The following is a 288,358-nucleotide window of genomic DNA, read 5'->3' on the forward strand; positions in this document are numbered from 1 at the left end:
GGAGACCGTGATAATCCAGTAATGGGACCAGTGCTGCAGCCTCAATGGGCCTGAGAGAGAATACATGGGGGGGGGAGAGTGCACTCCGATCGGAGACTGCTGTCACATGGGTTGTGGAAGTGGAGTGGTGTTGTTTTGACCCATATTTTCTCCTTTGTGAGGGCAACCTGAGATTATTTGTTTTCAAAATGGGCTTTACATTTATCCTAATCTGGTCACCACTAAATGCATTACAACACAACTTTAACAATTGGACCATAACTTACGGCAACTTGCTATCTTGTTGTCAATGTGACATTAACAAATATTTAAGAACATAACCCCTCCTAGAACCACAACAAGACATTTTGCTAGGCTAAACTAATTATCTGCTAGCAATTCTTTCACACACACATACGGGTATTGGGCCGAGTGCGACACCGTACTTCCGGTATCCACCATTTCATGCGAGGTGCAAGCAGAATATCATAGTCTATTGCCTTAATCAATATCTAGTCAACTCTAAAATACCACATAAATGCAATGGCATGATAATATTATGGTGACAAGTGGGGTATTCACCTGGTGTTTCCAGAAATTAGACGTAGATGCAGCCAAAATCGACGAAGGCCACTTTCAAGGTTAGTTTTTCCATACATCTGCAGGCAGTCTGTAAGGGCAATCCGACAACCCACACAGCTCTAGTTTACGCTGGTAACGAGTCGACCTAGAGCGCACCCCTCCAGTCCAGAGATGTAATCCGAAGACATGCAGCGATTTCTTCGGTCGTTAATTCAGAAAAAAAAACTAGTGCGCTCTGCCTGGCTACTTTAGCTAGCTGTTTACATTAGCACCTCCAGGAAAATGGCGTATTTATATATGGCGCGCGTTGCATTGTGGGTAGCTCGTGACGTCACTGTGTGTGAAAGAATATAGCTTTACTGAACAAACAGGCCCTTTCTCATTTCATCAAATCCCCCTCCTCGACTCCTCGATCCTCCGGTAGTGACCCGGACATGAATTTAACGCGCCATGTTGAAGGACATCTCATTTCTCTAAATGCACTTCGAGGATCGAGCGTCGAGGAGGCTCTCTGGAGGAGCTATAACCGAGGATACACTGATGGGTCCTCCACGGTCCTCCACGGCTCCTTCGTGGATGCATTTCCGGGAACAGAGATGTTTCAAAAGAGGCTTCTCAATACTCAAATTTCCACTCCTCGACTCCTCGGTCCTCCGGTAGTGACCCGGAAATGAATTTCAGCGCGCCATTTTGAAGGACGTCTCATTTCTCTAAATGCACTTCGAGGATCGAGCGTCGAGGAGGCTCTCTGGAGGAGCTATAACCGAGGATACACTGATGGTTCCTCCACGGCTCCTCCGCGGATGCATTTCCGGGAACGGTGGAGGCGTGACGCACGGCCGGACTTATCTCAGCCAATGACAGCTCTGCATGCATCCCCTGGGTATTATTTTATTAACTGCTCTCACGATGTTTACAGAGAGAACAGCTGTGAGGTCCGTGCAGAAAGCAGAGCAGTGTGTAAAATATATATCACTCAGTATAACAGACCTACTCTCTTTATTTGCTGTAGTTTAGATATCTACAAACAAAGAGTCGATATTTTTCTAAGACCATTTAGTGCTTCACATAATAAAATACACAACGGCTGTAGCCTGATTATATGCTTTAGGAGCTGTAAGTGCGTGTGCGTGTGCGTGTGTGTGTGTGTGTGTGTGTGTGTGTGTGTGTGTGTGTGTGTGTGTGTGTGGTACAGCGTGTAGGTGTGTGTGTGTGTGTGTGTGTGTGGTATAGCGTGTAGGTGTGTGCAGTGGTGTAGTGGAGATTTTTTTACTGGGGGGACGCTATTTTAAATTAGGTCATGCCAAACAAGTGCGCACGCGCGCAGTGCACTCACAAAACGGGCAGACAGGTCCACAGAAACTACCGGTATGCTTAGTCCTACTTTACTTACTGTACTGCAAAGAGCAGACGGCGCTGTGCTCAACACACACACAGACTCAAAACCATGGACACACTGGCACATACGTTACATAAACAATGTATAGGCCTAAATTGCATAAACTACAGTATTGCAACTAAGCAGACAGCGCTGCTTTTCTCTCTCTCTATCTCCACTTTCAAAATCTATTTAAAACTCATAACAAACAAAATTCCCAAAGTTGTCCTGAAATTAACTTATTAAATAAACAAAAGGAAAAATATATATAGCCTACTAATGCAAACATTGAATCTGGACTGGAAATTATTCTGATTAGGCCTAGCCTACATTGCAAATAAGCAGACAGCCTGCTTTTTTCACACACACACACACACACACACACACACACACACACACACACACACACACACACACACACACACACACACACACACACACACACACACACACACACACACACACACCTTGCGTTTTGAAGACTGATACATCAGATATGGATGAACAAACTTTGCAGCCCAGTTTCCCAGCTTTGCAGTCTCTCCACGGGTATGTCTCTTGTTTCCTCCGCCACATCTCCTCCGTCCATACCTCTGGGAAAGGTGAGCTTGAGCTAGCCAGGGGAACGTTGCTAGCGCAACTAACGTGCACGTTAGCTAGCATTATCCACGTCTTTAGGCGGCTCTTCTGATGATGTACTGTTGTACTAGTAGCAGCTTCACTTGTAGCTTCGGTGCTGCTAGACTCTTTCTTCTTGTGAATTATATTCTTTTTAGAAAAGAAGTCAAGTAAAAAATGTTTGCCTGCCATTATAGAGCTTTTTCGTTAGCGTTCTTGAGGGAAAGAGCTGCCGCAAAATCGGCGGGCGGTAAACTGGCCGTGGGTGTGTCACTGACACACCCCCAGCTCGCCGCGGGTTCACGAGCCTGATGACTAATCATAATTCTTTAAGGAAATCGTTTTTATTTTTTATTATAATTACTGTGAAATGTATTATGTTTTTGTCATTATTACAACAAATACACACTTGCAACTGATAAGACTGGCAGGATCATCCATGACTCCGGATCCCGGCGTATATAGACACCAAAAAGAAAGACATTTGGGGAAGCTGGGTTAATCGGAACATGAGAGTACACAGGTACAGACAGAGAGAAGGAAGAAGTAAGATGTCCCCCGACAAACTAAGCCTATATCAGCAAAACTAGGGGCTGAATCAAAGCAGCCCTAACTATAAGCTTTATCAAAAAGGAAGGTCTTAAGCGCATTCTTAAAAACGGATAGGGTGTCTACCGCCCGAACACAAACTGGAAGCTGATTCCACAAATGTGGAGCTTGATAAGAAAAGGCTCTGGCTCCCATTGTACTTTTAGAGATTCTAGGAACAACCAACAACCCTGCATTCTTGGAACGCAATGCCCTAGTAGGACAGTAGGGTATAATGAGTTCTTTAAGGTAAGATGGCGCCTGCCCATTAAGAGCTTTGTAGGCGAGAAGAAGAATTTTAAATTCTATCCTGTGTTCTATAGGGAGCCAGTGTAAGGCAGCCAGAACAGGAGTAATGTGGTCCCTTTTCCTAACTCTGGTTAGTACACGAGCTGCAGCATTTTGAATCAGCTGAAGCGACTTGACTGACTTCTTGGTACTCCCTGATAATAAAGAGTTACAATAATCCAGCCTAGAAGTAACAAATGTATGGACTAGTTTCTCTGCATCGTTTTGAGGCAAGATATGCCTGATTTTTGCAATGTTACGTAGATGGAAGTAGGCGGCAGAGATGGGGACTCGAGTCTGCGACTCGGACTCGAGTCACACTTAAGTCGCACACACAGAGACTTCAGACTTGACTTGGACTCGTGACCAAAAGACTTCAGACTCGACTTGGACTCGTGTGTTGGGACTCGTGAACAATCATTGTGTTTTCTATTTTTGGCGTATTAAAGGTGGGGTAGGTACATTTGAGAGAAACCGGCTCGAGATCGCTAGAATTTGAAAATACACATCCGGAGATAATCTGCTAGAGGCTGCTACTTCCTTATAGAGCCCGCCTCCTCCAACACACACGAGCGTGCACATGACCAATGAGGGCACGAGATAAGTTTGTGCCCAGATGGAAGGCTGACAGGCAGGTAGGCCATCCAGTTACTTTAGCCGGGCTCATTACGCAACGTGCGCGCCTCTGTTACTACCTCGTAGTAACACCATGGCCACCGGCGGCACACCTGCGGCTGTACCGCTTGTAATTAGGTTCAACTACAAACACTTCGAACAAAACGCTGGCAGCACCAACAAAAGGAGCGCACACTGCAAAGTCTGCAATATCAAAATCAAGGATGCTGGCGCAACAACGTCGAATTTCATCAGGCACTTGGAAACTCACCCGGAGAGGTCAGTCACATTAACGCATGGACGGTTAGCAAACATGTTTAGCTCAGCATCAGCTGTGTCATGTTAACTTAGCTTGCTACTAGCTTTGTAACTGAACATTTGAAAAGATGAGTGAATGTTTGCTTGTCACACATGTTTGAGTTGAGTGGCGTTGACATCCAACTCTTGACATGACATAAAAAAGGTCGGTAACGTTAATCATTACCCGCTTTTAAGTACTTTTAACACAGTTTCCCTGCGGGGGATTAATAAAGTATTTGTGATACTGATTTCTGATTCTGAAGTGTTTTGCTTATAAGTTGTTTGCATTTAGCTAAAGTGTGATGTTTTTCCTTATATTGCAATAGCCTGTTTAAAGTGATCATATAACAAACAACTAATCAGTGCTGATACTGTATGCTAATAGATATAGGAGTGATAATAACACAGTAAATGCTTTGAATTTCTTAGATATAGCTGAGCAGTATTCTTAACAGACTGGATAGCAGCAGACAATAGAAGGCTTATTACAACCAGAAGAGACATGAGACTTTTATTTTTTAGAGACTTGAGACTTGACTTGGACTCGTGACCAAAGACTTGAGACTTGATCAAGTCTCACCCCACAAAGACTTGAGACTTGACTTGGACTCGTGACCAAAGACTTGAGACTTGACTTGGACTTGCAAAAAATGACTTGTGAACATCTCTGGTAGGCGGTCCTTGAAATTGATTTTATGTGGGCGTTAAAGGATAAATCCTGATCAAATATAACACGAAGATTCCTTACAGTCTCACTGGAGGCCAAATTAATGCCATCCATAGTTAGTATATCTTTAGATAATTTGTTTCGTAGATTCTTCGGGCCAAGTACAATAACTTCAGTTTTGGTCGTGTTTAACATCAAAAAGTTTAAGGTCATCCACGTTTTTAAGTCCTTAAGGCAGTCTTGAATTTTATTTAGATGATTAATTTCATCAGGCTTGATTGATAAATATAGTTGAGTATCATCCGCATAACAATGAAAGTTTACAGAATGATTCCTTATAATATTGCCTAACGGAAGCATATATAATGTGAACAAAATAGGTCCGAGCACTGAGCCCTGTGGCACTCCATGGCTAACTTTGGTTTGCGTGGAAGATTCATGGTTAACACGTACAAACTGAGAGCGTTCAGATAGATAGGACCTAAAGCAGTTCTCTGTATGCCAACTAAGTGCTCTAGTCTTTGCAATAGGATATCATGGTCGATAGTATCAAATGCAGCACTGAGATCGAGCAAAACAAGAATAGAGACAAGTCCCTTGTCTGAGGCTATTAGAATATCATTTGTGACTTTAACCAGAGCTGTCTCTGTGCTATGATGTGTTCTAAAGCCAGACTGAACATTTTCAAATAAATCATTGTTTTTTAAGTAATCACACAACTGTTTTGCGACCGCTTTCTCAAGAATTTTTGAGAGGAACGGAAGATTAGAAATAGGTCTATAGTTGGCTAAAACCTCTGGATCGAGGTTGTGCTTTTTAAGAAGCGGTTTTATCACTGCTACTTTGAATGATTGTGGAACATAGCCTGATAATAAAGACATATTCATAATATTTAATAAAGAAGTGCTAATTCATGGAAAAACTTCCTTCAACAGCTTAGTTGGAATTGGGTCTAACATGCACGTTGATGGTTTAGAAGAGAGAATCATTGAATGTAATTGTTCAAGGTTTATGGCTGAAAAGCATTCTAGTTTACTATCTAGTGTAATATTAGAACTTACGTTTCCGGGAGCTGTTGATAACACTATACTGGTCAAAGGCAAGAGGTCATTAATTTTGTTTCTAAGAGTAACAATTTTATCGTTAAAAAAGCACATAAAATCATTACTACTGAGTGCTATGGGAATAGAAGGCTCAATGGAGCTGTGGCTGTGAGCCTGGCTACAGTGCTGAAAAGAAATCTTGCATTATTCTTATTCTCATCTATTAATGAAGAGTAAGGCTGCTCTCGCTTTACGCAGTGCTTTCTTATTCATTGAGAGTAATATGCCAAATTAAACGAGATTCTTCAAGTTTAGTGGAACGCCATATCCTTTCAAGTTGTCTAGACTTTTGCTTTATTTTTGCGGGTTTCGGCATTATGCCATGGAGCTAATCTATGTTGTTTTATTTTCTTCTTTTTCATGAAGAAAGCCATTGATCCTTTCCACTTAAGGCCCTGTTTATTTTGCGTTTTGGGTACTACTACGAGTACAACAAAAACAACCTCTCTGCAAATGCGTGACTCATGTCATTTTTCAGATGTCCCTGTAATCCCTATAGCAACTGGACAGGACACGGTTTGGACAGCAGCGGTGGCTCAGAAGCACAATGGGCCCTTCTCACTTCGGTTAAATGGATTCCTTGCGTCCCTCAGTTGCGTCGTTTCCCTGCGACTAGTCCCTCCCACCAGGGAAGCATGGAGAGATGCAAGGAAACCACGAGAAGCAGGGAAATTAGTTTTAAGAGCAATGGCCGGGACGTCCTTTCCTCCGGAGCGTCACGTGAAGCGACGTCCGTTTGTGATGATGCTGCACAGCTGATCGTCTGACAGCAGCCAGCTCTGTCCCCGTTATTCCACACACACCCCTGCCACACATTTACTGACACAAACATGTGTATCATCTGTTATAGACCCAAATACGTTAAAAAAAAAGAACTTATTCTCAAAAAAGATAAACGCCATTCTTAAATAACGAAAAAAGCGATCATGAAAATGTTTCCAATAAATGAAGAAAATGATTTTTGACCACTTTGTTGTTCAGATATATCACATATTTGTAACTAAATGATACATTAATTGAAACAAAACACAGTATAAACTGAGGAGTGACGTTCATGTATTTTCTTCACTCTGCTGGGAAACTGCTCTCATGTCAAGAAGCATCAGATCAGTGCATGCACTGCCTCGTCCAATCAGTGAGCGATACACAGTAAGGGGGCGGGGCGAGTGTCTGAGGATTCATCGAAGGATGGTCTGGTGGTTCCTCCGTTAAAGCTCCTCCATTATCGCTCCTCGTTCCTCGGTCCTCTGGCAAAAATAAGGCCATTGGGTCGCTATATGGCGCAGACAAATCGACTTCCGGTGAGACCGAGACCGAGGAGCGAGGAAATGAAAAATAAGAGAAGTGAGAAGGGCCCAAAGACTCAAATCCCGACTGTTGAAGAGCTGCAAATGGCTGGCTCCTTTCTAGTATGGTCACCTAGCAACCACCAGCTAATCACATGAGGTGAACTTCCCCTTGAACCTGCTCCACACCCCCCCCCCCAACAAAAAAAACAAATATCTCAAGGGCACCTTACAACGCAGGGGTTTTGAATTATTTATTGTCAAGAGAACGTGTCCTGCATCTAATGAAATACCTGTCTTAGCAACACTATCGTCCTCATTATCTCAAATGGTATTGGAGGTACACCTTGGCTTCACATTGGAAACGCAACAAACACAAGGCGCCAACTTCCAGGAAAATGAAACCAATGCGAAAGGGCCTTAAACCTGCAAAATATCCAACAGGGAGCAACTCCACAATTTATAAAAAAAAAAAAAGGAAATCTGTTTGTATAGAAGTGTGTGAGAAAAGGACCATACTTCTCACTTGATTTACTGACCCGTTAACCCTTTATTTGTTGCTGTTGATGGTCTCAATCGCTCTTCTCGTAGCATAGCGTGGTGTTTATTGTGCAAATGATGTTCCCATTTACATTAACTTGGCAAAGCATGCTTTAGGTCAGTGGTATGTTGTGACTGATAGAACGGTGTTGTCTGGTTCGGGTGTTGTCCTTGTTTTCTTCTTAGAAAAAATATGGTGACAGCCATATTGCTATTTTCACATGGTGACTCCACACTTTGAAACATGCAAAATAAATGAAACCCGTAGAAATATTGCAACATCATGTATCAAAACCAGAGAAGCAACATATCATCAGTGTTGGGTGTAACGCGTTACAAAAGTAACGTAGTTACAGTAATATATTACTTTTTGCTGTAACGAAGTAATGTAACGCATTACTAATCTAATGAAATGTGGGTAATATATTACCCGTTACAATGCTCAGTAACGCAGTTACAACACATTTTAACCCGAAATTAAATGGTGTTTTGTTTTTTAACAATGTACTAACATAGCGAGACATTCCGACACCAGACATACGTGCGAGTAGATTAGTAAACCAGGTGTTTACCCTTCAGGCCTCGCGCCGGGATCTATTCAAAAAAGAGAACGGAGCGAAAAATACTAACAACAAATTGTGTCAGGTGCGCGTGACCTGCTCCGCTGCGCGTGCATCATTTCCAAAGTGCTTCCACAGCAGTGACACACATCTGTGGATAATCATTTATACGAAAATTGTTAAAGCAACCATCACTAAACGCCAGCAACACTGCATCTACTGCAGACCGTAGCAACAGGTCAGATGGGGACATCACGTTACCCTCCGTTGTGGACACTAGCTTACTCCCGCCTGACTCGCCGCCCTCAACCCCGGAGCAGCAGTCTTCATCGCCCGAAACTACGCCGCCCCTCTGCGGCCCGCAGGTGCGAGCCAGGATACCACGGCGAAACAGAGCCTGCCCAGGTATATCTAAACAAGTACCCGCCTGTACAGTGGGGTTAGGTGGTCATTTTGCAGCTCGTGGTATACAAATAGACAAGGGCTAGAATATGTGAAAATAGTGCCATGCCTGTAGAAATGTTGGGTCAAAAATAATGCATACAATAGCACAGATGCCTTCACCACGAATGGCTACACAAAGATCTCATATCCCAAGCTTATCAACGAGCTAATGTTGCAGCTGAAATGATCTCCAGGTCACAAAGTCAACCTCACATGATGATGTGATACCAGTTTTCAAGCACAGTAAATATTCTCTTCCCAGAGTATATGATGGGAACAAGGTGATGTTTAGTAGGCTACATGGTTTTAATAATACTTTTGCTTTTCAATGTTTGCCATTTCAAACCATGAGCTGGTTCAAATAATATTTGCCTTGATTTACAATATGTTCTCATTTGTTTTATCAGTACAGCTTTGAAGCTTTTGTGCTTTTCTTTGCCATAGTCCACTTTGGACTGTATGAGATATTTCAGGATTGCACTTTTAACTCACTTGAAATGTTCTCACTTGGTTTCAAAACATAACAAATGCCATAATCTGTTCATTGGGACCATCAATGCTATTTTTCATTGCTGTTGCCGGCCACTATTGCTCATGTAAACCTGCTACTGCTGCGCCCCCTGTAACCTCAGATGCACCCGGAGTCATGTTGTTCTGGAGCCGGGCCTGCACACGGCCATATACTGAACACACTACAGAGCCCATTCCGTGTCCTGTTAGTGTTTACTTCCTGTCTGCCTTCTTCTGGTGATTTATCTGACGTCCAGTGCTCCATCTTTTAACCTCTTTTCCTTTCTCTTTCTTGATCCTCCTTAGCAACCTTCGTTATAGTCCTTGAGAGTGGTCTGTACTACTCTATTAACAACGTGTCACATGTTAAGAAGTTACAATCAGAATGGAGTATTCAACTAAGCCGTGTAATACAAGTTGTTAGTAGCCTTAAGGGCCTACACAGTTGTTATGCTATACCACATTGCCCTTCACTGGATGTATAATGAGCTGCACTAAACATTTTTAGCATTTAAAATACCGAGCCATTCTTTTGCGGTTATTTTGGTGAAAGTAACTAGAAAAGTAACTAAAGTAGTGAAACTCATTACATTTCAGAGAGAGTAATTTTGTAATGTAACTTATTACTTTCAAAAGAGAGTAATAAGTAATATGTAATATATTACATTTTGGAAGTAACTTGCCCAACACTGCATATCATACGTTTATGATCTCATCCTTCTTAAAATAGAGCGTTCATTTTAAGTAAATTCAAAGAAAAGGTGCGACCCAAATATACATTTCCTTTTTATGTCACTTCTAGTAGGTGCAAACTTCACTTTAAGAAACATATTCATCTTCCTAAATGTTGAACTAGAGTTATTGCCATGTGACTGAAATGAGTTTATCAGTTCATAGACTTTATGACCTTTAGTTCTACTGTCAACCCGCATTTTAGTTTATCACAGATAAACATTGCAATGGCTTTATTACAAACAAGGGGAACCAACAAAGAGGCAGGTGTATGTCTGCAGGTGCCACTCTGAAATACACCTATTCCATCTAATGTAAAGCCACAGCAGGCATTGGTTAAGCTTATCTTAGCATTAAAAAAGAGCCATACAGATTTTAACCAAAGGTCAAATAATATGCATATTAACTTCTTTAAAGATCACAAATTGACTTCTTAAATATAGTGTGTTTAATCCTTACAAAAAACAGTCATGCAGCTACACTTTAATTTAGGTGAATAAGACTCCCACCTAAATGTCTAAATGCCAAGTGAAGCTGGAAGGACACAAGATACAAAGGGCCAGGCATCACATTGATAAAGAAGCGAGACACTTTATTTTTCAGGATGAGTGACTAGTGGAGAAATTACAACTGGCAGTCCATTTATTCCGAAATAGAGCGCCTCTCTGATGAGGGGAGCAGATGTCCTTGCCTTGAATCCTGCAGCTAAGTGAAGGATAATTAAAAACAGCTGGCAAAGGCATTTCAAAGACCAATTTGAATTTCTTTTTTACACTTGACTTTGTTGTAAACATATGAAATCAGTTTTTCCTGTGAAGCCCAAACACACATGTGCATTGACTAAGAGATTACACAGCATGTATTGAATCTTCCCTTGAGGTCATGAGGTTAGCCACAAAACATTGTTTCTTCATAATAGTAAAATCACTAAAAACAAGTGCTCAATTTTGTTCTGCAGAATATAATTGGAAAGCTTTTTTTTAAACATATGTGACTCTTGAACACACTAAATACCTTATATAACCTGTCTCTTTTTTTTACAGTGTGTATAATCGAGTAGGTTATGTTTTACAGCTTCACTTCATCAATAGAGGAGGGGAATTGAATGGGTTTCTTTCAAACTGGTTCCTCCCATAGCAGATGTTAAGAGATATTTGGCCCAGGACACCTGCAGCAGGCTCAGCAGGAAGCCGCCTCCGCAGCTGCTCTCACCGATGATCAGACCTATACACATGCACATCTTAACACCGACACTTATTTTACAGTGAACAGAATGAACAAACCTCTTCAGTGTGCTTATAGGTGATTAAGTGGAATTAAGAGGATGTACATAAAATGGCAAGAGATGTAATAATGAACATATTGTTTTATAGCCCATTGCAGTCTTTACTTTACCTCATATAAGTCTAAATACTTAATGGAACATGTTACTGTGTTGACAATGATGTTTGAAAGTTGTTGAAGGCAATTGCTGTTCGTGTAAAACCGTTTTTAAATGTTGTCCTGCTTATTTTCAGGATCGTACTTAGTACCTGTCTGTTTAGATATACCTGTGCCTGTCCCTTTAAGAACTTCCCACAATGCCCACTCAGCTCTTTTTGGCTTATTGGAAATATGGTGCACCTTTACAAAGGTAGTCGTAGGTGGAGATACTCAGATAGAGAGTGGTATGGTAAGGCAGGGGTGTCAAACTCAAGGCCCGGGTCCAAATCCGGCCCGCGACTTCATTTTCTGTGGCCCCACAAGAGCTTGCATATAATGTAATATGTTTGTTATACGGTTACATGCCGATTTACAGAAGCACGTTGCCCATAAACTACATGTCCCACAATGCATCTCACATTTGACTTTTTTCTTCTAAATATGCCTTTTTTTTTTTTTCAAAATGTCACTTTTTTTTAAATGTTGCTTTTCTTTTAAAATCATTTTGTGACATGCGCACTGAAGAGACTTGCAATTATTTGCCCTGGACTTCTGCTTTCAGACCTAGTTCATTATGAAGTTATACCCTATCCGATAATAATCCAATGCAGAGGCAATGATGTAATATAATACATTATTTTAAATATATTAAATATTTATATATGTATTTTAATATAGTCTTAAAGTTATAACCGGCCCTTTGAGTGCAACCATAATGCGAATGTGGCCCGTGATGAAATTGAGTTTGACTCCCCTGCTCTAAGGAGTCTGTATGTGACATTATAAGGGGAGCCAAATGAGAGCGTTGAATCTCATGTCTTCTTATCAAAGATACACACAAAAGACAGTTTTGTGTGTACACTATACAGGTTGGTAGGCACTCCAGATTTGTTTGATGAAATATCCTCCTTCAAGTCATGTGCAACACCTCGCTGCTGACAGACAGACCATCCCGAGTGTTTCTGTGCAAACTAAGCTGTGACAATCCCATTACCAGTCCAGCCACAGCTTTGAAGCATCCAGCACAAACATTGTGTTAATTCTGGAAACAAGCATTACTTCAATGTTACATCTTCCTTAAATAGTTCATGCTAATTGAAGTAGCGACAGTTGATTATGCCTGGGCGCCGGCTAGACTGGCTTCCTCCGCTCTGACCTCTCAACTGCATGTGCATGTGTACACATAACTGTGTGTGTATTTGATGTGCATGATGTAAAAAGTGTGTACTGTGTATACAGTACTGTATATACCTGTATAAAAACACGTGTGTGTGTACGACAGAGTGGGAACTGAATTCCCCACTCGGGGGATTAATAAAGGTCCATCTTCTTCTTCTTCTTCTTCTTCTTCTTCTTCTTCTTCTTCTTCTTCTTCTTCTTCTTCTTCTTCTTCTTCTTCTTCTTCTTCTTCTTCTTCTTCTTCTTCTTCTTCTTCTTCTCTTATGTGATATTCTTTTAACAATTAAAAGTGCAAAAAGTCAGAATAATTCTCGTTAATTTATTGATTTCTTCATATTTGCCATGAACTTTAAAAAACCATTGTACACAGACTGGTTTAGATAACTAGTGAAAGTTAGGCCAGAAGTCGTCTAACCCTGAACCGATGGATTACCCGCAGATAAAGCAGCTTACAAAACATGTCCTGTAGGTCAAAAAGGTGACTTCACACCACCACCTCCGTGGATATCGCTCTTCAGTGGGATTAGCTCCAGCAGCAACGTGTTTAAGAAAGAACTCCTCTTGCTTTTATCTCCACAAATCAAAACAACTGGCAGATAATTTCCCCAGCCATTTGTGTACGCTCTGGCATATTGATTATGCCGTAACCAAGGGGATGTGCTGAAGTGATCCTCATCTCCGTGCACAGTGTTTATATGGGGACCAGCTGAATGTGGCTGGATATTCAATCACTTTTGTTTTAATACACAGCTTGATGAGGAGCATGAGAGAAAATGAATAACTGAAAACCATGCGGGAACGTTATCATTAATGTTATCACCATCATTCGCAATCAAGGTCCAATTAATGCAGAACTTATTATTTGTCCTTCATAGGGTAACACGTTGTACCACAAAATGACAAGGCCTAATTAGAATATCTCTGCAGCTGTTCTAATCAGACTATTTCCACTGGGAATATGCAGGCCATTAAACCAGCATAATTGTCTTTTATTTTTAGTGAAGTAGATCTCTACCTCATATTAGGGTGCTGTACCAATACCTGTTGTCTTGCAGCAAAAAGTCAGGAGGTGGGACCTCTCTTTTATAAAGTAGTAACAACATACATGTCAATAGTGTTGGAAAGAAATTACAAATTAGAGACAGAGAAGTAGAAATGCTGGTGTTTAAAGCAAATAATAAAACACCTTAAAGGTGGGGTAGGTAAGTTTGAGAAACCGGCACGAGATCGCTAGAATTTGAAAATACACAACCGGAGAAAATCTGCCACTTCCTCACAGAGCCCCTCCTCCAACACACACGAACGCGCACATGACCAATGAGGGCACGAGATAAGTTTGTGCCCCGATGGAAGGCTGACAGGCAGGTAGGCCTTTTTACAGTATTACGGCTTCTACAGAAGACATTTTTTTATGGATTTGTTGTCAAAGCACTTCAGATATTCATTGCTATCAGGATGTTAAGAGCATTCCATGGAATATAACACAAAGTGTATCTCGAGCCGGAACCTGAAATGAGACGTGACAAATGAGTGACAAAACAAAACAGGAAGTGAAAGGCGACACAAGAAACATGAAACATGACTGACTTAGCACTTTTGACGGTGCACAACAATGTATCAGTCATAATCAGGAATTATTTATTATATATTTTCCATAATTTATTGAGGGACACAGGAAACATGTTTCATACTTCCTGTAAATATAATCCAATTAATCGTATTTCTTTATATTTATTTTGAATACATCCTTTTGGATATCTTATTTTAAAAAAGGACCCCAAATCTCATAAACGTGTACCCCTAACTAAGCCCAGAGAATATTCCTCTATTTTTTTATTGAGAATTTATGATTTATTTCTCATTAAATCACCACTTAAATCTTGATGAATAAGTTCTTCCTGATTAATGTATACAACACATTTTATTAAGGGTATAACCCCCCTCCACCAGCTTAATCATGTATTTATTTTGTTCCTACAACAGCCCTGATCATTTCCTAAATATCAACTCACAGGCTGCATCGTCAATTAAGTTTCAAAATAAAGCAGGGCAACAAGTTATCAATATATTCCTTATATTCGAGCTGACGGTTCAGCAGTGTGCTCTCCTCTCCCATGTCTGCAGACGTATGGCCGACAGAGAGAGGATAATAGGAAGTTGTTCGAATGACCGTCTTTCCACAGCACGCTGGAAGGTCCTGTGCTCGTTGTGCTATGTCAAAGTGTGTTTTTATGTCACACTAGATCCCACCACCCTCCATTAGTCATTGACTCATCGTTGTCAGAGCTCCAATAGTTTAAACTGTTACCAAATCTGTAGAGAACATATGTGGATGTCAGATGAGAGTGAAAAGCACTTCTATCAGTATTCTGCATTTAGCGGCATCACGCCTTCAGTGGTTAACTTCCCCAGATCCAGAACAGCAGTAGAAGCCGATATAATGTTCACAGACTCATAGACCTGGCTCTCTGACATGAAAGCAAGATTGAATATTCCTCCTGAGAGGAATAATGAGACTCTTTGTTCCTAATATATTTATCTCCACTCTGACATGTCTGATGGATGCCAGGATTAGTTTACAGGCAAGGCCCACAAACACAGAGACTATTGGGAGCCTCAGACGAGAAAACTGCCGACCATTGTGCCCACACATCGCCGCCCAGGGAAGGCCTGAATCTGCACACGGGAATACTCACGAACACTTGTACGACTATGAATCTCACAATCTGTGCACCCACACAGATGGTGGCTGCATGTTGTCATCGCTCTGCATCTGATGCATTCCTTACATGCAGACGCGATATGACTGTACGGGTTAGCCGTGTGTTAATTGTGTTAGAAAACGGAGCCCATGTCTCAAAGTCAGTTACAGGTCAGATTACCAATTGGGATGAATCATCGCTCCCTCCTGCCCAACCTTTCCCTTTCGTACTGTATGTTGAACAACAGATCAGATTCAGTCATGAACCCCTCTGGTAGCACAGGTACTATATGACTCAAATACCAAGAGAATACTGACGGATTGCGCTTGTCAAGCCACACATGCAACCACGTCTGGCGTCAACATTGATCATCACAGCTACAGTTAGTTTCAGTTTTTTTAAATATACAAACCATGTGTTTGATGTGTTTGTCTGTACACTGTGTCCATGACAACTGACTACTCAGTGATGTGTTTTCATTTTCACTTTATGTCAAATTTAACCAAAGCCGGGAAATGCTTTCAGTGGAATAAAGATTAGCGTCTTACTAATGTCATGTCATGACTCTGACATGATTGCTTTCAGACACTCGTGTCAGAGACAAAGCACTTCTGCTCCATCCTTCCTTTTGCATTCATTAAGACTTATCAAAGGGAGTGGCACAGTCGGTTTTTACATGAGTGCTTTTGATATAATTTGTCATATAATTGTATGATTTATTGCAGCAAGGGGGGAGAGTGGATAAAAGACTTTGTGTATACGCCACATTATTCTAATAAACTACAGACGAACACACAGACAAACAAACCATAACTTATATGAAAGTGGTCATATATTTTGTCTGTAGTTAACAATGCTATTTACACCCGGGTGTCCACTCCGTAACAATGCTATTTACACCCGGGTGTCCACTCCGTAACAATGCTATTTACACCCGGGTGTCCACTCCGTAACAATGCTATTCACACCAGGGCTACACATACTATTGATGTATAGGTATTTATGAAAATGTTTCTTTGATAACTTCATTCCCTTGTGCTGCTGCGTCAACTTGTAATTCACGTATGGTGGATGTATTGAATTGAATTGAATTATTTAAAACAAGGGACAGTGTACATTAATCAACATATTAAAAAGATGTACTCGAATTAGCCAAAAGGCTAGTTTTCATCGATAGTCCCTTTGCCAGATGGTGATAGACATCTTAAAAGCAATAATAAAAATACCACAACATTGTTATACCATTGTACACATTTACAATAGATGACATCACTGAATACAGATAAGAGCAAGTCATGATAATAAATAAATAAATAAAACATTTACTATACACACTCATACACACACCTACACCCACACATCAGTGCTGACACTGTTGGTTTTCAATGAGCCACTTTTAACACTGTGCTTGAATGTGTAGTAGGATGAGGACTCTCTTATTGGTTGTGGTATTGAATTCCATTGATGGGATGCGTGGAATGAGAAGACAGCCTGGCTGAATGCGCTCTTCCTAAATGGGATGGTGCCGTCTCCCCTAGCCTCCTAGTCTCCGCACCTCTAGTAGCCCTGTTTGAGCTGGACTTTAGGCTGATGCAGCCAGAAGAGGAGGAGGAGCCAACCCACGAGTGATCTTATAAACTAAGCAGATGTTTTTGTAAACTATGAGATTTTCCCAGCTGAACAGATTATACTTTTTAATAATGTGACAATGATGATACTGGAATGGCTTTTTAAAGGTATGAAGGCACATCTTATCTTAAAGGTGGGGTAGGTAAGTTTGAGAAACCGGCTCGGATCGCTAGAATTTGAAAATACACAACCGGAGAAAATCTGCCACTTCCTCACAGAGCCCCTCCTCCAACACACACGAACGCGCACATGACCAATGAGGGCACGAGATAAGTTTGTTCCCCGATGGAAGGCTGACAGGCAGGTAGGCCGTTGTACTTTTTACAGTATTACGGCTTCTACAGATGAACATTTTCTATGGATTTTTTGTCAAAGCACTTCAGATATTCATTGCTATCGGGATGTTAAGAGCATTCCATGGAATATAACAAAAAGTGTATCTCGAGCCGGTTTCTGAAATGTACCTACCCCACCTTTAAGCACTGTAGCTATTTACACCCGGGTGTTGTGGATGCATCTCTTCTTGCTCTTTCTACAATGGCTTGGTAAGGTTACCTGAACATCAGGGACAAAAACACCTGTGCTATGTGAACATGGCTGTTAGGTAATAAATGTCCCACAGACCCCCCTGATGAAAGGGGATTAATTAATCTGCCACAACAGTCGGAAAGAAGTTATGAGACATGATGCATTTTAGTATGTTTATGTATAAAATACCACAGCAGTAAACAATGACTAAAAAATCAATTATGTAATTCCGCCCCAATCAGTCTATTTAATATAAACCCTGAGGCTCTTGTCCTGCTGGACGCGTGGCAGGGCTTCAGCATTCTGAAAGACACCATTACACATTTATTTACAATATACAGTAGAAATTCATTTTACAAATGATTTCATGCCCACCCCTGTGTGGCTTGTTGGAGCAAACACAATAGTGGTGGCTTAAAGACCAGCTCTGCTCCGCGCCGTCCGTTAGATGAGCCGGGTCAGATTAATAAGAGAAGGAGTTCAAAACACCGGCATAAAAGTTATAACAACAATCTGATTTTAATGGTAGAAAACACCAATACAAGTTTACAGAGTACTCTGGACTCCTAGTTCTACTGCTGTGCGATACAGGTATCGGGACCAGCCAGTCAGAAACAGGGGGCATTTGGCATCGATAAACAACAGTATATATGGACATATTTGGGGCGGAGAGTCACTGCTTATCTTCCACCGGACTACACTCCTTTAATTTCCCAAGGAAGGTTTCACACAAACTGTTCTTTCCCAAACAATCAAACATTGTACACAGATATATTGGTATCAAACATTGTACCCAGATATATTGGTATCAAACATTGTACCCAGATATATTGGTATCAAACATTGTACACAGATATATTGGTATCAAACATTGTACCCAGATATATTGGTATCAAACATTGTACCCAGATATATTGGTATCAAACATTGTACACAGATATATTGGTATCAAACATTGTACCCAGATATATTGGTATCAAACATTGTACACAGATATATTGGTATCAAACATTGTACACAGATATATTGGTATCAAACATTGTACACAGATATATTGATATCAAACATTGTACACAGATATATTGATATCAAACATTGTACACAGATATATTGGTATCAAACATTGTACCCAGATATATTGGTATCAAACATTGTACCCAGATATATTGGTATCAAACATTGTACACAGATATATTGGTATCAAACATTGTACCCAGATATATTGGTATCAAACATTGTACACAGATATATTGGTATCAAACATTGTACACAGATATATTGGTATCAAACATTGTACACAGATATATTGATATCAAACATTGTACACAGATATATTGGTATCAAACATTGTACACAGATATATTGGTATCAAACATTGTACACAGATGTATTGGTATCAAACATTGTACACAGATATATTGATATCAAACATTGTACACAGATATATTGGTATCAAACATTGGACACAGATATATTGGTATCAAACATTGTACACTGATATATTGGTGTCAAACATTGTACACAGATATATTGATATCAAACATTGTACACAGATATATTGGTATCAAACATTGTACACAGATATATTGGTATCAAACATTGGACACAGATATATTGGTATCAAACATTGTACACTGATATATTGGTGCTTGAGATTATATTGACCCCAGAAAGAACCTTGAAAAGAACCTGTGTGTGTGTTGGTGAGAGTATGTGTGTGTGTGTGTGTGTGTGTGTGTGTGTGTGTGTGTGTGTGTGTGTGTGTGTGGTGTGTGTGTGTGTGTGTGGTGTGTGTGTGTGTGTGTGTGTGTGTGTGTGTGTGTGTTGATATCTGGGTCAGGGAGTGTATTGGGTGTGTGTGTCAGGGTGAGAGGAAGTGTGTGTGTGTGTGTGTGTGTGTGTGTGTGTGTGTGTGTGTGTGTGTGTGTGTGTGTGTGTGTGTGTGTGTGTGTGTGTGTGTGTGTGTGTGTGTGTGTGTGTGTGTGTGTGTGTGTGTGTGTGTGTGTGTGTGTGTGTGTGTTGATATCTGGGTCAGGGAGTGTATTGGGTGTGTGTGTCAGGGTGAGAGGAAGTGTGTGTGTGTGTGTGTGTGTGTGTGTGTGTGTGTGTGTGTGTGTGTGTGTGTGTGTGTGTGTGTGTGTGTGTGTGTGTGTGTGTGTGTGTGTGTGTGTGTGTGTGTGTGTGTGTGTGTGTGTGTGTGTGTGTGTGTTGATATCTGGGTCAGGGAGTGTATTGGGTGTGTGTGTCAGGGTGAGAGGAAGTGTGTGTGTGTGTGTGTGTGTGTGTGTGTGTGTGTGTGTGTGTGTGTGTGTGTGTGTGTGTGTGTGTGTGTGTGTGTGTGTGTGTGTGTGTGTGTGTGTGTGTGTGTGTGTGTGTGTGTGTGTGTGTGTGTGTGTGTGTGTGTGTGTGTGTGTGTGTGTGTGTTGATATCTGGGTCAGGGAGTGTATGTGTGTGTGTCAGGGTGTCTGGGTCATGGAGTGTAAGTAAGAAGGTTTATGTATATAGGATTACTTTAAAACAGTCCCAAATAATACATGTTCACTTCAATACAGTTCAAGATAATAGCTGTTTACTTTAATACAGTTTAGAACAATATCTGTTTGCTTTAGGCTTTACCCACAAACAAACAAATAGACTCAATAAAAAGGCACTTTTAAAAACAGTACTTTCCATCAGCACAAAAAGTTTGCCAACTGGGACTTTTTGTAGGGTCCGTCCATCCAGACACTCCCTGTTGAAGCGCCTCTCTCCTTCTTGACGTTTCTAATTAATAACTAAAATAATATTCATTCATTAATCAAAAGACTATGAAAACATGTCGTTGGCTTTACTGATTATACACTATCAATAGGAGTAAATATACCTCTCAGTGCAAGAAGAACTGCCGCTCGTTTGCAGGACTTGGCGGGAGTCCATGATGTCGACCTGTCACGATTCCACTTTCGCAGCAACAAGGAACCAGTGGCCATATCTGCACACTGGAAGGAAACGCATATTCACTCAAACAAAATGTGGCCAACTCTTAACACACACTTTCACTGAGTTCAATGGAAATATCAGACTTGTGGATCAGTATTGTTTTCTTTACTCCTGCTGATAAACAGATAAACAAATAAACAAACAACTGAAAAAAGTATCGATGTGGATGTTAGGACTGTCACTATATCAGATTTTCACAAAAAAGTAATGGCGGCGAAAATAATTCCAGATAACAATACTATCTCGATATCGATAGAAAATAAAAACAAATAAAAATGATTATCACTCAAAATTATCTTTAACTTTAAACAACATTTTGGTTTTTCTCAGTGTTTTAACAAATGAGTTATACTCAAAATGTGTATAGGGAATCTCTTACTTTAACTGTACAAAAGCTGAAATAGCAGAGGCATATTATCATACATGTGTCATTAAGACATTATCTATATTTAATTTATTCAAATAAAACAATTATAGTAAAAAACTCTAACAATGGTAATACGTGTTTTTCCCCCACAGCATCTACAACCTCTGGGCCTTACATCATTGCCAGGAATGCACTACATTAATACACGATTCACATTGTGGAAGACTTGTTTTGCTTCTTTGTAAAACATAGCAATTTGCGGACATTAACATCTCAAAGCCCTCCCTGCGCCGGGTGAAAGCCGATATGGAATGTATCAAAAGAGGAAAGCACTTTTATGGTAATAGCCTTTTGTGTGGCTCCACTTAGTCCACTCTTATCGTCCCTCCAGAATCTGCAAGAAACCAGATTAACAGCTCACCGATGGGTTTGGTTTTATCCACTCGGCCCACTTAAGAGATGAAAGGGCTCTATCTCTTCCTGAGGCTGATTTATGGTGCAATCAGTGGAACAAGGTATGCTTTTGCACATGTTCAAATGCAACAATTTTGTGGAGAAATTGGAGGCAAGCCCCTTTGTTTTGGAAGAATAACACTGTGAGGACAGTGTGCCTAGAATTTATTTTGTTCATATTGCAAGTTAGCTGAGAGTTTAGTTTTGTACAAAGCTTCTGAATGTTCCAGTTCACGAGTCTGTTCCAATTCCAGTCGCTGAAAATGTCACACTGTGATTTTATTGGGTCAAGAGCAAACAAATTAGATCACTCAAAGTAGTGAGCTTTACCAAAGCCTACATTCCAGACTTAACCATGACATGTATGATCTGTATGTGTAATGTGTATTTGTAAAGCGCTTTGAGAGTCTTTGATAAAGCGCTATAATAAATATAAGGATTATTATTAAAAACCCGTGAGAAAAAACAGATAGATACTGTTTGCATAGAAACAAAAAAAAGGAACTAGGAAACAATAAACACACAATCCTGGAAGTCTGACTGCCAGTGGCTGAATCAGTGTTTCTGACAGGAGCCTGCACACACAACGGAAGTCTTTATCTCGTGTCCTTTCACACTTCGACATGCACAGCATGACCCCCTCTTTGTGATTGAGCTTCTGTTGTTGACACCATGGACATGAAATAATGTAGACATAAAAACCCCTAGTCACACAGGATAGGTCATTCAGAGACATTTTCTCCATGGCCCACAGCATGTGATTAGCACTTAGTAGTGGACATGCTGCTCATGGTCTAACAGAGGCGTCTATTATTTTCTATCGCAATTATTTGATATCATGTAGTCACTTCACTATCTTAGTGTTAACATGCAAACATTTGATAATTATCAATAGACACAAAATAGGCTACAGCTTAAGCTAATGATTGGTCATATAGGAAAAGTAATAGTTTAAACACGGGATGATGGCTCGCTCCAATTTCTAAATATATATGTCTATATGTACATCCTACATGGTCAATAAAAACACATTTTATAAATCAAATTGCCTAGCAACTTGCAAATACCCCATATTTGCAATTAGGAGGATAACCTTTGTTGTTTTGTCTCATCCTATGAATTAATAAAGTAGCCTTATTGAAATAAACTAAATTAAATAAAGCCCCAACTTTATCCTTATCCAACGTAAAACAGATGTTGTTTTCTATCAGCAATGTCTTTTTATTAATTAGGTATTCATTATCAGGACTGCATAATGACAGAAGTTTAAATGCCTAAATACCTACATTACCCAGAGAGCTGTGCGGCAGTATAAACTAAATAAATAAATAACCTCAGTAACTTGCAAATGACCCATGCATTTTATTTGCATCAATTTGTCCTTTATGTGTTTAGTGAGTGTGTATGCTAATAAATAATTTCATAAAATAAATCAGATTTAAAAAAAAAAGATTGTTTCCATCAGCAATGCTTTTTTATGTTGCATTATTAGTTACAGTACTGTGTGTTACACATAGACTGTATATATAAAGGTGTTACAGCAGTTTACATGTCCTAAAGAACTACATTACCCAGAGAGCTGGGCGGCAGTATAAATAGTAACGAAAGGGGCGTTTCCTGGGTGACATGTGGAGGAGGTAAGAAGCAGATTGTTGCCGAGGACGCATTCAGCAGAGATAACGCCGCTCAGCCTGCTCTCACCTGGACTTTCACAACCATGGACTTAACCGAGGATAGCGCGGTGGAAATTATCCTGTGCTGACCCACTTCTTCTCACGGTTCTCTCTCCGTCCATCTTTGACGTCTTCATTTCTGCCAGGTACAGTCATTATGTAGTTTTCCAGCTCGGGCATTGTTCATTTTGTCACTGAGCTGAGAGCATCCCTGTCAAGGAAGTGAGCCCACGCGCTCATGTGTTGCTGTTTTTATGTTGCAGGTCGAGCTATGAGAAATGAGGCGTTTTGACATTTAGTTTTAGCTAGCAGAAACATGTTTGTGTCTCATTTGGCATCTCAGGAAACACTGTCTCAAAACGTTTAAATGTCATTACATTGTGTGGCAAGGGGCTCTACTACAAACTTTATGTAGTGCAGTTGTTCGTGTGGAACATCTGAATCTGGGGAAATATGACCTTCAGCTTCTTATGGACAAAAAGTATCAGGCATTTAGGAAAACATTGCATACTTTAGGCTTTCTTCCTTTTTAATTACCCTTTTTTCTGATATAACGGGGCTGCAAACTAATTGTATGCCAAATTGCAGGCTTAAACTATGCTCAAATTGGGTTGTTTATTTTTAATTGAGAACACATTATTATTTACCTCTTGATGTTGGGGTCTTGGTTGTATGTCAACCTGGACACAAACTAAAGGATGGTGACCTACATTTAAGATGTAGAGTACATGTAGGGCTATTGGTTCGACACCGCTAATAATAAATACCCCGGTGTACAGAGAAACCCAAATGTAGTTTTCTTGGCAGCACGGTGTTTTGCAGTGTTGCATTTCAAATAATTATGTGCATGTGTTTCATACTAAAATGTCCAACTTGAATAAGCTGAAAGTTAAGCAGTTTACATTTACTCATATATGGTATTTATGTCTTTGAGTATACACTTTAATTTGAAAGAGTAACCAGTGTAAAGATATATTAGATTCACAGCTAAGTTGTTAATGTCTTGTGTAAATTGTTGTGAGTTAAAGTTGATGTTCTTCTTGCTATTGTGACTCGTAGTCTTACAGTGTGGTGCTCTGAGGATGGGCTTAGCAATACTCAGATGGTCTGGACAGAAAATACCATCAGAAGCAAAGTCAGTGTCCTCGAAGCGATGAAGGATTCCCCGCTGTAAAGATAACTTTGAATCAGCTAATTATCTTCTTACAAAGTGAATCCTCAGGCGTCATCCTGTAACATATCAATGATTAGTATCTACATAAATGAAAGATGGACAATTCATTCCGATTGAGTGGTTCATTTTCTGTTGTTGACCTGATTGACTAGCTGAGAGACATATTGAATAATGATGTTTGATAGAGCACCGCTTTCTGTACTGACTGCTTTAAAGACCTTTGGTGCACATCTTTTGCAGGTGCAGTCACACCTGAGGAAACATGTCGGACAAGATGTCCAGTTTCCTCCATATTGGGGACGTTTGTTCCCTTTATGCCGAGGGCTCCACCAGTGGATTTATCAGCACTTTAGGGTAAGTGTGCTTGTTTGTTTATGGGGTGACAAACCCCCTTACACTACAGCCACAGGATTCCAGATGAGCTTGAATGAGGGAGTCTCAGGAAAGGTCCCACTGTGCAGAATACACAACGAGAAAACTGAAACAAAATAATATATTATGGGTAGTATTATGGATGTAAATAAACACAACCCTTTTGTTCCTCCACATCTTGTGGAAAAAAAATAATGTTTTCATCAATAATGATTTCAGCAAAACAAAGGAAAACAGTTTAACATTTTGTTCACAATTCAGTAGATCCACATGAGTTAAAGGGCCCATGTCATGCTTTTCCGGTTATCACCCGTCCCCTTGTGTTATGAAGGTTTCTGCATGTGAACGGTCTGCAGAGTCACAAACCCTCAACGTGCACCCTGTAGCGAGTACAACTCTAACACAGAGAAGACCTGTCTGTGCTGCCCCAGAACGCCTCGTTGGACATTTCTCTTTTACCATTGTCTTCTTCCTGGGTTCAGTGACATGCTCAAATGGACACGGCGAGGCTGTGAGTTGGCGTGTGAGCACACACACACACACTCCCAGCCAGGCTGCGGGTGTGTGTGTTCGGGCTGTGTCTCGCTGCCTCGCAGACGGCCACTACATACTACACAGAGATGCTGTATGGGAAACCAATGTGATTTTGGAAAATTGCACAGTATAAATGTATTCTAGTAAACCTCAACAATGGAATTATGATCAGTGGAAATGGCCATGACGTGAGACCTTTAATAGTTAAAGAGAGAAATGTATGATTGCAGAATGCCTCACTATCTTTTAAAGAGCATCTATTATGACATATCGCTCTTTCACTGTTCTTGCACATACATTTGGGTAAGTGGAGTAACAGCCGACCCACAAACCGTGAAATAGGACAACCCTGTCAGTTTTCTGTGGACTGCCACGGTCAGAAAGCATAACATTAAACATTCATTTTTGAATCTGCTCTTTAGGAAAAACCACTCGCTGCATTTGAGTATCACAGGGCCATTAATTATTCATATAAAATAGATAAGAACACTAAAATCCAATACAAAGGGGTGTATGCATTTTCTTCGGGGGGCTCTTAAAGAGACGGGCGCCAAAACAAAGTGTTTTAGAAAGAGCATAGATACAGGTACATACAGTGATAGTTCGAGAAAAATAATGTGAAGCCTGTAAACATGTTCTAAAAGGAAACGGGTAATGTGTATGAATGTGGAAAAGAGCAGAAACACAGCCCTAATAACCGTCTTTGTTACTGGACTGAATTGAGCTCTTCAGAATCAAGCTCAAGTATTTATTTCCCCACAGTAATAGGCCAAGACTACTTGCTCTGCTCTAAGATTATTGCAGCTTTTTTTAGCCCAGTTTCTTATAAATTATAATCATATTTGGCAGCTCCACATGTTTTGTAAAAATAGCGACGCCTGGTAGTCCCACGTTGGAAGGGCTGGGTGTTTTGTATCTGAAAATGCTATAGAAAAAGAAACGTTTAAAGCAGAAACAGATGAGGCTTGTCTCTTCAACCTTAAAGTCAGTGACTACCCCATACATGTACAATTGTGTCGTTGTGATCAGCTAATCAACGCGTAGCTTGACTGTATTCAAATGTCGCTTAAACTGTGTCATATTTTTGAATATTGAGCCGAATACAGAGTGATGGCATCGAGAAATGTAAATATGTTAAGTATAAGGTTACTTGAGAGGTGATGGATCCCGCTGTTCACCCCGCACTGCTTTTATTTCCCTGACATTCTGTGCTCAGCTTCTGGTCTCGAATTAACCAGTCTCCTTCTGCTTCATGCTGGGCCCCATTTACTATACTTGACGTCTTCCTTCAAGCCCCATTATGTGCAAATTGGGCTTATCTTGGCATACAATTAGAAAGTCACTCCAGAAATCAAATTAAAGATAAATCCGACATGTCAGCCTCCATTTTTCAGATTTCATTTTGTTGCATCAAGCTTTCTCTTTGCTATTTGTTTGGTTTCCTTCCTACAAGGTGAAGAAGGGCGCAGCCTTCATGTTATCCTATCCGCCCCCCAAGTGCTGAAATCTTCCTCCTCCTGCCATGTCACTTTTCTATTTGCCACCCTTCACACCGTGCAGCCCTCCTCTTCCTCTTCCTCTCTCATGATCCATCCAGCTTACTGATTGCGTCACCCACCATGGCAACGACAGCTTTGACGACTGCCACCATGACAGAGCTCATTTGTCAGATTTCCGATCTAGTGTTGTTTTGTCTCGTAATCAATCCCCCCCCACCCACCTCAGCTGTGAGCACTCACTGTGAACGAGAGAAGCGTAGAGGACGGATCTATAAATAGCCCCGTTGTGTATACTGTAGGTGTTTCATTAGCTGTCGGCACACTGGATGTGTCCCCTGGGAGACGGCTGCTGCCACCTGCACCGCCGCTGGTTAGCTGAGGATAGCACCATGTGTGTTGATGATAGGATCAATCAATCAAACTGTATTAATCCTGCAAGGGGCACTTGGTTATGAGCGGCTTATGTCGCGTACACAGGCAGGAACATACAGGAAGGAAGCACACAGAAACACCCGGGAGCCTGGATGTGGATCGTTCCAATTTACACGATAAATAGTTTATAGCATCACAGTAAATAAATAAAGTTTGAGTGCAGAGGAGATGAATGATTTTGAAAAGCGATATGTCTTAAGATACAGATTTTCAGCATCGATTTAATTTTTAGATCAATTGGTTAATAAGTGTAGGGGATAGTAAAAAAATGTCCAGCTCGGTTCCAGAAAGTCCAATGGGGATGTCTTTTTTAACCCTCTCTTAAATTCACCTTAATATAATTATATTACGAGAAAATAAGAATCTCCATATTTGAGAGGCAGAAGAAAACATTATGTTGTGGCAATTCAACATTTTTTGTTGTTGTAACTAATCGGGCAACTATTGCGCAGGGCCATAGATAGGCGTCTACCAATCAGCAGATCGACCCCTCCCCCTTCTGACAACACGTCGAGGTGTCCTTGGAAAAAATACATAACCCCAATTTGCTCCCGGAGACATGTCTACCATATTGAAGTCTACATTAGTCACTCTGGATAAAAGCGGCACCTAAATAGATTCAGATACAGAATTATTTATTGTCCATTAAATTGACACATAAAAGTGTAAATAAAATAACACTCACCATTAGTGCTGCACGGTATTTCGTGTCGTGACGATAATCGCGTTATGCGCATGCAGGACTTAATTTTTTAGGACGTGTGATATTAAGCAAATGAACTCAAACACGTCATGTTACAATTATTTTGCTGCTTGCTACAAAAGGAAAACTCGCGCTCTCATGTCAGGGGTTCTTGAGTGAGTGACATGCAGGCCACCGATCACAACTATTCTTGATCAGATCACAGCAGGATAACCGAGCGAGCTCAGCTTGTTGCTCTGATAACTTAAGATCCAGAAGTCCGTGACTAAAATCCTTCATCCGGTTAAATATCGTTAAAAAAATACCAATTGTATAGCATCAAAGTTCAAGAAAGGATGGTTTGCGGACAAAAAAAAACTGTATTTTCTTCAATTCCTGTATTTTTTCATATCGCGGGGGAAGAGAATATCGCAATGTCAGTTTTTTCCAATATCGTGCAGCCCTACTCGCCATACACAGTACAACATGGGAAAGTGCATTTTAATTGACAAAGTGCAGTCTTAATAAAAGTGCAGAGGGGTTTGTTCTTCCACTGGCTTGAGTCCATACAAATATCAGTTGTATTAAAAAATAAATAATTGAATACACATTCAAATGAGGTGTTGGTGGCAGAATGACCGAAGAAGGATCATTGAGGCTGGGAAAGGGGCCATGTCGGAATACAAATGATAATCGATAATTCCATATATTTAAAGAGATACTTCTGTGTATTACCTCGTGGACTAATCCACTCTATATACGGCCATGTTGTTGTATCCCAGAATGCAAGAGGAGCTTTCTCCTTGACTTTGGACACAGATGTCCACTGAGGCTCCTCTCCCTTTTGGCCCTTGGCCCATCAGTGCCTCGATGCGATCAAGGCTACGACTCTTCCTCCCTTTCAGAGGAGTTCTCTCACCGATGTGTTTTCGTCCTTCAGCATCAGAGCTTCTGCAGTGCAGAGTTTACTGCATGAGCTATAAAAAGACGTTACTGACTGGCCAACGCATCCTACTGATATGTGTTTTCTTTGCTGCTCTACTATCTGATATTACTCTGATCGGTTTTCCCCTCAAATGCCTCGTGTGATTGAGATATTCCAAAAAGACATGTCTTTTACCTACATATTATTATATTTGTAGATACAAGGTGAGGCAGTCGATGGGGAAGGTACTCATAAAAAACAATGATTTTCCAATCTGCTTGTGACCAAGTTCAGAATCTTTATTTTGCACCCCTCACTCCTTGTTTGGGAGTTTTCTCCCATGACGTAAATCCTTTCATAATACACACTATATTAGGTTTATAAGCAGAACTTACAAGAAACCTGTTCACGTGTGTCATGAAATTCAGAAATCCTCCTTCCATGAGGTGTTGGCACTATTCAGTGATGTTGCAGATATTTACAAGGTTACATTTATCACACTGAACTCCTGTCTTGGAGAGTTGCTGCCAAGTCTTAAATATTAGATGAGACTTGGCCTGTGTCTCCAACGTGATAAAATAAGTGTGAATCGTGCTATGACTGGACATAGCCGTAAAAAACAGGTGTTAGTAATACTGTTAAGAACGCTTCGATCCATTAGTCCCAGAAAGCTGGAACAACATTAAGACGCTGGACCTGTCCCGTGTTAAAATGCTGTACACATACTTAGTAATTGTGCTGTTTTCCATCTGTTTATCTTTCTGTCATTGGATATGTTTGCAGTGGTCAAAATTGCTTGAGTATATCAGATTAGAAACTTTATACTTCCTTTTCAATTTCTTAGAAGAAAAATAGACGGCATTAGATTGTAAGGGTACTTCTAAGTTATTAACCTCATAGCATAATTAGCACAAGGATTATAATGGTTTTATCTTGCTTTTAGCGGGTGTATTGTTACATTTGTAATAGCATTTGTTTTGAGTGCTTGACTCATCCTAATGATGGCTGTGTCCCCAGGCTTGTGGATGACCGCTGTGTGGTGCAACCCGACACTGGAGACCTCAACAACCCACCCAAGAAATTCAGAGGTAAGGCCTCAAATCAACTCGGTTATTGATCTTGATATCTAAAGTAAATGTCAGGATTTTCAGAAAGTTGAGGGTTTCTCAACTGGATCTGTGCTTATTCTTCTTTTTTCAGAAGATTAGGTCAAAGTTAATGTTGCGATTGGACTCGTTTGTTTACTTCTGTAACATAGTGACATCAACATGCAGCTCTAACCCTTCTATTGGTGGCGGTTAGCAAATCACAATAGAGCTGGCCAGCTAACCAATCGGAGCATACTGGGCTCTGGTTTCAGACAGAGGGTGAAAAGAGGAAACAATAATGACCTTTTTTAAACATTAAAGTATGTAAACATGTCACAGTAGAGGCACAACATACATGAACTAAAATGGAGCATAATGTCTCCTTTAACCTCCATATGTATGTGTTACCAGACAGGTCAGGTGAAGTTTAGGAGTTATAAAAGCAGCTCTGGAGTATCTGATTCCAAAACAATGATAGTGCCGATGCTGTTATGATCTGTCAAAGGTCAGTATCTCCAAGCTAACATCGGAGCATACTAGCTGGCCTGACGGCTGCTCCTACATTGGTTGTGCACGCCTCCAAGAACTCCTTTAACAACAGACCTCACATTTCTCGTTGTTGTTAATCTGGGTTTGAACTGCCGCTCAACCGATTCCCGGAAAAGATCTATCAACACTTGTACTTGTTCGAAACCTCTCCGCATACCTTTGTTTATTGTTGTCGCATTCAAAACAACAAGCTGCCGGTTTGGTTTCTTGTTTTCTTCATTCTCCATACACCTGAATTCTTCTACAAACATATCAACTCATTAAGTGCCAGCTAAGCAATCTGAGCAGACTGGGCTCTGGTTTTAGACAGAGGGTGAAAAGAGGTGCCCTTGAATACAGGAAGTATGAGGAGAATAAATACCTTTTTTTTTAAACATGTCACAGTAGAGGCACAACATACATTTGTGAACCTGCACGAGTATTCAAGGCCCTTTAAGGCAAGAACAGTCCATAGTAACGGCTGTGTCCATTTCAGTTGGGCGTCTTTTTGATTTGTTGTTCCTCATGTTGTTGATGATTGCATTTCGTAAGGGTTGTTTGGTTCAGATTGATTTATTTTGCTGTTGTATTTTTGGCTCTGCTGGGTAAGGGCCCATTTATTTTTCAGATCTGCTTGAATTATTAAAGGCGGTTTTTGTTCACCAGATAAAAAAAAAATGCTCTTAGACGATTATCAACCACACATTCATTTTACTCTCGCATTCCACTGAAAGGTGCATCGCTGTATATTGTTTCCTGAAACCGTTTTGAGATGCTTAGTTATATTTGCATATTATCTAGTTTGAGGCCTGCATTTGAAATAGAGCTTGACTGCAGACATGATCATTTGTTCGCTTAAATGCCAATGACCTCTGTTGCTTTCAGATATCTGTCTTAACAGAACATTTGGCACGCAGTCACACGACCAACAGCTGTCTGACATAAGACAGGAAGGATACATTGTGCAGTTTTATGGAAAAGTCTGACCCTGTCGTAAAATAAGTATATGATTATCCGGCCTGCTGACAACAGGTGCAGCTAATATAGTAGCCACTAATAGCCTGACATCATTGGCTGCCACAACACATTTCCATATATGTGTTGGCAGGTTTCCAAAATAAGTTTTAAGTGAATTAGTCAGGAGTGAAATAACACAACTGCCAATTTCCATTTACTTGGAACAGTGCACTTTCCAAATTGGTGAAATATTAAATTGACCTTTAATTTTCTGTCGGAAACAATGAAGGACCTTATTTTTCATGTCCCTGTCATTGTCATAATTGGTACTCTAGATTGATGGCCACAAGGAACAGGAGCATGCACACACAGACTCACTGACTGTGAAACTAACTTGGTTGTATATCATTTTGCTTTTTCAGATTATTTGGACCTGTCTAGCTTTGAATAATAGTACATGAAAAAACTGAGATAAATGTAAAGGTGGGGTATGTCATTCACTTCAGAAACACTTGTTGTTATATTCCATGGAATGCTCTTAACATCCCGATAGCAATGAATACATGAAATGCTTTGACAATAAATACATTAATAAATGTCATCAGTGGAAGCCGTAGTGCTGTAAAAAGCACGACCAATCACCTGAGCCGGCCCGGCTAAAGTAACTGGATGGCCTACCTGCCTGTCAGCCTTCCATCTGTGCACAAACTTATCTCGTGCCCTCATTGGTCATTTCCAGCTCAGCTTCAAAAGTTGAACATTGCTCAACTTTTAAATCCTGGAAATCTTCGCTTCGCTCCCCCACAATGCAGTTCGGCGAAAAGCGAGGCAAAGTGACGTCATCCCCATTCAAAGTCAATGGGCAGAGAAGTGGTGGAAGATTCGTCTAAAGCTGCGGTGTGGACGTACCGTATAAGGAAGTCTGAAGGAAGTGGCAGATTTTTTTCGGTTGTGTACTTTCAAATTCTAGCGCACTCGAGCTGGTTCTCCACAATTACATAACCCACCTTTAAGTATCAGTATATATTTTTCTCATTTTGAAGAAACGTATTCGTTAAAAAAATGCAGAAACTACTAAAAGCTAGTGGTTATTTAGCTTGAAAAAAGGGCAAATAGAGACATCTTTCACAGACAGAATGCTCCCTGACATAGTATTTGTTGGATTTAGCCTATATAAAATCTCTCCTTTCCTATATCAAAACCTCACGGAGACTAAAATGGATATATTCTATTTCAAATGGTTGAATAAGTTTGTAAAAACAAAGCGACAGTACTGCATCAGAAACAGAAACGGGTTTATTACCAGGTCGGTTAACACGTACGAGGAATTTGACTTGGTGTTGTGGTGCATACATAAAAGTAAAAACTACCGGGAATCCCTCCTAAATGGTCACCTCTATCCTGTCATGTGGTGCAATTGCCCAAACATTCATTATAAATTTACTGGGCACTTCTAGCTTTTCGATAAAGATAGACATTTTCATTGTATGACTTGGGTTGAAGAATTTCCCAACCAGAGGGCACACGTTTTTTACATTTAATTTGCCTCATTGATCAAGACTCTGTTTTGTTGTCAGGCACGATGCTTGCACCACATGGAGTGTTTCTGATGGTAGTCCCAGTCAGAGTTTAAGTATCAGGTCCGTGACAGCAGCCTGTCATTACATCTTAACGTCTAACGACCGGCTCTGACCTGACAGCGTGATCGGCACAGATTAGCTCGCAGCTCTGTACCCACAAACAAACAAATAGACTCAATAAAAAGGCACTTTTAAAACAGTACTTTCCATCAGCACAAAAAGTTTGCCAACTGGACTTTTTGTAGGGTCCGTCCATCCAGACACTCCTGTTGAAGCGCGCTCTCTCCTTCTTGACGTTTCTAATTAATAACTAAAATAATATTCATTCATTAATCAAAAGACTATGAAACATGTCGTTGGCTTTACTGATTATACACTATCAATAGGAGTAAAATATACCTCTCAGTGCAAGAAGAACTGCCGCTCGTTTGCAGGACTTGGCGGGAGTCCATGATGTCGACCTGTCACGATTCCACTTTCGCAGCAACAAGGAACCAGTGGCCATATCTGCACACTGGAAGGAAACGCATATTCACTCAAACAAAATGTGGCCAACTCTTAACACACACTTTCACTGAGTTCAATGGAAATATCAGACTTGTGGATCAGTATTGTTTTCTTTACTCCTGCTGATAAACAGATAAACAAATAAACAAACAACTGAAAAAAGTATCGATGTGGATGTTAGGACTGTCACTATATCAGATTTTCACAAAAAAGTAATGGCGGCGAAAATAATTCCAGATAACAATACTATCTCGATATCGATAGAAAATAAAAACAAATAAAATGATTATCACTCAAAATTATCTTTAACTTTAAACAACATTTGGTTTTTCTCAGTGTTTTAACAAATGAGTTATACTCAAAATGTGTATAGGGAATCTCTTACTTTAACTGTACAAAAGCTGAAATAGCAGAGGCATATATCATACATGTGTCATTAATACATTATCTATATTTAATTTATTCAAATAAAACAATTATAGTAAAAAACTCTAACAATGGTAATACGTGTTTTTCCCCCACAGCATCTACAACCTCTGGGCCTTACATCATTGCCAGGAATGCACTACATTAATACACGATTCACATTGTGGAAGACTTGTTTGCTTCTTTGTAAAACATAGCAATTTGCGGACATTAACATCTCAAAGCCCTCCCTGCGCCGGGTGAAAGCCGATATGGAATGTATCAAAAGAGGAAAGCACTTTTATGGTAATAGCCTTTGTGTGGCTCCACTTAGTCCACTCTTATCGTCCCTCCAGAATCTGCAAGAAACCAGATTAACAGCTCACCGATGGGTTTGGTTTTATCCACTCGGCCCACTTAAGAGATGAAAGGGCTCTATCTCTTCCTGAGGCTGATTTATGGTGCAATCAGTGGAACAAGGTATGCTTTTGCACATGTTCAAATGCAACAATTTTGTGGAGAAATTGGAGGCAAGCCCCTTTGTTTTGGAAGAATAACACTGTGAGGACAGTGTGCCTAGAATTTATTTTGTTCATATTGCAAGTTAGCTGAGAGTTTAGTTTTGTACAAAGCTTCTGAATGTTCCAGTTCACGAGTCTGTTCCAATTCCAGTCGCTGAAAATGTCACACTGTGATTTTATTGGGTCAAGAGCAAACAAATTAGATCACTCAAAGTAGTGAGCTTTACCAAAGCCTACATTCCAGACTTAACCATGACATGTATGATCTGTATGTGTAATGTGTATTTGTAAAGCGCTTTGAGAGTCTTTGATAAAGCGCTATAATAAATATAAGGATTATTATTAAAAACCCGTGAGAAAAAACAGATAGATACTGTTTGCATAGAAACAAAAAAAAGGAACTAGGAAACAATAAACACACAATCCTGGAAGTCTGACTGCCAGTGGCTGAATCAGTGTTTCTGACAGGAGCCTGCACACACAACGGAAGTCTTTATCTCGTGTCCTTTCACACTTCGACATGCACAGCATGACCCCCTCTTTGTGAGGCAGTGTGATTGAGCTTCTGTTGTTGACACCATGGACATGAAATAATGTAGACATAAAAACCCCTAGTCACACAGGATAGGTCATTCAGAGACATTTTCTCCATGGCCCACAGCATGTGATTAGCACTTAGTAGTGGACATGCTGCTCATGGTCTAACAGAGGCGTCTATTATTTTCTATCGCAATTATTTGATATCATGTAGTCACTTCACTATCTTAGTGTTAACATGCAAACATTTGATAATTATCAATAGACACAAAATAGGCTACAGCTTAAGCTAATGATTGGTCATATAGGAAAAGTAATAGTTTAAACACGGGATGATGGCTCGCTCCAATTTCTAAATATATATGTCTATATGTACATCCTACATGGTCAATAAAAACACATTTTATAAATCAAATTGCCTAGCAACTTGCAAATACCCCATATTTGCAATTAGGAGGATAACCTTTGTTGTTTTGTCTCATCCTATGAATTAATAAAGTAGCCTTATTGAAATAAACTAAATTAAATAAAGCCCCAACTTTATCCTTATCCAACGTAAAACAGATGTTGTTTTCTATCAGCAATGTCTTTTTATTAATTAGGTATTCATTATCAGGACTGCATAATGACAGAAGTTTAAATGCCTAAATACCTACATTACCCAGAGAGCTGTGCGGCAGTATAAACTAAATAAATAAATAACCTCAGTAACTTGCAAATGACCCATGCATTTTATTTGCATCAATTTGTCCTTTATGTGTTTAGTGAGTGTGTATGCTAATAAATAATTTCATAAAATAAATCAGATTTAAAAAAAAAAGATTGTTTCCATCAGCAATGCTTTTTTATGTTGCATTATTAGTTACAGTACTGTGTGTTACACATAGACTGTATATATAAAGGTGTTACAGCAGTTTACATGTCCTAAAGAACTACATTACCCAGAGAGCTGGGCGGCAGTATAAATAGTAACGAAAGGGGCGTTTCCTGGGTGACATGTGGAGGAGGTAAGAAGCAGATTGTTGCCGAGGACGCATTCAGCAGAGATAACGCCGCTCAGCCTGCTCTCACCTGGACTTTCACAACCATGGACTTAACCGAGGATAGCGCGGTGGAAATTATCCTGTGCTGACCCACTTCTTCTCACGGTTCTCTCTCCGTCCATCTTTGACGTCTTCATTTCTGCCAGGTACAGTCATTATGTAGTTTTCCAGCTCGGGCATTGTTCATTTTGTCACTGAGCTGAGAGCATCCCTGTCAAGGAAGTGAGCCCACGCGCTCATGTGTTGCTGTTTTTATGTTGCAGGTCGAGCTATGAGAAATGAGGCGTTTTGACATTTAGTTTTAGCTAGCAGAAACATGTTTGTGTCTCATTTGGCATCTCAGGAAACACTGTCTCAAAACGTTTAAATGTCATTACATTGTGTGGCAAGGGGCTCTACTACAAACTTTATGTAGTGCAGTTGTTCGTGTGGAACATCTGAATCTGGGGAAATATGACCTTCAGCTTCTTATGGACAAAAAGTATCAGGCATTTAGGAAAACATTGCATACTTTAGGCTTTCTTCCTTTTTAATTACCCTTTTTTCTGATATAACGGGGCTGCAAACTAATTGTATGCCAAATTGCAGGCTTAAACTATGCTCAAATTGGTTGTTTATTTTTAATTGAGAACACATTATTATTTACCTCTTGATGTTGGGGTCTTGGTTGTATGTCAACCTGGACACAAACTAAAGGATGGTGACCTACATTTAAGATGTAGAGTACATGTAGGGCTATTGGTTCGACACCGCTAATAATAAATACCCCGGTGTACAGAGAAACCCAAATGTAGTTTTCTTGGCAGCACGGTGTTTTGCAGTGTTGCATTTCAAATAATTATGTGCATGTGTTTCATACTAAAATGTCCAACTTGAATAAGCTGAAAGTTAAGCAGTTTACATTTACTCATATATGGTATTTATGTCTTTGAGTATACACTTTAATTTGAAAGAGTAACCAGCGTAAAGATATATTAGATTCACAGCTAAGTTGTTAATGTCTTGTGTAAATTGTTGTGAGTTAAAGTTGATGTTCTTCTTGCTATTGTGACTCGTAGTCTTACAGTGTGGTGCTCTGAGGATGGGCTTAGCAATACTCAGATGGTCCTGGGACAGAAAATACCATCAGAAGCAAAGTCAGTGTCCTCGAAGCGATGAAGGATTCCCCGCTGTAAAGATAACTTTGAATCAGCTAATTATCTTCTTACAAAGTGAATCCTCAGGCGTACATCCTGTAACATATCAATGATTAGTATCTACCATAAATGAAAGATGACAATTCATTCCGATTGAGTGGTTCATTTTCTGTTGTTGACCTGATTGACTACTTGAGGGACATATTGACTAATGATGTTTGATAGAGCACCGCTTTCTGTACTGACTGCTTTAAAGACCTTTGGTGCACAATCTTTGCAGGATGCAGTCACACCTGAGGAAACATGTCGGACAAGAATTGTCAGTTTCCTCCATATTGGGACGTTTGTTCCCTTTATGCCGGAGGGCTCCACCAGTGGATTTATCAGCACTTTAGGGTAAGTGGTGCTTGTTTGTTTATGGGGTGACAAACCCCCTTACACTACAGCCACAGGATTCCAGATGAGCTTGAATGAGGGAGTCTCAGGAAAGGTCCCACTGTGCAGAATACACAACGAGAAAACGTGAAACAAAATAATAATATATGGGTAGTATTATGGATGTAATAAACACAACCCTTTTGTTCCTCCCACATCTTGTGGAAAAAAAATAATGTTTTTCATCAATAATGATTTCAGCAAAACAAAGGAAAACAGTTTAACATTTTGTTCACAATTCAGTAGATCCACATGAGTTAAAGGGCCCATGTCATGCTTTTCCGGTTATCACCCGTCCCCTTGTGTTATGAAAGGTTTCTGCATGTGAACGGTCTGCAGAGTCACAAACCCTCAACGTGCACCCTGTAGCGAGTACAACTCTAACACAGAGAAGACCTGTCTGTGCTGCCCCAGAACGCCTCGTTGGACATTTCTCTTTTACCATTGTCTTCTTCTGGGTTCAGTGGACATGCTCAAATGGACACGGCGAGGCTGTGAGTTGGCGTGTGAGCACACACACACACACTCCCAGCCAGGCTGCGGGTGTGTGTGTTCGGGCTGTGTCTCGCTGCCTCGCAGACGGCCACTACATACTACACAGAGATGCTGTATGGGAAACCAATGTGATTTTGGAAAATTGCACAGTATAAATGTATTCTAGTAAACCTCAACAATGGAATTATGATCAGTGGAAATGGCCATGACGTGAGACCTTTAATAGTTAAAGAGAGAAATGTATGATTGCAGAATGCCTCACTATCTTTTAAAGAGCATCTATTATGACATATCGCTCTTTCACTGTTCTTGCACATACATTTGGGTAAGTGGAGTAACAGCCGACCCACAAACCGTGAAATAGGACAACCCTGTCAGTTTTCTGTGGACGCCACGGTCAGAAAGCATAACATTAAACATTCATTTTTGAATCTGCTCTTTAGGAAAAACCACTCGCTGCATTTGAGTATCACAGGGCCCATTAATTATTCATATAAAATAGATAAGAACACTAAAATCCAATACAAGGGGTGTATGCATTTTCTTCGGGGGGCTCTTAAAGAGACGGGCGCCAAACAAAGTGTTTTAGAAAGAGCATAGATACAGGTACATACAGTGATAGTTCGAGAAAAATAATGTGAAGCCTGTAAACATGTTCTAAAAGGAAACGGGTAATGTGTATGAATGTGGAAAAGAGCAGAAACACAGCCCTAATAACCGTCTTTGTTACTGGACTGAATTGAGCTCTTCAGAATCAAGCTCAAGTATTTATTTCCCCACAGTAATAGGCCAAGACTACTTGCTCTGCTCTAAGATTATTGCAGCTTTTTTTAGCCCAGTTTCTTATAAATTATAATCATATTTGGCAGCTCCACATGTTTTGTAAAAATAGCGACGCCTGGTAGTCCCACGTTGGAAGGGCTGGGTGTTTTGTATCTGAAAATGCTATAGAAAAAGAAACGTTTAAAGCAGAAACAGATGAGGCTTGTCTCTTCAACCTTAAAGTCAGTGACTACCCCATACATGTACAATTGTGTCGTTGTGATCAGCTAATCAACGCGTAGCTTGACTGTATTCAAATGTCGCTTAAACTGTGTCATATTTTTGAATATTGAGCCGAATACAGAGTGATGGCATCGAGAAATGTAAATATGTTAAGTATAAGGTTACTTGAGAGGTGATGGATCCCGCTGTTCACCCCGCACTGCTTTTATTTCCCTGACATTCTGTGCTCAGCTTCTGGTCTCGAATTAACCAGTCTCCTTCTGCTTCATGCTGGGCCCCATTTACTATACTTGACGTCTTCCTTCAAGCCCCATTATGTGCAAATTGGGCTTATCTTGGCATACAATTAGAAAGTCACTCCAGAAATCAAATTAAAGATAAATCCGACATGTCAGCCTCCATTTTTCAGATTTCATTTTGTTGCATCAAGCTTTCTCTTTGCTATTTGTTTGGTTTCCTTCCTACAAGGTGAAGAAGGGCGCAGCCTTCATGTTATCCTATCCGCCCCCCAAGTGCTGAAATCTTCCTCCTCCTGCCATGTCACTTTTCTATTTGCCACCCTTCACACCGTGCAGCCCTCCTCTTCCTCTCTCATGATCCATCCAGCTTACTGATTGCGTCACCCACCATGGCAACGACAGCTTTGACGACTGCCACCATGACAGAGCTCATTTGTCAGATTTCCGATCTAGTGTTGTTTTGTCTCGTAATCAATCCCCCCCCCACCCACCTCAGCTGTGAGCACTCACTGTGAACGAGAGAAGCGTAGAGGACGGATCTATAAATAGCCCCGTTGTGTATACTGTAGGTGTTTCATTAGCTGTCGGCACACTGGATGTGTCCCCTGGGAGACGGCTGCTGCCACCTGCACCGCCGCTGGTTAGCTGAGGATAGCACCATGTGTGTTGATGATAGGATCAATCAATCAAACTGTATTAATCCTGCAAGGGGCACTTGGTTATGAGCGGCTTATGTCGCGTACACAGGCAGGAACATACAGGAAGGAAGCACACAGAAACACCCGGGAGCCTGGATGTGGATCGTTCCAATTTACACGATAAATAGTTTATAGCATCACAGTAAATAAATAAAGTTTGAGTGCAGAGGAGATGAATGATTTTGAAAAGCGATATGTCTTAAGATACAGATTTTCAGCATCGATTTAATTTTTAGATCAATTGGTTAATAAGTGTAGGGGATAGTAAAAAAATGTCCAGCTCGGTTCCAGAAAGTCCAATGGGGATGTCTTTTTTAACCCTCTCTTAAATTCACCTTAATATAATTATATTACGAGAAAATAAGAATCTCCATATTTGAGAGGCAGAAGAAAACATTATGTTGTGGCAATTCAACATTTTTTGTTGTTGTAACTAATCGGGCAACTATTGCGCAGGGCCATAGATAGGCGTCTACCAATCAGCAGATCGACCCCTCCCCCTTCTGACAACACGTCGAGGTGTCCTTGGAAAAAATACATAACCCCAATTTGCCTCCCGGAGACATGTCTACCATATTGAAGTCTACATTAGTCACTCTGGATAAAGCGGCACCTAAATAGATTCAGATACAGAATTATTTATTGTCCATTAAATTGACACATAAAAGTGTAAATAAAATAACACTCACCATTAGTGCTGCACGGTATTTCGTGTCGTGACGATAATCGCGTTATGCGCATGCAGGACTTAATTTTTTAGGACGTGTGATATTAAGCAAATGAACTCAAACACGTCATGTTACAATTATTTTGCTGCTTGCTACAAAAGGAAAACTCGCGCTCTCATGTCAGGGGTTCTTGAGTGAGTGACATGCAGGCCACCGATCACAACCATTCTTGATCAGATCACAGCAGGATAACCGAGCGAGCTCAGCTTGTTGCTCTGATAACTTAAGATCCAGAAGTCCGTGACTAAAATCCTTCATCCGGTTAAATATCGTTAAAAAAAATACCAATTGTATAGCATCAAAGTTCAAGAAAGGATGGTTTGCGGACAAAAAAAACTGTATTTTCTTCAATTCCTGTATTTTTTCATATCGCGGGGGAAGAGAATATCGCAATGTCAGTTTTTTCCAATATCGTGCAGCCCTACTCGCCATACACAGTACAACATGGGAAAGTGCATTTTAATTGACAAAGTGCAGTCTTAATAAAAGTGCAGAGGGGTTTGTTCTTCCACTGGCTTGAGTCCATACAAATATCAGTTGTATTAAAAAATAAATAATTGAATACACATTCAAATGAGGTGTTGGTGGCAGAATGACCGAAGAAGGATCATTGAGGCTGGGAAAGGGGCCATGTCGGAATACAAATGATAATCGATAATTCCATATATTTAAAGAGATACTTCTGTGTATTACCTCGTGGACTAATCCACTCTATATACGGCCATGTTGTTGTATCCCAGAATGCAAGAGGAGCTTTCTCCTTGACTTTGGACACAGATGTCCACTGAGGCTCCTCTCCCTTTTGGCCCTTGGCCCATCAGTGCCTCGATGCGATCAAGGCTACGACTCTTCCTCCCTTTCAGAGGAGTTCTCTCACCGATGTGTTTTCGTCCTTCAGCATCAGAGCTTCTGCAGTGCAGAGTTTACTGCATGAGCTATAAAAAGACGTTACTGACTGGCCAACGCATCCTACTGATATGTGTTTTCTTTGCTGCTCTACTATCTGATATTACTCTGATCGGTTTCCCCTCAAATGCCTCGTGTGATTGAGATATTCCAAAAAGACATGTCTTTTACCTACATATTATTATATTTGTAGATACAAGGTGAGGCAGTCGATGGGGAAGGTACTCGTAAAAAACAATGATTTTCCAATCTGCTTGTGACCAAGTTCAGAAATCTTTATTTTGCACCCCTCACTCCTTGTTTGGGAGTTTCTCCCATGACGTAAATCCTTTCATAATACACACTATATTAGGTTTATAAGCAGAACTTACAAGAAACCTGTTCACGTGTGTCATGAAATTCAGAAATCCTCCTTCCATGAGGTGTTGGCACTATTTCAGTGATGTTGCAGATATTTACAAGGTTACATTTATCACACTGAACTCCTGTCTTGGAGAGTTGCTGCCAAGTCTTAAATATTAGATGAGACTTGGCCTGTGTCTCCAACGTGATAAAATAAGTGTGAATCGTGCTATGACTGGACATAGCCGTAAAAAACAGGTGTTAGTAATACTGTTAAGAACGCTTCGATCCATTAGTCCCAGAAAGCTGGAACAACATTAAGACGCTGGACCTGTCCCGTGTTAAAATGCTGTACACATACTTAGTAATTGTGCTGTTTTCCATCTGTTTATCTTTCTGTCATTGGATATGTTGCAGTGGTCAAAATTGCTTGAGTATATCAGATTAGAAACTTTATACTTCCTTTTCAATTTCTTAGAAGAAAAATAGACGGCATTAGATTGTAAGGGTACTTCTAAGTTATTAACCTCATAGCATAATTAGCACAAGGATTATAATGGTTTTATCTTGCTTTTAGCGGGTGTATTGTTACATTTGTAATAGCATTTGTTTTGAGTGCTTGACTCATCCTAATGATGGCTGTGTCCCCAGGCTTGTGGATGACCGCTGTGTGGTGCAACCCGACACTGGAGACCTCAACAACCCACCCAAGAAATTCAGAGGTAAGGCCTCAAAATCAACTCGGTTATTGATCTTGATATCTAAAGTAAATGTCAGGATTTTCAGAAAGTTGAGGGTTTCTCAACTGGATCTGTGCTTATTCTTCTTTTTTCAGAAGATTAGGTCAAAGTTAATGTTGCGATTGGACTCGTTTGTTTACTTCTGTAACATAGTGACATCAACATGCAGCTCTAACCCTTCTATTGGTGGCGGTTAGCAAATCACAATAGAGCTGGCCAGCTAACCAATCGGAGCATACTGGGCTCTGGTTTCAGACAGAGGGTGAAAAGAGGAAACAATAATGACCTTTTTTAAACATTAAAGTATGTAAACATGTCACAGTAGAGGCACAACATACATGAACTAAAATGGAGCATAATGTCTCCTTTAACCTCCATATGTATGTGTTACCAGACAGGTCAGGTGAAGTTTAGGAGTTATAAAAGCAGCTCTGGAGTATCTGATTCCAAAACAATGATAGTGCCGATGCTGTTATGATCTGTCAAAGGTCAGTATCTCCAAGCTAACATCGGAGCATACTAGCTGGCCTGACGGCTGCTCCTACATTGGTTGTGCACGCCTCCAAGAACTCCTTTAACAACAGACCTCACATTTCTCGTTGTTGTTAATCTGGGTTTGAACTGCCGCTCAACCGATTCCCGGAAAAGATCTATCAACACTTGTACTTGTTCGAAACCTCTCCGCATACCTTTGTTTATTGTTGTCGCATTCAAAACAACAAGCTGCCGGTTTGGTTTCTTGTTTTCTTCATTCTCAATACACCTGAATTCTTCTACAAACATATCAACTCATTAAGTGCCAGCTAAGCAATCTGAGCAGACTGGGCTCTGGTTTTAGACAGAGGGTGAAAAGAGGTGCCCTTGAATACAGGAAGTATGAGGAGAATAAATACCTTTTTTTTTAAACATGTCACAGTAGAGGCACAACATACATTTGTGAACCTGCACGAGTATTCAAGGCCCTTTAAGGCAAGAACAGTCCATAGTAACGGCTTGTGTCATTTCAGTTGGGCGTCTTTTTGATTTGTTGTTCCTCATGTTGTTGATGATTGCATTTCGTAAGGGTTGTTTGGTTCAGATTGATTTATTTTGCTGTTGTATTTTTGGCTCTGCTGGGTAAGGGCCCATTTATTTTTCAGATCTGCTTGAATTATTAAAGGCGGTTTTTGTTCACCAGATAAAAAAAAAATGCTCTTAGACGATTATCAACCACACATTCATTTTACTCTCGCATTCCACTGAAAGGTGCATCGCTGTATATTGTTTCCTGAAACCGTTTTGAGATGCTTAGTTATATTTGCATATTATCTAGTTTGAGGCCTGCATTTGAAATAGAGCTTGACTGCAGACATGATCATTTGTTCGCTTAAATGCCAATGACCTCTGTTGCTTTCAGATATCTGTCTTAACAGAACATTTGGCACGCAGTCACACGACCAACAGCTGTCTGACATAAGACAGGAAGGATACATTGTGCAGTTTTATGGAAAAGTCTGACCCTGTCGTAAAATAAGTATATGATTATCCGGCCTGCTGACAACAGGTGCAGCTAATATAGTAGCCACTAATAGCCTGACATCATTGGCTGCCACAACACATTTCCATATATGTGTTGGCAGGTTTCCAAAATAAGTTTTAAGTGAATTAGTCAGGAGTGAAATAACACAACTGCCAATTTCCATTTACTTGGAACAGTGCACTTTCCAAATTGGTGAAATATTAAATTGACCTTTAATTTTCTGTCGGAAACAATGAAGGACCTTATTTTTCATGTCCCTGTCATTGTCATAATTGGTACTCTAGATTGATGGCCACAAGGAACAGGAGCATGCACACACAGACTCACTGACTGTGAAACTAACTTGGTTGTATATCATTTTGCTTTTTCAGATTATTTGGACCTGTCTAGCTTTGAATAATAGTACATGAAAAAACTGAGATAAATGTAAAGGTGGGGTATGTCATTCACTTCAGAAACACTTGTTGTTATATTCCATGGAATGCTCTTAACATCCCGATAGCAATGAATACATGAAATGCTTTGACAATAAATACATTAATAAATGTCATCAGTGGAAGCCGTAGTGCTGTAAAAAGCACGACCAATCACCTGAGCCGGCCCGGCTAAAGTAACTGGATGGCCTACCTGCCTGTCAGCCTTCCATCTGTGCACAAACTTATCTCGTGCCCTCATTGGTCATTTCCAGCTCAGCTTCAAAAGTTGAACATTGCTCAACTTTTAAATCCTGGAAATCTTCGCTTCGCTCCCCCACAATGCAGTTCGGCGAAAAGCGAGGCAAAGTGACGTCATCCCCATTCAAAGTCAATGGGCAGAGAAGTGGTGGAAGATTCGTCTAAAGCTGCGGTGTGGACGTACCGTATAAGGAAGTCTGAAGGAAGTGGCAGATTTTTTTCGGTTGTGTACTTTCAAATTCTAGCGCACTCGAGCTGGTTTCTCCACAATTACATAACCCACCTTTAAGTATCAGTATATATTTTTCTCATTTTGAAGAAACGTATTCGTTAAAAAAATGCAGAAACTACTAAAAGCTAGTGGTTATTTAGCTTGAAAAAAGGGCAAATAGAGACATCTTTCACAGACAGAATGCTCCCTGACATAGTATTTGTTGGATTTAGCCTATATAAAATCTCTCCTTTCCTATATCAAAACCTCACGGAGACTAAAATGGATATATTCTATTTCAAATGGTTGAATAAGTTTGTAAAAACAAAGCGACAGTACTGCATCAGAAACAGAAACGGGTTTATTACCAGGTCGGTTAACACGTACGAGGAATTTGACTTGGTGTTGTGGTGCATACATAAAAGTAAAAGAACTACCGGGAATCCCTCCTAAATGGTCACCTCTATCCTGTCATGTGGTGCAATTGCCCAAACATTCATTATAAATTTACTGGGCACTTCTAGCTTTTCGATAAAGATAGACATTTTCATTGTATGACTTGGGTTGAAGAATTTCCCAACCAGAGGGCACACGTTTTTTACATTTAATTTGCCTCATTGATCAAGACTCTGTTTTGTTGTCAGGGCACGATGCTTGCACCACATGGAGTGTTTCTGATGGTAGTCCCAGTCAGAGTTAAGTATCAGGTCCGTGACAGCAGCCTGTCATTACATCTTAACGTCTAACGACCGGCTCTGACCTGACAGCGTGATCGGCACAGATTAGCTCGCAGCTCTGTGGCTAAAAATACAATATCTTTTGTTTTTGTGGCGACCCGGAGCACTTCTATTGTTGCTTTGCCTCAGCTTTCCTGACTTTTTGATTTGCATGTATTCAGGGGTGTCGGTGTGTATGAGGGAGGGGGAGGGGGAGCAGACGTAACACCATTGTAAGGGTCTTTAATTGAGAAGAGCCCTAAAGAAATACTGAACACTAAACAAGAAAAGTCAATAGAAAATTGGCATTCAAACGATAAAAACTTTAACTGAAGGTTAATCCAATGTGTCTGTGTCACTTTGAAATTATTACTGATAATAATCCATCTTCATATTTATGTCAATAACGGAGATTTCATATTAGCTGCTTCGAGAGTGTATGACAGCTTCCTGTTTTGGGCATTCTGGCTGTGCATCACTCATTCACCTATGGGTAATGTTTAGATGGATTTTAGGAACTTCCCCTCGATTCTATTGGCTCTAACGGTTAAAAAGAGATGTCAATCATCAAAATCGACGAGGGGGGCCAGAGATATGGAAAATGCACCCAAATGACCCCAGAAGTGTTTTATTTTGTCTAAACCTCTTTAAAAAGGTCAAATGTCACTTGTTTTGCATCAATCTTGATACAGGGTACTTATTATATGTTATAGTTTGGATTCCTAAAGCTTTTAGTCTACCATCCCATCATTCAAGGGTGGTTTTCACCATAAGTAATGGTTTATTTTTGGACGGACACTATAATTTACATTTTTTTTTACTATGTTCAATCTTCTACATCCAACTCACAGGTGTAACCTTGCTTTGAGAAAAAAGATTATTAATTTACTTTACTGTTAACTTAAGCCTTTTTAGAAGTGAAGTTATAGTCATTTGTTCTGGGCATGTCATTTTCGAGCCTGAGGCCTGAAAAACAGGCTCAGGGCTCAACTGGTTAATAGAGTATTTTATTTTCGTCGTACTAATACATTGTTTTCCTTGTATTCTATTGTTTTCAACTAAAAAGAAACATCCATCGGTATTTACCAACACCTTTGTTTACGTGAAATATGTCTCAGCTTCCAAAGGTCAAATCCAGTGTCCACATAAGAAAGCAGCATTAGAGTTATGGCACCCAATATATCTGGGATATCTTAATTAAAGATGTTTATGTACAGCCAAGTTATATTGATTTACAGTTATTCATTTCTGTTTTAGAAGAGCCTTTGGTACATTTCTCATATATCAGTCCTGCATCTGTGTCGTGGATACAGTTTGCATTAGTCATTACTGAAGTTACCAGACTCTCCATCTGTTCTATTATTTCCCTTTACAACTTAGACTTTACATTCCCATTATGGTCAAACTTAAAGTACTTTATGAAAGCAACAATGGTCAACAGACAATATATTTGTATCACAGTATCCATGTCCATGTATATGACCAACAATCTCGCATCGGGAAACTTACAGAATAACAGTGACATAGCAGAGGAAAGGCAAACGATAAAAGAGTAAGCTTACTTGTTGAATAAAGAGACAGCATACAAATAATACATATCCATGGTCAAAAGTACGTTTTTAGAAGTGAATATATTGAATATAAATATCCTGATATCTGATTTTATCCACCTCACACAGCCCTTATGATGAATTCCAAATGTCCCAGTAGACGCTGCCTTAGCGTAGCTGAAGGAGAGGATAGCATTGGTGATGAAATGAAATAGTTTGAGAACATTTTTGTGGAGCAGAAAAGTGCTGAACTGAATGGTAATTGTGACGTTGGATTGCAGCACATTCATGTTATGGATTTTCAATAGTTTGTGGTCCAGTAGAACACCACCTGAGAGTCAAGCCTGTACACATGCATACCACAGAAAGGACGAGTGAAATCTCTGCTGGACACACCTGGACTTATTGATGTGTTGATTGGTTCAGTATCTCAGCCTGAGCCCTGGTCATGTGACTTTTCAGCTCCAGTTTGTTTGTAGCCTTTATTTAACCAGGTGAAGCCCCTTGAGATCAAAAGATCTCTTTTTCAAGGGTGACCTGCAGGACGTTACACATGTAACATAAAAACAACAGAACAACAATAAGGATGACATACAACATAATGTACAGGGTACAGTTTACAAACTCTATTTACAGTGGCAGGTACCATGAGTATCAAACAGCATGTCACCCAGCCGAGTTTCAAAGTGATGCAGGGGAACCAAAGTGCTCAGTTTTCAACAGGTTTGCAGACTGTTCCAGTTTAGTGGAGCTGCACTAAAAGCTTTCTTCCCTAGGACAGTCCTCGCACTTGGCACATTTAATAAAACAACATGATGAGATCTCAGGCAATACGTACTTTCAATTCGTCGAGAGATCAGAGAGCAGATATAAGATGGTAGTTTACCCAACATGGCTTTATAGATGAACGTGTACCAGTGACTGAGCCTCCGTACAGTTAGTGAAGGCAGACCTGCCTCGGCATACAGGGTACAGTGATGAGTAAGTGCTTTACAGTTAGTAACAAATCTCAGAGCGCTGTGATACGCAGCATCTAACTTTTCCAGGCAATGGGCAGGTGCATTCATATAGACCAGATCCCCATAGTCCAGCACAGGTCAAAGGTCACAGTGACTAGCCTTTTCCTGGCCTCAAGCGAGAAACAGGACTTGTTCCTGTAAAAGAAACCTAGCCTCACCCTCAGCTTTTTAAGCAGGTTATTGACCTGAAGTTTAAAAGTAAGACAATCATCAAGCCAGATACCAAGGTATTTGTAACAGGCAACAACTTCAAGTTTTGTTCCTTGCGTAGTTACAATATCTAAAACAGGCTCTGGTGTCTTTTTTGCTTTTGAAAAGAGCATTACCTTGGTTTTATCCACATTTAAAAGAAGCTTTAGTTCAGAGAGCTGAGTCTGAATAGTGTTAAAAACAGCCTGTAATTTAACAACAGCCTCCTTAATGGAGGGACCTGCACAATAGATCACAGTATCATCCGCATACAAATGTAAAGTAGCTTCATCCACATTTTCACCTACGCTGTTAATATATATGGAGAATAAAAGTGGTCCTAAAACAGAACCTTGCGGTACACCATTAGAATTGTTTAACCACTCAGAAGACAGTCCATCAAAGTGAACACATTGGGACCTTTCAGAGAGGTAGTTCACAAACCACCCACTGCAAGGCTGGATAGGCCAATACTGAGTAGCCTCTGCTTTAAGATGCGATGATCAACGGTGTCAAACGCTTTGGAAAGGTCAATAAACAGAGCTGCACAACTCTGCTTATTATCTAAAATACTAGTAATGTCATTTACCACTTTCATTGTCGCAGTGATGGTGCCGTGTGAGTCCACTCTGCTCGTTGGTTAATAACGGGCGCAGAGTCTGGCTTTTCATCGGAAACAGGATTATTGCCCATGGATTTTTCCTAGAACTGAGACAACACTAACATCGCTGTCAAAACAAAAGGCCTCCCTTGATGTTTGAACATGGCTGTGAGCCCTGCTGGAGCTTGATCAATGCATGGCCAGTGGAGGTGTCAACATGATTATTTTTTAATAATGTTAGAGTGAATTTCAAGTATTAATTCACCTACATAGAATTTGCTTTCTGCGATACATATTAACCACAAAGCAGCCTTTTTTCATCTAGGCCAAACCATGAGCTAAATGGTTACAAACTGGAGCACAGCGCGGGGTAGATGAAGTAAACGACAACAACATCTCTATTTACTTTTTTTTTTATAGTAAATGAGTGACTACTGTACGCTCTGCTGCAAAGATGGATTATATATGGTTAATACAAGAGTGTCCATTTGTTATCCACGAGGAAATGCATGTGCCGGTAATATGATAGCTTAGGTTTTAATGGAGTACAATTCACGTGCTCAATATAAGGATGTCATGGAAATTCTGAAAACTGTAAAATCGTAGGTAACGCCAGGACTTTGGACTACCAAGGTTGTCCCTCGGACGACGGACAGTAGTTTGGAGTGCATTAAAACGACTATTGACTCGAATGTCCTAATATGATGAAGTGTAAACACAAAGAATCTGTGTTGAAAATCAGCAGGAAGATGGATAATCGTTGTTGATAAACTTTTTTGTTTGTCTTTCCATTGGTTGTCATCATTTTCAATCGATGCAACAAAGACACAGATGCAGGCAGGACACAATTCCTTTTACAATTATTGTTAAGATTGGCTCAGGCAGTAGGGGCTTGGACTGTGAGCCGTAGGGTTGCCGGTTCAAGTCCCCGAACAGACCTAAATATATGGAGTGTGGACTGCTACTTGGAGAGGTCCCAGTTCACCTCCTGGGCCCTGCCGTGGTGCCCTTGAGCAAGGCACCGGACATCCCCCTCCCCCCCCCCCCCCCCACTCCCATTGCTCCCCGGCGCTGCGCAATAGCTGCCCACTGCTCCTGGTACTAGGATGGGTTACATGCAGAGGCCAAATGTCACTGTGTGTGCTGTGTCCGCTGCACGTGTGACCATTAAAGAGGGTTTCATCCCTCCCAATTCTATTGATCTACTTCTTAAAATAGCATAGGACACAACCATGAGTTTAGGGATTGCTTCTGTTATAGGATTTCCTATCTTAGAAACTTGGATCGGTCAAGCGGTTAGGATATCTTTCTGTAATGATTTATTTAATGCCAAATATGGCCATACCAACTATTCTATCCTACAGCTCGTGCTCTAAAGGTATGCTAGCTGCTACTCTGCTATCTGCTGCTGGCTGCCTTGCCCTCTGCATTCAGATGCATACATGCTAGTTTTCTGAACCACCATGACTTCTATAGACTGGATGATAAAACTCTTGTATAGATCCTTACATGGCCTTGTCAGTTGTGGATGAAACGAAACACACGTTGGTTTCCAACTGAGCTATTCAAATCATATTCAAAGCTGTGGTTTCACACCAGACAGTAGCAGTAACCGTAACCCGGAATAAACGTGCTATTGGCCCTTTAAGTCCTCGCATGAGCGTGACAAAGCAAAAGCAGAACCTAAAGTAGAACTTGTTTTGATATACAACACTGAATAATGAACAATGCTTGGTCCCACATGTTTCACTGTTCCCACATTTATTATTAAAGAGTACATGGTATGCTAATTTCCTGTTTCTTAATTGTGTTCTGTGTCTCTACTGTGACATGTCTCCAGGGTTGGGAGGGTTACCCTTCCTATTCTAAATATATATAAATGACATGGAGAAATCAGTGGGCAACTCCTCTGTCCACCCATATGCTGATGACACGATTCTGTACACTGCTGGCCCTTCCCCAGATACTGTCCTGAAAACTCTTCAGGATAGTTTTCAGAGAATCCGGTCACATCTCTCTGCCCTTGGCCTGGTCCTCACCACTAAAACCAAGATCATGTGGGCTTAGCCGCGGTGGTGCCTCCCAAACTGGCACCATTGGCCGGGACCTCGAAATAGTTCAATCTTATAAATACCTTGGATTTTAGTTTGACATCTCTCCAAAATTCAGACCAAGGTTAAAGCTAGACTCAGCTTTCTATATAGGAATCGCTCCTCATCCACTTCATCTGCTAAACTCTCTCTGGTCCAGATGACTGTCCTTCCTCTGCTCGACTACGGTGATGCCATCTACCGTTCGGCGTGTAAAGGAGCTCTCGATTAGTTAGACGTTCTGTATCACTCCGCCATCCGCTTCACCACCTACAGGACACGTCACTGTGACCTGTACTCTCTGGCTAACTGGCCCTCTCTTGAGACCAGGCACAACATCCACTGGCTGATGTTTGTTTACAAAACACTCCTCAGCCTCACCCCCTTCTACCTCACACAATTACTGCAACTCCGCACACCCCCAACGCACAACACCCGGTCAGCTACAAGCATTCTGCTAAAGATCCCCAAAGCCCATACATCCTTTGGCCGCTCCGCCTTGCAGTGTGCAGCAGCAGCAGGTAGCTGGAGTGTCTTTCAAAAAATGTTGAAAATGAAAACCTTTGTCTCCCCCCGCACCTTCAATGTCACTATTGTTGACGCCCTGGTGCACATGCAGCTGCTTTGCCTGATGCTGCTTTTAATGACTGATTGAACCACAGCAATATTGTTTTAGAGTTTTTATATGTTCAACTGCTCTGCCTCATCTTTGCTCTATGTGTTTGTGTTGTCTCCTGGGTTCTGTAGTGCCCGGAGTGTGTCTTTTTATTTCCTCCCAAACCCCATCCCCTCAGGAAGCCTTTGCCTCCTGTCAGGTCATCATTGTAAATAAGAATTTGTTCTTAATTGATTTTCCTGGATAAATAAAGGTTCTACTACTACTACTACTACTACTACTACTACTACTACTACTACTACTACTACTACTACTACTTACTTTGTAAATGTAATCAGTTACTGATTACTGAATACATGGCTCTGAAAGTAATCCGAATACAGTTACAGTTACGTCTCTTAAAAAACCTAATCAGATTACTTTTGGATTACTTTCTTTTTCCATCACAGATAGTATGTTTTGGTGAACAGGAGACACAAAAAGCAAAAGGAAACTGAACGTGTTTTTACTGTTTTAATGGCTTATCAAGAGCACACCTGAAACATAACATCTGAAACGATGCAACAACATAATACACTTTTTGGGGATGCAGCTTGGGATGTGAGGAGTGAGGGACACGGCATGTCCTGCCAGTGTTGGCAGGACATGAATTAAAATGTCGAACTCGGACTTAATTTTAAGGATTGGCAAAACAGGAGAGTGTGACCAGTCTGCCTTGATCTATGTATTCATGTCCGTGACGCTCACAGTATTTGCTGCCCACAGCTTTTTTTATAGAAGGAAAACCTCCTTCACTTCATGAAATCTCTGCAGCACCAGGAGGCAGCGGGAGGGTTAACTCAGCCTCTGAGAAGAGGAGTGCGCAGTGCCTTTCACGCACCGCCTTCACGCACCGCCTTCACTGGGTTTACCTTCAGAATCATTAGAAAGGCTAAAGAGCGACCGCAGGCTGATGTGTTTTAACCACACACACACACACACACACACACACACACACGCACACACACACAACTTAAACACAGACTTTTGTTCCTCCATGTTTCGTTGTTATTGTTTCACTGAGCGGACCCGCCCCTTTTTTTTTTTTTCAAACGCTCCCTTTTTTGGTCCATCTGCGGTGGTAAAAGTTTTTGTTCGCTGTGATGATTCGGCTGTACCTTTTAGTAATGAATATTAAATGTTGTGAGGAAATCTTTCCACCAATAATTCCAAAATGTCATCCAAATGTTCACCCTCTATCTCAGTGGTTCCCAACCTGGGGAACTTTTTTTTTTTTTTTTACATATAATTGTAAGGCAATACACGATTGTCACTAAAAGCCTTGTCTCTACATTACAATAAAAAATAATTCACTAATTAATTTTTCATAAAAATTCAAGTTAGTATTAAAGGCATAAAAAGACAGAAATGTATAATTCTTTCTTTAATATAAATGTTTCTTCTGCCCATAAAGTGTCCAAACCAGGCTTGTCTGGATAAACGCATTTTTAAAACAGTCATTGTCCAAGCCGGTTTCAGTTGGATTATTTGTCAGTTGCTCCGATCAGATCGGTCTCCTTCATTTTGTAGATTATTTACGACTTTTGAATCCACATAAACACATCGGCAAAATCCGGCTTACTTTGAGCATGTGTTTTAAACGGTTCAATCCCTTTGTGAATTGTTTCCACTCGCGCCGTCCTTTAATTTCTTCATACAGCGGGAATCCAAATGAATTAATCCTGAGTCCAATAACCATCAAAGTCGCTCCAATAGTGCTCCTTAATTACGCCTTCATCCTCCTTTAACAAAATACTTCACATTCATCCAGTTTGTGTAGTACAGAAACTCCCTCGAGCATGATCTTTGGGAGTATTAGCCTTTGCAGACAATTGACAAGCTCAAAAACCGATGTAACACACTACAGGTAACGGACAACCCACAAAAGCACACTCGGCCCTCTTAAAGGCACATTTAGAAATGACAGAACAACTATGAGTTCTTTTTTTTTTTGATTTTGATATACTTTATTATTTCAATCTGTATTCAAAGGACTCCTAGGTAGTGTGAGGACTTGACTCATCCCACCTCTCTTATTAAGGCCTAATGAGTGAGCCAGAACATCCTTGTTGAGTATTAATAGCAGCTCAGGGACAGCAAAGGGTGGAAGTGCTGCTGCTCACCTCACACTGGACTATTGGCTAAAGGTTCATAAACTATGAAACAACAGCCGGACCAGCTTTGAGCCAAAGGCTTGTTCCCGAAGACCCAACATGACTTGTCACTGTCGAGCCACAGGCGTTATTCAGACCTGTTGGAAAGAGAATTATAATAAGAAACTGGAAGAACCCAGGTGAGCCCTGTTTTTAGGAAAACAGAGTATACAAAAGTATCTATGAATTATTAAATTTCTTTCAGCTCGAAGGACAGGACTGAGAAATATGTTGTAGTGTAGGGAAAATACAGCAGCCACCATGGACACAATGCTTGGAACTACAGCTAACGTACACCAAGCATACATGTGTTGCTTGGAAATTAAAGTAGATGTTGGTGCATATTAATGTTTAATTTATTTGGTGCTTTTTCTATACTTCTTCTTTATTGGGTACTCTGCTTAAAATACCAACATAAAACCAAAACAAAGATTTGATTTGTTCACCAAGACGTGACAATTTTATATACAAATGAAATGCAATTCTTTCTTAACTATCACTAATAGAAATCCAGCTATACAATTCTCGTGCTACAATCAAGGATCTCTGAGATCGAGGAGAGGTTTATTCAGTATTTCTGTGACGACCTCTGTTCTGAAATATTAATATCTTTCTTAAACCAAATCCGCATTCTCATAGCAGACGAATAGAGTTGTCAAGGACAGATGTGACGTATCCAAATTCTTTCACATCCATTAAATGTGACAAACACGGGATTGTAGGCAAAAAGTATCTTTACTGTACCATGCCATGGACGCTTCTCTTTTCATTGAATCACGGGAAACGATAATAAATAGAACATTCTCAATGGATATTCCTGCAAGGGATCTGGGTGTGACCCTAGATAACAACCTGTCCTTCACTGCAAACATCGCTGCTACAACCCGCTGCTGCAGATACACACTTCACGACATCAGGAGGATGCGTCCCCAGCTGACCCAGAAAGCCACGCAGCTTCTGGTCCAGGCTCTCGTCATCTCACGCCTAGACTACTGCAACTCCCTCCTGGCTGGTCGACCTGCATGTGCCATCCGACCTGCAGCTCATCCAGAATGCAGCGGCTCGTCTGGTCTTCAACCTTCCTAAATTCTCCCACACCACGCCGCTCCTCCGCTCCCTCCACTGGCTTCCGGTAACTGCTAGAATCCACTTCAAGACAATGGTACTTGCGTACCATGCTGCGAATGGATCTGGCCCCTCCTACATCCAGGACATGTTTAAACCGTACACCCCAGCGCGTGCTCTATGCTCTGCATCAACCAAACAGCTCGCTGCACCCTCGCTGCGAGGGGGACCCAAGTTCCCATCAGCAAAAACACGTGGGTTTGCTATCCTGGCTCCTAAATGGTGGAATGAGCTCCCATTGACATCAGGACAGCAGAAAGCTTACACACCTTCCGGCGCAGACTGACAACTCATCTCTTCCGACTCCACCTCGAGCGATAGAACTATTAACAAAGCACTTATATACTAATAAAGGGCTGGCTTATGGAAAGCCAGTTGAGTAGCACTTGAAATGTTTTGCTCTATGAAACCTGATGTACTTATATGATTCTGTTTTCTTCAAGGTTGTATCTTCTTGGTCGAATGCACTGTAAGTCGCTTTGGATAAAAGCGTCTGCTAAATGCAATGCAATGTAATGTAATGTAATGTAATGTAATGTAATATTTTGACTGGCCAAAGCAGGAAAAGCACAGGTGGATTTTTAAAAACAATAACGGCTGCATTCCATTTAGCTGAGCCGGTTCCAGGGCATAATGGCTCACTCTGTCACTTAATGGAAAGGAGCCATCCTTAATGTGATTATTTACAACCGGGCTTTTCCGGCTTTGACGGGCCACATTTCAACACTAACAAAGAGTGTATAAAATGGAGGATATAAATATAGCATACTATATTAAATGGGGAGTGCTCAGTTGAATGGGGCGGTGGTGGTCCATAGGGACTTGGCTTGGCAACTGGAAGGTCACCAGTTCAAGTCCCGGCAAGACCAAGTGCTACCGAGGTGTCCCTGAGCAAGGCACCATTCCCCACACCGCTCCCCGGGCGCCGTTCATGATGGCAGCCCATTGCTCTTAACACTAGGATGGGTCAAATGCAGAGAAACCGTTTTGTTACATAGTACCTGTACTGTGTAATGACAATAAAAGGTGTGTCCTAATGGCTGTGGTCCTGGATCATCGGTCCTGGATGGGTATCCTCGTGGATTCATCTTCCTATTATACACACATGCATTTCCAAACATTTGGACTACCTATGTTGCAAATGTATTATCTTTTCAATTTACACACGGCATCTATTGCACGTCTGTCCGTCCTGGGAGAGGGATCCCTCCTCTGTTGCTCTCCCTGAGGTTTCTCCCATGTTCCCTTTAAACTGTGGGTTTTCTCCGGAAGGTTTTCCTTGTACGATGTGAGGGTCTAAGGACAGAGGGTCTAAGGACAGAGGGTCTAAGGACAGAGGGTCTAAGGACAGAGGGTCTAAGGACAGAGGGTGTCGTATTGTCATACTGATATACTGCACACACTGTGAAGTCCACTGAGACAAATGTAACATTTGTGATATTGGGCTATAAATAAAGATTGATTGATGGATAAAGTGATTATGTGACAATGGGATTGTTCTCTCTTGTAAAGCTTGTTCAGCCGTTTAAACTAGGGTTGGGTGATATCAACAAATTGTCATATGACTATATCCACAGCGAATTTTCACAATTGATGATTCTTTTCTAAAGGTGTTTTCATTTTTAACTAGTGAGGATTAACATAAAAATAATGCATTCTACAAGTGACATATTCTGCTAATTTTGTAGATTCATATTTGTATTGTGTGCCTCGACTGTGACTTGTTTACAATCTAATCGATAGATTTATGATTTAGAAAATCTGTCTCTTCAATGTGGGTCAACCACAGACCTTATTTCGAGCTATTTTCCAAAATCCTATGGAGAAATTGCATTGCGTTTTGTCGAAGGAACCGGAAGTGGTAAAATGCTAACTTACTTCCGGGTTTTAGGACGCGTCACTGTGGCACTCTATGGAGGAGGCAGGGGGAGGGTGTGGGAGAGGAACTCCCTGTGGAGGGAACAATAACCTATATAACACGCAGGAAAGGGAAAACCCCAAAAAGCACAATAGGGCCTCTGGAAAGCAGAACACGGCGCTGCTTGTCATTGTTGATGATCGTACTGAAACAACTAGATCAATTGACTTCCATTTTACCATCTTTCTGCGATCAACCAACTCTCTGCCTCTGAAATACACAGACGTCCCAGTTTATTCCTCTCCCTTTTCAATAACCTCATTTGTTCATCAGAAGTGTTTTCTCCCAATGCCCTACTTCCTTCATTAGTCCTTGGCCTCCTCTCTGCCGGTCCTGCACCTCCCGGCCCATGATGGGTAACCCCGGGAGACTCTTGTGTTGACCGCATTTCACAGTGAGAGCGCGTCAGAGGCTACATTTAGCCTGTTTCAGCTCATCGGGTCCCCTGTACCAGTTAGCATATAGCTTCACCTTATGGGGAGACCCTGACTAAATGATGAGACATGTTTATATGCCGTGTAGTGATTTATAGTAGATCCTTTCCCTAAGGTCTTTCCTTTAAGATTGTATAGAGAATGCAGAGCTAAACCTCAAGGACAAATACGCATATTTTTGTCTTTTTGGCCCATGCTGGTTGTTTAAATCTATTTTTAAACGTTGTCTTTTATCCATCCATCTTCTCCCGCTTATCCGTGGTCGGGTCGCGGGGGTAGCAGTTCCAGCAGAGAGCCCCAAACTTTCTTTTCCCTGGCGACATCAACCAGCTCTGACTGGGGGATCCCAAGGCGCTCCCAGGCCAGCGAAGAGATATAATCCCTCCACCTGGTCCTAGGTCTACCCCTTGGTCTCTTCCCAGCTGGACGTGCCTGGAACACCTCCCTAGGGAGGCGCCCAGGTGGCATCCTAACTAGGTGCCCGAACCACCTCAACTGGCTCCTTTCGACGCGAAGGAGGAGCGGCTCCACTCCGAGTCCCTCCCTGATGACTGAACTTCTCACCTTATCTCTAAGGGAGACGCCAGCCACCCTGCGGAGAAAACCCATCTCGGCCGCTTGTATCCGCGATCTCGTTCTTTCGGTCATGACCCATCCTTCATGACCATAGGTGAGGGTAGGAAGGGACATGGCCCGGGAGACAGAGAGCTTTGCCTTCTGGCTCAGCTCCCTTTTCGTCACGACGGTGCGGTAAAGCGACTGCAGTACCGCTCCCGCCGCTCCGATTCTCCGGCCCATCTTTTATCGATTATGTAATTTGTTATTAAACCTTTTATATTTTCTGTACTTATTAACTTGTTCCGTCATGTTGCACGAATATGCTGAGCACTTGTTATCACTCTGAGCACAATGATACAGATCAATCTATTATTGCTAGGCATGTGAGCAAGTAAACCTCGAAGACTAAATGTATTGAGTCTATTCTTATAATGAGCATTTATGAGTTAAGCTGCAACGTTTTGGCCGGAAATGTGGACCGGCTTGAGGTTCCTGAAAGCATCAACAAATAAAAACGAGTCGACCCAGTAGCTATCTTATCGCTGCATTATATTTCCAGTTGAGGCAGTTCAGGCATGGGGAAGTATGTGAGAGATTTGAGTCGTTGCAGTCCATTAACATGCACACAAACTATTAAAAAATGATGTTTATTTGACATGCTTGACTCTTTCTCGATCTCTTGTCTTCTATCCGCAGACTGCCTTTTCAAACTGTGTCCTATGAACAGATACTCGGCACAGAAACAGTTCTGGAAAGCGGCGAAACCCGGAGGAAACAGCACCACCGACACACTCCTCCTCACCAAACTCCACGTAAGGGTCCTCTTCACCTTTACTTTGTCTGCCTTTCGGGTTTTATTATGTTGCACATAATGGAGTATGGAGTAGGGACACGAAGCCTGTAGCCTTGTTTATGTGAAGTGTCCTTCTTCCGAGAACACGTATCGAATGCCCTCAGTTTCCTTGATCATCTGTGTTTCCTGCTCTGTGTTGTAGCATGCTGCTGACCTGGAGAAGAAGCAGAATGAGTCTGAAAACCGCAAGCTGCTGGGAACAGTCATCCAGTATGGAAATGTCATTCAGGTGCGTTCAGGAACCAATGAGATGAGGTGCTTCGGGAGCAACCTTTTTAGAACTTTAAACGACACCCTGTGCTTGATGACACGGAATATAATTCAGTTGTAATCGTGTTGAAATAACTGCTACAGCACAAAGGCTTGCTTCAAAGTCGTCCGTTGTAATTCCTTATCTCACTGCCCGGCTTTGCACACAGGTGTGAGATCATCTGAAACTGGGAACAGCCGTGCATTCCTGCTCAGTGATGCACACGTTGGCGACAATACAAACCGTTCAGGAAGTCACAGTTGCAATGAACTGTCATTCTGTTAATACAAAGCACCTTTTGTTTCCTGGTTTGCCAAAGGGAAAGACTTTAATCAACAACTCATACACACAGGTGCACTTAGGTGGTCGATGGAACTCGCTTGTTGTCCTAATCATAACAGTTCAGTTCGAGTTTTTTTTTTATTACAAGTCTGTGGTTCAAATTCAATGAGTATCTCTCGGTCTGTTAATTGTTCTGAGAAAAGGAACCAAATGTTATTTATTTTACATTTGAAGCTTCTATCAAAGGCTCTCTTCAGTGCAAACCCCCCCCGTCTCTAACGCTATACAACGCTTCGAAGGATTACATTTTGCATTTAGTTAAACAGACCCGGGCCTCAAATATGCAGAGTTTATATGATTCCAGTCTGGTTGGTGGTGCTAGATTATTTTTTGACAGTGTGGGAACTGTTTTAAAGGGGGAGAACCCACAGAGTTCATGAGAAGCATTCAAGGACAAGACATTTGAAGGACTTGCATACTTTTGAAAATAAATAAAGATACCAGCGAGATGCGGAGACGCATGTTTTCAGTCAAGTGTCCCCTTGGGTGTAGTTGTGCCAGTATTTCCATCTGGTTCCGGCCTCTGATTGTTCCAATGTCTGTATTATGTCATAGTTATCTGTCTTGAAAGTATTTTATGCCCCTTTTTTGTTTTGCCAACAGTTGCTGCACTTGAAAAGCAACAAATACCTGACGGTGAACAAGCGCCTACCTGCACTGCTGGAGAAGAATGCCATGAGGGTGACTCTGGACTCGGCGGGCAATGAGGGATCCTGGTTCTACATCCAGCCTTTCTACAAGCTGCGGTCCCTGGGAGACAGTGTGGGTAGAGCGGGGCTTCAGCCTAATTACCATCAGTGGGAGAAATTAAGGATCTATTTTTAGACTTTTCACAGGGTTACAAAACAGAAGTCCCATGGACTCGCATGCTGCTTGCAGACAGAATCATTAAGAAGACACTTAGCCCGATCAGAGTTCCAGGTCCGGTGCCTTTTCTGTTGTTTACGTGGAATAAAATCAATGAAGGTTCTGCTGCATTGAAACAACACATTGTGCCTACAGTGTGTATCTCTTGCGAGTGCAACAATGCGTTACTAGTCCAGTGCTGCGGTAAGATGGCTAATTTGCTAATTAAGTCGAGCTTTATTAATCCACTTTTGGAAATGCGTCATCTGCTTTCAAACTATCCTAATTATTTAATAAGTAGGGCACGCAACTCCAGTTTAAACCAAGTCCAGTTTTAAGGTCCCTCCGTCAAAGTAAATAGAGAGAGACAGTGGCCCTAGTATGCTTTTTAGAGTTTTCCCTTTCCTTTAGTGTATTATATAAGTGTCAGTGCATGTAAGTGGTCTGCAAAGGCTAAAATCACAACGTTCCATCTGGAGGGAGTTTCTCTCCCCTACTCCCCACCCTCCCTGCCTGAAACGCCTTCATTGGATGCCTTTGTTTCCTTCATAACATAATGACATCACTGTTATGCTCCTGCTTTAATTGGCTAGCGCTCAAACACATTGTACATGATAGGCTAAAGGGCGGGACCTCTCTGAGCGGTTGACCAACCTAGCGTGAAAAGGACAATAATACGGCCCCTTTAAGTTCCAGGCTCTTATAGAGTTCACTTGAAAGCGCGGGAACTCAGTGGTGTGAGCAAACTATATATAAAACTAAATAAGTTTATACTAAATATAATTATCAAAACGTTCTATTTTATTGATTCTTGCTGCGGACATTCCTTTGCGGTTAGTGAGTGATGCTCAGGGTCAGGACTTCAGATCCTGTCCTCTCTCACCCACAGTACGGAGAACGGCTCCCCCTAGTGTTGAACTTGAGGCTTGCATGATCCAACGTAACCTGGTCTCCCCAAGCTGAGTGTGGAGTTCACCTTGTGCAGAAAGGGACTTCAAGAATGATGGCTGGTGTCTGGGGATGTGACATACTTTTCTTTTAGAATTTAAGTGAAGTGCTCAATCCCCACAGAGGACCTATTTCGGCTGCAGTATTTTATCTTCAAATGTTCGATTGCCTTTCACCGAATGACTCTTTATTTCTAGATTTTAAACTGTTTCTTTTCGATTTGTATTTAATGCATTTAAACTAAAAACTGTTCTGTTTTTAGGTGGTGATTGGAGATAAAGTAGTCCTTAACCCTGTGAATGCGGGTCAGCCTCTTCATGCCAGCAGCCACCAGCTAGTGGACAACACAGGATGCAATGAGGTACATAAGGCCCATACAATACATACTTGTTTTTATTTATAACACAACATTACCTGTGGTTTGTTCACACACTTCTCTCTTTTGCCCGGCAGGTCAATTCTGTCAATTGCAACACGAGTTGGAAAGTTACTCTGTTCATGAAATGGAGTGACAACAAGGAGACGATACTGAAAGGGGTCCGTTTGTACAACAGCGTGCAGTATATTGGATCTATTAAAGAAACACACTCATCCAAAAAGTCATCAACATGATCGCAAGAGGATAAAAATGACAATCAAATATTGACATGTGGTTATCTGCTTCACGCTGTGCTCGTGTGTGTCACAGGGCGATGTCGTGCGGTTGTTCCACGCAGAGCAGGAGAAGTTCCTCACTTGTGACGACCACAGGAAGAGCCAGCATGTTTTCCTCAGAACAACCGGCCGTCAGTCTGCCACCTCTGCCACCAGCAGCAAAGCATTGTGGGAAGTGGAGGTAAGCACAACATGTTGTCTGGGGCCCTTTCTCATTTCTCTAACTCCCCTCCTCGACTCCCCTCCTCGACTCCTATCCTCGATACTTAGTCCCGCCCACAGGAGATGCGAGCGGAGGAGCCGAGGAGGGGAACCGAGGAGAGAGGAGGGGAAGCAGCAGGCGGTTAGAGAAATGAGAACTCCTCTCCTCTGAGCGGTCATATTAAAGAGACGTCCATTAATGATGACAGGAGGCACAGCAGCCCTCTGTCTGATGGACAGATGTGTTCATGATGACTTATATATTTACTTTGATTCATTCACAGTGCGGTGTAATGAGACAATAATGGCTACAGATGCGGACACGCACACACACATATATATTTATATAAATATATACAATTTCAGAATCAAGCAGAGCACTCTCATAATAACGTAACACTATCAGAGACTGGATATATTCCCCCCCCCCCCCTCTGGTCGCTACAATGTGGAAAATAAATTACGGGCCAAAAATTTATTTACAAGTATTAAAAGTAAGCAGAGGACACCAAACCAACTGACACCTGTCTGTCCGCTGCATCTACGCACACACTGTACCACACACACCTACACCACACACACGCACATACAGCTCCTAAAACAGGCTACAGCCGTGGTGTATTTAATTGTGAAGCACTACATGGTTTTAGAAAAATCTTTGTTTGTAGATATCTACTAAACTAAAGCAAAAAGAGTAGGCCTGTTCTACTGAGTGATATATATTTTACACACTGCTCTGCTTTCTGCACGGACCTCACAGCTGTTCTCTCTGTAAACATCGCGTCGCGATGAAAGCAGTTAATAAAATAATATCCAGGGGATGCATGCAGAGCTGTCATTGGCTGAGATAAGTCCGGCCGTGCGTCACGACTCTTTTAAACATCTCTGTTGCCGGAAATGCATCCACGAAGGAGCCGTGGAGGACCCATCAGTGTATCCTCGGTTATAGCTCCTCCAGAGAGCCTCCTCGATGCTCGGTCCTCGAAGTGCATTTAGAGAAATTAGATGTCCTTCAACATGACGCGCTGAAATTCATTTCCGGGTCACTACCGGAGGAGTCGAGGAGGGGGATTTGATTAAATGAGAAAGGGCCTGGGTAATATTCACTCGTCTGTTATTGACCTTTTTATAAACTAGTTTGGTCACACAGGAAAATCTTTTGGAAAACTAATTTTCGATCATTGAGTCCATATTATTAATACACAACAACACGGCACAGAACAAAAGATGAACTTCATGTAATCCATACCGTGAATGCAATAACTACAGCAGGCCGTCTCCCAGGACGCACAGACGTGCAATAGATGTCGTGTGTAAATTGAAAGACAATACATTTACAACATAGATAGTCCAAATGCTTGAATGCATTCGTCTATAAGTTGGAAGATGAACCCAGGTGGCTGTGAATCTGGTACGGGGGGGAAACAACACGACGGGGCAATACAATGCAAATGATCATTCTAAGATTTCACAAATAAAGCAGCATCAGTTTTATTTTGCCTTTTTTCAATGTCTTTTTCCAGGTGGTCCACCATGACCCCTGCAGGGGGGGCGCCGGCTACTGGAACAGCCTGTTCAGGTTCAAGCACCTGGCCACAGGGTGCTATATGGCGGCGGAGATGGGAGAGGTGTGTGTCCTTTACCTTTTTACCTTCATGTCTCTTCTCCATCAACATGTGTCCCCTCTTCTTCATGTCTCTTCTACATCAACATGTGTCCCCTCTTCTTCATGTGTCTTCTACATCAACATGTGTCCCCTCTTCTTCATGTCTCTTCTACATCAACATGTGTCCCCTCTTCTTCATGTCTCTTCTACATCAACATGTGTCCCCTCTTCTTCATGTGTCTTCTACATCAACATGTGTCCCCTCTTCTTCATGTCTCTTCTACATCAACATGTGTCCCCTCTTCTTCATGTCTCTTCTACATCAACATGTGTCCCCTCTTCTTCATGTCTCTTCTACATCAACATGTGTCCCCTCTTCTTCATGTCTCTTCTACATCAACATGTGTCCCCTCTTCTTCATGTCTCTTCTACATCAACATGTGTCCCCTCTTCTTCATGTCTCTTCTACATCAACATGTGTCCCCTCTTCTTCATGTCTCTTCTACATCAACATGTGTCCCCTCTTCTTCATGTCTCTTCTACATCAACATGTGTCCCCTCTTCTCCATGTCTCTTCTACATCAACACGTGTCCCCTCTTCTTCATGTCTCTTCTACATAAACACGTGTCCCCTCTTCTTCACGTCTCTTCTACATCAACACGTGTCCCCTCTTCTCCATGTCTCTTCTACATCAACATGTGTTCCCTCTTCTTCATGTCTCTTCTACATCAACATGTGTCCCCTCTTCTTCATGTCTCTTCTACATCAACATGTGTCCCCTCTTCTTCATGTCTCTTCTACATCAACATGTGTCCCCTCTTCTTCATGTCTCTTCTACATCAACATGTGTCCCCTCTTCTCCATGTCTCTTCTACATCAACATGTGTCCCCTCTTCTTCATGTCTCTTCTACATAAACACGTGTCCCCTCTTCTTCACGTCTCTTCTACATCAACATGTGTCCCCTCTTCTCCATGTCTCTTCTACATCAACATGTGTTCCCTCTTCTTCATGTCTCTTCTACATCAACATGTGTCCCCTCTGTGGAAAGAGACTCTGAAAGTTTCAGGAACAAAGATTCTCTCTCTTTTTGTCCTGATCCATTTCTATAAAAACCTGTCTGAAAACGAGCTGATCAGATTTTGGCCACTTTGTGATGTCATAACGATGATTTGTCTTGTGTAACCATTAGCCAATCAGCAACCAAGGTAACCCCCCCCCCCCCCCTTATCACCTGAATCTCCCCTAGAGCACCATTGAGGTCTTTGTAACCAAATGTCTCTCAGAGGGGCGTGGGTAGGGGCTCCTTATCTTCATCTAAAGTAACAGACAGAGAATCAGCACTTTGGAAACAGGGCTGAAACAGAGGGGATTATGGGTAATGCTGCAATGATCTGTTTGGTGTTTGGAGCCAAACACTTCAGAGACATGTTCTGTATATATCTGAGACCTTTAATATATTGATGAAAAACAGTAAAATAAAGGACCTTTTTAAAGTTTGAATCCGCAAAGAACTATGCCATGGTTGCACCTAGAGCTTTGTGATGTAGACGTTCAGGTGCATTGGATGCCTCGTCCGGTGACCACATTTTAACACATGTGTGGGCGGGTGTTTTCCAGGTGAATCAGGACTTTGAGGAGGAGAGTGCTGAGCAGCGTTCCTCAGTAAGACTTCCTCTCTTCTCCTCTGATCACTTTGTCCCGCTGGTGTCCCCGCTTCTATCTAATCTGTTCTCGTCTGTGCTGCCTCTCTGCTCTAGGTGGTGGACTTTTCACCCTTTAATTTCCAGGTACTGTCATACCACCGGCACACACATCATATACTGCACATGGCATGTCTTTGCTGCTTTGTTTTCCAATTTCTCTCTTTCGCACCCTCAATCAGCACGCACTCTTTCATGTGGGCTGTTTTTCATTTATCGTAGTAGCAGTAGTTCCCCACAGGGTGTCATCAAAGCACCATATCAGCTGCTTCAATACAAATCACCACTAGGGGGCGGTGTGATACAAACCACTGAAAATAACAAGCATGGATCTGTAGTTTTGTGCCAATAAGGCCCAAAAGTCAGGAGTAATAATATTTTATGGTCTTTTTTTTTCAGTAATAAAGTAAAGAGTGAGAGCTAATGCGTGAATGGAGCTGGATAGTACGTTAGAGTGAAAACATGCATTATCTTTGCGCTTATCAAAGTTGTGGATTGATATGATTGATATATTTTGTGTTTGACTGCTCTCTCTCTCTCTCTCTCTCTCTCTCTCTCTCTCTCTCTCTCTCTCTCTCTCTCTCTCTCTCTCTCTCTCTCTCTCTCTCTCTCTCTCTCTCTCTCTCTCTCTCTCTCTCTCTCTCTCTCTCTCTCTCTCTCTCTCTCTCTCTCTCTCTGTGTAGCTGGATGCGGATAATGAAGCTTTACGGGGTCGCCTGCGAGCTCCACAGGAGAAGATCATGTACACTTTGGTTCCAGTTCCCGACGGCATGGACATCTCCTCCATCTTTGAGCTGGACCCCACCACTCTGAGAGGAGGGGACTCCATGGTGCCCAGGTACCGTGGAGTTAATCACCAACCATTCAGTACACGCCTCTGGAGGGCCTAGGGTCTTTGTACATTTCATTCAGACCTCATGGAGGGAGAACATGAACACTTTAAGGGATAGTTTGACTGTTTGAAAGCGATGGTGTACTTCGAGTCGTACGGTGATTGCACCCCCAGTTAAGAAAAGCTTTCAGGAGTGACTTTGAGTGACTTTATGTGTTTGTAAAGGGTTAGTTGATTTCATTTAATTTCAAACCTTTATTTATCCAGGTGTATCCCATTGCGGTCATTGATCTCTTTTTCAAGGGAGGCCTGCTCAAGTAGTTCCACATGAAACATGATTTTCACCAAAGTCAATCAGTAACACCTACACATTAACCAGTCAAGGCAGCATAGTGTAAAGCAGTACACATATTTAAATATAGCATTAATGTACACTTACTTACACTACAGCTATTTTTTGTTGTTCTATTGTTGGATCTGCCCTTTCGAAGGAGGCTAAAATACATTTGCTGCCAAATCCAGAGCAAAGAATTGCAGTGTTAATCCAGAGTAAGGGAGTTTCAACCTCCTTGAGTAGGAATAAGTAGGAAACACAAAGTATACTACTCCTTCCTCCACTTACAGTACATCTACATCATTAAAAAAGTGTTGGTTTGTTAATGTAAAATGTATCAGGGCTGTTGAATACCAGAACCAGTGTTCCCACCTTCCGGAGACTGCTAAGAATGGATGGTAAATATGACATCGTGTCGACAAGAGAACCATTCTGCTTTTTAATTGTGTTTTTTTTGGAAGATATAGAAGGAAATGACACATTGTGTTAACAATAAGACCACAGTGATGTCAAGACTACAACAAATGAAAGTGGTGTAGAAAATATCTGACTCAAAGGGGAATTCGGAAGATTACTAAGAAGGCAGTCTGAGGCGTTTGTTTGGTTTTGTCTCTATGGACACTTTTTGTATCGTATGTTATTTCTGCGTCTCCAGTTATTTCTTCCGGTCACTTATTGTGGGTTTGGTTGGATCACAGAAAACATGACGCTGAGAGTGTGGTCATGGTTATTGGGTTTATTATTTATGTAGGGATTCAACGTGTATTACTTTTGTGGCTTTACCTTGGGCAGATGTTTGGCTTCGATGCAGACTTTGCCCATTAAATCGTCAATACAGTGTCTTTTATTTCCCCAAAAATTAAAAGGTATAACAAAACAAGTTATAGAAACGTAAAACCAAAGCACTTCTCATCCTCTAATTTCACCGCCTAATACCTCCACCTATTACATTCCCACTTGTACTTAAGATATCAAAGTATATATTGTCTGTTTTCACTTATTTCGTAAAATACGGCTGTGTCTTTTTGCGTGTTGTGCGTCTTTGTGAACATCCAAGCACCGGTCACCTCTGGATGTTTTGATAGTAGCCAAGCAGAGTAAGGAAAGTCCCCAGCGTGCAACAGGAAGTCATTGAAATCAATCTGAAAGTAGGCATGGCAAGTGGGCACAAGAGGGAAATCACAACATTTCAAAATGCCATGATTGTTGCACATCTGTGCTTAAACTACAAACAAGTGTCTGTAAACATACGTATGTGTGAACCCACAACAACATCATCTTGCAGTTAAATGTTTGATGAAATATCTGCCTTCTTCTCCCAGCTTACTTTTGAATTAGTCATACTGAATTATATATTTGACAGAGCAACATTTAACATACTAAAACCTCAGTTTCACTAAGTATGAAAATGATCTGATATTTGATTTCCTGTTAAAAGATGGCTACTATGGATGATTGGTTTGTCCACTGTCTTTACAAATATGTTTAAGTTTGTTATAAAGTTTAGGCTGAAGACTATTTTGTAAAATGGTTAATAAATACTTGAAAAGCACCTATAAACAATATTTTGATAGGTAATTAGACTCATTAGCGTAATTCTGTTCTATTTATCTATGTAATGTTCATAGACGTTGTACAGGGGATTTCCAAAACATTACAATTCTATTTTTTTTAAATTATGAACAAACACTTAAAATAGTTTGTAAATGTAATTTTAAAAGGTGCAATAAACTGTTAAATAGTTAACTAATGTAATCATAATGTTATCAGCTGTGATGCAATATATAATTTTTACATTCTCTTTTTTATATACACACACAAATTAATTATGGCATTATCTTTTGATGATTTTAGTGCTTAACTCTTAATGAACAATTTACACATTATGGCTATAAAAAGTGCTTTGTCATGATGTGTTTTGTGTGATACTTTACACTTGTAAAAAAGTTCCTGTTTCTCTTGTTGACAGAACAAGTGTGTGTGCTTCTAAAACAACAATGGTGCACTTGTCCCTGTCAGTGCGCATCAGATAAAAACAGATGCTCTCTCCCGGCCTCTCGTCAAAGCCTCCTTTGTGTGATGCAGTCAGGTGCGTGCCTGAAACGCCGCGGGCTAACACTGCTGGCTCCTCCCACTTCCACCTGAAATAACCCTGCGCTTCAAAGTTTAGCCAGGCGACTAATGAAACGCTCTGAGAACCTGGTACACAAAGGTAAGCCTGTTGGTTTCAGTGGGCGTTTACCTAACACCTGCCAAGACCACGTCTACGGTCTGTCCTGAAGGCTCAACACACACACACGCACACACACTCTCACAGCAATGTGAAAGACGTAGTTGGCTCAGACTGTATTATGTGTAAAGGTTTAGTGCCCAAAGTAGCAGAGATGATGCTGTATGGGGACAGGGTCACGACTGGCTAATCTGTAATGCCATACTCTTGGCTGGAGAAGCTGTGTCTGACTTGAAGGTGTGTGGACAAGGACAAGTCCAGCTCATGTGTTACTTCTGAGGATAGAAAGTGATATATCGGTACACACTGTACCACCCTAGTGTTTATAAGATGCACCCGTGTGATGCAATCTGTGATACATCCTGTTCCAATCTTTTGTTTTCATTGGCACCCCGTCAGAGAGGTGTTGATTTACAGTCATACTAAACGTCATGAAAGGGTGGGAAAGGATTGAACTGTTTCTAACGAGATGGTTTGGATGTTTGGTTGTGGGGTTGTGTGACGTACGTATCCAGTGAGTGTAGGTCATTTCACACTGTGAAGAAAACATGTTCAAACCACCTCAAATAAAAGCCCACCTTAAGTGTACACTATATTTAGATTATGTTCACCGCTTACCGCCAGACGGCCCTTTCTGACGGGAAGCTGCTATCTCTGCTCTATTTAAAGCTACCAGACCTCAATGATAAAAGATAACTATAATTTACTTTGCAGAACACAGAAGATGCTGGTCTGCCACGATCGGATAATGTGTTTGTGTTATTGTGCAGCTTGGGTTAGATTGAATGCATTTGAACCATGACATGTAACCAGAAGATGAAGACGTAATACGCATTGTCATGTATCTTCCAACTTACTGTATGTCTTTGAGGAACTCTATACATACAATTAATCTTGGCATGACTTGCTGCTGACCTTTGAGTCAAACACACATACACACTCAATCGGTTGGGTACTTTTTGTTGTAAGGTTGCATTGTCATGTGATTGCGCTGTCGTGCCCACATTTGTATGTTGCCTGTATAGAGCGGTACAGTAATGAGTCTTTAAACCAGGAAATTAGTCAGCTTTTCACCCCTTCCAGTTCCCTCGTCTAGAAGTAAACATTTTGAACATATTTCTCGTTAGAAGCCTGGTATAAGGTCTGTTGTTAATACAAGCGGAAGAGATTTCCACATTTTGTTCTTTGACATAAAATATGTCGGTAAAAACTCAAATCGTAAATGCCCAACGCTTTTTTTAATTAAAAACGGTCGTTGCTAATAATTGACTAAATCAGCAAGAGTGTACATGTAACCAACAACATCCTGTACGAGGGAATACCAAGGGTGAGCGAGAAAGTTACAGATGGGAAAATGAGACTAGCAGGACATTGCCAAAGACATCAAGAGCTGCCAGCCGGCAAATTGGTGCTGTGGGAACCAACACACGGGCATCGGTCACGAGGACGTCCCGCACAGACATACGTGGACGTACTCGAGAACGACGCAGGAGCACTACGTACCAATGAACTGGCCAGATGCACGGAGAACCGGGATGACTGGAAGCGACGTCTGAGGACGACCTAGAGCAGGGATGGGCAAATGGCGGCCCGCGGGCCGCATGCGGCCCCCACCTGCTCTTTTTGCGGCCCTCAGATTAATTTATAAACAACGTAATTAATAAAAAAAAAATATTTTTTAAAAATATTTTTTTTTTACTTGTAGTACTGATACCGTCCACTAGACTCCTAATTACGTCGCGAGCTGCGTAGATGATTTCAAATACCGCAAAATAATCTGTGACGCATTTGTGTGTATTTTGTTTGTTTCCCGGGGAAACGCTCACAATAAACACCGGCTGTTGTTACGCCTGCTGAGACGTTAAGTTGCCTCTTGCCCATGCCTTTACAAGCTTCAAAGTTGTTTTTATCATCTGAATTTGGCGAAACAAGTTTAATATTCTTAAAACCAAGACTTTGTTTATTTGAAATCCGATGAAAACAAACTGTCACGGAGCCTGCCGTGTTATCTATGATTACTACGCTTTTCATTCATAATTTCAGCGGGAGGGAGGGGGAGCGGCGCTGAGGAACAGCAGAGTGCTGGCTGACGGGTGTCTGTGTTGACTTTCCCCTTATTGTGGAATAAGGGGAATGCAGAGACAGGCTACAAGTGTCTTAGGTTCAAGTTAGACAACTAATGTCTGGGTTAGTGTTCATGACTTCATGTTTATGTCCTCTAATGGTTCATCTCAATACACACACATTTTACGTGCTTTCCAATAGTTTAAAATAATTGTATTCCACTGTTTAATAACCCGTTCAATACAAACATGCCACTTGTACAAATGAAATATCATTTCTGTGAACTGATATTTGTTTTGTGAGCTTATTAGAGGATGTTCCCATTTTTTGGGGATGTTCCCTTTGATTGTAAAATGTCAATGAAGATGTCAGACTTAGTATATTTGTTAATAATTACGTACAACACATGTAATGTTGTGTGTGTGTGTTCCAAGTGAATCTGCGGCCCCCTGGTGGCCAGTACATCAATGATGTGGCCCCCACCACCATCAAACTTGCCCATCCCTGACCTAGAGAGAGAAATAAACGACTAAACATCATGACCCCGAACATTAGCCACCTTTTAGCTTAGCGTTGGTGACGCAGCTATGGAACCATGATGTAGTTTATAGCATAACTTTAGCTTTTTGTTTCTGCTGATTGCATCTCACTCCAATAATATAATATAATACACATTAGCGTAAATATGTGGAGCAATATACGGAGCCCTTGCGATGCTAACTTCCAGGTTGCCCTACACACATACGTCATCACGGCACCACTCTGTATACAAAGGAAAACATGTCTTACTAAAGGATGATGTAGATACTGAGTCATACTTGTCGAGGCATGTCCAGAAGTAGAAAGTTCAAAGCAGGTACACGCTTAAAAGCACACTTTGATATTACGAGTGGCTGTTGAGTGCCTTGCAGCTTCATTAATTTGTAATTCACGGAGACATTTCCCCTTTCAGGAGCTCCTATGTGAGGCTGAGACACCTGTGCACCAACACGTGGGTCCACAGCACCAACAACCCCATCGACAAAGAGGAGGAGAAGCCCGTTATGTTACGAGTGAGTAGCTGATGACTCGATAAAGACGTTTGGCATGACTGAAAAGACATACCGACACATTTCATTTATTTTTCCAGATTGGAACCTCAGCAGTAAAAGAAGACAAGGAGGCTTTTGCCATCGTACCGGTGCCGCCGGCTGAAGTGCGTGATTTAGACTTTGCCAATGATGCGAGTAAAGTGTTGGCCTCCATCGCTGGGAAGCTCGAAAGGGGCACCATTACACAGAATGAGAGAAGGTAAGTGGGGGCGGTTTGTTAAGTGTCTAGTTGTGAGTATCTAATAAAAAAACACCAAGATATCTCTGATGTGGCTTCTCTATAGCTCAAAGGATCCCTGTTTTTAAAATGTTCTTTTTCTGTCTGACTCCTCTTCAGGTTTGTGACCAAGCTCCTGGAGGATCTAGTTTTCTTCGTGGTGGACATCCCCAACAGTGGGCAGGATGTTTTGGAGATCATGGTTAACAAACCCAACCGAGAGAGACAGAAACTCATGAGGGAGCAGAACATCCTGAAGCAGGTTGGTTTTAAACCTCAGACCTAACATTTTAAGATGACAAACATTTTTGGCAATTAAAATCCTCCATTTCCCTTTCAGATTTTCAAACTCCTCCAAGCCCCTTTCACAGACAGTGGCGACGGTCCCATGCTGCGGCTGGAGGAGCTCGGAGACCAACGTCACGCTCCGTTCAGACACATCTGCAGGCTCTGCTACCGAGTGTTACGCCATTCCCAGCAGGACTACAGGAAGAACCAGGTGGGTGGTCACAACAACGTCCCCCCTGATGCTCGGGCCTTCTCTTCGCTGTAACCTGGCTCCTTTTCTTTTCAGGAATACATAGCCAAACAATTCCGCTTCATGCAGAAGCAGATAGGATACGATGTGCTGGCAGAAGACACCATCACAGCTCTGCTCCACAACAACAGGAAGCTGCTGGAGAAACACATCACTGCTGCCGAGATAGACACCTTTGTGACTCTAGTGAGGAAGAACCGGGAGCCGAGGTGAGGCTCAGAGGAAGGGAGAGCAACCGTTGGGTGTGGGCAGTCTGGGTCAGATTGCTTTGTGTTACAGCTGCTATGTACATTCATCCACATGTGTGCAGAGGAGTATGAGTGACCTTAGCTACGTTCAGCTCACTGCTTGTGAAATGTTAAAGTCCTGTTAAAGGGGACCTATCATGCAAAATGCACTTTTTGATATCTTTTATACATAAATGTGTCCCCGGTGCGTCGGGGAACTCACGCAGCGTCAGGAAATAAAACCCCCTCTCTTTTCCTCCGTACCAACATCTCTAAAAACGGGGCTACAACGGAGCTGATCCAGATTTGCGTCCGATATGACGGAATGTCGGAAATGTAGGCTGGCTTTACACCCACGGCCCAATCAGAAACGTTGCTATCAGAAACAATGCCCAACTGTTTTGGACGTAAGATGGTCGATGTTTACATTAGCATCGCTAACACTCAGAGCTAACCTGTACTGGAGAGCATGTGTGTGAAGAAGCAGGAAGTAAAAAGGAACTGACCTTGTGGTGTAACCGGCAAGAGAGAAAGCCTTTGAGCTCCAGACTGATTCAGAGAGGATCCTTGATAATCCATGATATGGCGTTTCATCACCGCAGTATCTGCATGAGCTCAGCCCCCTCCTTTTTTATTTTTGTATATATATATATATTTTTTTTAAAGCGTTATACCCAAAATCAGCACTTTTGAAACAGGAAGTGAAATAGAGGGATATGAGGCATGGCTAGAATGGGTGATCTGTTTGGTATTTTGAGCAAAACACAAAGACATGTTTTTTATATATTTTATCTGAGACCTATGCTATTGCCTAAAAATATCATGATAGGTGACCTTTAAGGGCTGCTGATGAGATCTGAGCCAGGCTGACCCAGGAGTCTGGGCCAAAGAGGACCTCACATTTAAACTGGACAGAAAGAGTGAGAGATACAAAAAGCATTAGGATTTTCACCCAAAAAGACCACAAAGAAACACAAAATGACTTCAAAAAGACACAAAATGACTTCAAAGAGATGCAAAATTACCAGAAAAGGGACACCAAATAGCTGAAATGTGACAACAAATGACCACATTACTGACTTTAAGTTATCACAAAATGAAAACGTAAGAACTCAAAACATCATAAAAGACAGAAGACGACCAGAAAGAGACACAAACACCATACAAAGCAGGCTTAAATGACTTTAAAGCAGGGGTTCTCAAAGTGTTGATGAGTGAGGGCCAATGTAGGTACCCAATATTGGATTGAGGGCCGCCCAAGAAAAAACAGAACACAAAATAATTCCAAAACAAATCCTTTCTTTATTGTACTAACCAATTATACATACAGTATACATTAAGAACTTGCAGAGGACACAAAGTTGGATTATCTACAGACAGTGACTAGCTAAAACCGCTAGCTAACTCCCGTTTCTGATTCTGATAACTTACAACAGATTTTCCGCTTAACCGCAACTCGCGAGATGCCTAGTTGCCATGCAACCAGTAGTCTAGCAAACTTTCCACAAGCTGTCATTCATAATTTAGGAATGACAACCATGGGGGGGCAGTTTTAGCATTCTTAAATTCCATTCTAATTCTTACTAGATACGAACCATGGAGGATTAAAATATAACGCATGCATTTCAGCGTGTCACATTAACTATCGCGGGCCGCCAGAAACATTTCCGAGGGCCGCCATTGGCCCGCGGGCCGCACTTTGAGAACCCCTGCTTTAAAGCCTGTATTATAATTGAACATGCATATCTGCATAACTCATCCGTTGCCATTGTAAAATAATTGAAACATCCAATTTCTCGTAATCTGTTCCCAGGTTTCTGGACTACCTCTCAGATCTCTGCGTGTCCATGCAGAAGTCCATCCCTGTGACGCAGGAGCTCATCTGCACCGCCGTGCTGGACCCCTCCAACGCTGACATCCTCATCGAAACCAAGTTAGCTTCTCATTTCTATTCACTGCTAGATGTACTGCTAATCTGAGATATAACCCACTGGACCACACACACACACACACACACACACACACACACACACACACACACACACACACACACACACTCAAATCCAGCACCAGACACTTTTTACGCTGCTCTGGACAATCTTGCACTCATGTACATTCTCAAAGATATTGAAGTGACTGTTATTTTGTATATATTGATTGTTGTGCTTTTAATTATGTCTAAATGTGTGCATATGTATACATTTGTCTGTTGATTGTGTGTGTGTATATATATATACATATTTTTATATATCTTGTTATTGTATTCGTGTTTGTGGGAAACGGTATTTCGATCTCTCTGTCTGTACGCACAAATTGAAAGATTGACAATAAAGTTGACTTTGACTAACGCTCCCAAACTGCTGTGTTCACCAGGTTGGTCCTGTCGAGGTTTGAGATCGAGCCGGTGGTAAATGGAGAGAGTCCGCTGGAGGCCGAGGATGAGGAGGAGGTCTGGCTGTTCTGGAAAGACAACAGTAAGGAGATCCGGAGTAAGAGCGTCAGGGAGTTGGCTCAGGATGCTAAGGAGGGCCAGAAGGACGACCAGGAGGTGGTCAGCTACTACAGGTGACTTCTTTGACTATGTTCGTATTGCTTTGATTGAAGTTTGTCAAAGTAAGGTTATACACACCAGTGCAGTACATTTCAAAGTTATTGAAGGGAGATTATAATAAAATGTGAATTTGGTTGAAATATTAAGAAAATGTTATTTTGAGCTTGACCTAAATATTGCTTATTTCTAAACTTGAATTAAAATGTAAATACTACTGTACAGCGGGGTGTGACATTAAGTACAAGAGTACAATCATGAACAATATAAAAATTCCGACTCTATTATTGTTCACATAATCAGTCCCCATGGGCTTCAAAGCAAAACAACCACATGTCTGAGTAGAAGTGGCAATCATAAACATTTCATTTCATGGTGCATAACCAAACCATCGTCTTCTGACTTTGTTTTTAGATGTTCAACTCCAAATAAGTGCTTTTTGAAAAACACCCCATAGTCACAAAGTAATACTCAATGATTTTCACTATGACAATGCTGTCAAATAAACATGCTCTTATACTGACTCTAAGCGCTTGCCCTCAGGTGCCAGCTGAACCTCTTCGCCCGGATGTGTCTGGACCGTCAGTACCTGGCCATCAACAAGATCTCGGGTCAGCTGGACGTGGATCTGATCCTGCGCTGCATGTCGGACGAGGATCTTCCCTTCGACCTGCGGGCGTCCTTCTGCCGCCTCATGCTGCACATGCATGTGGACCGAGACCCTCAGGAGCAGGTCACGCCTGTCAAATACGCCCGTCTGTGGTCGGAGATCCCCTCTCAGATTGCTATTGATGAGTGGGTCTTTCAAGAGTCAAGAGTCGAGGCTTTTATTGGCATGTGTGCAAAGCTTTAGTTATGACAATGAACGTCTTAGGTCACAGGCTCCTCCAACAGTGCAACACAATAAAACAGATACAATAAATACAAATAGAATATAATAGAAATAGTGAAAGAATAGTCTAAATACAAGTAATTGTAATATGATATATTAGATGTTTTGTTTTAAGTTGTAAACTTATGGATGTTCATCCCGTGAATACTTGAATGAACTTGTAATCCATTCCAAAGGCGTCCCCGCGCCCTCTAAGATGTTTTCTCCTCTGATTACCCAGCTACGACAACGATGGGACCACCAGGGACGAGATCAAAGAGCGCTTCTGCCTCACAATGGATTTTGTGGAGAACTACTTGAGGGAGGTGGTGTCGCAGAACATCCCGTTCGCCGACAGGGAGAAGAACAAGCTAACCTTTGAGGTACTGCCTCCGTTATCGAGGGTATAAACACATAAGGCGTCCCACTGGTTTGATTACGTAATACATCTTCGGTCTCATCTTGTCCAAAGGTCGTGAACCTGGCGAGGAACCTCATATATTTCGGTTTCTACAACTTCAGCGACCTGCTCCGACTGACCAAGATCTTACTGAACATTTTAGACTGCGTTCATGTCAACACCATTTACCCCATCAACAAGATGGAGAAGGGAGAGGAAAACAAAGGTAAACATCCACCTCCTTTAGGCCGTATTCCCCATAGAGAGGCGAAGTCCCGCCCCTTCCGGGGACCTCCATGGGACCTTATTTAGGAAAAAGTATGTATTCTGGATCTGGATCTGGATTAATACTGAGCAGAACCCAGAGGTATCACGCTCAGTGGGGGATGGATGATCCCCGCTAAATGTTTCTTAAAATTTGCCGGAAGCACTCCACGGTTTCTGCGATGACAGCTTCTTCTGGTAGCAAATTCCACTCTCTGATTGTTCTCGGAAAGAAGGAGTATTTAAGAGTGTCACTAGTTGCGAAAATGTGCTCAAAGTTCAAAGAATTGGCTTTGCGGGTTGCACTTCTTCTAACTGGCTCTAGGTACATTGATGCATTAATGGCTGAGATGTTATGGACAATCTTGAAGAAGAGAGCCAATCGCCGCCTTTCACTTAATTCCACCCAGTTCAACCGCTTGAGCATTTCTGTGACACTGCTGTCCCATTCATAATCTCCAAAAATGAATCTTGCACCTCTTCTTTGTACTGATTCCAGGGCATCACTGTCTTTATCAGTGTAGGGGTCCCAGACCAAGCTGGCGTACTCTAGTTTAGAACGTACTAGGGCCACAAAAGCTGTCTCCTTCAGTTTCTGGGGACAGCGTCGCAGGCGTCGTCGTATTAAGTCAATGGCGAGAGAAAGATTATCTTTCGAACCCGTTTGAATTGTGCCACAAATTACACAGATGATGTTTGTCAATTTAAAAGATAATTTTGCAAAAATGTGTCGTAAAACTGTGAAGTAACGCTTTTTTTGTGTGAAACCGCTCAATGAACTAAATCTCCCGTCTCGCACCACACACCAAGACGGCCGTCACATTTCACTTTCACTGTCTGGGCACGTTGAGAGCTGTACATACACAAAGGAGAGTTAGTCGGCTCCATAAGAGCCAGCATGCGGGACCGGGATTCTGGGATTTGTAGTCTTTCTAGTTGCATATTTTTCATAGTCTTATATTTCAACAGTTTTACGACAAACTGTGACTTTTTTGACACGGAAATTATTTTTTAAGATTGACAAACATCATCTGTTTAATTCGTGGAACAATTCAAACGGGATCGAAAGATAATCTTTCTCTCTCCATTGACTTCAATACATACTTTTTCCGAAATAAGGTCCCATGGGTCGGAAGTAGAAGGGCGGGACTTCGCCTCTCTATCCTGTAAATCAGGGAAGAGTGTTTAATGTTGCATCAACCCACAAAGAAAGTCATTTCTTCGGTGTCTTTCCCTTAGTTTCAGACATGTTACTCAAGAACAGATTTATGGAATGAAATACTGGTGTAATTCTTGTAGTAATGTACAGATGCGGTACCTGCAAGCAAAATAATAAGATCACAATTTACTCTCATGCATCGAAGAACAGAAAAATAGTAGTAATGTTGTGTTTTTAACAATGGGTTATGGGTTTGTCAGTACAATACTGTTACATATAGTAATAATGTGTTTAAATACATTTGAAATGTTTAGTCAATTATGCCTTATTCACAAACTAAGCACACAAAGGTTACATTTCATTTAGCGGACGCTTTTATCCAAAGCGACTTACAATGACAGGGACATTCTCCCTGGAGTAACTAAGGACTAAGTGCCTCAGTCTTACCTTACACTAGTGGTGGTGTTCCTGGAGGGATTTGAACTCACAACCTTCCAATCTTCAGCCCACCTCACTGTCCGTTATTAGACCACCGCTACCCTTCGTTCAATCCACACAAGTATTCATAATGCTTGTGGATCTAATTGTTATGATTGCTCTGTTTCTGCGCGTGCTGTAGCTGGCAGTAATGTGATGAAGTCCATCCATGGAGTCGGGGAGCTGATGACTCAGGTGGTGCTGCGAGGAGGCGGCCTGTTGCCCGCCACGCCAGCTCATCAGCCGGAGGGCGACGTGGTGAAACCTCAGGTGGAACCAGAGAGAGAGGACATCATGGTCATGGACACCAAGCTCAAAGTCATCGAGATTCTGCAGGTAGGACATCAGGAAACTGGCTCTTGCTTGGCGGCAAACACTTTTGTACGTACGATGCATACTTATACATGACTTGTTTTACTTTTCCTTCAGTTCATTTTGAATGAACGGCTAGACTACAGGATCTCCTGCCTGCTGTGTATATTCAAACGTGAGTTTGATGAGAACAACCCTCAAGATGGCTCCAATAATGCCACAGGTCAGATGCCAGGTGAGAAGCATTTTGTACACCTGCTTTTTCTGCCGTGACAAGTATATATTAGAGCTATTTAACATTCTGTCTGAAATTGATTTCCTTCAAATATGGATTCTTTGTTTTGTTCTAATGCCTCTAGGAAATTTTGACTTTGAGAACATTGAAGAACAGGCCGAGGGGATTTTCGGCGGAAGGTAATCAAAAGCTTCCAAGTCTCTCCCGAGTCATTTTGAAATAAGATAAAGCAAGAAAGGGTTTCTGTAATCTCTCCTCCTCTGCATTTTTAAGTGAGGAGAACACTCCACTAGACCTGGATGACCACGGAGGTCGTACGTTCCTGAGGGTCCTGCTGCACCTGACCATGCACGATTACCCTCCTCTGGTGTCTGGAGCTCTCCACCTGCTCTTCAGACACTTCAGCCAGAGGCAGGAGGTGCTCATGGCCTTCAAACAAGTACGTCTCACACCCTTTAATACTTTATTTCTGTTCTAATGACTGATGATAATTGGATGAATGTAAGGGTTTAAATGTATACAAATCGTCCCCTCAATGTAGGTCCAGCTGCTGGTGACCAGTCAGGATGTGGATAACTACAAGCAGATCAAGTCCGATCTGGACCAGCTGCGCTCCATCGTAGAGAAGTCCGAGCTGTGGGTTTATAAGAGACAGGGAGAAGACGGGATGGACGGAGACGGACCCTCGGAGTCTGACAACAAAAAGAAGGTTCAACATTTAGAAAAATAATGAATATACCAACGTAGATAGTGGTATAGTAAGGCTATACAACCTAACTTATCATTGCTTATTTAAAAGGGAGACTCCCCTGGTTCAGACAAGAAGAACTCGGAAAGCACCAGCAGTTACAACTACAGGGTTGTAAAAGAGGTACGTTTATTTTATATTTTATATTTTATGTTTTTACTGATTTGTTGCCTGCAGTTGAAACCCGTCTTGTTTGTTTCCAGGTTCTGCTGCGTCTCAGTAAGCTGTGCGTCCAGGAGGGCAGCTCGGGGAAGAAGAGCAGGAAGCAGCAGCAGAGGCTTCTGAGGAACATGGGAACGCACAGTGTGGTGCTGGAGCTCCTGCAGATCCCCTATGAGAAGGTGCAACACTGCGGCTGAATATTATATTATTAGCATGCAGAATTATTACAAAGGGACATTTCAGCCCTAAAGGAGGAGCTACCGAGTGTTGGACATATTGGCTGTCGAGATGTCGTCCTTTCCTCCAACATAACGGAGCGAGGTGGCACTTTGTTTGCGTTGCTCAAAGCGACAAAACTCAACAGAATTGTATCTTTCCAGAAAACATGACCTGGTCGCTCAAAAATATTCAACAAACATCGTTGAGAGCAGTTTCATACGGGAACTACCTTTTACCGTAAAAGTATCACCGCACAGAAGGAAGTGGGCATCTCCTGCTCACGATAAAGTCTGTGGATTATCTTGAAACTCCGGGTCATGATTTCCAGAAAGAGACATTTCTGATGTGTTTTTCACGTGTATTTTATTTGTGTAGCTTTGAGCACCTCAATCGGAGGGCCATCTAGTTCCATTTTATTCAAGTGAAGGCAGACATCTATCCAACATTCGTGAACCGTAGCGCTACAGGCATACTTGCCAACCCTCCCGATTTTCGCGGGAGACTCCCGATGTCATTGCCCTCTCCCGGTTTCCTCCCGCGGTCATATTTCTCCCGCATTTCTGACAAAATCAGATTTACTCAGAGTCAGGACTGTTTCCACTCGGACTTTAATACAGCTACACCATTGTTTGGTTTCCATGGTAGCACGTCTCTTTAGTAGCGTGCGCAACTGAAAGTCTGAAAGGGTGAGGAAGATAGTCACATAAAACAGAACAAGAATCGACAACCCCCCCCCCCCCCCCCCCCCCCGCTGTGGTTTTGAAATGCTCCCGATTTCTGAGGTCTCAAGGTTGCCAAGTTTGTACGGGTATAACTATTTTTCAGTGTAAACTATCCCTTTTTAAAGACCTTCATAGTTGTTAGACATTTTCTGATTGATGTGCAGTAAATAAAAAGTATAACTCTGTGTTATCTGCGTTAGGGGGAGGACGTCAGAATGGAGGAGATCATGAAACTGGCTCATGAGTTCCTGCAGAATTTCTGTGCAGGAAATCAGCAGAATCAAATCCTTATGCACAAACACATCAACTTGTTTCTCAACCCAGGGGTGAGTAAAACAGGCCTCTCGGGTTTACTCATTGCAGTTTCTAAAATACTATCTTCTGGAAAAACAAATCTAAAATGTCCTTTCTGTCCCTCCCTTTGATGCTCCATCAGATTCTCGAGGCCATCACCATGCAGCACATCTTCATGAATAACTTCCAGCTGTGCAGTGAGATCAGCGAGCGAGTGGTGCAGCACTTTGTCCACTGCACTGAGACGCACGGGCGACACGTACAATATCTCAAGTTCCTGCAGACCATCGTAAAGGCCGAGAACAAGTTCATCAAGAAGTGTCAGGACATCGTGATGGCCGAAGTGGGTCCTATGATATTTATACTGTATCTGTGTATGTAAAGCAGAAGCAGAAAGACAGATGTGTTGGTAATATCCATGTGTGAGTGGTTGGACTGATTGTAAAAGTGGTGCAAGGAGTGAGTCCTTCACCCAGAAATGAGTTAGCATTTAAGCACTTCTGGGCTCTCTCGTCTCGAAGTGTTCTATGTTGGATCAACACAAGCTTAATAGATCTTCAAATGTTGCTCCAAGTCTTTTATGGTCTTAAGAAAAGCAGTTGCTAACAGGTGGCTAAGTGAGAACACTAAACGTCATCACGGCGAACATTAGCCGCTTTTAGCTTAGCCAGGTAACCGCAATGTCGTTCGTTTTAAGCATAACGTTAGCTTTTTGCTTCTGCGCATTGCATTTAAGCTTTACAAATATCAGTTACATAAAGTATTAAGAATGTGTGTTTTCCAAAGATCTTATTTCCTCCAATTTTCCAAAATCCAATGGAAAATAACGTTGGCTTTTATCCAAGGGAGCCCTTGTTGGCGAAGCGTACTTCTGGGTTAGCCTCGAAAAAGAAGTCATCATTGCACCACTCGATATGAGGTTTACGGTTGACGGATTCGCTTGTAACATTTCTCTCTACTGTTGCTCCCCGCACTCAGCTGGTGAACTCGGGCGAGGACGTCCTGGTGTTCTACAACGACCGGGCCTCCTTCCAGACCCTGGTGCAGATGATGCGTTCAGAGCGGGACCGCATGGATGAAAACAGCCACCTGATGTACCACATCCACCTGGTGGAGCTGCTGGCCGTCTGCACGGAGGGCAAGAACGTCTACACGGAGATCAAGTGCAACTCGCTGCTGCCCCTGGATGATATCGTACGGGTGGTCACACATGAAGACTGTATCCCTGAGGTATGAGTAAAGAGCTTTAAAAGTGTCCGAGTGTTGGACACTGATGCATACCAATGACACCTAAGTCTTCATCATTTCACCCTGAACATGAAACTTCATTAGTGTACTACTTCTCAATATACATTATATATCATATACAATATAGGCTGTAAAGGGGGAGCCAACTTAACCAATTAAAGTCCGAGAACAAGGTGAGATTATAATGAAAAAAGATAATATGATAAATATTTAATGGGTGAAATTATAATAGCCTAAAAAAGGCAAGACACGGTTGTAAAAACTGATGTTTTAAGCTAAATTAACCCTGGAGGAGGAGGAGGAGGAGGAGGAGGAGGAGGAGGAGGAGGAGGAGGAGGAGGAGGATGTCAGCAGTAAATGACAGTTTAAAACAGACAAAGAATATGTTTACAAATAATTACGAACCAGCCGCGAGAGGTCCTTTAGCCTAGAGTCCTAAATGTGCACACAAACAATGATGCTAATGGGTCCAGAAGTAGGCGAGGGCAAACGCAGCGATGCACACACATGGCCCGACACATGATGCCCCTGCAGGCTTTTACCCCGCAGAGAAAGCCAATAAAGATACAAGTGTATACAGCAACACAGCATGTGCATCCTGTGTAGCACACTCTACATCTGTATTAAAACATGTCAGGGAATCGGCCGTGTGCCAGACTTCATGAACGTGTCTTCAGCTGAAAAGCGTTTTCCTTTGGGTGCGGACAGGTGAAGATCGCCTACATCAACTTCCTGAACCACTGCTACGTGGACACAGAGGTGGAGATGAAGGAGATTTACACCTCCAACCATATGTGGAAGCTGTTTGAGAACTTCCTGGTGGACATCTGTCGGGTGAGCTGCAGCCTGTTTGTGTTTCTGCTATCAGATGGTCGATAGAGGGGAGAGTGCTTTACATAACGTCATGCGATTGGGTGAATACGTCAACACGGTGTGCAAAGAACATAATGCTACCTGTCGCCAACATGCAGGAAGTGTGTCTGCGTCACACTAATATACATGTATCTGTCCTTTGCCTAGGTGTGCAACAACACCAGTGACAGGAAGCATGCAGACACCATCCTGGAGCGTTACGTAACGGAGACAGTCATGAGCATCGTCACGTGTTTCTTTAGCTCTCCTTTCTCTGACCAGAGCACCAGCCTGCAGGTAATCTGGAAAGATGACCATCGCATTTTTAAAGCAGCATGCAATTGCCTTTAAAAGTCTACAACACCACATGTTCATTTCAGTAGAAGTTAAAGGAGCCCTATTATGCTTTTGTTGGGGGTTTCCCTTTCCTGTAGTTTGTAAAATAGGTTTTTATGCATGTAAATAGTTTGCTACGGCTAAAATTCCTAAGTTGGTGTCCTTCCGTAACATAGTGACATCACTATGTAACACATGACCTTCTGTTAGCTAGAGCTCCAACACAATGTATGTGATAGGCTAAGGGGCAGGACATCTCTTAACGGTTGACCCATCACAACAGAGCCGGCCATTTCTGACTGACCCAATATGTATATACTCATTTTAATTAACTTCTTATTTCATAGTTTTCATAATTTGATTTGTGTCCTTGATTTGATCTGTAATCGTATTAACCCGTGTGAATCTGTGCCGTCCTGTTTTTCATCCTTACCCTGTTGCCGTTTGAACGACTGCATTTCCCCACGGGGATTACTAAAGTTCCATCTTGTCTTATCTTAACCAATCAGAGCAGACTACGCTCTGGTTTCAGACAGAGGGTGAAAAGAGGTGCTGCAGTATGAGAAGAGCTTTTTGAACATTGAAGCGTGTCACAGTAGAGACTCAACATATGAACCTGAAAATGCCCTCTTTAAGTTGTTGGACATGAAACCCTGCTCACATTCCTAACATTCAATATTTGTTTCTGTATAGGTGGCTCGCCGCTTATATGTGAGTAATGGAAACTCCCCCACATTTAGTCTCCCAACCCTTTGGTGTTTATCTCCCGTATCTTTTAAGGAGTATCTTCACTGTGTGGGCTGTTAAGGTTTTATAGCTTAGTCAGCACACAGACTCGGCTGTTCCCAGAGCTGTGGGTGTGTTGCTCAAGGTTCTGGCCGTCCTGTGGTCTACATTTTTCGCAGTAAATCATGACCATCACCCTTCATAGATTTCCAAATCCCTCGTACGGTAAAGGTGGTGTGTAGCATTACAGTTCAAGCCCCATGTACTCCTTGTTATGTGGAGTTGTTTAGTTCCAAGTCGCCCCCCGTTGAAGTGGTTGATCCCCCATTTATTTACCTTTCTGAGAATTCTGCTTACTGAGCTTTATCAATGCATGACACCTCTTTCTCTCGCAACAGGACGCCATGCTTGGAAAGATGACAGAGGTATTTATTGTGCTCTAGGGCGGTGACCAGCTGATAGAGTATCAAGGTGGTAGAGATGAGATGTGCTCTCTAATTGGGTGTAAACAGCTGACCTACTTCCACCATATGTGCTACAGTATCCTCACATTAACATCTCTGGCACTCGGGTTATAAAAGTGAACTAATCCAGGAACACAATAGTCACTTTGTTGGTTATTATTTTCTCTTCACAGTTTTCTCTCCTCCATCTTTCCTATAAAGTATTTTCTTTTCTTGTATACCTTACTCTCTATTTAATGCGCTTTCTCTCTGTCTCACAGACCCGTCAGCCGGTATTTGTGCAACTTCTCCAAGGAGTATTCAGGGTGTACCACTGTAACTGGCTTAACCCTGTGCAGAAGGCCTCAGTGGAGGCTTGCATTAAAGTTCTCTCAGACGTGGGTAAGAACCTGGGCTGACACCCCACCACCCATTCATCTCCACCAATCTCTGTTATTTGATTCAGAAAAGGCTTTGTGGCCCATGAGAAAAGCATTTCAATGTACATATCTGCGTGTTTGCTGTACCTCCCCCCAGCTAAAAGCAGAACCATTGCCATCCCGGTGGACTTGGACAGTCAGGTGAACAACTTGTTCGTCAAGTCCAATAATGTCGTGCAGAAGACCATCCTCAGCTGGAGACTTTCTGCTAAGAACACAACGAGACGAGACTCGGGCCTGACCTCCTCCAAAGACTACAGAAACATCATTGAAAGGCTACAGGTAGGTAGCGAAGCATAGCGTATATCAATATAAACATTTAAAGAGGCCTTATTATGCTTTTAGGGTTTTCCCTTTCCTGAAGTGTGTAATGGCGCATTCCCACTGCAGGGCCTCGCACGGCGTAGTACGGTATAGTTAGGCCTTGGTAAGCCTGGCTCACTTTATGCTGCTTTTCCATTACAGTTTAGTGGCTGGGGCAGTAACTATAGTAACGCAGTGTAGGCGGAGCCGTGACGTCATCTTCAATGCGAAACACCAAACCAACATCAGTCGCTAGCTGTTAGCACTCAGAGCTCACAGCTCCTCATATCTGTTCAGAAACTAGACAAAAGTTAAACAAGTACAAACCCCAGACTGCCTGTGTCATGGCGAATACAGTCGCTGGTTTATTTATGTCTGTAGGCCGTTGTTGTGAGTGTGGACGGTCGGAGCATATACAACGTTAGCTTAGCCGATCTCCATTTAGAAAACACGCATTTTAAAAGGTTTTTCGCCTGCCGTCTGTCTGCAGACTTGTCAAAGCATTAATTCATGGTTTTTACTAACCGGTATCAGTATGTTGTTACTTCGGCATCATTTTGAAACGTGTATTACAATTTAAATCACGGTCAAATATGTTCATCTTGTTGTAGTCGTAGCCCCCTTGCCAGCGATCCTCTCTCTAGTTTAGCATACTCAGCCCGACTCAGCCTGGATGTTGGCCCGGAAAGAAGCACGATTTTGGAGAGCCAGAAAAATGTGAAACAGTACCCGTTAGCCGGAACTACCCCTAGTGGAAACGCAACAGAAAACGGGCCGGGTTTGGCACGGCACGCTTAAACCGTGCTACGTGCTGCAGTGGAAATGCGCCATTATATACTGTAGGTTTTTGTGCATGTAAAGGGTCTGCAAAGGCTAAAATCCCAAAGGCACAGAACACAAAGATGAACCTAAAGATGAGCATAAAATGTTCTCTTTTTTATCTTTTTAGATTTGTAACCAGACATATCATTTAACTGCCATTTCTCAAGCAGGAATATTGTGGGTTTGTGAAACATTACATTGCATTTAGCTGACGCTTTTATCCAAAGCGACTTACAATAATTGCGTTCGACCAACAAGACACACACTTGTAAAATAATACAGGGTAGAAAGTGTCTCCTGTCAGCTGAATGTGTAAAGCAGGTTAGTTTATGGAAGAGAGGGAAAACAATAATGGCTTTTTAAGCGACACGTCTGAGGGCAGAGTGGAACAGGACATACAGTTCTTTCTGGAGTGGTAAGGCGGTCATTTGTGACATTGTCAGTCTGGCACAGAGAAGCCTTAATTGAAAAAATAGGGCAGATAGTTTGAACTGCATTCTGCACAGCATGTATAACGCCGTATTGATACTCAGGTCTGGGGAGAAAACCCTCAAACCTGATCAGATTATTCCTATAAATATAATACATGAATATGATTATTCTGTAAATATAAATTATTATTATTATAAATGTATATAATAAATATATAAAACTGTATAGACATAATGCATATACAAGACAAATGAGCCTACTTCATGTACATAAGTAATAATACTTGATTCGGCACTTTTTGCACTAATTGCAGTCTTTTTTATTATTAACAGAAACACTTAGACTTCTTGTTGATATAAATTATGTTTTATTGTTGCTTTATGTATATATGCATATCCTTTCATTCCCCTTCTTGTATGTTTACGGTAAGGATTATGAGTTAGCCCGGCTAGCTTAGTTAGCTTTACATCTTGACTGTTAATCCGTAGGTATAACATTAAGTGCTGCGTGTGTGGTTGTTGTTGGTAATGGGCCAGTGTAAACAAAATACTGTAGAAGTGGTTTCTAAATACATCCTGCCTTCAGTCATGGCTACACCCTGTTTTCTTGTAATGTGTGACTCAGTACTCACTGGAAATCTAAGAAATCTCTGACCCGTCGGCTTCGGTTCAGCTGGTTCCTGAGTGAGGCTGATATTTCATTGTATTAAAAAAATATTTATAAAAAAATAAACAATTCCAATCATGAGACGACTTGTAATACTGTCAATTTGCCAAGTTTTTCTTAACCAACCCATTTCCAATCGGCGGTTAATGTGGTTCCGAAAATGATTTCCTTCGAATTTCTTTTTAGCCTTTATTCAAGGAACAGCATTTCTTGGAACGTATTCTTCAACACCTACTAATATCTCTTTTGTGAAGCCACTCACCACACACCCCACACAGTCATTTAATCACAGGGTTCATGATATCCCTTCACTTACTTTCACCCTAATCAGCACCAGATGTGACAGGAAGTGCGTGGGAAAGTGGGACGTGGTTGTCACATCGTACGTATGGTTTGCTTTAAATGCAGTTCACATAATGTACTGGACATGTATCTCCCCCGGTTTCTCTTAAATTAGTCGTTGTGCAATTTCGAAGATAATATGATGTTAATGGCACCGGGATTTCTGGCATGCAATGTCTATTGTAGATGCATGTATGATGTCGAGAGAACATGTGGTATAACTTTATCTCTGCACCACATATTAATATGGATATCTTAAAAATGTAATACATATTAATATTGCGTGATAATCAATCAATCAATCAATCAATGTTTATTTATATAGCCCAATATCACAAATGTTACATTTGTCTCAGTGGACTGCACAGTGTGTACAGAATATCAGTATGACAATACGACACCCTCTGTCCTTAGACCCTCACATCGTACAAGGAAAAACTTCCAAAGAAAACCCACAGTTTAAAGGGAAAAATGGGAGAAACCTCAGGGAGAGCAACAGAGGAGGGATCCCTCTCCCAGGACGGACAGACGTGCAATAGATGCCGTGTGTAAATTGAAAAGATAATACATTTGCAACTTTAATGATAATTAATTGTAGGCTTGCACGACATGATTCAAGATATTGGAGGGATTGATCCTTTTTTTTTTAACTATTCTTACGATCATTAAAAAATATATAAAATTATTATAGTGTGACTTTTTTAAGAGGATCTGAAGCCAACATATATTTGTTTTTTATAAGTCTGTAGAATATGATTTGTAGACGGGGATATCTCAGCAGTTTCACAATTCTTCATTTAAAGGGGACCTATCGTGCAAAATGCACTTTGATGTCTTTTATACATACATATGTGTCCCCGGTGTGTCGGGGAACTCACGCAGCGTCAGCAAATAAAACCCTCTCTTTTCCTCCGTACCCAAATCTTTTAAAAACGGGTGCACAACGAGTGGATACAGATTTCCATCCGCTGTGACGTCGGCGGACCCACAGAAAGTTGCTATCAGAAACGATGCCTGATGTGTTTTGGACGTAATCTCGTCTTTGTTTACATTAGCGAGCCTCGCTAACACTCAGAGCTAACCTGTACTGGAGAGCACATGTGTTTTAAAAAGCAGGAAATAAAAAAGGAACTCACCTTGTGATAAACCCGCAAGAGAAAGAGCATTTGAGCGCCATACTGTTTCAGAAATAATCCTTGATGGCGTTTTATCACAGCAGAATTAAACTTGATCTCCGGTTGAATTCTGATCAGGCATTAGCTCCGCCTCCTCTTCTTTCTTTTTTTTCAAGCCAAGGACCCAAGATCCGCGTTTCTCTAACGGGGCTTCAAAAGAGGGGTTTGAGCAGAGGCATGGCTACAATGGGTGATCTGAAAAAAACTTCACAGACATGTTTTGTATCGGTATACAATACATGTTTCAAATATAGCAGGATAGGTCCACTTTAAAAATGCAATTGTTTTCACATTTATCATCAATAATTGGGCTTCTTGTGATTTGCATATTGCACCAGTCTAAATTGCGATTTTGATCAAATGTTGACACATTGTGTAGCCCCGGTAACCTACATGTTATGGAAGGAAATCAGGCTTTTGACTTCACTTTTAAGGCGACTTTCTATCACCAGTAAGTGATTACGAAGTGTTGTGGTAAACTGCAGTGTGTCTCTCTCTGTGTGTGTCCCTCCGCTCGGCAGGACATCGTGTCAGCGCTGGAGGACCGACTGAGGCCTCTGGTGCAGGCCGAGCTCTCTGTGCTGGTGGACGTCCTCCATCGTCCTGAGCTGCTCTTCCCCGAGAACACAGAAGCTCGCAAGAAATGTGAAAGTGGAGGATTCATATCGAAGTAGGTTTGACGATTTGGCCCGTTGGTAGAGTTCAGAGGCAGCCAGGGTTCTTTGCTTACAAACATTTAACACATTTTAAATGCCTTACCCAATACAGGCGAATCAGTGACAACAAAAGGTCTATTCAAGAAAAACTAATCAAAATGACCAGAGAAATTTCAAAACATTATTACATAAATGGCTTAACAAATCAAAAAATAATCATAAATCATACTCAAAATATGCCTTATATATCCTCATTATAATTGCATAAAATGGCTCCAACAATTATAATTCATATTTGTGAGACCTTCCTTTACATCCTGGTGTTTTGTTGTGCCTGATAAGAACTCTGATGGATTACAGGAAGCCGGCGAGAGACAGAGAGAGTTGTTGTTGTTGTTGCAGGGATTGCCTCTCTACTATGGTTGCCATTTTGGAGTACATTCATTTGTGGAAAAGTGTCAACACTCACAAGCTTTACGACCTCATGCTCGAAATCTGTTGTTTTGGGCTAACACAAGATCAGTGTGTGATGACGGATATCAGCCAAAATATAAAAAATTGCGTGTTTTTAACGATTGTTTACGCATCTTTTTCTTTCTCTTTGCTCTTTCCAGGCTGATCAAACACACCAAGCAGCTGCTGGAGGAGAACGAGGAGCGCCTGTGCATCAAAGTGCTGCAGACACTGAGGGAAATGATGACGAAAGACCGGGGCTATGGGGAAAAGGTACAATACCCTCTGTGTTCCTGTTCTTCATCATCTGCTTGTAGTCATGGCCTAGATTCCCCCCCCCCCACGTGAGATAAAAGACTTCTCAGGATATACAGTGTCCCTCTGTCCCACTGCACAAAGCATTTTGGAAGACACAAGATCAGATAAACTGGTTGCCTCTGGAGCCTGAACACAAAAAAGATCCATATGTAAGTTTTAAAGTCACTGCAGCAGGGCAGGTATAAATCCTACCGGTGTGTGTCCAGCTTTATATTTAGCAACACTGGTACATATTTAATAAAAAAGACCATCCCCTCATTACTTTCTTCCTTAAGCAACTTTTAAAACATGAAATCTATTGAAGTAACTCGTATCAACATCTTCACCAGCAGTCACATCAAGCATGCCTTCCACTAATGCTACCTAGCATTCATTGATTGGTAATAACCTCATTAGCTACTAATGGAACTAATGTGTATTTGATGAAACCCTCAGCCTGCTTGTTTAATCTTCAAAGCGACATGTTTTTATTGATTGAAGGCTGAGATGGGAGCGCCTGATACGACAACTTCTGATGCTGCAGCTTTATGACAAAAAGAAAAAAAACAGACACGTGAAAAAAGACCTCCGCATTTACTTAATGACTGTGTTGAGTTTTACCATCACCTTAAATGCTTCAGTCAGAATACTTTATTCATCCCAGGGGAAATTGGGTTTGTACACTCAAATTAAATAAACACTAAATCAATAAAATATAATAAACATGAATGGTTAAAGTATAATCTCCAATAAAATAGGAAATAACATATTTAAATAAACAAAAAACTGATCGTAAAACATTTTCACATTATAGTTTTATACGTGTATATTACAATATATATGGGCTTACAGGTCATGTGTTATTTCAACAGTGTAAAACAGTGTTGATGCATATATTCACATGCTTTCTTCTCGACTAACTTTACGTTCTGCTTGTGTCACGCTTCACATTTGCACTCCGGTGACCGAGCTTTCACTCACTAACCCGCCGCACTAACTCTCTGCTCCCTACACCTCTTCTCTTGCAGCTGATTGCCTTTGATGATGAGATGGATGTGGCTGAGGTTGATCATTTTACTTACTACTGTGACACACTTTAGACTCGTCTCCCACTAACACCATGCTTGTGCTGCGATAGACATTTTAGTCTGTCTGTGGCTGTTGGAGTCGCCCCTTGTTAACACCCATTTTAAAACTTAGCATACTGATAGCATGTCAAGCTAACGTTGTCCGTTGTGCCTGTACAGTATATGGCAGTCACTTCTCAGAGAAGAAGTAGCTTTTAGAATAAGATTATTTTAATGAAAATGTCTGGAGACTTTACAATAATACTGCATTTTACCAACTGACATTAGGTATTCGTAGATTGCCCATTACTTCTCCGATATGCAGCTAAGATTGCTCGTCACAAATGGTGTGATACTTTTGGGCCTCGAAGTCTCCGTGAAACAAAGGGGGACAATTTCTGGTCGCATTCTTTTCAATTGACACACCGTCACATACTTTGCTCACACTTCGTCACATTTAAGATATGTGTAGCTTCTCAGTCCCATTACATGAACACAGCAATAGGTTACGCCATCTCATGCTCTTCAAATAGACACGAACATCCACTTGAACGGATAACACTTTGGTGATCAAAGTCACGTTTTGGATGTTTTTGGACATGTACATGCTAATATGGAGAATGTCCCACAAGTGTCCATTATGATACAATTATGCAGTTGTGATTTTTTGGACGGACATGAATATGAACTGCAACTGTTGGGCCCTGTGGTCAACATGTCAAGTTCGTTTTGCCAAGATACTGCACCCTAAACTGTGTGTGTGTGTGTGTGTGTGTGTGTGTGTGTGTGTGTGTGTGTGTGTGTGTGTGTGTGTGTGTGTGTGTGTGTGTGTGTGTGTGTGTGTGTGTGTGTGTGTGTGTGTGTGTGTGTGTGTGTGTGTGTGTGTGTGTGTGTGTGTGTGTGTGTGTGTGTGTGTGTGTGTGTGTGTGTGTGTGTGTGTGTGTGTGTGTGTGTGTGTGTGTGTGTGTGTGTGTGTGTGTGTGTGTGTGTGTGTGTGTGTGTGTGTGTGTGTGTGTGTGTGTGTGATCATAGTTCATAACTGACTCTTATCTTGATTTGATAATCTCTGATATTATCATTATTTGAATTGCTCGACATCAATACGATGTTTCTATATTGCTTGTCACCTATGATCTACATGCCACACAGCCCCTTTATGATGGATGGTGGCCCTTTGCCACCATTACAAGAGCAGGTGTGAGTGTATATATAGCTGGGGATTCTCCATCAAACAGAACATAACACACTAAGCAGTGTGTGGAGAGGTGTGTATGTCATGTTGGAGCGTTGCAAAAATATGTGTGTGGCCATGACTTCTGGCCTTAAGGAAGCGGATTAAACCGGTTTTCTGATAGGGAGGAGATGTTCGGGGATTTTGGGTGTGTCTGCAGAGGAACCGTATCTCACGCCTCAATGGTGACAAATACCATTGGATGGAACAAATCCCACAGACTTCTATTCATAGTTTGTTGGGGGTTGTGTTTAGAAGCAAGATATTTTTTTAATTGCTAAAACAAATGTTATAATAACTACCAGTAGATTGTTAGGGTTCTGTAAAAGTCACTTCTATTGGCTAGCGCTCAAACACATTGTGCGTGATAGGCTAAGGGGCGGGACATCTCTAAGTGACTGACCAATACAAATATGTTAACCAATCAGAGCAGACTGGCTCTGGTTTCAGACAGAGGGTGAAACGAGGTGCTGCAGCACAGGCAGTATGAGAAAGAGCTTTGTGAACATTAAAGAAGGTAAACATGTGACGGTAGAGAAACTAAATACAAATATGAAACCTGAACATTAGCATAATAGGAGGACGCCTTTAAGATGGCCACTAGCCTTTAGACCAATTCTAGGTATTTAGATGAGAACTCTAAGAGTAGCTATGGAAACAACTAGTGAGGAAGCATGTGAACAGATTAATCTCCATGACGACAGATATTTAATATAGTTAAATGCTCGGAAAAAAGTGTGTGGACATTGTGTTGGGATTCTTTTGCTAACTGTAAAGTGTCCTTCATAGTAAATCAGTAAATAGATCGAAACTAAAAGCACGTATTGTCAGACCAGGAGACGGTACACTTAATCAAAAGCATGGTGAGTGTGAGGGAAGTCAACGCGATGCTGGTTCTGGAAATGTGGAAATTGTCGGAAAAGGGTCTTTCCAGAGTTGCCAGGAAGCGATAAGCTCTCAGTTTCTCTATTATGTCTCTCAGTCTCATTCTCCCTCCTTCCCTCCCCCTTTTAAAAATGCTGTAGCGATGGAAATCCCCGGATTCCACAAAAACAGGGCTGTTCTCAGAGACCAGCTCTTTGTCTCGCCAACTCCTCCCATATGCATCCTAAGTATTTACACACACTCCCTCGCTCGCCTCCCCAGCACATGCTGCATGTCACTCATTCATGCAAACTTATACGAACAGCAGCGCGCAGTACCGTTCCCCTGACAGACAAACGGAGACACACACACACAGGCAGGCCAGAACCTCAACTTCCTCCAAGATAAACTGCCACGATGGCTGTTATGTAACCCCGGCATTTAGCCTGCTGCTGCTCCCTGACCCACCATAACACACCCACCACTCAAAGGTCTCACGGAAGGAGTGCAGCTGTCAGTTTCACTACTGTGTGTGTGTGTGTGTGTGTGTGTGTGTGTGTGTGTGTGTGTGTGTGTGTGTGTGTGTGTGTGTGTGTGTGTGTGTGTGTGTGTGTGTGTGTGTGTGTGTGTGTGTGTGTGTGTGTGTGTGTGTGTGTGTGTGTGTGTGTGTGTGTGTGTGTGTGTGTGTGTGTGTGTGTGTGTGTGTGTGTGTGTGGTGTGTGTGTGTGTGTGTGTGTGTGTGTGTGTGTGTGTGTGTGTGTGTGTGTGTGTGTGTGTGTGTGTGTGTGTGTGTGTGTGTGTGTGTGTGTGTGTGTGTGTGTGGAGCACGGCGGTTCCCCCCCATTAGCAGAGGTTATCTAATTCCTCCAGAAATAGAAGCGCGATAAAATGCGAGCCCGGGGAAAACAAGGCCTGACCCCCTCGTTGTCAGGCCGGGTCATATCGCTCGCTGCGTGTGTTAGTGTGTTTTCTTCAAGTGAATGTGAGATCCGCTGTTTGTGAAAAGACGGGAGGTCGCAGGGGTCAGACGGAGAAGATGCCCCATGTTCTCACGATGTAATGCTGCTTGCTGAGCACGTAACACATCCATGCAGTCACCATTATATAAGGGGCTATTTCTATGCCCGTGTTTCACAAGCTCTCCTCTATCTGTGTTTATCTACTCATTATCCGACCAGATATTATTTGTTTAGCTGGAGATTTCTAGATAACCAGTTCCCCTCGTGCATATTTCTGACCACATCCGCACGCCGCTCCTTTGACAAATAGTATTCCTTTACTTCCAGTTGCGAGCCCTTTTTCTCTTCTACTTCCTGGCCTTCTCTAACCTCGACATATCCAGCTGCCACTCCCATCACTCACTCGGCCAGCCTGCCCTCAGATAGACTCCGCTTGTCCTGGGTTATCCTCCTGTAGGAGAAGCCGGGAGACTCTGAGCTGTTGTCGTCTTTCCTGATCAACAGGGGGCGCTGCCGACGCGCCTCACCAACACGCAGCGCTGTCCCACTTTCCTTCACTTAATGCTGTACGATGCCTGGGCTCCAGCCAGCTCTCAGGAAGCAGTTGCATAAGAGCCAAACATTTTCTTTCCCCCTTTTTTTTTTTTCCCTTCTCCGTTTTCCTGGAACTTTAAACTGTCCACTGATGTGTAACGCTCAGTGGCTATAGAAGTGCAGCTGAGATATCTTCCAGGTGAACTTCTACTTAGGCATGGGGAAGTGGGGGTTTACTTTGGGTGGTGGGTGTGGGCACTTCAGCAAACATAACAGCTGTTAATTGTTTCGGGTCTGCTTCTGTTACAGGCCGATGTTATACTGTCAGCGGAGTGGGATACAAAACGAGCCTTTTCCCAGAGGACTGACTGATTATGAACAGTCCATTTCTGCTATGACTTCCCGGTGAGGTGAAGCAGGGCATCTGTTTTGGGATATGAGTTGAGGCTCTCTGTATCACGATGTAAACAGAGGAGCTCCCTGAGGAAAGTGCAGCCCCCGATGATTATACAGATTGTTCTGGTCAATGAGATGATATGACCAATGCCCTGAATCCCATTGTGTTTACATGACCTCGGAGGTTTTATCACACATTCTGGGAAAGCAAAACCAGTGGAACTGTTGCTGACAGTTTTCAGGTTAAGCCATCCAGCTGATGCACATTTTTTAAGCGGCCAAAAGAAGCTGTTGACGTGGTTAACGGAGCTAATTAGGTCAGGTTTCACATATTGCCCTTATTGTCTTTCCACCAGGGGTTACATTTTGATCTGAATCAGACGAGGATGGCGGCAGTGTCACAAATAGCTTCAGTTGCATGCATGAAACATTCTCACATCACCTTTTCTCTGTGGAAATCTGTGTTGACGTAAAGTGGGCTTGATGGAGGGGAATTCCTGTCCAGTTGCACAATGAATCAGCATAAAGCATTGTGACTGGGTTTCAGAGGGAGACGTTGCGTATATGTCCAATTGAGGTTGCATTTAGTTTGTGACAATAGATGATATCTGTAGATTCTAGACGAGTGAGGTTTTATTTTCTGTGTATATATTAAGGATTTCTATAAACTGCATTAACTGTAATCTGAATGTATAGGCAATCATCCAATTTTTTTTTATATTTAATAACTAAATCTATAAATGATGTTTAATTTATGCTTCATTATTATAATTGTGTGTATACTATATAACAGTCTTGCCATTACCTACAGCAATCCACACCGTTAAATATTTAAAGTTCAACCTACTTTTACTTATTTGTTCCAGTTGTTTAGCAAATGTACCGACAATCATTCAGTTGTGTACCCATTGCAGCTCGTATCGTACAAGGATACAATGCACTTATACTTTTTTTTTGTTTACGGTTTGAACCCTTACGAGTGCCCACAATCTGCTTGATCAAAATGAACTCTGGTGTTTCCTTAAGGTCAACCAACATGCACACAGAGATAAGTGTACATATCGGCATAGCGATGAGTGTGCATTTTTGTTGTCATGCCGAGTGACGGACCGCCACGCTTTGCAACAGGATGTGAATAGTGAACCACAGATTACTAAACACAAAGTAGCATTGTAGTCAAAAGCCTATCGTGCGGTGAAGTTCAAAACAGTCCTTCTACTTTCTTGCTGCTCATCATCCCTGCTGTCCAATTAGAATAGCTCCATAAAAACACTAGACACGCTGAAATAAAATAATTGTCGACATACTGTAAGCAATCCATTATCCACAAGGTCTTGGGGATCAACAATCTTGTGTACCTTTTCTGTCCCCCCTTGGCTCTTTAAGTCACACACACATGTGCAGTTGTGCATGTGACTGGCAATCTTAGCGAGCATCAGAAAGCCACGTATAGAAAGTTACATTCGAAAATAGGGACCATTTAGGGACAAGAGGTTTTTAAGGAAGTTGCTATTCTTTAGAAGCAGAAGCAATGTGACTAATTCAACATCTTCAAACTCTGACTATCATCCTTTTATTTCCAATTAGCTGGCACCGCCCCCCGAGCCTGAAGTCCCTGCTGAGGTGTGTTAAAGACCCCCATTAGCCTGTTGACTGCTAATATGGGTCCCATACTTCATCCCATTACCCCCATGTTCAGTGTTACATGTAGCGCATGTTGTACTTTCAGAAAATCCTCATTAGTGAAACCAGTGGCCTTCTAGGACCTGCAGTAAGATTTCTGAGCATACTGGGTACTGGCCAACACACTGATGTGACATTACATCATAATCCTTTATTGAGAATATTCTTTTTGTTCGTAATATTACTCCATTTTATCTGAAGTATTGGCTCCATTGTTCTAACTAGCTTACTGTTTGCAAATTATTTGTGAATAATGTATTAGATAATGCAGCTCTATTCCATGTAGCTAAGTTTCAGCTGGCTGGCTAACTGTGCTTAGCTAGTTGACTTCCTCCCGACAAGAAAACAATTGTTAGTTGTACACCTTTTGTAAAATCAATACCTGTCATGTTAGCTGTAAAGTTGTTAGCATCCTACACGAAACACTCCAATAGTATTTCACTAGTGGTAACGTTAGCAAGCAAACAAGCTAAGCCAGCTAGCTGTTACTTAGCAACAATACATTGCCTTTGCATTGTTTGCTTTGTAGTGTTATCTGATGAAGTTGTTTGCAAACAGTAAGTTAGACAATGTAATATTAAAAGGATTAGCTGATGTTGTGTTCTCTACGGTAGCTGCACACTGTTGGTGCTATTGGAAAGCTACATTTCGGCAAGTAATTGGGAGTGTGCAGTAACTTTGTGTCCTTTAGAGTTGCTGGGAAATCTTTCATATATACCGTACTTTTCGGACTATAAAGCGCACCTGCATATAAGCCGCAGCAGCTAAATTGTTCGTCTGCCTTCCACTTTTACTTTGGCGCGCGACCTGTCTCACTCTTTTCCGGCCTCCAGCTTTTCCTGCTGGAGCCCGCCCCTTAAAGGTGGCGGGCGCGGACCGGTCATAGAGCCCATAGAGTTAAAGGTGGTTAATTGTACCTGTAAAATCCATAGATTTAGGAGGTTCCCTAGTGGCCGTTAGCTGTACGAAGAAAATGGGGAAAAAAGTCGCGGCTTGTAGTCCGAAAAGTACGGTATCCTTCTTCAGGCTGTGAGGGAAGGGCTCAGATTGTAAGTGAATGGACAGTCTGCTCACCACTGGCCTCACAAACCCATTGATACATGTGAATTGTTACAGTACTTCACACATCTCTTTAGCTTTATAGATACGAGTCACATCCCATCACTTTGTAATACTCTTCGTCTGAGGGCCCTCTCATGCTAACCACTCCCTCTGTGTCGCTTCAACTATGCTACTTATCGGCCCTTGTATGTGAGGCGCCTCCCACTTGTCCACGTATCATTTTTCCCTCTCCTTCCTGCTTCTCGTTCACTTTTCCTCGCACCTCTTGGTTTTTGAATAATCTCCAGTTTTCTGACCTTTTCTCCGTGGGGTGGGGGGGGGGGGGTTGAAGGCATGGGTGAGGTGTTTTTTCCATGCCAGATTGGTGCTTACAGTGTGTGTCAGCAACTCATGGCTCCATTATGTAACCTCTCGTGGCCTGTGTTTCACCCCCCTCTGGCACTTTGTCATGCTCTTATGTAAATAATGTTGGCTCTTTCGCCTGTAAAGTAATGAAGGAGGATCTACAGTGGGCTGCAATGTTTGACTTCCCCACACTGGACTGTCGCGAGTGGTCTTCTGGGTGTGCAAAGTTGAGGAAAAATGACATCCAAATGTAATATTTAACTAATAAATACATCGGTGTAGGATGTTTTAGAATACATGTCAGTCCTTTCTTGCATGAAGCCTTGCATGAAGCCTTGCATGAAGCCTTGCATGACTTCGACTCGCCCTCGCATCTTCCCTGACACAACCACTTCCCTTTTAACTGCACGATCTACTTTGGTTCCTGCATGCTCGTGAAGTTAAACTAATTTGCACTGTATTAACACCCTATTTTGTTTTCTAATTTCTTTCCCAAATTTCCTTTTCCTGCCTTTTTTTTTCTTTCTTACATTTGATTGCTTTCTGCTAACTCACCTCACCTTAAGGAGCTTGATCCCAACCAGCCCCAGAAGCAACTGGAGGATCAAAGGAGGGTAGGTACTAACGTTTGGTCCGCTGCAGGCCAACAACTGACTGACTGTTGTGATGCCCTCACAGTCACACTGCTCCACAGCATGGCCATCACTCACTCCCCTGGCAGTTATACGATATGAAACATGTGTGGCACATCGACGAATGGACCTGAACTCTGGGTGTTCATCTCCTCTTTGACATTTTGTGACATGTTTTGGGCCGGAGGGGCTGAGTCGGTGACGGCGCTGCATTGATTTACATCAGGCCAATATGGGGAAACGCTGACTGTCAGCATATTTTGAGAGGAGAGAGGGCACAGTGTCGCCTTTGAACATCACTGACTGAGGTTGGAGGGCAAAGTTCAAATATGAAGATGCTGTGTTTTGAGATATTTCAAAGAGGGGTATCTTTTCAGGATGATGACAATGATTTTCTCCTTTTTTATGTATTCTTGTATACATTTCTATTGATACCCGATTTCTGTACGGCAGAAATTAGAATTTCTAAAAGTAACTAAAAAAATCCATTCTGCAAAAGAGAGATTTCTATGTAAACTTGTAACTTATTACAGCTTTATATTGTGGGGTTTTCCACGTGTGACTGATACATTTCTGTGCCATTGTAACTTTAGTTTAATCTTCTAACATCCATTTTCACTAACAGGGCGAAGCTCTGCGGCAGATCTTGGTCAATCGATATTACGGGAATGTGAAATCCGGCCCGAGGAGAGAGAGCCTCACAACCTTCAGCAACGGCCCACTTGCTGTTGCAGCGCCGGGGAAAACACCTACAGGTGTGTGTGTGTGTGTGTGTGTGTGTGTGTGTGTGTGTGTGTGTGTGTGTGTGTGTGTGTGTGTGTGTGTGTGTGTGTGTGTGTGTGTGTGTGTGTGTGTGTGGTGTGTGTGTGTGTGTGTGTGTGTGTGTGTGTGTGTGTGTGTGTGTGTGTGTGTGTGTGTGTGTGTGTGTGTGTGTGTGTGTGTGTGTGTGTGTGTGTGTGTGTGTGTGTGTGTGTGTGTGTGTGTGTGTGTGTGTGTGTGTGTGTGTGTGTGTGTGTGTGTTAGCATTACTATCCTTGTGGGGACCTACATCTGTTTACATAGTCACGTATGGGGACAAAATGGAGGTCCCCATAAGGGGTATCATTAATTTTAGGGTGAAGACTTGGTTAGGGTTGTGTGTGTGTGTGTGTGTGTGTGTGTGTGTGTGTGTGTGTGTGTGTGTGTGTGTGTGTGTGTGTGTGGAGATAAGATGAACTGTTTTTGAATGATTTACTCTGGAAAACTGCTTCAGTGCGATAATAAGCTAAATGCACAAAACTAAATTAAGTCAAACATTAAAATAGTTGAGCTTCTGCAGCTGCTACATGTTTAGTGATCGAGAACTGTGAAACCTTTCAGCTGCAGTCAGTCCAAATGGTTGGAAGATAAGGAGGAAGGACAATCAATACTGTATATAGTCAATGTGAGGTAAAGTGTGTCACCAAGGTAACCGGTTAAAACTTGAAGTGGCGATGAGGTCTTATAATGTTTGGAAAGGGTCTTTAAAACGGTCTTAAAAGGTTTTACATTTGACTTCAGGATTCCTGCATATACCCTGATTATGCTTTCAGGGGTTTTCCATTTCCTGTAGTGTGTAAATGGTCTGCAAAGGCTAAAATCCCAAAGTTCCCCCCCCCCCCCCCCCCCCCCGGTCGAAACGCCTCCATTGGACTCCTTTGTTTACCTCTGTAACATAGTAACATCACTATGTACCACTCGCGCTGCAACACATTGTACATGATAGGCTAAGGGGCGGGACATCTCTAAGTGGTTGACCAATCACAACAGAGCCGGCCAGCTAACCAATCAGAGCAGACTGGGCTCTGGTTTCAGACAGAGGGTGAAAAGGGGTGCTGCAGCACAGGCAGTATGAGGAAAAGAAAGAGCATGGAGACATGTCTCAGGAGAGACACAACATAATAAAACCTGACATAATGGAAATAAAACAATTACTCCAAAAGTTCTACTTATTTCTTTGTGAGAAAACCGGTCCCTGTTGTGAATGTAGTGAGTTAAATTAATGTCAAATCATTCAATACATTTCACAGGAAAGTGTTGTCAGATTATGCGGAAGGTCTTATCACGTAGGAAATGTTTGTCACAGATTGCATAGTCATATCGACAGGCGCAATTTCCGCTGGGTAACTAAACTAAAGTTGGCTTTCACACGGTCGCCCACCTGGATCGCATATCGTTAATCTGCAGTCTTGGGCAATCATGGGCATGTGTGCATCGGGTTCACAACAACACATTTAAAGAAGCCATAGATATGTTGTGAAGAAGAAAAAAAGCCGTCTCGCCATCCATACTTTGCTCAATCTTTCCTCAATCAAGACTGACATTCACAAATCGAATAGATCGTTCCTAACTGACATTTATTCATGCCGACGAGTCTCATCACAGCCATGAGTCATCGCTCATCTCTAAGGCTTGAGAGCGAAAAGAAAAACAAAAATATCTTATTCACAAACATGGCCTTGTACTCCGTTAAGCCCTTGGACCTCGACTCTGCCTCCGAGCATACTGACTCTCTGCTCAGCATAACGTGGGCCGTGTTGTTGCCAGGCGACCAGAGAGCCATGCTCCGTCTAGAATGGGATGTGTTGTTGATTCAGTGGCTCGCACAGCCAGAGACGGCTCTGATGGGTGCTGTTGTCTCACCGCTGCTGCAGTGCCATCAGATGTTATTTGTGGCGGATGGATAGAAAATACACCTGTTGCTGCAAACACTTTTTTTCCCCATATGGTCATATCGTCAAAGTCAAATGTATTGTCAATCTTTCAGTTTGTATGTACAGACGGAGAGATCGAAATCCTGATTACAAATTATAAATATATATCAAAATATGTATACAAATATGTATATACCAATATAGTGCCACAGTGACGCGTCCTAAAACCCGGAAGTAAACTCCTTCCGGTTCCTTCGACAAAAACCAATGCAATTTCTCCATAGGACTTTGGAAGATAGCTGGAACTAAGGTCTGTGGTTGAGACACATTTAAGAGACGGATAACGTTTTGTTCAGCCGGATAATCTCCACATGTCTATCCTACTTTTATAATTTTCGAATCATAAATCTAGTCGCCGGAAGCAAAATGCTAACGTAATGCTATAAAGGAACTACAGCAGGGTCGCTGCTTCAACGTCACGCCGACTTAAGATCCATATTCAAAACTACCGATTCTAAATTGTAATAGTTTGTTTGAACAGTTTGCAGGAGGCAGGGACTGGCTTTCAAGCAGAACACGGGGGGGAAAACATACTTAGCAGGAGTGTTTTACGTGTTTGGCGTAATGACGTACAACGGCATCGACAACTTCTGTAGTCCTATTCAGCCACTTGGTAACAACCATCGTTTTTCAGACACGTCAACTCTTCAGAAATCACCAGCGGCATCACTGCTGATGTATTTAATGTCGTAGAACAAAACGTTATCCCTCTCTTCAATGTGTCGAAACCACAGACCTTATTTCCAGCTATTTTCTAAAATCCGATGGAGAGAGATTGCATTGCTTTTTTGCCGAAGGAACCGGAAGTGGTAACATGCTAACTTGCTCTATATACACAATTAACAGACATGTATACATGACATACATAAACAAAAGCACAACAATCAATCGGGAGAGCGAGGGGCCGCTGCGTCCGCACTCGCCACCATCTTCTTATATATAGTATAAGCCGGCTTTACACAGCCTCTGGATCTTTTCTTTTCTTTAAAGCCATAATTATTGAAGTACTGACGACATATTTATGTAGGCCTTCCTGGAAGTTTGCGGTGCACGGGCTCCATTGACATCATTAAATGGATTTAGCTTGGGGCATGACACATTTCAATTATTCAATTAAACTTGTCTACGAAGTCAGCTGTGCTTCTGTTCAGGATTCTTGGAAACTTGATGCTATCTAGCAAACCAGCTGTTTGAGCGGAACTGTAACCAAGGATGAGTCATCAGCCGATTGCAGATGGCGGCCTTCCTCCTCTTAATACCGATATGTCTTTATCCAAGAAGAAGTATGGACACACTGTTAATCACTTTGAAGACTCTTATGGGCAATATTTTAGTTTTTGCACTAATGATAGAAATGTGGTGATTTAAGTTGTTATATATTGAATTTCAACTATTTTCTACAATTAAAATGTTTTTATTTTCTTAATATTTCCCAGTAAACTATAATTGGTTGATTTAAGTGTGCGGGGGGGGCGTAATTCATTAGGCTTTCTTACTAACTGATACTATGACTATCTTACTTTCCTTTTTAGCTGTACTAGGTTTTATCTTTCGCGTTTTTTCATATTTTTAGTAGGCTATAACTATAATAACATAATGCGTCATCTTGTCACGACACATCCATTAAACTGCATAAAGCCTGCAGTATGATGGAAATGGTCAAACTCATAGATGCATTAAGTATTCAAATATGATGAATTGTGACCTACAGTATCTTCCATTATGTAACCCGACTGAAATCTGAATACATCAGCGTTTTAATATTGACGATGATTCGCTTCTGCGTCCACAGTTGTCAGCTCCGGGGTGGGAGGTCGAGGGGAGCTGAGTCTGGCCGCGGTCCAGTGCCACCTGGACAAAGAAGGGGCTTCTGACCTGGTCATCGACCTCATCATGAACGCCACCAGCGACCGCATCTTCCAGGAGAGCATCCTATTGGCCATCGCTCTGCTGGAGGGGGGCAACACGGTCATCCAGGTGAGTGCTGGTCAGTGGTTACAACTGGTTACAACTGGTTACAACACTTCAAAGCACAAGTGGTGCAGAGGAAAGTGTTCATGAGGTCCAACGCTCACACGTCCAGACTGCAATTAGATGGGACTCCTGACAGCTTTTTCTGTACAGAGGCATGAGCAGAATCTCAACAGGAAGATGTTATCTCAAGGGTTCAAAGCTGTGCTGCAAAGAATTTAAGTTATTCCCCTGGAGCTCCACCACCAAAGGCAGAAAGGATAAGTGGCCAAGGAGGACTTGGAGTAGGAAAAAGGAAAGTACTCTGTTGTCAGTGCAGCAATGGGTACATTTAGAAAAGCTAGCGTTGTGGTTAGTGTTAGGGTTTCACAATCGGTTGCAGAAAGCATCTCGATGTCTTGCACTCATTGACACTTTAAGTTTTGGCGTAAAAGTCAGTTAAGGCCGTGTCGAGGAGAAAGGGAAGTCAGAGAGGAAGAGGAACCGTAGTGTCTCCGAGGTCAAATCTGTGCGGACAAAATGCGCCATCGCCTCCCCAAAGCCAGACAGGGGTTGCCAAGGCAACTCTTTGCAGACCTCCCAGCGACAGGTAGAGAGCCGCTGTGTTTGCAACTGCATTACTTCAGCTTTGCAGACACATGTGCATGCGGGCTCGTGTGTCTCCAGCCATGGAACTAGAAAACATGCATGCACGTATTTGTGACCAATGCGAGCTGCTTGGAAGTCGTCTATCAGTGGAGTCTGGTTTTGTGGTTTGTGTGTGTGTGTTCACTTTTGTGTTGTGTTGCTTAAACCGGCTTGTTGCATAATCCTCCCCTATTTGGATAGTGTTGTTATTTAGAGTAGGGGGGAATATGTCTGATCTATTCCGATGCTGACTGTCACTCATCTTTGATTAATAGAAACGGGTGCACTATTTTCAGGTGCTTGAATCTATAATGAGACATAACTAGCAGTTGAGCTAACTGATCATGATGAAGATGTCTTTCTAAATAAAATAAAATGCTTTTATCTGCACGGTTAAACTTGTTGTTTGTGTGAGCATAATTACCTCAAAGTGTGATTTACTGAAACACGTCATAAGTTAATTGTCCCTCTCTCGTACTCGCCTGACTCCTGTTACGTAAGCTGCTCCCGGCCTCTCTGCCGGGGTGAACGGAGGCCAGAGCCCAGAGCCCGAGGCCTTCAAACATTCAGGCTGTCAACACCATGCTTCGCTGGTGAAAAGATGGCAATAAAAGACGTTAATCCCCACAGGCCTCCTGAGAGATCCAATATGTTTCAGCAGTGCTATCTGAGGAGCAGTCTCTCCTGTGGCCTCCCTCAGGACAGATCATCTCAGGTGACTTATCGACTTCATTTCTTGTTGCAACAGACCTTTCTTTTAGGTCAGATAGTCAGTGTCCACTGCTGAGAGTAGCCTGGGGCGTGCACTTTGAACTGGGCGTGGAGGCTGTTTTGTTTTCTGCCCCCCAGCCTAATGTTTGCAATCTCTTTGTCTTCTTGGAGCAAATGTTATCATGTTTCAATTCAGGTTACCCCTCCAGTAAAGGCTGTAAGGCTGGCGACCCCGTCAGTTGTTCGGGGGGTGTTCGCTTTTTACATTCAGATAGCTGGAACACGTTAAAAGTCAGTTCACCTTAAAGGGGCCCTATTATGCTGATATGTTGTATGTGGTGGCCTCGACTGTGACATGTTTACATGCTTTGATGTTCAAAAAGCTTGTTGTTGTTGTTGCTAGCTTGGGGGCCAATCAGTTTTATCCGTAGTGTCATTTGTTTGTCAAACTATACACGCACATTCAATCAAATTGTATTTTTAAAGCCCAATATCACAAATTATACATTTGTCCAAAGGGGGTTTTAACGGACTATACGGCATTGAACACTTTTAATGCACGAGCAAAAACCTCAAGTTAATATGGAAAAACATTTAAAAAATAACTTCAGGGTGAACACAAGTCCAACATTGTTCGTGTGTACAGGAAATACAACATAGATAAATACACCCAGTTATTACATACATTTAGAAAATACATATTTAAATGACAAAAGATACTCAACAGGAGTCAACCTGGCCTGGCGTGCAGTACACTGGTGTCTTTGGCTTTCTTGGTAAAAAGCAAATAGAAATAGACGGAGAAATGGCAATACATATCTCCACCTCTAACAGCACAGGTACAACGTGTTTCAACTGTAGCCCGTGCTTGTTGAAAATAACCTCAAAGTGCACTTGATAAGGATGCTGCATCAGTTTATCGGCTTGAAAGAAACACCGCAATAAAGAAGCTTCTTGTTTCAGGATTCAAGTAAGGTGTTTTCTCTCCTTCTTCGGCACGCCGCAGGGACAAGTGAGCTTTGTTGAACAATCGTGGTCCAGAGAGAGTTTACAACATATCAGCAGATGCACCATATGTCCCCCGTGTTGCATAACGGCCGGCCGCCTTGCCCCTTTTTAGGACAGAAGGTTTATTGTTGTCTTAATGAAAGCAGGACATAAAACAAGCTCACAGGTTTCTGTGAGCAGACTTGTTTATTTGTTTTTGAGGTTATCCAGGGTCGTAACCAAGCCAACAACATTGCTTGGAAAATCGAGCAGGGGTGAGAGAGAGAGATATAGAGCAGTTGGTTAGCTTTAAGATGAATTTACCCAGAGCTCTGCGGAGCTGGAGCTCATATGGCGGTGACTGTGTTAGTGAATACATAAAGGAACGGGTAAGGGAACACACACTGCTTCCTGGCTTTCCCCGGCATGATGTGTGAGGGAAACACACTAAGCAGGCCACCGCTCATCCCTCCACAGACATGTTTATCAGCCAAAACAATTAGATGCTTCCTGAAAACGTGATTAAAATACACTCGACCTGATCGAAAATGTAATTAAACTAAATAATGGAATTACTTGACCAATAATGTAAAACAATGCAATCACTGATAGCATAATAACGTTAATTTCAGGGGGGTTTATACTGGCGATGTCATATTGCGATGGATAACGAGAAAAAAGTCCTTCTCAGAAAGTGTGGAAGTATACCACATTTATAATACCGTTAGTGCCATACCTCCTGACAGATTATCATTTGACAGTAAATTCATATTTGCATACATGACCTAGATAGCTAGTCAATCTTTTACCTCCTTTTCCGAATGAGTAAATGGTCTCAATCGCAAGTTTTCCTCACATTTAGATAAGATTGATCTTTTATTGTCATTGCACAGCATACAAGTACTAAGACAATGAAATGCAGTTAGCATAAATATAGTATTTGGTGCATTACGGTACGTCCACACAGCAGCTTTTCAAAAATCTTGGAGCTGGGCGTGTCTGACAGCTTGGGGATTTTTTGCGAGCAATGCGACCAACAACCAATCACATGAATCTCCCGCCCCCGACATACAAAGCAAAAGCCCCGGGGATTTTATGCGAGCAATATATATATATATATATATATATATATATATATATATATATATATATATATAACTCCCCAAACAAGGCAAAAGCTACCAGTTTCGCCCCACTGTCTCTGCCACATCCCTTCATGCCTGGTTCCTCCGGTTTGTATCCCGTTAATAGTTCTGGTCGTAAAGACACGGGTGATTTGCTACGTAACTTCTCGTTTGGAATATGAGGAAATGAACGGCGGTCTGGTTCTCCCTGCTTTACAACGCGGTTGATTGGCTAGCGCTTCTTACTGTCAGATTGCATAAACGTGTTTGATTGGCTGGACGCTTCCAGCTCAGCTTCAAAAGTTGAACATTGCTCAACTTTGAATCCTGGAGATTCTGGAAATCCTGGAAATCTTCGCTTCGCTCCCCCACAATGCAGTTAGGCGGAAAAGCGAGGCGAAGTGACGTCATCCCCATTCAAAGTCAACTGGGCAGAGAAGCGTTGGACAGCGGTGGAAGATTCTTCTGAAGCTGCTGTGTGGACGTACCGTTATAGTCCAATTTAGACTAAAATAGACAAACAGGGATATATTTTAAGGCGGTGCTGCCCTGTGATTGACGAGTCAAAAGCACTGTTTTTGCTTAGGACTTTATCCATTTCACTGGAGTTCATTTTAAGTTCATAGAAGTTAGAAGTGTGATTGTACTGAACTCACACGCTCTGTTGTTCCTTCTTTGTGTCAAAAAGCCAAGATGGCGACGGCCAGACTACAATTAGATGCTTAGAAACCCTAGTGCATAAACCATTAGGGGGCTGCAGGGTTACCGAGTCCAATATACAGTCTGATGATTTTTAGTTTAATGCATATGTTTCTGATAATACATAGTCAGGACATTGTATTACATTATTAGTGAAGTTACTGCATTATTGGGTGCTGCTAGCCCTTTCCTTATTTTAGCCTACCTTAATACTAATTCACAAGTGGGTCAAAATAATTGTAGTTAATTAAATAATATATGATTAATGACCTACCTGTTTTAATTATATACAACCCACGCCTGCATCTATCATCATAGACAAGCCTTCATGTTGTCTGACACCTCGGCTCACACCCTGCAGGTTGTTGTTCAGCGATAAGCAGCACACTCATAGAGGTGTAACGGTTCACAGAAGTCACGGTTCGGTTCGTACCTCGGTTTGGGGATCACGGTTCGGTACAACAAGAAAAAGCAAAAAAAAGTCCCAAATGCATAATTCCAGGTTTGTTGTTATTATTTTTGAACAGTAGTGCAAGTTTCAGTTTCAAAATAAGGAACTCTGACATTTGAATAATTAACTGTATTAAACAGTTAAAAACAAACCATAAACAGTACCACACACACTCAGATGACCATATTATCTATAATGGCTGATGTCAAACTAAAGGGTTTCATCAAGCTGTAAAACTGAAAAGTCTTGAAAATATTACATCATAAATAATAAGAAAGTGTTTCCAGAGCGCAAAGTCGTTGAAAACATATGCCAAAAGCTTCCGTTATTTATTTCGGTCTCTCGGCTTTCATGTCTATTGGCTTCTTAAAAGCAGCGGGGATCAGCTGTTGAACGCTGTTGTCTTTTTGCCGGGCTCCGTGATTGGCAAATCTGGGTGATGCCTTCTGATGTGAGTTAGCATGTTTGGGCGTGTGTTTCCCATTAGCATACCGCACCGCTATCGAACAACGCCGACACATCGTCCTCTGTCCGATCCACCACTCGCACACCTCATCGTTATTGTAGTCCACAGGGAACCCGAAATGTTCCCACACAGCAGATTTAAAAGAAGCAGGTGGGTTCTAGCTCCTGTGTGTTATCTGAAATCGCCATACTAACTTTCTTCTTCTTGCATTTAGTTCGTTTTGTTGTTGTTTCTTCTTGTTCTTCATTTGTTGTTTAAGGGCGGCTGGCAAACAGCTTTTAGGCGCAATACCGCCCCCTGGATTATAAATAGTGTAGTGTAATACTGCCCTGAATGACAGACTTTTCCCCCACTCGTAAAAAAAAGGCGTATTCGTCGTGTGACTGCATGTGCCGAACCGTGACGTTCCGAAACCGTAACGGTACGGGACGAATACGGATACCGTTACACCCCCTGACACTTATAGTGAAACTCAGACAGACACCAGGCCCTCAGACTGTATCATAGCCTAAAACTACTCGGTTGCATACTCATCTGTGCACTCCATTAGCACACACGCCGACACGTACACACTCCTGGATATTTTTAGAAACTCCAGAGCTTGTTCCAAAAACATCCCCCTTTTGAGAGAGAGTGTGTGTTTGTGTGTGTTATGTAAGAGGGAGAAAAAGGGTAGATCCGCAGCTCCCAGCCCCCCCCATCCATCTCCGCTGTCTTGATGATCCTGAGCTGTCACAGGACCAAACAGGTGCCACCGCTCTGACTCACTGGGCTTGTTGTGGCACGCCTGATACCCTCAGGCTGTGATTTACTCCCCTCCACCTACCTCTGCATGGTTCATGTTCACTTTACTGCTTCTACTTGGAAAGCTTTAAAAAGCTCCTGCAAAGTGGGTTTCCCGGCATCAGCGTCATCAACTTAGTCATCAGTGTCAAGAAACTAATTACATTTACTCACGTACTGAACTTAAGTGCAATTTTTGAGGGACTTGTACTTTACTTGAGTATTTTTTTGTTTTATTTGAGTTTGATACTTACTCAGTGGTAAATCATGGACTTTTACTCAACTACATGTATTTAATAGGCTACCTTTAGTTGCTTTGCAAATATGAATTGATGATGTGAAATATAATCAACACTTAAAAAAGACTTTAATTTCACCTGGAGTAACATGTACCAGCTTCCCTGCAGTATACACAGTCATTCACACTAGCTGCACCTTCACCAGCTTTGAGAACACTTTCATGATCAATCATTGTAATGATTTTTACTGAAGTACAAGTCTATGTACTTCTCCTATCTCTGCTAACCAGCACTCTTCTAACTACAAAGTGGGCAGGGTAGTCTTTTTAAAACGTTCTTAGAAGTTGAGTTACTTCAATCCCCTTCAAACGTGCAGCTTTCTAGTGGCATCGGTGAATTTACACCCTTGTTGTTGTTGCTGAACTCATTTGACGTTTCTTGGCTCGTTGCCTGCAGATTGTCTTGTGAACGCACACTCACTCGTGCCATTTCACTTTCATTAAACCTCTCTGTCTGACTGAATCTCCGTGGTTACCGTGGTGGCAGAGTGCGCCATTGAAAGCCCTCCAATGAGCACAGAGATGGCTTTGTCACTCACCAAGGTGTCAGGCTAGAAAGGCGAGAGGGGGAGACGGATACAAAAAATAAGAGGCAACTGCTGGTGTAAACAGGCCTTACGTAAGCGGCACGTGTTGATGCCAGGGCGGGGTGGCAGCTAGCTGACAGCCAGGGAGGAGGAACGGGAGGAAAGCAGAATAATCAGGAAGGAGGCCACCATGTTGAATCTGTAGAATAGGAGACGTCAACATAATGGGCTGAACGTGACTGACAGGATCAGCACAGCTCCCAGGAGGCTTAATGACTCTGTGGTGAGACATGTACAAGGCTAAGCTGTCTCAGGGCGAGAGCTGCGGCTGATTGGCTTACTGACCATTTCCTTTACAGAATGACTCAGCATTCAATGGGGAGAAGTTGCTCAAACAGGTTGGTATCAAAGATGAAACCGGTTTCCTTGTGTATGAAAGTGCATCTTCCAGTCCCACTCATTTCTATCAGTACCTTGCTTTAAGAAATTACATTTACATTCAACTTTTAAGGCTAATAAAAACATTCTCATCAGTTGGTGGCCGACGGTATCAGAATTTGCATTTGGGCATTTTTGTTCCATCTATGTTGTGCTTATGTTTAGCTAAATTCAACATGATTGATCAATACTTCTCAGACTACCAATAGATACCAGATCACTTCCGATATCAAACACTGACTGGTAGCAAAGCACGAGGCAACAGTTGCATGCTGTTTATGTCAATCAATCAACAACTTTATTAATCCCGCAATGTGCATAAATAACGGAGAAGTATTGACGACATGATTGCGATCAGTAAAGAAATTGAGTTTTTACGGCTGCAGTCATGAGGTTTATTTAATACGGTAACCTTGTAAAGCTGCTGTCCTGGAGCTGTTACATGACATTACATTTAGCAGACGCTTTTATCCAAAGCGATGTACAATAAGTACATTCGACCAACAAGATACAAACTTGAAGAAAACAGAATCATAAAGTACATCAGGTTTCATAGAGCCAAACATTTCAAGTGCTACTCAACTGGCTTTAGGTAAGCCAGTCCTTTATTAGTATATAAGTGCTTTGTTAATAGTTCTATCGCTCGAGGTGGAGTCGAAAGAGATGAGTTTTCAGTCTGCGCCGGAAGGTGTGTAAGCTATCTGCTGTCCTGATGTCAATGGGGAGCTCATTCCACCATCTTGGAGCCAGGATAGCAAACCCACGTGATTTTGCGGATGGGAACTTGGGTCCCCTTCGCAGCGAGGGTGCAGCGAGCCGTTTGGCTGATGCAGAGCGGAGTGCACGTGCTGGGGTGTACGGTTTAACCATGTCCTGGATGTAGGAAGGGCCAGATCCATTCGCAGCATGGTACGCAAGTACCAGTGTCTTGAAGTGAATTCTAGCAGTTACCGGAAGCCAGTGGAGGGAGCGGAGGAGAATGTAGGAAGGTTGAAGACCAGACGAGCTGCTGCATTCTGGATGAGCTGCAGAGGTAGCACATGCGGGTAGACCAGCCAGGAGGGAGGTGCAGCAGTCTGCTGTCTGCAGAAGTCAGCCCGGTTGCCTAAGTCCACTGCGGTCTCTTAATCAGGTCACTATCAGCGAATGAGCCTGTCTTGTCAACAACACGATGTGAACAGCTTGCAAGACAAGCGGGAAGAAACTGTTGCACAACAAAGAGAAAGAAAGCAACTCAGATGTGCCTAATGCATTAAGTGCACTGCAACCCTTGGGGCTTGTCAGGTGATTCCTTCAGCAGATATTCTCACTAAATAGGGTTTTATGGTATCAAATAATTTCTATGCGGCTAAATCCATTCCTCTTGCAGGTCTTTTCTCTCTTTTAGAAACGTATCTGAGTTGAGCTAAACCTGGATATCTTATGTAACATGCTTTCAACACAGCCCCAGAATCTATGTTTGTGATAACAACACACACACCACACACCACACACACACACACAACACACACACACCACACACACACACATACACACACCCCTCACACACACACATACACACACCTCTCTCCTGCCATTTTGGGACCATCCCTCCCTCCTCGCTCTCACACACACGCTCCTTTCATTCTGTTCTGGCGCCGAAAAGCAGGGCCGTTTTCCTTTCTCCCTTCCCCGCTCACTCTCTCCTCGGCGGTGCACAGGCTGATGTAACAGCCTTTATAGCTGAGGCGCTGTGTGCCCTCGCTGTAACCACTCAGCTGATTACAGGTCTTATGTAAGGAGGGATTGTGGAGAGGGGAAATGGAACGGAACATATGAGCCTGTTGCAGAAAAACAACAGCTCCATGCACATGAGGCTTACTGACAAGATTGCCATTTGTGTAATTCAGCATCTTACTCATGCTGAAATGCTGCATAGTCCATAAAGCCCATACAAGCAGACATGTGCATTGTCGTGCAGCCACACAACATTTTACTGCAACGGAAATTAGGCAAATCATATAAAGACGTTTATTCAGTTGGCACTTCTTTGCTTCTGGGCATGTACAGTAGTGTGTCCTCAGCAGGGTGTGTAGCTCTGTCTTTGTCGGTGCATGTATTTGAGTTTGGCTGGATGTCAATATCCCAAAAATCAGGTGAGCCCAGGGCGGCCTTTTCAGAAGGTTTTTACGGTGAGCAGAGGCTTATGTAGCCGCCTCTAACTGAACCTGTGCCGTCTACACGGTGTAGAAACACTACAAGAGACAATGATAAGAAGTGGCAGTTATTTAATAAAAAATGCCCTTTGATCTTCAAGACCTTGCTCTTTGATTAAGGAGAATTAAAAAAAATGTTGGTGTCCAACTTGAATTTAAATTTGTTTTAAATGAATAAGGGAGCAGAAAGAGTCGAGCATGTATCTCTAGTGCAAGACAAAGTAAAACGAACATCTCACATGCTCTACTTTCTTATTCTTCTCCAGAAATCTTTCTTCCAACGATTGACGGGGGACAATAAGTCCGAGAAATTCTTCAAGGTGTTTTATGAGCGCATGAAGCTGGCGCAGCAGGAGATCAAAGCCACGGTGTCGGTCAACACCAGCGACCTCGGCAGCAAGAAGAAGGAAGAGGAGCCGCCAGACAAAGACGCGCCATCACGCAATAAAGGTGAGGGGTCAGGAGATTACCACCGACTGGAAATGGGACATCATATTCCAAAGGGTCACATGAAATCATGTGTCGTCTTCTGTGTGTGTCTTTAGACATATGTTTTAGAAACCTCCTATAGTAACACGGCATAGAGCCCTATTTGTCTGAAAAGTTGGCAAATGAATCATTCATATAAATATATCTAGGTCTATGAAAAAAGCTTAAAAAAATTAAATGAGTGTACAGACATTTGTGTCTTTTCAATTTCAAATACTGAAAGGGTCCGTAGGGCACAGGCCTAGGAGCTCTGAGTGTGAGGGACACAAAATGACCACAAACTCAACTCAAATTAGATGTAACACAACTACAAATAGACACTTAACTAAAAAAGAGACGCAAACAACTACAAAGACACACAAAACCACAACAACAAGTGCCCCAATAACACTCAAGTATGCATGTGTCTTGCTCCTATGTACAGTAATAGAGGTGGTGGGGCCCACGAGGGGTTTTGTGTCTCATCTCCAATGGTCTGCGTTTGACTCTCCTCTGTCTGTGGTTAGTCAAAGACGTGCCGGTGGTTGCCGTGGTGACGGAGGAGGTGAAGGAGCAGCTGGTGGAGGCCATCGTCGTCACCAAGAAGGCCTTCACCACGTACCGCCGCGAGGCCGAAGCCGAAGAGAACCAAGCGGCCGCCGACGGCACCCCCGTCCCGCCGGCCGACAAGAGCCAGGAGGAGGGCGAGATGAGCGTCATCATCACCATCATGCAGCCCATCCTGCGCCTCATGCAGCTGCTCTGCGAGAACCACAACAGAGACCTGCAGGTGGGCCGTCGCAACGACCCGTTTGTTGTTCTGTTTCTGTTTTGCTTTGCCTAAACCCCCGCCGCCCCATGACATTTCCTGACCTGTGTTCTGAATCACCACACTCGGTTATACAGAAACGAAACCGTGTTAGAAAATAAGGCACCATTTGCAGAACTTCCTGATGCAGCTGTTTCCATATCTGGTACGTCTTGGTCTGGTTTCGCTATGAGGATGTGTTTGTTGAAGTAATGGCTGTCGCTCCGGCAGACCCAGACAGGAGACTTCCTTCTTGCACTGATTCAGTTTGCACTTCTCACCCGGGCAGGGTTTAATGATAGTCAGCGCCGCGCCGAGCCGCTCCGTCTCGTCCATTTCTGACCCAGCGTGGGTGTAAGATATTGGTTTCCTGCCAGCAATGCAGCACATATGATCAATGCACTGAAATGTTTCTGTTGCTTGCAAAGACATGGAGTCATATTTGAGCTGCTGTCATGTCTTACACTTGGGGGAGTAACGGATTAAATGTAACTGGACTACGTAAGCAGGATACAAAAAAAGTGTAATCCTTAACAGTTAAAGTAAGAATACACTTTTCTTTAAACAACGGGGATTACTTGCAGGATCACAATGCATCAATACATATCAATGTTTTACAGGTAGACGTTCTGCCTGAATTTCCTTTTTGGTTTTCATTAAGGCTACTTTCATTCTGCTTTATTTAAAATATGTTTTTTATGCAGTAGGTCGTCACATGATTTATTAAAACCTTTTGCTTTGAATTCATATTTTAAACTAAAACACTAAACTCACATTGTTTTGTTGTCTTACATAATACATATAAAAATACACATAAAAAAACATCTTATTGACATTTTTTCTTTATTATTTCTTTGCATTGCGTTTGATATTGAGTTCATCGAAATGAAATGGAAATTAATCATATTACTCTTTTATTACTATATATACTTTTACACTTAGATTGGGTTACTGATTACATTTTTGTACAGGTATATAGTAATTGTAACAGATTACATTTTGAAAGTAACCCTCCTGGTCTTGCATGCATTATAATGAGCCCCACGACATTTTATACATTACATATAATATATTAAGTCAACATGTCTGGAAGAAATGTTTTCCCTGAGCTTGGAGGATGACTCATCACAAATCAAAAGCACCAACATGGTTCTCGGAGAAAAGGGATATGCCTAATCACTGTATACTCTTTCTCCATCCACTTCCAGAACTTTCTGCGCAACCAGAACAACAAGAACAACTATAACCTGGTGTGTGAGACGCTTCAGTTCCTGGACTGTATCTGTGGGAGCACCACAGGGGGGCTGGGGCTGCTGGGACTTTACATCAACGAGAAGAACGTAGGACTCATCAACCAGACGGTGGAGAGCCTGACGGAGTACTGCCAGGGGCCCTGCCACGAGAACCAGGTGAGGAGGGACACAGACACAACGTCAAAGTCAACTTTCTTGTCACTCTTTCAGTTTGTGTGTACAGACGGAGAGATTGAAATGCCGTTTCCCACAATCCGGAATACAAAAATACAAATATATATATATCAGGGTTTCCGCTAGGATTTTTTCTCGCCGGTCAAATGTCCGGGCATAATTTATTTTACCGGACAAATTTGAAACTTACCGGTCATATTTCAATAATAATAATAAGAGTTGTGTAGCAGAGTTTCCGTTAGCAGGTAATTACCGGACTATGGGCTCATTTTGATATTGCTTCAGTTTATAATCGTAACAGATCGAACAATTCAGATTCATTTTTCAATAAATGATTCCACAAACAACAAACAACATAATTATTACATTCAAACAAACTACTTGTAGTAGATGACGTACATTATTCAAAAGTTTACATCAACTTTGAATAATAACACGGGAGAAACGGATCCTCTCTTTTCCCCTCTCCCTCTCTCTCTCCCCCTCTCTCTCCTCCCTCTCTCCCTCCCCCTCTCTCTCCCTCCCTCTCTCTCCCTCTCCTCTCTCTCTCCCTCCCTCTCTCCCTCCTCCCTCTCCCCCTCTCTCTCCCTCCCTCTCTACCTCTCTCTCTCTCCCTCCCTCTCTCTCCTGACAGCAGTCAGTTTCTCCTGCAGCTCCTGCAGCTCGCTAAACAGAGGGCGGGGCTTCAGGTGCTCATGCAGAGCTGCGTGTCTCGGTCAGACTCAGCAGCTGATCTGATCTCTCTCTCGCGTCCGGTTACACTTCACTCTCGTTTATGTCCATATCGATCAGATCCAGCTCTCCTGATCGGCCTTTCTAACGAGCACCGATCAAACTATTAAGAGTGAATATCGGCCGATAATGACCGGCGGCCGATCGATCGGAGCCTCCCTAATTATTACCAGACATTTTGACCGGCAGGTTTTGAATTTACCGGTTTTTAATACATTTTACCAGCTAAAAACCGGTAATTACCGGCTAACGGAAACCCTGATATATATATATACAAATATTGTTGGGTTTTCTACGATCTGATTTTAGGATTAGTTGAAAAGAGTCAAGGAAGCTTATTTACAAGTTAACAGCGTTTAATAAAACAATGAATTTGCAATGAGTGACTCAGGCCCGAGTGTGCTCCCTCCAGTCTCTGTGGAGAAAGAGAGCGACTTCCTGTTTGTGTCACATATTTATCATCTGTAGTCTTCTCCTGTTGGCTTAGCGTTGACGGAGGCGGGTCCAAGGCACGTCCTGTCTTTTTCTGATGTTCGTTTTACAATCTTCCAATATCTGTTGGTCATCTAAACATTCCCTAATAATAGTATTAGGGATAGGGATAGGGATGTGTCCCCCCCAATGTATATGGTGAATACGGCCCTGTATTCACGTACACAACATATTATTAGCTACATGCTAATGCTACAAACACTGTCTGAACAGACCGGAAGTCGAGTGTGTCGACAATGTCGTGAACATCCGGTTAGAGAATAAAACAGTGTTATTAATTCAAAGTTACACCACATATATTGATTTTATTGCTTACAATATGTATAAAATATGTATATCCTATATCAACAGACACATTTATACATATGCACACATTAAGATAAAAGCACAACAATCAATATATACAAAATAACACGAACATGCAAGCAAACACAGACGCCTTTAACCAGTGGTGGAATATAATAAAGTACATTCACTCTCAAGTACTGTACAATATTGAGGTACTTGTACTTTACCTGATTATTTTAATGGTCACCTATTATGCAAAATCCACTTCTTCATGTCTCTTCTACATCAACATGTGTCCCCTCTTCTTCATGTCTCTTCTACATCAACATGTGTCCCCTCTTCTTCATGTCTCTTCTACATCAACATGTGTCCCCTCTTCTTCATGTCTCTTCTACATCAACATGTGTCCCCTCTTCTTCATGTCTCTCCTACATCAACATGTGTCCCCTCTTCTCCATGTGTCTTCTACATCAACATGTGTCCCCTCTTCTCCGTGTCTCTTCCACATCAACATGTGTCCCCTCTTCTTCATGTCTCTTCTACATCAACATGTGTCCCCTCTTCTTCATGTCTCTTCTACATCAACATGTGTCCCCTCTTCTTCATGTCTCTTCTACATCAACATGTGTCCCCTCTTCTTCATGTCTCTTCTACATCAACACGTGTCCCCTCTTCTTCATGTCTCTTCTACATCAACACGTGTCCCCTCTTCTTCATGTCTCTTCTACATCAACACGTGTCCCCTCTTCTTCATGTCTCTTCTACATCAACACGTGTCCCCTCTTCTTCATGTCTCTTCTACATCAACACGTGTCCCCTCTTCTTCATGTCTCTTCTACATCACCATGTGTCCCCTCTTCTTCATGTCTCTTCTACATCAACACGTGTCCCCTCTTCTTCATGTCTCTTCCACATCAACATGTGTCCCCTCTTCTTCATGTCTCTTCCACATCAACATGTGTCCCCTCTTCTTCATGTCTCTTCTACATCAACATGTGTCCCCTCTTCTTCATGTCTCTTCCACATCAACATGTGTCCCCTCTTCTTCATGTCTCTTCTACATCAACACGTGTCCCCTCTTCTTCATGTCTCTTCTACATCAACACATGTCCCCTCTTCTTCATGTCTCTTCTACATCAACACGTGTCCCCTCTTCTTCATGTCTCTTCTACATCAACACGTGTCCCCTCTTCTTCATGTCTCTTCTACATCACCATGTGTCCCCTCTTCTTCATGTCTCTTCTACATCAACACGTGTCCCCTCTTCTCCATGTCTCTTCTACATCAACACGTGTCCCCTCTTCTTCATGTCTCTTCTACATCACCATGTGTCCCCTCTTCTTCATGTCTCTTCTACATCAACACGTGTCCCCTCTTCTTCATGTCTCTTCCACATCAACATGTGTCCCCTCTTCTCCATGTCTCTTCCACATCAACATGTGTCCCCTCTTCTTCATGTCTCTTCTACATCAACATGTGTCCCCTCTTCATGTCTCTTCTACATCAACATGTGTCCCCTCTTCTTCATGTCTCTTCTACATCAACATGTGTCCCCTCTTCTTCATGTCTCTTCTACATCAACACGTGTCCCCTCTTCTTCATGTCTCTTCTACATCAACACGTGTCCCCTCTTCTTCATGTCTCTTCTACATCAACACGTGTCCCCTCTTCTTCATGTCTCTTCTACATCAACACGTGTCCCCTCTTCTTCATGTCTCTTCTACATCAACATGTGTCCCCTCTTCTTCATGTCTCTTCTACATCAACACGTGTCCCCTCTTCTTCATGTCTCTTCTACATCACCATGTGTCCCCTCTTCTTCATGTCTCTTCTACATCAACACGTGTCCCCTCTTCTTCATGTCTCTTCCACATCAACATGTGTCCCCTCTTCTTCATGTCTCTTCCACATCAACATGTGTCCCCTCTGTGTAAAGAGACTCTGAAAGTTTCAGGAACAAAGATTCTCTCTCTTTTTGATCCATTTCTATAAAAACCTGTCTGAAAATGAGCTGATCAGATGTTGGCCACTTTATGATGTCATAACGATGTTTTAAATTGTGTAACCATTAATAAAGTACACTTACTCAAGAAAGTGAGGTGCTTGTACTTTACCTGATTATTTGTAATGTTATGCTACTTTATACTTCTACTCCACTACAGTTGGGAAGCCAATATTGTACTTTTTACTTTGTACTTTTTATGACCGCTTTAGTTTCTTTCCCGATTCAGATAATTAGCCAAAAATATAAATATCAACTAATAAATAAACAAATTGACATATAATTATGAGTTGAACCCGAAAGTCCTCGTGATTCTGACGCTGTTGTTAAACACTTGTAGCCCCTTCTATACAGGCTTTACAACAGTAAATAAAATCAGTTTCTACACATTTGAATCACCCATGAGGTCGTTCAGCGTTTCAAATGACACACAGGCGACCAAACGCATGATCCCATAAAGGCAGAGATAATAATCCTCAGTTTATATCAAAGTGACCTTTTTATTTAAGTGCTGCTGGTTTTTGGGTTTTTTCTTTATTATCCTTCGTGTTTCCCTTTGGGCTGTTCGCCCGTGTTTGTTCTTTGGTACAAATTAGCACGGCTTGGTTCTTCTCACATGACGATGGCATCCTCTGTTCGAGCCGACTTGGGGTCATTTTATTGCAAGCGTGAAGCTGGCATAACTTAACGAGCAAGTGGCTACAAGCAGTCGCCGTTTGATTTCATGTCAGTTCTGTTTTCAGTCGTTTCAAACGGCTAGAAGGGCGACTGCCAGACTAAACTCGGCTCTTTGTTCTTAAAAGGAAGAGCATTGCTTTAAACTCTGTTAAGTGTCTTTGTCAAATGGTGCCAGCATATTTGTCCCAAACTATTTTGTGGCCACAAGCCATTTTTTATTTTGGGGTTTATTTTGTTGGCAAAATATCTGTCTGGTGACTTCAAAGCCACACATTCATGACTGACTGCAGCTCTTTTGTTGAAAGGGAATGTTAATTAAATATATAAGTTTGATAGATTTTCAAATTCTGAAAAGCTAAGATTTCGACCTTTTAGGTAAATAAAATACAGGTTGTGTTTACCGTCTAAAAACAGAAGTCAATGTGACTCCTGGCCCTGTAATGCTTTTGGGGTGTTCCCTTAATTGTGTGTTATAGGTTTGTGTGCATGTAAATGGTCGACAAAGGCTACAATCCCAAGAACAGGGGAGTTTATTTGTGTCACAGTAGAGATAATAATAATAATAATAATAATTTCAATTTATATAACGCCTTTCACGAAACCCAAGGACGCTTTACAATGGGAAGTAACAAAACAAAAGGTAATAATAATCATACAGAGCAATAGCAGGAAATAAGTGACTGTATATTAGTTGAGATACAAATATCAACCTGAAAGTTAGCATAATCGGGTCCCTTTAATACAACTTTTTCAGTCCACATTTGAACTTGTTTTCCCTCTTCCTCAGAACTGCATTGCCACTCATGAATGCAACGGGATAGACATCATCATCGCTCTCATCCTCAATGACATCAACCCCCTGGGCAAGAAGCGGATGGATCTGGTGCTGGAGCTCAAAGTGAGTGATTATTGGGGGGGCGATAAACACTTAAAAAATGTTACACAAGGGGCGGTTTAGTCTCTTGAGATATTTCTTCTTAAAACACTTTTAATTCGCTTAACATTAGGGAGAGTTTCGAATATCAAAAGTGACATTTAAATGGAGAAATGAATCATTGAATTGGGCAGTTACATCACTGGAAACATAATTCTCCAGATATGATCAAGTAATTACAGGAAATGAAACGGTGTTGACATACATAAAGTCTGCCAAATATTTTATTTCAAGTACTAAGTAAGGAAGTAATATGAATTACATGACAAGCCCACAGGGAAAAGTAGGAATATTTACATATGAGATGCCCGTCTTTAATGGTGATGCATGTATTCCCCTGTTAGGACACACATGAACCTGATTCTGTTCGTGCTCTTATCTGCGCTCTCATCTTTTCCTAGAATAATGCCTCCAAGCTCCTTCTTGCAATTATGGAGAGTCGCCATGACAGCGAGAACGCAGAGAGGATCCTGTACAACATGAGGCCCAAAGAGCTGGTGCGTGAGACATCATGCAAATGCATTTCTGAGTCTTACATGGATGTTTTGTGACCGTGTGTATTCTTGGTATCCTTCACATATCCTGGAAGCATCTTTTTTGAGACTTCCTACAGTGTCGGGTCACAAAGCCCTATTTTCTGTTTTGTTGGGTTCGAAATAAACGAGACCTTTTAATAAAACGCAATGATATTTCCCTGACAGTCATTTTATATATGATTATACATATCAGTACATACATGTGTGAGAACGAGGTCTTCGTGGATGGATTCCTAAAAGGGTCCGGGCAGAGGCCGAGGGGCTGTAAGTATCAGGGACCGGCAAACGGACCACAAACAAACCGATAAACGAAAACATACGACTAAAGACAATTAAACCAACTTAAAGAGACGAAACATGACTACAGTGAGAGATGAGACGACTAAGACGAAACAGGAAAAGACCACAAAGAGACACAAAATGACCGGAAAGAAAGATAAGAACAAGCTACTATAGCTACAAAAAACAACACATAAAAGGGGCAACACAACAAAGATGACGACAAACTGAGACGAAACACCTACGAACAAAGAGACATGAGAAAACTACAGAGTCATGTGCCAACCTGGAACAGCCCTGACAATGACCACGGAGACGAAACGACTACGACCAGATGCAAACGAGCAGAAACACTAAAAAAAGACGCAAATCAAATCCAAAGAAACAGAAAATACAGCAAAGACATGAAACGACGACAAAGACACAACTCAAATATTACAGAGAGACAGAAAGAATTACAACATGACACAACACCCAGAGAGATATGAACCGAGGCAACATGAGAGCTGCTGCGCGTGATATCATTCAAATCAATATTACACTCTAATGGATGTTATGTGTTTCCCCGCAGGTGGAAGTGATCAAAAAGGCCTACATGCAGGGGGAGATCGAGGTGGAGGAGCCGCAGGAGGGGGAGGACGGAGAGGATGAGCACGCGGCATCCCCACGCAACGTCGGGCATAATATCTACATCTTAGCGCATCAGGTAAGCCACTAGCTTTCTGTAGCACCAGCGAGGAAGTGTTAGTTCAGTAGCACACGCACGGCAACATGATGCAGAACATACATGCATTTACAGTGGCGTTACTGTCAGTGTGTCGTTTCCTGTGGCAGCTAAAGACGTGTGAGACTTCGGCCCCTCGACACTCGTCTCCTCTCGTTCAGCAGCCCTCAGGCTCTGCACCGCGCAAACGGTGTCTTTTTGAAAACGTGATTTCAGGAACGACTGCAATTATAGTTGTGCAACAGCCGCTATCAATACACACCCCGCAGCCTTCTGGTTGGATGCACGGAACATTGTGCACTCGCAGGAAGAATACATAGCACGTCCTGTACCCGGACGCTAAGTAGGGGCAGTGTTGGCTCAGAGAGGCGACACGTGCACGAGTTACCATGCGTGAACACATGCAAGGCAAACACTTTTTGATTTGTTTCGTTCATGGTATGCACAACTTGATGTATAACTATTTACAAAACATGTCTCTATAAACACACCATACCGAAAAGGAGCAGGGAGAAGAAAATAATCTTATATTACCGCCCCTTTCTCAAAACACATAATTATAAATAGAAATGGATGGTCTGTCCTTCGTATTTTCTTATTCACAGCCACACATAACAGTATCGTAGGGAAATAAGAGAAACACAAAGACGTACAAAAAAATACTTAGTTCCCACTTGACAGTTAACGCAAAGAAACAACAACAACAAACAACAACACCAAAACATCACATGTACAAGGAAAAGTGCAACTGAGTCCCACTGGAGTAGAAGGGGGAAAGCGGCGCATAATAATAATATAATAATAATACACTTTATTTGTATTGCAACTTTCATGCACAAAGCAGCCCAAAGTGCTTTACAGAAAACATTACAACAATATTAAAAATAATACTAAAGTGAATAAAACATCTGCGGTGATAGATAATATGTTCAAATAAAACGATTTAAAAAATAAAATGTAAGTTAAAAGCAATACAGAAAGAAAGTACAGTAAAACAACAATTTCCCCACGGGGGATTAATAAAGTATATCAAAATCAAATCAAAAAAAAAAAAAAACATGGACAATGATAATAGTGACAATTCAAAGTTAACCCAAATTAAAAGATAGGTTTTTAATAATGATGATGTGATGGATCTGTTGATCATTGATTCGATGCCGTCTGTTGTCTTTTCAGTTGGCGCGTCACAACAAGGAGCTGCAGGCGATGCTGAAGCCGGGGGGAACGTACGGAGAGGGCGACGAGGCCCTGGAGTTCTACGCCAAACACACGGCGCAGATTGAGGTCAGTGGACAGGACTGTAGTGTACTGCGCCGTTTAGCACGTCCTGCTGTCTTTCCTAGTACTTGTTTTACTTTGAAGTGTCACTGAAAAATAATCGAAATTGTCAGCTACCAATTCTTGTGAAACATTGACATTTCTACACGCTCTAATGCCGCACATGTTTTAATACATAGAAAAAAATGAATATCGTACTTTTCGGACTATAAAGCGCACCTGCATATACGCCGCAGCAGCTAAAGTGTCCGTCTGTCTTGCTCTCGTTCTGTCTCTCGGTTCCACTTTTACTTTGGCGCGCGACCTGTCTCACTCTTTTCCGGCCTCCAGCTTTTCCTGCTGGAGCCGCCCCTTAGAGGTGGCGGGCGGGGACCGGTCCTAGAGCCCATAGTGTTAAAGGTGGTTAATTTTACCTGTAAAATCCATAGATTTAGGAGGTTCCCTAGTGGCCGCTAGCTGTACAACAAAAATGGGGGGGGGGAAGTCGCGGCTTATAGTCTGAAAAGTACGGTATATATCAGCAAGCTCCCCCAGATTTTAGGACTTTTTAAATTGTAAAGGTTTACTGAAAAATGATTATAATGTTGCTATTGCAGGGCAGCCAACTCTCAACTCTCCCGCCACACTTCCCTTGCTCAAAGTTCAAACCCACAAAAACAAAACGAAGCAACACGACAGAAACCCCTCCCAAAAGCTGTCACCCCAACTGCCAAGTCTTATAAAAATGCACCGACTACACCGTATCTGAATCTCACTCCAAAGTCAAATGGAAACTCCGCCCTGCAATTATCTGCCCACTGTGTGAGATCAAGTGCAGGACGTCAGCTGCAGGGAATTAGTACATGTTTTTGCATTGACACGAGACACATATGAGGTGTTTGTTGGCCTCAGGCCTGTCCTACGGATCCAGTTCAACAGACCCTGGATACGTTTGAGTTATCGGGCTTAACTAACCCAAAACAAACGCGATCTCGCTAAGATGCCGCGGACTGTACGTAATGTTACTCTGATCCGGCTACTTATGTTGTGGCAGATATTGAAGTAAGCTTTCTTAACGCTAATGTTATAATAGTCAGATTGCTCTGATCTTCAGGTGATATTCTATTCATGTTCACGTTCACACAGTCGGTGATTTTTGCCGGCAGTTTAAACTGTATTTCCTTTCTCCTGTAATATGACTTGGTCGCTTTAAACTCCACACACTGAGCCCTGATTGGTCAGCAGGCGGTGCTTTCACCGAGTTGATCTCTTATCCTGGAACCGGAGCAGGCTAGCCGTTTAGCATAAGTTACCATGGAGATCCAGCCCGCTAAGAAGTGAACCAGCGTCGTAGGACCGGAAACCCAGAGTTAACCCTGAAGATGGCTCGCTAAGCGAATATCCGGCTTCGTAGTGCAGGCCTCTGCTCTCAAGTGCCGGCCACCATCGACCTTTGGAATGTGTTCACGCTTTCCTTGAAAGGAGGAATGCCGACTGTTGACTCTGTTCTGTTCCGTCGCTGTTTGCACAGTTTATCAGCCTCCATCTAAAGGAAGCAGTGCTTTTATTTGTATTGTACGGTATGTGACAATAACAAGGAAGATGTCTTGAATAAATGATCTGTAAAGACGTGTTTTGAAGAGAGCAGCACGTGTCGTCACGTTTTGGTCTCAGAGTGTGTCTGTTGTCTCTTTCTGTGGTGTGCTGCAGATTGTGCGCCTAGATCGCACCATGGAGCAGATCGTGTTCCCCGTGCCAAACATCTGCGAGTTCCTCACAAACGAGTCCAAGCTGCGTGTTTACTACACCACGGAGCGCGACGAGCAAGGCAGTAAGATCAATGACTTCTTCCTGAGCGCCGAGGATCTCTTCAACGAGATGAACTGGCAGAAGAAGCTGCGAGGCACCCAAGAGGCGACTGGAGACGCAAACACGGTTCCCTGTGCGTATACTTCCTCACTCTCTATGTCCTGTGGTTTCATGGTGTACTTCCTGTCCTGTTGCATCCCTGCAGGAACCCCCTCTTCCAAAGGGCTCCGTCACGTATATACATATTAGGTTAGAGGAAGAAGTCACCCACAAGATGGTCATGTGCAGTGCTGGAAAGTAACTTACTACTTTGACTCAAGTGCAGTTTCGAGGTACTTCAGTATTTCCATTTGATAGCAATATATACTTCTTCTCCACTACAATTTAGTATCACATATTGTACATTTAAGATAAGATAAGATGGACCTTTATTAATCCACATTCTGTAGTTGAACAGCAACAGGGAAAGGATGAAAAACAGCACAGATTCCCAATCATCATTGACTTACTATGTGCAGATTCATATCATTATTTGTTTTACATTAGTTGATTTCTGAACTTTAAAACAGCCCATTAATAACTAGTATTTCTACACTGTGGTATTATTGCTTTCACTTTCTAAATATATCTAGTTCTGCCTCCACTTTTGATCTTTGTAAAGAAATGACTCGCCCCATATGCCCTTGGATTCTTGTGTGAAGAGGAAGAGGAGTCAGAATTCCCCGATGTCACTTTGGCAATTTGCCAACTCAAGGTTTAGTAACGTGTCCCAGACTTCCTCCACACCTCCCATGTGATCATTAGATACACATGCTTCAGCCACCAATGAAAACTATGTGGAGACTCGTCATTGGAACGCTACGGCATTGTACGTCTATTTCTGTGGCGTAAACATCCATGGAAACCTTGATAAAGATCACACGGCAAAAATATGACGACAAAAACAAATCATGCATTCGGACGATACTCCCTCAGGTCTCACACGTTTGATTTCACCGGTCAGTTGTTCAAACCAGAACAATCTCACGGTTAAGCTGCATGAATCAACAAAAGACGATGTTTACGGCCAAAACTTGACTTCAAAAATGTTAACTAATAATAACAATGTATAACTATTCATCATCACCTGGTTTAAAGTCAACTAGAAATCTGTCATCGAGGCTGCCTTTGTGTTTTTTCAAACGGTTACCGATTGCGTCATCGCTGCCACCCGAAGCCCAATCCGCCTGTAATGCTTATACATACGAGCAAACAGGATTAACACATTTCTCTAAACCACAATCAATTGTAAACAAAGACTCACTCTAAAAATGTGAACGTGAGAAAGGGGCTGCGCTCTGATCCCTTAACTCTGATCCCTTAACTCTGAACGCTGGAGGAGTGGAAGTGCAGCTTGATAAGAACCTTTTATATAGATTACTGTGACACCTGGAACCATGTTAGTTGATGTACGTAAGGCAGGATTGCATGACAACATGTTTTCTATAGAGACGTGTTTTTCAGCCAGGAGAGAATGATGTGTGTGAGTGTGTTGCAGTGGATGATGAACACGGTAGTTGCGGTCGGTACACACACCGTCTTTTGTTGCAAGCCCATTCACAAGTCTCATCTTTGTAATTATCCTGATATCACCGTTAGGTTCCTTTATTTGTGTAATTCTGGAAACATATGTAAAGGCAAATTAATTGTTTTCGGACAGGATTAAGTAGTGTAGTATTAACCTTTACATAATCCCTCATTTGAGTCTGTAGCCACTTCATAAAGGGAAGCTGGAAACAGTGAAGCATGGACACACTGGTGTAAAGAGGTCGCACGTGTGGAATGCTTTGTTTTGTCTGGAGAACGATAGACGTTTTTTATTTGTATTCCTGTCTTATGATAAGCAAAATCAGGACAGTCAACGTTGACGGCAAAGATAGCCGTAACATAACAGGGAAAAATCAGGATTCACTCTTGATTTGTAATTTAGTAGGATTAATAGATCAATCTGTTTCATCCACCTGACAGTTTGAGGTCATGATTAGTTTCACATCTTACTCTTAAAGCTCCTGCAGGCTCAACCTCACCGAGCAAACATCAAAGCAGTTCAGTGCAAACGGGACACAGTAGCTGCCATGTCAGCATGCGAGGGATCGGCAACATGAGACGGGAGAAACTGCTCACAGATGATCCAGAAAAAGATTGTGTGGGAAATGTTTCATAGCATCGTGCTGCAGAGCTCCAGGCTCAGACCCTGACCCACGCTGAACCCATCTCCATCAATGGGACCCATGGTGTGTTATCATGTGTGTTCAGGGGGAAAGCCCCATGGGTTGGCAAGGTATTGCACTACCTTGCCAACAGAGCATATAACTAATGCATTGTAACGCAAGGCAAGGCAAGGCAAGGCAAGGCAAGGCAAGGCAAGGCAAGGCAAGGCAAGGCAAGGCAAGGCAAGGCAAGGCAAGGCAAGGCAAGGCAAGGCAAGGCAAGGCAAGGCAAGGCAAGGCAAGGCAAGGCAAGGCAAGGCAAGGCAAGGCAAGGCAAGGCAAGGCAATGCAAAGTGCTTTAGAAAATGAAAGACATTAAAACACACACCAAACAACCTCCATAATATTTGATGTAACTATAACGTATACATTTAGTTACGGTTATGTCACGCAACCAATCACTTATACTAACCCTAGGACTTTGCTATCGTTAGCTAGCTAAGCTGATGTTCGAAGCAAACTATTGCTATTTTCAGGACATCAACAACAAGCAAAACAATGTCCAAAAGCTAAATGTAATTATTTAAGCTTTGAACCATACTTTATTTTTGCTAACGCCATTAGCATAGCTCGCTAACTCACCCAAACTCATAAGGTTAGTACGGCTAACTATTATTTATTTTAGCTAACTATGTTCATAAAGTCAACATGTAAAGGTGGCATTGTTTAACTTGGTGTTATTCGTGGAGGTTGTGTGGCTTTTTCAAACGGACGAAAGCATGACATCTTGTCCGGATCATTGTCTCGGTGTACCCTATTTCAGATTTCACTTTTCCTCAGGACCGGGAAGGAGCTTTTTCAGCTTCTCCAAATGTATACGAGGAATATCATATGTCTTTAAACTAACATTTGTTTTCTCACTTTAATAGTACAGGACTAAACCCTATGTTGAGTTATTCTTAGCGCCCCTTGTTGATTCTGCCAGTTACTGCGGTGAAGTAGCCGTGTGTTGTGGCTCGTCCCGTGGTCAGGCCTGAAGGAGGACAGTTTGTGTATGATGTGATTGCACGTGACGACAATCATCCCCTCTCTCCTCTCTAAAGGAATCATCACAGCAGTACATAATATTGTTCCGCTGCTGTGATGGATGTAGTGACTTTGGAGGCTAAAAGTCCCCCCCGGCAGTTCTTCTTTTCTCATAAACAGTCATAAACAGCTCAAAATAGCATTGGCGCGATACTGATCTCCTGACCGAGGTCTGAGTAGGCTGTGTGTGCGTGTGGAAAGTGTTTGGTGTGTGCATGACAACTGGTTGTGTGTACTCAAGCAGATGAGATTATTGTGTTTCACCACAAATGTAATGCTTTTTTTTCATATCAAATTAATCTGCACTCAACTTTGTCCAGCTGATAAAAGACGGAAAATAAGTCGTGTAGCTGATCAGAAACATGACGGACAGTAGCGACTGACATTTGAAGCAAATCATGAAAGAAAATATCCTCAATATGGGGTATCAATTATACAGCCGTTTGACTGAAATGACTTGTGTGTGAAACACAGATCGGTGGGATGGACTGCTGACTCCTGTGAAGTTATTACATGCATTATGCTTCATGTGTTGCACTGATAATGACACTGTGCATTTCAACACCCTTCTCCAGCTCAGCCCATCCTGTACTGGTGCTCCAGGAACATGTCCTTCTGGAGCAGCATCTCCTTCAACCTGGCTGTCCTCATGAACCTGCTCGTGGCCTTCTTCTACCCTCTGGAGGGCGTCCGAGGAGGTCAGTCTGCTGAAGTCTATTCCTTTTTAATCTTTCCTTAAAGGTCACCTATTATGCAACATCCACTTTGTCCCGTCTCTTCTACATCAACATGTGTCCCCTCTTCTTCATGTCTCTTCTACATCAACATGTGTCCCCTCTTCTTCATGTCTCTTCTACATCAACATGTGTCCCCTCTTCTTCATGTCTCTTCTACATCAACATGTGTCCCCTCTTCTTCATGTCTCTTCTACATCAACATGTGTCCCCTCTTCTTCATGTCTCTTCTACATCAACATGTGTCCCCTCTTCTTCATGTCTCTTCTACATCAACATGTGTCCCCTCTTCGTCATGTCTACTCTACATCAACATGTGTCCCCTCTTCTTCATGTCTCTTCTACATCAACATGTGTCCCCTCTTCTCCATGTCTCTTCTACATCAACATGTGTCCCCTCTTCTTCATGTCTCTTCTACATCAACATGTGTCCCCTCTTCTTCATGTCTCTTCTACATCAACATGTGTCCCCTCTTCTTCATGTCTCTTCTACATCACCATGTGTCCCCTCTTCTTCATGTCTCTTCTACATCAACATGTGTCCCCTCTTCTTCATGTCTCTTCTACATCAACATGTGTCCCCTCTTCTTCATGTCTCTTCTACATCAACATGTGTCCCCTCTTCTTCATGTCTCTTCTACATCAACATGTGTCCCCTCTTCTTCATGTCTCTTCTACATCAACATGTGTCCCCTCTTCTTCATGTCTCTTCTACATCAACATGTGTCCCCTCTTCTTCATGTCTCTTCTACATCAACATGTGTCCCCTCTTCTTCATGTCTCTTCTACATCAACATGTGTCCCCTCTTCTTCATGTCTCTTCTACATCAACATGTGTCCCCTCTTCTTCATGTCTCTTCTACATCAACATGTGTCCCCTCTTCTTCATGTCTCTTCTACATCAACATGTGTCCCCTCTTCTCTCATGTCTCTTCTACATCAACATGTGTCCCCTCTTCTCTTCATGTCTCTTCTACATCAACATGTGTCCCCTCTTCTTCATGTCTCTTCTACATCAACATGTGTCCCCTCTTCTTCATGTCTCTTCTACATCAACATGTGTCCCCTCTTCTTCATGTCTCTTCTACATCAACATGTGTCCCCTCTTCTCCATGTCTCTTCTACATCAACATGTGTCCCCTCTTCTCCATGTCTCTTCTACATCAACATGTGTCCCCTCTTCTCATGTCTCTTCTACATCAACATGTGTCCCCTCTTCCTCATGTCTCTTCTACATCAACATGTGTCCCCTCTTCTTCATGTCTCTTCTACATCAACATGTGTCCCCTCTTCTTCATGTCTCTTCTACATCAACATGTGTCCCCTCTTCTTCATGTCTCTTCTACATCAACATGTGTCCCCTCTTCTTCATGTCTCTTCTACATCAACATGTGTCCCCTCTTCTCCATGTCTCTTCTACATCAACATGTGTCCCCTCTTCTCCATGTCTCTTCTACATCAACATGTGTCCCCTCTTCTTCATGTCTCTTCTACATCAACATGTGTCCCCTCTTCTTCATGTCTCTTCTACATCAACATGTGTCCCCTCTTCTTCATGTCTCTTCTACATCAACATGTGTCCCCTCTTCTTCATGTCTCTTCTACATCAACATGTGTCCCCTCTTCTTCATGTCTCTTCTACATCAACATGTGTCCCCTCTTCTTCATGTCTCTTCTACATCAACATGTGTCCCCTCTTCTTCATGTCTCTTCTACATCAACACGTGTCCCCTCTTCTTCATGTCTCTTCTACATCAACATGTGTCCCCTCTTCTTCATGTCTCTTCTACATCAACATGTGTCCCCTCTTCTTCATGTCTCTTCTACATCAACATGTGTCCCCTCTTCTTCATGTCTCTTCTACATCAACATGTGTCCCCTCTTCTTCATGTCTCTTCTACATCACCATGTGTCCTCTCTTCTCCATGTCTCTTCTACATCAACATGTGTCCCCTCTTCTTCATGTCTCTTCTACATCAACATGTGTCCCCTCTTCTTCATGTCTCTTCTACATCAACATGTGTCCCCTCTTCTCCATGTCTCTTCTACATCAGCATGTGTCCCCTCTTATTCATGTCTCTTCTACATCAACATGTGTCCCCTCTGTGGAAAGAGACTCTGAAAGTTTCAGGAACAAAGATTCTCTCTCTTTTTGATCCATTTCTATGAAAACCTGTCTGAAAATGAGCTGATCAGATTTTGGCCACTTTATGATGTCATAACGATGTGTTGTCTTGAGTAACCATTAGCCAATCAGCAACCAAGGTAACCCCCCCCCCCCCCCCCCTTATCACCTGAATCTCCTCCTAGAGCACCGTTGAGTTCTTTGTAACCAAATGTCTCTCAGAGGGGCGTGGGGAGGGGCTCCTTGTTTTCATCTAAAGTAACAGACAGAGAATCAGCACTTTGGAAACAGGGCTGAAACAGAGGGGATTATGGGTAATGCTGCAATGATCTGTTTGGTGTATTGAGGATAAACACTATAATAGCCCTTTATTACCGGTGAACAAAAGGTTAATGAGATCTTCTGTTTACGTGCAATGCGGTTTCCACGATAAGTGCGACTTTAACAGCTCCGGAAATGTGTGTGTGGCATAAACAATAACTGGCAAAGACAGGGGTGTGTCAGGAGGCCTAATACATATTGTGCGTCACCGGAATCCTGTGCGGCGAAGATGAAAGATAAAGGGAATTGGATGTTTACGCCTTCTAGGTAAGGCCGTATAAAGTTTTATTGGTATTAAAGGATTATAAATAGTTTCTGAAGCCAACTGGCAGACACAGCCTTTCAACAGTGACTTCCTGGTGTGAAGACGGCAACACCTTTCTCTTCTGTGTCTGTAAGTAATGCAATGAATGGTAACACTGTCTTTGAAGACCAACATGAAGACCTGAGAAATGTTGGACTCAAGCATGTCTCAGAGGTGAGACGCAGACACCGTTACAGCTGATTGCGATTTATTTGAAAAGGTACTAGTTAGAGAACACGTCGAGCTTACCAGACCTCTGCAGCCAGTTGTGGTTAGCCGCTGTTCGGCAACTAATGAAGGTGCCGGGTGAAATCATTTGGAGACTAAAATAAACTATCTCTGGTTATTGTCCATCTTAAATCAAGCAATGTTAAAGGCATGCCTTGCTAAATCTCTGAAGCACTCATTGTAGGAGATGTTTTCTGCAACCATGACTTCAGATCTCTCTCCAAAATAATCATGAACTGTTTCAATCTGAGAGCTCTCCGCAGAAGATGGAGTGCAGTCACGAGGATGTTACACGTGTTTCCTTGCATACCTCCTGATGTGACTTGAGCAATAGCATCCAAACATGTTTTCATTCAGTCCATGTATTTATAGCAGTTGGCATGTGATCAGAACGACAGACCGAAGATGCATTATTCATTGTCATTGTGTACAGAGCACTGTGTGCACTCGTGCTTGTGGTTTGGGTGTAGCCTCACACCTCCCGACGTGTGGAGGTGTGAAGAGAATGTAATCTTAACGGAAGATTTTAATCTCGACCTGCGGTGCCATCACAAAGGACCGAGATGGATTTGTCTTGGCTGTAAGGATCTGAACTGTTATTGGATACTTGACCTTTGTTACAGATGTCTGGTGTCATGCTCACACTGTTCCAGGTCGTGTCCTTTTCCCCATACTATCAGAAGAGCTAGCAGGAGATGGCACACCATGCTTCTCACCGTGGAGAATACCACTAAAAGGGACCCCTACATGATAAGATTCAATTAGCTTTACTCTTACGAAAGCCACAACAGTGCCTGCTTGAATTCAAACGTCCTCTATGGATCTGAATGTTCTGCCTGTTGCATTGCAGCAGGGAAAGGAAAGGTCAGTGTAATCATCATCTCTCAACCCATCGACTATCGGACTGACGGAGTTAATTTTCTGTCCAGCGGATATCCAGATAAACATTTCCCGGAGAAAACATTGTTTACATTTCGATTAGCCACTTGAGAAGCAAGGATGGAGTTGGAGTTGAGAAATTGCATCTCCGACCGGATTGAAATGGCCAGAATACATTTGTTAAACATGTTGTTATCTGATTAAAAGACTTGCACCCCAGACTTGTTCAAGACACACACAAGAAAAAACACAAAACAAACATTTGCGAAACGTCCTTTTGTAAAAACATGATACATATTTAAAATCTAATTTAAGCCGCATTACTTCAGTATCTCATCGTCCTATCCTTCTGTCACTTTCATTATGGTAACAATGTGTTAAAATTATCATCTCTGGTCAGCTATAAAATATCAATGAATCGTGGTTTTCATCATAATAATAAAAAATATCTGACCCTGGAGAATTCAAATGACATTGCCGTCTTAAATATATTTTGATAAATGTATACATTACATACAAAACAACTCTCCAAGTCAGAGTTTTGTCATTAGAAAGCAAACGATATATAATTCATTTAAAATAAGCTAATTTTTCCAAGAATTCCAAAACCTAAAAAACAAGGTAATTGAGTTTCTTTCTGGGATCAACATATTTGACCTTTTCACCCAAACCCATATTAACCCCTGATCAGTCAGGCTGTGTCAGGTGGCCAAACTGTCCAGATTTGATTTGGGAAAATCCTCTGGTGTTGGGTCACAAGATGGGACTTTAGAGAAATAATATGAATTCAAAGGCATACGTCTAAGTCAGGGGTCTGCAACCCGCGGCTCTTTAAGCCCTCTGCTCTGGGAGCTTAGACACAAATAAGTATTTGTAGGACTATTCAAATTGTCTGCATGGTTGAAAATGTTTCGTATCTTGTATTTTGAGGGATATGTGAAACATAAATAAAACGGTTTAATTAGGTCAACTAAAATATGCGTCACATATCCTGCTACGGTCCCGCGCCAGCGCCTTTTCTTGCAGACGAATAACCTGACCCTATGAGCAAACTATGGATAAACCAAAGAAAATAAAAGTATCGGAGGAACACAGGATTATATTATATATTCTTTCACAGCAAACGATGCTGGCTATCAAAGGTGCTGCAGCCTTTACGTATCAAGGCGAAACACGGAAGAGGAAGACAGCTGACGATCTTCAGTCATAATTCAGGGTAGGTAATTCACTTCAGAAACACTCTTTGTTATATTCCATGGAATGTTCTTAACATCCCGATAGCAATGAATACATTAAATGCTTTGAAAATAAATACATAAAAAAAACGTCATCTGTGGAAGCCGTGGCGCTGTAAAAAGCACGACCAATCGTCTGAGCCGGCCCGGCTAAAATAACTGGATGGCCTACCTGCCTGTCAGCCTTCCATCTGGGCACAAACTTATCTCGTGCCCTCGTTGGTCATGTGCGCGTTCGTGTTGAAGGAGGGGCTCTGTGAGGAAGTCTGAAGGAAGGGGCAGATTTTTTCGGTTGTGTGTACTTTTCAAATTCCAGCGCACTCGAGCTGGTTTCTCCATCCTTACCTACCCTACCTTAACTCTTTTTAGGGTGCAGTTATGTTTTATTTAAGTGGGTCAATTTTAATTGTATTTATTTCTTCAAATGTGCAGAGGACTCTCCAAGTGCTGTGTTTAATTTATTTTAAAGTATGCCTGTGTATTTTTTTGTATTCTCCTTATATTAGTTTATTATTAGAGGTAAACAGTTTTCTATAATGTAATAAATAATAAATACAAAAAAGCTGTAGTTTTTGTCTATGATATAACAAATTATATACAACTTTAGAAGCTATCAAGCTATCAAATATGTTTTACGGCTCCAGACAAAAATAAATGTTGGAAAAGGGGGCAAAATGGCTCTTTTGGTCAAAGAGGTTGCAGACCCCTGGTCTACGTGAAACCAACAACAGAATGCTTTTTGTGACAACCGGAGCATGTTTTCACATGCAGTTTCAGCTTTCCGTTTGTTTTGCTTTCTCTTAATCCTTTCAGTTGTTTTTCTTAGTTCTCCTTGAGGGCAGTATTTGTGGGGATGTGAAAAGCCGCAGCCAATAAGGCCCGCATTGTTCCAGTGCGGAGTAGCAGAAAGAAGACACACATTGTGATCCGCATACACTTTCAATTGTTCTATGTGGGGTCAAACGGCGAGGTCCCTTTTGTTTGAACGTCCTCACAGCGGTGTAGAAGAGAGGGAGAAAAATAATAACCGAGATTGTTAGCATAGCTCCGGCAACTTCATGGGGTTTGAAGTGTCAAAGGTCTTCTGGGAGCTTAACAGTTCATTCCAGGACACTGAAGTCGTGTAAAAAGAAAACTCAGCCACTGTTAAGTTGCTCAATGGTGAATATTCAATGTCTACACGCATGCACGCACACACGTTCACACTGCGTCCCCAATTCACATGCGCTTCCTGTTAATATTCAAGCCACCTGTCTGTAAACCATGTTAGATCCAGACTCCTCCAGCTAACTTAATTTGGACTTAATTAAGACAGTGTAATAGCTTTTAAAGGTATGCGTGTAGATTGTATGGGGAAGTTAAACTCCAGGAAATCCCCTGATTGTTGTATCAGCTGCACGCCTCCTTCTCATGTCCGTCAGTGGATGTTTCCTCTACGTGGTTTGTTTGAAGGTAAACTGTGGTTGGGAGCTTTTCCAAGTAGTGGTCGGATGTGCTGGAGTCTTAGAAAAAGAAACAAAAAACGTGACCAACTCCAGGTTGTACATTGTTTGTAGGTTAAAGGGATAGTGTGGATGCTTTTAAGTGGGGTTGATGGGATTATTATCCATAGTCTTTGTATCCTTGGCAGTTTCATCCAATTTGGAGAAACGGAGGAGTACTGACTAGGGATGCCAGCGATTATTCGAATATTCGCTACAGTCTCCATAATCGAATATTATTTTTTATGGCTTAGGGACCAAAACCAAACCAAACCAAAAAAAAACAAAATATATATAAATATATATATGCTAATAATCGAATAATCGATTATTATTCGCCAAGGCTGCCGAATAATCGATTTTGATCATGGTCAGTTTCTGGCAACCCTAGTACTGACACGGGAGCAGAGCCGCTGTGGACAGAGGCGGCAGCAAAATATATTCTAGCTTCATAAAAGAAAAGCCCACTTAAAAGAACCATGTCATTGTGTTTTCTGTATTTGGAATGTGTTCACGCCTTCACCTTGCTGTCAGGTAGCCCTTTCCAACCTCTCAGATTAATGTATGTTATCTATTCTACCTTCAAAGCAATCCGTCTCCTTCGGGCAATACAGAAGTTGAACCTTGCAGAAGACAGGATTTTCTGCTCTAAAGCTGTCTCAATTAGTTAGTTCATTTGTGTTATTGTGGGTGACATTGGTTGAATGCTTACTAAGCCTTTAAAACAACGTTCCACTATACGCACACTCGGACCATTTGAGACAGTGATGGACAAAATAATCCTGTGTTCTGCGAACTAAAATAATTATTTATTTATATGTTTTGTATTATTATTTTTGTATTCTAAATATTGCGGATTGCTGATACCCCCATCCAGAGAAGTACATTGCTTAACCCCCATTGAGGTAACCACTTCCTGTCTCTCCTAAATGTTGGCAGGCGGACCACCATCTACATAAATGATCATTTACAATAATAATTCATAATAATAATTCCTTACATTTATTATAGCGCATTATCAATGACTCAAAGCGCTTTACATATACACACATTGCACATCATACATGCAATGGTCAGAAACTGTGGACAATACCCACAGGAGCAAGTTCAGGTGAAGGGTCTTGCCCAAGGACCCACCGGCTTTACAGACGCAGCAGCGGCGGGTTTCACCCCTTGATCTGATGATCATTGCACAGCGCACTGCGCCACACCGTCCATCTTCACGCCTCGAGGTCATCGAGGCGCTTTTACAAGTATACATTGGTATTATACATGTACTGTGGACAATACCCACAATCTTCAAAGTGTCCCTCCAATTTACTTATTAAAGAAGGGTGACAGTTTTGTTGCAGTGAAAGTGTCCTTTTATACTTACTTTACATATTTTCTTTAATGACAAGAATGTTTTTTTAGATAAGGGTCATTATCTGTTTGATTGTGACTGTGGGTAAGTACGTCTTACAACCGCACTTCAAAGCTTTCAAACTATCTATTTATTACGGAGATTTATTAACACTGAAAGTCCCCTTAAACATTGTTGTATCAGCTGCACTCACATGCTGCCAGTGGATGTTTCCTCGAGGTGGTTTGTTTGAAGATAAACTGTGGTTAGGAGTGTGGAGGTTGGACGTGCTGAAGCCCTAGAAAAAAGCCCCTTGAATAACTTCTGTCCTTTCTATAGGGTAGTGCTGTGGTTTAAGTCAGCTGGGTGTTTGTGTGGAGTCGGGTATTCCTTGATCAGAAGTTGGTGAAGTGCCAGAGCCTCCACCCTGTCCCAGGCGCTCACACATGTAAAGTAGAATCTCAGTGTTCATCACGTAGCAAACGTCAGGCTGTATTTAGATTCGGTGAAGTGTACAGTAAGTGCTTTAGTGTAAAGGTCAGTCTCTCTATCTCCGCCTGGCTGCAGAGTAAGCGTGCGAGAGAGATTAATGGTCTGAGTCTGTAGGTGTGTGACATCCAAACTGCTGCGTCTGGGTTCGCTGCCAAGTCCAGGCGCCCAGGCAGCGCGTTACGATGCGGCGCCCGGGACCATCCACGGTGATTTCAGCTCCAGCCAAGTGTATTTTTAGCCAACCGGGGGTTATGTAACAAGTACCTGTCATGTGATCTGTACACAGAGAGGCGTGAAGAAGGAGGCCTCAGCAGGGAGGGGATGTAGGGAGACTCTCTGAGTGCTGTTTAAGAGCCTCAGTGGAAAGAAAACAACAGATAAATGCACTTTAATATTTAAAAATAGGATTTAGATGGGCATTGAGTTAGTGCCTGGTGTGCTCATGAAGATGAAATAATAGATTTAGATGAACACCTAACTGTTGTGTAAAATCCAACATATACACAAACAGAGAGAGGCTCTACTTATATAATATTACTCCAAAACAATTGTTTTCATAAGCGACTCTAATGGGATTTCTTAGTCTCCGTCCAATTAATCAATATTCACAGTGGATAAGTCTGCTACTGTTTGGTCGTTTTACTTTTATGGCATGATTATGGAAGCAAACAAGAGACAGAAGTATTTGAATGTTATCAGACACCGAATTTATAGCATTGAAAATAATTACTTTGAAAATCATGTATCTGAATTTTTTTTGCTCCGAATTTACCTATGTGAAATAAAAAAATTCAAATTCAGATCCCAAAAATTCGACGTCAAATATTTCGGTGTTTAAAATTCGATGTCAAAAAATTCGGTGTATAAAATTCGATGTCAAAAATAGCGATGCAGCATCATCCGGGCTACTCAGACAGGATAAGCAATCGAGCCCGAATGCAATCAAACCGACTTCTGGGGGACAGAGTGCGGTGAAGCCCAATGCTGCAAACTGTAGGCGATGGATGCCGATGGGAGCAATTCCCGTAGACCCTATGTTAAAATGTCCAACTTAACATCAGAAAATGAACATGTTTCTAGCCTGGATCCACAAAAACATATTCTGTATATAGTTAGATTCCCCCTTCATGACAACGGGACTGCTGCTCCTAGCTCCTCTGTCTCACTGCTATCTCCGTTAGCTCCATTGGCTCCGTGACGCTACAGCGGCTCAGCTCATGAGGAGAACACTACTTGAACTCGGCCGTGTTTGTTGTGTTGGTTCCTGGTGGACTATTCGTCACACACACATATATAGCCTATGTATATATTTATATAAATATATACAATTTCAGAATCAAACGGAGCACTCTCATAACAACGTAACATTATCAGAGACTGGATATATCCAAATAAATGGTGCCAATCTTCAGTCAGATGTGAATGTGTAACTTAACATTTTCAGTAAGAATAACGGACAAAAGGAATGCAAATACAATTTATTGAAATGTGAACTAAAAGTTATCAAGCATGAACCATCACAATTTTTTTTAAATAAAAATGAAATAATATACATAAGTTACACTAAATGTTAATCTGTTAATTGATTAAGTAAACACATTTTTGTCAAATAAAGTGACAGGCCTGTGCAGGGGCCTGTACTACGAAGCTGGTTCAACCTAACCTGGATATGTTTGAGTTAGCCGGTTGGCCTAATCCAAAACATACGCGCTCTCGCTAAACTGTACTACGACGCGGGTTATCAAGTGGATCGCTCAAGCCAGCCGTGTCCTATCTAGTTAGGTGCGCGTTCACATGAAAGGGGTGGTATCTGGAGCATTCGACCAATCACAAACATGGAGAAGCGTACTGACAGCGTAGCGTCATACTTCCTGAATGAAAAGTCAACTAAGAAGTTAAACTTTAAACATCCATGACTTAAACACTTGATCCAGGATAAAAGCCACAGAGCTGCACCTGCAAGGTGAACACAGCTGGTAACAGAACAAGTGTTTGAATGCGTACATTAACAGGTTTATGATATCACTGCCCCGTCAAAGACACGATCTGACTTCAATTACATTTGACTCGAGTGTTTCGTCAACTTAATGTGTTGCTTAAAATAATACTTCTGCATACAGTATGTGACACTGTGAGTGTTGCACGGCCAGATACGGCTCAGCTGATTCAGATAAGGAAATATATGATACATTATGAAGTGATATGCCGTGGACTGTACATAATGTTACTCTGATCCGGTTACTTATGTTGTGGCAGATATTTAATTAAGCTCTCTTAACGCTAATGTTCTAAAAGTCAGATTGCTCTGAAGATGGAGGTGATATTCTATTAATGTTCACGCTCACACAGTCGGCGATTTTTGCCGGCCGTTTTTCCTGCACCGGCAGTTTTTCTGTATTTCCTTTCTCCTGTAATATGACTTGATCGCTTTAAACTCTGCACACTGAGCTCTGATTGGTCAGCAGGCAGTGCTTTCACTGAGTTGATCTCTTAGCCTGCAACCTAACCTGCTCCGGGGCAGGTTAGCCGTTCAGCATAAGTTACCATGGAGATCTAGCCTGCTAAAAAGAGAACCAGCGTCGTAGGACCGGAAACCCAGAGTTTTCCCTGAAGTTAGCCGGCTAAGAGAAAATCCTGCTTCGTAGTACAGGCCTCAGGTGGTAAACAGCTATGCCCAGCATGGGCTAAGTTCTGTAGGTGCAGCTGGTGCAGGTCCTCCTCCCTCAGGCCTGGTCCTCCTCCCTCAGGCCTGGTCCTCCTCCCCCAGGCCTGGTCCTCCTCCCTCAGGCCTGGTCCTCCTCCATCAGGCCTGGTCCTCCTCCATCAGGCCTGGTCCTCCTCCCCCAGGCCTGGTCCTCCTCCCCCAGGCCTGGTCCTCCTCCCCCAGGCCTGGTCCTCCTCCCCCAGGCCTGGTCCTCCTCCCCCAGGCCTGGTCCTCCTCCCTCAGGCCTGGTCCTCCTCGCAGGGAAAGACCCTCAGCCCTCTCTGGCCAAACCAGGACAGACAGGACGTTCATAAAGCTGAGGTCTCCCCCAAAGTCTCTAATCATCCATCCTGTGAATATGAGAGGGGAACAAATATGGACAATAAGAAATATAAAGTTAACTGTTGAGTTGCTCAGTTTTTTTAGATTGACAGGGTTTAATAATACAAACAAAAGGAGAGGCACTGTAACATAAAGATTGGTCTTTCAATAAATTGTGTTGATTTTGTCTTTTGAATTGTTTGTCTAAAGTCAAGTAGATAGAAGTTACTTATAGTTTGAATGAAACAGTCTGGTTATAATGTTTGGAGGAGGCATCACAGGTAAGAGCACCATTTGTTGTGTTCCATCCACAACAGATTGATGTGTGCATTTATTGATCTACTATTTCTTGAATCATTACTGTCAGTCCAAAACAAGAGATTTTGTTTTAGTAACATGTTTTTAAAACATTATCTCTTTTCCACTACACGATCTTGAATATTTTAGTTTTTACATCACTACATTTATCTAACAGCTTTAACATTGTAAAGGTGTCACTTCGGACTCTGGGTAATTATGACAGCATGTCCTACTATTTTGAGGGTTTGAACAAACCAGACCTTCATCTATTAATGTAGAAAATAGTCAGCACATTAAACCATTTATGAAAGTAATCATTAGTTCAAAATGAGCTAAGTCAACTCTTGCATCGGTAATAACAATAAAACAAATTATATAATATAATAGTATAACTTGTGTCTACTTTAAATACTTTAACAACACTTTCCTAATTATACTAGCATACTTTTACTAAAGTAACATTAACATGTTTAAATGCAGGGCTTTTGTAAGAGTATTTCGTATAGTGTAGCATGGTCTACTTGACTTATCTAACCGAAGTGATCGTTACGTTACTTTGCAAACCCCCCCCCCACACACACACACAAAAGGACACAGTAACGTTGTGATTCACTTCAATTAATAATAATAATAATTCCTTACATTTATTATAGCGCTTTTCCAGATGCTCAAAGCGCTTTACAGATACACATTACACATGTGTTTTATACATGCAATGGTCACTGATAACTACGGAGCTTGCTAACAGCAAGGCACAAGGCTACTTCACTCATGTAGCTAGCTAATGTAAGATACAAATGCTGTCGAGCCCTCACTGCTTGTAAAATAAAGAGCACAAACTGACTACTTACCCGAGCTCCACTGTTCGCCGTAATTTTTCTCCCGGGTTGTTGTGATCACATGACTGACAAAGCCGTGCTCTGATAGGCCAGAAGTCGGATTGATTGCATTAGGGCTCGATTGCTTATCCTGTCTGAGTAGCCCGGATGATGCTGCATCGCAATTTTGGACATCGAATTTTGGACATCGAATTTTATACACCGAATCTTTTCACGTCGAATTTTTTTCACTTGAATTTTTGGGATCTGAATTTGAACATTCGAATTTTTTTCACTTTAATTTTTACATTTTTATTTCACATAGGTAAATTCAGAGCAAAAACATTCAGATACATGATTTTCAAAGTAATTATTTTCAATGCTATAAATTCGGTGTCCAATAAAATTCAAATACTTCTGTCTCTTGTTTGCTTCCATACATGATGTAATGTAATGAGACAAGTGTTGTGGTAACCTAAAAAAAGAACATTAGCATAATTGTATTGAAGCTAAAGAATATTACAGAAAAAAGCGTTCAGTATTTAAAATAAAATCTATGGATAAACCCTTTTTTCAGACGTTTTGCGTGTTGTTTCTTATGCGTCTGTTTTTGGATTGTCCATTTGATTCTCTGGAGAGCCGTATCTCCCAAAACGCCTTAAGGGAATTTCTTCAAATTTGGAAAAAACAACAAACTGATTAGAATTTTGACAAGGCCACACAAAACAATTTTGGCCTTAACTTCAAAATGAATATACTAATTATGACAATTTCATGAATTTAAACTTCAACTCCATGGGTTGACAGAGGAAAACAACCTCAAGGTATTAACTTTAGTTTCTCTAATGCTTTAAGCCATATTTATGTGTGTTGTGCAGTTGATTACGAGCTTAATTTTCCTTTCCTTTAAAAGAGAACTATTCCCTAATTTCACCCAAAATAGGCAACTTCATAACTGAACCGAAACCTCCTTCCTCCTCAGGGACCCTGGAGCCCCACCTCTCTGCCCTGCTGTGGATGGCCATGCTGGTTTCTCTGGCCATCGTCATCGTGTTTCCTCAGCCTCACGGTATCCGGGCGCTCATCGCCTCCACCATCCTGCGCCTCATCTTCTCTGTCGGCCTGGAGCCCACGCTGCTGCTGCTGGGGGGCTTCAATGTAAGTGTGTTCCCTGCTATGAGGATCATAGACCTCACGTGCAGTATCACATTTATTTTTGACATGCTTTATTGCATAGCAGATGGATGACTGGAATTGGCAAACTGCGCAGTCACATACCAAACATTGAATACACATTAAACACGTTTAACACGGCGACTACCAGGAGTGTAGAGCAACATCAAGATGTCACGTTTCACACTTCTTTAAAGAGGCCCTCATTTTGGGGGTTTTCCCTTTCTTGTAGTATAGGTTTTTGTGCATGTAAATGGTTTTAAACATCAAAGCATGACACAGTAGAGGCACAAAATACAAATAGGAACGTATAAATCAGCATAATAGGGCCCCTTTAACTTGCGGTAGCATTACAGATGCTAATAGAGATGGCCCTGTTGAGCATAGATGCATAAGCCTGAGACGTTCTGTACCACTTAACCACATCCACTATCAATGAAAAACATCCCCTCTCCATTGTTCTTCAGTTGTGTAACAAGATAATCTTCCTGACGAGCTTCGTGGGGAACCGGGGAACCTTCACACGGGGCTACCTGGCCATGGTCATGGATGTGGAGTTCCTGTACCACCTGCTCTACCTGATCATCTGCAGCCTGGGGGTCTTCGTTCACGTCTTCTTTTACAGCCTGCTGGTACATGCACACACACATGAACACACACATGCACACACACATGAACACACACATGCACACACATGCACACACTTGGACATATAGGCCCTAGGTTTTAATTTTGTCTCTTTTCTCTACCAACATCATTTAACCATGAGACTGACTTTGCACATTGATCATATTTTTATTTACATTATACATTTTTGTTTTTATTTATAAACTTTGTACACTGGGCGCATACTTATATTTCATTCATATTATTTATGAAAGTGTCAATACTTAAAACTAGTCTGTGATATTTATGTGTGTGTCTATATTAAACTTTCCACTACCTTCATAGTGTTTTTTATATAAGACTACTTTTGACATAGTTCATGCCTAATATTACTGTTAATATTGTATATATTTTCGTTATGTGTAAATGTACAGATATGACAGTCATATCTGTACATTTAACTGCATTTCTTGTACTTCCGGTTGGATGCTAACTGCATTGCGTTGCATTCTGGTGGTGGGTGTTGGGTGTTTACCAAATGTATAACCAAAAACCAGAAAAATGTCATTCTTAGTCCACATTTGAACATATTGTAATCCATCTCTAAATCCTCTCTTTGTCCAGCTCTTTGATCTGGTGTACCGAGAGGAGACCTTGCTGAACGTCATAAAGAGTGTGACCCGCAATGGCCGCTCCATTCTCCTGACTGCCGTGCTGGCTCTGATCCTCGTCTACCTCTTCTCCATCGTGGGCTACATCTTCTTCAAAGACGACTTCATTCTGAATGTCGACAGGATACCCAACAAAACACTAGGTACGAAACAGGTTGATACTTCTCACTCCCTAACCGGGACGAACAGAAATACCTCGCCCTTCACTGACCCCGGGGACAGTCGAGAGAAGAAACAAGGAATGTTTCTCTGCAGCAAACACACACACACACACACACACACACACACACACACACACGCACACACATGTAGATGTTTATGACTCTTTCTGGATATCTCTTCCCAAACACATCCGTGACTGCAACAATCTGTCTATATTCAAATTTAAAAAAAAATATTTAGTTGTGTTTTATGTTTTTTTATGAATGTGCTGTATAAATTATATGTATTATTATTATTGTATCTTTTTTATTTAATTAGATTTTAATTGTTTTATTTCTATAGAGCATGGAGCCAGTATGGTGGGAGAGTTCTTCTCTGGTGGAGTCTGCCGGAAAGAGAATGGGGAGAACTGTTCGACAGAGGCTGTGAGGCAAGGTAGGGTAATAAATGGTGTGTGTGTGTGTGTGTGTGTGTGTGTGTGTGTGTGTGTGTGTGTGTGTGTGTGTGTGTGTGTGTGTGTGTGTGTGTGTGTGTGTGTGTGTGTGTGTGTGTGTGTGTGTGTGTGTGTGTGTGTGTGTGTGTGTGTGTGTGTGTGTGTGTGTGTGTGTGTGTGTGTGTGTGTGTGTGTGTGTGTGTGTGTGTGTGTGTGTGTGTGTGTGTGTGTGTGTGTGTGTGTGTGTGTGTGTGTGTGTGTGTGTGTGTGTGTGTGTGTGTGTGTGTGTGTGTGTGTGTGTGTGTGTGTGTGTGTGTGTGTGTGTGTGTGTGTGTGTGTGTGTGTGTGTGTGTGTGTGTGTGTGTGTGTGTGTGTGTGTTCGCAGACTCAGGAGATCCGGGCGGTCACATGGGATTTAACCCGGTTGCACCAACTGGGGGCTTTCAGGGAGCCGGGGTGAAACGCCAGGGCTTTAGACTGGTGTAGGGGCCTGGGGTCAGAGGTCAGGGATTAATTGCCGTCAGGTACGAGCTGGTCGATGGGTGCACTCAGTGAAGGCGCACATAGCATAGAAATACAAATCTATCCAAATAATAAATCTTATGTGACCAAGGCCATTAAAACCGTTATAAATACCAGGAAAATAGCTTTAAAAAAAAAAAAGACTATGGAGCACTTAAACAGACAGAGCAAGAACTGAAAGTCAAATTGAGGGAATCAAAACTGGCACACAGAGAGCTTTTGGAAAATGCTTTTAAAGCCAAAAACCCCCAAAAAAGTATGGGACACCATGAAAACCATGACAGGAATGTCACCCTCAGCTAAACCCATTGTGACAGAAAATGAATTTTGTTTTGCTAACGAACTAAACACGTTCTTTACCCGTTTCGAGTCACTGGATAATTCTGCAAAGTGCACTGAAATGCTCGAAACCATAATACCTACTTCCTCTGACACAATTACCATCAGTGTCGAAGAGGTCAGAAAAACATTTCAGTGCACTAACACCAAGAAAGCGGCTGGGCCAGGTGGGTGTGTGTGTGGCACCCCATCTTTCAGGCTTCCATTGACACGCACACCATCCCTCTGTCATGGAAAACTTCCCACATCAAACCGCTGCCCAAAATTCCATGCCCAAAAGAACATAAGGACTACAGACCAATAGCCCTCACATCAGTGATTATGAAATCACTAGAAAGAATTCTGCTCCGATTCCTTATCAGTACAACACAACACAAACTGGATCCATACCAATTTGCCTATACACAAGGGTGCGGTACGGAAGATGCTGTGGCCACTCTGGTTCACATCATCACTAAACATTTAGATAAACCTAACACCTATGCAAGAGCCCTCTTCCTAGACTTCTCATCAGCATTCAACACAATACAAGCAGACATCTTGGTGTCAAAAATGGCCAAAATGGAAGTAAATCCATACCTGATTTACTGGTATGCTGCTTTCCTCACCAGTAGAGAGCAACTTGTGAAGGTTAACAAAACCCTGTCATCTGCCATCACAACCAATGTAGGGCCCCCCCCCCCCCCCCCAGGGCTGCGTGAGTTCAGCTGTGCTCTTTACTCTCTACACTGATGGTTGTCGTACCAACACACCAAATCAATTCCTCATTAAGTACTCTGATGATACTGCAATAATATCTCTGCTCAGTAACACAGACGACCCTGAGCTGCACCAACAGGCTGTAAATCAAGTGGTCGAGTGGACTGATAACAATGCTCTTGAGATCAACACCAAGAAAACTGAGGAAATCATTTTTGGCTCACCATCTGACTCCCATAGAGTCCCCATTGTCATCCATACAGATGAGATCAAGCAGGGAGTTCCATACAAATACCTGGGTGTAATTATTGACCATCTGCTGTCATGGAAGGATCACATTGATTATCTGAGCAAAAGGACAAAACAAAGAATTTATTTTCTCCGCCGTCTTAGGTCTTTTGGCGCGAGCAGAGAGATTCTTCTGTTGTTCTTTACATCTGTGATCATGTCCATTCTGCAGTACTGCAATACTACCTGGTACAAATGTCTGTCGGCAGCGTTAAAATCAAAACGGCTCCACCTGTTAAAGATCTGCTCAAAGATTGTTGGTCAACCTGTCAGAGACTCTATGACTCAGCCTATCATAACAACCTAGTGAGGCGGTCCAACAACATCATCTCCGACCCAAACCATGTTCTGAACAGAGAGTATGAACTGCTACCATCTGATCGGAGATACAGGGTCCCACGATTCAATAAAGTCAGACTGAAGCATCCTTTGTGCATCAGTCAGTCCTCACAGTGAATACAGAGCTGACCCCAGATCAGATGCAGCTGAAGGCTCTTTGAGCATGTTTTTCTCTCACTGATTGTGCTGCTATGTTCAATGTTTGTGTTTCATGTATTTGTGTATGCATATTTGTCTGTTGATGTTGGACACGGAGCTGCTGTGACGCAAGTCAAATTTCAGACTTGATCTGACAATAAAGTAATATCGTATCGTATCGTAGCTTCTCACAGCAAACAACGGACATTTGCAAACCGACTGACCTTGATGGGAAAGCCTCCAATCAAAGAGCACATGCAGCACCTTAGACATCGATCAGCCAACCACGCGGAGTCCTCACAGCGGCGCGACCTCGTCTGGGCTTCACCAGGCCATGTTAGTCTGGTGACTTGTATTTTAGAGTATCGTTGAGACATTCCCAGACATGTTATTACCCCAGAGACCCCCCTCCTTAAGTCTGAGAATAGTGTGGCATGAGGGTTCAAGTGAGTTAGGATTCTGCATCGGACCCTAAATCTCCCATCTTTTTGTGATTCTTAGTGGGAAGTAACACATTACATTCAACTGGGAGCATGCACTTTAATGTTTTCTTTGTCAATAAATTGTTCTTCTTCGGTTAGTTACTTTGAGGTTTTAAGTGTTTTTTATTGTTTTAAGAGATTAAACTGTGTTTCAGAGTAAATATAATGATATTATTATATTTATATATGGCACTTTAATTAAGTAACAGGCCTTTTTAAAGGGGCCCTATGAGGGACATGTGCAGGTTCATTTCTGTAGTGTTTCTACTGAGACATGTTTACTTGCTATCATGTTTTTTTCTCATACTGCCTGAAACAAGAGCCCAGTCTGCTCTGATTGGTTAGCTCTGTTGTGATTGGTCAACCTTAACCTATCACGTACAATGTGTTGAAGCACTAGCCCATATAAGCGCAAGTGTTACATAGTGATGTCACGATGACGTTAAATATCTAAATTGAAGAAGAATTAAGAATAAAAGTTGCATCAGCTTTAACAATGAAATAACGTTAGTACCGTACTTTTCGGATTATAAGCCGCGACTTTTTTCCCCATTCTTTTTGTACAGCTAACGGCCACTAGGGAACCTCCTAAATCTATGGATTTTACAGGTAAAATTAACCACCTTAACTCTATGGGCTCTATGACCGGTCCGCGCCCGCCACCTTTAAGCGGCGGGAAAAGCTGGAGGCCGGAAAAGAGTGAGACAGGTAGCGCGCCAAAGTGGAACCGAGAGACAGAACGAGAGCAAGACAGACGGACAATTTAGCTGCTGCGGCTCATATGACGGTGCGCTTTATAGTCCGAAAAGTACGGTAATAACGTAATCCAATCATTTAAGCATGTTCGACACGGGTGTAAAAAACAACATAAGTCAATATAACTATAAAGTAACAAAACATTGAGTAGCATTTCTGTTCAGTCTACCCACCAATCATACATGGATCCTCTCCTTTATCAATTCAGTTTCAAGGCATCGTTGGCTGGTCATAGCCATGCAGACCTGCTCTCTTTATAAGATGACAGATATCTCACAGTATCGTTGTGTCTCCACAGCAACTGTTGCCATCCAGCCGTCGGCGGTGGTGATCGAGGACAAGGAGCGGTCATGTGACTCGCTGCTCATGTGCATTGTCACGGTGCTGAGTCACGGCCTGAGGAGTGGAGGAGGTGTTGGGGACGTCCTGAGGAAGCCATCCAAAGAGGTACAAAGCACAGGAACACGACGAGGACAACATCACATCCAAGATTAGATGAGACTTTCAAAAACAGCATAATTACATTTCCTAAATGAGCCTTTTTTCATAATTGCTCCCTCTTTGTTGTAGTTTAAGATCTATTGGATTACAGGAATCATGGACATCTCACCACTGAGATGCAACACACACATCACATGCCTGCACAGCCCCTTAACACACACACACACACACACACACACACACACACACACACACACACACACACACACACACACACACACATTCAATGAAGTTTAATTAAAGTGGATGGAGAACGCTGATAATACAAATGAAAAAGTAAACGTTTTAATGAGTACATTTAATTTAATTAAATCTTCAAAAAGTACTGAACCTAAAAATGTTTACCACATAAGCAGATATAAAATGGTTGGTTAATTCCATACGCAACGGATGAGAGCAGCAGCTTAACGAGGCCGTCTGTGAGAGAAAGACTTGAGGTCATGAGGTTGCGCAGGGGACTTTCAGAACTTCAAACACGGCAGAAGAAAAGCATTAATGGTACTTATCCAGGATGAAGAGGAGCTTGTGCTCTCCCACAACATGCGTCAGGTCTGAAGCTTGACCCATAGACCCATACATGCTTATATAAAGCTCAGCTAGCTTCACGCTCATGTGAATTCTCCGTACTGTTTTCAGTTGTGTTTGATTGGATGGCTCATGTACTGGTATCTCATTCTGTGTGCAGAGATTGCATTATGACTCACTGTGATGTGTTACCACGGTGATAGCATCAGGATTTGATGTAAATGGATTTTGGTTTTTCGATAAACGTACGGTAGATTTTTTAATCTTGTTAAGACAGATCTTTTAGAAATGAAATGTAACATCTTACAACTCAAAGGTAGGATTAAGAACACTTTATACCTCATTTCTACTTTCTACTTATATTACACTATGACTACCGTACTTTTCGGACTATAAAGCGCACCTGCATATAAGCCGCAGCAGCTAAATTGTCCGTCTGTCTTGCTCTCGTTCTGTCTCTCGGTTCCACTTTTACTTTGGCGCGCGACCTGTCTCACTCTTTTCCGGCCTCCAGCTTTTCCCGCCGCTTAAAGGTGGGGGGCGCGGACCGGTCATAGAGCCCATAGAGTTAAAGGTGGTTAATTTTACCTGTAAAATCCATAGATTTAGGAGGTTCCCTAGTGGCCGTTAGCTGTACAAAAAAAATGGGGGGGAAAGTCGCGGCTTATAGTCCGAAAAGTACGGTAATATAACTTAGTGTTTATTTATTCAGTCACCTAAGAGTAAAGAAGCCAAAATGTTACTGCTCATGCGTTTGAATCATTGCAATAACTTAGCTTTGTCTTTGGAAACATAGCATGGGGGAAACGGCCAGTGCGACTTTTTGATTTTTAAACCTTTACTTCTACTTCTCTGCTTACTAGCGAATTCCAGCCATGTATGAAGCATAGCCCATCCCCCCCCTTTTTTACTTTCCATCTCCAACATTCATTTATTCAATATGTATATATGCATTTGTTGTTTTTGCAGGGTTGCCAACTCTCACGCATATGGCGTGTGACACACGCTTTCACTCTCAGTCTCACGCTCTCACGCTGCCCAAACTATTCTCACGCCAAAAACAAAAATACCGAAGACTAGAAACGGTTTTGAAAACTTTTGTCAGGTAGTGATCGTCTTCTCAATAGAACATCTTTGATAATGTCTTCTGGCCAATCAGAATCAAGATAACGGCGTGGTGTTGTTGCAGGAAGTCCCCACGGAGAATACGTTTGCTGTAGTACATCTCTATACGTCGATACAACATTACGTGTTGATATAAATCAACACGTAATGAAATAGGTGTGTGGGCTGTCTTTCATTTTGACACACAGAACAATGGGGGCTATCCACAATGTAAAGTAATTCACACAGCCTCTTCCCTCTTCTCTCTCAGCAGGTTCAGCTTTCAGAACAAAGTAACAAAAAACTAAAATGGCATTCATTTTTTTAAATATGTCGTGTAGTAATATATTTATTTATTTGTCTTCTCAAGAGAGTACCAGAATGTGTATTTTATGTTAGTATTTCAAAACATCTCCTGGGGGAGAATCCCCCCAGACCCCCTGCAGGGGTTGGGCTTTCAGCATGTCAGCTCTTTCACCTGTGGGGAAGTTGCAGGATTGGCTCCAGGTCTCCCTTTTTATTTACTACAAGACAAATGTGCCTTTTTATTTCATACAGTTCCATTTGGATTGAGACAGGGAAATAATCTAAACCTCACGCGTGGCGTTTCACTGTCAAGGGTTGTGTACCATAGATTACCCAATAAAAATACTCTCTCGCAACTGCCGACCCGTATTGCGCAAGCGCAGATCTAAGATCCAGTAGAAATGATAAAAAAGTAAAAGTCTGCTGATTATTGTTCTACTAGGCCAAAATAGAGTGTGTTAATTAATATGTTTGGCAGTTTGGAGTAAGTCTGTAGATTTGTTTGTGTGTGTGTTTCATGTATAGGCCTCTCACGATAATTAATTTTGTTGGATACATTTTCCCGGAAATGATTGCGATAAACGATAATATTGTCGGCACCGTTGTATGACCATTTTAGACCCCTGACATAATGATAATATATAATAATAATTCAAGTACATCATTTCAAACTGCTAGTCACATCCTCATGTAAATGGAAATTTATCGAGTACATTTTTATTTATATAAGTCAATTAATTGCTTATCAGACACACAATAAAATAGTGGAAACAAACATGTGTTTGACTTTCATTACTGAATGAAACTGTGTGCCCTTTATAGTCTGTGTCCAATATTGTGTATTTGTATATATTGTATATATATCCTATATATATGCTAAGGTCCCGCTGCTGACACAATAGCAGTCATTTCGTGCGCATATGTGTAATTAAACCCATGATATCAAAATCTCACTCCAGCCAGGTACCCAAAGTTGGCAACCCTGGTTTTTGTCAGATTTATTTTTTGCTACATTTAAAAAAGAATGTGCTTGACGGTCGATGTGATACACGATGACTAATGCCACCAGCTCATCCATCTTGTTCTTCTGACACATCTTCTCCTGTTTCTCTCCACCAGGAGCCTCTTTTCGCAGCCCGGGTGATCTACGACATGCTCTTCTTCTTCATGGTCATCATCATCGTCCTCAACCTCATCTTTGGTGTCATCATCGACACATTTGCCGACCTGAGGAGTGAGAAGCAGAAGAAAGAGGAAATCTTAAAGACAACCTGTTTCATTTGCGGTGAGGGAAATACAAATAAGTGTTATTCTGCACGGTCAATATCACCGCCGTCACCTTTTCTATCATTACATGTATTCTGGCTACTCATCGAGCAACAACCTTCATCAACTTAGTGCCTCACGACCTTTAGCACATATATAATCATCGCTCTTCAATCCCTTCTTAGAATGTAATAAGGCAGAAACACCAACCGTGATGCATTCGAGTCAGAGCGGGAAGCTGTGTCTGTGCAGTGTCAGCAGCAGGTGTGAATGCTGAGGTTCGAATCAAAGGAGGGGTCCGCTCTCAGACGACACTTTAGTGAGCGTGGTGTTTGCTGTGAAGCATGGGGGTTGTTGTTGCCGAGTAGCATAAACACCGAAACGCCTCCTCTTCCCAGAATGAATGTTTCGTCATGGCAGTGCTGCTGCTACGTGCCACTGCTGCGGAGGAGTGTTTCTTCCTGTTGCATCATGGGTCTTAACCGTGTTAGACTGTACACAGACACTGACCTCATCAGTCAATAAACAGCCACTCACATCACTTTGAGTTGGGCAACACCACGTTGGGCAACACCACGAAGGGTTATTCCGTTTTGCTGCAAAAGCAAAACAAGAGCATAAAAAGGATTACATGGATTTGGTGTGACAGACGGCAGACCTCACCTGACCGGTTTGGTGTCCATTCCCTTGTGAGCCAATTTCAGTTAGTCATCCTTTAGATCACGAGCGGTTAAATCATGTTGCGACACAGAGAGTTTCTTCACATGTTTATTTGGGATGTGTGGTGTATCCTTGTGACTTTTTAGGATTGGAGAGAGACAAGTTTGACAATAAGACGGTCACCTTCGAAGAACACATCAAAGTGGAGCACAACATGTGGCACTACTTGTTCTTCATCGTCCTAGTGAAGGTGAAGGACTCCACGGAGTACACCGGCCCGGAGAGCTACGTGGCCGAAATGATGCGGGTAAGGATGACGTCACACACATTGATCTGTTTCAAAGTCCTACACACATTCAATACCTTCACATCTACACAGCAGGGGCCGTTATAGGGTCGTGGTACACGGCTTAGTTCAATAGTCGATTCTGATTGGTCAATTTGGACAGAGGTTGGTAATACTTGATAACACACTGTTGCTAAGCAAAAACAATGACTGTTGCTAAGGAGGGACAATGCAGAGTGGGAAAGAGGTTACAAGACAGAGTGCTGGACATCAGGGAAATCACCAGAAGAAGACGGACAGGTAACTAACGGCAACACGGTATGGTAGTGGAAAAGAATATGGGAACAGACTTGGACAGTTACAGAAAACCTCAACCGCCATTTTAAAGACTTTGCTTTTTAGTGGAAGCACTGAGATAAAATAATGTTCCATTAATATTGGGAGTCAAGTCGTGGGTTTATTTAGCATGAGGCTGTGTATTACTCAATGTGCAACGAGGCGGTCATTAATAAAAAAGAAAACCTTAAAATCAAACGTGAAGCGGAGGGACCTTGATAACCCTGCACATGAATCCTTACATGTTAAATAAAATATGCTTTCTGTGAACAAATCCTCCATTGTTCAAGCCCCCCTGTTTTCAAAATAAACCTGTTTGACCTCTGGGAAACCGTTCCTGCTTCAGAAACAACACATGCCGGCGCACCGTGCCACACTATCAGCTGCTGTGGTCTCCACTGAGGTTAACCTTCACTGCTAACAGCACTGCAGGCGCTGAGGCTCCAGATATCAGCTTTACGCTTTGGAAAAATAATTTATCGCTGCGGCTTTTTGTTTTTCTGAACCAGCGGTGTGTTTTTTACCTCTCTTCTCTCAGGACTGCATTATGTAATCTCCTTGCCTCCGTGACCTTGAATCCTTGCGAAGTATCATCACATCAGTCAATTTAGTGAATGGAGAATTAGCATTCAGGCAGAGTCTGCCATTGGCATCAAATGTGTTAATCCCCCGAAGCAGCCATGCCTTGCTTTAATCAATAAGCACACACAGATCTCACCCTGCGTATCAGCTCATGATAGGCAGAGCGGGACCAAGCCGCATGCTTTTGTCAAGCAGCAGTGTGAGGATATCTCCTGAAAGAAGTTATTATAGCATCAAAGAAAAAAGTGTGTTTCCTTATATTTCAGATTTATTTATTTGGTTTTATTAAAAAAATATATGTTTTATTATTATTTTATTTTAGGATTGTCAAATTAACAGGTTTATTAGATTAATAAATTATAAAAAATATATATTTTCCATGCATATAGAAGTGCCTTGATGTTTGTTTCTAATAATTCATTTAAATGAATGAATTGATTGACCTCTCATCATAAACTATATGTGTATTATACTGTACTATATACGGTTATTTTTTCTAATATTAAATCCCAAAACAGGACGTTAGACAGTGCAATTAAACTGATTTAAAATAAAGAAAGCTGTAGCAGGTTCAAGCAAAGATATGGTCGGAAAAACATTTTGAGATCTCATCAAATAAGTACTCGCGTTGGACGCTACAAACACGAAACGATAAACACGCTCGTCTGGCTTTTTACGTCACAGTGGATTCAAATTCAATCTCTGTGGAAATAAAAACCAAATGAAATTGCCTGATTGTTTATTTGGTGGCATCATAACCTCATAACCTATGAGCAAGTATAAGTGTCTATGACTGCCAGAGGAAAGCCCCTTTCTTCTGAAGTGGTTGCTCTCCTGACGCACTTGCTCTGCTGTCACTTTCTGACGCGGTTTCTCATTAGACACACACACTCCGCTGCCTTCCTCTCCTCGATCTGCTGCACTCGGTCTTGTGAGGAACCACCTGACTCAGGATTAACCCCCATCCTCCGGCCCATTAACCTTACACCCCACTGAGCCTAAAGGAGTTTGTTCAGGTCACGTTCTGACCGGCACATGGTGCGAAAGACCCCGTGACCCATCAGCTGACCCAGTCATCCCCGACATTAGCTCCCAGCTTCACATGCAAGTGTTTGATGCTCGGCCGCATTGTCCTGTGTTTTAGTTATTTAAGTGTGACAGCAAAGATCAAGATTTAGAAAGGGACGACATGGTTTGCTTACTGCACATATTTTATTGCATTCTATTTCAATGTAAATGACTGCTTTATTTGATATTTTACTATATATATCAAATATATTATTTCTTATTTTTTTGTAATGTTATTAGTGTTCTTAATATAGTTCGCTATCTGTGTTTTTTTATTTCTTGTTTTCTGTATGCACCACGACACCAAGTCAAAGTCCTCGTACGTGTCAACCTACCTGGTAATAAACCCGTTTCTGATTCTGATTCATTTGATTTAATTTCCTTAAAGGTGGGGTAGGTAAGTTTCAGAAACCGGCTCGAGATACACTTTTTGTTATATTCCATGGAATGCTCTTAACATCCCGATAGCAATGAATATCTGAAGTGCTTTGACAACAAATCCATAAAAAAATGTCATCTGTAGAAGCCGTAATACTGTAAAAAGTACAACCAATCCGTTTAGCCGGGCCGGCTAAACGGATTGGTTGTACTTTTTACAGATGGCCTACCTGCCTGTCAGCCTTCCATCGGGGCACAAACTTACCTCGTGCCCTCATTGGTCATGTGCGCGTTCGTGTGCGTTGGGGGAGGGGCTCTGTAAGGAAGTGGCAGATTTTCTCCGGTTGTGTATTTTCAAATTCTAGCGATCTCGAGCCGGTTTCTCAAACTTACCTACCCCACCTTTAACATTCACAAACGCATGCTAAATTGCAATTTCGAAATAATTACATTTTAGATTGTGAAGGCTAAGCAGAAATCAATTCAATTAGTTTGAACCATTACGATATACGTTATATCGCTATATGGTGAATACATTCAAACAAGTTTGTATTTAGGCACAGTTTTGAAGGTAGTTTCCTTCCCATTACTTACAATGAACCCCACGCTGTCCCATACTGCCTAGTTGTTGTCGTGTGCTGTGCTGAAGTTCTTATCTTTGTACATTACTGTTTTATATACAGTACTGTATTCACTGTATTTATTCTTATTTATACATTACCCATCTATTTACCTTTATTTTTGTATCATTTATTTTGTACATACTTCTGATAATTGTTTATATAACTGACTGTTTTGCACTCTGGTTAGACCCTCCTTAATTTCGTTACACTGAGCTTGCATTTTGTAATGACTACTCTATTACGCTATTTTCTACGTCTATTTTGCACCTTTTTTAGTTGTGTTCTTTTTGGATGTACTTTAAAGATTAAAAGACTTATAAATTGAATAAATAAACATTGACATATAGTTAAAATATCCAGCTTCATTATGCAATGTAATTCATTTAGCTTCACTTCTACCAGCTGTAATGCACACATTAATACAATAATAAGTACCTTCTGTTTACTTTGATTTGGTCTGATACTTTACCTCAGTGAAAAGTGAGTAAGACATTCTTCTTAATAAAAATGCATTTTCTTATAATTGTTTTAAATTGAAAATATTATTTTGCAAGTAAATGAACTCACAGTTTTATGTAAAGACCTGTTGGTTGTACAGTTTTACTTAATTAAAGTTAGTAACTTATTTGATGTATTAACATTTTCATTCCCCCACACTTTTCGTAGCATTGGGTTTTGTAAGGATTATAAAATCATACAAAAGTTACATTAAAGAAATGCATAAATCAAACTGCTCAATGTTGTTAATATACATTTCTATTATACCTCTTTTGATTGTTTTGTTTGAACATATTGCTGCTGTAATTTACACAGCCTATTACCGATGTCTCTCACACTATTTATAGAATCCCTCCGATGTGCGCTGCGTCTTGCCCACCGTGTTTCGATGTATTTGATGGTGCATTAGCGTGGAAGAAGCTACAGGAGAGTGGGGGGGTGTCGAATTCAGATCACTCTGACAATGACTGGGACTGACGTCAATGGTGGAGGGCTCTGAGTGAAATGTCATCTCTGAGCTGTGAAAACATGATGCTCTGCTCCCAAAAAGGTCATTCTTTCTGCACTCAACACTGCAGGATGCTCCCGCCCTGAAAGCCAATGTAAAGCCTCCGTGGGAAATAAACACTCAGATGAGAGTATTGCACATTACGTTTACCATGTGTGTGTAGATAAGGTTTCTTTAGCCATTTTTCTGGCCGTCAGGTGTCTTGTGGCATGACTGTGACGTTTTCTGTTGCTGTTGTAACCACACAGCATCCTGTTTCTCTCTCATGGCCGTGCGGTTTTAAAAATGAAAAATGTACTTCCGTCATTTCCATTGAAGCGGAGTGTTAAGTCGTGGCTTGACTTCTCAGTTTACTGGAAGCGGGTTCCTTTGTAAACACTGGGGTTGGAAAGAGGGCCGGCTTGCAACAACAACACGTGTGCTTGTGGCCGGCAGGATGCAAACTGGGGAGATTACCCCGAAATGATGATTAGTTGATACTTTTTTTAAAAGCATAAGAGCAGAATGAAGGTGTTGAATACAGGTCACAGTGACGGTATTTGATCCTCGATGATTTATTCTCTAAAATCTCTCAAAATGCTTGTTTTCTGAATGGAAATCTGATTATTCAGGCTACGTTACTCAAGCTACCATATAGGCATAAATAAAGCAGTGACTTTATTGATTATACCATGAACAGTCTATTGTTTGTATACTTACATTTATAAACATAGATTTGTGTCTGGTCTCTGTTCAAACTTGAGGTGCGGTAGAGCTTTGTGTGCTCGTCATGGTGTGGGTTGGTTTGTCTGATTCAACAATTTCAGTACGTCAGTGACGGTCAGGAAGTTCAACCATGGATGTATAAAGAGAACTGGATATAGCTCTGGAAGCAGGACCCAGTTTATTCCTGTGAAAGTTGAAATGACTCTTGATCACAAAATTCCCCACAGCTTATGTACAATGCCTTGTTTTATGCTGCTGCTGCTGCTGCAACAAAAACATTTCCCAAATTGGGATTAATAAAGTACATTTTAATGTACATTGTATCTTATCTTCAGCCTCCATTGGACCCATAGAGCATTCACACTTGTGTTTTTACTAGGCCTCCAGTTCTTTCTGTCACGGCCGCTCCCGGCTCAGTCATGAATGGATTCGGCTTCTCGCGCATTTTACAAATGTTATGCCATAATGATTTAAACGGAATTGATTCAAGTGTTGTACTGGTTACCCGTTATAACGTTAAAAAGATACACGCTGATTTACAGAAGTCTATTTCCCAATGTTAGTCAATGGGAGTATGTTTGAGCCAAGTGGCTTCAAATTGTAGTACTATTGTTTGGGCAACAAGGCAACAATTTACTTTGACACTTAGCAGACTTCCTGGGAGCTTTATCTCAACCCTGATTGGCTGAATTTGGTGTCACTGTCTTCATTTGCACCAGGGCTTCTTTGCATTGAGTTCGTACTGCATGTAATGGCACCACAGACTGATTTGTAAAATAAATGAAAGCACTGCAATGATAGAAATGTCGTACTTAAACAAGTTTTGAGAGGAATACAAAAGTATATTAGTATAGTTGCAGAGGGTGCAGGAATGAAGGTGTATGGGGGCAGTTTAACGAGGTGAACACAGCCTCTGGCTCTTTGCAGTCAGAAAGTGGAACTTAACGTGTGTGTGTGTGTGTGTGTGTGTGTGTGTGTGTGTGTGTGTGTGTGTGTGTGTGTGTGTGTGTGTGTGTGTGTGTGTGTGTGTGTGTGTGTGTGTGTGTGTGTGTGTGTGTGTGTGTGTGTGTGTGTGTGTGTGTGTGTGTGTGTGTGTGTGTGTGTGTGTGTGTGTGTGTGTGTGTGTGTGTGTGTGTGTGTGAGCATTACTATACTTGTGGGTACCTAAATCTGGCCTCGCGGAGGGCTAAAGGGTCAAGAAGCTGAACAACAACAGCAAGACTATGTGTTAATGCAACTGGTGTTAACTTAAAATAGAGCTGTTTTATTAAGCACTATACATTTATCAACTACTTAAAAAAAGCAATACAACTAGTTGGGGTTTACACAATTGCTGATTTTACATATTTTTTACATTATCCAAAACAGAAAATCAGGGAGTGAGACTGTGTGTGTGTGTGTGTGTGTGTGTGTGTGTGTGTGTGTGTGTGTGTGTGTGTGTGTGTGTGTGTGTGTGTGTGTGTGTGTGTGTGTGTGTGTGTGTGTGTGTGTGTGTGTGTGTGTGTGTGTGTGTGTGTGTGTGTGTGTGTGTGTGTGTGTGTGTGTGTGTGTGTGTGTGTGTGTGTGTGTGTGTGTGTGTGTGTGTGTGTGTGTCATATCTTATCTTAGCGCTGTGTGATTCCCCTCTGTCTACCTCTGAACCAGGACTGGTTTGTGGTTCTGAAGGCCACCCTAACCCCAACGCCCCCATATCAACCACTGAAACCTCCGGGACTTTTCCAGACCAGTTCTGCTGTTTTTTAGCCAGTCAACCTCAGCGACATCCTCTGCTTTCATTCATGCTGCATCATATTGTAGATTGAAGGACGGACTATAGAGATGTGTGAAACATACATGCGTTTCCATGACTGTGGCTTTTTTAAAAAGCAGGTTCAGACAGCTCTCAATAACAATGGCATGTGGTGGTCGAGTGCCGGAGGAGATGGGAGCGTGAAAGAATGCAGCCGAGTGGACCTGAGTGAACCCTGAGCTCGGTGTTTGGGTTCATGTGGAGACACTGTTGCTTATGGATACAAGTAAAGTCCATGAAAGGTACAATAAAATAGATTGCAAGCTACCTTAATAAATAGTTGGTATTGATTAGTTGGTTCTCAATACTAGTCTTATTTTCCAATACAAACCAAAAAGTCCATTTATTTTTCCTTTACTTTTTGATCCCCTTCATTCGGTTTAGGAAGAATTGGTGGATGAAACCCTCTTTATTTTGTCACGGATGTACATGCACACAGTACAGCACACACAGCGAAATTGGGAGTGGTAGTGGGGGGTTCGGTGCCTTGCTCAAGGGCACCTCTGCAGTGACCAGGAGGTGAACTGGCACTTCTCGAGCTACCAGTCCACACTGGTCCGATCGGGACATGAACCAGCGATACAGAATGTTTCAGATAAATAAAGTAGATTGCATAAATATATTATTATAATATGTTGTTCCTCTGGTATTAATGTGTGTGGATTCAGCCTTTAGGGCTTTTTACAATTGTTGAGACATTAATATCACAAAAATATATGGTGATTTTCCAATTTCATTTTTTTATTTTTTTAGATAAATAAGAGTATGCAATCTGCAATGTGCACATTATCCCGCTTATTACACATGGCCACATTCTCGACAAAGTAACGACATGACTCCCAATATTAATTGAAATGCTTTTATGGATTTAGAAAATGATTTTATTGATTTAAAAAATAGTTTTATGTATTGATTTAAATTGACATGCATCCGCTAAGAAAAGTAGTCCGTTGTTACTGTTTGAACTAACGTAGCAAAGGCAGGAACTGCTTCGATAGTGTTTTTGAGGAGCTTTTTGATTACAGATTTGAAAACATCGTTGCTTGCACAATGTGCACAAAGTAGCACAATTCATTATGTCAAACCTTGGAAAGTATCTAGATATCCCTGCCCTAATGCCAAAAGTAACTGGCAACTGAATATATGTCGCCGTAGCTATGATGTCTATGTCTGGACCGCTGCGTAAAAAGGAGGATTTCTGCCCCATTACTTATCTTCTTACTTCTATAAGAATAAAACACGGAGGACGGAGATCTATTTTTGTCCCCCTCTTCTCCCCGCTGCAGCCTAGCAGTTGATCTCAGAGCACGCTCCCCTCCCCTGCAGGGGGCGACCGGTCGCCCGCGGTCGACGTACTGGGCACCTCTGGCTTAGACTAAAGTGAACTATCTAAACACTCAGAGTCCTTTAGCTCACCTGAGCCTCTCAGTCTGAGAGGAGAGCTCTCCTCCAGCTTGTTGTGGAACAAACAGCTCCGTATGTCCGTTAGTGCAGCTAGCTAACCAGATGCTAACAACTAAACTAAATGCGCTATGTCCACGCACACACACGCGCGCGCACGCAATTTCACCTGTGGGTAAATTGCAGGATTGGCTCCAGGTCGCCCTTTTTATTTACTACAAGACAAATGTGCCTTTTTATTTCATACAGTTCAATTTGGATTGAGACAGGGAAATAATCTAAACCTCACGCGTGGCGTTTCGCTGTCAAGGGGAGCGTGTATGTAATTACATTGCAAATACTGACTTCACCCCACCACTGTATGGGTTAGCCCTACCATAGATTACCCAACAAAAATACTCTCTGGCAACTGCCGACCCGTATTGCGCAAGCGCAGATCTAAGATCCAGTAGAAATGATAAAAAAGTAAAAGTCTGCTGCTTATTGTTCTACTAGGCCAAAATAGAGTGTGTTAATTAATATGTTTGGAAGTTTGGAGTAAGTCTGTAGATTTGTTTGTGTGTGTGTTTCATGTATAGGCCTCTCACGATAATTAATTTTGTTGGATACATTTTCCAGGAAATTATTGCGATAAACGATAATATTGTCGGCACCGTTGTATGACCATTTTCGACCCCTGACATAATGATAATATATAATAATAATTCAAGTACATCCTTTCAAACTGCTTGTCACATCCTCATGTAAATGGCAATTTATCAAGTTCATTTTTATTTATCGTACGATAAGTCAATTAATTGCTTATCGCGACAGGCACACAATAATACAGTGGAAACAAACATGTGTTTGACTTTCATTAGTGAATGAAACGTTGTGCCCTTTATAGTCTGTGTCCAATTTTGTGTATTTGTATATATTGTATATATATCCTATATATATGCTAAGGTCCCACTGCTGACACGATGGCAGTCATTTAGTGTGCATATGTGTAATTAAACCCATGATATAAAAATCTCACTCCAGCCAGGTACCCAAAGTTGGCAACCCTGCCCTAATCAAAGGTGTCGTTCATGCCGGGGGATATTTAAAATTATCTTTAACACGAACTAATCAGCACTTCAGCTTATATATCAAACGTGTACTCTTAAAGGTCACTTAAATGCACTTTTTGATGTATTTTATACATAAATATGTGTCCCCGGTGTGTAAGGAGACTCACACAGGGCAAGAAAAAAAAACATCTCTCTTTTCCTCCGTACCCACATCTCTAATACCTCATTCACACCAACGGTGTTTCAGGGCCGGTTCGGAGCTGGAGCTTGAAAAGCACCGGGTTTTCCTGTTCACACCGCAGCGGAGCCGCCTCTTAGCTCCGGAATCCGGTTAATTTCAAGCACCAAAAAATTGTCCGGCCAGAACAAAAGCACCGCATACGTCACGCTTACGTCGAGGCGGGGGCAGGGGCAGATCAACTCCTGAACAACAACAACAATCCCGCGTTTTATCCAGCTTGTACACAACGATGGAGAAACTTAACAAGCAGCAGTGGTCCACTGAAGAGACCAGCTACCTACTGGGAATCTGGTCTTCTGAAGAGGTACAGAGGAAGCTGGAGCACAATCGGCCATTGTTGTTGTTGTCGGTGTCAGCTGTGAGGGGTTACCACGCGGTTTGGCTTTAAGAAGCAGGCACGCAAACAGTTGCGTCATGACGCAAACGATGACGCAATGACGCAGCACCAGTCGGACTCTGGGCAGTGTGAAAAGAGCCGGAGCTAAACCGAAGAACCGGTTCTGAACCTGAAAAGCCCTAGCACGGAGCTTGAACCGGAGTTGCGTTGGTGTGAATGAGGTATTAGAACAGAGCTGATCCAGATTTTGCTGCGGTCATGACGACATTACTATAATGTGGGCTGGCTTTACGTCGAACTCCTGGCAACGTTCAGTCCACGGCCCAACCTGTCGTCCCCTATTGGAAATGTGCTGTATCAGAAACAATGCGCGATGTGTTTACATTAGCAAGCATCGCTAACACTCAGAGCTAACGCTGTAGTGGAGAAAATATGTGTAAAAAAGCCGGATATAAAGAGGTACTCACCTTGTGGTAAACCCACGAGAGAGTAAGCGTTTGAGCTCCATACTGTTTCAGAAATCATCCTTGATGTGGTTTGGCACATAATATGGCGTTTAATCACGAGTGTCTGCCGTGAGACACTCTTCACAGACTCAGAGCTCAAAGGGGCGTGGCCAGCAGCAGCTCCGTTCCATTTGAAGCTAGGTACGAGTAGACGTGATGGAAAACATGTCACCGATGAGTGAACGGCCTGTTTAGTGATCTGAAGAATGTCCCCACATCCCATGTGATTACAATATGGAAAGTCCCTCATGATTGCTTTTATAGTAGTCTTCAAATCACAGCACACTTAAAGCAGAAGACATTAAAGAACACTAATCAAATAGAGCTTGCCAGTTGTTAACTCTTGATGCCAAATGTGTGAAGCATTTTTCTAATAAAACATAGAAATTAAAGCCATTTCATTCCAGAATTCCAGTTTAATCGAATGATAATAAAAGGATGTGTACTCAGAGAGTAGACCTCCGCCAGGCCAACATGTCCTATTTTGCGTAATTAAAGGGGCCCTATTCTGCTTTCTGGGTTTTCCCTTTCCTGTGTAGTGTGTTATCGGTTGTACTTGATAGGCTAATGGGCGGGACATCTCTAAACAGCTAACCAATCAGAGCAGACAGGCTCTGGTTTCAGACAGAGGGTGAAAAGAGGTGCTGCAGCACAGGCAGTATGAGAGAAATAAAGAGCTTTTTGAACATTAAAGCGTGGAGACATGAGAGGAACTAAATACTAACACGAACCTGAAAATGAGCAGAATAGGGCCCCTTTAATTAAATAACTAAATGTTTTGTGTATCCGCTCTAAAGTTTGGCGGCCCATGCTACATCCTTCCACCAAATTTCATGAAAGCGGTGCCATTAGTTTTTCCGTAATCCTACTGAAAAAAGAAAATGATAGAAACGTAATATTTCTGGCAGAGAATTCAACCGCCCAATTTACAATGGACTTAAGACGAACCATAAAGCATGTGATGCATCAGTGTCACTGCGTTGGCTGCTGTTAACCCCTCAGGTGTGTGTTCCCCAGGACCACAACCTGGACTGGTTCCCTCGGATGCGGGCCATGTCCCTGGTGAGCAGCGATGCGGACGGGGAGCAGAACGAGATCCGCAGCCTGCAGGAGAAGCTGGAGTCCACCATGAAGCTGGTGTGCAACCTGTCAGGACAGCTGACGGAGCTCAAAGAGCAGGTGGGTTCAGCTGTCACAAGAAATGGATGGGGTTTCAATACGGATGCTGAGAGCAGACGTTGCACACAGTTTGTTTGTTTGCAGCTCTTGCCCTTTAGATGCAGGACTTTCTAAATGCATGAGGCGGTGAGTCATACAGCAAATCACAACACAGCTCATGAGGCTCTTAATCTGTTTTTTCATTGATTTCATTGAATCAGAATTTACCAGAGCACAGAATTCAGTGACTTTATTCAAAATAATAGCTTTTCATTAGACCGCGCAGACTGAGATCACAGTAAGGGGAATAGAAGGGAGGAACATCCATATTTATTTGTATATTTTGCATTTCTAGAACAAAGTCAAACTCCCGAGAAAATGGTTTGATATTTAGAGAATACAGCTGAGCTTTCAGTTGGTAGAAATCACAACCAAGTTTATTCTCAACATTTCAGCTTTTTTCCTATAATATTATTCAGAGTTTCTTCTCCGAAAGCAACCGAAACATCTTCCTCATCCCATGTAGTTTCCTTATGGCTGACACTTTTGATTTCAGAATTTTAAAATAAACATTATCCTTATGTTTCCCTCTATTATCTGTATTTCCATAGTGAAATAGTAATCCAGAATGACTTTTAAAAGAGTACTTTTGCAAAATAAACACGGAAAAGTGCCCCTTCATTGCCTAACAATACATATTGCAGACTTATTGCACAATTGCTGCAATCCGGCGGTTCTAATAAATAGAATAGTAAAAATGTCTTTACCCGTGAAATGAGAACTACGTGTGAGGAAGTGAATGTTACCGAGACATTTTTACCCAGACAGAGGGAAATGATTATTGTGCTGCTGCAAGCTGCGAAGGGCACCGTAGCATCACATTTCAGTCCAACATGTGCAAGGCCTGTTTTTGACTTTTGCAACGATTCAACAAGTGCAGTCACGTTAATGCCGATTCCTCTCAGAGAACATGCCACTGATGTTCTCTCTAAAATTGGCTAAGTTAGACCGTTATAGTGTTGAAAAAAGGCTCTTATTCTTCCGCTAACTGAGTGTACACCGTCCACTGATGTGTTTTAATGGTATTTTCTGCAACACATTGAATTATTCCTCCTGACGCACTCATTGCAAAACCGCTTTGTCTTCTCGCTCTTAATATTGTTTCAGTGCCGAGGTGTAAAATGCTCCGCTTTTCTTAAAGGAAAAAGTGAATTCTGCTTTCTGTTTGTGGCGCTAAAAAGGTTAGCACCTGTGTTCTGACTCATATGCTTTGCTTGATGTTTGAAATTGGGTTTCAGTATTAGTATATTGTTTCGTGCTGCTTTCGTCAGCGGTCACAGGCAGCAGCGCGGTGGACGATGCTTGAAAGGATTTCAAAAGAATCAGTGGAGCATTGTGCGCCGTGTGTTCACTTCTGTAAAGTGAAATCGGCAGAGGACGTAGCCAAGATGAGGAAAATGGTGGATTCATTTTGGAAAACGTGTCTTTTTTTCTCTGCTCTTCAGATGACCGAACAGAGGAAGCAGAAGCAGCGGATTGGTCTGCTGGGACACCCTCAGCACATGAACGCCAACCCCCAGCAGCCCGCGTAAGGTGGAGTGACGGCTCTGCATACAACGCGTACCGCCCTGAGTGTAATCTATAATAACGGTAGGGAAACACTGTACCATAGGTAGTCATAAGGCGATGTGTAGCTCTACCCCACGCAAACAAAGTGACGCTCACTCACCTCGTTCTGTTCAGTCCGGTCGGAAAAACAGTGCCAAAAGTTTTCTACGTAGAAAAAAATCAAATTGGGATTTCGCAACACATGGCCTTTACTGGTTGAACTTGATGAACTGGACAGGAGGATATTTAGTCCCATTTTAATGTTTTCTATTCTGGGCAGTATTAAATGTCTTATTTTTGTAAGTGGTGCAATATATAATAACTTAAATATGCAACCTCATTGATTCAATCGATCATTTCTTATTTAAAAGCCAATTTGTTTCTGTTTCTCTGGATAACATAGGGAGTAGTTGTCTTTGCTTACTCAAATATAGAGATAATACTATATAAGCTGGCCTCCTTAATTACATCTACCACCCTCTATAGAGATAGATATTTATTGTGTGGGAGCAATAGTGTAAATCAAGTGTTTTCATATCTCACTGCTAACTTATTTTGTGATAAATTTGCTTTCTTGTTCTAATTCAGTTCTAACGGACATGTAGAATGTGTGATGTATTCAGTCACGCTATTACAAGATGCTCAGGAGTACTGTAATAAACTTCATTAGCATAATGTCCAGCAAACATGTTCCACTGTGCCTGTTTCTGTCTTTGTTTAAAGTCCGACACATGTTTGCTGAGTCTCGAACTTTTATTTGAATTTTCTCTAAAAATGTATTAGTTGGTTTTCATGCTGCTTTTTTGTTTTGACTACAATGTGTACATAAAGTTTGCTGCTTATCTTCGCTTTTGTATAGAAAAGGAGTTGGAGAAAAACAACTGAATGATAAGATTAACTAAAGATCTAAGCACTGTCTATTTGTATATTAAAGTAGAATTATTTATTAAAATTGATGTAATTATCCTTAAATGTGTGTTGTCTTTATTGTTAGTTATCCATATAAAATCAATTGCTTTATTGTTTAACAATGTTCAGCCTCGAAGGTTATTTATACAACCTGTACATTTTTACCCAAATCTAATTTAGTAAATTAAATCAAATGGAAGAAAACAGTTCCAATATAAACACTGTATATGTTGTTCTAGATACAACTATAAATATATTTTAAATTCCACGAATCAGATGCAGGAATTTCAGCTGGTGTTTTCCAGTTTTAATATAACTTTATTGTCCTGAATTAAGCTTTCAGGGAAACTACAGCATTCGAGTGGAATGTGTATAATCGGCTGCATTTAAATTGGGATTCTCTGCATGCCAAGTATTTATCAGGCTTCTCTCGTCTTCAGATGAGTCTCTCTCACCATGTGTGCAACATAGAATAATGAAGTGTAAATGACCCGGAGTCAAGATGCTGTTCTGCTTTGAGTTGCTCATCAATGTGCTCCTATTTCCTCCACAGGTTTACGTTGAATGTTAAAAAAAACTGCTAACACGGAATCGGATCAAATCTGTTGAACAGATGTAATGGAGATTCTTGCCAACTACATTGTCCCTCAAACTTTTTATCGTGAGGTAATCATTTCATTGCCACAGTAGCAACATGGGTAATTATTCGCAGTAGGGGAAAGTAACTGCTCCAGAGCTACTTTATATTCCATTACATTTCAAAATGGTTCAACAGTGGTGAAAAGTTACTAAGTACATTTACCCAAGTATTAAACTTAAATACCATTCTGAAGTACTTGTGCCTTACTTGAGTATTCCTATTTAATGCTACTTTATAGTACAATTTGGATGCAAATATTGTATGTTCTATTCAGTTACTTAGCTTAAATGAATAGCTCTAGCAAAATAAATGAGTATAGTCTAGCCGCCCATCAGCATGTAAAGTAATTCAAATAACCCCAACCTGTACCAACAGCAACAATTAAGTCATAAACAGTTGAATACATGTATTGTGTACATATTATACAATCATGTTGTATTCTAAAATGGGCCATTCTGCATTCATACTTTTACTGTTGTACTTAAACTATATATCGTTGCTAAATCTTTTTTTTTTTTTTTAAACCAAAATCCAATGTTGAATGCAGGATTTTAAATGTTGTTCAAAAATATTATTTGAACACGTTAGTAGTAGTGATGTTACGTATTGCGCCGAGGCTTCGGAGCGTGTGTCGAGTAATCCCGGAAGTTTTTTGTGAAGCTTGTATCGAGGCTCGTATCGTTTTGGGCCAGTGACGTCACCGATGACAAACGAAGCCTCGCTGGCCCGCAATACCACGTGACTGCTTCAGGAAGCGATTCAAATCGGTTGAAGCACAACGCTCATATTACCCATGGATGTATAATAAGAACCATATTACCCTTCCTGTACCCGGGCCCGGTGACACGATGGAATTAAGAGAGCTCAGACCCTCACTTATACAGAGGTCGGAACATTTTCAATCACAATCATTAAACTGGAATAAATACAATATTGTTAACATGAAAAATATGATTTTATGTTCGTTGTTCGTTATTCTAAGGCTTTACTCAATGGGAACTCGGTATGAGAAACAGCACACGATTGAGATGTCCAATCTGCCTGTTTTACACACTTTGACCAACAGGGGGGTTTGTGTTCAAATGAAGCCCATGATGAAGCCTCATGAAATGATCCCTTTTGCGAACTAATTGGCTTCACCATCACTAGTTAGTAGGCCTCTTGCTACTTTAAGTAAAACAACTAGTAGCCTACTTAGGATTCTTCTTCCACCGTTGCCCCCTTGTTTACATCATGTTATTTATTTTTGCTTCTTTTCAACAGAACAGAAGCAGTGGAGGATTTTAGAGACCCTTGTTATATTTCTCCACCTTTTTAATAATCAGGGTTTAAAACAAAATGTTACCCTTTCCCGCGCCTTCATTTCGGGTATGGCGCAGCTTTGTTTTGCACCTGTTTTCCCCTCTAATATGTATGTGGTGTTTCGGGACGTTGGCGCGTGGAACCGAGCGACCACTCGGGCACTTTCGGTTATCTCCGCAGTGACGTCACCGGCAGAGATGAGCTGCTCCCAGAGAGGCTGCTCCTCGGCTTTCCCCTCCGCCATGAGGAGCTCAACGTGACAGCCCGCAGGTACAGAGGCTTTACTGCTATCAGCACAGCGCTTAGGAGCTATACAAAAAACACACAACAAAGCGAATGTCATCCCGCCGCAGGTGCACGTGCCACACAGCGAGAGGGCACAGTATTAAATTACAAGGCTTTACAGAGCGCGTGACACATGCCCTGGCTGGCACACACTCAATGTGGAAATAATTCGCTGCAATAAAACACGAACATGCATTGAAAACATTATTGTTTGAATCATTTTGTGAGATTATAATAGGTTGTATGTGTTATGTAGGCCTAATGTTTATTGGTAACGTTATATTAGGAAAAGTGAGCAAAGTATTGCGTCTCGTCCGTTCAATTAAACAGAGAAAAATAATATTAAAATAATTAAAAGTAGATATTTTAAGTGCACAGTGTTTATAAAAGACTAAACCATTGGACATATTATAAGACTAATAGTATCGTCAGTTGTATTGTCGTTGTTGAATAGTTATTTGCTTTATGAAAAACACTTATCAGGTGGTTTAAAGTTCATATATTATTAATGCAAAACACAATACAAAATAAATAAATGACATTTGTTATAATAAAACATTTAAAATGAAACAATAATTATTATTAACAAGTCCTCAGTATTAACAACCAAATAGTTGGAGTTATTGTAAGATAATGTTTTGTTAAATAGTTCTGTTATCCAGCTTTGTAAAACCAACATATGTGGTGTTGTCTAGAAATAGAAACCAAATCTGACATAGGGTTGACTTTATTTTGACGTCGATTAATCTCATTGTCTATTCAGCCATTTAACTCATGGTTAAAATGCTAACATATATAAATACGTTTTAATAATGACGTCAGTGTTTCTGTTTCTTTTGACTTTTAATCAAAAGAAACAGAAACACTGTGACGTCATTTTTAAAACGTCCAACTATTTGGTTGTTAATACTGAGGACTTGTTATTATAATAATTATTGTTTCATTTTAAATGTTTTATTATAAAAAACGTCATTTATTTATTTTGTATTGTGTTTCGTATTGCATTAATAAGATATGAACTTTAAACCCCCTGATGTTTTTCATAAAGCAAATAACAACTATTCAACAACAACAATACAACTGACGATACTAGTCATATTAGCCTTATAATTCAACATAAAGGCTTCCGTTTTAAAATGATAATATTCCTCTGCGTCTGGACCGTCGAGCAGCGAGTGTTGCTCTACTTTCTGTCTTTGTAAACACGGTTCGCCCCGCCAGCCGGAGCATGGTACACGAGACTCAACCCCCGTGAAGAAGTACTACACCAATGGGTTGTACTCCAGCAGCAGGACTGGGGGAGGAGGTGCGCGCGTGCATGATGTGTGCGTGCGCGCGCGTGTGTGTGTGTGTGTGGCGCGGGGAGGGTGAGCAGTTGAAAGCGCCGTCCAACACGTGAGGCTCATGTGACGGTGTGGAGTGTGTGTCTCCAGCCCAGAGACGTGCCTGCAGTCACAGGGTTTATTTAACACGTAGTCAGAACCCACCTCTCCTCTCACACATCCAGCCGGGCGTGGAGCTTCCCCAGACACACATCTACAGTCCGGACTTCAGTGTGACAACACTGCCCAACTCCCGGGATATCAGGACATTATACTTTTGCCTTTATTTGGGGGTTTTTTCTATGATTTTTGGTCGCGACTGCAGACACATTTGGAGCGTTTTGAAGGCTTTTTAAAAGTCATTTCTTCGGGTTTCATACTTTTAGCAATATGGAGAGGATTACCAGCGCGCAACCGCCTCCCTGTGTGCCAAAACACCCATCAATGGATATAGCTGACATGCAAGGGTAAGAGGAATATTTCAATGTTATTCAGTTATTTTCCACTTTTTATCCTGACACGTAAAAAAACTAAAGACTAACTATTTGTATTTTGTCTCCAAAGAATCGAGTTTCCCATCTACGTGTACAAACCCAGGAGGGGAATGAAGCGTGTGGATGAGAACAAGGTAAATAAAAGTCCAAATGCATGAAGATTCCTGCCTTTATCAAAAGCGCCTGGATTTCACTGACAACATTTGACCCTTTTTGCAGGAGACATACAAGTTGCCCCACCGACTCATCGAGAAGAAACGACGTGACAGAATCAACGAATGCATCGCCCAGCTGAAGGATTTGTTGCCAGAACATCTTAAGCTTACAGTGAGTATTATCTTCTACATATGGCATGTTTGCGAACAGCCCGGGAATCTGACACGCCAAATATTTCTTCTGCTCAGCACTTTGTTTTCTCTGTTCAGTTTAGGAGTCCTAAAAAAGATCAAAGTTTAGCCTTTTAATAGGATTGATAGGATCAACATATATTATATTTATAACAGTAATTTTATATATTTTATTATCTATCAATTCAAGGTTTTTTTTTTTTTTTTTTTACATTTTTGCGTGCGTAGATTGCACGATTTCCCGGTTGCTGGATGCTTGTCCTCTGTTCAGCTGCAGAATGTGTTACATAAGAAAGATCAACATGCTTATCGAAGGTCTTCCTGTTTTAGACGCTGGGTCATTTGGAGAAAGCTGTGGTGCTGGAGCTCACTCTGAAGCATGTGAAATCCCTGAGTGGCCTCCTGGATCAGCAGCAGCAGAAAATCATTGCCCTGCAGAACGACCTGCAAATCAGTAAGTGTGATGGCGTGATGTTGTGTGTACGTAAATAACACAACAGATGTTATTCATTAACCAGAAGGCTCTGTTGCATCAATCAGAAGTGCCTCCAGGAAAGATTATTTTTAACCTCCTGGTTCTCTTCACTCAGGCGATCATGGAGGCGACAGTGCGGAGAACAGCGAGGAGATGTTCCGATCCGGATTCCACTTGTGCGCCAAAGAGGTCCTCCACTATCTGGCCAGCCAAGAAAGCAGCAGGGACTTGACTCCTTCCCATGTCATCAGCCACATCCAAAAGGTAGCAGCCGAAGTCCTGCACCATCAGAGCAGCCTTCACCCGGAGGAGTCCATCCCTCAAGCTTCGGAGAAACAGAAGAAACCCGCCGGGGAGCCCCAGAGGGCGTCTGAGGGCTCAGCGAAGAACTGCGTACCCGTCATTCAAAGGACTTACCCCCATGTGACGGGGGAGCAGAGCGGCAGTGACACAGACACTGACAGCGGCTATGGGGGGGAACATGAAAAGCGTGAGCCCAAAGCCCAGTGGTCAGAGAGCCACGCCAAGGAGGGGGGGCGCAAGCATGTCTCATCCGAGGCGACCTCTGGTGCCATAAAGCAGGAAGGTGACGTGCCACGTGCCAAGAAGTCGAGGTCAGACTCCTCAGAGGACGAGAGGCTCTCCGGTCACATGGCAGGAGGCCCCGGCAGCTACATGAGCTTCTCCCCCAACCAGCCCCCCTTTTGTCTCCCCTTCTACCTCATCCCCCCTGCAGCGGCAGCAGCGGCGGCCTATCTGCCCATGCTGGAGAAGTGCTGGTACCCCGGGGGCATGCCCATTATGTACCCGGGCATGAGCGGTTCTCCGGGGAGCTTGACCCAAGAAATGTCCTCTCACGGGAGGGCAGGATCTCCGGTGTCCTACCAGGACTCCCCCACTCTCCACAAAGCTTTAAAGCAGGTCTCTCCATTGAACTTGGAAACCAAAGACTGAACTGATCGGTGTTCCTGTTGGGATCGTACCCTCTGAATGTTGAAGGGGTTTAATGGTTGGCCAATTGAGAAAAAGGCCAACAAACGCACTGGTATCCCTTCAAACCCACAGCCGATGTTTGTCAGAACATTTACCCCAGAATCCGAATGGTCTCCAGGACTTTTAGGGGCAACGTGAAGACTCGTAGATGCCCTGTAAACACTGTGAAGATGATCAGTTTAAAGACACGAGTGCACACCATTTTTTGTACGGTTCGTCTTCTACGCACTCGGTGTTGAATGTCCGAGGTAAACACAGAATGTAAGGCACAGAAAAGGCCCCGCAAGATTATTTGGACCTTCTTGTTTTTGCACAGACACCACTCTGTAACGAATGTAAAAGATTGAACAAAAAGCCCCATGTAGAGCTGCTTGAATTATCGTAGAGGATCTACCGTCAGTGTTTGTCGCTCCTGTAACTCGCTACAAACCACTGATTAGACTAGAATGTTACCAAAAAAAAAACATTGTTGAGAGGCGTCACAAAAGACTTCTTTTCGAGCCTTCAGATCCCTTGCAGCTAAATGAACAGTGTTCAGAGAATTCAGGGTGTTCACTGAACGAGGTGTGTCACTCATGACAAGTGATGTGGCTATGCGCGCTTTTACGATTTCATTTGTGTCTCATGACTATTTGTGCATCTAGATCCAGTTCCTGTGAAGTGATGTCTTGTTTAATTATGTTTGTTTATACTACTCATACATCTCTATTTTTGATACATGACCCACTGAGTGTATTCGTATCGCCACCAGAGGCTGGTCGAGGTAGAAATGTTGCTGTATGCCAAGAGAACGTGTACAGTATATAGCGTTGTGCTTAACCCGGATTTTTTGCATCTTGCCCACAAATTCCCGGTCAAGTTAAGGCCTGATCTAAAGCTGTTGCCTTTGTGTGACGCAGACACGACGACAGCAGGCGTTCAAATGTTTCTTTGCTTTAAATGTTGTGTCTGTGGGAGAGAGGGTGAATGTAACGCTCAAACAAAAATAATAGTTTTGTATAGAAAGAGGTACTTGGGATTTAAATGTTGACATGTAACAAAAGGATGTTTTGTTGTACATATTTTGTATATAAAGTATTATTGATATATATATTAAAATATTAATAAAGCTTTTTTTCTCCCTGAGGAATTTGTGTTTCACTGCCTGCTGCTGAAACGTGTTGCAACCAGACAACATGACAGCTCGTCATAATAACACATACTGTACTTACATAACGCTTACATAACCCATACATCAGCGCGGCCTCTGTAAACCATGGCTTAGATTACGGGCTGTAAATCATTCCGAATAAATATTTGTATGGGTGTTATTACATATTTTACATTTATAACTATTTTATTGGCTTAAGTGCAATTTTTAACTAATCACAGTTCGTTTTAGTGATATTTAGCTTACTAAAAATCAAAATCAACTATTGGTTTCAGAACTGGAGATAATAACTTTTTAGTTTCGTGTAAAAATCTACAATTTCTCTGAATGTGAATTGAGTGGTTTAGTCACTTCTCTCACATACCGTTTACATAGTGTTTATACAATATGGCAGCAATTGTAACACTAGTGAAAGAGTGCCGAGTAGGAGCAAAACATGTCTTGCAACTTGACACCAAACTGGATGGAAATGGTATTTGAGGTTTTAGACTAAATGTATTTGATCTACTTTCATTTTTAATAATATGGAATTCCCGTCCTACCACCTTCAGCTGCTTCTGTTGGCTACTGTTTCCTTCTGTAATTTAAAAAATGAAAAATAACTATATCATATGCTCACCACCTGCCTCTCTGGGAAATGTGGAAATGACTCTTTTCCTTTTCTTGTAATCACAACAGTGTTTTGGAATCTGCTCCACGGATCAGTGACATATTTTCAGCACAGGACAGAGATGTTCTCTTCAAAGGCCTGCTCATGTGCTCAACAATGCAGTAGCAGCGCCATCTAGTGGCAGGTGTGCTTCTTACTGCAGTGGCTCCATTATTCACACGTTATAAATCTCTGATAGACAACATCATGGAGCCTTTAGGAACCCCAATTTAAAGCATATCAGTAAAAAGTTGAAGTATATCTGCCTGTCTATCTTGCTTTTTGTTTTATCCTGTGTACTAGGAAGTATTAAAAGCCGCTCTTATCAATATGTTTATGATTTATTTGTGCCCAAAGAATATGATAAGTAAAAATGCAACAAAATGTTTTCTGATTGGTGTTTAGTCTTGAATTCTGTTACATTTTTGGGGCAAGTCTCTAACAGTTCAGCCTTTAGAGCACATTTTGAAAAAAAGAGAAAAGAACTCACATTGTGTTCATGAGATGCAATGTGTGACATCCTGTTTTCACACTCCATGGACTTTCTGAGATTCAGCCATTTTCTTATCATACTTTGTTCTTGGGGTAGCCTAAATATGAGTCGGTTTTTTCTCCTAAAATATAATGAATTTGTGCCCAAAGATAGTTTGATTATTAAAACTAACTTTCAAACGGATAAACCAAATTTGACTTTGTTCGGATTTGTGCTTGGAGAAAAATAGATAACACATCCAACAATTCAATTAAAAATGTCAGTTCCTTTCACAAATGGGATGACAAGTCGTGCAACTTTAAAGCTAATTCTCTAAACATTGAGCAAAATTATGTAGCAATCAGAGTCTTGCCACCCGAAGAAGCTGTCAATGCAGAGTCCGTGGACTGCTTCTGGCAAATATTAAAAGGGGATTACCGATCCTCCACTGAACGTGAAACCTATGGGTTCTGCTGAGTTCGTTCTTAGCAGCAAACTTCCAAAAGACAACATTAGCAACAAGCTAGTTAACAGACTGGAGCTTAAGAAGTAAATCAAATTATATTTCGGGGAAGGAAAATATGGATAAACATTCAGCAATTATAACAAGTCCTTGTTTAAATTGCTGAAGTAAGATAACCCTAATGCTAATGTTAGTTTTATCACCCAGATGTTTAAATGAACAACCCATACAGTGAGTATGAGTAAAACATGACACTGTTGTGTTTACAGCTTGTTTCTGCTGCCCCCTAGTGGCCAAACTAAATTGGGTGTGAGTTTATAATCCCACAGGAGCATAAAGATAGCGGACACAATTTGAGGCAGATACATCTATAGAAAAGCCTGAATAGTTTACCAAGAGGCGGTGCACTAACATTTAGGAAAGTAAGAAGTCTATTGCTATAGCAAACAACGTTTAAAAGTGCTTAAAAGAACCGGATACAAGAATAATAGAAACATACACATACCGTTTAACTGTTACGAGCTGCTATAGAGAAGGGTATCGATAATCTACAGAACATGAAGGCAGTATATGGATGCAAGAGTTAAGAAATGCATGAATTGACATAATTTACTTTTATGTATGCACCATGACACCAAGTCAAATTCCTCGTATGTGTCAACAACCTGTTTCTGATTCTGATCATTGTATATGAAAAAACAGTATATGAAATATGTTCTGCACTCAATTGGGAGTCAATGAAGAGATGGGAGAATGTGTGTGATGAGGGATCTATAGATGGTGTTATTTAAGCTTAATGTATCCCTATTTGAAATGAATCTTTATTCACATTGTCTGTTTTCTGTCATTCCCAATCCTATCTCAATGTATCCCTATGTGTTGTCCAGCCGGTGCAGTGTGTCTGGAGCCTCGATGGGGAAGCCCTGATGACTTCTGCAGAACACACTGACACCAGTGTGGAAGAGGCAGCTAGAACGCCTGTCATGAGATAAACTCTGACTTCCAAGAATCACAGGAATGAATGACCTTGTTATTGAGATGCTGCTGATAAGAGTCTAACTTTGAAATTGGAGTCACAAAGGACTCACTGACTGCTGATGACATGGAGATGAAGTGAGAATATGTCCTCCATGGATATTGAAGCTGAGAACAGACTGGGCTCTGTGGACGAGGCGGTGCAGAGAATCAGCATGTCTGAGAATCTAATTTCTTATGAGGCTCAAAATATTAAGTATGTGCTCATCATAGAACTGGATGTCTTTAGAGAGAGAGATATGAAAAGACTCCATTCACCTGGCCTCGCGGAGGGCTAAAGGGTCAAGAAGCTGAACAACAACAACAACAACAACAACAACAACAACAACAACAACAACAACAAGACTATGTGTTAATGCAACTGGTGTTAACTTAAAATAGAGCTGTTTTATTAAGCACAATACATTGATCAACTACTTAAAAAAAGCAATACAACTAGTTGGGGTTTACACAATTGCTGATTTTACATATTTTTTACATTATCCAAAACAGAAAATCAGGGAGTGAGACTGTGTTGGTCTCTGTGTGTGTGTGTGTGTGTGTGCGTGCGTGTGTGTGTGTGTGTGTGTGTGTGTGTGTGTGTGTGTGTGTGTGTGTGTGTGTGTGTGTGTGTGTGTGTGTGTGTGTGTAGCTTTGAAACCACCTCTCTTCATCCTGAGGAGATCTGTGACACCAACACATAAGTGAAGGGATATACTTTATGCTCTAATTTGGCCCCTCCCACAAGGCTTCATCAGGTGAGCTGCTCCCCACAGGTGTAAGGGGGCGTGGCCTGGTGGCACAAAGGGAGAGGGATTGGTTGGGGAAGGATGTTTGTTTGATTGAGTTTGGTGAGGAAAGGCAGAGGAGTAAGAGCTGCTGACGGCCATGTGAACCCAGTGGATTCTGAGGACCATGAGGATTGAGCAGAGTATGTTTTACCTTCTTACCTGGGGGTGAGTTTTTACCTTTTGGATGTTTTTCTTTTTTACCAAGCATTGCTTTTCCCTGGATTATATTTTCGCTTTTTTGAAGGACATTGGATTATTTTTTTGGATCATTCAGTTGGATTATTCTTGTGGACAATCAAGTGGACATTTCTCCAGTTTTTCCAGAGTTCTTCTCACCCAATAAATGGTCCTTTAATTGCCATAACATTTCCTTCTAGTGTTTTCTCAACTGTCCACTTGGCTTGAAGGTAAGGCTGTGTTGAAACCTTTACATTAACACTAATTAATTACAGGTTCAATGCATATTGTCAAAACATCTCTGGTACTTTCCTTAGTTTCACTGTGGGTGGTGTTTGGTAACTTGGTAACCAAGCTAACGGGCAAGGAATGAGTGTCATACAAGCCTGATGCAGTCACAATAGAACATGTGTCCCTTCTAATTTAAGCTATACCTATGTGTGCTATTGCTGATAATAGCAAGCTGAACACATGTAGGCCTCCTGTCAGCTGGGTGTGAACAACAGAAGGAGATAAGGCCATCTCTCTTTCCATACTGCTAGCCAAACTGCTGCTACAACTCTTAGGTCTGAAATGTTTCTAATGTTTAATGTGAGCCTGAAGAAATTAGGGGTTAGGGGAAATGTTTTCCATCGTAAAAGGAGTTGTTTGTCTGAAATGTAGAGTGAATTGTTCAGTCCAGAGGGTTAATATTCTGAAAGCCATGTTACTTGTGTGGTCAACACACTCTCACTCCCTAAGCGTCCAATAGCGACGTTTGGTCAGTGTCCGTGGCGTCCAATTGTGACGCTCCTAGGCTCCTTCAGCGTCATAAAGGGACGCAAATAGCTTTCAACTGATTGCAATGTATTCCCATCTGCTCATGGAAGCACAGCATTCGTTTGTGTCGGCTGCCCTTAAAGGTAATGTGAGCGTCCATTCCCAGGAGTAAAGTATGGCAGAAGACACTACACTACCCAGAATCCCCAGCTATCGTTTGGACTACGCCATGTGCTCTGTTTGACAAACCCCGTGATAATCCTCAAGCTCTGTGATTGGAGAGTGTGCTCCGAGGGTTAAGCCGATTCTCGAACAGCACTTGAAATGGGATGGAACCACGGCAGACTGTCCAAAACTGGATTTGAACGGGTCCACCGCGTCCCCCCCCTCCCCCACCCCGTCCCCAGAACTACACATGCTGGCTATTCTGTTTCGCAACATGTTCTCTATGGCACGTCTCTACTGGGAGTTGTAGTTTTAAAAGACGTTTTCGTATTTCCCATAATAAGAAGGTGCCAGTATTAAACTGTGTACATCCCTGGAGGTTTAGGGGACAGGAAACACTCACATTTAAAACATATAATTAATAAATGGGTGAAAATTGCTTGTGCCCATTATGGGCAGTATTAATATATATACCCACACGCCAGCTAAGGCCAGAAGAGCTTTATTTAACAGCTGGTCTTATGTGTGTGACCCCTGTGATAACATTACATTACATTAATTGATAAGCCTGAAACATGCACTTGTCAAGGTTCAGAGGCACATTTTGCAAATATGGCAGTAGCCATCGATCAGCTTAAGATAAGATATACTTTATTGATCCCAAGTTGGAACATTTGCGTTACATCAGCATGTGTAACAGTTAAATATGCAGTTGTGTTTATTTGTAAATCATTTAGTATAATCACACAAATTCTGTGTTTTATATTCAACAATTCTGTGTTCTTTATTTATTGATTGTTCAATACCTGACAAGGCCGGAGATGAAATATCTACATACATCTCATAAGAGTATAATACATTATGTATAATATCAGTTAAAATAAGTGCTTCAACATAGTTAACATTGCTGGAGGTATGCACACATATTGATAGATGTCTTGTAATGCACTATTGAGGAACCTGCAACCCAAGTTTTTCATTCAGTGCAGAACTACACCACAGTTGTGTAGGCCTATATGATATGTCAATAAACCTTAGAAAATCTTGAAATCTTGAAAGGGATGTGCAAAATAGTCATTACATACAGTCTTTAATTAACAATTAGTAGAGAATAACGAGTAATGAATATACTTTATAGGGATCGTATTAATATCTAATAATAAAAATAATTAAATTCAATAACATGCTTTAACCACCAGGTGTCTCTTTATATCAGCTGTGCACCTTTATGGTGTAAATACAGCCTATCTACCAATTGGATCAAATATAAAAGTGAGCCGAATTAGTGTTGATACTGCAAGGAGACGTATTGTGTGAAAAGAAATGTAAGATGTTGTTTAATGGCTCATATATTTATGATCCACGTCACGTTTTCAGTTCCTCATGTTTGTCTTCTCATCAGGGCTCTATAAATACAGAACTACGGCAGATATGTAATATGTAATGCAGCCGAACCGTGTATTACAATGCCGTTATGTGATGACTTTCAAAGAGAAAAGCAAGCACACTCGGAATAAAGTATTATTATTTTTTTTTTTAAATGTTTTCGGTCTGTTTCCGGTATTAATGACGATGTGCTGTGAGATGTGAGACTGGAATTGCACAGGGGAAAATAACGTAGGCTATCTTTAGATGCGGATTTTGTTAAACTAATATGTTTAGGCTGTGGACCAACACTATACATTGACGGGGAAGGGGGTAGCAATAAAGATAACACCATTAAACAGTTACACAACATAACAGAAATAATATCGATAGCAGTGTCCCTAGCAACCACCTTGGTAACAATGAAAACGTCGCGATTTCCTGAAGTAATCTTCGTAATAACTCGCAAACTAAAGATCATGTACATCCACTGCACACATAATCTGAAATAACAACTCATATTTCTCGCATCAAATGACATCAAAACGCATTTTAATGGCCAAACTAACTTTAAAATAGGCATTTTCCACCTAGAATAAAACTAAGTTCGGCCATATTTTCTTTTTCTGCAGGGAGAAATTTGAAGATCATGTGACATAGACGCCAGCCATCTTAATGAATGGTGAAAAAATCCCGACGCAGATGGGAATACATTGCAATCAGTTGAAAGCTATTTGCGTCCCTTTATGACGCTGAAGGAGCCTAGGAGCGTCACAATTGGACGCCACGGACACTGACCAAACGTCGCTATTGGACGCTTAGGGAGTGAGAGTGTGTTGGTGTGAAAGGCTATAGAGGCTTCTCAATACTCAAATTTCCCCTCCTCGACTCCTCGGTCCTCCGGTAGTGACCCGGAAATGAATTTCAGCGCGCCATTTTGAAGGACGTCTCATTTCTCTAAATGCACACCGAGGATCGAGCGTCGAGGAGGCTCTCTTAGGCCGCAAGGTGAACCTCGAAAAGTCCTCTAGAAAAGAAATCCCGCTCCACAGAAGTGGAACTACATAATCTTCAGTTCATAAAAAAGAACGAGTCATGCTTATCCACCAAAAAAAAGTTCGTCGCTAAAATTCCTGCCAATTCTTCTAGGCACGTAATTATTGGCTGAACTAGTCCCTTCAAAGCGTAATAATAATAATAATATCTGCAGAGAAGAGACTATTTGTTTATTTAAAGGACGAACACTGTTTCAACCTCGTCTGGTAAGATACGATAACTTGAAAATAAATGTACCAAAAACAAACGTATCTCTGAGTGATGTGTGAGCGCGTCGGCCAGGCGCTAAAACCAAAAGAACAGAAAAGAGCTTCAGAAAGGTGGAAAGAAGGCTCTTTTATTCCTATTCCTCACAGTCAGTGTCAGGGCAGTCATCGTTCTCTTCCTCTGTTTCTTTTTTATTTGCACAATTTGAGCAACAACATAAGTCTGTGCAACAGAGTCCTGCAGAGAAGCATGAACATCTGCCTTTCTCACAGGCAATATTTGAAGAGCTGGAGCTGCGTTCCGGTGCTCTCTGTCAGCACTCCTTTCAGACGAGACATATACCACGTGAAGACACGTTACGCTCGTGTTGTGTTCAAGGAACCTGTACTTGGCCAGGAAAAACAGGTACTCGCTTGTTTAATTATTTTTGCGGTCTAGATTTCTTCTTCTTTTTTGAAGTGAGAAGTTGTCCGTCAGTCGGACTGACGGACGGACTCCCCCCACCCCAAAACGAAAACTCTTCGATTCTCCACGAATTACACAAGTCACCCATATCACCGTTAAAAAAGCGGGAGGCTTCGAAAAATCCCCTATTAATGTATTGATTATAGCGCCGGGTCCGTATAGGTCGGCGTCTGGGTCCGGATCCGGACCGCGGTCCGCCTGTTGCCGACCCCTGGTGTACAGGGTAACAACAGACATACAAAAAGTCCTCAGTCTAATGGAATAATCCACGAACTCAGCCAATGAACCTAGCGATGCGAACATGGTAGTCCAGGAATGATAGTTTGATAAATTTGAGTTTGATATACTTTATTAATTCCCGTGGGGAAATTGTTTGTAGCTGGAGTTGGCTGATAAACGCTGCTAGTCAAATGTTGATTCGATGGTCAACTCTGTTCCCAGATAGTAAAACCTCTCACAAATACCGCGTATATAACGCAAATACCTCGGACTTAGTGATGTATTAAGACATATGACAAAACATGACATAAAACAAGCATACTGCACTGTTTAGAATCCATTTGGTCTGGTTTAGCGCAACCATGTAGGCGGCCATCTTTCACTTCTGTTGACAATATGCAGCTACCCAATTGGTGTAGCACGATCACGTGACGAACCGTGGCACTACTTTGGACCAAGATATTATTACGCTTTGAAGGGACTAGTTCAGACTCGTTCTTTTTTATGAACTGAAGATTATGTAGTTCCACTTCTGTGGAGTGGGTTGAAACGATAACAGGGTTCACCTTATGGCCTATCTGGAGGAGCTATAACCGAGGATACACTGATGGTTCCTCCACGGCTCCTCCGCGGATGCATTTCCGGGAACGGTGGAGGCGTGACGCACGGCATCGCAACGCGATGTTTACAGTGATAACAGCTGTGAGGTGCAGAAAGCAGAACAGTGTGTAAAATATATATCACTCAGCATAACATGCCTACTCTCTTTATTTGCTTTAGTTTAGTAGATATCTACAAACAAAGAGTCGATATTTTTCTAAAACCATTTAGTGCTTCACATAATAAAATACACAACGGCTGTAGCCTGATTATGCTTTAGGAGCTCTAGGTGTGTGTGGTACAGTGTGTAGGTGTGTGTTGTACAGTGCGTAGATGCGGCGGACAGACGGGTCTCAGTTGGTTTGATGTCCTTACTTTTAATACTTGCAAATACAACTTTTGGCCCGTAATTTCAATTCCCCATTTCAGCGACGAGAGAGAGAGAGAGAGATAGGAGGGGGGGGGGAGGGATATATCCAGTCTCTGATTGTGTTACGTTATTATGAGAGTGCTCTCATACTTTAAATTGCATATATTTATATACATATATTTGTGTCTGTGTGTCCGCATCTGTAGCCTGGTATTGTCTCATTATACCGCACTCTCAATGAATTCAAAGTAAATATGTGGGGGAACAATGTTCAGCTGATCCAGCAGAGATTATAAAATATGACAAAACACTCGACAGATGATGCAGCTGTTGCCACGTAATAATGAACGGACGTCGCTTTAATATGCCCGCTCAGAGGAGAGGAGTTCTCATTTCTTTAAACGTCTGCTGCTTCCCCTCCTCTCTCCTCGGTTCCCCTCCTCGGTCCTCCGCTCGCATCTCCTGTGGGCGGGACTAAGTCTCGAGGAGGGGAGCCGAGGAGGGGAGTCGAGGAGGGGAAATTTGAGTATTGAGAAGCCTCTTATGTAACGTGTCCTCTGTTTGTGTTGCTGCTAATGCTAATGTGTTATTTTTCTGTGTTTTGGCTGTATTTGTTAACACTCAAAGTTCACCCAGAGTTTAAGGCCCACACAATGACCTTAAAGCAGTGTACTATAATAAAAGACAGATACACCTAAAAATGTGTTTGACTTTTTTCCTTTACATTTTGAAAAAGCTATAATTGTGAAGAATCGTTTGTTCAAATATGTCATACAGTAAAAACGGTTTGTTATAAGTCATTGTTATAGCCTTAACTACCCAGAAGGTAAATTAACTTCACTTTGACCAACACTACTGCTCACATGGTAATGCATTAATAATAGTGATCAACTAATATAACGGTGAAAGTGATCATTCTGTAAATAATAATAAGCCTCCTGTTGATACTTTTGGTACAATGTGTTGCTTTTGTCTTTGCAGTACCAGGGGGAAGGGGTGAAGCATTGACTTGTCATTCTATTTTTGTTTTACACAATAGTGCAAATGAATATTAACTTCCCCAATAACTATTTGTTTTCTTCCTTAAAATACAATTACTTAACTAATGCTTTGAGATAAATATGTTTTTTTTATTAGAGTAGATCATTCTTTCCCAGGGATATGAACTCCTTGTGTATTAAATATGTTGGTACCACTTTACAATAAGACTACCCTTACATACTTTTCATACATCAACACAGGCTCACTATTTGGCAAGAGGACTAAGCCTTATATTGGCTACTTAGCGAGAATCAACTCAGTGAGCAACAGATAAGGATGCTGGCTGATGAAGAAGACGAAGTAAACTAAGTAGCCAATATAAGACTTAGCAGTACAGATACAAAATGTAACAACTACTACAGTGCGACAAAACAGGAAGATTAAATGTGGTCTCTTCAACATAAGATCTCTAGCATCTAAAAGCAATATTGGTAAATGATTAAATATCAGATTATAATATTGATATATGCTGTCTCACTGAAACTTGGTTGAGACATGAAGAATATGTCAAATGAGGCAACAAGTCCTCCAACTCATACGACCAAATGGGTCGATTGTTCAAGCCTTTATTACGACCAAATATGTCGTTTGTTCAAGCGCTTAATACGACCTATAATTACGTTTTTAAAGTTGTCGGCCTCGAGTGCTCCCGTTGAATGCAAACGTTACAGAGGGTCGTTTATTCACAAATAACCCTCTCTATAAAATCCTAAATTGTAGGATAGTTTGGCCATTAAAACGCTTTTTGATTAGGTTTCTAGCGAGAAGTATATATTGTACTTTTAGAATCCACGTCCAGTCGATATGTAGGATCTATAGTTTGATAGATATTACGAAGATGATTTGAGGTTTCGTCAGGAGAACGTGTAGATGCGGAAAGCTTCCATGTAAAGTTACGGGTTGAAAACAGTATTTCCGGTCTCGACGTTTTCATAATAAAACCAATGATCAAATGATTTAACAGTGATATCTGCACTACTCATCCACTAAAAAACATCAGTTTATCCTAGTTCATTATACAACATTAATTGGTTTAAATTGTGTACAATGCTTTTGTGTTTTTCCCATAGATGTTTCTCTTTCGATTCTGAGAGACACATTTCTTCTTTCAGAGGTTTTGATTGGCTAAAATCACGCCGCAATGCACGTCGGGATATGGTGTTTATGTGATATGAAATCGGAAAACATTTAAAAAAAATTAAAATAATACTTTATTCCGAGTGTTCTTGCTTTTCTCTTTGAAAGTCATCACATAACGGCATTGTAATACACGGTTCGGTTGCATTACATATTACATATCTGCAGTGGATATTTATTTATAGAGCCCTGATCAGACGACCTTTTGACAAACTGGAAGAGATGCCGCCAAAACTGAATACGTGACATGGACCATAAATATATCAACAATTAAACAACATCTTACATTTCTTTTCACACAATACGTCTCCTTGCAGTATCAAAACTAATTCGGCTGACTTTTATATTTGATCCAATTAGTAGATAGTCTGTATTTACACCATAACGGTGCACAGCTGATGGAAAGGGACTTTTTTGTAGTTTTGAAAGATATTACTGATTTTCTGAACTATCTTTCCAACTCCTCATGCAGTTGACTGTTACAGGTCTATACAAGTTCATGGTACAATGCATAAGCTTCACATCGAGAGACTGAAACTGTATTTTCCTTTACCGTTCTGTTTTAATTTCACAATATTATGTTTTATTAACTAGACCACTGTTTTATTTTTAAATCGCACCTCCTAGTGGTTAAAGCACGTTATTGAATTTAGTTGTTGAATAAGTTATATTTGATGAAAACATTTAAATATTAAGAGTAGCCTACATACAAAATAGGGGTCAATGATAGAAATATAGAATAGAAAATATCAAGAAGATACTGTAGTGATCTCTACAATAAAACAGTTTAGTGCAGGACGTCCAAAGATATTAACAGGAGGATGTGCAAAACAGACTGATAAGGCTGAATTTTACTCAGGTGTAACTAAAGTCTGATTTAAGGGTTGTTTATATTTCACATCATTAATCAGAATCTGAAAAGAAACAAAAATAAATGTAGTAGAGTAAAAATACCAGGTTAACCTCTGAAGTGGAGTAGAACAAAGTAGTACATGCTGCTGTAACGATACGATACGATATTACTTTATTGTCAGATCAAGTCTGAAATTTGACTTGCGTCACAGCAGCTCCATGTCCAACATCAACAGACAAATATGCATACACAAATACATGAAACACAAACATTTAACATAACGGCACAATCAGTGAGAGAAAAACATGCTCAAAGAGCCTTCAGCGTGCATTTGGTCTGGGATTTAGCTCTGTATTTACTGAGGACTGACTGATGCACAAAGGAGTGCTTCAGTCTGACTTTATTGAATCGTGGGACCCTGTATCTCCGATCAGATGGTAGCAGTTCATATTCACTGTTCAGAACATGGTTTGGGTCGGAGATGATGTTGTTGGACAGCCTCACTAGGTTGTTATGATAGGCTGAGTCATAGAGTCTCTGACAGGTTGACCAACAATCTTTGAGCAGATCTTTAACAGGTGGAGCAGTTTTGATTTTAACGCTGCCGACAGACATTTGTACCAGGTAGTATAGCAGTACTGTAGAATGGACATGATCACAGATGTAAAGAACAACAGAAGAATCTCTCTGCTCGCGCCAAAAGACCGAAGACGGCGGAGAAAATAAATTCTTTGTTTTGTCCTTTTGCTCAGATTATCAATGTGATCCTTCCATGACAGCAGATGGTCAATAATTACACCCAGGTATTTGTATGGAACTCCCTGCTTGATCTCATCTGTATGGATGACAATGGGGACTCTATGGGAGTCAGATGGTGAGCCAAAAATGATTTCCTCAGTTTTCTTGGTGTTGATCTCAAGAGCATTGTTATCAGTCCACTCGACCACCTGATTTACAGCCTGTTGGTGCAGCTCAGGGTCGTCTGTGTTACTGAGCAGAGATATTATTGCAGTATCATCAGAGTACTTAATGAGGAATTGATTTGGTGTGTTGGTACGACAATCATCAGTGTAGAGAGTAAAGAGCACAGCTGAACTCACGCAGCCCTGGGGGGGGGGCTTTAAAAGCATTTTCCAAAAGCTCTCTGTGTGCCAGTTTTGATTCCCTCAATTTGACTTTCAGTTCTTGCTCTGTCTGTTTAAGTGCTCCATAGTCTTTTTTTTTTTTAAAGCTATTTTCCTGGTATTTATAACGGTTTTAATGGCCTTGGTCACATAAGATGTATTATTTGGATAGATTTGTATTTCTTTAGTGGGAACAACTAGTTCTACACAGAAGTTGATATAGTCATTGGTAACAGTAGTTATTTAATCTAGTGAACCTTCCTGAAAAATGTCCCAATCTGTCAAATCAAAACAGGCTTTCAACTGTTCCCTACTTTCATTTGTCCATGTCCTTATTACTTTCTTTTCCGGTTTACTTCTCTTCAGTTTGGTCTTATACACTGGTATCATATTCACAACATTATGATCAGAGTTCAGTATTGGTGGTCTACATTTAGTCACATAGGCTCCTTTAACATTAACAAAGCATTTGTCTAGGATATTGTCTTTTCTGGCAAACAAACAAAAACATTTCCCAACTTCTTATCTTAAGATGATTGATGGCTACTGCCATATTTGCTAAATGTGCCTCTGAACCTTGACAAGTGCATGTTTCAGGCTTATCAATGAACAACAGGAGGGGTCACAGACATAAGACCAGCTGTTAAATAACGCTCTTCTGACCTTAGCTGTCATGTGGTATTAATGCTGCCCATTATGGACACAAGCAATTTTCACCCATTTATTAATTATGTTTTAAATTTGATAACACCACTGTTTCGTATCCCCTAAACCTCCAGGGGTGTAAACAGTTTAATACTGGCAACTTCTAATTGTGGGAAATACGAAAACGTCTTTTAAAACTACAATTCCCAGTAGAGACGTGCCATAGAACATGTTGCGAAACACACAATAGCCAGCATGTGTAATTCTGGGGAGGGCTGGGCTGGACCCGTCCAAGTCCAGTTTTGGATAGTCTGGCGTGGTTCCATTCCATTTCAAAGAGCTGTTTGACACTCGGCGTAACCTTGTCGCACTGCCACTCCAACATCCAATCACAGAGCTTGAGGGCTAATCACGGGCAGAGCCCTAGAGAGATAGTATCTCTAGGGCTCTGATCACGGGGTTTGTAAATCAAGGCAGATGTTGTAGTCCCAAACGATAGCTGGGGATTCTGGGTAGTGTAGTGTCTTCGGAAACTCTGTAGTGTCTAAACTCCTAAAAAAACTATTTGTTTCTCTGAATCGAAGGTTAAAAACACAAAAGCTTTGTACATAATTTAAACCAATCAATATTGTGTAATTAACAAGGATAAACTGATGTTTTTTAGTGGATGAGTAATAGAGATATCACTGTAATCATTTGAAAGTGTGGGGAATACTTCCGGTTTTATTATGAAAACTTCGAGACCGGAAATACTGTTTTCACCCACGCTAACTTTACATGGAAGCTGCCCCATTACAGTACACGTTCTCCTGGCGAGACCTCAAATCATCTTCGTATATCTATCAAACTGTAGATCCTACACATCCACTGGACGTGGATTATAAAAGTACAATATACACTTCTCGCTAGAAATCTAATAAAAAAAGCATTTTAATGGAATAAACTATTCCACAATTTAGGATTTTCCAGAGAGGGTTATTTGTGAATAAACGACCCTCCGGAGCGTTTTGCAATCGACAGGAGCATGTTGTTTCTTACACGACCACTAGAGGTGCTACACTTTAAAACGTGACTCTGGGTCGTATTTAGCTGCTGAACAATCGACCTATATGGTCGTTTTTTGTAGGAGGACAGGCTGAAATGAGGCCACTCCACCCAGCCATATCAACACTCATATTGCTCGAGGCACGGGCCGAGGAGGTGGAGTTGCAGCAATCTTTGACTCAAGTTTACTTATCAATACTAAACCTAAATTATACCTCCTTTGAAGCCTCGTTTTTAGTCTTACGCATCCGACCTGGAAAACTTTGCAGCCAATCTTATTTGTTACAGTGTATCGTGCACCAGGTCCTTATTCAGATTCTTATCAGAATTCTCTGAGTTGTTATCAACTTTGGTTCTTAAAACAGATAAAGTAATTATCGTAGGTGACTTTAATATTCATGTTGACGATGATAAAAATAGCCTTACTGTTGCATTTAACTCTATATTAGATTATTTGGTTTCTGTCAGTCTAAATAAACCAACCCACTGTTATAATCACACTCTCGACCTTGTTCTGACTTATGGTATTGAAATTGAGCAACTATTAGTCGAACCGCATAATCCTGCTTTATCCAACCATTTCTTAGTAACTTTTGAAGTACTATTACGAGACTACAAAGCATTAGTCAAAAGCTCTTGCAGCAGAAACCTATCTGTTAGTGCTATAGCCACATTTAAGGAAGAGATTCCACCAATACTTAACTCGATAGCATGTCTGCATGTAGGGGAGGAAACGTATACAAAATGTACACCACCCCAAATTGATCATGTTGTTGATAGTGCTATAGATGCGCTGCGAATAAATTAGACTCTGTTGCTCCTTTGAAAAAGAAGAAAATAAAACAACATAGATTAGCTCCATGGCATAATGCCGAACCCGCAAAATAAGCAAAAGTCTAGACAACTTGAAAGGATATGGCGTTCCACTAAACTTGAAGAATCTCGTTTAATTTGGCATATTACTCTCAATGAATATAAGAAAGCACTGCGTAAAGCGAGAGCAGCCTACTACTCTTCATTAATAGATGAGAATAAGAATAATGCAAGATTTCTTTCAGCACTGTAGCCAGGCTGACAGAGAGCCACAGCTCGATTGAGCCTTCTATTCCCATAGCACTCAGTAGTTAATGATTTTATATGCTTTTATAACGATAACATTTGTTACTCTTAGAAACAAATTAATGACCTCTTGCCTTTGACCAGTATAGTGTTATCAACAGCTACCGGAAACGTAAGTTCTAATATTACACTAGATAGTAAACTAGAATGCTTTTCAGCCATAAACCTTGAACAATTAAATTCAATGATTCTCTCTTCTAAAACCATCAACGTGCATGTTAGACCCAATTCCAACTAAGCTGTTGAAGGAAGTTTTTCCATTAATTAGCACTTCTTTATTAAATATTATGAATATGTCTTTATTATCAGGCTATGTTCCACAATCATTCAAAGTAGCAGTGATAAAAACCGCTTCTTAAAAAAGCACAACCTCGATTCCAGAGGTTTTAGCCAACTATAGACCTATTTCTAATCTTCCGTTCCTCTCAAAAATTCTTGAGAAAGCGGTCGCAAAACAGTTGTGTGATTACTTAAAACAATGATTTTATTTGAAGATTTTCAGTCTGGCTTTCGAACACATTTATAGCACAGAGACAGCTCTGGTTAAAGTCACAAATGACATTCTAATAGCCTCAGACAAGGGACTTGTCTCTATTCTTGTTTTGCTCGATCTCAGTGCTGCATTTGATACTATCGACCATGATATCTTATTGCTAAGACTAGAGCACTTAGTTGGCAATACAGGGACCTGCTTTAGGCTGGGTTTAGGTCCTATCTATCTGAACGCTCTAGTTTGTACGTGTTAACGATGAATCTCCACGCAAAACCAAAGTTAGCCATGGAGTGCCACAGGGCTCAGTGCTCGGACCCTATTTTTGTTCACATTATATATGCTTCCGTTAGGCAATATTATAAGGAATCATCTGTAAATTTTCATTGTTATGCGGGATGATACTCAAACTATATTTATCAATCAAGCTGATGAAATAATCATCTAAATAAAATTCAAGACTGCCCTTAAAGGTGGGGTAGGTAAGTTTTGAGAACACCGGCTCGAGATCGCTAGAGTTTTGAAAATACAACAAGCGGAGACAATCTGGCCAACTTCCTTATAGAGCCCCTCCTCCAACACACACAAACGCGCACATGACCAATGAGGGCACGAGATAAGTTTGTGCCCCGATGGAAGGCTGACAGGCTGTGACAGGCTGGTAGGCCACCAATCGATTGGTATACTTTTAAAGTATTATGGCTTTACAGATGACATTTTTTTATGGATTTTTTTTTGTCAAAGCACTTAAGATATTCATTGCTATCGGATGTTGAGAGCATTCCATGGCAATATAACAAAAAGTGTATCTCGAGCCCGGTTTCTGAACTTACCTACCCCACCTTTAAGGACTCTTAAAACCGTGGGATGACCTTAAACTTTTGATGTTAACACGACCAAACTGAAGTTATTGTACTTGGCCCGAAGAATCTAACGAAACAAATTATCTAAAGATATAAATACTATGGATGGCATTAATTTGGCCTCCAGTGATGACTGTAAGGAATCTTGATGTTATATTTGATCAGGATTTATCCTTTAACGCCCACATAAAATCAACTTCAAGGACCGCCTACTTCCATCTACGTAACATTGCAAAAATCAGGCATATCTGCCTCAAAACGATGCAGAGAAAACTAGTCCATGCATTTTTGTTACTTCTAGGCTGGATAATTGTAACTCTTTATTATCAGGGAGAACCAGAAGTCAGTCAAGTCGCTTCAGCTGATTCAAAATGCTGCAGCTCGGTACTAAGCCAGAGTTAGGAAAAGGGACCCATTACTCCTGTTCTGGCTGCCTTACACTGGCTCCCTATAGAACAACAGGATAGAATTTAAAATTCTTCTTCTCGCCTACAGAGCCCTTAATGGGCAGGCGCCCATCTTACCTTAAAGAACTCATTATACCCTACTGTCCTACTAGGGCATTGTGTTCCAAGAATGCCAGGGTTGTTGGTTGTTCCTAGAGTCTCTAAAAGTACAATGGAGCCAGAGCCTTTTCTTATCAAGCTCCACATTTGTGGAATCAGCTTCCAGTTTGTGTTCGGGCGGCAGGACACCCTATTCCGTTTTTAAGAGTGCCGCTTAAGACCTTCCTTTTTGATAAAGCTTATAGTTAGGGCTGATTAGATTCAGCCCCTAGTTTGCTGATGTAGCCGCGTTCACACCGCAGACTTTCCCTGGTACTTTCCCTGGGTACTTTAGTTCCGTTAGTACCAATAATGGTTGCCGTTCACACCAGCCGGGACCTACTCAGTGCCGGGAACTCTTTTGGAACTCTTTTGGTACTTTTTAGTCCCCTGCTAGAGAGGTGGTACGAACCTGGTGACAAAAGAGTGCCAATTTCTATTCTATTTCTATTGGCTGGGCGAATTGCAAACCACGCCCCGTTAGACTCTGAATTGTTTTGTTAGGCAGCCATTTTTTTTCCTCGCTACAAAACCACATCCACACCTGAGCGAGTAGTAGTTTTTTTTTTACTTTTAAAGCAGTTTATGACCACACGTACTACAACACCGGAGCGGTGGAATGATGAGGAAGTGTCGGCGCTTCTGGCAATTTACTCCAAGGACAGGATGCAGCAGCTTCTACAGAAAGCAGTTCCCAACTCCAAATGTTTTGAGCGATGTTCGCTACTTGAGCTGGGAATCGTGCACAGTGCACACGGATGCCGGGTAAAAATAAAGAAACTCAGGCAGGACTATAAAAAAAATTAAGACCACAATAATAAGAGTGGTAACGATGTTTCTATTGTTATTATATATTATAGCCACTGTTTTTTTAATACTGACACCTAACTTGCACTAAGCCGTGTCTGCTGCTATATATTGCCACTGTTACATTGTTTTGAAACTACTTACACTTTATTTTACATTTCACACTGTTATTTAACTTCAATTTACATGCATACGACACACCTGGAACAGCATGATGCCGTTATTGTTATGTCTTGACTGTGCAATAAAACAAACAAACTGGCGAAGCTTTGATTTATTGTGTCCCACCCCAAATTTGCAGAATAGAAGAATGTGAGAGCAGACAGTGTCGGTGGTTGAATTTATCAGAAACACAAGTCTTACACACATAAACACAAGTAATTTATCATGTCATTTGTTTTAGATAAATAAGGGAAAAAGACCAAACAAGGGTTGATGTCCTTTTCCAAAATCAGCCTGAGGGGTAAATATATAATAAATACATAAAGATAAAGTCCATTGTTATAATGGGGTATTTTATTTGTAAAATTACCCTTATGAACTCCATCATGTCTGAGGTCAGAAAGTAAACAAACGCCTCATACCAGCGGATGGGCTTTATACCCCCTCCCCCCCCCCGTGTAGTTCTTCTTCTCTCGTTTTTTTTGTTGTACTCTCCGTGAAGTGGTTTTTGCGCATAGATATATATAAACACTAGATGGCTCATGGGAGATTTTCCAGCGTAGCTGACTGGCCGCCATCTTGCTACAGTCAACAGTTACTCTGATTCGCGTTATGGTTAGCTGTTGTAAGGTGAGTGATCTGCACAAAAATACTCTTAACTCGCTGAAATCTTGACTCATTTACAAACGTTTTGGTTTATTATAAACATTATTAGCATGGCTATGATACAGGATGCTTGGACATGTGGAAATTGCAGCTTTTCTTGTGTATGTGGTTGTATTTATTAGCTGGCTAATAACAAGAGGCTGTCAGTGAGACCTAGTATTACAAAGTTCACCCAGCAACTTTACACAGTGGGAGAGGCAGAACTGCTCTTTCTTTTCAACATAACTTAAGTTACACATGATTTCTTCAAGTGGTTTGCTTGTTAAAAATATCTTGCATTATGATACAGGAATTTGCTTGGCTTTGTGTTTACAGAAGTACCTGACTATGCCGGATTGTGTGCAGCCTACGGATGTCAATCGCCGCTGTCTGCAAACAAGAACCCGTAGGGATCACCACATATGTTTATGTTTTGCTCAGTCTAATAAACCATAACATGGTTGTGAAAGAATACCAAGCTGAGGCTGGACGATGATTGATTGTTAGTGTGCAGTGGTGTCACTGTGTGTCTTATTGGTTTTGTGGTATACTATATTTTATTTTATTGTGTGCAAGACACATTTAAAACAAATAACCTTGACCACATGAAGCCCATCTCTCCCCACCTGCTCCTGCTTCCTACATCCCCTCCACACCACACCAAGTTGTTCTTCTTAATAATAATAATACATTTATGTTGGGGGGCCGCCTTTCATAACACCCAAGGACACCTTACAGGGGCATAGGGGCAATATAGGGAACAATTTAAACAGTGGATTTTGTGATATATCAGCCGGGGTGAGTCAAGACAAACCACAAATGGACTACAAAAGGACACATGGTACAGTTTATATTATTCTTGGTCTTTTTTCAATAACATATTTCAAAGGTTCTGGATTTGTTTACAAATCTAGAAACTAAATACAAAACTAGGATGATATGAAGATCTCATGTAAAAAATAATTGTGATAAATTAGACAGAACTGGCCTGTCTGTGAGCACATTTTATGTTGGTTTGGTTCTTCTGATAAAGGTGTGAATATCTAAATAATATACCAACATATGCTATTGTCATTAGTTGTGTCCCTGTTCTTCAAGCTAAGGCATTGCTCAATTAACAACTCTTGGTTTACAGAGTGGTAACATGAGACCGATCTTTATATATAAAATATAAATGTATTTTAATTTTATAATTTATTTATAATTTATTTTAAATATTGACAATATAATAAAAATAAATGGAAATATATACACCGGCAAATATTTAATATAAATACCTTGTGTGTGTGTATAGCTATTGCTTTATCTGATTAATGTTATTTTCATATGAAAGTCCATGATTATAAGTATGCAGTATCATAACTACATCTGTGATGTTTATAAAAAACCAAACCGTTTGAAAATCGGTTGAAAATTGAGCAAGCTATGGTTATTTAAATAGTAAACCATAATGTTATGAATGAGAGCACCATAGATATATATAAACACTAGATGGCTCATGGGAGATTTTCCAGCGTAGCTGACCGGCCGCCATCTTGCTACAGTCAACAGTTACTCTGATTCGCGTTATGGTAGCTGTTGTCAGGTGAGTGATCTGCACAAAAATACTCTTAACTCACTGAAATCTTGACTGATTTACAAACGGTTTGGTTTATTATAAACATGATTAGCATGGCTATGATACAGGATGCTTGGACATGTTGAAATTGCAGCTTTTCTTTGTGTATGTGGTTGTATTTATTAGCTGGCTAATAACAAGAGGCTGTCAGTGAGACCTAGTATTACAAAGTTGACCCACAACTCCACCAGTGGGAGAGGCAGAACTGCTCTTTCTTTCAACACAACTTAAGTTACACATGATTTATTTCAAGTGGTTTGGCTTGTTAAAAACATCTTGCATTATGATACAGGAATTTGCTGGCTTTGTGTTTACAGAAGTACCTGACTATGCCGGACTTTTGTGCAGCCTACGGATGCTCTAATCACCGCAGTCTGGAAACAAGAACCCGTGGGATCACCTTTCACGTGTAAGATATGACAATATTATGACTACAATTAGGATAATCGTTAATTACTTAGTGGATGTATGTACATTACAAGTCCTGCTACACAGGATCAGTGGGGCTATGTGAGATAATAGTATTGCAAGATTGTTGTTGACCCAGCCTCTTTAGAATATGTTGTTACCATTTCTTTACACAATTATTTAATGTTTCTATTGGACACCTTTTTTATTACTCTTAGTGTGGTTGTCTTATTCTTAAAGTAGGCTATACATACATGCATACATACCAAAATATGATAATTTCGGTGTGTATTTTTGTCCTACCCTTAATGTTAAAGGAAAGAAGGGAGGAACATGTTGACAATAATTTATATATCTGGCTACCTTTCTCATGTTTTTAAGGTTTCCCAAAACCAAAGAGAGGAGGAGGCAGTGGGAACTCGCCCAAAGAAGGGACGGTTTTGTTTCCTGTGACAGGACACTGCTCTGCAGTGAGCACTTCAGGAGTGAGGAGCTGGCAGGAGACGCAGCACTATGTTCCCCACATATGTTTATGTTTGCTCAGTCTAATAAACCCATAACATGGTTGTGAAAGAATACCAAAGCTGAGGCTGGACGGTGATTGATTGTTGTTGTGCCATGTGTTCTTCTTAATAATAATACATTTATTTTGGGGGGCCGCCTTTCATAACACCCAAGGACACATAGGATAGTTTATGTTTAAATTGTTCCCTATATTGCATAGGGGCAATATAGGGAACAATTTAAACAGTGGATTTTGTGATATATCAGCCGGGGTGAGACAAGACAAACCACAAATGGACTACAGAAGGACACAAAAGGACACATGGTACAGTTTATATTATTCTTGGTCTTTTTTCAATAACATATTTCAAAGGTTCTGGATTTGTTTACAAATCTAGAAACTAAATACAAAACTAGGATGATATGAAGATCTCATGTCAAAAATAATTGTGATAAATTAGACAGAACTGGCCTGTCTGTGAGCACATTTTATGTTGGTTTGGTTCTTCTGATAAAGGTGTGTGAATATCTAAATAATATACCAACATATGCTATTGTCATTAGTTGTGTCCCTGTTCTTAAAGCTAAGGCATTGCTAAATTAACAACTCTTGGCTTACAGAGTGGTAACATGAGACCGATTTTTATATATAAAATATAAATGTATTTTAATTTTATAATTTATTTGAAATATTAACAATATAAAAATAAATGGAAATATATACACCGGCAAATATTTAATATAAATACCTTGTGTGTGTGTGTATAGCTATTGCTTTATCTGATTAATGTTATTTTCATATGAAAGTCCATGATTATAAGTATGCAGTATCATAACTACATCTTTGATGTTTATAAAAAACCAAACCGTTTGAAAATTGGTTGAAAATTGAGCAAGCTATGGTTATTTAAATAGTAAACCATAATGTTATGAATGAGAGAACTGCCTGTAGCAAGATGGCGGCCAAGTGGCAACGTCGGTCTCAATTGGCCAGCAGCGCGGGTGAGTCATCTAGTGTTTATATATATCTATGGAGAGCACTGCCTGTAGCAAGATGGCGGCCAAGTGGCAACGTCGGTCTCCATTGGCCAGCAGCGCGTGTGAGCCATCTAGTGTTTATATATATCTATGGTTTTGCGGCCTACCAGTAAACCCAGAGAAGAAGAAGACGAAGTGACGTCAGCGTAATCGTGCCTCAGGGAAAGTACTGCGGTGTGAATGCGATTGGCACTAGCCCCCTGGCGGATTTAGTGCCGTGGTACTTTAGTGCCGGCACTAAAGTACCGCAAGTCCTGCGGTGTGAAAGCGGCTATAGGCTTAGTTTGTCGGGGGACATCTTACTTCTTCCTTCTCTCTGTCTATAGGCCTACCTGTGTACTCTCATGTTCCGATTAACCCAGCTTCCCCAAATGTCTTTCTTTTTGGTGTCTATATACGCCGGGATCAGGAGTCATGATCCTGTGTCCTGGATCGCGAGTCGTGGCTGTGGTCCTGGATCATCGGTCCTGGATGGATATCCTCGTGGATTCATCTTCCTATTATACACACATGCATTTCCAAACATTTGGACTACCTATGTTGCAAATGTATTATCTTTTCAATTTACACACGGCATCCATTGCACGTCTGTCCGTCCTGGGAGAGGGATCCCTCCTCTGTTGCTCTCCCTGAGGTTTCTCCCATTTTCCCCTTTAAACTGGGTTTTCTTTGGAAGTTTTTCCTTGTACGATGTGAGGGTCTAAGGACAGAGGGTGTCGTATTGTCATACTGATATTCTGTACACACTGTGAAGACCACTGAGACAAATGGAACATTTGTGATATTGGGCTATATAAATAAACATTGATTGATTGATGACTGTTTGGCAAGCAACCGGTCACAGTTGCCCTGTTTATCTCATGTCTTGTAAAAGCTTAATGATTTATAAAGTGTTCACAACCTAATTAATAAATGAATTACAAAGTGGTACCAATATGTTTGTTGGATAAAGGTGAGTATATCTGTGCAGTTTAATTTATAAATACAATTGTCTTTTCTGGCAAACAAACAAAAACATTCCCAACTTCTTATCTTAAGATGATGATGGCTACTGCCATATTTGCTAAATGTGCCTCTGAACCTTGACAAGTGCATGTTTCAGGCTTATCAATGAACAACAGGAGGGGTCACAGACATAAGACCAGCTGTTAAATAAGCTCTTCTGACCTTAGCTGTCATGTGGTATTAATGCTGCCCATTATGGACACAAGCAATTTTCACCCATTTATTAATTATGTTTTAAATTTGATAACACCACTGTTTCGTATCCCCTAAACCTCCAGTGGTGTAAACAGTTTAATACTGGCAACTTCTAATTGTGGGAAATACGAAAACGTCTTTTAAAACTACAATTCCCAGTAGAGACGTGCCATAGAACATGTTGCGAAACACACAATAGCCAGCATGTGTAATTCTGGGGAGGGCTGGGCTGGACCCGTCCAAGTCCAGTTTTGGATAGTCTGGCGTGGTTCCATTCCATTTCAAAGAGCTGTTTGACACTCGGCGTAACCTTGTCGCACTGCCACTCCAACATCCAATCACAGAGCTTGAGGGCTAATCACAGGCAGAGCCCTAGAGAGATAGTATCTCTAGGGCTCTGATCACGGGGTTTGTAAATCAAGGCAGATGTTGTAGTCCCAAACGATAGCTGGGGATTCTGGGTAGTGTAGTGTCTTCGGAAACTCTGTAGTGTCTAAACTCCTAAAAAAACTATTTGTTTCTCTGAATCGAAGGTTAAAAACACAAAAGCTTTGTACATAATTTAAACCAATCAATATTGGTAATTAACAAGGATAAACTGATGTTTTTTAGTGGATGAGTAATAGAGATATCACTGTAATCATTTGAAAGTGTGGGGAATACTTCCGGTTTTATTATGAAAACTTCGAGACCGGAAATACTGTTTTCACCCACGCTAACTTTACATGGAAGCTGCCCCATTTACAGTACACGTTCTCCTGGCGAGACCTCAAATCATCTTCGTATATCTATCAAACTGTAGATCCTACACATCCACTGGACGTGGATTATAAAAGTACAATATACACTTCTCGCTAGAAATCTAATAAAAAAGCATTTTAATGGATAAACTATTCCACAATTTAGGATTTTCCAGAGAGGGTTATTTGTGAATAAACGACCCTCCGGAGCGTTTGCAATCGACAGGAGCATGTTGTTTCTTACACGACCACTAGAGGTGCTACACTTTAAAACGTGACTCTGGGTCGTATTTAGCTGCTGAACAATCGACCTATATGGTCGTTTTTTGTAGGAGGACAGGCTGAAATGAGGCCACTCCACCCAGCCATATCAACACTCATATTGCTCGAGGCACGGGCCGAGGAGGTGGAGTTGCAGCAATCTTTGACTCAAGTTTACTTATCAATACTAAACCTAAATTATACCTCCTTTGAAAGCCTCGTTTTTAGTCTTACGCATCCGACCTGGAAAACTTTGCAGCCAATCTTATTTGTTACAGTGTATCGTGCACCAGGTCCTTATTCAGAATTCTTATCAGAATTCTCTGAGTTGTTATCAACTTTGGTTCTTAAAACAGATAAAGTAATTATCGTAGGTGACTTTAATATTCATGTTGACGATGATAAAAATAGCCTTACTGTTGCATTTAACTCTATATTAGATTATTTTGGTTTCTGTCAGTCTAAATAAACCAACCCACTGTTATAATCACACTCTCGACCTTGTTCTGACTTATGGTATTGAAATTGAGCAACTATTAGTCGAACCGCATAATCCTGCTTTATCCAACCATTTCTTAGTAACTTTTGAAGTACTATTACGAGACTACAAAGCATTAGTCAAAAGCTCTTGCAGCAGAAACCTATCTGTTAGTGCTATAGCCACATTTAAGGAAGAGATTCCACCAATACTTAACTCGATAGCATGTCTGCATGTAGGGGAGGAAACGTATACAAAATGTACACCACCCCAAATTGATCATGTTGTTGATAGTGCTATAGATGCGCTGCGAATAAATTAGACTCTGTTGCTCCTTTGAAAAAGAAGAAAATAAAACAACATAGATTAGCTCCATGGCATAATGCCGAAACCCGCAAAATAAGCAAAAGTCTAGACAACTTGAAAGGATATGGCGTTCCACTAAACTTGAAGAATCTCGTTTAATTTGGCATATTACTCTCAATGAATATAAGAAAGCACTGCGTAAAGCGAGAGCAGCCTACTACTCTTCATTAATAGATGAGAATAAGAATAATGCAAGATTTCTTTTCAGCACTGTAGCCAGGCTGACAGAGAGCCACAGCTCGATTGAGCCTTCTATTCCCATAGCACTCAGTAGTAATGATTTTATATGCTTTTATAACGATAACATTGTTACTCTTAGAAACAAAATTAATGACCTCTTGCCTTTGACCAGTATAGTGTTATCAACAGCTACCGGAAACGTAAGTTCTAATATTACACTAGATAGTAAACTAGAATGCTTTTCAGCCATAAACCTTGAACAATTAAATTCAATGATTCTCTCTTCTAAACCATCAACGTGCATGTTAGACCCAATTCCAACTAAGCTGTTGAAGGAAGTTTTTCCATTAATTAGCACTTCTTTATTAAATATTATGAATATGTCTTTATTATCAGGCTATGTTCCACAATCATTCAAAGTAGCAGTGATAAAACCGCTTCTTAAAAAGCACAACCTCGATCCAGAGGTTTTAGCCAACTATAGACCTATTTCTAATCTTCCGTTCCTCTCAAAAATTCTTGAGAAAGCGGTCGCAAAACAGTTGTGTGATTACTTAAAAACAATGATTTATTTGAAGATTTTCAGTCTGGCTTTAGAACACATTATAGCACAGAGACAGCTCTGGTTAAAGTCACAAATGACATTCTAATAGCCTCAGACAAGGGACTTGTCTCTATTCTTGTTTTGCTCGATCTCAGTGCTGCATTTGATACTATCGACCATGATATCTTATTGCTAAGACTAGAGCACTTAGTTGGCATACAGGGACCTGCTTTAGGCTGGTTTAGGTCCTATCTATCTGAACGCTCTCAGTTTGTACGTGTTAACGATGAATCTTCCACGCAAACCAAAGTTAGCCATGGAGTGCCACAGGGCTCAGTGCTCGGACCTATTTTGTTCACATTATATATGCTTCCGTTAGGCAATATTATAAGGAATCATTCTGTAAATTTTCATTGTTATGCGGATGATACTCAACTATATTTATCAATCAAGCCTGATGAAATTAATCATCTAAATAAAATTCAAGACTGCCTTAAAGGTGGGGTAGGTAAGTTTGAGAAACCGGCTCGAGATCGCTAGAGTTTGAAAATACACAACCGGAGAAAATCTGCCACTTCCTTATAGAGCCCCTCCTCCAACACACACAAACGCGCACATGACCAATGAGGGCACGAGATAAGTTTGTGCCCCGATGGAAGGCTGACAGGCTGACAGGCTGGTAGGCCACCAATCGATTGGTTATACTTTTTAAAGTATTATGGCTTCTACAGATGACATTTTTTTATGGATTTTTTGTCAAAGCACTTAAGATATTCATTGCTATCGGGATGTTGAGAGCATTCCATGGAATATAACAAAAAGTGTATCTCGAGCCGGTTTCTGAAACTTACCTACCCCACCTTTAAGGACTTAAAAACGTGGATGACCTTAAACTTTTTGATGTTAAACACGACCAAAACTGAAGTTATTGTACTTGGCCCGAAGAATCTACGAAACAAATTATCTAAAGATATAATAACTATGGATGGCATTAATTTGGCCTCCAGTGAGACTGTAAGGAATCTTGATGTTATATTTGATCAGGATTTATCCTTTAACGCCCACATAAAATCAACTTCAAGGACCGCCTACTTCCATCTACGTAACATTGCAAAAATCAGGCATATCTTGCCTCAAAACGATGCAGAGAAACTAGTCCATGCATTTGTTACTTCTAGGCTGGATTATTGTAACTCTTTATTATCAGGGAGAACCAAGAAGTCAGTCAAGTCGCTTCAGCTGATTCAAAATGCTGCAGCTCGTGTACTAACCAGAGTTAGGAAAAGGGACCACATTACTCCTGTTCTGGCTGCCTTACACTGGCTCCCTATAGAACACAGGATAGAATTTAAAATTCTTCTTCTCGCCTACAGAGCCCTTAATGGGCAGGCGCCATCTTACCTTAAAGAACTCATTATACCCTACTGTCCTACTAGGGCATTGTGTTCCAAGAATGCAGGGTTGTTGGTTGTTCCTAGAGTCTCTAAAAGTACAATGGGAGCCAGAGCCTTTTCTTATCAAGCTCCACATTTGTGGAATCAGCTTCCAGTTTGTGTTCGGGCGGCAGACACCCTATCCGTTTTTAAGAGTGCGCTTAAGACCTTCCTTTTTGATAAAGCTTATAGTTAGGGCTGATTAGATTCAGCCCCTAGTTTTGCTGATGTAAGCCGCGTTCACACCGCAGGACTTTCCCTGGTACTTTCCCTGGTACTTTAGTTCCGTTAGTACCAATAATGTTGCGTTCACACCGCCGGGACTACTCAGTGCCGGGAACTCTTTTGGAACTCTTTTGTTACTTTTTAGTCCCTGCTAGAGAGGGTGGTACGAACCTGGCTGACAAAAAGAGTGCCAATTTCTATTCTATTTCTATTGGCTGGGCGAATTGCAAACCACGCCCCGTTAGACTCTGAATTGTTTTGTTAGGCAGCCATTTTTTCCTCGCTACAAAACCACATCCACACCTGAGCGAGTAGTTTTTTTTTACTTTAAAGCAGTTATGACCACACGTACTACAACACCGGAGCGGTGGAATGATGAGGAAGTGTCGGCGCTTCTGGCAATTTACTCCAAGGACAGGATTGCAGCAGCTTCTACAGAAAGCAGTTCCCAACTCCAAATGTTTTGAGCGATGTTCGCTACTTGAGCTGGGAATCGTGCACAGTGCACACGGATGCCGGGTAAAAATAAAGAAACTCAGGCAGGACTATAAAAAAAATTAAAGACCACAATAATAAGAGTGGTAACGATGTTCTATTGTTATTATATATTATAGCCACTGTTTTTTTAATACTGACACCTAACTTGCACTAAGCCGTGTCTGCTGCTATATATATTGCCACTGTTACATTGTTTTGAAACTACTTACACTTTATTTTACATTTCACACTGTTATTTAACTTCAATTTACATGCATACGACACACCTGGAACAGCATGATGCCGTTATTGTTATGTCTTGACTGTGCAATAAAACAAACAAACTGGCGAAGCTTTATTTATTGTGTCCCACCCCAAATTTGCAGAATAGAAGAATGTGAGAGCAGGACAGGTGTCGGTGGTTGAATTTATCAGAAACACAAGTCTTACACACCATAAACACAAGTAATTTTATCATGTCATTTGTTTTAGATAAATAAGGGAAAAAGACCAAACAAGGGTTGATGTCCTTTTCCAAAATCAGCCTGAGGGGTAAATATATAATAAATACATAAAGATAAAGTCCATTGTTATAATGGGGTATTTTATTTGTAAATTACCCTTATGAACTCCATCATGTCTGAGGTCAGAAGTAAACAACGCCTCATACAGCGGATGGGCTTTATACCCCCTCCCCCCCCCCCGTGTAGTTCTTCTTCTCTCGTTTTTTTGTTGTACTCTCCGTGAAGTGGTTTTGCGCATAGATATATATAAACACTAGATGGCTCATGGGAGATTTTCCAGCGTAGCTGACTGGCCGCCATCTTGCTACAGTCAACAGTTACTCTGATTCGCGTTATGGTAGCTGTTGTAAGGTGAGTGATCTGCACAAAAATACTCTTAACTCGCTGAAATCTTGACTCATTTACAAACGGTTTGGTTTATTATAAACATTATTAGCATGGCTATGATACAGGATGCTTGGACATGTTGAAATTGCAGCTTTTCTTGGTGTATGTGGTTGTATTTATTAGCTGGCTAATAACAAGAGGCTGTCAGTGAGACCTAGTATTACAAAGTTCACCCAGCAACTTTACACCAGTGGGAGAGGCAGAACTGCTCTTTCTTTTCAACATAACTTAAGTTACACATGATTTCTTCCAAGTGGTTTGGGCTTGTTTAAAAATATCTTGCATTATGATACAGGAATTTGCTGGCTTTGTGTTTACAGAAGTACCTGACTATGCCGGACTTTTGTGCAGCCTACGGATGTCCAATCGCCGCTGTCTGCAAACAAGAACCCGTGGGATCACCACATATGTTTATGTTTGCTCAGTCTAATAAACCCATAACATGGTTGTGAAAGAATACCAAAGCTGAGGCTGGACGATGATTGATTGTTAGTGTGCCGTGTGTCACTGTGTGTCTTATTGGTTTTGTGGTATACTATATTTTATTTTATTGTGTGCAAGACACATTTAAAACAAATAACCTTGAACCATGAGCCCCATCTCTCCCCACCTGCTCCTGCTTCCTACATCCCCTCCACACCACACCAAGTGTTCTTCTTAATAATAATAATACATTTATGTTGGGGGGCCGCCTTTCATAACACCCAAGGACACCTTACAGGGGCATAGGGGCAATATAGGGAACAATTTAAACAGTGGATTTTGTGATATATCAGCCGGGGTGAGTCAAGACAAACCACAAATGGACTACAAAAGGACACATGGTACAGTTTATATTATTCTTGGTCTTTTTTCAATAACATATTTCAAAGGTTCTGGATTTGTTTACAAATCTAGAAACTAAATACAAAACTAGGATGATATGAAGATCTCATGTAAAAAATAATTGTGATAAATTAGACAGAACTGGCCTGTCTGTGAGCACATTTTATGTTGGTTTGGTTCTTCTGATAAAGGTGTGAATATCTAAATAATATACCAACATATGCTATTGTCATTAGTTGTGTCCCTGTTCTTCAAGCTAAGGCATTGCTCAATTAACAACTCTTGGTTACAGAGTGGTAACATGAGACCGATCTTTATATATAAAATATAAATGTATTTTAATTTTATAATTTATTTATAATTTATTTTAAATATTGACAATATAATAAAAATAAATGGAAATATATACACCGGCAAATATTTAATATAAATACCTTGTGTGTGTGTATAGCTATTGCTTTATCTGATTAATGTTATTTTCATATGAAAGTCCATGATTATAAGTATGCAGTATCATAACTACATCTTTGATGTTTATAAAAAACCAAACCGTTTGAAAATCGGTTGAAAATTGAGCAAGCTATGGTTATTTAAATAGTAAACCATAATGTTATGAATGAGAGCACCATAGATATATATATAACACTAGATGGCTCATGGGAGATTTTCCAGCGTAGCTGACCGGCCGCCATCTTGCTACAGTCAACAGTTACTCTGATTCGCGTTATGGTAGCTGTTGTCAGGTGAGTGATCTGCACAAAAATACTCTTAACTCACTGAAATCTTGACTGATTTACAAACGGTTTGGTTTATTATAAACATGATTAGCATGGCTATGATACAGGATGCTTGGACATGTTGAAATTGCAGCTTTTCTTTGTGTATGTGGTTGTATTTATTAGCTGGCTAATAACAAGAGGCTGTCAGTGAGACCTAGTATTACAAAGTTGACCCACAACTCCACCAGTGGGAGAGGCAGAACTGCTCTTTCTTTCAACACAACTTAAGTTACACATGATTTATTTCAAGTGGTTTGGCTTGTTAAAAACATCTTGCATTATGATACAGGAATTTGCTGGCTTTGTGTTTACAGAAGTACCTGACTATGCCGGACTTTTGTGCAGCCTACGGATGCTCTAATCACCGCAGTCTGGAAAACAAGAACCCGTGGGATCACCTTTCACGTGTAAGATATGACAATATTATGACTACAATTAGGATAATCGTTAATTACTTAGTGGATGTATGTACATTACAAGTCCTGCTACACAGGATCAGTGGGGCTATGTGAGATAATAGTATTGCAAGATTGTTGTTGACCCAGCCTCTTTAGAATATGTTGTTACCATTTCTTTACACAATTATTTAATGTTTCTATTGGACACCTTTTTTATTACTCTTAGTGTGGTTGTCTTATTCTTAAAGTAGGCTATACATACATGCATACATACCAAAGATATGATAATTTCGGTGTGTATTTTTGTCCTACCCTTAATGTTAAAGGAAAGAAGGGAGGAACATGTTGACAATAATTTATATATCTGGCTACCTTTCTCATGTTTTTAAGGTTTCCCAAAACCAAAGAGAGGAGGAGGCAGTGGGAACTCGCCCAAAGAAGGGACGGTTTTGTTTCCTGTGACAGGACACTGCTCTGCAGTGAGCACTTCAGGAGTGAGGAGCTGGCAGGAGACGCAGCACTATGTTCCCCACATATGTTTATGTTTGCTCAGTCTAATAAACCCATAACATGGTTGTGAAAGAATACCAAAGCTGAGGCTGGACGGTGATTGATTGTTGTTGTGCCATGTGTTCTTCTTAATAATAATACATTTATTTTGGGGGGCCGCCTTTCATAACACCCAAGGACACATAGGATAGTTTATGTTTAAATTGTTCCCTATATTGCATAGGGGCAATATAGGGAACAATTTTAAACAGTGGATTTTGTGATATATCAGCCGGGTGAGACAAGACAAACCACAAATGGACTACAGAAGGACACAAAAGGACACATGGTACAGTTTATATTATTCTTGGTCTTTTTTCAATAACATATTTCAAAGGTTCTGGATTTGTTTACAAATCTAGAAACTAAATACAAAACTAGGATGATATGAAGATCTCATGTCAAAAATAATTGTGATAAATTAGACAGAACTGGCCTGTCTGTGAGCACATTTTATGTTGGTTTGGTTCTTCTGATAAAGGTGTGGTGAATATCTAAATACTATACCAATATATGCTATTGTCATTAGTTGTGTCCCTGTTCTTAAAGCTAAGGCATTGCTAAATTAACAACTCTTGGCTTACAGAGTGGTAACATGAGACCGATTTTTATATATAAAATATAAATGTATTTTAATTTTATAATTTATTTGAAATATTAACAATATAATAAAATAAATGGAAATATATACACCGGCAAATATTTAATATAAATACCTTGTGTGTGTGTGTGTATAGCTATTGCTTTATCTGATTAATGTTATTTTCATATGAAAGTCCATGATTATAAGTATGCAGTATCATAACTACATCTTTGATGTTTATAAAAAACCAAACCGTTTGAAAATTGGTTGAAAATTGAGCAAGCTATGGTTATTTAAATAGTAAACCATAATGTTATGAATGAGAGAACTGCCTGTAGCAAGATGGCGGCCAAGTGGCAACGTCGGTCTCAATTGGCCAGCAGCGCGGGTGAGTCATCTAGTGTTTATATATATCTATGGAGAGCACTGCCTGTAGCAAGATGGCGGCCAAGTGGCAACGTCGGTCTCCATTGGCCAGCAGCGCGTGTGAGCCATCTAGTGTTTATATATATCTATGGTTTTGCGGCCTACCAGTAAACCCAGAGAAGAAGAAGACGAAGTGACGTCAGCGTAATCGTGCCTCAGGGAAAGTACTGCGGTGTGAATGCGATTGGCACTAGCCCCCTGGCGGATTTAGTGCCGTGGTACTTTAGTGCCGGCACTAAAGTACCGCAAGTCCTGCGGTGTGAAAGCGGCTATAGGCTTAGTTTGTCGGGGGACATCTTACTTCTTCCTTCTCTCTGTCTATAGGCCTACCTGTGTACTCTCATGTTCCGATTAACCCAGCTTCCCCAAATGTCTTTCTTTTTGGTGTCTATATACGCCGGGATCAGGAGTCATGATCCTGTGTCCTGGATCGCGAGTCGTGGCTGTGGTCCTGGATCATCGGTCCTGGATGGATATCCTCGTGGATTCATCTTCCTATTATACACACACATGCATTTCCAAACATTTGGACTACCTATGTTGCAAATGTATTATCTTTTCAATTTACACACGGCATCCATTGCACGTCTGTCCGTCCTGGGAGAGGGATCCCTCCTCTGTTGCTCTCCCTGAGGTTTCTCCCATTTTCCCCTTTAAACTGGGTTTTCTTTGGAAGTTTTTCCTTGTACGATGTGAGGGTCTAAGGACAGAGGGTGTCGTATTGTCATACTGATATTCTGTACACACTGTGAAGACCACTGAGACAAATGTAACATTTGTGATATTGGGCTATATAAATAAACATTGATTGATTGATAAATGTGGGCTCACTATTTGGCAAGCAACCGGTCACAGTTGCCCTGTTTATCTCATGTCTTGTAAAAGCTTAATGATTTATAAAGTGTTCACAACCTAATTAATAAATGAATTACAAAGTGGTACCAATATGTTTGTTGGATAAAGGTGAGTATATCTGTGCAGTTTAATTTATAAAATACAAAAAACGACATACAGTATCCAATGCATTGCACCAGCATTTTCCTCAACTGCTAATTCCTTAAACCTGTAATACAGTCAAATCCATTGCTCACAGAAGCTACACTTTTGTGTGAACTGTAGGATTATGACCTGATCATGAGTTTTTATAATAATAATAACAACAATAATGCGCTTTATTTGTATAGCACCGTTCATACAAGAATTGCAGTCCAAAGTGCTTCACAGCAGAGAATTGTAAAATAGTCACAGAAAATTGATATCACATAGAATACAGTTACCAGTGGATACATACAAATAGTGTAGTCTAGATAAGACATAGAATGTAAAATAGATTACATCTAAATTAAAATCTTAAATGTGTAATTAACGATAATAAATAACACTGATCGAAATCTCCTTTGTCGAGCCTGCTACCTGCAATTCCCCTCTGTAGTGTACTTGATCAGCTTTTATTCTGAAAACCTCCGATGGGAAGTCTCGTTCTTGTTCCTTACCTGCGCGTTAACTGCGCTTTAATTTTGAAAACCTCGTGTCGGAAGTGCCCCTCTGGTTATCGGCTGCAGTAACCTTAACCTTAAGACAGTCTTGGTGGTATATCATTACTCAGTACCAGCTGGAGCTCGGACTGTCGGCTCTGCTCCTCTCCTCGGCTCTGCTCTGCTCCTCGGCTCTGACCCGTCATGAAGCTCCGGGCTGCGGTGCTGCTGCTGCTCGGACTCCTCTCCTCCTGTCGGGGGGAGTTCAGCCCGGTCACCGTGAACATCAGCCTGGACGAAGACCCCGAGCTGCGGTGGGCTCCTATCACCAAAGCCTTCGACGTAGAGTACTTGAAGAAAGCTGCCGCGGAAGTCATTGAGTACGTTTTCAAGAGCTTCCTTTTTTTGCATAGCTTGTTGTGTAATATTATCAAAAGTATATTAGAAGTTGTATTTCTAGAAAGTACTTATTACCAGGTGTTGCAGCACACAGTCATGAGTAGTGAGTAGGTAATGTTTTTCAGTTGTTGTTCATAAAAAGGCTTAGTAATAATAGTATTGTTAGCGTCAAATTATACTTTGTATACTACAGAGCCACAAAATGCATGGTTTCACTTTCTATTAACGTCACATGATCAGTGGAGGTACACACAAAGGAGGCTTAATTGTTTTATTATAAATGAGTTGCATACAAATAGTTGCGTTATAAAACCAACATACTTATGGCCTTAACCTTGCCTTTTTAAAGTCTAAATACGTTAGCCTAAATTACTTTTATTATTATCATGCTTCACTTTATTAAAATGTTACTGAATAAATATTATTTTGTAATTTTTAGTATCTATCTATCTATCTATCTATCTATCTATCTATCTATCTATCTATCTATCTATCTATCTATCTATCTATCTATCTATCTATCTATCTATCTATCTATCTATCTATCTATCTTGTCCTACATTTGATTCACCTTGTTTGCAGAAAACTCAATAAAAAGGAAGTTACTTAATATAAATACTTTATATCAGCAGTAAACTACCCTCTGAGTTACTGTGTTATTGTGTATTATATATATATCCAGTCTCAGTGCTAACACAGACAGGCTTTCTTGTTTTTTGTTGCAGCACTACGGTTCCTAAATGGGTGCATGAGGCAGTCACCCCGATCGTGATGGCCCTGGAGAAGTACGTTCCTCAGCCTTACGCGGGGGAGATCAGAGGCCTGGCCGCTCAAATGGGGGGCAGCATCTCAGACGTCATCATTCTCAACTTCGTCTATGAAATATCTGCGTATGTAAATGACACATTTATTATAGACAATGTCTGCAGGATTAAGATCATTTCTCAACAAGCTTTATGCATTTCTTTAGATTTTGCACTAGCATCGTGGCTCAGGACACAAATGGGACTGTGTACCACGGCAGGAACCTTGACTATCCACATGATGTTCTGAGGAACCTCACTATGGACGTCATTTTCCTCAAGAACGGAAAGGTACAGTATGTCTTCCTAGCATTTAAGAACTCTAGTGCCTCCTCAAGCTATACCTCAAGAATGGCTGAGAATCATTCATCAGGAAATACATTCAAACTGAATAAAAGTCCTTGCTTAACGATGTGGCGATGGATACTGATATGTCGTTTTATTCGCAATCAAACAGGTGGCGTACCGTGGAACTTCATTTGCTGGCTACGTTGGCCTGTGGACGGGACAGAGTCCTAACAAGTTTACCGTCTCTGGTGACCAGCGAGGTAACACCATTAGGGCTCCAACCAACGATTATTTGACTTTCAATTTAATCAGATTTCTTAGATGAATTGATTTTGGCTAATTCTTTAGTCTATCAAATATCAGAAAATAGAGAAACAAATTCCATCCAAGTTTTTTTACGTCCAAGGTGATATATGCAGATGTTTTTTCTTGTTGTCCAAAACCCAGGAATATGAAGTTTATTATGATGTATAACAGAAAAAGCATTACATTGGCATACATTTGATGCTGAAAATAGGATTTTCTGCAATTTTTGCATGAATAATAACTTTATTATTATTTTATAAATGTTGATGGATCATTGCAGCAATTCAGACCACACTTAATTTGAGCAGTTGTGTCCAGAAATAGTGCAACATTCAGACTTTATTGTGTGTTCATGTCTGTGTGTTTGTGCTCATCAGGCAGTGACCACTGGTGGAACTGGTGGAAGAATGTGGTTTCTGCTTTCCTCCTTCGGCGGACCCCGGTCAGCTGGCTGGTACGCGAGGTGAGTGTGTATGAAAGTCAGCGTGAAGAGGAAGTTTACTGAACGAGGAAGTGAAACTGAGCGGCTGTGTCACATACAGACGCTGGAGGAAGCAGAGGACTTTCAGGATGCTGTGATGCGTCTCGCCAAGATTCCCATCATCACCGGGGTGTACTACATCGTGGGGGGGGTGCGAGCTGGGGAGGGGGCCGTCATCACCAGGGACCGATCCGGCCCTGCTGATATCTGGCCGCTGATTCCCATCAATGGAGGGTAGGCAAAATAAAGGTTCCGAGGAGAGTCTGGTACATTAAAGGTGGGGTAGGTAAGTTTGAGAAACCGGCTCGAGATCGCTAGAATTTGAAAATACACAACCGGAGAAAATCTGCCACTTCCTTATAGAGCCCCTCCTCCAACACACACGAACGCGCACATGACCAATGAGGGCACGAGATAAGTTTGTGCCCCGATGGAAGGCTGACAGGCAGGTAGGCCATGGTTGTACTTTTTACAGTATTACGGCTTCTACAGATGAAATTTTTGTATGGATTTGTTGTCAAAGCACTTCAGATATTCATTGCTATCGGGATGTTAAGAGCATTCCATGGAATATAACAAAAAGTGTATCTCGAGCCGGTTTCTGAAAATTACCTACCCCACCTTTAAGGTCCATCTCAATGTCCCTCCTTTACTCAAACACTTGAAACCAATCAGGAGTTGATAAAGGACACTGAATGTCAAACAGTGCATTCGTATAGAGGCCATCCTGGCTCCAACATGGTGAAACAAGCTCACTATCCATATCAGGACATCAGAAAAGCTAAATATAATTGGTCACAAAAACCACCTGTATCACCTGTGCCTTAGCCATTAAATAATAAAAAATAAATAATTAGCATTTCACGAGTTTAGCCCGTTTGAAACTAATGCACCAGCACTTACGATTGTTTTGCTTATTTGAAGCAAGCACATCTGCATTTTTCTAAGTTCGTATCTTTATGGTGTATTGCACCTACTGTACTGTACGTAGTTTTAGATTATAGCATCAGCCAAATGAATTGATGACGTTGTGGTGTGTGCCTGAATAATAAAATGTCTTGTTCCTGTTTCAGATGGTACAGAGTAGAGACGAATTTTGACCACTGGCTTCCTCCTCCAGCTAGGGATCATCGGAGGTGAGTCATCTCGCATGATTCACAATATTGTTGCTGTAACCGTATCTAATCTGCTGTTGTCATTTTTCTAGGGACGCAGCCAAGAAAGCACTAAATGCTACTGGCCAAGATCACATCAACATGGAGACACTTTATCAGGCAAGCATGGACAAATACATATTTGAGGCTGAAGTACGCGTGATACTGACAGATTGAACCCAATGTATGGATCTCTAACAGAGTCTTGTCCTCCAGGTGCTGTCGATGTATCCTGTGTGTAATGGGTAAGGAGGAGATCACTGTCTGTTCCTTCTCACTGTCTCAAGGAATCGCATGACTGCTGCTGAGATGGCCAGTTGTGTGCATACCAGCCCCCTTCACCCCAGCAATAATGTCATTATAGGCCTTTGTTTGACATGCTTCGGCAAATAGGAAGTAGCATATTGAATAGCAATAGTTACATTTAAATGGAAATATTGAAGGTTAAAGAAGGATTGCACTATTTACAGTACCGTATTGCAATCCATAATTTGTTTGCAACAGTTAATAGATCAGTATCACAAAAAAAGGTACTTTATTATGTAACGATTATCCTATTTTTTATTGGTAGATAAAGATTTGATTTGTTTAAATTGTTATTGTGATTATTTTTTACTTTTTGCTGTTATTTATCAGCATTTTTAAGCAGGGTAAATGCAGAATGGCGTACACTTTTCTCTTAAGGAAAGTAATGTTTTCGCTTTTCATGAATGAATGACACATTTTCCAAATATTGTGCAGCCCTAATTTTGATTACATATGTTATTATTTATAGTTTTATTTTTAAAGAATCGTTCACACAGCTTTTTACATTTTATTACAGTGTGTTTGATTTTGTCGTCGACTATTTTTAAATCCCCAGAATGGAAAACCTTTTTTACCATTTTTTTTTTTTTATTGAAAAAGCAATTTGTTGCAATTTAGAAGTTTATTTAAAGGTGGGGTACTGTAGGTAATTTAGGAGAAACCAGCTCGAGTGTGCTATAATTTGAAAATACACAGCCAGAACAAATCTGCCACTTCCTTACAGAGCCCCTCCCCCAACACACACGAACGCGCACATGACCAACGAGGGCACGAGGTAAGTTTGTGCACTTTGGAAGGCTGACAGGCAGGTAGGCCATCCAGTTACTTTAGCCGGGCCGGCTCAGATGATTGGTCGTGCTTTTTACAGCGCCACGGCTTCCCCAGATGACGTTTTTTTATGGATTTTTTGTCAAAGCACTTCAGATATTCATTGCTATCGGGATGTTAAGAGCATTCCATGGAATATAACAAGTGTATCTCGAGCCGGTTTCTGAAACTTACCTTCCCCACCTTTAATGTTTAAGCACTTTTAGCACTTAGTACAAAAAGTTAATTTATGAATAGTAATATTGTTATCTCTCTTTATTATTAAACAGTTTTCTGCAGATCTTCCTCATATCGATTACATGCATTATTATTTATGGTTTCATTTTTTAATAATCTGTTACAGTTTGTTTTTATAATTCATGCACTGTGTTTTTTGTACCCCCAGAATTACTATCTACACGACTATAATGAGTGCAGCAGCCCCCGAGAAATACAATACACTCGTCAGACCACAGGTAATTACATGTGTTACTTATTAAATGCATATATTGTTTGTATAATATATAATAATAAGCAATGAACGGGTGATATGTCACTCGTAACGACTCTTTCTCACCCATGTGATCCCTCACTCTCTTTCAAGGGCTGCCCCCCCCCCACCTGACTGTGAGCCTCGCTGTCTAAATTCAGATTAAATCAAAAGAATGATCATGTGATGATTCTAAAATCTTTTTTAACCACTTTTAATTTTTTAACGCTGACTAATAAAATAACAAATGTGAAAGAACCTAATGTCGCTGCGATTTATATGTAAAGTTTAAGAGCACTTTGGTCACTTTAGTGATTGGGACCACTTGAAGATAGCCACAGCGGCACTTTGCTCATACAGCACGAGTTAAATAAACAACGATGGAAAAGCACTTGTACCTGGACCGTGGTGCTTTCCAGTTCCATGATAACTGTGCCTCTTCTGATTTGTGCCTTTCAAATAAACCACGTCTCTAGCCTTGTGTGAGTTTTTCTTAGTCCATCTTGGTTCACATTTGTCTCTTTGTTTAAATCGTTCAGATCATACACCGATTTGTGTGTTGAGGGAACTTTGGGATTTCAGCCTTTGCAGACCATTTACATGCATTAAAAACACAACATACTACAGGAAAGGGAAACCCCCAAAAAGCATATTAGGGCCTCTTATGGGCTTATCGTTTAGACTTTTGTGTAGTGTTTGGCTCAGGATAAAAATGACAGTGGTTTAAAAATAAATCCAACTGTGTAATCCATAAAAAGGTAAACAAAAGAGGATGATCAACAGGTGCATTATTTTGTCCTTGAGTAATCGCTTATTGGGTTTGAGTTGTGGAAAAGATACATTGATAATATTCTCGTCATATTTGGAGGAAATATAGAAGAGGCAACTGACCTTTCTTTTCTTTCAGTTTACGCATCAATTGTTTTTTGATAACTTTGGTTTTGTTATATTGGACAAAAGCATTATAAAGATGCCTCCTTGGACTCCAAACAATTCTCACTGTATGTTTATTTTTACAAAACAAATACATCTCCCGCATTATACAAAGGCATACATTAGCCTATAAGCTTTAATGCAGGACCATTATCCGTAAGCGCGTTTAGAGCAGGGTATTAGTAATTTTACGAAGATAAATAATCTCAATACTTTCCCCAGCTCTGATTGGATGGCACTTGACATTGGCAGCTCCCACCTTTGGATCCATTATCCAATAGATTTAAAACCCTGCTCAACCATGTATCCAATAAAAACTGCTCACCTGTTCTATGTGGTTGCCTTTTGTCTTTAGAGATGGAGACACATCAGTGTTGAAACGTTAGTCTGTTTTAAGTTGAATGTTTGCTGATATTAAATGAGGAACTTGAAGATGTGCGGAGAATCCTGAATTATCCAATGTTAGCGACGGTCTAAAAACACACACTTGTCCTCACAAAGGTTAAGTTATTGTCAGTGTGTAATTTAGTGAAGTACATTTACTCAAGTACTGTACTTTAGTTCAATTTGGGAGTACTTAAGTATTTCCATGTTACGGTAATTTATGCATTTTGGAATATTGTAATTTTTACTTTACATTTGTTAGACAACATTGGTGACTAGTTACTTTACAGATTTAGATTACTAGCTAATACAAAATATAAATAAACTAATTATAGGTTTAAAAAATCCAGCACTTCTTTTACCAGCGGTGTTGACGACATTTATGCTTAATAGTAATAATCAGGTAATTAAAAATACCAGAATCTCAAATGGGCTTTACTTTTGGTACTTTAAGTATGTTATTATGCTAATACTTTTGTACTTTCACTGTAAAATGTTGAATGCATGACTTTTATTTGTAACAGATTCATTTTATACAGAGTAGTATTTCTACTTTTATTATCCGAGTACTTCTTCCAACACTGGTTTGTCTACAAAATAGTTCCGCTTTCATTGCGCGCTCCCGTGAGCTTCGTGCACTCCTCAGCAACACTTGGATCACATGACATGACAAAGCAGCAGCAGCTACTTCCTGTGTGCACTGCTAGCCAATTTCACATCCAGACGGTCACTGCGACTAATACCGTGAGAAACCAACATGCTGGCTCTGATAAACAGGCTCCTGGACTGGTTCCGCGCGATCTTCTGGAAAGAGGAGATGGAGCTCACGCTCGTGGGACTTCAGTACTCCGGGAAAACTACCTTCGTCAACGTGATAGCGGTAAGACTGTCGATGTGGGCCCAGACTAGCACCTTACCTGGGACAAGTTGTCTTTAAATGTGTTAAAATGTTCAAAAAGTGCATGACTGCATTACTAAGTAGTGTTTTGTGTCTTTAACATATTATCATATGGTTTGGCTTAATAGTTGTTTTGGTTAGAGTGACGGATTTGTTGGTATGACTGCGCATACAAGTATGAAGCGGTCATGTGATCGAGGTGCTGTGTAATAGCCGCCGGTGTGTGTGTCAACATCAGTGATATGACAACAGTCAACCAGTTAACATGGAAACAGTCTGGTCTAGTAATCTTATGTTAGGTAGGGTTAATTAAAGTGGATGAGGTCTGGAGACATAACACCAGCATGTGGCAAGCTATCTATATCATTATAGATTTAGGTAAATGGCTAGCTGTGGTGAAAAGTAACTAAGTCCATTTTTACTCAAGTACTGAACTTGGGTAAAATGTTGAGGTACTTGTAAATGTACTTGAGTATTTCAATGTTTTGCTACTTGTACCCCACTACAATTCAGAGGTAAATTGTGTACTTTTTTACTCTACTGCATTTATTGAATATCTTTAGTTACTTTTCCGATTTGGATTAAGAATGTGAAATATAAACTACCCTTAAATCAGACTTTAGTTCCACCTGGAGTAAATTCACTAGCTACCCTGCACGTATACAAAGTCATTACAACTAGCTGCACCTTTACCAGCTGTGAGAACACTTAAATGCATCATATTTCACATTATTAATCTGAATCTGCAAAGTAAATAAAGGAATTAAATACATGTAGTGGAGTAAAAGACTCGATTTACCTCTGAGTTGTAGTGGGGAAGAAGTACGAAGTAGCAACACCTAGAAATACTCAAGTAAAGTCTCTCAAAATAAGTTAAGTATAGTACTTGAGTAAATGTACTTCGTTACTACACCATGTAAATAGCTAGATTTGCGTGGAATATGCCATTGCATGCTAAGCCTAAAGAACCTGTTTATACCTCCTCCCTTTTAAAATATTCCTCTGTTGTTGCGTCCACACTATTGGCACGTATCAGAGCTGGCACTGTGAAACTTGTTGATACTTTAATACTTGTTTAGCCATGGGTGGTGTTGGGGTAAAGGTTGTGTTGCGTGTCTGCGTCTTGGTGATAGAGCACACTGTATTATTGGAAAGTCATGGTGTCGGCCTCAGTGCTGTAATCGGCTCCCTTTTCCTGGATTCCTCAAGAATACAAACTTGTTCCGTGCCCTTTGTGGTCATGTCAGGTGATCTGAGATCAGCTTTAAACAAAACTGCCTTCGACTTTACTTTCAAGACTGTTGGACCGGGCCCAGACTCGATATCAGCCATGCAAACAAGAAGGCTATAGAAGTCATCTGGGATATTTGAATGTCTGTATCAGACTTAGAGTTGGGTTCTAGGATGATGCTAGTTTATGGCATTTCACAAAGCACTGGATGGTTACAGGAAGCGTGCGTGCTGATCAAAACGCCATCATCTTATCATGAGTCATGGAGCTCAGGACCAAGTATTGAAATATCAAGCAGCTGAACATGACCCGTGTAATCAAATCATTTCCTGTTCAAGGATTCGCTAGGCTTTCCATGTGACTCTAAAGCTTAAAGCATACTGGCATGTGTTTTTATTTGTTGATGCAGAGATGGTTGAAGCATTTCAGTTGCGAGTTGCAGTATTCATTAACCTGAACTTTCTCTTTCTTTCTTTTTCTGCAGTCAGGGCAGTTCAGCGAAGACATGATTCCCACCGTCGGGTTCAACATGCGGAAGGTCACTAAAGGCAATGTGACGATAAAGGTAGGCTGACGAGCACATGTCCAGCTGATGTTACACAGCGGAGAGCTCGATGGTTTGCACCCTGGAACAATATGACTGGTTCATATATGAAACAAATGTTGCCGAGGCCTTGGTCTTCTGACAGTGTGTGTGTGTGTGTGTGTGTGTGTGTGTTGTTTCCCCCCGCAGATATGGGACATAGGGGGCCAGCCTCGCTTCAGAAGCATGTGGGAGCGCTACTGTAGAGGAGTCAATGCTATTGTGTAAGTTTGTGGACACTACAAAGTGCAGCAGGTGGCCTTTGGGACCGCACGTATTCTGTTTGGCTTCCTGAACGTACTGGTATTCTGAAAAACTGAACTGAAATCGTACATCCAATGAGAAACGATTCTTATTTGTATATGGTAATATGTGGCTTGGTCGCTCCCCATATGATAGAGTGGTGCTGGGATGAGTATTTCTGCACTTCCTGGTTCCCTCGTCTCGAAGTCAATGTTTTTGAATGAGTTTTTGGTTTGATACCTGGACCAAGGTCTGTGGTTAACACAAGCCAACGAGATTTCAGGGTTTATTTAGACATAAAGATGTTACTAAACACCCCACTGGGTAACTTCTGAAGCTTACATGTGTCTTAAAAACAGCGGTTGCTTGCATGTGGCTATGAGAGACTACTTTACATCAAGTTAGCCGCCATTAGCTTAGCGGTGTTAATGCAAAGTCATGTTGCATTCAAGCTTGGACTATTATAAAAGTGGAGTTAATACATGAAGATCTTGAATGTATGTCGTCACAGATCTTAGTTTTTACACAATATTTCAAAATCATTGCTTTTACTTGTGGGAGCCCATGTAATGCTAACTTCAAGGTCTATACAAATTAGGGATGCCAGCGATTATTCGATTATTCGAATATTCGCTACAGTCTCCATAATCGAATATTATTTTTAAAAATCGATTTTATTTATATATATATATATGTTTTTTTTTTTTTTCTGGCTTAGTTTCAACCAAAATATATATAAATATATATATGCTAATAATAGTAATAGTATTAATAATCGAATAATCGATTATTATTTGCCAGGGCTGCCGAATAATCGATTTTGATCATGGTCAGTTTCTGGCAACCCTAATACAAATATGTCATATCTGCGCCACTCTATTGTGTACAAATACATGTTGTAAGAAATTACATTTTTGATTTAGTAAATCAGCCATTTTAGTTTTGACCAAACTCTCTTTAAGCAGTTTCTTTCCCTCTTGCAGTTACATGGTGGACGCAGCAGACCGAGAGAAGGTGGAAGCTTCCAGAAACGAACTGCACAACCTTTTAGAGAAACCACAGCTACAAGGAATTCCTGTAAGTGGCCAGTTGTCGTGACCTTACAGATTGATTTCAGAGGGTCCCGTAAGTCAGGAATCAAAGCCCTAATTGGTAATGATGCGACACATGGATGTAGTGACTCAGCCTGATGCCACACTAAGTGGTCGTTTGCACACGGTGAGGATTCTGTGATCGGTGAAACACATGGTGGAGAGAAAGCCTTTAAACTGCTCACACGGAGATAATGCTGATGCATGGCTGTGCTGGATATTGATCGGCCCTCTCTCTCTTGTTCTCTTCCTCTCTCTCTTGTTCTCTTCCTCTCTCAGATTCTCGTACTGGGCAACAAGCGAGACCTGCCGAACGCGCTGGATGAGAAGCAGCTCATTGAAAAGATGTGAGTCACTCAGGGCCGATGTGTCCCGTGGATAATCCTCCACGAACGTCACGGCGAAAACCATTGCACTACAAATCTGTTGGGACCCCTAAATATAGATAGTCCTCCAACAAATATCTTAAGAGTATTTCAAACATTGCAACAGCTTATTAGACCAGATTTTAAAACGTGTGTTCAAAATACAACTCGTTTATTTTACCGATTCCAGTGACGGTCAACAACGTTTGATACCGATTTGTGCCATGGTAACAAAAGGAGACGATTCACTCCTTGATCTTTAGGATGCTGTTGTTTGTAAGATCAAACGGGTTATAATTACATTTCTAATAGCTCATCTACATTGGTACAAGTGAGAACATAGGGTGCGTCCTGGATGTCTCCATTGTGAGTTTACCGCGCTCCAAATACATTTCCTATCACGCCTTTTAGCCTCCAGTCACGGAGCACTGTGGTGCTATAGAAAACAATATTCGTCTTAAGCATCGACTCAGTACTGAAGACTTGGTTCTTGTGTCATCCCTAATATTGAGTATATGTGACATTTCATGAACCTGCCCATCTGCAGTGCAAACAAGAAAGTCCTCATCTAATGCAGATCTTTTTTCTTCTGTAGTTAAAGGTGGGGTAGGTACGTTTCAGAAACCGGCTCGAGATACACTTGTTATATTCCATGGAATGCTCTTAACATCCCGATAGCAATGAATATCTGAAGTGCTTTGACAACAAATCCATAAAAAAATGTCATCTGTGGAAGCCGTAATACTGTAAAAAGCATGACCAATCATCTGAGCCGGCCCGGCTAAAGTAACTGGATGGCCTACCTGCCTGTCAGCCTTCCATCGGGGCCAAACTTATCTCGTGCCCTCATTGGTCATGTGCGCGTTGTGTGTTGGAGGAGGGGCTCTGTGAGGAAGTGGCAGATTTTCTCCGGTTGTGTATTTTCAAATTCTAGCGATCTCGAGCCGGTTTCTCAAACTTACCTACCCCACCTTTAAGTGATGTTAGAATACACCTGAGCGATGAGCTGCATGTCGGAGTGGAACATATACACAGATTTACTCGCTGAGCGTATCTGTTATTTCCCCATTCAGTTTGACTATAAGAACAAGAATAGTTCCCTTTTAGCACGTGTTGACCAGTGCTGTCCCTGTGTTGATGGAAGTAACGGATCACCTGTATCGCTGGGAGGTTTATTCATCAGCCTTAACGCGACTCTCTCATTTGAACTGGGAGGTTTCATGTTTCCTCCTCTCCTTCTCCAGGAACCTCTCTGCCATTCAGGACCGGGAGATCTGCTGCTACTCCGTCTCCTGCAAAGAGAAAGACAATATCGGTAAGGAGCGTACCAGACTTTAAGTGATTCTACATCTGTACTTCCCTGCTGCGGTCTTGAAACAGCCCTCCTCCCTTTTCCTCAGACATCACGCTGCAGTGGCTCATCCAACACTCAAAGTCTCGAAGAAGCTGAAGATGAAGACCCCATTGCAGCCTCCGCCCCTAATGCTCGTGGGACCTCGACAGCCACCCCTTCCTCTGTGAAGTTACCCAGCTCTGCTCACTACCGACACCCCCGCACCACGCAGTACTACCTTAGAGCCCCCTTGTACAGCACTACCCCCACCCGAATGTCAGGAGATTTAAGAAGCTGCTTCAGTACTGAGAAGGTGGATTATTCCTACCCGTCATGCCTTATATGGACATGCTGTGTCTGGCTTTTTAATGTAGCTTCTGCAAGAATCTCATGATGTCACAGTGTGATGTTCCCCACATGGACTTCCTCTAATCCCACATCTAAACATCCTTTTGTCAACAATTGGTGTTTACATGACACGGTTGTTATTGTCGTTTTGAACAGTTAATTGCCAAATAACGATGCTAGCTTATGCTAACCCCGCCCTTTTAATTCCTAATGAAATCTTCCCACTGTCTGCAGCCTGCATTTTATTTGCTGGTATCCATTTTATTAAGTGACTTAAGTCAATGTTTACACATAACTTAAAGATGAACAGAAGTGTTGTTTTTGTCTGAGGCAAAACAAATCCTAAAACAGGTCATCAGAGTCTTCTAAGTGCCTTCGGCTGAGTGAGTGATCCAATCAGACCGTAATTGCCCAATGCGACTTCTAACCCACTATTATGAATAAACACTCGGTTCAGACGCGGCATAAACCCTTGATTCCACTTAAAGCCACACGGCGATAATCTTGAGTCTTGAGAAAAAGGCAGTTCTGTAAAATAGGGAATGAGGTCATTGAGACGATGTTACGTTTGCTTTGGTTCATGCGTAATTGAATGTTTTTTATGTAGCGTGAAAATGTTTTCTTGCTGTTCTCAGGTTGTTGAATGATTTTAGTTTTACCCTTATGCTCTGAACAGTCGGGGTGTGCCCAGTATCTGTTTCATCATCCCCATTTGGTTCGGGTTGGATAACAGGAAGCCAGTGTTAGTCCGAGGTCACGGAGAACAGAAGACGGTGGACGCTTGATGCCATTTAGCATTTAGAACCCTCCTCTGAATCCTGATGTATTTTTATTAGAAGCCTTAGCAGCCAAAGGGCAACGCTGTCTCAAAAAGCGATGTCTAACCTGGCAAGTCGTTTCCTTTTAACGAAAAATGATTTTAGAAATACTTATCTGCCCTTGCTTGGCCAGTTTATCTTTTATCAATGTGTGTGTTGCTGGATCCCTTCTGCTTTGATGCTGTATGCAGGCCCAAACGCTCCTGCATTGCACGGTAATTCTTTCTACAAATCCATCAGACACTATTATATCCCATTGTTCTGTCTGGTGGTCGTTTAGTTGGGACCACAGCAGCAGTGACGGGCTCTACATTTGGGTGGCGGGGTGGAAAAGCTTTGTTACCTGTGTTATTATAATAATATACCCTATTTGCAATTTGCATGTGCAGAACTTAATTCACATTCAATTGCAGACTTTGTAAATAAGATTTAGCATTTTTATTCCAACAGATACTCCTGTAGATGTCATGCATTCTTTCGCTGTGATGATTGCTAATAAATGTGTTTTTATTTTTAAGGATTTCAAAGTGTGGCATCCAGATTCTCTTTTGTAAGCGTGCAGTTTCAGTTTGTCACCACTAGATGGAAGCAGAGCGCTTTGGGTGGGACTGTTCAACTTTACCTGAAGTTCTCTTTTGGTGCATCATCAACATGTTTTCCTTTTTAGTGACTTTTTTTTAATCTACTCGATGCAAGTTTCAATATGAAAGAGATTGAGAATATTACTGAGTGATGAATGATAGCTGAGCTCAGTTTCAAGCTGTTATCACACTCTGATTTCAAACCGTAACTTTGCCCACAATGCATTTCATAAGGAGGTTTGCTCAGGCAGCCTACCTGCAACTGCAAATCCCTTGATCATTTCTAACAGGCAGACTTTGTGCAACTGGTCTGTGGATAGTTGTTGTTTAATCCGCAGCTATTGTCAGGGTTCCTACGGTCCTTTAAAACCTTTAAAAAACGAGTTTTCTAGAATGGTAAAATAAATCGATGTAGGAAAATCCGTTTACATGTTGGATAATACATGGATTCGTTTTGGTCTTGACTGAAATTATTGGTACAGTAGTCTTCTATGGATAACATTTAACTACATATACTTTAGTTACCGCATTGTTTTTCATTTATCATCAGATGTCTTAAGAATACACCTATAGGGCAATCACTGATGTTCCCTCGTGCTGAAAGCCAGTGCTACGCTTATATAAGTGCTTGTAAACTTTGTATTTTTTCAAAGGAATTTTCTGTTTTATATTGTCAGAAAAATATTTTAGTGACAATTACCAACTGTTAAAAATGTAAAAAAGGGTTGGGTTTGAATGTTCTGAGTTTCTTCTTTTCTGGGCTTCATGGGTCCTTTTTTTAAAAGTCATGGACAACATTTAAAATGTCGTCTATAAAAATGAAAATGTGTGGGAAACCCTGTATTGTTACTTAAAGATCCCATAATGGAGGTTAACACCTCCTCAGTGTTTCTTGGCAGAAAGGATGGCTATTATGCAGAGAAATGTAACACTGTGTGAAGCAGGACGCTACAACGAGTGCGGGGAGCGTGTCGCAAACTGGGGGGCAATAAAGAGATCTCACAGCTGGAGCCAGAGGGGGGGGGGGGGCTGGGCTGTTAAAACAAGAACACCTTAATTAATCTCATTTCTTAAACACAGCTTTTAAAGGAACAGCTGCTGCCATTTATTGTACCAGGGCGGTGGTTGGGACGTGTGGACAGATGGAGGTGTTTTCGATGGATTCCATGGGTCAGTGTGTCAGCATGGGAACTTCATATTCATAGACATGTGTGTGGTTTATATTTGCATCGAGTGCAGATTAAGCAGAGGTTTACTAACCTGCTACATGAATTAATGTGAGGAGGTCACGGAAAAGAGTCGAAAGGCGTGATGTGCTATTAATTACTTACACTCCATTAGCTCATTAGTTAATACATGTTTTTGCACAACTTGTCTAAATAGTCCTATGAATGGCCATTCATCCCAAAGTTACTATGCTGCTTTCACTCGAGTTATGTCATTTGGTCCAGACATGATTCACTCCTTCATAGTGTATGCTCTGTTTAATTGCTGCAACCCTACATTTAATAAATCCCTCTCTGAACACTGATGTCTTGATTAGAAGGATGTTTTGAAAAGGCATGGTCATTATGATATATTTAGGAACACATCTCAAAAGGACCTCAGGGAGTCTGAATCCATGTGGTCTAAATATTGTAGAACTTGTAGCTTACTCTGATTTAATATATTTAACCTCTGCATCATGAAACTAATGTTTGCTATTGCAATATCTAGAGGTAGAAGTAATACCTATATTTAGTAAAAAGCTCCAATACTACATTGTAGAAGTGCTGTGTTAAAGGTAGAAGTCCTGAAATGAGCATCAAAATATACTCATGGTGCAGAATAATGTTATATTTCCTGATAACTATTGATGCTTAATAGTTTTTCTGTAAAATTATCTTATACTTATCTAATACATGATTCTTTGTAAATGATATTTGATATTATTAATGTGAATCTTAAAATAAAGTAATATGTAATTACTGCAGTGAAGTAACATGTGCATCTTATTGTACTGAGGTAAAAGTATAAAATGGCAAAACATGGAAGTCATATTTTCTTATTTGTATTCAACTTCCTCTCATAAATGCTTCGTGACTGAGGCTGCTGTCACTGACATAAACAGTTTCCCTTCTTTCTCTCCAGCTTCCAGTCCTGCACAGTCTCAAAGAACACTTCATGTGGGAAGCCTGAACTTTACTTTGGCTCAATCGTAACACTTGAACACATCACACCTAGTTGATGCAGCCTCATAATCATTTCTTTCACGCAGCCTGTGCAAAGTCTGGTCAAGTCAGCAGGATATTGTATCAGGTCAATCTGTTCGTCAACGGAAATGTTCTCCTCTCTAGAAAGGAGGTCAAGTGTCGGGTGTGTGTTTGTTTTCACACCCAATAGCAAAAAGGGGGCGTGGCAGTGAGAGTGACCTGTGAGAAAAATGTGCATCATCTAAAAAACTATTTATGGCCATTATTACGTAACCATTGACTGTTAGCAGGCTCAATGTCGAGTCAAGGCAACATAATAAAGGAGACGGTAGCCGAAGTAGTCAAAAGAAGAATTTAATTAATAATTACCACCATGGTTGGACAAAGGAAATATAAAGTAATGACAGACAAGAACCCGTACTGCACAGACAGGATCAGCCACAGACAAAGGGGAAAGCAGAATCCTTATACATGAGGTAATGACGAGACACACCTGGGTTAATTACAAATGGGTACACCTGGAGGAGAAACGATAAGGACTACAAAACCATAACAGGAAACTACAGCTAGACATGACACATCACACTAGGAGCGCCTGATCAGGGCACAAACACATAACACCCCCACACCCAACTTTATGTCCATAACCCCAAGGCGAAATGGGGGAATGAACATAAACAGCGGCCATAACCCCCACACCACCTCAAGGATAAATAGCACCCCCTCACCCTGTCTACAGCCGTGATAGCGCGTCAGCCAACACATTGTCCTTGCCCTTGACGTGAACCACGTCAACATCAAAGGCCTGCAGGAAAAGGCTCCAGCGCATTAGCCGCTGGTTCGAATTCCGCATCCTGCCTATAAAGACCAACGGGTTGTGGTCGGTGTATATTTTAATCGGTACCTGGGATGAACCGACATACACCTCGAAATGGGAGAGAGCCAAAATCAAGGCCAAAGCCTCCTTTTCAATTGTGGAATAGCGCCGCTGGTGTATATTAAACTTTTTAGAAAAATACGACACCGGATGTTCTATACCCCCGTCATCGTCCTGCAGAAGTACCGCGCCTGCGCCCAGCTCACTAGCATCCACAGCCAACTTGAAAGGCTTTGTGAACACAGGCGCTGCGAGGACAGGAGCACTGACCAGGATGGACTTTAATTGCTGAAACGCAAAAGTGCACCTAGGCGTCCACTGAAATGGGATCTTCGGGCTCAAGAGATCTGTGAGGGGAGAAGCTACCGCTGAGAAGTTCCTGCAAAAACCCCTATAATACCCCGTCATCCCCAGAAAACACCGGAGGTCCCGACGTGTAGCAGGCTCTGGAAAGCCAAGTATCGCCTCCACCTTGGAGTGGACAGGGCGGACCTCCCCCCGCCCCACTACCTTGCCAAGATAGGTGACGGTCGCCCTGCCAAACTCGCACTTGGCCAGGTTCAGGGTCAAGTTTGCCTGACCAAGCCGGTCAAAAACTTCCCGCAAACTAACCATGTGCCCCTCCCAATCGTCAGAATAGATGACGAGGTCATCGAGATAGGCCTCACAATTAGCTGCGCCTGACAGAACACGATTCACCAGCCTCTGGAAAGTCGCAGGCGCGTTGCGCATACCAAACGGCATTACCGTATATTGCAGGAAACTGTCAGGTGTCACAAACGCAGAAATTAGTTTAGCGCGATCCGTAAGTGGCACCTGCCAGTATCCTTTCAGCAAATCCAGCTTGGTTACATAAGACGCACTCCCCACCCTGTCGACACAGTCCTCCATTCTGGGCAATGGAAAACTATCAGGCCTAGTCACGTCATTTACTCGGCGAAAATCCGTACAAAACCTATCTGTCTTGTCTGACTTATCAACCAACAAGCACGGCGAGCTCCATGGGCTGAAACTGGGCTCAGCGATATTGTTAGTGAGCATGTATTCCACCTCTTTCTGTAACCGTGCCCGCTTATATGGATTCACGCGATACGCGTGCTGTTTAATGGGTAATGCCTCCGCCACATCGATATCATGTTGTAATACGTTAGTGCGCGAAGGAATATCGGAGAACAGCTCACAATGAGACCCAACCAAACCCCTGATATCATCTCGCTGCGTTGTTGATAAATGGCCAAGATGACAGTCAAGAGTGATCAATGACTCAGTGTTTGTCAACCGTCCCTCCACGACCGCCTTGGACGGAATAATGACGTCATCTTCCAGTTCTCCAACCCCCTCTGAAAAACAAAGACTGTCATTACTCTCATCAACGCTAGATGGCGCCAACATACAAACTGACACCGGCACAGTGGACACACTCGCAGAGGGCACAACAATACTGTCAATAGGATTCACCAGAGGCTCCCTCACATAATATGGCTTAATCATATTAACATGACACAAGCGAGTCTTCCGCCCACGATCCGGTGTCTCGATCAGGTAGTCCAAATCCCCTACTTTCTCTCTAACCAGGTACGGCCCACTAAACCGTGCTTGTAAGCTGGAGCCTGGGACAGGCAACAACACTAAAACCCTCTCCCCTGGCACAAACGTTCTATCCCGAGCCTTCCTGTCATACCAGCCCTTCATCCTCCCCTGTGTGTCACTCAGATGTGTCCTCGCTAGTTCACATGCCCTCTTCAGCTTCTCCCTAAAGCCACAGACATAGTCTAACAGGTTCTTCGGCTCGCTCTCCCCCAACCACTTCTCCCTCAGCAGCTTAAGCGGCCCCCTAACCGAATGCGCAAATACCAGCTCTGCAGGACTGAATCCCAAAGATTCCTGCACCACCTCCCTTGCGGCAAACAACATTAAATGAACCCCTTCATCCCAGTCGTCCTTCGTGTCACGACAGAACGCCCGAAGCATTGTTTTTAGCGTGGAGTGGAACCTTTCCAAAGCCCCCTGGGATTGTGGGTGATATGGGCTAGAGAAACTATGCTTTAAAACCTGCGAGCAGATGCGGGATAAAAAATTCGTACCTTGGTCGGACTGTACCACGCGAGGCAAACCAAAAACGGAGAAAAACCTCACCAAGGCCTGTGACACTGTTTTGGCCGTTATCCGTTTCAGCGGAATTGCTTCCGGAAACCGTGTGTTGGCACACATAATGGTCAAAAGAAAGCTATTACCTGCCTTGGTTCTAGGGAGTGGACCTACACAATCAATGATAACCCTCTCAAAAGGTTCCCCCACTGCCGGGATAGGGTAGAGTGGCGCCGGTGGAATGACCCCGTTAGGTTTACCCACCACCTGACACGTTGAACACCCCCTGCAGTGCTGCACCACATCCCGTTTCAACCCTGGCCAAAAAAACTGACGCAGCACTCTATCATACGTCTTATTGACCCCCAGATGTCCTGCGAGCCTGTGATCGTGAGCCAAACACAGAATATCGTGACGGTATTTAAACGGAACCACAACCTGCGTCACCACATTCCAATCATTCTCCGCTGACGCGTCGAGGCTAGGAGACCATTTACGCAGCAATACCCCGTCCCTCAGGATATAGCAACTTTTAGAAATCTCACTCTCTCCCACTCCTGCTGTGTTCGCAAAAAGGCCTGACAGGCTTGGATCTCTACCCTGTTCCGCGATAAGCTCCTCACGAGCAAAAGAAAACCCAGCCGCGCTACTGGCAGACTCACACGAGGAAGTAGAGGGCAGTAAAGGGCTGAGACCGGCTGGAATAGATGGAAGAACAGCATCACCTTCAAGAGGGGCAATTTCAGGAACAAACTGAGATGATGACCACAAGTCGGGTTGCCCCCGGGAGCGCCCCCTCCAACCTCAGGCCCCCGTGGTACTGCACCCTGGGGATTATCCATAAGTGGGTCACGACACTCAGGCACCCCGTTTACAGTCGCTATGATGGTATCAAACAAGTCCACGTCGTCCTTTTCCTCGGCCAGAGCCTTAATACCCATGGCCCGCGTGACTGCACATGAGGAGAACACTCTCGGATACGCATCCGCCAGGACGTCCACCGCCCCAGACTCTGCTGGCACACAAGTCACCTCTGCCTTCACGAGGACCCTACCCCCTGCCAGATCATTCCCGAGAATTAATGATACGCCCTCGACAGGAAAACAATTTTCCACCCCAATTACCACTGGCCCCGACACCAACTCAGATGTAAGATGGATAGTGTGAAGCGGAACTTCCATGACATGCATCCCAAAAGACCTGACAGCTATCCCAGCATCCACCTCTGAACCACTGTCAAAAGGCAGCACATCTCTCCGAATAAATGACTGGGACGCAGCCGTATCCTTAATATGGTCACAGGACCTTCACCCCTTCGCCGGACAAGGATACAAACCCCTCGCTGATGACGTAAGTACGCTTTCATATCCTCACCCCTTTGGGCATCCCTACTCAGAGATGTGTGTGTGGGGTGTCATTATCAACGATATTTTGTTTACTGGGACGGGTAAGGGCAAAACAGTTCTCCTTTATGTGGCCTTTTTTACCACAGTGGTAACACTCACGCATTTTCTCCCCTCATTCCCCGCTCAGCAACCTCGCCCACACTGCCACCGCCAGAGGCCACAGGCCTGTCACCCAGTCCCACCTCGGTCTACTCTCCACCCTGCGCACGGGATAATTAGGTCTGTCAAAGAGCACTTTGTGCGTCAACACAAACTCATCCGCCAGGCTCGCAGCCACCGAGCACTCAGTCACCTTATGTTCATTAATGTACATCGCCACATTATCGGGCAAACAATATGACTTAAACTCCTCAAGAAGCACGAGTTCCCGCATCTTAACCAAAGTGTCCACCTTCTCCGACGCGCACCAACGATCAAACAGCTCCTTCTCGTAAGCAAACTCCACGTAGGTCTGCACATTGTTCTTTCTAAGAGCGCGAAACCTCTGCCTATACGCCTCCGGCACAAGCTCGTAAGCCCTAAGGATAGCAGCCTTCACCACGGCGTAATCCTGGGTGTTTGGGCAAAGTGACGCGTAAACGTGTTGTGCTTTCCCGGTGAGTGCGCTCTGGAGAAGTAATGTCCACTGGTCATTAGGCCATTTCAGAGTTGTGGCTATATTTTCGAATATAGAAAAATATTTGTCAACATCCTTCTCTGAAAATTGCGGGACCAGACGTAGGTGCCTAGTAGCATTGAACCTAGCTGCAAGATGCAAGATGCAAGATGCACTGCCCGCGCCCCTACCCCAAGCCTTCCAAGCTCAAGCTCATGCACGCGCCCACGTTCTGCCTCCTCCGCTTCCCGAGCGCATAACCGCTCTGCATGTCTCAGCTGCTCGAATTTAAACTCTAGTTCCATCTTCCTCAGCAAAACCTGGTTCTCCAAACAGACTCCATAACCTCCTTGGCGGTCAAAGCCTCCACCAGCGCTAACCGCTGCTGCTGCTTTTTCATGCTCGGGGCAAGCCTGACACCGTAATGCTCTGCTATCCCTGATAATTCCTCCTTAGTGCACAAGCCCAACACGTTGACCGTTGGCCTAGCCACAACATCACATACCTTCACAGGCATACCTGCCCTAGTACCGTCGCACCGGGGGAGGAAGAAACTAAAGAACCAACCCCGCTTCCACCAGCATATACGACCAACCAATTAACAACAAAACTGGCTTCACCCTACACGTCTGCACAGTCTGTTCTTAATAACTCTGGCCACCGCTCCCATACCGCTATCCACTAAATAGAGAAGAGCACCGGTATGACCTTCTGACGCATCCACACTCAAAATGATTCGCAAGAGATTAACAACTGTCGTGTGTTCCAAAAAAACAAAAAAACCTAAGGCCCATCCCTTAAACGTTTCCATCCCTCACTATCAGACCCCCTATATAACTAACTAGCTGACATACGCCGGCCTAGGAGGAGCCTGACAGGGTCTTCCTACTACCCCGACCAGCATAGACGGTATGTCTTCCAGGCGAAGGAAGGAACCATAGAAAATGGTCCAGCTGCCCTAGCTGGATGAAAACGCTGCTTATTGGAGAATTATTTACCAAGAGGGTATAAAACACGGGCCACACACACGACACTGTCAACCATAATTCAAAGTGTGGACTAAGCTCAGCGGCCACCACCAAATTCCTGCTCAAATCAATCCCGGACCAGCCCCCATATTACGTTACCATTGACTGTTAGCAGGCTCAATGTCGAGTCAAGGCAACATAATAAAGGAGACGGTAGCCAAAGTAATAAAAAAAGAATTTAATTAATAATTATCACCAAGGTTGAACAAAGGAAATATAAAGTAATGACAGACAAGAACACGTACTGCACAGACAGGATCAGCCCCAGACAAAGGGGAAAGCAGAATCCTTATGCATGAGGTAATGACGAGACAAGACACACCTGGGTTCATTACAAATGGGTACACCTGGAGGGAAAACGACAAGGACTACAAAACCATAACAGGAAACTACAGCTAGACATGACACATCACACCAGGAGCGCCCGATCAGGGCACAAACACATAACAGCCATGTTTGTCGAAGACTCTTGTGGACGTCATCACGGTTCCTGAACTTTCGACACGCTGTTTTTCATTTGTTTATTTCTTGATTAGAATATGAAACATCAAACCATAGAGCTCCTCTCTCATTGGTGTGGGTTCGCCCTGCCGCCTAATATTAAACCTCACCCTTGCATCAATAGTTTATCGTATGTATCGTATTTATCTTGTGGCATCATTGCACTCAGCAGAGTGTTCGAGGTTGTGTGTGTAAGATGCACGTGTGGATGCATGCATGCATGTGGTCTGCTGTTATTGCAAATGTAAGCTTGTTTCAGTAAGAAAGTGTTTGTCTTGCCAATCAAATAATCTTTGTAGCTTTGTTGTGTGTGTGCAGGGGCGCCGTAAGGGGGTGAAACGTTGTCAAAAAAAAGTCATCTGTGGAAGCTGTGGCGCTGTAAAAAGCACGACCAATCATCTGAGCCGGCCCGGCTAAAGTAACTGGATGGCCTACCTGCCTGTCAGCCTTACTCTGTGCACAAACTTATCTCGTGCCCTCGTTGGTCATGTGCGCGTTCGTGTGTGTTGGAGGAGGGGCTCTGTAAGGAAGGGGCAGATTTTTTTCGGTTGTACTTTGAAATTCTAGCTCACTCAAGCTGGTTTCTCCATTCTTACATACCTACCTTTAATTAATGAAGGCACATTTTTAGCGCCTATTCATACTAAATCAGTTGTCCCTCCCCCTGGTGCCAGGTCCAACAGATCCATCTTTAGGCTCAGCAGCCCTGTCCCCCCATAAGGCTGAACCTGAACCAGCTTTTCTCCCAACTGAAGGAGGTAAGCAGCATTGTGGCGAATGACATGCCACTTAACATATCTGAAGGGAGACTGGAATACAATATATATATATATAACAAAAAGCTAACATCTAATTTAAATTATACATTTCAAACACAGTATTTTCCCACATAGCCAATGATCTATATGAAACAAAAAACTGCTTTTAGTCTATTTAGGATGATGGACAGTTTGAATCATTGAGTGATCAGTCTGTAAACAAAATGTTAATCACCCTACAGACAGCCTATAATAGTATGAAAAGAGCTGCTGCAGCTGCTTTTTGAACATTAAAGCATGGAGACATGTCAGTAGAGACACACAACATACAAATATGAAACCTGAAAATTAGCACAATTGTGCCCCTTTAAGTAACTACAGTACTATCACTATCAAGGCTCAAGTATGCCTATTTCCTTCCTCCTCTTTATTATTCCCTGTCATTATAAAACAGTTTTTATATCCTACAGACAGCCTATAATAGTATTTAGTAAACTTACCAGCATTTAGACCTTAAGGTCATATGTTTATGATATACAGAATGTACAGCTCACCCACAGAGCATCTCACTAAATCTCCAACGTGCGAACATGATGCACTTAAGGTAAAGGTTATTTCAAGTCTGATTTTCAGCACCTGTATGCGTTTTAAATGGTGAGATATTCAATCTAAGATTCAGCAGGGAATTACAAAAGGGATGCAGCCTGACTTGTTGGAATCTGAAATGAAGCATGGGTGTTTTACTCAGTTTCAATACATATGTGCAGCATGCAATTAGTCATTGATATTTAGCCGGTTAGACGTCTTTCTTCTTGTGACGGTGATGCCATCAGAGCACCACTCTCTTAAGCTATTGGGTAATTTGTCCCGTGATCTTCAAGCCTCTGTTTTACAAGACGTAAATAAGTTGTTCCAAAGTTGTTAAACTATAGTTTGGGGATTAAATGTTTGACGCCATAGCAAAGACAGGCATCTGCAAGCACTTCATGCAGGTCCCCGTGTGGACCGTAATTTGGCACTAATCACTATGTGTGGAATGTCACATGATTCATACCGAGCTGCATGGCACATATCACCATCCTTTACTGCTCTACACCCTGTTAAAGACAGATGGGGACATGCACACACACCCTGTAATAGCCATGCCTAATAGGACTCCATAGATGTTTCTTGTGGGCTCGTTTGCCTTGGCTATTCTATGGTTTGACCCAATGTCATTTCAATCAAACTGCTTTTCAACAATCTGATTTGATTTTGTTTTCCCACAACATTTTGATGCTTAGGTTCAATTTGTGGTTTTGACCATGATGGGATGTATTGCCATCGAATTCAATTGCCATATTGGAATTGATGATTTCCCGACTTTTCAGTAAGTGTCAATATCATGTCACAATGTCCAATAGCCTACTTTGGATTACAAGTACCTGCATGCTAATTAGAAAATGTTAATACAGCATGCTTACACGCAAAGCTAAGATGTGAACATGCTAACAGTCAGACCTGTGAAACGTTAGCATGTTAGCATTGTTGTTGCAAGCATAAAACAAAGTAACTCTAGCATTTAGGAAAACAGTGCGTATCTTATTCAAGCTAGCATGGTTGTATCTTTAACCCTTTGCTGGATAGTAAAAATAAGATCATGAAAATGATCGATGGGAAGCTAGTGCCATAGGTGTTAAGGTAGGTATGGAGAAACCAGCTCGAGTGTGCTAGAATTTGAAAGTACGCAGCCGAAAAAAATCTGCCCCTTCCTTCAGACTTCCTCACAGAGCCCCTCCTCCAACACACACGAACGCGCACATGACCAATGAGGGCACGAGATAAGTTTGTGCCCCGATGGAAGGCTGACAGGCAGGTAGGCCATCCAGTTACTTTAGCCGGGCCGGCTAAAATGATTGGTCTTGCTTTTTACAGCACGGCTTCCACAGATTTTTAATGTATTTATTGTCAAAGCATTGCATGTATTATTCATTGCTATCGGGATGTTAAGAGCATTCCATGGAATATAACAAGTGTTTCTGAAGTGAATTACCTATCGCACCTTTAAGTAGTAAAATATCCTAAAATTGTTGAAAAGTACTTTTACTTTAACTTTACCACAAGATTTTAAACTTGGAAGGTTTTCAGTTGCTTTGGTTCAACCTGCTGTGAGCCATAACAGACACTGTTTTGAGTGTAAAACGAGAAAGTTATTTTTTATTTGACGTAAACCATGACTTTTTCTTCTTCTTTTGTGATTGTGGGAGTGCCGAAAAGCTGCTGAGACCTCCAAATGCAATAAATCCATTTCCACTCAGCGCGAGTAATCTTTCAGGTCCGTTCTGTTATCCGGCGTCCTCTCAGATAGCCGGCTCTCCTGTGAGCACTTTCATAGTCTCACCTCCCTGCCTCGCCTCTGACACTCTCTCCTCCTCAGATTCCATTAAAAATCCTAACTTCAGCTCCTGGGGCGCTGATCAAATACGACGGCTAATGCATTTTCCCTACGTTTTGATTTTTTGCCCTCCCAATGCTCATATTTACATATAGATTGAGTATTTATCATCCCACATTTTAAGGCAGATTCACTGTAGTCCACTTTATTAAACCATGTTGGATTTATGTATATTTAATGAAAAGTTGATGTAGGGAGTGTAATTCTTTGAACAAGGGAGTACACTTGGTATGTGGCATGAATAGTAATGCGGGGGCTTGTGAACAACTCAACTTGTAAGTCTTGAAATGTGAGTGTGGTTTGGCCAGTTCTTTATGGTACGATGTCCTTCGCACCTCTCGTTGCATTGTTCTACCACCATCACGTGATTATTCATATTAAATATCAATCTCCAGGTTCTATATCCTGCTTTAAAAGCAGATGGAAGTAACATAGGCCATCAGCCACAAGTTAGACGAGCTGGAACAGGTTTAATTTGATCCATATCCCCGAGGTCCTCTATCTATCTTGAACCGGGAAGAAAGAAAAGAGTACAGAGAAAAGGCAACAGCCAGCACAGTGGAAGAAACAGTTTGTTCATTGAGGAAATATGCGTATTTCAATAGATCAATACCACTGTCTTATCTGTCTGTTGAGTATAAAGCTTTACACTTTGTGTCGAGCTTATTTTAAAGACTGGGAATATGGTGAAACAGCTACCCTGACTTTGTCTTAATGTTGCAAAATCTGCCTAAAACAACAAAAGCAAGTACTTTGTAGAGTTTTGCCCAGCAACCTTTGTTACCAGACCCATAAATAGTACAGCTCATAACCTCCTCAACAAACAAGCTATTGTTTTTAACACCTTTTGTACAAATCAAACAAATAAGGTGTCATGTGTGAATTATCAAGCTTTTGAGGTGCTGCTGTATTCATTGTGATACCTTCGGAAAGGAAGCCCTCTTTCTGCTAAGCTAAGTGTACTTGCTGCTGGCAGTGGATTCATATTTAATGCCAAACATGAAAGTGGATTTTCTCATAAATTCTTGGCAAACATTAAATTAAGTGTTTTACCAAAAATGCCAAATAAATTAAGATTTGTTTTGCCCACCAGATTCAGAAGCACACATTATTGTGTGACTTGTACCATTACCCTTTCACCTCTAACATCTCTAACTAGTAACCTTACAATTAATGTAATTAGACTGGATTATTCATTAACATACTGGACCCTTGGGGGTCTTTGAACTACACAAGACAACTGTAAAATGAGGGTGGGGAAAACAGCACGGCAGTAAAATGTGTCTTTTCTGATAAATGTTGTCAAATACCTCACAAAGGATGCTCCCTGTGCGCCAGCAGCCTTCCTGGCTGGAGGCTAGAGGAATCTGCATTTCATTGTTAGCGTGCAGCATCAGGTATGAGTGTGTTGAGAAGACTTTACGGGGGGCTTTATCCTCCAGTCACCGTGGCTTCAGGTTAACAATGGCTGAAAACCCCGCAGGTTGTGAATAGATAGTCTATAGACAGATGCTGCACTGCAGGCTGGAATGTTGTGAACAAACCGATGAACAATTGGGACAAAAAAAATGTAGTGCAGACATTGTGAAGTCTCAGTTTTACTGCCACTAACAGTGAATAATGCTTTTGTGTTTCACACCAAACCTACAGGCTTGTTATGTGGTATGGTTTCTTTTTTGGTTCTAAAATGGTGGAACGAGCTCCCCATTGATAACAGGTATGAAGAACGTCTACACATCTTTCGTTGCAGACTGCAAACACCCACCTGTTTTCGACTGCACCGTGGCAAAGAAAATGAATGATGTCTTTTGTACGTGGCACTTCAGAAGGTTTGGCTTACCTGAAGCCAATGCAGTGGTTTGGCTTACTGACAGCGTACAGTACTTACCTGCAGTATGCAGTCATTTGGTTTCTTCCTGGTTGAATGCTTATTGTAACTCACTTTGGGATAAAAGTGTCAGTTAAATAAAATGTAATGCTTTGTTTTGCACTAGACATTCAGTGAATATTTTACTTCCAGAAAGAGACCAAACCTCTACTCTAAAAAGGCCTTAATGAGACTTTGGATTCAGTTCAATGAGAGGGACAGATGTTCCCTCGGGCAAGATGAACTAAAAACCCGGTGACAGCTGGATATTAGCCAAACCTTTCTTCTGCAGGTAGCCGGCCTTGGCAGACAACCTGAAGCCTATCAGATGGAAGAACAGCCTTTACCTTTGTGTGATCCTCTGCCAGGACACCGTCTGCAACCTTCCCAGGGTCCGAGCAGTGCAGCATGCTCATACATTCATCTTTCCGTGCATTTAACGATGAATGATGGAGTTAGCAGCTCTAAATGAAAAGTGATTTGTGAATGGGCCTGCAGTATTGGTGATGTCATTTTGAGAGACATGCTGCTGCTCTTCTTCTTGTCTAATCCTTTCGACTACTTTTAAAAAAAAATGTCTTCCTCATTCATGTCTCTTGAGCAACAGGATGTACTCTTGCTCATACAGAATAAGCAACAGTCTTCCCTGTAGTGTCACGCTACAGTATAAAGGGCAAGAAGGCAGATTGTCTTGCTCATGATAAACAGCTGTTGCCTAACCTACCTCAGTCACAGGAAAAATATCACTTTGGCAACTTCAACAACCTGCCTGAACGTTCACTCTTTTTAGCTAGCACCTGCAGAGAGAAAGACAGTATCTATTAGGACACTTTTCTGAGTTTCACTGATGTCATTTCCCTCCTAAAACATGTTTTCCACACTATATTCTGTCTGTGTGAGTTTAATGGATAGTCCATTTTAATTTCACTGACTTGCCTGCAATGGTTTCCATGTGGCAGTTTTGCTGTAGCATGTTGTCGTTGAGATATTTCCAAAGCAAACCTTCCAGTCATTTATTCCGCTGCCTTGCTTTGTGTGAGGGATTGCCAGTCCAACCACCTCTATGTGTTATGCTGTAATTAAAGAAGTGTTTGAACACGATCTGATGAAGAAAAGTGTTTGTATCCTAAGGGAAGGAGATGAGGCATGGCAATCTCAGCTGAAGAAAGAATTTAATTCTTTGAAATAGCATGTCCTTCACACTTACTTGTCTGCCAAGTTGAAGCTTTTCCAGGGGCATGATTAAAGGTTGCTTATAGAATAACATTTAAGCACAGCATCATTGAGAGTCCTGAGATACAACCCTGGAATGCTATTGTTTCACAGGAATGCTGTTCCCTTGCTGTTGGCATTTGACTCCTAAATGAGGACAAGTTGCTATTTCTGATGGAGTGTGACTCCGAGCCATTGTACCGCTCTACAATGGGCACAATCACCTCTGAAGGTGACACACCATAGAGGTTGATGGTAAAATAATAAACATGTCGTCCTAGGAAATGCATGGCTAGGACTCAATAGAAAGTGTTGATACCAGAGAGCTAACAGAGAAGCTAGGCTAGCTGAAACACCATACCTTATACCCGTACCCAGAGTTATCACACTGTGTATTGGCCTGATATCATTGCTTAAGGAATAGTTGTTTTATTTGGGAGATATGTTTGCTATCTAGCCAGGAGTGAGATGATAAACTTAATACCACTCTTATAACTGTTGTTAATATAAAGCTATACAATCCACATCTGGTTAGCTTAGCTTAGCATAAATACAGGAAACCGGTAAATAGCTATCCTGTTCTGTTGAAATGTACAACATTCCCCTCCCAGCACCTCTAAAATGAACTAGGACTTGCTATTAAACTTCGGGCGAGAAGCTGAGATGTATCAGTTGCCCAACAGTCAAACATACATGTCTGAAATAGAAAATGCAGTAAGTCTCCAGGCTACAAAAATGTCAGTCATCATTTAAAAAAATTGCCTAGATGGACATTGATACCCTTTTTGCGATCAGATGGGGGGTATGGTTTAGTCAGAAGCGTATATTATGAGTGCAATACTTTGGACTGTGAGTAACTGTTTTTTCCTATTTTCAGTCTTTATGCTAAGCTAAGCTAACAATCTCATGGCCGTAGCTGCACATTTAATTAGATAGCCTTGGTGGACTACATGAGACTGGTATGGATCTTCTAATCTAATTTTCATGAAGAAAGTATATTACAAACATGTTGAACTTTTCCCTTAATCTTTCAAAAACAAGTGTAATATTATTTTTCAATAACTTACACCAGATGCATGGATATTTAAACAGTTTCCACACCTTATCAGAAACATTTAGCAGCCACTGTAAACACAGGGAAACAATGAGCTAATTTATGTAAGGGTTTAAAAAAAAATGCATATGCTTTTTGTGTTTGCTTACTTATGTCACGTAAAACTCGAACTGGCTAATTCTGAGTAAACATAAGCGGGAAATCATTGTTGGTTCTTTTGAAATTGGTTGTATTTTCCCATGAGCCACACACTGATAAGTTCCTGATTTAAGACCATGATACAAAGCTGAATGGGTAAAGAGGAAGCAGTGAAGTGGCTTTTCTAGGTGAAGATGTTTGCACTGAATAATTACATTTACAGTCCTGTGTATTTCCTTTTACCATTCAAAATTGTTTTTGTGTATGTGCACCGATCCTGTGGCTTTATCTGAAATCACATCTCCTTTCTATCTGAAGATGTGTAACATGTTGTATCCACACATCCTATAGGAAGGATGGTATTTCTTTCTATTCCTTGTGACGCTGGCATTGTCTGCCTTTCGCGCAGGCTTGACATGTGGAATTTATTGTGTGAAATGTGCAGTTTTCCATGGCTTATTGCTTTCCCATTATGGTATCAAGGTTCTCTCGTGTTTGCCCGCTGTCTGCAGCCGCGGTGGTCCTCTTAGCGCGAGACGTGCCGTGTCAAACGCTATTGTCAACCTCCATCTCCACCCTTTCACTTGGAGACGTGGCACCTCCACCTCTTAACAAGCTACGCGTCGCACACTCCCACTAATCTCTATGCATGATTCCTACAGAGATGGTTCACAGCCATCTTTGTTTGTCTCTCAAGAGGCTCCGTGCATTCCTTCAGCGGCTGGTCATTGAGTTGTTTCCATTGAGGCAGGAGAGCATGGGTCCAGCTCTCTGTCTCCGGACTGATCGATGGCCTGTCGGACTTTATCTGAGCAGGACGGACGCTGCGCTGGCTGGGGCCCAGAGATTGTCACTCCTGACTGCTTTATCAGGGCCTGACTTATAGAGCTGTCATCCTCTTAGAGCAAGGTTCCCAGGCACCTCGTCCAGCCACCCCCCCCCCCCGTCCCCCCCGTCTGTCATGCTGCCATCCAGGGACCTTGGCGTGCCTAACTCCCTGCTTGACTGGCCAGACGCCTCCCACCCACCCAGGGACATGATACATTAACTTGTCTTGATTCATCAGCTCCACCCTAAGGTGTTTGGCAGTCTGTTGTCAGAGCCTCTCTTTTGCCAAGCGGTATTAACTCCAGATGGGGTGTGGATGTTCTTGTTATAGATAAAGATAGGCCTTGAATGTGGACAAATGATTTGTTTCTTTTGCAGTTTCACAAGACATCCATTTGTGTCTTCTCTGTCTTGCACATATTCAAAAGACGTGATTTTGACACTTTTTAATAGCACGGCTGATATGTTTCTTTATCTAGTCTTCACACTAGAAACCCCAAATAAAATAAAAATAGAAAAAAGATGGCAATTTTTCAAAGAACGTTTTAAAAGCTGAGTCCATGTTTGAAACCATGGTGGATTTCCTTCCTTATTCTCACTTTGATGAGCCATTTGGAGAGCTTGGGGGAAAGCCAAATGAAGTCCGGGGCCTCTTGCACATTGTGATGTTTTGTTTCAAACAGAGCAGCTTTTGTTCAGCTGTCAGGAAAGGAGCGCTTCACAGTGTGTCGGAGTGTGTTTAGTAACCACAAACACACAGCATGTGTTCATTTATTCAATTTCATTTTTTACAGAGGTTATGTAGACAGTTAGACGTGTGTTTAATGCTGTCGCCATGGGGATCATTAATCAAGAAATTAGAGGATTTGGAGTGACAGCGTATCTTTGTATCATGAAGATAAAAGGGATACGCTCACGATGGCTTTCAGGATGTGTCAGAGATTGAAAGATTAAATAGTTCTCATTCATAACACTCCGTTCGATGTCTCACTATGGGATGCGCCTCAACGCGTATGCAAACAGAAGCATCAATCTCATTACGCCAATCCTGATTGGCTGGTGATCTTGACGTCAACGTCAGGGAATCCACCCCCCCTTTAAGTAGCTTGCGCTACGACGCAGCGTTATTCAAACACCTCTTTTCGCTTCAGAGCACATCTCGTTTTATCAGTAACCGGGCTAGCTTAACGGTCCACAGACTGAACATTCGGTCGATGGGCGCTTGCCGGTTACTTTTTTGCTTTGCAAGAAGATTGAGCAATATTAACACACCAGTTAATATTGGAATCTGCCTCGCCGTTATTTCTGTCGAAATAACGGTAAGGTTTGATTTTTTTCTTCAAGCTAGTAACATACCTGTTGCTAGTTTGTTCTTCCCTCCACGCCGACACCACGGTAAAGAGGACGTTCTCTTTTCTCTCTCACACCAGAGGAGACAGAGATAAAAAAGGTATTAACACACCAGTTAATATTCTTTAAAGAATATAATCTACACCGTCGCCTTTTTTCCTTTCGGACTAACGGCAAGGTTAGATTTTTTCTCAGTAACGTACCTGTTACTAGCGTGTCCACTCCACGCCGACACCCCGGCGATCGAAGATGGACCCTTCTCTCCCTCACACCAGAGGAGTCAGGGACTCGGAGGCTCGGCTATGCGGCTGCGGGTTTAAAATTTCAGGCACAGACTCACACCAGGTCTGCTCGTCCTGCCTCGGGCTGGAACACGCCCGGGAGGCTATCGATAACCCCGGCTCGTGCGGGCATTGTACCCGCTTCACCATGAAGCACCTCCGCCGACGGTTAGCACGCCAAGCTAGCTTGTCGGGACAGGACCCCCTCATGTCCGCTAATTCGCCATCCGGCAATCAAGACATGGTGGCGTCCGCCGCAGAGATTGAGCCCCGCGCTGTGTCAGACTGGGGCTCAACAACAGCGGCAGCCGCTGAACCGGAGCCCCACGCCGTTTCAGGCAGGGACCCGGTGGCGGCAAGAGCCGCGAGAGTGGAGCCCCGTGCTGTGTCAAGCTGGGGCTCCCAATTGGACCTCACCATGGTTCCACCCGCGGAGGATGTCCTGGAGTTGGACTACATGGAGGACGAAGAGGATACCTCTGATTTCCTCCTGTCTGACTCAGATGGGGATGACATCTTCGTTTCATCGGCTCAGGCTGCTAAGCCAGGAGTGATGTCCGCTCCCCCGGGCGAGAGCACACCAGCTTCGCCCGTCCTAAGTATGGACTTGCAGTTCGTGTGTCACCACGCTGCGTCCAGGCTGGACATCCCATGGCCTGAAGCGGCCAAGGAGACCTCCAGATCTCGCTACGAGGGGAAGAACGTGCCCCAATCAGCGAGGACGAAGAGGCAGCTCTTTCCAGTCTTTCCGTAGATGCTGGACGAGGTGTCGGTCTCGTGGAGAGACCGTCCCTTCAGCAACAAGGCCCCAATCCAGGGTGCCTCCTCCCTGGACCGTGACGGTATGGAGAGACTCGGCCTGCTCCGCATGCCGCCCATGGAACCGCTGATGGCAGCCCACCTCCAACCGAGGCTGGCTTCGACACCAAGCAGGAACCCCATGCTACCGACAAAGGCAGACCGGTTCCAGTCAGCGATGACCGAACGGGCCTATAAAGCCGCAGCTTTGTCCGCCAGGGCACTCAACGTCTCCTCGCTGCTGACCGCCTACCAGGCGGAGCTTTGCGAGGACATGTCGAGCAGACCTGAGCCTGCCGTGTGGGACGAGATCGCAGCGATCACGGACATTTGCCTCCGTGTGCAGCGCTGTGCAGTCCAAGCCACGGGCAAAGCACTGGGAATGATGGTGGTACAGGAGAGAGCCAGGTGGCTCAACCTGACGAACCTTCCAGACCGGGAAAAAGAGGATGTTCTGGACATGCCTATTGTTCCCGAGGGCATATTTGGCTCCGCTCTAGCTTCAATGCAGCTGAGGTGCGAGTCAAAAAGGAAGGGAGACGAGGCTCTCCAGCTCTGTCTCCCCCGAAGGGTCCAGACGCCACCTCCAATGGTCCCGCGGCAGGCCTTCACCCAAGCTGTCTCACGTCCTGCTCGGTTCAAAATACCGAACCAGCAGAGACCGCAGCCCGTCCCGGGTCCCCAGCCCAGGCACGAGGTAAGAGGGAGCTGGCCAAGAAAATCTCCGGTCCCGGCAGCTGCCGCTCAGACGCAGCCGACCCAGGTTTTCAGCCACCAGGCGAGGAAGAAGAAGCGGGCGGCCTGACAGCCTCCTCTCCTCTCCTCGATGAAGGAGTTGGAAGTTCCCTGTTCCCCAGCTCCAGAGCACGTTCCAGTGTTGGATGCTCATGTGTTTTCGGGGTGCCGCCATGCCCCCATCTTCCTGCCGCCTCGAGTGATGCCAGAACGTCATCCTCAAGTTTGCGCCATCAGGGAAATGGACTTAACATCAAAGACAGCAAGTTCTGCTGCCTGTTTAAGTCACACAAACACGTCATCATTGTTGTTTCAAAATAAATCATTTTCCACTGTCGTTTCCAGGCTTGAAGCCAAGGGCGCAGTCAATAAAAATGAAAAGAAAAACAATAAACAGTCTGTGGTCTCCCCCTTTTTTGAGAGCGGCTACGGCCTCTCTCAAAAGGCGGACAATAGACGGGATTGTGAAGGCACCACCGCCACGCGCATGCGCAGTGTCGGCCGGGGTTGTCAACCTGGGGTACCACCGTGTTCAGACACTAGAGGGCCCCAAAACACAACAAATAGAGACACTGAGGGCAGACGACAGAGCTGTGATATCTCCGCTCGCTTTGAGAAGCGAAAAGTGGAGGATGCTCACAGATTCTGCTTGGGTTTTAAAGACAGTAACACAGGGCTACTGGCTCCAATTCGCTGTCACCCCCCCTCACTTCTCTGGCATTCTGTATTCACAGCCCGGGGAGAGTCGGCCCATATTCTAGAGCAAGAGAATTTTCTCGCTGCTAGAAAAGAAGGCTATATCGATAATACCAGCCGAACAGAGTCAGAGCAGCTTTTATTCCAAGTATTTCCTCGTTCCCAAACGAGGAGGGAACGGAATTCGGCCTATACTAGATTTGAGAGCTCTGAACAAATATCTCAAAAGATACAAATTCAGAATGCTCACTCTGGACTGGTTCACATCAGTCGACCTGAAAGATGCGTATTTCCACATCCCAGTATATTACCCACACAGGAAATATCTGAGGTTCGCCTTTCAGGGTGTCTGTTACGAGTACAGAGTACTTCCCTTCGGTCTGTCTCTCAGCCCGCGAGTGTTTGTACGGTGTACGGAAGCCGCGATAGCCCCGTTGAGACAACAGGGTATTCGCCTGGCAACTTATCCGGACGATTGGCTCCTTCTCGCACAGTCGGAGCAAGAGGCTATTACGCAGACGAATGTCCTCGTAAAACACCTGCTCGACCTGGGTTTCGTAATAAACACAGAAAAGAGCATGTTGTCTCCAGCCCAGACTGTACTCTTCCTGGGCCTACGCCTGAATTCGTTGAACTTTACAGCCCGCCTGTCAGCAGAGAGAGTGAAAGCCTTCAGGGCTTGCCTCGTTCATTTCCAGCCACGCAAATATGTTCTCTTCAGATCATGTCTGCGGTTGCTGGGGCTCATGGCGTCAGCTATTCTGGTGGTACGACTGGGACGCTTACACATGAGGGAGTTTCAGCGCTGGGTCGCTGCCCTCAGATTGGACCCCGCTGCGGTGCGCGGAGAGTGATGGTCACTATGAAATGCGTAATGGCTCTGCGCCACTGGCTACACCCGACTTTTCTAGTACGGGGCATGCCTATGGGTGCTGTCCTATCGCGGAAGGTGGTCACCACAGACGCATGTCTGACGGGCTGGGGGGGTATATACGAAGGTCGACCTTTGAGGGGTCTCTGGAGCAGAGACCTCCAACGGTCACACATCAATTATCTGGAGCTTTTAGCGGTGTTCCTCACCCTGAAACGCTTTCTGCCTTTTCTCAGAGGACACCATGTCCTCGTGAGGACAGACAACACGACCACAATATCGTATATAAACCGCCAAGGGGGTTTGCGTTCTCTCCAGTTACACATGCTGGCACGCAAACTGATCTTATGGAGCTGCGGACGTCTCCTCTCTCTGAGAGCGACGCACGTACCAGGAGTGATGAACCTCGGGGCAGATCTGCTGTCCAGAGGTGCACCACTATATGCAGCCTGGACTCTACATCCAAGGATTGTGAGTCAGCTGTGGGTGCGTTACGGCCGAGCCGCGGTGGATCTGTTCGCATCAAAAGAAAATGCTCAATGTCAGCTGTTCTTTTCAATGCGCGATTTAAACGCACCGTTAGGCGTGGACACGCTCGCGCACGTTTTGCCTCCGGTCCTTCTGTACGCGTTCCCACCCCTGGCTCTGATACCCCCAACTCTGGCCAGAGTGAGAGAACAACGCCACACACTTATCCTGATAGCTCCGCACTGGCCTGCAATGTACTGGCTGGTGGAGATATATCAGCTGCTGTGCGGGCAGCCATGGCAGCTCCCACTACGCAGGGACATACTGTCTCAGGCGGGGGGGGGCGATCTTTCACCCACGCCCAGAGCGCTTGGCACTATGGGCCTGCCCCGTGAGTGGTACAATCTGAATACAGTGGGACTCCCTCAGAATGTGATCAACACTATTCAGAGTGCAAGAGCTTCCTCCACGAGGTCTCTTTACGACTGTAAGTGGAGGGTGTTTGAGGAGTGGTGCCTTCAAGAAGGACACATCTCTTTTCAATGTCCTGTCGGGGTGATTTTATCATTCCTACAGGACCTGATCGATAAACACAGAGCTTTCTCTATGATCAAAGTGTACCTGGCTGCTATTGCTGCATGCCATGTGGGCTTTGAGGGTAAGATGGCTAGCCAACATCCTTTGGTCTGCCGTTTTATGAAAGGGGCTCGCAGGCTCCTCCCTGTCTCCAGGTCACTGGTGCCCTTATGGGACCTGGCAGTGGTTTTAGATGGGCTCAACCTGACCCCATTTGAACCCCTGGAAGGAGCTGACATGAAACACCTGTCACTGAAGACAGTGCTGTTACTGGCCCTGGCATCCGCCAAGCGAGTCAGTGACATTCATGCGCTCTCTGTGCATCCTTCGTGCACTCAGTTTGCCCCGGGGCAAACGAGAGTGTTGCTGAAGCCCAACCCTGCCTTTATACCTAAGGTGGTTGGCTCATGTACCCCAATTGACATTGTGGCTTTTCCTCCGCCGCTGTGTTCCTCTGAGGAACAGCGGCCGAATTTGCTGTGCCCAGTCCGTGCTTTACGCATCTATATGGACAGGTCAAAAGAGTTTCGTTGTAATGACCAACTCTTTATATCCTGGGCTAACCCTCAGAAGGGAAAGCCCGTTACCAGGCAACGGCTCTCCCACTGGATTGTGGAAGTGATTGCTCTGGCCTATACGAGTCAGGGTTTGCAGGCACCAACGGGCCTGCGTGCTCATTCTACTCGTGGACTGGCTACATCCTGGGCTTTGTTCAAGGGTGTTTCCATCCAAGACATCTGGGCAGCAGCGAGCTGGTCCTCGCCGCTCACTTTTGTCCGCTTTTACAGGCTAGATGTCTCTGCTCCAAGTGTGGCCCGTGCAGTGCTGGGTCCCGTGTTGAGACAGGGTTCTACCTGTTAAGTTCTGGTTGTTTTTGGTGATATTCAAGATAAGCATGTCTAGCAATACGGGAGTTTCAATATCCCATAGTGAGACATCGAACGGAGTGTTATGAATGAGAAATATAGGTTACTTACGTAACCCCAGTCCTCAGAGTAACATGAAGTGCGATGTCTCACCAGACGGCCCTCCTTGCTAAGGCGAAGCGAGAAGAGGTGCTTATTTTGAATGACACTGCGTCGTAGCGCAAGCTACTTAAAGGGTGAGTGGATTCCCTGACGTTGACGTCAAGATCACCAGCCAATCAGGATTGGCGTAATGAGATTGATGCTTCTGTTTGCATACGCGTTGAGGCGCATCCCATAGTGAGACATCTCACTTCATGTTACTCCGAGGACTGGGGTTACGTAAGTAACCTATAGATATCATCATCTCCACCCTAATCCTAACCCCGGGGTGTTCTAGATGGATCAATGAATAATTATGAACAAAAGATCTGTTCTCAATATTGTGTTTTAATAGCTAGACTAGTACTGGCCAGGTAATAAGGATACATGTAGTTAAAGCTAAACCTTGTTTTGGTCAAATCAGCATTGTGGGTCAAGGGACTGAATTGGACAACATCCACCACTTTGATCCAGACTCAATAACTCAATAGCAAATTAATAGATTGTCAGAATGACTGCCAATGGAGGAGGATATCTACAGTAATGACTCTTTTGGTCTGTTGACTTTTCTTCTAGCACCAGCAGGTTGATATTTGTGGTTTTACATGAAATGTCCCAACAACAATTGGATGGATTGATGCACAAATTCATGTCAATTTTTAGGGTTAATTGTTGTACGTTTGGTGATTTCAGGACTTTTCATTTATTTTTCCAATACTTTGGATTATGACAAAAATTCAATATCAATGACATTGCCATCAGTCATCTGTGCATCACAATCACATCAGAATGTTAGCTGCATTAGGAGCATGTTTGCATGCGGTCGTTATCAATGTTTCCTCAAAGCACCACATTGACTACGCTTCATGGCTTCTGAACTCTGAAGTGTCAGAAATCTCATTTGAGTGTCTTTTTATATCAAGAATTAGAAATAGCTGAAGTGATTTTGGCATTGGTATTCTTTTTATCTTGACATGAATGGACGCAAATACAGTTAAACACACAGTTTGTCTTTCGTAGTGTTCTCCTGGGGGACAACAGCTGAGCAACCATCAAGGCGACTTTGCATTAATGCTGATGGTGACCATCAAAACTGAGACAACTGGGACTCGTTAAGATCACTCAGCATTTTCCTCCAGCTCATTAGAGTGCATTCAGAATAATTCACCCCAGAGACTTCGACTTGAATATGCCTGCAGGATCTATGAGAGTGGTTGTGCCTACAGACATAATGTATACAGGTTTATTGAATTTTTCAGCGTGGGGGTTCCAACAAACATCTCAACATGGTTCTTAAGTTGTAAACCGATGGCATTTTTTAGATAGCGAATTGGTCGTCTTAGCGACCACTTAAAGCTAACCTTAACCTAACGCTTACCTTTTACAACACAAGCCAATGTTCACCAATTCTTAATGGATTCTTAAACTGTTGTCAGACATTACCATACGCTGCCACATCTTCTTTAAGATTGATAAACATTCTCACGCATGCCTACAATTTGGGGTTCGATATTACCAATGATACCGTGACGGAGACTGAAGTTCCCAAATATCTAACCACCGATTTGAGGACAGCTGCTTTACCTCCTGATCCACAGACGCTTCTATTCAATTGGTCATCTTTTTGATGATCCCTGGGATTGTGTTTATCCCAGCTGTACATCCAGCATTTCCTAAAGTGTGCTTATCTGACAACATATTAATCTTTTTTTATTAACTGGTACACTCCTGTATTATCTAACTGTTGACATCTGACACTAATTTAAAAAAAAAAATGGTTCTCATGTTCTGTTGACTATGTGGGTTACTGAGCCCTGACATTATCATAGATATTGTCACTATGACCCTTCCCAAAGTTGTATGCATAGCACTAGATTGGATTTAGAGCATCAACAATCGTATATATATATATATATATATACCAGTAGGACTCCAGTAATAAACTGAGAATGGGGCCAGTGTGTCAGTAAGAGTCATTCCAGGCAAGCTGGAGTCTTTCCTGTTAGCCCCTCCGAAGCTCTGCTTTCCATCCATCCTGGATCATATGCCTTTAATAGTTTGTAATCTCTTAAGGGGTGAGATTTACGTCCTCCCCCCTTAGAGTAGGAGCCAGAGATATTTGGGAAGAGTGAGCAAGGGCTCCTGCGGGAAGGAATCAACCTTCAGTAAATGTGTGTGAGAAACACGACAAACAAGTCCCGAATGACCTCGAAACTAAAATACTGTTTTTAGGAAAGGCTCTATCGTAAGCTCATTTTTCATCATTCCTTTCCTATTTTTTCTACAGTCCAAGACCTTCAGATTATAAATATCACTGTGCAGGTAAAGGGAAAAAAAGGCAACAGATTTGGAAGCTTGGCCATGAGCCTGCAGCTTACATAACTCTCAATGGCTGTATTGTACCGGTTTGTTACTCTGACGGTTCTGTGGAACTTGGTATTGTGTTAGATGATGGCATTTGATTGGATACAGCACACATTTGTTGACCTTATGAAAGATAAATACACCCGCTTGATGTGTGATATCTCCCTTCGGTGGGTTGATATTGCTCATAATTGTGATGGACTGGCTAGTTTCTCAATAAGCTGCCGTGTCACTGCCGCCCCAGGGAGCACAGGACATATTAGCTCTGGGAAATCAAGACCAAATGTTAGCCAAGTGAAGAGTAAAGAAGAAAGTGTATTTATAGTAGACATGTGGAATTAATTTACCCTCAAAGTGCGCGCAAAAACGTTAGTTATAGTCAAAATATTAAACAAAGTGACAGCTTTCTTTCGGTTTTGTGAGGCCGTACTATATAGCACAGATATTGCTGCGGTATTGTTCTTTTATCAAGCTAGGCTCATCTTTCGATGTACAACACATGAAGGACTTCACATACTAATCCAAGCCAGCCTGTTGAACCAGGACAATGGCGACAGCACATATCCATCACACATTTCTGGACTCGCAACACAACTAAATTAGGATGTTCTAAGTTGTAATCCTATCCTTTCCTTTTATAACTGATACATAACTCAAAGTATGCTTTATCTTGTGGACGCAACACAGTCCCGATGAACTGAACCGTTATCAGATTAATGTGATAGGAAACTGTATTTATTATGTTAAAATGTCTTTGATGTGTAACCCTAATGCAAGCCTCATGATGAAGGACATACATCTATCACCTGGAGAAGATGAGTTTAGCTTTACCTCATTCTGTTGGTTCAATCTTTTAGGCTGCTGTAGGTGGAGTAAGACAAAGGAAGGAAGCTATGTTATCGTGTTTGACTGTTATATCTAAAGTGCGATTCACACTGAATCTCTGTACTGGTGCTGTCACTGCCACTCAATAGAACAATTACTTGGAGAACTCAAGGACTCTCGTTGACCGTGGACCTCTGCCAAGGCATTCACATGCACTCCGGATGGCCCCATATGCCAATTTGGGTTGTATATCTTTCAACCGTGGTTTCTTCATGTGGAAATAACTTTAATGCTACACAGAAAATTTATTTTATAGCTTAAAGTGTTTACATTTGTTCCAGTGTTGTTGATCTGACTTTGGGGGGCATTAACAGTCAGAATAATTGTTTTACTAATATTCTAACAAATAAAAATGCAGCATAAAGGCACTATCTTGAATGTTAACGAAGTGAAACATAATATTCAGGCGTATCCAGCTTTGATTTGGAGCCACTCAAAAATCGTTTTTTTCTTCCCTTCCAATAACTTTAATCAAAATCAGGTCAGTAGTTATTTTTCGTAATCCAGCCAACAGACAGACGAACCACGCAGACAACATAACCGCCTTGACGACAGAGATTTGGTTTAAGAGGGTTCCTATAAGGGGAAGATACTAGACCTTTAATATATTTGAATGTGTCTTGCGTACATTGATTTTACCCTTTTAATGTTTTGAATGTTGGCGATTTTTGGTCGAAAGTCGTTTAAAATCATTACATTCGTTTTCGGTGGTCTTTCATACTCATCCCACCTCAGCTGTGTTATTCTGCGTGTCTGTCCACAGTGTGACCCGTGTGACAGAGCGCCGTCTCTTGGCAGTGCCACCCTCTGCCAAGGTGACCTGTCACCAGAGGCTTTTACACGGGCCAGCCATGGCTCTTACACCGCCCAGGGGAGCTGTAAAAGTGTTAACACCATCCTCCCTCTGCACACTGGCATTAGAGAAAGGCCTGGTTACAGCACGGGCCACCTGTTGCCTTCTGGTCTGGGATGAGATGACTGTCCCCAAGGAACCCAAATGCTACCACAACCACTCGAGAGGAATGGTGTAGCTCAACAAACACACCACTGTGGTCCAGAGTGAACCTCTGAAATTATTTCAGTGCAGTCAGTCAAGCTTCCAACAGAAAACCATTTGCATAAGGTTCTTTTGTTATTTTTTGTATTTAAAGTTTACATAGTCAAATGGTAACGTTTTATTTTGAGGGCCTTGCAATAAGTGTTAGTTAAGTGGTAATATTTTTATTATGGGCCTAATAAGATGCTTTTTGACATTATTATGTATTAGGATAGTATTAGTTGTAATAATAGCATGATAACACTAGTATTGTTTGCTTATAAGACATTCAAAGGCTTTATAACTACAAAATGTATAGAGGAATCTTTATAACAGCCAGCAGTCAACACTTTCAGTTAGCAGTAGGTAGCGATTAGCGGTTATTGTCGTTTCTGTGCTTTGTAAAAAACGAAATGTTAAGACAAAGCAGCCGAGCAGGGGGAACACTTGAACCCAGTTTTACCAAAATCAACTTGCTGTAAATACTACCAAAGTTACATTGTACATCGAGTGGGACTGACGGATGCCATTCTCCCTATACTATGTCACAGAAGCCAATCATTTTAAGGTAAAATACCTAAATAATGTAGCTTTATTGTTCTTAAACAGTCTATAAACTCACTCAGTTTCTACCAAGTGCTTCTAAATGAACCGATTTACTATGGCTTATTACAAGGACCCTTTTAACAAGCCCTACAAAATAAACTTGCAACTATTAACCCTTCACAAAATGTATCCCAGACTTGGCAAATCCAGATAAAGAACTAGTCTAATACACATCGATGTTAAGCTTGTGAAATAGTTGTGTTATCTGTAGCTGGAGAACACCTTAATGTCTGGTTTCACCGGCCTGCCCACACACAACGGCGCTCATCATGTTTCATCTGCACAGCTGGGACAACACACAGATCTCGGCTCAACCTCTGGCCAAGGAAGCTCCAACTTAATTGTTTCCATTTTACTTTTTCAAAAATAAAGATCGCCAACGGTGTTTATTTGTATGCATGATGGCTGATTATAGCGTTGAGTAATGTATAATTAGATGACTGACTGGAGACTGAAGCAGGGTTTCCCGAGTGTTATTTATTATCTCAGTCTCTTAAGTGTGTCATTACGCTGTTTGTCAAATGCGATTATGGGTATAGAATTGGCTAATTGCTCAGGCTGTTGTTCCATTTTGAAGTCATTTGCAAGTCTAATAAATAATGAATTGGTATGACATGTTTCTTTCACCACCACTGTTTTCCATTAATGGGCTCTCTGGAAAGTATTATTAGGGAGGAAATGAAAATAAATGTTGCAAGCTGCCACACCTACTCTCCTTTTCCGTGTTTTACAATCAACCTTTTTAGTTTGTGAGCAGCTACACCCACTAGGATTGATCTAGACTACACCAAAAACTGCAACTCAACCAAAAATGTAACCTTTAAAATCTGGAAACTGACAAACTGCCTGATTTTACTGGCACCTTTCCATTCCTGTGCTGTGGTTTCTGTGCAGATGTAATGGATGTCAGTGGCTAGGTGTGAGGGGAAGGGTGCAGTTCATTTTAGATCCAGGGTCTGGGCCCAATGTCGTCCACACTGCAGCTGTCGGTGGAGCCCTTCCCTTATAGCCTATTACCTCACCATAACCGGGTTATGAAAATATCATCACTCTGTGTGCATGTGCAGAGGGTGGCGCTTGACTCGGGGCTAAATGGAGAGTAGTGATGGATCCTCGTGGTCACCAGCGTCTCAGTGTGTCACTTCAGATAGAAAGCCTACACAGAAGGCCCAGCAATGATTATATCTTTCGTTTATTTAAATGTATTTTCCTTATTATTTCAGACCCACCCAGGATGCATGGGGTACACTTTTTAACAATTTCTTAGCATGAATTTAAAGAAATACGATCATTGGATAATGCTAGGTTCAAAGCTATTGCTTCAATGTGTTGACATATTGCGTTAAAATAATTTTACAGAGGGGATTCTTCTAATCAATTTAAAATAAATCGATGGAATTGCAATGTTTTAGGAAATTGTTTTGTATTAATCCGGCTTTATAATTGATACAAAGAAATTGATATATTAATCAAACCCTTCCCTACAAACTTCCAATCTATAGATAGGTGCTGAAACTTGAGTTGGATTATGACAAAAAAGTGCATACATTCCTCAAGACAGGAAGGGAACAGGGCAAAACAATTACTAATAAACATCACGATGAAACTGAAAACATGGCAACAATTGTTTTTTTTATTGCAATTTCCTGAAATGTTGTAATTAAATATGCAAACGATGCATTATCTCATGTTAACTTTTGGTGAAATTAAGGGACATCTAGTGTAGTGTAGAAGAAAACTCAATTAAATCTGTGTTTTTTACGTTTTCTTTCTTTCAAAGTGACTGGTTTATGAACAATGTTTTTGGCAGGGTGGGATTTGTATACAGTCAAAAAGCACTTTGTACTAATTCAGTATTCAGAAATGTACATGCGTATTGCTATTTCACAGCACATCTATGTATTCTCTTTACGTTTCCATCCTCCATTTGTTATCACTTGTTGAAAAGTTGATTATTTTCACTTTCTCACTCTCTTTCCTCAGTGTTGAGACTCGGTGCCAAAATCCTCCACACAGCGCTTTCACAAACAGCTTGTTTAGAAAGTGTAGAAAGTGGTTCTCAAAGGGGGTCCGAGGGGCTCTCCGTACAGAGGTGATTATGTCAAAACAGAGGATTTTTTTCCCGAAACTATCTTCCAAGTTTCCCAGCAGCTGTCAGGGGCAATTATGGCAGAAAAGACAGAAAAGTGGAGAAAGCAAAGGACCCAGGAGCCTGATTCAAAACAGAGATGCGTATGGCAGCTACACTATGTGCCTCATGAAGAACTAGCCTCCATTAGTTATAGTGCAGTGTGAGTCTGCATTATTGTTTTTCTCCAAACAACTTCTCCCTTGCCACAGAAACATCTTAAATTCTCCAGATCCTCGCCTCCCTTAATAATAAATGTCAGAAACATTGCCTCGATTTGTCTTTCTGTGCAGCACCCTACTGTCCTGACCCTCCAAACTGTTATCTTTCTGTCCTGGATGACATTCAAAACCGTTTTTTCCCCCCTAAGAATATTAGTGTATGACCTAAGAGATCAGTAAAACTAAGAGTTATGTGTCAAAGCTCTAATGGCCTGTCGGCAGCTTCCACATAAACAACAGACACGGGCGCGTGGCGTCGCAGCGCAGAGAAACATAAATTAGGCAGAGGTTGTGATCTGGGGCCCTGAAGCCTCTGAGCTGGGGACGTGAGAGTGTGTGTGTGGAGAGGTGAGTAAAGGTTTGTCTGGAGGTGAAGGCACGGGGGGGAAGATGCTGTGAGGCTTCATGAGGCTGGGTGAACTGAGGCTGGATTTGTGAGTGTGTTCTTTTTACTCAGCTTGGTCATGAAAGCTCCATCTTTCCAACATGTTTGGAGCTCAGAGGTGTATACCCTTTTTCTATTAACATAACACTGACACTTTAAAGCCACCATTCGAAGAAAATATCAAAATATTAAAACATCAGAAAAAACTAAAGCATAAGTATATCCGTAATAGGGAATGAAGGAAGCCAAATCCTAGTGTCTTAATGTGTTGAGTACAGTATTCAACATTGATTCGTGTGCAGAAAAACAGTAGGCAAAAGGGACGTAGCTGGTGAAACATTACACTATCTTTATTACAGGTTTCATGTTAATCACATTTCAATAAGTAAGTAATAAATACAGGTTTGGTTAAGTCTGTCCAACTGGTTCTTCTTCTGTTATTTAGGATCGCCTTAATGGTCACCAAAAGAGAATGCTAAGGACACAATGACATCGCTTAAAGTTATCTTTTTCTGTATCAGACAGTACACGAGACAGCACTTTATATAGAGGTAACATTGAAATCGCTTTTATATCAGATGCTTTAAACCAGGGGTGTCAAACTCAAATACACAGTAGGCCAAAATAAAAAAATTGATAGTCGTCGAGGGCCGGACTGGTTCAATGTTTATTGCAAAACGTATTGAAATGAACTTATTGCACATATTAAACCTGGAACTAACAAAGCTTAAATTATTGCCTATAAAAACAACATTAAATAATCAGTTGCATTCATTTCTTATGGCTCTATCTGCAGCTTTTCCGGAGACATTTCTTATGAGTACATTTTTCCACAGGCCAACAACAGCTTCAACAAAACTATTTCCCTCTAAGAAAAAACCAAACATGCCCTGTTGTCATGAGAGAAAAAGTGCAGAAGGAAACATCCACTCTCAGTGTGCTGCTCTGTGATGCTAGCTCAAGCAGATACTTGGCATCTCATCTTGGGTGCAAGTTCATCAATGTTTGGGGTCAGGCTCTGAGCGGAGGGAAGGTGTGCAATATACCGGCGGGCCAGATCTAATTGTAATTAAAAATGATCCTGCGGGCCGAAATTAAATCCACCACGGGCCTGATTTGGCCCCCGGGCCTCGAGTTTGACACATGTGCTTTAAACCTTACAGTAACATTATGTCATATGTTTGAACTGTAAGATTCAGAAACATCTATATCTAGTTAAAAAGGTTAAGAAATCTTTCTGAGTCTTCAAAATATGAGCCAATAATGGTTCTGTCCTCAAGCCTCCGGGTCCTAATTGTACTCTCATGCTGACATGTGACTCGACATCCATTTTACTTCCGTTGCATTACTGTACAAGAGAGCCCTTGTTCTTTGTGACTGTCTTCACGTGAAGCCTTTTGTGCCACAGGGCTCTGAACTTCCATGTTAAAGCATTAACTTTAGCATTCCTGCTATCTGTGGCTTTAAGCAGACAGTCACTGTTCAACATGGCATTAGTCTGCTTCAAAGACCACCCACTCAATACACGCTATGAGAGGAGCTTTTGAAATGTTCTCTCTGTGTCTTTGTAATCAGATTGTGGTTATGTGTTTTCTATGTCCCTGTACAATGGGACAACGTGGAGACGTTATGTCGCTGACCACATGGAAGCGAGTCATCACGGTGACATTTAAGTGCTTTATGTGAAAATAAGTTTTACGTTTTTACATACATATTTAGTGTAATATGTAATATAGGCGGTTGATGAGAAACCGACTTCAAGTTAATTGGTTCTGGCATCTTCCCATCCATTTGGTCGGATGCACTCGCTCAAAATGTTTGTTTTCCTCACGATAAGACAAAACAAAAGATGCGTATCGTCTTCTCGTGATCTCATTGAAGTGCAAACTGATTAAAACCTCTCTGCTTTGTCCAATTTCCCCATGGAGACACAAAGGTTGCATATTTTTAAAGCGACCACTCACTTATCTTGAGTGTGCGTCTTGATTGCGGAGAGCGAGAGTCAAGGCTTTCATCTTTTTCGAAATGATATGAAGCAGACACTGACGTCTCTAAAATCAGCAGCGTCTCTAGTGGTATGACAGTTTCCCCTGATTGAGTGCGTTTGTCTGTTGATCTTTTATCTCTCTGTCTGCTGGTATCATTGGAGCTGAGTGTGTAACATGACATTGTCTAGTCCTGTGGGTCCAAGCAGCTGGTTGTGTCACCACTTTAGAGCAGATACAGATAAAAGTTACAATAGGTAAATAAAAAGGGCGATGAAATGAGTCATGTCTGAAATATGTTCCCTAAAATATATAGTGAGGCTACATCGAGAGAGTCATAGTACACTTCAAATGTTATATATGACAAATAAAGTGGAACAATAGATAATGATAATACAGATTGAACAGTGGCGAGCCGTGACTTTTATAGCTAGGCCCTCTGACCCCCCCTGCATCATGAACGAACTTATGCTAATCATAAATCTATCGATCATAAATCTATCGATTAGATTTATGATTAGAAAATAATAAAAGTAGGGTAGACATGTGGATATTATCCAGCTGAACAAAATGTGCATTTATCTAACAGGTTCATTTTCCACAGACCTTATTTCAAGCTATTTTCCAAAACCCTCTGAAGAAATCCCACTGCTTTCTGTCGAGGGAATCCGAGCGCAGCTTACTTCCGGGTTTTAGGACGCGTCACTGCACCACTTGCATAGACCTCACAGCGGGCGGAACTTGTCATAAAGTCCGCGAAAAGAAAGCCCGCCCATTTAGAGGGAAGATATGATTGGTCAATTGTACTGTCATTTGACATGACTCTCTCGTTGAGTTACTATAGCGGGCCCTCTGTGAATGTAGAGAGGGACCAAGCTCTCCCGTCTTCACATAACTCGCAGAGACGGCATTTAACCCTTCACATTCCAACAGAAACTGAACAGGCAGATTTGAAGGATCTTCTTTGGAAATGTTATTTTAAATACAATTAAATCAACTTATTTTGGTAAAACTAAAAATGTAACAAAAAAAAAATATAAAAAAAATATTTTAAAATGTTTTTTTTTATGTTTTCAAATATTATTTTTTTAAATATCTTAGGCCCTCACAGAGGGCCTAGAGGGCCCTGACGGCTCGCCACTGAGATTGAACCATGGTAGCTGTTCAGCAAAAATGTGAGGTTTCTTGGAGCTAAACGCTAACAACAACAGGCTAACATGCTCACTATATGAAAGCTAGCTTGTTTGAGTTCATTAGCACCTTGCACACTTTAAGCTGGCTGAATCGAATGACATTACTTTGATTTAGTTCTAAACCAGTCCAACGTAATAGACGGATCACATTTGTTACCTGAAAATGCTCACTTTCAAAACATCATTTTTCACGAGACAAGAGTGAACCAATCCAATCCAGCCACATAATCATTTGAATTCAAACTGGATCTTTTTCAAGACATTGAGCATTGTGTTGCCTAAAGAAGTCGTTAAATGGTAAAATCACAACGTTAACTAGATGTTGAATTTCATTGGACATCCTTGATGCTACAGCTGTATGCACTCCATAAAAAATAGATGCCAGGGGGCTTTGAGCAGGCTTTCCATAAATTCTGTATGCTATAAAATAAAATAGGTCCTCATTAAGAAGGGATGGTTTTAACACAGGATTGTTACCAGTTGTCAATGACACTGGAGTTAAGGTAAAGCGATCGCTAAAGTGGTTATTTAAAGTGGAATCGTGTATGTCTGTACATTTCTGGTAATAATGGAGGAAAAGTCCGGGGAACACGAAAAGCATTACGATACATTCTTTTTAATTCATGGAGGTCTATAAAAAATACCATGCCATGCAAATCAGTCTTTTAGTTGTGAAATATTTCAATATGGATTAAGGTGTTGGTCAAACCTAAATACAGACGTTTATTATCTGAGCTGCTGTAACGGCTGAGTAGGAAGGGCCACACAGCAGGGATAACAAACCTCTGAGTTGGACCTAGCGGTGTATGAAATGTCATGTTGTGTGTCCCCTGTAACCTGTGATTACAAACCCCAGTGAGGCGCTGAACAGGACATGTTTTCATAGACTTTTTTTCCAAAGAGAGGCACTGCAATTTTCCTTTATTAAGCCTTAAAGTTGGAGGAGAAGGATTGGATTTCCCTCATATTGGGGGACCAGTGCCAGGCATGACTAACTCTGGGTCATGTAAAGAGTTTTCTCGGTGCACACACACATGTGTACGCATGATCAAACATGCACATTGGTGCATAGAAATGTAGTCGAAAACACAATTATTTTCCTTCTTTGCAGAGCATTTTAGTTCCCTTTTTAAACACCAATTAGGGTTGTCTGAAAACCGCAGTCACTCTCAGTTGAAAAACAAAGTTTGATACAAAACAAAAGTCACTTTGACCTTTTCAAATTGACAAGCCGTTCCAGCCACACCCATTACTGGAAAGAATGCCAGCGTTTTCCTGCCCTTTTGGAACAAGCTCCAATTTATATGGCATTATCGCTGCGATAGGCTAAAAAGACCTCCCATTGAAAACGGATGGATTTAAGACGAGATCTAACGTTTGGATTTGATCTTTTAATATGTGTTTTCCTGCCTCAAAGCTGCTTAAGGAATGCTTGGGAGCAAAGGAATTTCAATTTCCAGAAATTCACACCAACACAATGACATGATACGCTTCCCCTTCCTCCCGCCCCCCCACCGGCTCGCTAATAGGCTAGGAGTGATTGACAGGAGAGACTCGCGCCTTCTGCCCCTCGGACTTCTCCTTGTTAGGAAGCACAGGTTTCTGCACATTTCAAACCAGGACACAGAGGAATGCAGCTTGCTGTTTTAATGACATTCTGACATGTATTTTTCTTTCTTTGCCTACCGTGTTTTGGCTTTGAAACGATCACATCTACAAATACTCCAAGTGCTAAACGGAAAATATCTTCCTAGGCTTTAACCTCGTTCTGATTCTTTAGCTCTTCCTGTTTAGATCTTCAGTTATATGTCCCTAATACTTTCTCACCCCACGTGTCCTTCTGTTTCACTGCCCACTGTTCTGCCTGCAGATGTGATTCCCAGGAGCTTTAGGGGCTCCACACTCTGTTACCTGCTGACACTAATCTACACTGAAAGTCTCCAGCCGCTACAACACCCAACAGCTAGCTGCAAAAAGCTTTTCAGGTCCCACCGTACGTCCATTTCTTTCCGACTGAGTGGACATAGGACTTCTGTGGTGTAGTGTACATGTTGGTGAACTCTTTCATTCTCGCTATGTGCATGAGTGCTTTGGCCCCCACGTGTGTTTTGCCTACATTTTTCTGAATTCCCAGCACCGATAAGTCTTTCAAATAGTATTTAGAAAGACCTGAATAAAAGAATATGTGTTCTCTTATTTGCTATTTCTCAATCTAGATCGTTTTGTTTTGAGTTTTTCGAAGACTGGAGATATCGGCTGTAGAGATGTCTGCCTTCTTTCAATCTAATGTTTCTCGATGCATTTGAGAAACTCAACAGCAATGTCTCTTTCCAGAAATCCTGACCCCGTGTCCCTTGATATTCCACAGACCTTGTTTTGAGCACTTTCCCGTGGGAACTATTCTCTTTCTACAGAACAACATGCGGCAACCGTATCACCATGCAGAAGAAAGCATGCTTCTTCTTATGGACGTGAAGATCTGTATTATGTATATCTTTTATTTTAGGTTTCACTATCCCTTTAAAAAGCCCTATTGTGCTTTTGGGGGTTTTCTCTTTCCTGTATTGTGTCTATAGGTTTTTGTGCATGTAATTGGCCTCAAAGGCTAAAATCTGAGTTTCTCTCCCACACACACCCCCCCCCCCCCCCCACCTCCATTGGACTCCTCTGTTTACTTCCGTAACATAGTGACATCAAAATGTAACACTTGCGTATCTATTGGCTAGTGCTCTAACATATTGTACGTGAAAAGCTAAGGGGCGGGACAACTCTAATCGGTTGACCAATTACGGCCGGCCAGCAGCCAATCAGAGCAGACTGGGCTCTGGTTTCAGACAGAGGGTTAAAAGAGGTGCTGCACAGGCAGTATGAGAAAAAAAGAACTTTTCCAACATTAAAGCATGGAGACATGTCCCAGTAGAAACACAAAATACAAATATGATCTCGAAGAAAAGCATAATAGGGCTCCTTAAAGAAAAGATCATGTGATGTCAAATTGGGATTTCTTAGGCTATTAAATGTATGCACACTGCACATGAAAAAAACTGTGTGTGCAATACAACCAATAAGCAACATCAATTGGATGTTGTTTCCAATGATCTGATTACAGTCAAGATCAGCTCACTGTCTAACACAGATTCCTTTAATTTCATTTCAAACCTTTATTTATACAGATAAATCCCATTGAGATCATTGATCTCTTTTTCAAGGGAGACCTGCTCAAGAAGTTCCACATGAAACATAAAAGCATAAACAGAACAACAAAAGGACATCATCCAGCATCATTTACATAATCATCCACATAAACAGGTACCAACAGCTTCTGATTGAGTAGCATCCAACCGAGCTTTAAAAACATTTAGTGGCACCAGATTGCTCAGTTTCCATTTAATTTGCAGACTATTCCAAGACAGAGGAGCTGCACATCTAGAAGCTGTCTTCCCTAAGACAGTCCTAGCAGTTGGCACATTTAATAAAACCACAGCATGCGATCTCAGGCAGTAGCCACTTACAATTCTCCGAGAGATCAGGTAGCAGCTATAAGATGGAAGTTTCCCTAGCATGGCTTTGTATATAAAAATGTACCAGTGACTGAGCCTCCGTACAGTTAGTGAAGGCAAACCAGCCCTTGCATACAGGGTACAGTGATGGGTTAATGCTTTACAGTTTGTCACAAATCTCAGAGCGCTGTGATACGCAGCATCTAACTTGACCATGGCAATTGGCAGGTGCATTCATATAGATCAAATCACCATAGTCCAGCACAGGTCAAAGGTCACAGTGACTAGCCTTTTCCTGGCCTCAAGCGAGAAACAGGACTTGTTTCTGAAAAAGACACCTAGCCTAACCCGCAGCTTTTTTAGCAGGTTATTGACATGAAGTTTAAAAGTGAGACAATCATCAAGCCAGATACCAAGGTATTTGTAACAGGTAACCACTTCAAGTTTTATTCCTTGCGTAGTTACAATATCTAAAACAGGCTCTGGTGTCTTTTTAGCTTTAGAAAAGAGCATTACCTGTTGTGACTCGACAGATATGTTAGGTTTAGTTATGTTTTTATTTTGAAAGTAATCTTTCCTGTCATTTCAGATCCCACAGTTCCTGTCTTTGTGTGTTTCCCGCCAGTGAGATTGCTTGGCCCTGCCCTGATTGTTTTCACCTGTGCCCATCCCCCTCACCTATATATAGCCCTGGTGTTTCTCTGTTCCTTTGTCAGTTCGTTATGTTTCATGTCGTGAGCACCCAGGCCTTTTGACTCCTGATACCTACCTTGGGATTTAGACCTTTTGTCAAGTGAGTTTTTGTGTTGCTGTACAACTTTGTTTTGGCTTTTTATCTACTTTCTATTTTTTGTGAAAGTACGATTTAATTTGTGATTAAAGAACATTCTATTTTTGGACATCTGTCTCCGAATCCTGCTTTTGGGTCCTGCGTCCTGTGTCTCGGTTCATAACATTACCTTGGTTTTATCCACATTTAAAAGAAGCTTTAGTTCAGAGAACTGAGTCTGAAAAGTGTTAAAAACAGCCTGTAATTTAACAACAGCCTCTTTAATCGAGGGACCTGCACAATACATCACAGTATCATCCGCATACAAATGTAAAGTAGCTTCATCCACATTTTCACCTAAACTGTTGATATATATGTAAAATAAAAGTGGACCTAAAACAGAACCTTGGGGTACACCATTTGCAATGTTCAACCACTCAGAAGACAGCCCATCAAAATGAACACATTGGGACCTTTCAGAGAGGTAGTTCACAAACCACCCCACTGCATGGCTGGACATGCCTATACTGGCTAGCCTCAGCTTTAAGATGTGATGATCGACGGTGTCAAACGCTTTTGAAAGGTCAATAAATAGAGCTGCACAACTCTGCTTATTATCTAAAATACTCGCCACATCATTCACCACTTTCATTGTGGCAGTGATGGCGCTGTGTTGCTTTCTGAAGCCTGACTGATGTTTAGACAGGATGTCATTTGTACATAAAGAACCTTAGCCAGAACTGACAACTTAGAGATTGGCCTATAGTTATTTAATAAGGTGGCCTCCCCACCTTTTAGTAGAGGCAGGACATACGCTGACTTCCACAATTTTGGAATTGTGTTAGTGCTGAGGGAGAGGTTAAAAAGAGAAGTAAGAGGTGGAGCAATAAAGTCTGCAGCTATCTTTAAAAAGAAAGGCTCTCCGTTGTCCGGGCCAGCCGGTTTCTTAGGATCTAACTTGGTTAAAGCTTCACGAACAACATCAACAGTAAAAGGAGTAAAACAAAAATGGTTTTCCAACAAACGTTTTTCAGAGTCACAGACTGTGGTGTTCACAGAAGCAGAGTTAGTGACCGAATCAAACAGAGAACCACAGGACACAAAATGCTCATTAAAGCAATTGAGCATAGTAGCCCTGTCCGATATAGTGCCAGATGCTGTGGTAAGGCACGGAGGTAGCTCATTACGGATATCGCCGGTGGATAACGATTTAATGGCTTTCCAAAATGTTCCAGGATTATTCATATTCTTTGTGGTTACTGACAAATAGTACTTCGAATTAGCACTTTTGATATGTGAAGTGAAGCTATTCCTTAGCTGCCTAAAACGCAGCCACTCTACCTCTGAGCCTGATTTACTAGCCTTTGCCCAGGCCTTGTTTCTCTCATGAAGGAGACTGGACAGATTAGCAGAAAACCAAGGATTGTCTCGTCCCTTTACTCTAAATGTACGCAGAGGTGCATGTCTATCAATGATCTCCATAAAACCAAGATAAAAATAAGACCATGCAGTTTCAACATCAGCATCAACAGATCGATTTTACCCCAATCAAAATCAAACGGATCATGTACAAAACCCTGCTCCACAAAATGTTTTTTTGTCTCTTACTGATAATGCGAGGTTTAACCTTTTGGACCTTAGTGTCCCTAATTGTGGCTACAACACAGTGATCACTCAGATCATTTGCAAATACTCCCACAGGTGAATATCTATGGGGAACATTAGTTAGAATGAGATCAATTAGGGAGGATTTATTAGGGGACTTAATATTTAGGGCGAGTAGGACTGTCCACAATCTGAGTAACATTTAAAGAGATACAAAGGTTTTTAAAATCCTCTGACACTGCAGTTAACCAGTCCCAGTTAAAATCTCGAAGTAGCTCTATTTCCTTGTATTCTAGTTGTGATAAAAGATTTGCTAGTGAAGACAAGGAGTCTTTGACAGCTGAGGGGGGTCTGTAACAACTCACTACCATGACCTGTTGACCCTTTGCCATTTCTATATGTATGGCTAAAAATTCAAATTGCTTACTGATCGATTTGGAAACTAATGTGGTTACACTGAACTTATTCTTAACATAAATGGCAACGCCACCACCTTTATTAGGCCGGTCGGTACGATACACATTAAAACCATTTAAGGCAATGTCAGAGGCCAAAATAGATTTGTTTAGCCATGTTTCTGATAAAACAATGACGTCAGCGTCAGTCGAGCTCGCCCAGATACGGACAAAATCTAGTTTACCTAACAGACTGCGCACATTCAAGTGGATGAAACCCAACCCAGACCTAGCTTTAAAATCAGCAGGAGTAGCGATCTGACTACTACTACTGGGCGGACCAGGGTTAGGTTGTACATTTCCTGACAGTAATAACAACAACAAAACCAGGCATCTTTTCCTCTTAAATGACACACATACATTGTCATCTAATTTAGAAACACCGGAAAAGTCTGCGAGAGTGTGATTAGAGCTGAAGAAGCAGTCCTGAAGAACCATCATCGCAGGAAAACAAAAAAGACAAACATATTTTGTCGAGCAGATTGACTGTGACAAGGCAACCGGTAATTGTTTGAGCAACACATCCAAACCTTTGCAGGGGATGCCCACTGCGGGTGGCAGAACAGACCTGAATCCAGTAGTCTTCTCAGAATGACTAGAGATCTCCTCATAGTCCAAAACAGTTAACAGGCACAGCAGAATCCCGATATGGGCCATTTTCCCAGACCAGCACACAGTATCCGCGATGTTCCTGGAGCAAAAACAGCACAGCAGCAAAGGACAGCCGAAAACAGCAGCGTGGAAGCGCTCCGGTCCCTCCGTGGTATCCCCGGGGTGAAAGCAGACCTCTGCAACAGCAGAACCAGGACAGGTGGAAAGCAGGCCCCAGCCAGCGGTGGTAAAAATCCTCCTCCGTACAGCAGCACACGCCCCGTGGAAGCAGGCCAAGCCCGAAGCGTGGATCCACTCCGTCTCTCCGCGACGACTCCGGGGTAAAAACCTCTCCAGTACAGCCATATTCTACAGGTGGGAGCAGGCCTCCGCAGATCGCAGATCGCAGGCAGCAACAGGTGGAGCCGCTCCGTCTCTTCGCGACGAGCAGGCCTCCGTAAATCGCAGATCGCATGCAGCAACAGGTGGAGCCGCTCCGTCTCTTCGCGACGTCTCTGGAGGAAAAACACCTCAGTACAGCCGTACTCGACAGGTGGGAGTAGGCCTCGGCAGATCGCAGACAACTAAAACTACTACTTGTATAAGCAGGGATGGCTAAAAGTTTGTAAGCAGGAGAGCTAGATGCTAACAGATGCCAGATGCTAACAGGTAGTGCGAGCCTGTAAAAGCCATTGCACAACTTCTGACAAAATCCAACCGGGGTCAGAGAGCAAAAGCATGATTTGTGTTTCCACTTGGGACAGCTGACAGGGAATCCTCCTCGTCCCAAAAATCCCTCGTTGAAAACTTTGAAACACTTAAAAAAAAACGTCCGCATCTGTTGTAAACATGTCAGCTCACAAAGTGGTGCTCAGAGGCGTCAGGGGAAGAGTCGACGCCGATGAAAGGGCCGAGAACATTGTTGAGAGACCAGAGAGCTCGTGCATGAATCTGATGTTGTGTCATCACCTTTTGGCCTGATTTTGAATCTCTGTTTACAGACTGTGTGTCACGCAACCCGGATCCATTAATCTGTATTTAGTTAAAGTTGGCTTGAAAAGTCATTGTTGTCATCACTGAGGTCAACATCCAGACAACATTTAACAGGAATCATGACGATCCAGGCCTTCTGCATTAATCAGCGGAGAGCCACAGCGTGTTGCTGTACATGAGGCTGATGTGACGACAGGCAGGAGTTTGCCAAGAACTCTTCATCAGCGAAGAGAAATAAATCCATGTCTTGTTTTCCCTCCGGACTTATATTTAATATGAAAGAACCACAATACTTATGCATGAAGACATACTGCATCCATTCTTGGGTACATTTTAAGCTCTAAAATATATATATATTTTTAAATTTGAACGCATTGGTCTTATTTAGAGTTTTAAGAAAAGTTTATATTTGTTCATACTTTTTGGTTTACATTGGAGTACAATAATAATCTTCTTTATCTCGAATAAACAGTCATACCGGTTACCTTTCTTTTTAATATTGAACATTATTCATTTGAATTGGCAAGTACAGTTTTTGTTGATTCACCAAAAGGATGTCTGTCGGATCTTACACTTCTCCCCAACACATGAATGCATCATAAGTCAGACAAAAATAAAACTTGATACATTTACTGTAAGTCTTGACGATGGCAAGTTTAAACCCTCTGAAAGTGGATTTGTGTAGTGCATTGATATATACTTTACTATATGTAATACTCTGCTTGGTATGTAAAGATGTTTTGATATATGGCTAAAACATGCAAGCAATATGTATACATTTCATTGTGTATCCAATTTAAATAATTGGCTAAGTTTGGATCTGGGGGAATCCCTTGAAAGGATAGTTCAGATTGTTCTATACTTGGGTTGAGTAATTTACTTATTTATAATCAGCAGATATTAGATTGTTGTTGGCACACCCCCAGTTTGAAGAAACAGAGGAGTACCAGCACAGAAGCAAAGCAATGTTCTCCTTTGGGCGAAGTGTATTTTAGCCACAATGGAAAGAAACGAACCTTAGAAAATCTATACGACGGCCATATTAATAGTGATTATGGCAGAGTACCTCATACAACCCAAATGAAACACATCTCAACCATCCGTTTAATGTGTAAAGCAGATACAAATCTGTGCAACAAAGCATTGAATGTGTTTAGTGTTTAAAGAAAACAGGCAGCAGGCTTCAATTTAAGCTAAATTTGTCAAAGTAGAGCTCAATGAAGTCGGGTCAGGGGTAAAGCCATGTACTGTGTGGACCCCCTGCTACTGACTAAACGTTGAACCTCGCTTCAGTCAGAATGTGGTGAAGGAGCTCACATCATTAGGCCGTCTTGGTAATTAAAAATGATTGACAAGCAGCCGGGTTAATCCAGCAATCCCAGCGTTGCGTAAAATGTCCCCCTGAGCTGTTTGGGTCCTGGCTCCAGTCCACCCAGGGCCCGAGCACATGTGGCCTCCAGATGTGGCCCCTGGGACGGATGCGGTCAGGCACGTGCACGACTCTGTGAAGAGAAGCACTCAGTGATTGAAACACGGACAGTCGGACACAGTCACATCCCTCACATGTGTCCCCTGAGGGACCGTCCTTTTGGCAACACCCTGTAGATTTCTGAGAAAAGGAAATGTGGACAGTAAGAGAAGTAACTGTTGGCCAACATCAACCGCAGACGGATGCAAAATTAAGACATGTGTCTAAAGAATTCACTGATAAAATGTTACATAATCCTACCGATGACATACTCAACCCTGACTTGAACATCTTTACAGTAATTATGATTGATTGGTGCTAAATGTGCACATGTTCTTACAAACTCAGGGACTATGCCAACAATATTAAATCCTCATGCTATAGGTGATGATATCAAGGCTTTAAGAAAGTCTACGGACATACAGCTCTTATTAAAAATGTTTTTCAGATGTTTAAATGTTGAGTAAATAATGATGATTTTTAGAATGATCAATCTTTTTTCTTTGACAGCAGGTTTACGGTATGTCTGACCTTTGACACAGAATGAACTAACGCTAAATGCAGGGTGCAAGTGATGAATCTCATTTCTTATCTTTACTGTTAAAAAGCTGTATGTGTATTATAGTAGTATCATATCGCTACAACACACACCGCCTTTCCCTTTTAAAGATTCACACAGTAACGTTTACTCTGTTCCAGTCCTGCCTCAAAACCCATCTTTTCACCTCTCTCTATCCGTAAAACACCCCCCCCACTCATTTTCGACCTCCTCCTGACTGCCACTGTGTTTTGTTTTGTTGTTTTTCTTAGTCTGCTGTCTACCTGCCCCAGTCTATCTACCCCCCCCCCCCCCTCATATTGTAAAGCGTCTTTGGGTACTATAAAAGCGCTATATAAATCCAATATATTATTATTATTATTAGAGTACATTTTAACTGACATGCTTTTTATTTTGATCTTATTGATCTTTGCATGAGTAAATTGTCTTTTTAAATTTTTTTTTACAAATCATCCCACCACTTGTTAAATGGTATAATGAAGTTTACTTTTCTGGAATATGGGGTAAACATTATCACTGAACAACCAACAACATTGTGCTGTTTATTAGATGCAACAAGCCATGCACATGTAAAGACAACATCAAAACTGAAACATCCATATTTGTCCATGACACTGTACTGATTTTATATAAAAACATCAACATTTAAATTTTAAATTAAACTTTAAAAACACTTCACTATCAGTATTTTGAGTTTGAAGATGTTCACTTATGTAATCAAGACAGCCCAAAATGGTTTGTGGTTACATCATATCAGAGTTCCCGTTAGCCGACCCGGACTACGACCGGTAAAATATGATGAAGACCGCAAATCTAAATCTCTCTGGTCAAAGTGTCCGGTCCAAATAATTTCCGTTTCGCGCAAATACCGCATCAGTTGCGCAATTTTCACCACTTATGTGACAGACAAAAGAGTATGTGACAGACAAGAATAGTCAATTCTAATGTCTATCACTTAATGTGGAGAAAGAGATGTCCTGTATGGGTTGATTGTGCGTTGATCTGTTGGTAATGCCTCTGGGTTCCGGTGGGCATGTAAACAAATGCATAATGCTGCGCTATACTTTGCGGCCTCCTCACCCGGTTGCATAGCGACGCTTATTGTTTAGGTGTCTTTTAATAAGCAGGTAGTCCTATCATTAGCTAGAACTAGCTGGATCTGATCGATATGGAGATAAACGCGAGTGAAGTCTAATCTGACGGGAGAGAGAGATCAGCTGAGCTGACGAGTCGACACGCAGCTCTGCATGATCACCTGCAGCGGTGAGCGGACAAAACACACACTTCAGGTTAGAATATCACACGTAGCTATTTTAATTACCTCTCAAACTACCTAAACTAGTTATGGATATGTTTAGTTTTACTGTCGGGTCACTCATTACTGATCTGTGAGCTGCATGATACTGACGGGCTGTCAGGAGAGGGAGAAAGCGCTCCGTTTATTATTCCCGTGTTATTGTAAATTACTTTAGGCCTACACTTTTGAATAGTTTATCTACTATAATTAGTTTGTTTAATATCGAATCATATCAATTTCTTTTAAAGCTCAATAAATAACAAAGAAGACCTTTGACCGGCACTTTTCAAATGTTGTCCGGAAGATTTAAACTTTAACGGACATGTTGACCGGCGAAAAAATATTCTAACGGGAACTCTGCATTATATAGGCTACTGTATTTTTGACTGTATTCTCAAACGTTTGTCATAGTAAGTTCTATAGGGAAATCAAATCCTGCGTCTTTTGTATATTCAGTAGGCAGACCTGCACTAAAATAGATGTCAGACCATCAAATGTGTGTGTATGTTAGTACAGTATGTGTTGGCATTGCCTACATCCTGTGGTCGTATGTGTTGGCATTGCCTGTGATCCTGTGGTCGTATGTGTTGGCATTGCCTGTGATCCTGTGGTCGTAAGTGTTGGCATTGCCTGTGATCCTGTGGTTAATGTTAAGTTATTTAAGAGGTTAGTAGAATCGAGGATTGTCAGCATTATAACCCTTTACAGTTTTAATGGGAAAGGTCCATGCCAAGTTGATGAACCTGGAGCCAAAACCTCTGAATTTGGAAAGGGCTTCCCAGAGGATATTTACCTGTGGCCTGCAACAAGGAACGTGGATTGAGGGTGACAGGGTACACTTATGGTGACATCTTACCAGACAGATTGGTTATACAGAGAAAGTGGAAAGGAAAAGAGCAGTGAAGATACAAATTGAGTTTTTCGAGTGGCCGCTTGAGTATGATGTCTTCCTAAGCCCTTTGAAACATTCCTCACTGTTATATCCCTTTTGGGCCCGGATGAAAGGTGCTGCAGGTGGAGGAAACTTCACTGTCATTCATCCCTGGGATAAAAGCACAACAAAAGCCTTTTTCCTCCAATTTAGACTTTGGAGTCTGGACAACTGGACTCTTCAGTCAGCAGCAGTTTGATCATTTGATGCAGTTTTTGCTAACCTTGGAAAGACTGGAGAAACATCCTCACCACGTGGCTGCATCCAGAGAACAGAGCGCACATACCTCTGATCTCCACAGCAGTCCCCAGAGAACAGGTTTTCATCTTCATTCCCGATAAATCTCTGCACAAAAACCAGAGATTCTGATATTCTTCAAAGCAGGCTGAGAAAAATCTATAGCGTCTGGATGGAGCCTTTCATCAATATCACATGAGGATCCCACAGTGTTCTCATGTGAAGCTGGCTACAGGGTTTTGCTTTCCTACGACCGCAGAAGGCCGGGGGTTTTCATGCGGAGCTCTGGGAATGTGGCCATAGAAGACGTAATGTGGACACTGAAAACAAAGCAGGTCTTGACAGGTTCAAGGTCCAGCACAATGGAGGGATTGTAGGGGTTTGCCCACAGTTGCAGTTGTTTCAATTGGCTGAAGCTGGATGTCAGCAATACGTACTTCTCCTTCAAAGACAAACATCAAAGGTTATACCTTTACCTGCCTGTTGTGACCTGAATAATAGATGGATGGATGGATGGATTGATGGATGGACCAAAAATGGTCTCCTCCTCTGTATAAATCATATTACATTGCATTACCTTACATTGTAACCAAACCTTTGTAATGCTACGTAAAGAAGTGAGTCAAAGGGCTGTTGAAACGGGCCGTGTAAACGTTCTGCTGTCCTGATGGGGAGCTTCGAAAGCCAGCAAAGCAAACAGGTGTTTTTTTGATGAGCAATACCTCCAACTCGCAGTGAGCTGATTGGTGCAGAGCAAGGTGCACATCTGGTGCGTATGGTTTTTGCAAGTAGGGATATTGTGCAGAATTATACTTCAAGGCTACAGCTCAAATTGTAGTCTGATACAAACACATACACAGAGCTAAGTAAAGGATAACATTTAGTTGTCTTGATTTATTTCTTAAGGATGCACAACGTTTTTGACCGAAATCATCTATTTCTTTTTACAGACATAACGTGAACTAGTAAAACTAATGAGGAAAAAGGTGATTATTATTTCCTCAAAATACCTTTGGATTTGTTCTGGTTTTCCAGTCCCGAAGTGCGTGACCCTCGATCAATAATACAACAAAATCACAAAGAACAACAAAATACAAACACAAAGGTAGAGTAAGATAAACAAATGTACAAATAGATAATCCAACATGTATGATTTAGCCGTAAGCCGTAGAGGCAAGTCTATGTAAATCTGCGTTAATGTTGGATTCAGAAACAGTCCCAACGCCAAGGTTCCAGTACAGACCCTGGGACAGCTAGCAGGACTAACTCACTAGGCGCGTTCACACCGCAGTACTTTTCCCACTTTAGTTCCGATATAGTTCCGAAATGTTGCGTTCACACTAGGGGTGTAACGGTTCACAGAAGTCACGGTTCGGTTCGTACCTCGGGTTGGGGGTCACGGTTCGGTACGGTTTCGGTACAACAAGGAAAAGCAAAAAAAAGTCCGAAATGCATAATTTTTTTTTGCTGTTATTTATTTGTAGCAGTAGTGCAAGTTTTGGTATGAAAATAAGGAACTCTAACATTTGGAATCATTAACTGTATTACACAGTTAAAAACAAACCACAAACAGTAACACACACACTCAGATGGCCATATTGGCTGATGTCAAACTAAAAGGTTAAATAAGCTGTACAACTAAAATCTGTACCTTTTAGGAGCAATGTCTAACATGTGTAATTAACTTGTGAGTGTGTGAGGCCATTATGCCTAAATAAAGGTACTCAAGCTTTACTCTATTTTCAAGTTGTTCTTCAGAAAGATGAGTTTGTCTACGTTGTCAGTAGTGAGGTCCTGGTAACTATGTCAACTGCCATAGAGAAAACCCTCTCGCTGGGGACTGAGACTGACTCGGATATGATTGAGCATGTTTGACGTGTTACCACTAGCATACCGCACCGCTGTCGAACAACGCCGACACACCGTCCTCGTCCGATCCGTCCGATCCGATAAAAGAAGCAGGTGGGTCTTCTAGCTCCTGTGTGTTGTGTGAACGCGCCATAGCTACTAACTGTTCTTCTTCATGTATTGTGTTCTTTTTGTTGTGTTTTGTTCTTGTTCTTCATTTGTTATTTACGGGCGGCTTGCTTTTAGGCGCAATACCGCCCCCTTGATTATATATAGTGTAATACTGCCCTGAGTGACAGACTTTTTTCCCACTCGTAAAAAAAAGGCGTATTCGCCGTGTGACTGCATGTGCCGAACCGTGACGTCCGAACCGTGACGTCCGAACCGTGACGGTACGGGACGAATACGGATACCGTTAAACCCTTAGTTCACACCAAAAAGAGCCGGAACTAAAATTAGTTCATGAGAACCCTTTCACCCCCTTTTCAGTCCCTGCTAGAGAGCAGGGACTTTCGTAGGAGAAAAAGGTTCCTATGTCTGATTGGCTGGGCGGATTGCAAACCACGCCCCATAAAACTTCCAAAAAGTTTTGTGAAGCCGCCATTTTATTATTCTCGCATTAGCATTAGCATTAGCCCAGCGCAGAAACACAGAGAGACTAACTTATGGCAACACAAAATAAAACATGGGAGCGGTGGAGATGAGGAGGTGTCGGCGTTCTGGCGATTTACTCGGAAGGCTTCAGTAGAAGCTACTGAAGCCAGTCCCCAACTCCGGGGACTTCCGGCCGGGGACTTTGGGCGGCAGTATACGCCGTGAAGTGGTTTGCAGCCTGCCAGTAAACCCGAAGAAGAAGAAGAAGAAGAAGAAGAAGAAGAAGAAGAAGAAGAAGAAGAAGAAGAAGAAGAAGAAGAAGAAGAAGAAGAAGAAGAAGTGACGTCAGCATTTGCCTAATCCTCCCCCAGGGACTTATTCCGGTGTGAACGCGATCTGTAAGTAAAGTTCTCATGAACCTTTGTGGGAAAAGTACTGCGGTGTGAATGCGCCTACAGTGAGGCCCTTTTGGAGAGTAAGGAGTTAACAGTTAACCGATGCACTCCTTTATATGACCATGTCACATGTTTGCCTCTTCCCTCTTCCGTCTACCTGTCAGTGTTATCTCTCTGTTCAGACTGCAGCCACACCTGTGCGTCTGTCAGTGCTCCGACCTCTCTGCAGACCCCCAGGTTCACACAAAGAAATGCACTGTATGACCCGGCACCCACCGAACAAACAGCTTTATTCATCTCCAATCGCTCTCCACTTTTTTTGTTGTCATTCACCCAATTCAAAGGAGGCAGACACCAAAAGAAAGCCGTTATCATATGGTGGAGTGCTAAATGAGCCATTGCTGACAATGATGAAAATCACAACTAAGCCCTCATTACGGGAAGCAACAGTACAGTGCAGAAGTTCAGGTCGCGCAGGAAGGACATTCTGGCACCTTGACCTGGAACTGATACTGTTCAGAGTCGGTTTAGATGGACATCTTTGAGCCTTATAGAAACAAAGTTAGGGGGAGTAGCGTAAAGACCTCCTGCTGTGAAGCTGTGACGGTGAACACTTCTGTTCCTTAAGTCTTCCTGCTTCAGAACACTTCCTCCATAATCCTTATGCTCCGGCAGACACATTGTCATCTTGCAGATTAGGCATGGAAAGAATAACAGCACCTGACCACATATGGTATACTGTATCCCTTCCTCGGTGCAGTCTATAGAGTGGCACAGTAACGAGTCCTAAACCCTGAAAGTACTTTGAATTGACCACTTTCCATTGTCTCAAAGTCTTTTTGGAACTTGTGTATGGTTAGATACCTGAAATAAAGTGTATGGTTAAAACAAGCTGAAGAGGTGTTGATCTTGTAGTAATAACCTGACTCCTAAATGTCCAAAGCTTTGATAACTAGTGACAACAAATCGACACCTCCTATAGCTTACGCTGCATTCACATGACAAGCGGTAAAACGGCTCTGTCTCTGTCGCCCAACCTTTTTGACGTGCAACCAATCAGATGACAGTAAAATGATCAGGCGCAGGTAACTATGTGAATAAAACGTAACTCTCACAATTCACAGCAAGGTTCTGCACCCAACCTTGTAGTAAGCAAGCCATGATGTCGTTTTTTATAGCGTAGCATTTTTGAAACATAATACAAAGTGGTGTAACTATGTGGAGATTATCCTGTGGAACAAAACATGTTGAATACCAAAAGTGTGTGTCTGCAATATACAACAAATCCAATTGGGATACTCCATTGCCTTTTGTCGAGGGATCCATGCTATCTTACGGGTCGACCTGCAAAGATGCGTCGCCACTCTTTTGCTTCCTCTACGATCAGCACGATCAGATCTTGGTATGTGCAGAATTTGTCCAGAGGTTTGAATGTCTGAGCTGTGGCTTGACCTCTCTCTGGGTCCCATCAGGCGCCTCGGCCTCAGACGAGGAGGCAGGAGGTGACTGGCGCTTCACCCTGGAGGAAATGAAAGAGACGAAGGTTCCAATTCCCCGCTGACCTCTCTCCCTTTACATTGTCACTCAGAATGACCTCAGAGAACCTGCCTACAACTTGTATGTCTGTCAAAGGGGCCCCCCCTCAGCATGTTTTGAATACTTAACAGTCGCTCATTCACAGAGACATACAGCACACTGTGGTGCTTTCAGAAGAACTGGAGAGGAGGAAAGAGTCTGCCGTCTATCAAAATGAGCATTTCCTCTGTCGGTTTGACACATGACAAAGTAACACCTGTGGGACATAAGACAGACCCTGCAGCCTTTTCCAACCAGCAACTATTGAAGGTGTTTAGATGTCGAACAGTCGAATACAAACACACCCTCACTGGCGCAATAAGCAGCCAGGAATGAAGCTCAGCTGTGAGGAGATGTGGACACGTTTATGAGACAATGGACCCCTGGGGACATGCCAAAGGCTCCTAATCTACAGAGTACAGCATATTTTGTTCTCAAACGTCTCTTTGTTAAAATGTTCAGTTTCTTTGTAGTTGATTGATGTCTTTTTGTTGACATTTTTGGTCTTTTAGTGGTAATTGTGTGTCTCTTTGTTGTCATTTTCTTTATCTTTGTAGTTGTATTCTCTCCCCTTGATGTTATTTTGAGTATCTTTGTAGTGACTTGTTGTCCCTCAGCAGTTTATCTGTCTCTCTTTGTGGTTATTTCTTGTCTATTTGTAGTTCATTTTTTTATTTTTGTTGTGACTTTTTGACCCTTTGTATTGATGTTGTGTTTCTTTGAACTTGTTTTCGAACTTTGTGGACATTTTGAGTCTCTATGTAGTTGCTTTGCGTCTCGTTGTGGTCGTTCTTTGTCTCTTTGTAGTCATTTTATGTATCTTTATAGTTCCTTTGTGTATCTTTGTAGTTCCTTTGTGTATCTTTGTATTGATCTTGTGTTTCTTTGTACTCTTGGAACTTTGTGGACATTTTGAGTCTCTATGTAGTTGCTTTGCGTCTCGTTGTAGTCGTTCTTTGTCTCTTTGTAGTCATTTTGTGTATCTTTGTAGTTCCTTTGTGTATCTTTGTAGTTCCTTTGTGTATCTTTGTAGTTCCTTTGTGTATCTTTGTAGTTCCTTTGTGTATCTTTGTAGGTCCTTTGTGTATCTTTGTATTGATCTTGTGTTTCTTTGTACTCTTGGAACTTTGTGATCATTTTGCTTCCCTTTGTATTAATTTTGCCCCTTTTCATAGTCTCTTCGTGATCTGTTTGTGTTCGCTTTGCAGCCATTTTGCCTCACTTTCTAGTTATTTTGGTCCCTTTTTAGTTTTGTGTCTCCTTGTAGTCATTTTATATTTCATTGTAGTCATTTTGAGTGTCTCCCCGGTCGGTTTGTTTACCTTTGGAGTGACATTGTGTAAGTGGGGCTACACATTTCCTTCAGTAATCCATCCGCGGATCCATCCATTGTTCCTCACACACCAAACTGGCTGAGGGTACGACCTTTAAAATGTATCTTGGACATCTGCAGTGATGAAGCAGCAGCTAGAAGTATTCAGTATGAGTAACGTAGTGAGTCAGGTTAAGTAAATATACTGTTAATGGTTACGGCCTTGTGCAAAGGGTGAGGTTGGTGGAAAGAGGGCATGCATCGAGCCAATACTCTTGCTGTGTGTGCCCCTGAGTAAACATGGAGTCATTAGCTTCCTTCCCTCAATGCCTCCTCATGGCCACTTGACCCTCATAAAAGTGATGAACAGTGTGTCTAGAGATGCTTACTTGTGTTAACACTCGTTGGGTTAGACTTTCACCTCATGAAGCACGTTTTACTGTTGGCTCGCCGTCGGTTGACAAAGACATATGATAACTTCTCAAACTCACATGACCTGTCTCTCAGTGCCTCCTCGAATCATTGTTAAAAAATCTCTCCTGCCGTCTTAGACTTAGAATGGGTTTTAAGACGTCTCGGGCCCATCGCTCAGTAAACATACGACATTGGTTAATGCACAGCCAGGATAGTTTCATGGGGTTCACTGTAATGCTACACCACAAGTTGGAGGGCATTAACTCTGCTCGTGTGACTTTAATGGGAACTAAAGGGAGAGAGGAGCCTCCACCTTCGAGACTTCAGCCCTCCGGAGCGTTGGCTAACAAGCAAACATTTTCCTTCCTTCCTTCCTTACAAAAGACATACATTGTTAACAATGACTTTTATAGATCACTGTGTCAGGCCGTTCATTGGTTTATAGTACATTGTGTAACCTCAGTGTTCTTGCTTTAAAGTCATGAAGCAAAGAGGAATGTGGTTAATGTATGTCACATAAGCATGAATGAATAGGTCAGCAATACTATGTGACCAGATTGTATGTTATGTACACTGAACAAAAATATAAACGCAACACTTTTTCCCATTTTTCATGAGATGAACTCAAAGATCTAAAACATTTTCTATATACACAAAATAACCATTTCTCTCAAATATTGTTCACAAATCTGAAAAAATCTGTGATAGTGAGCACTTCTCCTTTGCCGAGATAATCCATCCCACCTCACAGGTGTGGCATATCAAGATGCTGATTAGACAGCATGATTATTGCACAGGTGTGCCTTAGGCTGGCCACAATAAAAGGCCACTCTGAAACGTCCTGTGTTCGTCGTACATTACATACGCCTGCCCATACCATAACCCCACCACCACCATGGGCCACTCTATTCACAACATTACCCTAACCCTAACCCTAACCCTACCCCTAACCCTACCCCTCACACCAGATACTGCCTGGTTTTCGGACCCCCCCAGACCCCCCCAATAAAGCAAAAATGCACGTTTCAGAGTGGCCTTTTATTGTGGCCAGCCTAAGGCACACCTGTGCAATAATCATGCTGTCTAATCAGAACTAATGCTAATGAACCATCCAGATCTCTCAGGTCTTCAGGGACTGGTCAGCTTTCTGTCCCCAGAGTCAGAACTAAACATGGCCCGTCTGGTCTTCAACCTCCCTAAATTCTCCCACACCACGCCGCTCCTCCGCTCCCTCCACTGGCTTCCGGTAACTGCTAGAATCCACTTCAAGACACTGGTACTTGCATACCATGCTGCGAATGGATCTGGCCCTTCCTACATCCAGGACATGGTTAAATCGTACACCCCAGCACGTGCACTCCGCTCTGCATCAGCCAAACGGCTCGCTGCACCCTCGCTGCGAAGGGGACCCAAGTTCCCATCAGCAAAAACACGTGGGTTTGCTATCCTGGCTCCAAAATGGTGGAATGAGCTCCCCAAAGACATCAGGACAGCAGATAGCTTACACACCTTCCGGCGCAGACTGAAAACTCATCTCTTTCGACTCCACTTCGAGCGATAGAACTATTAACAAACACTTATATACTAATAAAGGGCTGGCTTATCTAAAGCTAGTTGAGTAGCACTTGAAATGTTTTTGCTCTATGAAGCCTGATGTACTTATATGATTCTGTTTTCTTCACGTTTGTATTTTGTTGGTCGAATGCACTTATTGTAAGTCGCTTTGGATAAAAGCGTCAGCTAAATGCAATGTAATGTAAAACAGCGTTTAGTTATTATGCTCCAAATATCTGGAACAAACTCCCAGAAACCTGCAGGTCCGCTGCAACTCTGACTACTTTTAAATCCAGGCTGAAGACTTTTATTTTTGTTCAACCATGGAGCAATGCTGTTACTTAGCGGTGGCACTCGCCCGGGGGTCGCTGCACGAGCCGTATCAGCTCCACACAAGGACCTGGTTATTATAACTTAATTGAACTCTGACCTTTACGGCGTGTGTCCTAAGACCTTCCAGAAGTGACGGATATTAAAGTTATGAGCGTGCCTGATTTCACACAAAGCAGAAAATAAATGGAATACTGCCATGTCTGCTTTGTATGAACGGTATTTCCTAACATAATGTCTTTCATCCTTCTGCCTAGCTCTATTTTGCTTCACCTCTAACTGTGCACATGTGGAGAGAAAAGACCACTGGCACTTGCACTTTGGCCACCATCCTGCCTTTTTGGATTGGTGTTTTTGCCATTTCCTCATTTGATTGTACCTTTGGTCAGCAGTAGGCCATGGTGGCAGCCATCACTTTAATGATGGAGTAACTTAACACTAAACAGCATACCCAATAAAAACACCCTACCTGATCCCGTAAGCAAGCGCTGGTAGGAGGGCTCATTACGGCTCACATGGGGCACAGTGTCATGCCACGACTCATAAAAAAAACACGGTCACAGCAGCTGTGGGGGGGACGCAGCTCACTTACACAAGCATTATTTATGCTGGGGGTGTGTGTGGGAGCAGTGTGGTGCCCTGTCTGTCACGCTGCTCGAGGGGTTCAACCTGGGCTCCGTTTTATAAGCCCTCGGTGCCAGGGGCCCCAGCTCTCACCAGCGTGGGAAAGAGGGTTAACCATCAGGCTATGTGGAGCTTTTTTTTATAGTGCATTGTCCAAAGTGAGAGTGGAGGTTGGAGCCTCCAAAGACCATGACCTTTGTGACGTCCATAAGCAAACATAGGAATGGCAACATCCGCATTCAAGTGCATAAGTAAATACGGTAATTTATGTGCCTATCTTGAACGTTAAGCTCCTGATTATTCTCCAGTCCAACGCTTGGTGAGTGATTCAGCAGTGACCAAAACTGAGGCACTCATACGCACATTATCGCTACTTCTACTGAAGAGTCATGTAGTGTCATAAGCAGCAGTCGTTTTTGTACACAGTGGGATTAAAAGTTAAATATGTTTGTATGCAAAGTATTCGGATATGTTTGCTTTCTCCCCTGCTGAAGAAATAGGAGTAATCATTTAAACAGTGCAATAATTATTTGAAACTTGAATTAGTTGGGTACTGTTTTGCCACTATGTAAACTTGTAGATGACCTTGTCTGTGAGGTGTACGTTGAAGCTTGTTATTCTGTATTTTAACATCTTTTAAATAAGCATGTGTCTTTGTTTTCAATACCGAGCGACACATTAAGTCCTCGTTTGACCCGCAAAGTTCCCAGCAGAGGCCACAGCTTTTATAGTCAAATGCATATTCAATATTTTATAAAGCACACTACAAATATTGGTGGTGCATGTGTGTTAATGTGAGTCGGTTACAAAGATTGGAAAAGACTACCTTTTTTCCAATCATTTTGAGCTGCGTCTTTCCGGCCCTCCAAAAAGGGCAGATACAATATTTCCTGCACCAATGATTTACTAAGACTCAACACAATTGTTAGGAAGCTAAAGCAGGGAATTGTAACAGGGAATAATTAATGCGGAAACATTAATTTGCTCCATTTTTTAACATTCACTTTGTATCTGAAAAAGGTTGACTTTAAGAGTACCTGTCACTATTTTGCATTCTAAGCTGATTAGGCATGTATAATGTCCTTTAAATCATCGGTGTGTAACTCAACAAGGACAGCCTCATCTTGACCCACGCATGTACATACCACTGAACCACTTGGTATGGCTCTTTTTAAAGGAGTGATTTTATAGACATTTTAATGGTATGGCTACAAAGCACACAGTGTAGCTTGTGTCCTAGCAGGTGTCTCTTCTTCCATTCGTCCCATGTGTCCACTCCATCAAAGCTTAACATTTGACTGGGCTTCTGGTGGAAGTGCGCAGATACAGTGAGGTTCCCAGGGTAGAGCATGAAGAAGCCTTTAGCGGGGTGTATTCATGCACCTGTCGGGATACACTGGAGTATTTGTGTGCTGAACGCGCAGGTTCCAGACAGGTTGAAGATGGATGTTTCCACACATTTGTTTCAGGATTTAGATGTTTTCAACACCTGCTTTAAGCCCTTCTGGAACAACTGTCTTGTTTTTATAGCAGAACACACAACGTCTGGCATGGAAATATAGATAAATAAATGGATTCTGGGATATATCTTGCCTCCTGCCATAGCTAATAATATAAATTAATTTAGTCATTTAGCAATATAATTGTATAATTTTGGGAAACATTTTTTAATTTGCTTTTTCACTAATTTACCCCACACGGATTGATCATTCGAGTGTAGGAAAATGCTTGTGTCCCCAGATGTTTTACATGAGTCCCATCTGCTGATCTGTTTTACTACGTTTATCTTGCCAACTGCCACTTATGTGTTCCTTACCCTAAACAATCAGAGATATCCCCTGAGCTTTTAATTCATCTGCATTGCATCATGGCGGACATCTGGGACCGGTTGTTTGTGGCATTTGAAGCCTCCCGATGAGCGGATGGAACCTGAGACCATGTTCGTTCCCATGAGTTCACGATGTGCTCCATCTCCCCTGCTGCAGCACGCTGCAGAGCCCAAACCGCAGCAAATGTTAGTGAGTGCACATTTGTAAATATTTACCCTGTCGAGGAGCCTATGAATCTGAGGGAGGTGCACCGTCCGCTGACAGAGCGGCAGATATTTTGGCTCCGTGTTTTCAATTTGAGAGGTCGCGATGAAAAGGTGCTGCGATACAGAGCATTCCAGTTTTTTAAGATTAGGGGAAGTTTAAAACCAATCTATAGGAGGATGTGATTAACTTGGGTTGTAGAACTGGCCAACCCTGTCTCCTAAAAAAGTTCCTACACAACCGCATTCTCCAAACGTACTTTCTCTCTGAAAGTTGCAGTTTTTAAGAAGTCACTATTATGCTTTTTGGTGCGTTCCCTTTCCTGTAGTGTGTCATAGGTTTTTGTGCAAAGCAGGCCCGGTTCCAGAACAAAATGACTCATCTGAGATTAGAGAGGGTGCAGTAGTAAAGTGCTATTTTTATAAGTGGGGATTGGACCTAACACCCTCTAGGGCACTTATAATAAAATAAAATAAAAAAACACTCGCGGACCTCCAAATATATCCAAAAACACATCGTTTTTCTAGAACCGATTACAAATCGCCTGAAAATGGTACAAACAAGTGGAAACATGTGTGATGAAGGTGTTGCCCTGGGCTATATCATACAATCGAAAGTTAAACTTAAGCTCGCTCCATTGTGGAAATATTCCCGCGAGAGTGCGGAAAACTTTTATTTATTTATGTATTTCAAATGTGAAATGTTACCAATATACTCACGGACCACTAGCGGGCGCTCACGGACCACCAGTGGTCCGCGGACCACACTTTGAGAAGCACTGCTCTAGGGGGGTCTGCGAAGATTTTTCTTTTTAAATATTGAAGTTAAAAGCATCAATCTGGTGCACTTTGAGAGCAACATTAAGAGATCTATGGATCTATGTGCTCTTTGCTTGATTATGCCTTCCCAGTCCCTTATCACGTAGCCTATAAGAGCATGGCGCCAGTTGTTGTAGCCAGTTGTGGTGAAGGCATCTGACTTACTTGAACCGAAATGTCTACATGCATAGCAGAAGATGGCATCTTTTTGACATGAGTATTCCAGCCAATCTCTGTTTTGTAACCATGAGCTGCAAAATGAGCGCCTTACCCCACTGTACAGGCGAGTTGGGTACTTTTTTTAAATATACCTGGGCAGGCTCTGTTTTGCAGAGGTCCTCTGCACTTGAGGGCCGCCAAGGGGTGGCGGTGTTTGGGGCAACGAAGACGGCTGCTCCGCCTCCGTGGGCGAGGCGGGCGGGAGGACTGTCCATGACAGTGGCCGCGGGTAACGTAATGTCCCCATGATCTGAACTGTTATTACCTGCAGTAGATGCAGTGTTACTGCTGGCGATAAGAGCTGGTTGTTTTAACCATTTTCTGATGTCCATCACTGACTGCTGTGTCAGCACCTTGCAGATGATGAATGTGCAGCGGCAGAGGTCACGCGCACCTGACATAATTACGTTACTTACCGTTTAAATTGACCAAATAAATGCAGCAGACAATGTTATTCAACCACAATTGTTTTTATTTCAACTTTCTTCTTCTTCTTCTTCTTCTTCTTCTTCTTCTTCTTCTTCTTCTTCTTCTTCTTCTTCTTCTTCTTCTTCTTCTTCCTTCTTCTTCTTCTTCTTCTTCTTCTTCTTCTTCTTCTTCTTCTTCTTCTTCTTCTTCTTCTTCTTCTTCTTCTTCTTCTTCTTCTTCTTCTTCTTCTTCTTCTTCTTCTTCTTCTTCTTCTTCTTCTTCTTCTTCTTCTTCTTCTTCTTCTTCTTGCAAAACGACTCAACTGAGGGGGCAATGCACCCTTATGCACCCCCGTAGAACCGGGCCTGCTGCAAAGGCTAAAATCCCAAAGTTCCCTCAGAGGGAGTTTCTCTCCCACACACTCCCCCTGCCTGAACAACATAATGACATCATAATGTAACACTTGCACTTCTATTGGCTAGCACTTCAACACATTGTACTAGATAGGGTTAGGGTTAGGCTAAGGGGCGGGACATCTCTAAGCAGTCGACTAATTAAAACAGCACTGGCCAGCTAACCAATCAGAGCAGACTGGGCTCTGGTTTCAGACAGAGGGTGAAAAGAGAAGCTGCAGCACAGGCAGTATGAGAGAAATAAAGAGCTTTTTGAACATTAAAGCATGTAAACATGTAGAGACACTAAATACTAATATGAAGCACAAAATGAACACAAAATGTCCTTTTCAACAATAAACAGAACAAATTAAAACAAATCAAAAACTGCTTGGAAAAGTTTAGTCAAGGATCGTGGTTTGGCTTAAAATTGTGTCAACCTTATTGAAGTCACAGACATCTGTTTCAAACAAAGTTGACTTCTGGGTTCACACGGAACACGAAAAGCAATCTCCTGGGTAAAAGTCCTGTATTTAAAGGGGTCTTTTTTAGCAATACGTCCAGAGCATCGTCCTGCAGACCTTGATCAGAAACGTATTTGTCAATAAAAGACACAATACAGGAACAAAATATGCTTCCCTCAAAAAGGTCATTCATAATAAAGTTTTGTTGTATGGGAAAGTTATTTTTTGTAAACCAGACTGGAGTGATATTGAACTGAAGCCCATAGAAAAAGAAGCTAAAGTGGAGTAATAGCTACTTATAGTACTTCCATCCCTGCAACGATTTGACATTACAGTTCCCTGCTGAGCTTTGAGTGGTTAAGATATGCTGATATACTCTTTATCATATTAACCTTACATCTGATTAGACCGATCATAGCAGCTAATGTTGGTTTATGACTGTTCTTTCATATTAATGAAATGTAAACTTCGGAGAACCTCTATTTAACCTCTCCCAAGAGAGCATGTAAAAAGCATGTGCTCTAAGAACAAGACCAGAAAGGAGGGGAAAGGAATGACTTTAAGTCTGATATGAAGCCTGACCTGCTGCCAAGTGATATATCCCAGGAGAGAGGGGTCGAAACGGGCCTCGCTGCTTCCAGCCCGCTTCTTTCTAATGAAGATAAAACAGGCACAGCATCTTGCCTGGATTCAAGCCATTACCACGGCTAATTGGTAATTACCAGATTAATCACCAATGGAGGTAGCTCTCAAGGATTCACTCAGAGGCAGGTTTTTCAATTTGTAGAAGTTTAGTATCAAGTACTTGCCACGTCTGGACTGGATTGTGTGTTTTTGGAACATCGTGTTCTTGTGTCTGCAAACAAAATGAACAGTGAATTTACACACGGCATCTATTGCACGTATGTCCGTCCTGGGAGAGGGATCCCTCCTCTGTTGCTCTCCCTGAGGTTTCTCCCATTGTCCCTTTAAACTGTGGGTTTTGTCCTTGTACGATGTGAGGGTCTAAGGACAGAGGGTCTAAGGACAGAGGGTCTAAGGACAGAGGGTGTCGTATTGTCATACTGATATTCTGTACACACTGTGAAGACCACTGAGACGATATTGGGCTATATAAATAAACATTGATTGATTGATTGAAGTAAACGGCTATTCTGTTTTATTACATCTAAAATATGCCCTCGTAAGTAATTTCATATGCATACATGAATGTTGTTTCTGAGAAGAGCATAAATTACATGCCTCAGGAATGTTCTGAGCATTTCTGAAGCGCCTCCATGGTGTCAGACATGATCTTGCATGTTTAGTCCATGTAGCTGGCAGAATTCCTTCGCTTGCCAACACGAAGCTCCAGAAGGGAATTAAAGCATCAATTATGCATTATTTGAATGATTATACAAGCATATGAGATTAGGAAGTGCAGTGATCTTCCATGTTGCAATAACAGCCTGTCTATGTTGGTACAGCACTCCTCATTAGCACCATTCCCATGCACCGCTGGATATGGGCTAACAAGATAGCCGACATCCACTCTAATTAGCTCCTCTGGTACCCTCTCTCTCGGAGCTCAGCACCGGGCCTCACTATCGGGCCTCGCTTTGCTTCCACCATGCAGGGGGTGAGAGATATTGATTGTGCTTCTTTAATGATAAATTCCCTTTGTGCTGCTGAAGCCTGTTAGTAGGATCTGTAGAAGTGGGCAGACCTTTTCTCTGTGAAATGGTTTTGGCAATAGAAAAATATCAGGGTCTATCCTTGGAGTTCTGAATCTAAGGCGCCTCTTTATGTGCCGTCTGGAATGTGCCTTGGGTCTTGAAGCAAAGCAGCACTATAGGGAGGAGGGTCACTAGTTTGCTTAGTGCACAGCAGGCAGAACATGTGCAGTCAATTCTTTTTTTTGTTGAAATTCTCTTTTTATTCAGCTTTTCACATGTTTACAGTCATAGATAATACAATATTCTCTGTAAGCCTTCTGTAGTTAACAGTAAAATCACAAATCAAACGTACATATTTGGGGATAATACAGATGCAGGCCTCACTGACCGTCAAACATGCTATAACATATAGAAAGAACATAAACACGAACAGGGTTATGGGGTGTACCTGCAACTTATTCAAACAAGGGGGGCATAGAAATAAAAAATACTAAAAACAAAAATAATAAGAATTGCAGTCAATTCTTTAAAAAGTATTTGAATGCCTAATCATCAAGAATGAGATGCAGTGCCTTTCTGTTACAAAAAACAACATCCTTGACGGACGGCGCTGCCCTACCAGTTAGGAAGCAATGTTTGGCAGGTCAGCAATGGGCATGAGAGGTTGCAAAGAGAAGGGGAATGAAGGGGTTAAGAGGGCACACGGAGGGTCAGAAAGTGGGTGCTGTGAACAACTCGGGGTGAGCAACCCTTTCAGCCAGGGTGTCGGGTGTCTCCACACGACATGCCGGCGTTTATTTAGCACCAGGCAACAAGTTGTTGGGAAACCTAATCTCCTTGCGGGCAGCCGGCAGATCCTCCTTCAGAAAGGGCCGCCCTGATCTCCATGGCGTCTCCCCGTGCTTCTGTCTGTCCTTCCCTGCATGCAGTCCCCCGTTCGGTGACATGGGGCGCCTCTTATAGCTCAGCGCTCCGGCTTTTCTACCGCGGTGAAGTCGCCACCTCTCGTGTTACAGGGAATGGTGGGTACTCTGTCAATGATGGCCCAAGGGCAGATGCAGAGCAATGCATGACGTTGTAAGGTTGGGGGGGTCAACGGTTACTTTCCAAGTATGGCGGTGAAAAGAATCCAAAGAAAGAGGAGAACCTTCCTCTTCTAATGTGCTTTCTGGACCTGTTTCAGCAAATGCTACCAGATGGTGTACATGCGACCGCAGAATCAGAGTAACACTTTGGCCGATCAGATGTGGTATACTTTCCAAATGATCTGAATCCTATTTTAAAAGTGGATGAGCTCTTGACTGTGTATTCAATATCAAAAGTCTTCACATTGCCAACATTAGACGTAGCATGACATCACTGATCTAAGAAAGGCACCTTACTGTTAAAAGAAGAAAGTAGTACCTCTAAATACTGTCATGGATAAGGGATTATAAAGTGGAAACAGAGGTTAGCGAGCCATCACCCAGACCTCGGACAGGAATGACCTCTTGGCTCACTCGTATCTCATTAGCATGCTAACATTGATTAGAAATTATCTGTGTGGTATTTGAAGGCTTAACTGTAGCGCGGCGTTGTTTGGGGCGGCATGTCAGACACACGCAGAGTCGCGCCTGGCCCGGCTGATTAATGATGGGAAAGGTCAGCCAAACAAAGTCTCCGGCTCTCCATTTCCAGACAACAACCAGAGGTGTAGGGTTCACTGTTTTCAATCAGCGCAGGATTTATCAGGGCTCTGTTATCACGGCTGCATGTTGCACATCTCAGGAACAATGATGTGGCTGTAATGGGTTCCCTTTAAATGGACGTTTTAACTGGAATCTGACCAGAATGAAACTGTGGTGACCCGGTGTATTATCGTTAGACTATCAGGTGAAGATAAGTTGTGATGTATCGCACAGTTTAAGTGAAAAACAAGCTGTTGGTCAACGAATGGCTTTAGAGTTACTATCTAACGTTGGAATAATGTAAACAATAACTGCGCAACATGATAACGTCAGGCATTGTAGTGACAGTGAAAGATGCTGCCATTAAAGAAAGGCAAGAGGATGGGAATGTGGGTTGGTTCACCACATTGCTTCAGACTGAAATAACTGTGGATGGATTGACTTGCTGTTCAGTTCATGCTCCCAAGGATTTTCCACCAGCACACCTTTGAGGTTAACATGTCAAGCTATTAGTGAAATATCTCAGCCACTGTTAAATCGATTGCTGTCGTCTAGACATTCATCGTCCCAAGAGAATGATGCTAATTGTGATCCCTGGATGTTACCACAATCCACAATTCCCATCCAAATTGGTAAATATACCTATTAGCAAATTAATTGACCATTTATTCACTTCTCATCTGCCTCTATCCTGGATTGATTCGATGTCATGATAGGGATGAGGGAGGAACGTTTCTGCAATGCAGCATGTAAATGGACTGTACTTATATAGCGCTTTATTCAGTCTTTACGACCCCTCAAAGCGCTTTACATACTACATGTCATTCACCCATTCATACAGAGCAGTACCACTTGCTCTAGGACCTAACATTCACACATCGTTGGCCATCGGGAGCAACTCAGGGTTAAGTAACTTAACATACATCGACATGTTGACTGCACGGGCTGGGATCGAACCCATAACCTTCTGGTTGAAAGACGACCACACTCCCTCGCAGCCACAGTCGCCCTGTTGTAAATGTAAGCATTTTTTTTTTTACTTACTGCGAACGAAAATCCGACATTCATAAAAATATGTTATTATCATACAAACTTATTTTTAAGCGTAGGTTGACTAGCTAAGGTTGTTATTCACTGTGAAATGTTGGGCTGCCTGTGAATATGTGGAATCTAATAAAGGATATACATACTGTAGTTTACTGTAGTACATTGTAAACTGGGTTATCACCATATCGTGTTTCCCCTGTCGTAACACATCTGAGGCCTACAGTGATGGCTGCAAAGCAATAAGCCCATGCACACGTGTGTTAATGTATTATGAGCAAATAAGAAACAGACATCTGACATCCTCTCAACTTCCAGTACCACATTTCACGATCGCCTTTTAACCGTTCTTTCTTGCTCGGAAGCGACACCTCATCAGCAGTTTCCTATGAACCACACATTTTCAATCACTGCCTCCATATGACTTCTATTTTCACCTGATAATCTGTAATGCGACAATCCGTTTGCGGATTTTGAACGGAGACCCGATACTACCGTGGTCTGTAAAACATCTTGTGCAAACAGCTGTCTGATGAAAAGCAGATGGACAGAAAGTAAGCTGTAAAGATGATGTACTATGTGGCAAAACCCCGTGGCCATATGACCCATGTGTGTGACATACAGTCGTGGCTTCAGAGCCAGATAACGGAGAGGCTGCGAGGGAACGGGAGGCCTGAAGCCTGTGCGTGAGGGTTTGGTCAGACAGGCTCCATGTGAGAGTGATAAAAGTGTAAAACCATCCAAACAAAAGGCGCATGCGATCGAATCTCTATTTGTCACATTCTTACGGTAATGATAAGACCGGGTCCCCGTGTGCCTGCATCAGAGTCTGACAGACTGGAGTCAACACTTGATAATCGCAGCCAGTCACAGCCAAATACACCACGAGAGTTATATACATGTGCTGATTCTCTGCATAAAATCAATCAATTTCAACGATTCATTGAAAATATATCACCACCGTTTTCTTTCTGGGGTTTTGGTAAGCAGACATTATTAATGCTTGTGCTGAAAGCGATGGTGGTTTATGAATTCCCCGGCAGAAATTGAGTGTAGCCACGGCCCACAAGCAATCGTGTGCATCTAAGTCATACCCCTATTCCCCATCGTGGCACAACAAAGGCTTTCCCAGCAGCCACTTGTTATTCCGTGCGGAGTACTTGCGTGAAGATGCCTCGACCCACAGCGGGGTGAAGCCTCCCCTCTTTCATATCAGGC

General features: G+C 41.9%; 4 protein-coding genes and 3 long non-coding RNA genes across 10 annotated transcripts; 6 read left to right on the forward strand and 1 right to left on the reverse strand.

Annotated features, from left to right (window-relative positions):
- Nucleotides 1-23,118: 23,118 nt before the first annotated feature.
- itpr1b (inositol 1,4,5-trisphosphate receptor, type 1b) lies at nucleotides 23,119-167,374 on the forward strand. Of its 4 annotated transcripts, XM_034082656.1 has the most exons (62): nucleotides 23,119-23,269; nucleotides 24,538-24,651; nucleotides 29,759-29,829; nucleotides 58,740-58,855; nucleotides 59,039-59,125; nucleotides 60,092-60,250; nucleotides 61,545-61,643; nucleotides 61,736-61,819; nucleotides 61,971-62,117; nucleotides 63,661-63,765; nucleotides 65,364-65,408; nucleotides 65,504-65,533; nucleotides 66,130-66,284; nucleotides 71,859-71,958; nucleotides 72,036-72,196; nucleotides 72,335-72,476; nucleotides 72,555-72,713; nucleotides 72,789-72,961; nucleotides 74,793-74,912; nucleotides 75,353-75,544; nucleotides 76,071-76,322; nucleotides 76,640-76,781; nucleotides 76,871-77,024; nucleotides 78,841-79,034; nucleotides 79,128-79,245; nucleotides 79,370-79,424; nucleotides 79,519-79,684; nucleotides 79,787-79,954; nucleotides 80,045-80,116; nucleotides 80,197-80,334; nucleotides 81,297-81,422; nucleotides 81,533-81,733; nucleotides 82,369-82,620; nucleotides 83,347-83,472; nucleotides 83,659-83,787; nucleotides 85,277-85,397; nucleotides 85,533-85,717; nucleotides 89,697-89,845; nucleotides 90,446-90,557; nucleotides 91,610-91,645; nucleotides 97,220-97,255; nucleotides 99,289-99,336; nucleotides 99,980-100,109; nucleotides 103,879-104,063; nucleotides 113,630-113,813; nucleotides 114,359-114,621; nucleotides 115,848-116,048; nucleotides 121,046-121,156; nucleotides 121,594-121,689; nucleotides 122,579-122,713; nucleotides 123,908-124,015; nucleotides 125,699-125,930; nucleotides 129,648-129,770; nucleotides 143,339-143,514; nucleotides 143,997-144,161; nucleotides 144,760-144,949; nucleotides 145,311-145,403; nucleotides 149,263-149,411; nucleotides 152,520-152,685; nucleotides 153,473-153,633; nucleotides 164,654-164,815; nucleotides 166,300-167,374. In XM_034082656.1, exons 2-62 carry the CDS (start codon nucleotides 24,560-24,562, stop codon nucleotides 166,384-166,386), a joined length of 8,334 nt encoding a protein of 2,777 aa, XP_033938547.1. In that variant the 5' UTR covers nucleotides 23,119-23,269; nucleotides 24,538-24,559; the 3' UTR covers nucleotides 166,387-167,374. The 4 variants fall into 4 exon arrangements, with proteins under 4 accessions (XP_033938547.1, XP_071059154.1, XP_071059155.1 ...); XM_071203053.1 differs by lacking the exons at nucleotides 23,119-23,269; nucleotides 24,538-24,651; nucleotides 29,759-29,829 and adding exons at nucleotides 37,389-37,439; nucleotides 42,543-42,613; XM_071203054.1 differs by lacking the exons at nucleotides 23,119-23,269; nucleotides 24,538-24,651; nucleotides 29,759-29,829; nucleotides 65,504-65,533 and adding exons at nucleotides 37,389-37,439; nucleotides 42,543-42,613.
- Nucleotides 152,092-153,350, reverse strand: LOC139433810 (uncharacterized). Its single transcript, XR_011643203.1, has 2 exons — nucleotides 152,877-153,350; nucleotides 152,092-152,627 (listed from the first exon to the last, which is right to left on the reverse strand). It is a non-coding gene; the product is annotated as an uncharacterized lncRNA (long non-coding RNA).
- A 3,561-nt stretch (nucleotides 167,375-170,935) lies between the features above and the next one.
- Nucleotides 170,936-174,294, forward strand: bhlhe40 (basic helix-loop-helix family, member e40). The gene is made up of 5 exons (XM_034083394.2): nucleotides 170,936-171,327; nucleotides 171,425-171,488; nucleotides 171,574-171,681; nucleotides 172,032-172,155; nucleotides 172,292-174,294. The coding sequence occupies exons 1-5, from the start codon at nucleotides 171,251-171,253 to the stop codon at nucleotides 173,128-173,130; spliced, it is 1,212 nt and encodes a 403-aa protein (XP_033939285.1). The 5' UTR covers nucleotides 170,936-171,250; the 3' UTR covers nucleotides 173,131-174,294.
- A 19,975-nt stretch (nucleotides 174,295-194,269) lies between these two features.
- Nucleotides 194,270-196,193, forward strand: LOC139433843 (uncharacterized). Its single transcript, XR_011643245.1, has 3 exons — nucleotides 194,270-195,151; nucleotides 195,502-195,593; nucleotides 195,974-196,193. It is a non-coding gene; the product is annotated as an uncharacterized lncRNA (long non-coding RNA).
- Nucleotides 196,194-205,929: 9,736 nt separating this feature from the next.
- LOC139433844 (uncharacterized) lies at nucleotides 205,930-206,561 on the forward strand. Its single transcript, XR_011643246.1, has 2 exons — nucleotides 205,930-205,960; nucleotides 206,342-206,561. It is a non-coding gene; the product is annotated as an uncharacterized lncRNA (long non-coding RNA).
- A 2,455-nt stretch (nucleotides 206,562-209,016) lies between these two features.
- Nucleotides 209,017-214,495, forward strand: LOC117447313 (N-acylethanolamine-hydrolyzing acid amidase-like). The gene is made up of 11 exons (XM_034084013.2): nucleotides 209,017-209,364; nucleotides 210,109-210,273; nucleotides 210,354-210,477; nucleotides 210,644-210,734; nucleotides 211,158-211,243; nucleotides 211,323-211,495; nucleotides 212,335-212,397; nucleotides 212,469-212,535; nucleotides 212,632-212,660; nucleotides 213,935-214,004; nucleotides 214,133-214,495. Exons 1-11 carry the CDS (start codon nucleotides 209,189-209,191, stop codon nucleotides 214,151-214,153), a joined length of 1,065 nt encoding a protein of 354 aa, XP_033939904.1. The 5' UTR covers nucleotides 209,017-209,188; the 3' UTR covers nucleotides 214,154-214,495.
- A 1,475-nt stretch (nucleotides 214,496-215,970) lies between these two features.
- On the forward strand, nucleotides 215,971-222,766 carry LOC117446854 (ADP-ribosylation factor-like protein 8B-A). The gene is made up of 7 exons (XM_034083325.1): nucleotides 215,971-216,215; nucleotides 217,949-218,029; nucleotides 218,198-218,271; nucleotides 219,274-219,367; nucleotides 219,661-219,728; nucleotides 220,991-221,061; nucleotides 221,147-222,766. Exons 1-7 carry the CDS (start codon nucleotides 216,093-216,095, stop codon nucleotides 221,194-221,196), a joined length of 561 nt encoding a protein of 186 aa, XP_033939216.1. The 5' UTR covers nucleotides 215,971-216,092; the 3' UTR covers nucleotides 221,197-222,766.
- Nucleotides 222,767-288,358: the final 65,592 nt, after the last annotated feature.

Source organism: Pseudochaenichthys georgianus, chromosome 5, assembly GCF_902827115.2.
Source record: "Pseudochaenichthys georgianus chromosome 5, fPseGeo1.2, whole genome shotgun sequence".
In the NCBI taxonomy this organism is placed as follows: domain Eukaryota; kingdom Metazoa; phylum Chordata; class Actinopteri; order Perciformes; family Channichthyidae; genus Pseudochaenichthys; species Pseudochaenichthys georgianus.

What these genes read in the sequence shown, in the direction of transcription:
- bhlhe40 (XM_034083394.2), top strand. Translation starts at nt 171,251, where the DNA reads ATGGAGAGGATTACCAGCGCGCAACCGCCTCCCTGTGTGCCAAAACAC. An exon ending in CAGAACATCTTAAGCTTACA is followed by an intron (nt 171,682 to 172,031) that starts GTGAGTATTATC and finishes TTCCTGTTTTAG; the next exon opens with ACGCTGGGTCATTTGGAGAA. An exon ending in GCAGAACGACCTGCAAATCA is followed by an intron (nt 172,156 to 172,291) that starts GTAAGTGTGATG and finishes CTCTTCACTCAG; the next exon opens with GCGATCATGGAGGCGACAGT.
- LOC117447313 (XM_034084013.2), top strand. Translation starts at nt 209,189, where the DNA reads ATGAAGCTCCGGGCTGCGGTGCTGCTGCTGCTCGGACTCCTCTCCTCC. An exon ending in TCAGCTGGCTGGTACGCGAG is followed by an intron (nt 211,244 to 211,322) that starts GTGAGTGTGTAT and finishes TGTCACATACAG; the next exon opens with ACGCTGGAGGAAGCAGAGGA. An exon ending in ATACACTCGTCAGACCACAG is followed by an intron (nt 214,005 to 214,132) that starts GTAATTACATGT and finishes CTCTCTTTCAAG; the next exon opens with GGCTGCCCCCCCCCCACCTG.
- itpr1b (XM_034082656.1), top strand. Translation starts at nt 24,560, where the DNA reads ATGTCGGACAAGATGTCCAGTTTCCTCCATATTGGGGACGTTTGTTCC. An exon ending in GGGGACTCCATGGTGCCCAG is followed by an intron (nt 66,285 to 71,858) that starts GTACCGTGGAGT and finishes TTCCCCTTTCAG; the next exon opens with GAGCTCCTATGTGAGGCTGA. An exon ending in GGCCCTGCCACGAGAACCAG is followed by an intron (nt 116,049 to 121,045) that starts GTGAGGAGGGAC and finishes CCTCTTCCTCAG; the next exon opens with AACTGCATTGCCACTCATGA.
- LOC117446854 (XM_034083325.1), top strand. Translation starts at nt 216,093, where the DNA reads ATGCTGGCTCTGATAAACAGGCTCCTGGACTGGTTCCGCGCGATCTTC. An exon ending in AGAGGAGTCAATGCTATTGT is followed by an intron (nt 218,272 to 219,273) that starts GTAAGTTTGTGG and finishes TCCCTCTTGCAG; the next exon opens with TTACATGGTGGACGCAGCAG. An exon ending in CAAAGAGAAAGACAATATCG is followed by an intron (nt 221,062 to 221,146) that starts GTAAGGAGCGTA and finishes CCTTTTCCTCAG; the next exon opens with ACATCACGCTGCAGTGGCTC.